Genomic DNA, 288,358 nt, shown 5'->3' with positions numbered 1-288,358 from the left:
CTTCTCATGAAACTCACCTGAACAAGAGACAACCAGAAACACTCAGTTTTCATTCGAGATGCCAAAAAGCAAGATATAGGAAGGAGACTATACAGGTTCCAGCAAACCTTTACAATGAGCATACAGCTCGAAAACCACAGTGCCTTGCTTGAGAACATTTCGTCAGGTTTGTGACCGGCATCACTCCTCCTTTTGTTCACCGGGTGCACTGAAAAACGAAACCATTAACCATTTTTTCAACAAAAAATAACAACCAGCAGCGCAACAACTTCCCTGGTCTCATGTCGTCATGCCTAGAGTTGGCGTGCATTGCCAGATGGCACTTTAGTCCTCCACGCCAACTAAGCATAGCGTGCATGGCAACCGAAGCCTTGTTCACACAACCAGCGACTTATATATCCGCTGAAGCATTTACAACTAAAGAATGCCCTAGATAAAAAAAAATAAGCGCTAACGGTCGTGCTCGTTCTGGGGCGGACTTCTGGTTTTCTTCAGAAGCGCACCTTTGTTTATGTGCTTGCCGGAGGAACGGCAACATAACGGCAGGCCCTGGGTTGCCCCCATGCTGCGGGCAACGGCTCTCATTCTTCACGCACTCTTCATTTTCTTGAAATACCTCGCGCGATGCGTCATCACAACAGGTCGTCCTGTAACCGTGCGTTAGAATGATGGCTCTTTTTTGCTGCATAAGCACTACACAGTTGAATGTGAAGTGATACCATTTGTTGTGTGGAATGAGACCACACTGCCATGTAAACAAATTTTATTAGCATATGCCTTTGGTTAGATCTGTACTGCACTTTTTTTCAATGTCTGCAAACCCGTGATTTTTGGTTGCCTATTATAATTTTTTTAAAGGTACACAAGAAGTTGCTACACGCGTGTCATCAGATGATATTTGTCTGCAACAGATAAATCCTTCATAATTTAATTCAGACCGGTGTGGTGGCTCAGTGGTTATGGTGCTCGGCTGCTGACTTGAAAGACGCGGGTTCGAACCCAGCCGCGGCGACTGAATTTCTATGGAGGCGAAATGGAGTTTTGAAATTGACGAGTGCACTGCACAGAATGAGGATTTTGTCAATGGTTGCTTGATCACCACCTCCAGCTCTCTTCACAAAGCTTATTGGAAGTACTGTCTGGAAAACCCTGAAGACTTTCAGCCACTGTATGGCCCGTTCCACGTGTATTCGTACATTCGAAAGCTTTCTCGATGCAGTAACTTCTGCCCCTGTTAGCTGTGCCCTTCGCTTAGTCACGGAAGGCATCAGAATTGCGGCACCACGTGCAGCAAACATTTCTTCACATCGGAAGCCCCTCTCTGCTAAAAACAAGTCTCCTTCTTCGACCTTGTTAAGAAGTCTACTTTGCAAGGTCAACTGTTTGTCATAAACTCTACCTCCCCATGCTTTTGAAACAAAAGATATGGCTCCTGAAGGTGTGATAGCGATAAGCACTTTCACAGTGTTGTGGTGCTTATAGTTCGAATAAGTCTTGCTTCTGGCATCCATGTATGTGGGTCTTTAAATAAACACCTCTGTGCAATAAATTATCCCTCTCAGGTGATCAAATAATTTATCTTTGAAGGCTTTAAGCCGGTGTGATTCAAACGCACGTCGAGATGGCCAAATGATAAATTTCTGCATGTTTGCTGCACACGTCGATCCACGCGTGAAAAATGACACACTGCTGACAGAAATTCCAAATCGAGACGCCAGGTCTTCAGTCACAAGACCGAGCCGTAGACGCATCAGCACAAGAATGAGCTGCTGTTCGGCATCAAGTGAAGCCCTGTGGGTTGGCGTCCAGACGGACAGCACCAGCTGAAGCAGTGCTTTGAACATTTCTATTGACATAAGGCCTGTATGAAATTTTACATTCTCGTCCGACTGCATGACTTCGTCCCTTGCCATATTTGAGAGGTTTGATTGTCCGTGGCTTTCCAGTTCGGAAATTTTTTGTTTGGCTGCTGCAACTTCCAGCTCTAAATGCACTACCTGGTCTTTAAGGAATCTGTTTTCATTGACGAGAAATGAAATGTCCTGCATGGAGAGTGCTGTCTCGGTATCGGTGTCGCGCATTCTGTGAGGAGTGTCCTCATCCATAACAGCTTCGCTTGCACCGATGGAGAGGCCAGGATCAGCTGCTGCAGACACAGCTGCATTTAAATCCTGCTTCTTTTGAGCTCGCTCATATCTTGCCAGCTTCTGCTGCACATTACTTTGCACCCGGTACGGAAACACCATCGGAATGTAGTCTGGATGGTTCGGGTCAGATGAAGGCTTGCCTAAAAAAAACGCAATTAGATGAAACACATCCAAGCATAATGTGCACTCTAAACACAACAACGCGGAGAAGGGGTGCTGGCACAGTCTCGGTCTGCTAGTTCATAGACACCAGTCATTGCTCTGAAAAACAAACTGTACACAACGTAGGCTTCGCTCGAGGTTCCATTGGGCTACAGCTGAACCTTACGGGAAGCATGTCGCAACATTCGTAATCCTTCACAAGGTGCCCTCCTTGGCGTGAAAACGAAATCGCAAAAAAAAAAATTAAATTCGCGCTGCGTTAGCAAAGAAGTGATTTATGATACGCAGCCTTCAATTAACTGGCAAGCGCTGCATGTTTTTGCAGGTGGTCGCGTACGAGTGTAGGCGGAACCTAATCACGCGACTAGAGTCGAACCACAATCCGGCACAGATTGACAGGAGATTATGAGTTGAGTCGTGTCTGGCTCCAACGCATCGGCCTTCCTGACGAAACGGTAAAGAATGTGGTGGTTTGCGGAAGACACTTCTCTCCAGGCGACTACGTCCACGACCCAAGCAACTAGGGAGAGGAAGGACAAAGAAAAAAAAACGCGACGGAACACCGCGAGGAGACCAAAGAACAAAATAGAGAGGGTTTTGGGAGACCCACCGCTCCCCTCCCCTCAACTAGACCGGGTAGCAAGCAAAAACCAAGAAAAGAATTCTATTCAAGGCGGGGCCATGACGTAGATATGTGACGCACTCCACCAGACACCACGCCTCCGGCTAACATCGGAAGAGGAAGGGCGATTTTCCCTTGCGGAGCCTACTCGACGAGGCGCGAGAAAGAAAAATCTCCAGGAGGGAACGGAAAGAGGGGAGCATGGCGAAGTAGCTTGATTGCGATGGCTGTAACTATGCTATTAAAGAGTCTTTTCAAAAAATATATGCGGCCGCGCCTTCCGGGGACGACGCCTCGATACCACAGAGGTAGAAAATATGGTCCGTCAGTTATGGTTACACATCGATTTTAGTCCAAATCGTCCAAGGTCAAATGCCGGGGGTCGCCCGAGCCAATTTTTTTTTAATGACCTGTTCCCAATTTGGAGGTCGCCATCGTGTCGGGCGCGGTCAGTTATGGGCGGACATTGATTTTGGTCCAAATCGGCCACGGTCAAATTTCGGGGGTGGGCCAGGCCAAATTTTGAGGTCGCCATCGTGACGGGTACGCCCAATCATGGTTGTATGTAGATTTTGGTCCAGATCGGCCAAGGTCTAATTTCAGAGGTGGCCCAGACCAAATTCTTTCCTTTTGGCGCCACAGTGGCTATGGCAACGAGCGATGCTCAAGCAAGATTCTGAAGCAAGGTGCGCAAGCAAGAATTTTGCTCGGCTCTGACGATCGTGTAAGTGCTTTCGCACAAAAAAAAAATCTCGACAAGCGACAGGGGGCTCGCCCGCTTCGAGAGGTAGTGAAGACTGGCACTGTCGTGACTTCCGCACGTTTCCGAGGTCATATATTGGGGAAAAAGACATGGTCAACGTGAGAAAAAGAGAATTCATCTGGCGCCGCTGCCCGGCATGGAAAAAAAAAGTCGCCAGTCGCAAAGGCCCTAATAAACGCAAGTTGGACTGATACCTTGTCAGGACAGCGAAAGCCAAGCATCGGTGTTAAGCTAGACGTCTACGGCGCCAGTAGCTTCTTTCCCCCTCTCGCCGATTACTAGTCCGTCGGAAGTCTGGAGGGGTTGAGAATGGTGACAGCGCGTCGCGCGCCTCGGACGCTGCCCAAGGCCGCGGGAAACGGGGAGCGAGTCTGCGAACAGCCTTGTCGGGGACCGAGGGGCTGACGACCGTTCCCCATTGAAAAGAGATTAGCCCTCAAGGGTGTGGGGGCCAGTAGGGTCGGTGACTTCCGAAACGAACAAGCGGTGGACTTTACTGGCGCCTCGCCAGGGTGCATGTTCAAGGAAAAGTGCGCCGTCTGCCGACTCGGGCTCTGGCGGCACTAGGCTCCGTCCACTTGTATGTACAGTGCCATTGCAGCGGTATTGGTTGAAACCCAATTATCGAAGGTATTAAAACCAGCTGCAAACAAAGAGCGGAGGAAGCGCGCCGAGTCCCAGCCTCGGCCGCTTTTAAGCCTTTCTTTTTACCGCCGTTTTCTCCTGTTGCCTTTATTTTTGGTCTCGCCTTCAATAAATAAGTTTTGTCTAGCAAGAAGTTTGGAGTGCCTGTCCCAACCGGCAACGTGTCTCCGGACGAGTGGAGAAGACGTGAAGTGCCCAGCATTCGATCAGACCAACCGGTCATTCCTTCCGACATTCTACGACGGAGAAAAACTTAACTGGTGCCGTGACCAGGATCAGTGTTTGAAGTTAACTGGTGCCGTGACCAGGATGGCCAGTGTTCAAGTTAACTATCGGGAAAAGACAGCTCCCACAACGGCGCATAATCCCAAGAGCTGTAGACACGAAGCGGTCGTAGAGTTAAGCCGGTTCAAAGAATTTTGGTTTAGAAGGGGAAGACGTGCTTTAGGCTGTGAGTCATGCAGCCCGCGGCGCCGACAACCGTGAGAGAGGAGGCGACCCTCCTGCGGTCGGTAGAATACACATTGCACATTGCCCGCAAGACAATATCGCACGGGGAAGGCCACGCGCTGGGGGCACCGCGAACGTGGGAATAGAACGGAAACAACAGCTTTTCGAACACAGACACTGAGCGCGTCGGTCGCTCCCTGTGCGCGCTGCATGCGCACTAGCGCTACACCTGCAACCTTGTGGTTGGTGGGGGCGAAGGCCCCGATGGAACCGAAACGAGGCTCAGTGGTCGAGTGGTAGACGAAAGACCCTTTATTCGACGAGGACATCGATATTTATACTGTTTAGTCACATGACATTGACATTAGGCGATTACGAAGTACACGTCTACAAATACAAGACTAGACAATCCACGGAACTGAAAAATTAACCAAAGCCACATTTACTACATACCTCTAGAAACGGTGCAGAAGCGGCTTGGGAATGGGGCCTCAGGGCCCGCTGCGGCATCATGCCTCAACATCTCGATATTGAAGTTTGATATGTATGGTGTTTGTCAAGACACGAAGCCCTCTGGATTCTTCTTTCACTTTCAGGCGTCCCGCTTTCTTGTGCACAAGAACATGACAGTGATATTACAAAATTCTACTGCTATGAGGGCGAACTCTCCACTAAACACAACAAAAAAGTGGATATTCTAGTTTTTGTAAAGCCTCAAAGCGTAATAGTGGCATCTAAAAACACCATATTCTGGCTCATGTCAAGGTAGTAGTAGTAGTAAAAATATTTATTGTTGCAAAAGGAAGAGTTAGGGAGTAGGGGGTTGGGGATAGATAGATGCGGAGCTTCAGTGGTCGGTCTTCCCTATTCCAGGCACCCGTTGGCCTCCGCCGCTGCCTTGGCCCTCGTCACCAGCATAAGCTGTGTGCTCGGGTCGGAGTCAGTCAGGAGGGCCTCCCACTGCTCTAGATCAGGGCTATTTATCTTTGCTAATAAAGGGCTTTTTTCATCACAGCCCCAGGTGGCGTGTCAAGGTAAACCTCTGGGAATTTTTACGGCAGTGGTATCGCCAACGATCGCAGCTGACGTGGACGTTCTGCTCGAGCTATTCATTCCACTGCGTTCTGCGGGCGTCGACTCTACCGAGTGCTCCGCTGTTCTTGTGCGAGTGAGCGACTCCCAACTCTGCGCACCCTCCGGGACCTTGGATGACATGGAAATGTGCGTCATTCCACAGAAAAACCAGCGACGCGCAAAGCAGTTTAAGCCAGCGATCCCGCCAGATGTACGCCGCCGGCTCTGTTCTGGCCCGCAAGGACCTCTTGGAGCCGGCAGAGGCCAGAAAGGCAGTGCCTTTCAAGCTGCCCGTGCTCCTGCTTCCGACGCTGCCTGTGCTCCTCCTGCCGGCGCTGCCCAGCACTCTCAGCGGCAGCGCCTTGGAGGACCCTTCGTACCAGCTGATGTGTGTTCTCCGGCAGTGATGTTCACGGCGAGGGGCGCCCGCGACTCGGGTACCGAACGCGGTGCGCGCCTGCGGGGTCACATCGAAGCAGCGCCGGTCGATGCAGATGTCGACCGTCCCTATGGCCTGGCTGCTACCAGGAGCCGATTCCAGGGTACCCGAGCCGCAATCTCTCCGTGGAGGGGGTGCTGCACGGAGCGAACTGGGCTCTCCCCGAAGCTCCAAGTGGTGCGCCACCTGTGAGAAGAGCTCCTGCGATTCGAATGTTGGCCAGGGAGTTCTTGGAGAACTCCATCTTTATTTTGATTCACTTAATCCGGACGCTTCTTTATTTTTCATTGTGTGCTATAAAATAATTCGATGGTATACAGCCGTCTCTGCCCGAATTCATGCCCCTGAGGGGTAAGCTGCATTGTCACACGTTGTAGACGTGTAACACGCGCACTCTGCATGAAAGCCTCGTCTTGCGCTCTGCATGGTTGTGCAGTGGTATTGCAGTGATGGCCAGATTCGATAGTAAGTTCACGCAGCTCGGTTCGCACATGGGGAACCAGCACGTGACGAGGCGGATCATGAGACAAGCCCAGCATCAAGCTATACTCGGCTACAGCGGTGGTTTGCCGCGGTGGCTCAGTGGTTTTGACGTTCAACTACGGAGCCAAAGGTCCCGCGTTTGGATGAAGCCGGAACACGAAATATCCATTGTGCTTTGCTGCATGCCTCCCTCCCTCCCCACCCAAGAATGGCGTTGAAATGCGCATTTGGAGAACGTAATGTCGCTGGTACGCGGCAAATCGAAATGGCCATTGATATTTTCGTGTCTAAGGCCGAGCATATGTGGCGCCACAATCGCTATTTTCGATTTTGCGTTACAGACAAGAAATATATTTTCTAAATCTGAACTGAATGCTGGTGTACACTCCTTTTTTTAGTGATAGGAGCTCTTCAGTAGTTCTTAAAGGCCAGTTGCGTTGTCTTGAAAAGACACCGCTTTTTGTGTGATGAGCTGTCCCAGTTTTGTAGCGGTCTGGCAACACTGATACCACTGGCGGGCGACAGCAGCTGGTTACGAGGCAGAAGAGTGATTGTTCCCACAGTGACCAGGCGTGCCGGCTCTCATTTCCCGCAATGAGATTGCAAGCTCCCTGCAGCTGCACCGGTTTGCTCCCGTATTTCGGCAGTTGCTGCAGTGTGATGATTCGTGGTCGCCTGGTATTTTCTGAGCAAATAATAAATTGAACCACGCATCGCCCTTAGAGCACATTTCCCATCGATAGGAGGCGCCGACCGAGAACACAAACTAGGCGGGTTCACACTGGCTAGTCGCGGAGGTCGCGCCACAAGTTTAAATCTCCCTCCCCGCTTTACAAGTGCTTCGGAAACCGTAACTAATTGACCGAAGTCGGACCCGCGACGTTTGCGACTCGCCTGTGTAAACTCGCCTTGAAGTTGCATTCGTCGATTTTCGAGCCGAGCGCACCTTGCAAATTGATCTGGGCAGACCCATAGCAATCAATGCCCCCAAAAAGATTTTTCGGCGCACTTAAGACGTCCGCACGGTATCCTGATACTGCATAATGTGTAAAATAAAAGGACAGCGTCGAATCAGCTTTTTTCTTAAGCTGCCACGTTTACGGTGGCTGAATATGGGGGTGCATGGATAAGGGTTAATCCTTTGAATCGGACGGCAGCTCACGCCACCTGGCCGACGCTTTTCGACCGTCAGCGCCCCCTGGCCGCAGCGTAAGTGACTGAAGAGCAAACTTAATTGCAAAAGTGAGGGCGCTTCTTGTTTTGCTTCAAGTTGTTGAGCTTGAAACATAGTTTGTTACCAAAGTTATACATTGTTTATTTTATTCACGGCAGGTTTACAGCAAAACGTAAACTGCACCCCTACATCTCCAGTCTTATCGGTTACAGAGCCTTCCGATGAGGTTACTTCTGATTTAACCATGGCAGAATTGCTAGCCTCCATTGAACGCCTCAAAACTACCACTTCTCCCGGGCACGACGGCATACCAAACTCTTTATTCCGTAACTTGGATGGGTCTGCTTTGCAAACCCTACTGGATACTTTCAACCAAGTGTGGCGTTCTGGTGTCATCCCTGGAGAGTGGAAGCATTCTATTGTGGTCCCAATACCCAAGTCAGGTCAGCCTCCAGTATCTCTTTCGGCCCTTCGTCCAATTTCTCTCACGCCTACCATCTGCAAGCTTTACGAAAGCATTCTCGCCGCACGCTTGTCGTGGTGGCTAGAATCACACGATTGTTACCCAGATTCCCAAATAGGTTTCCGTCGCCAAATTGGAACGGAGGATGGTCTTGCTACTTTGGCTACTGACGTGCTTCACCACTCTCCGCATAGTCACCTCGTTCGAACGGTGATCGCGACAGACATAACAAAGGCATATGATAACATCCTTCACTCTGCCATTCTTGCTTCCCTTCAAACTCTTGGTCTCCCTCACCGGTTTCTCCTATCCATTCACGCCTTTTTAACAAATCGTACCTTCAGTGTACGGGTCCATGGAAAGCCCTTTGGTAACTTCACTTCCAATAGAGGAGTGCCCCAGGGCTCCGTTCTCGCTCCCACATTATTCAATGTGGCTTTTATTCCTCTTGTTAGAGCCCTAGATACCATCCCTTCTATCCGTGTGCTTGCGTACGCCGATGACATAACCTTGTGGTGCTGTCACCCAGATGCGTCTATCCATCAGTCGGCCCTCCAACATGCGCTAGATGTCTTGACATCTCGCCTCCCACCTCTGGGTCTAACCCTATCGCCTACTAAGTCATGTTTCATTCGCATTGGTAACAAAGCCGGCTTACGGAAAGCTGCCCCTTTAAATTTTACAGTAGATAGTTCTCCGATTCCTCAGGTAGAAACTGTTCGTATTCTTGGCCTCCTCCTTCATACCTCTGGGACTGGCACCCCTTGGCTGACAGCCACACGTAAATCAGCTAACGCTACTATAGGTCTGATTCGTCGCATAGCTATGCGATCTGGTGGCGCACGTGCTCATACGGCCCGCCAGCTTGTGCGCTCTATCCTTCAGCCACGGATAATATCTCAGGCACAATTTCAACGTCTCACCCGCAGACAGTGGGACTTCCTTGAGGCTATCAATCGTGAAGCTATGCGCGCCATAACATTTTTGCCTCGTTTGACAGCCATACCCGTGCTTCAGGAGCTCGCCCAAATTAATACTCTCAGTGAACTCATCAACCAGCGGGTGGCAAACAGAGTTCGCAAACAGTCTCTACAACTTCATCGTTTAAAGACGCTCCCTCCGTGGTCGTATTGTCAGCTCACAGACAATCGCCCCACTGTTTCCCCGTCGGTATAAGCCGCGCATCTGCCTGAAGGGTGCGTATTGTACACCGATGCATCACATACTGCAGAGCGGGGAGCTACTGCTGTATATAGTCCCTCCCATCCGCATCTCAACTCTCGTGCGACGTACACCGCAGATACATGTACCCCCCTGGCTTTGGAACTTCAAGCCATTTACAATGCCATTGCTTCCCTTCCGCTCGTTCCCACATTCAATGCAGTTCATATTTATACAGACTCCCTCGCCGCCCTTAAACAGCTTAAGGCTGTTCGACGCACATTCCAGATTACACAATCAATTCACCTACTCTGCGCAAAATACCCATGTCCTGTACGCATACACTGGATTCGCGGTCATGCTCACGATCCACATAACATTCAAGCAGATGCTATGACTCACATTGACACATCAAACGATCCGTCACCTTCCCCTCTTCCCCCAGATCCGTTCCTGTCCCATGTCTCCGATTCACAAGCTCTGCGCCAGCGAACACGCGCTCTAATTCCTCCGTGTTCGCACCCTCTCCCCCGTAGTCTTACTCGGCAGGAGGAGGTATCAGTGCACCGGATTCGGCCAGGGGCGGCCCTGACCCCTTCTGTCCGTTATCGGTGGGGTGATAAATATCTGCCAGCAACTGACAGGTGCCCTCACTGCGGCGCTGCACCGGACATTTGTGATGTGCGGCACCTGTTGTGGACTTGCCCAGCGACGGCCCCTATTAGAAAACGGCTCCTCAGGGAGGTCGGCCTGTGGTGGAACCGCGACGGGGACTATGTGAAGTGGACTATGGACAATCACTTCACAAGCAGCCTATGCGAGTACCTCGCCGAAACTGGTCTACACTCCTTCTTTTAACTTTCTGTAACCTACATTCCACTCCATCTTTTCTCAACTTATGCCTCATGGCAGACTTCTCGAATAAAAAAAATAATAAATCTTTGCTGAGTGGAGTGGAGTTTGCGCATGTGGAAAATGTAATGTCACTGTTACGGGGCAAATCGTAATGGCCATTGAAATTCTCGTGTGTTAGTCCCGGCATGTGTGGCGCCACAATCGCTATTTTTGATTTTGCGCAACTGACAAAAAAATGTACTTTTATAGATCTGACCTAAATGCTGATGTACACTCTTTTTTCTTAGTGGTCGGAGCTCTTTAGTAGTTATTAAAGGCCAGTTGCGTTGTCTTGAAAAGACACCGCCTTTTGTACGATGTGCTGTCCCAGTTTTGTAGCAGTCTGGCAACACTGATACCACTGGCGTTTACGTCTTCTTCGATGGAAAGTATTCCAGAAAGATGTAATTTTTTAAATATTGAGCAGATTAATACTTTTTTGCTTCCATAAAAGAATGCAAGTCTTGAAATATAATTCAAGTCTCAAACCATTGTTGCTACCACATGGGGTTTTATGCATGCACTGATGTCAGTGCATGCATAAAACCCCATGTGGTAGCAACAATGGTTTGAGCAATGTGGTAGCAACAACGTTGTTTACCTAATTATGCGAGCCAATTGAGACCATTTTTGAGAGCGAGAAAAGTGGTCTCAAACCGTTTGATACAGAAAAGGGCGGATGTTTCCATCGCGCCGTATACGCGGGTGGGCGCGCGAGCAACGGTGTAGCAGGTTGCCTGAAGAATGTTTTGACGTGCGGGACCAGTTGTTTCGACGTTTTGACAAAGGAAGGAGACTGCACAATCGCTGTGCGACGAACTCGCCGTTGAACTGGGAGGTGTGCGCTGTCAGTGGAGCGGCAAGTCCATTGCGCGCTGCGCTTCTTCGCCGCCGCTGGGTTTCAAGGCACCGTAGGAAACGAAGTAAACGTCTACGTAGCCCAACCGACTGTGAGCAAGTGTTTGTGGTGGGTTGCGGAGACCACTGTCAAAGTTAGGTAGCAGAAGGTGCGCGCTTTCTGGCGAGACCCCCGAGACAAGGCGGCGGCGAAGGAGGGCTTCCTTCGCTTAAACTTTCGCCGCCGCAGAATCCCCGGCGGCGTCAGTTCATCCGGGAATCATGCCAAGGGAACGGCAGCGACACTAAAACGAATATCAAGTGCTCCGCCTGAAGCAGGCGGCATCAGTTGGTTACGGGGCAGAAGAGTGATTGTTTCCACAGTGACCAGGCGTGCCGGCTCTCATTTCCCGCACTGAGATTGCAAGCTCCCTGCAGCTGCACCGGTTTGCTCCCGTATTTTGGCAGTTGCTGCAGTGTGATGATTCGTGGTCGCCTGGTATTTTCTGAACAAAAATAAATTGAACCACGCATCGCCCTTAGAGCACATTTCCCATCGATAGGAGGCGCCGACCGAGAACACAAACTAGGCGGGTTCACACTGGCTAGTCGCGGAGGTCGCGCCACAAGTTTAAATCTCCCTCCCCGCTTTACAAGTGCTTCGGAAACCGTAACTAATTGACCGAAGTCGGACCCGCGACGTTTGCGACTCGCCTGTGTAAACTCGCCTTGAAGTTGCATTCGTCGATTTTCGAGCCGAGCGCACCTTGCAAATTGATCTGGGCAGACCCGTAGCAATCACTGCCTCCAAAAAGATTTTTTGGCGCACTTAAGACGTCCGCACGGTATCCTGATACTACATAATGTGTAAAATAAAAGGACAGCGTCGAATCAGCTTTTTTCTTAAGCTGCCACGTTTACGGTGGCTGAATATGGGGGTGCATGGATAAGGGTTAATCTTTTGAATCGGGCGGCAGCTCACGCCACCTGGCCGACGCTTTTCGACCGTCAGCGCCCCCTGGCCGCAGCGTAAGTGACTGAAGAGCAAACTTAATTGCAAAAGTGAGGGCGCTTCTTGTTTTGCTTCAAGTTGTTGAGCTTGAAACATAGTTTGTTACCAAAGTTATACACTGTTTATTTTATTCACGGCGGGTTTACAGCAAAACGTTAGCATAGGGTACTTTATCGTGCAAATAAATCTTTGCTGGGTGGAGCCCTGCTGCTAGCCGCCTTAGCCTCGCTGCAAATTGGTTGACTCCGCGAGCAGTGTATCACGATGACATCAATTTGACGTCACGCTCTCAAAATTGAGAAAAAAACATTGAGATCAACTCTTAATCGCGACCCAGGTCGTTAAAGAAAGGGTTCTGGCGAACGAACAGGTGTGAAAGACGATGTGGACAATGCCAATTCATTTCACCAGTCGCTAAAATTCGTATTATTCGAAGTCAAATATTCTAAAAAATTTCTTATTCCTGCTTGAGGTCATTCTTCGTCATTCTAATCAGTGCTAAAAGTATTTATAGATAACAAGCACATGACCCCGGACCAGGACGAATTTTTTCTTTATCTTCGAAGTTTCTGAGAAACCTGTATAGCTTTCCTTTGTAGCCGCATGGCTGCGCTTGGGTGGATGTCAGTGAGTAATTACTCCCTTATTAAAAAAGCAAATAGCAAATTCATCAACTCGAAACCGAAACTGAAACCAATTGATACGAAATCCCTCCGAATTTTTATGGCAGCGTTATCGCTAACGATCGCAGCTGACGTGGACGTTCGCACTTCATTCCACTTCATTTTGCGGCCATCGGCTCTCTCGAGTGTTCCGCTGTGTTTATGCGAGTGAGCGGCTCCCAACTCCACGCATCCCCGGAACCTTGGACGACCTGGAACCCTGCGTCATTCTACACCAAATCCAGCGACGCGCCAGGCCGTTTCAGCAAATGTCCACGCCAGATGTACACCGCCGACACTGCCGACTCCAGCACGGCAGCGAATTCCAAGCTGCCTGTACTCCGGCTGCTGACGCTTCCCAGCGCTCTCAGCGACAGCGCCTCGGTGAACCCTTCGTACCAGCTGTTGCGGGTTCTCCAGCAGTGATGTTCACGGCCAGGGGCGCCCACGACTCGGCCACCGACGGCGGTGCGCGTCTGCGGGGCCTCATCGAAGGAGCGCCGGTCGATGCAGATGTCGCCCGTCCCTATGCCCTGGCTGCCTATAGGAGCCGATTCCAGGGTACCCGAGCCGCAATCTCTCCGTGGAGGGGGTGCTGCACGGAGCGAACTGGGCTTTCCCCGAAGCTCCGAGTGGTGCGTCGCCTGTGAGAAGACCTGCGGCCAATCGGACGTTGGCAAAGCAGTTCTTGGAGCACTCCATCTTTTTTTTTATTCACTTAATACGGACTTTTCTTTATTTTTCATTGCGTACAATAAAATAATTCGATGGTATGCAGCCGTCTCTACTCGAATTCATGCTCCTGAGGGGTAAGCTGCGTTGTCACACGTTGAACACGTGTAACACGCGCACACTGCATGAAAGCCTCGTCTTGCGCTCTGCATGGTTGCGGTGGTATTGCAGTAATGGCCAGTCTTGGCAGTAAGTTAACGCAGCTGGGGTCGCACATAGGGAAGCAGCACATGACGAGGCGGATCATGGGACTAGCCCCGCATCAAGCTATATTTGGCTGCAGTGGTGGCTTGCCGCGGTGGGTCAGTGGCTTTGACGCTCAACTACGGATCCAAAGGTCGCTCATTTGGATGACGCCGGAATACGAATTATCCATTGTGCTTTGCCGCGTGCCCCCCTCCCACCCCACCCAAGAATGGCGTTGAAATGCGCATGTGGAAAATGTAATGTCACTGTTACGGGGCAAATCGCAATGGCCATTGAAATTCTCGTGTGTTAGTCCCAGCATGTGTGGCGCCACAGTCGCTATTTTTGATTTTGCGCTACTGACAAAAAATGCACTTTTATAGATCAGACCTAAATGCTGATGTACACTCTTTTTTTTTAGTGGTCGGAGCTCTTTAGTAGTTATTAAAGGCCAGTTGCGTTGTCTTGAAAAGACGCCGCCTTTTGTACGATGTGCTGTCCCAGTTTTGTAGCAGTCTGGCAACACTGATACCACTGGCGTTTACGTCTTCTGCGATGGAAAGTATTCCAGAAAGATGTAATTTTTTAAATATTGATCAGATTAATACTTTTTTGCTTACATAAAAGAATGCATGTCTTCAAATAGAATTCAAGTCTCAAACCATTGTTGCTACCACATGGGGTTTTATGCATGCACTGACATGACGTTGTTTACCTAATTATGCGAGCCAATTGAGACCATTTTTGAGAGCGAGAAAAGTGGTCTCAAACCGTTTGATACAGAAAAGGGCGGATGTTTCCATCGCCGTATACGCGGGTGGGCGCGCGAGCAACGGTGTAGCAGGTTGCCTGAAGAATGTTTTGACGTGCGGGACCAGTTGTTTCGACGTTTAGACATAGGAAGGAGACTGCACAATCGCTGTGCGACGAACTCGCCGTTGAACTGGGAGGTGTGCGCTGTCAGTGGAGCGGCAAGTCCATTGCGCGCTGCGCTTCTTCGCCGCCGGTGGGTTTCAAGGCACCGTAGGAAACGAAGTAAACGTCTACGTAGCCCAACCGACTGTGAGCAAGTGTTTGTGGTGGGTTGAGGAGACCACTGTCAAAGTTAGGTAGCAGAAGGTGCGCGCTTTCTGGCGAGACCCCCAAGACAAGGCGGCGGCGAAGGAGGGCTTCCTTCGCTTAAACTTTCGCCGCCGCAGAATCCCCGGCGGCGTCAGTTCATCCGGGAATCATGCCAAGGGAACGGCAGCGACACTAAAACGAATATCAAGTGCTCCGCCTGAAGCAGGCGGCATCAGTTGGTTACGGGGGAGAAGAGTGATTGTTCCCACAGAGACCAGGCGTGCCGGGTCTCATTTCCCGCACTGAGATTGCAAGCTCCCTGCAGCTGCACCGGTTTGCTCCCGTATTTCGGCAGTTGCTGCAATGTGATGATTCGTGGTCGCCTGGTATCTTCTGAACAAAAATAAATTGAACCACGCATCGCCCTTAGAGCACATTTCCCATCGATAGGAGGCGCCGACCGAGAACACAAACTAGGCGGGTTCACACTGGCTGGTTGCGGAGGTCGCGCCACAAGTTTAAATCTCCCTCCCCGCTTTACAAGTTCTTCGGAAACCGTAACTAATTGACCGAAGTCGGACCCGCGACGTTTGCGACTCGCCTGTGTAAACTCGCCTTGAAGTTGCATTCGTGGATTTTCGAGCCGAGCTCACCTTGCAAATTGATCTGGGCAGACCCGTAGCAATCACTGCCTCCAAAAAGATTTTTCGGCGCACTTAAGACGTCCGCACGGTATCCTGATACTGCATAATGTGTAAAATTAAAGGACAGCGTCGAATCAGCTTTTTTCTTAAGCTGCCACGTTTACGGTGGCTGAATATGGGGGTGCATGGATAAGGGTTAATCCTTTGAATCGGACGGCAGCTCACGCCACCTGGCCGACGCTTTTCGACCGTCAGCGCCCCCTGGCCGCAGCGTAAGTGACTGAAGAGCAAACTTAATTGCAAAAGTGAGGGCGCTTCTTGTTTTGCTTCAAGTTGTTGAGCTTGAAACATAGTTTGTTACCAAAGTTATACACTGTTTATTTTATTCACGGCGGGTTTACAGGAAAACGTTAGCATAGGGTACTTTATCGTGCAAATAAATCTTTGCTGGGTGGAGCCCTGCTGCTAGCCGCCTTAGCCTCGCTGCAAATTGGTTGACTCCGCGAGCAGTGTATCACGATGACATCAATTTGACGTCACGCTCTCAAAATTGAGAAAAAAACATTGAGATCAACTCTTAATTGCGACCCAGGTCGTTAAAGAAAGGGTTCTGGCGAACGAACAGGTGTGAAAGACGATGTGGACAATGCCAATTCATTTCACCAGTCGCTAAAATTCGTATTATTCGAAGTCAAATATTCTAAAAAATTTCTTATTCCTGCTTGAGGTCATTCTTCGTCATTCTAATCAGTGCTGAAAGTATTTATAGATAACAAGCACATGACCCCGGACCAGGACGAATTTTTTCTTTATCTTCGAAGTTTCTGAGAAACCTGTATAGCTTTCCTTTGTAGCCGCATGGCTGCGCTTGGGTGGATGTCAGTGAGTAATTACTCCCTTATTAAAAAAGAAATTAGCAAATTCATCAACTCGAAACCGAAACTGAAACCAATTGATACGAAATCCCTCCGAATTTTTATGGCAGCGTTATCGCTAACGATCGCAGCTGACGTGGACGTTCGCACTTCATTCCACTTCATTTTGCGGCCATCGGCTCTCTCGAGTGTTCCGCTGTGTTTATGCGAGTGAGCGGCTCCCAACTCCACGTATCCCCGGAACCTTGGACGACCTGGAACCCTGCGTCATTCTACACCAAATCCAGCGATGCGCCAGGCCGTTTCAGCAAATGTCCACGCCAGATGTACACCGCCGGCACTGCCGACTCCAGCACGGCAGCGAATTCCAAGCTGCCTGTACTCCGGCTGCTGACGCTTCCCAGCGCTCTCAGCGACAGCGCCTCGGTGAACCCTTCGTACCAGCTGTTGCGGGTTCTCCAGCAGTGATGTTCACGGCCAGGGGCGCCCACGACTCGGCCACCGACGGCGGTGCGCGTCTGCGGGGCCCCATCCAAGGAGCGCCGGTCGATGCAGATGTCGCCCGTCCCTATGCCCTGGCTGCCTATAGGAGCCGATTCCAGGGTACCCGAGCCGCAATCTCTCCGTGGAGGGGGTGCTGCACGGAGCGAACTGGGCTTTCCCCGAAGCTCCGAGTGGTGCGCCGCCTGTGAGAAGACCTGCGGCCAATCGGACGTTGGCAAAGGAGTTCTTGGAGAACTCCATCTTTTTTTTTTATTCACTTAATACGGACTTTTCTTTATTTTTCATTGCGTACAATAAAATAATTCGATGGTATGCAGCCGTCTCTACTCGAATTCATGCCCCTGAGGGGTAAGCTGCGTTGTCACACGTTGAACACGTGTAACACGCGCACACTGCATGAAAGCCTCGTCTTGCGCTCTGCATGGTTGCGGTGGTATTGCAGTGATGGCCAGTCTTGGCAGTAAGTTAACGCGGCTCGGGTCGCACATAGGGAAGCAGCACATGACGAGGCGGATCATGGGACTAGCCCCGCATCAAGCTATATTTGGCTGCAGTGGTGGCTTCCCGCGGTGGGTCAGTGGCTTTGACGCTCAACTACGGATCCAAAGGTCCCTCATTTGGATGACGCCGGAATACGAATTATCCATTGTGCTTTGCCGCGTGCCCCCCTCCCACCCCACCCAAGAATGGCGTTGAAATGCGCATGTGGAAAATGTAATGTCACTGTTACGGGGCAAATCGTAATGGCCATTGAAATTCTCGTGTGTTAGTCCCAGCATGTGTGGCGCCACAGTCGCTCATTTTTGATTTTGCGCTACTGACAAAAAATGCACTTTTATAGATCAGACCTAAATGCTGATGTACACTCTTTTTTTTAGTGGTCGGAGCTCTTTAGTAGTTATTAAAGGCCAGTTGCGTTGTCTTGAAAAGACGCCGCCTTTTGTACGATGTGCTGTCCCAGTTTTGTAGCAGTCTGGCAACACTGATACCACTGGCGTTTACGTCTTCTTCGATGGAAAGTATTCCAGAAAGATGTAATTTTTTAAATATTGAGCAGATTAATACTTTTTTGCTTACATAAAAAAATGCATGTCTTGAAATAGAATTCAAGTCTCAAACCATTGTTGCTACCACATGGGGTTTTATGCATGCACTGACATGACGTTGTTTACCTAATTATGCGAGCCAATTGAGACCATTTTTGAGAGCGAAAAAAGTGGTCTCAAACCGTTTGATACAGAAAAGGGCGGATGTTTCCATCGCCGTATACGCGGGTGGGCGCGCGAGCAACGGTGTAGCAGGTTGCCTGAAGAATGTTTTGACGTGCGGGACCAGTTGTTTGGACGTTTTGACATAGGAAGGAGACTGCACAATCGCTGTGCGACGAACTCGCCGTTGAACTGGGAGGTGTGCGCTGTCAGTGGAGCGGCAAGTCCATTGCGCGCTGCGCTTCTTCGCCGCCGGTGGGTTTCAAGGCACCGTAGGAAACGAAGTAAACGTCTACGTAGCCCAACCGACTGTGAGCAAGTGTTTGTGGTGGGTTGCGGAGACCACTGTCAAAGTTAGGTAGCAGAAGGTGCGCGCTTTCTGGCGAGACCCCCAAGACAAGGCGGCGGCGAAGGAGGGCTTCCTTCGCTTAAACTTTCGCCGCCGCAGAATCCCCGGCGGCGTCAGTTCATCCGGGAATCATGCCAAGGGAACGGCAGCGACACTAAAACGAATATCAAGTGCTCCGCCTGAAGCAGGCGGCATCAGTTGGTTACGGGGGAGAAGAGTGATTGTTCCCACAGTGACCAGGCGTGCCGGGTCTCATTTCCCGCACTGAGATTGCAAGCTCCCTGCAGCTGCACCGGTTTGCTCCCGTATTTCGGCAGTTGCTGCAATGTGATGATTCGTGGTCGCCTGGTATCTTCTGAACAAAAATAAATTGAACCACGCATCGCCCTTAGAGCACATTTCCCATCGATAGGAGGCGCCGACCGAGAACACAAACTAGGCGGGTTCACACTGGCTGGTCGCGGAGGTCGCGCCACAAGTTTAAATCTCCCTCCCCGCTTTACAAGTTCTTCGGAAACCGTAACTAATTGACCGAAGTCGGACCCGCGACGTTTGCGACTCGCCTGTGTAAACTCGCCTTGAAGTTGCATTCGTCGATTTTCGAGCCGAGCGCACCTTGCAAATTGATCTGGGCAGACCCGTAGCAATCACTGCCTCCAAAAAGATTTTTCGGCGCACTTAAGACGTCCGCACGGTATCCTGATACTGCATAATGTGTAAAATAAAAGGACAGCGTCGAATCAGCTTTTTTCTTAAGCTGCCACGTTTACGGTGGCTGAATATGGGGGTGCATGGATAAGGGTTAATCCTTTGAATCGGACGGCAGCTCACGCCACCTGGCCGACGCTTTTCGACCGTCAGCGCCCCCTGGCCGCAGCGTAAGTGACTGAAGAGCAAACTTAATTGCAAAAGTGAGGGCGCTTCTTGTTTTGCTTCAAGTTGTTGAGCTTGAAACATAGTTTGTTACCAAAGTTATACATTGTTTATTTTATTCACGGCGGGTTTACAGCAAAACGTTAGCATAGGGTGCTTTATCGTGCAAATAAATCTTTGGTGCGTGGAGCCCTGCTGCTAGCCACCTTAGCCTCGCTGCAAATTGGTTGACTCCGCGAGCAGTGTCTCACGATGTCGTCAATTTGACGTCACGCTCTCAAAATTGAGAAAAAAACATTGAGATCAACTCTTAATCGCGACCCAGGTCGTTAAAGAAAGGGTTCTGGCGAACGAACAGGTGTGAAAGACGATGTGGACAATGCCAATTCATTTCACCAGTCGCTAAAATTCGTATTATTCGAAGTCAAATATTCTAAAAAATTTCTTATTCCTGCTTGAGGTCATTCTTCGTCATTCTAATCAGTGCTGAAAGTATTTATAGATAACAAGCACATGACCCCGGACCAGGACGAATTTTTTCTTTATCTTCGAAGTTTCTGAGAAACCTGTATAGCTTTTTTTTGTAGCCGCATGGCTGCGCTTGGGTGGATGTCAGTGAGTAATTACTCCCTTATTAAAAAAGCAAATAGCAAATTCATAAACTCGAAACCGAAACTGAAACCAATTGATACGAAATCCCTCCGAATTTTTATGGCAGCGTTATCGCTAACGATCGCAGCTGACGTGGACGTTCGCACTTCATTCCACTTCATTTTGCGGCCATCGGCTCTCTCGAGTGTTCCGCTGTGTTTATGCGAGTGAGCGGCTCCCAACTCCACGCATCCCCGGAACCTTGGACGACCTGGAACCCTGCGTCATTCTACACCAAATCCAGCGACGCGCCAGGCCGTTTCAGCAAATGTCCACGCCAGATGTACACCGCCGGCACTGCCGACTCCAGCACGGCAGCGAATTCCAAGCTGCCTGTACTCCGGCTGCTGACGCTTCCCAGCGCTCTCAGCGACAGCGCCTCGGTGAACCCTTCGTACCAGCTGTTGCGGGTTCTCCAGCAGTGATGTTCACGGCCAGGGGCGCCCACGACTCGGCCACCGACGGCGGTGCGCGTCTGCGGGGCCTCATCGAAGGAGCGCCGGTCGATGCAGATGTCGCCCGTCCCTATGCCCTGGCTGCCTATAGGAGCCGATTCCAGGGTACCCGAGCCGCAATCTCTCCGTGGAGGGGGTGCTGCACGGAGCGAACTGGGCTTTCCCCGAAGCTCCGAGTGGTGCGCCGCCTGTGAGAAGACCTGCGGCCAATCGGACGTTGGCAAAGGAGTTCTTGGAGAACTCCATCTTTTTTTTTATTCACTTAATACGGACCTTTCTTTATTTTTCATTGCGTACAATAAAATAATTCGATGGTATGCAGCCGTCTCTACTCGAATTCATGCCCCTGAGGGGTAAGCTGCGTTGTCACACGTTGAACAAGTGTAACACGCGCACACTGCATGAAAGCCTCGTCTTGCGCTCTGCATGGTTGCGGTGGTATTGCAGTGATGGCCAGTCTTGGCAGTAAGTTAACGCGGCTCGGGTCGCACATAGGGAAGCTGCACATGACGAGGCGGATCATGGGACTAGCCCCGCATCAAGCTATATTTGGCTGCAGTGGTGGCTTGCTGCGGTGGGTCAGTGGCTTTGACGCTCAACTACGGATCCAAAGGTCGCTCATTTGGATGACGCCGGAATACGAATTATCCATTGTGCTTTGCCGCGTGCCCCCCTCCCACCCCACCCAAGAATGGCGTTGAAATGCGCATGTGGAAAATGTAATGTCACTGTTACGGGGCAAATCGTAATGGCCATCGAAATTCTCGTGTGTTAGTCCCAGCATGTGTGGCGCCACAGTCGCTATTTTTGATTTTGCGCTACTGACAAAAAATGCACTTTTATAGATCAGACCTAAATGCTGATGTACACTCTTTTTTTTTAGTGGTCGGAGCTCTTTAGTAGTTATTAAAGGCCAGTTGCGTTGTCTTGAAAAGACGCCGCCTTTTGTACGATGTGCTCTCCCAGTTTTGTAGCAGTCTGGCAACACTGATACCACTGGCGTTTACGTCTTCTTCGATGGAAAGTATTCCAGAAAGATGTAATTTTTTAAATATTGATCAGATTAATACTTTTTTGCTTACATAAAAGAATGCATGTCTTCAAATAGAATTCAAGTCTCAAACCATTGTTGCTACCACATGGGGTTTTATGCATGCACTGACATGACGTTGTTTACCTAATTATGCGAGCCGATTGAGACCATTTTTGAGAGCGAGAAAAGTGGTCTCAAACCGTTTGATACAGAAAAGGGCGGATGTTTCCATCGCCGTATACGCGGGTGGGCGCGCGAGCAATGGTGTAGCAGGTTGCCTGAAGAATGTTTTGACGTGCGGGACCAGTTGTTTCGACGTTTTGACATAGGAAGGAGACTGCACAATCGCTGTGCGACGAACTCGCCGTTGAACTGGGAGGTGTGCGCTGTCAGTGGAGCGGCAAGTCCATTGCGCGCTGCGCTTCTTCGCCGCCGGTGGGTTTCAAGGCACCGTAGGAAACGAAGTAAACGTCTACGTAGCCCAACCGACTGTGAGCAAGTGTTTGTGGTGGGTTGCGGAGACCACTGTCAAAGTTAGGTAGCAGAAGGTGCGCGCTTTCTGGCGAGACCCCCAAGACAAGGCGGCGGCGAAGGAGGGCTTCCTTCGCTTAAACTTTCGCCGCCGCAGAATCCCCGGCGGCGTCAGTTCATCCGGGAATCATGCCAAGGGAACGGCAGCGACACTAAAACGAATATCAAGTGCTCCGCCTGAAGCAGGCGGCATCAGTTGGTTACGGGGGAGAAGAGTGATTGTTCCCACAGTGACCAGGCGTGCCGGCTCTCATTTCCCGCACTGAGATTGCAAGCTCCCTGCAGCTGCACCGGTTTGCTCCCGTATTTCGGCAGTTGCTGCAATGTGATGATTTGTGGTCGCCTGGTATCTTCTGAACAAAAATAAATTGAACCACGCATCGCCCTTAGAGCACATTTCCCATCGATGAGAGGCGGCGACCGAGAACACAAACTAGGCGGGTTCACACTGGCTGGTCGCGGAGGTCGCGCCACAAGTTTAAATCTCCCTCCCCGCTTTACAAGTGCTTCGGAAACCGTAACTAATTGGCCGAAGTCGGACCCGCGACGTTTGCGACTCGCCTGTGTAAACTCGCCTTGAAGTTGCATTCGTCGATTTTCGAGCCGAGCGCACCTTGCAAATTGATCTGGGCAGACCCGTAGCAATCACTGCCTCCAAAAAGATTTCTCGGCACACTTAAGACGTCCGCACGGTATCCTGATACTGCATAATGTGTAAAATAAAAGGACAGCGTCGAATCAGCTTTTTTCTTAAGCTGCCACGTTTACGGTGGCTGAATATGGGGGTGCATGGATAAGGGTTAATCCTTTGAATCGGACGGCAGCTCACGCCACCTGGCCGACGCTTTTCGACCGTCAGCGCCCCCTGGCCGCAGCGTAAGTGACTGAAGAGCAAACTTAATTGCAAAAGTGAGGGCGCTTCTTGTTTTGCTTCAAGTTGTTGAGCTTGAAACATAGTTTGTTACCAAAGTTATACACTGTTTATTTTATTCACGGCGGGTTTACAGCAAAACGTTAGCATAGGGTACTTTATCGTGCAAATAAATCTTTGGTGCGTGGAGCCCTGCTGCTAGCCACCTTAGCCTCGCTGCAAATTGGTTGACTCCGCGAGCAGTGTCTCACGATGTCGTCAATTTGACGTCACGCTCTCAAAATTGAGAAAAAAACATTGAGATCAACTCTTAATCGCGACCCAGGTCGTTAAAGAAAGGGTTCTGGCGAACGAACAGGTGTGAAAGACGATGTGGACAATGCCAATTCATTTCACCAGTCACTAAAATTCGTATTATTCGAAGTCAAATATTCTAAAAAATTTCTTATTCCTGCTTGAGGTCATTCTTCGTCATTCTAATCAGTGCTGAAAGTATTTATAGATAACAAGCACATGACCCCGGACCACGACGAATTTTTTCTTTATCTTCGAAGTTTCTGAGAAACCTGTATAGCTTTCCTTTGTAGCCGCATGGCTGCGCTTGGGTGGATGTCAGTGAGTAATTACTCCCTTATTAAAAAAGCAAATAGCAAATTCATCAACTCGAAACCGAAACTGAAACCAATTGATACGAAATCCATCCGAATTTTTATGGCAGCGTTATCGCTAACGATCGCAGCTGACGTGGACGTTCGCACTTCATTTCACTTCATTTTGCGGCCATCGGCTCTCTCGAGTGTTCCGCTGTGTTTATGCGAGTGAGCGGCTCCCAACTCCACGCATCCCCGGAACCTTGGACGACCTGGAACCCTGCGTCATTCTACACCAAATCCAGCGACGCGCCAGGCCGTTTCAGCAAATGTCCACGCCAGATGTACACCGCCGGCACTGCCGACTCCAGCACGGCAGCGAATTCCAAGCTGCCTGTACTCCGGCTGCTGACGCTTCCCAGCGCTCTCAGCGACAGCGCCTCGGTGAACCCTTCGTACCAGCTGTTGCGAGTTCTCCAGCAGTGATGTCCACGGCCAGGGGCGCCCACGACTCGGCCACCGACGGCGGTGCGCGTCTGCGGGGCCCCATCCAAGGAGCGCCGGTCGATGCAGATGTCGCCCGTCCCTATGCCCTGGCTGCCTATAGGAGCCGATTCCAGGGTACCCGAGCCGCAATCTCTCCGTGGAGGGGGTGCTGCACGGAGCGAACTGGGCTTTCCCCGAAGCTCCGAGTGGTGCGCCGCCTGTGAGAAGACCTGCGGCCAATCGGACGTTGGCAAAGGAGTTCTTGGAGAACTCCATCTTTTTTTTTATTCACTTAATACGGACTTTTCTTTATTTTTCATTGCGTACAATAAAATAATTCGATGGTATGCAGCCGTCTCTACTCGAATTCATGCCCCTGAGGGGTAAGCTGCGTTGTCACACGTTGAACACGTGTAACACGCGCACACTGCATGAAAGCCTCGTCTTGCGCTCTGCATGGTTGCGGTGGTATTGCAGTGATGGCCAGTCTTGGCAGTAAGTTAACGCGGCTCGGGTCGCACATAGGGAAGCAGCACATGACGAGGCGGATCATGGGACTAGCCCCGCATCAAGCTATATTTGGCTGCAGTGGTGGCTTGCCGCGGTGAGTCAGTGGCTTTGACGCTCAACTACGGATCCAAAGGTCGCTCATTTGGATGACGCCGGAATACGAATTATCCATTGTGCTTTGCCGCGTGCCCCCCTCCCACCCCACCCAAGAATGGCGTTGAAATGCGCATGTGGAAAATGTAATGTCACTGTTACGGGGCAAATCGTAATGGCCATTGAAATTCTCGTGTGTTAGTCCCAGCATGTGTGGCGCCACAGTCGCTATTTTTGATTTTGCGCTACTGACAAAAAATGCACTTTTATAGATCTGACCTAAATGCTGATGTACACTCTTTTTTTTTAGTGGTCGGAGCTCTTTAGTAGTTATTAAAGGCCAGTTGCGTTGTCTTGAAAAGACGCCGCCTTTTGTACGATGTGCTGTCCCAGTTTTGTAGCAGTCTGGCAACACTGATACCACTGGCGTTTACGTCTTCTTCGATGGAAAGTATTCCAGAAAGATGTAATTTTTTAAATATTGAGCAGATTAATACTTTTTTGCTTCCATAAAAGAATGCAAGTCTTGAAATAGAATTCAAGTCTCAAACCATTGTTGCTACCACATGGGGTTTTATGCATGCACTGACATGACGTTGTTTACCTAATTATGCGAGCCAATTGAGACCATTTTTGAGAGCGAGAAAAGTGGTCTCAAACCGTTTGATACAGAAAAGGGCGGATGTTTCCATCGCCGTATACGCGGGTGGGCGCGCGAGCAACGGTGTAGCAGGTTGCCTGAAGAATGTTTTGACGTGCGGGACCAGTTGTTTGGACGTTTTGACATAGGAAGGAGACTGCACAATCGCTGTGCGACGAACTCGCCGTTGAACTGGGAGGTGTGCGCTGTCAGTGGAGCGGCAAGTCCATTGCGCGCTGCGCTTCTTCGCCGCCGGTGGGTTTCAAGGCACCGTAGGAAACTAAGTAAACGTCTACGTAGCCCAACCGACTGTGAGCAAGTGTTTGTGGTGGGTTGCGGAGACCACTGTCAAAGTTAGGTAGCAGAAGGTGCGCGCTTTCTGGCGAGACCCCCAAGACAAGGCGGCGGCGAAGGAGGGCTTCCTTCGCTTAAACTTTCGCCGCCGCAGAATCCCCGGCGGCGTCAGTTCATCCGGGAATCATGCCAAGGGAACGGCAGCGACACTAAAACGAATATCAAGTGCTCCGCCTGAAGCAGGCGGCATCAGTTGTTTACGGGGGAGAAGAGTGATTGTTCCCACAGTGACCAGGCGTGCCGGGTCTCATTTCCCGCACTGAGATTGCAAGCTCCCTGCAGCTGCACCGGTTTGCTCCCGTATTTCGGCAGTTGCTGCAATGTGATGATTCGTGGTCGCCTGGTATCTTCTGAACAAAAATAAATTGAACCACGCATCGCCCTTAGAGCACATTTCCCATCGATAGGAGGCGCCGACCGAGAACACAAACTAGGCGGGTTCACACTGGCTGGTCGCGGAGGTCGCGCCACAAGTTTAAATCTCCCTCCCCGCTTTACAAGTTCTTCGGAAACCGTAACTAATTGACCGAAGTCGGACCCGCGACGTTTGCGACTCGCCTGTGTAAACTCGCCTTGAAGTTGCATTCGTCGATTTTCGAGCCGAGCGCACTTTGCAAATTGATCTGGGCAGACCCGTTGCAATCACTGCCTCCAAAAAGATTTTTCGGCGCACTTAAGACGTCCGCGCGGTATCCTGATACTGCATAATGTGTAAAATAAAAGGACAGCGTCGAATCAGCTTTTTTCTTAAGCTGCCACGTTTACGGTGGCTGAATATGGGGGTGCATGGATAAGGGTTAATCCTTTGAATCGGACGGCAGCTCACGCCACCTGGCCGACGCTTTTCGACCGTCAGCGCCCCCTGGCCGCAGCGTAAGTGACTGAAGAGCAAACTTAATTGCAAAAGTGAGGGCGCTTCTTGTTTTGCTTCAAGTTGTTGAGCTTGAAACATAGTTTGTTACCAAAGTTATACACTGTTTATTTTATTCACGGCGGGTTTACAGCAAAACGTTAGCATAGGGTACTTTATCGTGCAAATAAATCTTTGGTGCGTGGAGCCCTGCTGCTAGCCACCTTAGCCTCGCTGCAAATTGGTTGACTCCGCGAGCAGTGTCTCACGATGTCGTCAATTTGACGTCACGCTCTCAAAATTGAGAAAAAAACATTGAGATCAACTCTTAATCGCGACCCAGGTCGTTAAAGAAAGGGTTCTGGCGAACGAACAGGTGTGAAAGACGATGTGGACAATGCCAATTCATTTCACCAGTCACTAAAATTCGTATTATTCGAAGTCAAATATTCTAAAAAATTTCTTATTCCTGCTTGAGGTCATTCTTCGTCATTCTAATCAGTGCTGAAAGTATTTATAGATAACAAGCACATGACCCCGGACCACGACGAATTTTTTCTTTATCTTCGAAGTTTCTGAGAAACCTGTATAGCTTTCCTTTGTAGCCGCATGGCTGCGCTTGGGTGGATGTCAGTGAGTAATTACTCCCTTATTAAAAAAGCAAATAGCAAATTCATCAACTCGAAACCGAAACTGAAACCAATTGATACGAAATCCATCCGAATTTTTATGGCAGCGTTATCGCTAACGATCGCAGCTGACGTGGACGTTCGCACTTCATTTCACTTCATTTTGCGGCCATCGGCTCTCTCGAGTGTTCCGCTGTGTTTATGCGAGTGAGCGGCTCCCAACTCCACGCATCCCCGGAACCTTGGACGACCTGGAACCCTGCGTCATTCTACACCAAATCCAGCGACGCGCCAGGCCGTTTCAGCAAATGTCCACGCCAGATGTACACCGCCGGCACTGCCGACTCCAGCACGGCAGCGAATTCCAAGCTGCCTGTACTCCGGCTGCTGACGCTTCCCAGCGCTCTCAGCGACAGCGCCTCGGTGAACCCTTCGTACCAGCTGTTGCGAGTTCTCCAGCAGTGATGTCCACGGCCAGGGGCGCCCACGACTCGGCCACCGACGGCGGTGCGCGTCTGCGGGGCCCCATCCAAGGAGCGCCGGTCGATGCAGATGTCGCCCGTCCCTATGCCCTGGCTGCCTATAGGAGCCGATTCCAGGGTACCCGAGCCGCAATCTCTCCGTGGAGGGGGTGCTGCACGGAGCGAACTGGGCTTTCCCCGAAGCTCCGAGTGGTGCGCCGCCTGTGAGAAGACCTGCGGCCAATCGGACGTTGGCAAAGGAGTTCTTGGAGAACTCCATCTTTTTTTTTATTCACTTAATACGGACTTTTCTTTATTTTTCATTGCGTACAATAAAATAATTCGATGGTATGCAGCCGTCTCTACTCGAATTCATGCCCCTGAGGGGTAAGCTGCGTTGTCACACGTTGAACACGTGTAACACGCGCACACTGCATGAAAGCCTCGTCTTGCGCTCTGCATGGTTGCGGTGGTATTGCAGTGATGGCCAGTCTTGGCAGTAAGTTAACGCGGCTCGGGTCGCACATAGGGAAGCAGCACATGACGAGGCGGATCATGGGACTAGCCCCGCATCAAGCTATATTTGGCTGCAGTGGTGGCTTGCCGCGGTGAGTCAGTGGCTTTGACGCTCAACTACGGATCCAAAGGTCGCTCATTTGGATGACGCCGGAATACGAATTATCCATTGTGCTTTGCCGCGTGCCCCCCTCCCACCCCACCCAAGAATGGCGTTGAAATGCGCATGTGGAAAATGTAATGTCACTGTTACGGGGCAAATCGTAATGGCCATTGAAATTCTCGTGTGTTAGTCCCAGCATGTGTGGCGCCACAGTCGCTATTTTTGATTTTGCGCTACTGACAAAAAATGCACTTTTATAGATCTGACCTAAATGCTGATGTACACTCTTTTTTTTTAGTGGTCGGAGCTCTTTAGTAGTTATTAAAGGCCAGTTGCGTTGTCTTGAAAAGACGCCGCCTTTTGTACGATGTGCTGTCCCAGTTTTGTAGCAGTCTGGCAACACTGATACCACTGGCGTTTACGTCTTCTTCGATGGAAAGTATTCCAGAAAGATGTAATTTTTTAAATATTGAGCAGATTAATACTTTTTTGCTTCCATAAAAGAATGCAAGTCTTGAAATAGAATTCAAGTCTCAAACCATTGTTGCTACCACATGGGGTTTTATGCATGCACTGACATGACGTTGTTTACCTAATTATGCGAGCCAATTGAGACCATTTTTGAGAGCGAGAAAAGTGGTCTCAAACCGTTTGATACAGAAAAGGGCGGATGTTTCCATCGCCGTATACGCGGGTGGGCGCGCGAGCAACGGTGTAGCAGGTTGCCTGAAGAATGTTTTGACGTGCGGGACCAGTTGTTTGGACGTTTTGACATAGGAAGGAGACTGCACAATCGCTGTGCGACGAACTCGCCGTTGAACTGGGAGGTGTGCGCTGTCAGTGGAGCGGCAAGTCCATTGCGCGCTGCGCTTCTTCGCCGCCGGTGGGTTTCAAGGCACCGTAGGAAACTAAGTAAACGTCTACGTAGCCCAACCGACTGTGAGCAAGTGTTTGTGGTGGGTTGCGGAGACCACTGTCAAAGTTAGGTAGCAGAAGGTGCGCGCTTTCTGGCGAGACCCCCAAGACAAGGCGGCGGCGAAGGAGGGCTTCCTTCGCTTAAACTTTCGCCGCCGCAGAATCCCCGGCGGCGTCAGTTCATCCGGGAATCATGCCAAGGGAACGGCAGCGACACTAAAACGAATATCAAGTGCTCCGCCTGAAGCAGGCGGCATCAGTTGTTTACGGGGGAGAAGAGTGATTGTTCCCACAGTGACCAGGCGTGCCGGGTCTCATTTCCCGCACTGAGATTGCAAGCTCCCTGCAGCTGCACCGGTTTGCTCCCGTATTTCGGCAGTTGCTGCAATGTGATGATTCGTGGTCGCCTGGTATCTTCTGAACAAAAATAAATTGAACCACGCATCGCCCTTAGAGCACATTTCCCATCGATAGGAGGCGCCGACCGAGAACACAAACTAGGCGGGTTCACACTGGCTGGTCGCGGAGGTCGCGCCACAAGTTTAAATCTCCCTCCCCGCTTTACAAGTTCTTCGGAAACCGTAACTAATTGAGCGAAGTCGGACCCGCGACGTTTGCGACTCGCCTGTGTAAACTCGCCTTGAAGTTGCATTCGTCGATTTTCGAGCCGAGCGCACTTTGCAAATTGATCTGGGCAGACCCGTAGCAATCACTGCCTCCAAAAAGATTTTTCGGCGCACTTAAGACGTCCGCGCGGTATCCTGATACTGCATAATGTGTAAAATAAAAGGACAGCGTCGAATCAGCTTTTTTCTTAAGCTGCCACGTTTACGGTGGCTGAATATGGGGGTGCATGGATAAGGGTTAATCCTTTGAATCGGACGGCAGCTCACGCCACCTGGCCGACGCTTTTCGACCGTCAGCGCCCCCTGGCCGCAGCGTAAGTGACTGAAGAGCAAACTTAATTGCAAAAGTGAGGGCGCTTCTTGTTTTGCTTCAAGTTGTTGAGCTTGAAACATAGTTTGTTACCAAAGTTATACATTGTTTATTTTATTCACGGCGGGTTTACAGCAAAACGTTAGCATAGGGTGCTTTATCGTGCAAATAAATCTTTGGTGGGTGGAGCCCTGCTGCTAGCCGCCTTAGCCTCGCTGCAAATTGGTTGACTCCGCGAGCAGTGTCTCACGATGTCGTCAATTTGACGTCACGCTCTCAAAATTGAGAAAAAAATATTGAGATCAATTCTTAATCGCGACCCAGGTCGTTAAAGAAAGGGTTCTGGCGAACGAACAGGTGTGAAAGACGATGTGGACAATGCCAATTCATTTCACCAGTCGCTAAAATTCGTATTATTCGAAGTCAAATATTCTAAAAAATTTCGTATTCCTGCTTGAGGTCATTCTTCGTCATTCTAATCAGTGCTGAAAGTATTTATAGATAACAAGCACATGACCCCGGACCAGGACGAATTTTTTCTTTATCTTCGAAGTTTCTGAGAAACCTGTAAGCTTTCCTTTGTAGCCGCATGGCTGCGCTTGGGTGGATGTCAGTGAGTAATTACTCCCTTATTAAAAAAGCAAATAGCAAATTCATCAACTCGAAACCGAAACTGAAACCAATTGATACGAAATCCCTCCGAATTTTTATGGCAGCGTTATCGCTAACGATAGCAGCTGACGTGGACGTTCGCACTTCATTCTACTTCATTTTGCGGCCATCGGCTCTCTCGAGTGTTCCGCTGTGTTTATGCGAGTGAGCGGCTCCCAACTCCACGCATCCCCGGAACCTTGGACGACCTGGAACCCTGTGTCATTCTACACCAAATCCAGCGATGCGCCAGGCCGTTTCAGCAAATGTCCACGCCAGATGTACACCACCGGCACTGCCGACTCCAGCACGGCAGCGAATTCCAAGCTGCCTGTACTCCGGCTGCTGACGCTTCCCAGCGCTCTCAGCGACAGCGCCTCGGTGAACCCTTCGTACCAGCTGTTGCGGGTTCTCCAGCAGTGATGTTCACGGCCAGGGGCGCCCACGACTCGGCCACCGACGGCGGTGCGCGTCTGCGGGGCCTCATCGAAGGAGCGCCGGTCGATGCAGATGTCGCCCGTCCCTATGCCCTGGCTGCCTATAGGAGCCGATTCCAGGGTACCCGAGCCGCAATCTCTCCATGGAGGGGGTGCTGCACGGAGCGAACTGGGCTCTCCCCGAAGCTCCGAGTGGTCCGCCGCCTGTGAGAAGACCTGCGGCCAATCGGACGTTGGCAAAGGAGTTCTTGGAGAACTCCATCTTTTTTTTTATTCACTTAATACGGACTTTTCTTTATTTTTCATTGCGTACTATAAAATAATTCGATGGTATGCAGCCGTCTCTACTCGAATTCATGCCCCTGAGGGGTAAGCTGCGTTGTCACACGTTGAACACGTGTAACACGCGCACACTGCATGAAAGCCTCGTCTTGCGCTCTGCATGGTTGCGGTGGTATTGCAGTGATGGCCAGTCTTGGCAGTAAGTTAACGCGGCTCGGGTCGCACATAGGGAAGCAGCACATGACGAGGCAGATGATGGGACTAGCCCCGCATCAAGCTATATTTGGCTGCAGTGGTGGCTTGCCGCGGTGGCTCAGTGGCTTTGACGCTCAACTACGGATCCAAAGGTCGCTCATTTGGATGACGCCGGAATACGAATTATCCATTGTGCTTTGCCGCGTGCCCCCCTCCCTCCCCACCCAAGAATGGTGTTGAAATGCGCATGTGGAAAATGTAATGTCACTGTTACGGGGCAAATCGTAATGGCCATTGAAATTCTCGTGTGTTAGTCCCAGCATGTGTGGCGCCACAATCGCTATTTTTGATTTTGCGCTACTGACAAAAAATGCACTTTTATAGATCTGACCTAAATGCTGATGTACACTCTTTTTTTTTAGTGGTCGGAGCTCTTTAGTAGTTATTAAAGGCCAGTTGCGTTGTCTTGAAAAGACACCGCCTTTTGTACGATGTGCTGTCCCAGTTTTGTAGCAGTCTGGCAACACTGATACCACTGGCGTTTACGTCTTCTTCGATGAAAAGTATTCCAGAAAGATGTAATTTTTTAAATATTGATCAGATTAATACTTTTCTGCTTCCATAAAAGAATGCAAGTCTTGAAATAGAATTCAAGTCTCAAACCATTGTTGCTACCACATGGGGTTTTATGCCTGCACTGACATGACGTTGTTTACCTAATTATGCGAGCCAATTGAGACCATTTTTGAGAGCGAGAAAAGTGGTCTCAAACCGTTTGATACAGAAAAGGGCGGATGTTTCCATCGCCGTATACGCGGGTGGGCGCGCGAGCAACGGTGTAGCAGGTTGCCTGAAGAATGTTTTGACGTGCGGGACCAGTTGTTTCGACGTTTTGACATAGGAAGGAGACTGCACAATCGCTGTGCGACGATCTCGCCGTTGAACTGGGAGGTGTGCGCTGTCAGTGGAGCGGCAAGTCCATTGCGCGCTGCGCTTCTTCGCCGCCGGTGGGTTTCAAGGCACCGTAGGAAACGAAGTAAACGTCTACGTAGCCCAACCGACTGTGAGCAAGTGTTTGTGGTGGGTTGCGGAGACCACTGTCAAATTTAGGTAGCAGAAGGTGCGCGCTTTCTGGCGAGACCCCCAAGACAAGGCGGCGGCGAAGGAGGGCTTCCTTCGCTTAAACTTTCGCCGCCGCAGAATCCCCGGCGGCGTCAGTTCATCCGGGAATCATGCCAAGGGAACGGCAGCGACACTAACACGAACATCAAGTGCTCCGCCTGAAGCAGGCGGCATAAGTTTGTTACGGGGCAGAAGAGTGATTGTTCCCACAGTGACCAGGCGTGCCGGCTCTCATTTCCCGCACTGAGATTGCAAGCTCCCTGCAGCTGCACCGGTTTGCTCCCGTATTTCGGCAGTTGCTGCAGTGTGATGATTCGTGGTCGCCTGGTATTTTCTGAACAAAAATAAATTGAACCACGCATCGCCCTTAGAGCACATTTCCCATCGATAGGAGGCGCCGACCGAGAACACAAACTAGGCGGGTTCACACTGGCTGGTCGCGGAGGTCGCGCCACAAGTTTAAATCTCCCTCCCCGCTTTACAAGTGCTTCGGAAACCGTAACTAATTGACCGAAGTCGGACCCGCGACGTTTGCGACTCGCCTGTGTAAACTCGCCTTGAAGTTGCATTCGTCGATTTTCGAGCCGAGCGCACTTTGCAAATTGATCTGGGCAGACCCGTAGCAATCACTGCCTCCAAAAAGATTTTTCGGCGCACTTAAGACGTCCGCGCGGTATCCTGATACTGCATAATGTGTAAAATAAAAGGACAGCGTCGAATCAGCTTTTTTCTTAAGCTGCCACGTTTACGGTGGCTGAATATGGGGGTGCATGGATAAGGGTTAATCCTTTGAATCGGACGGCAGCTCACGCCACCTGGCCGACGCTTTTCGACCGTCAGCGCCCCCTGGCCGCAGCGTAAGTGACTGAAGAGCAAACTTAATTGCAAAAGTGAGGGCGCTTCTTGTTTTGCTTCAAGTTGTTGAGCTTGAAACATAGTTTGTTACCAAAGTTATACATTGTTTATTTTATTCAAGGCGGGTTTACTGCAAAACGTTAGCATAGGGTGCTTTATCGTGCAAATAAATCGTTGCTGGGTGGAGCCCTGCTGCTAGCCACCTTAGCCTCGCTGCAAATTGGTTCACTCCGCGAGCAGTGTCTCACGATGTCGTCAATTTGACGTCACGCTCTCAAAATTGAGAAAAAAACATTGAGATCAACTCTTAATCGCGACCCAGGTCGTTAAAGAAAGGGTTCTGGCGAACGAACAGGTGTGAAAGACGATGTGGACAATGCCAATTCATTTCACCAGTTGCTAAAATTCGTATTATTCGAAGTCAAATATTCTAAAAAATTTCTTATTCCTGCTTTAGGTCATTCTTCGTCATTCTAATCAGTGCTGAAAGTATTTATAGATAACAAGCACATGACCCCGGACCAGGACGAATTTTTTCTTTATCTTCGAAGTTTCTGAGAAACCTGTATAGCTTTCCTTTGTAGCCGTATGGCTGCGCTTGGGTGGATGTCAATGAGTAATTACTCCCTAATTAAAAAAGCAAATAGCAAATTCATCTACTCGAAACCGAAACTGAAACCAATTGATACGAAATCCCTCAGAATTTTTATGGCAGCGTTATCGCCAATGATCGTTGCTGACGTGGACGTTCGCACTTCATTCCACTTCATTTTGCGGCCATCGGCTCTCTCGAGTGTTGCGCTGTGTTTATGCGAGTGAGCGGCTCCCAACTCCACGCATCCCCCGGAACCTTGGACGACCTGGAAATGTGCGTCATTCTACACCAAATCCAGCGACGCGCCAGGCCGTTTCAGCAAATGTCCACGCCAGATGTACACCGCCGGCACTGTTCTGGCTGGCAAGGACCTGCTGGAGTCGGCAGAGGCCAGCACGGCAGCTACTTCCAAGCTGCCTGTACTCCGGCTGCTGACGCTTCCCAGCGCTCTCAGCGACAGCGCCTCGGTGAACCCTTCGTACCAGCTGTTGCGGGTTCTCCAGCAGTGATGTTCACGGCCAGGGGCGCCCACGACTCGGCCACCGACGGCGGTGCGCGTCTGCGGGGTCTCATCGAAGGAGCGCCGGTCGATGCAGATGTCGCCCGTCCCTATGCCCTGGCTGCCTATAGGAGCCGATTCCAGGGTACCCGAGCCGCAATCTCTCCATGGAGGGGGTGCTGCACGGAGCGAACTGGGCTCTCCCCGAAGCTCCGAGTGGTCCGCCGCCTGTGAGAAGACCTGCGGCCAATCGGACGTTGGCAAAGGAGTTCTTGGAGAACTCCATCTTTTTTTTTATTCACTTAATACGGACTTTTCTTTATTTTTCATTGCGTACTATAAAATAATTCGATGGTATGCAGCCGTCTCTACTCGAATTCATGCCCCTGAGGGGTAAGCTGCGTTGTCACACGTTGAACACGTGTAACACGCGCACACTGCATGAAAGCCTCGTCTTGCGATCTGCATGAAAGCCTCGTCTTGCGCTCTGCATGGTTGCGGTGGTATTGCAGTGATGGCCAGTCTTGGCAGTGAGTTAACGCGGCTCGGGTCGCACATAGGGAAGCAGCACATGACGAGGCGGATCATGGGACTAGCCCCGCATCAAGCTATACTCGGCTGCAGTGGTGGCTTGCCGCGGTGGCTGAGTGGATTTGGCGTTCAACTACGGAGCTAAAGGTCGCGCATTTGGATGAAGCCGCAATACGAAATATCCATAGTACTTTGCCGTGCTCCCCCCTTCCTCCCCACCTAAGGATTTCGTTGAAATGCGCATGTGGAGAACGTAATGTCGCTGGTGCGCCGCTAATCGTAATGGCCCTTGAAATTCTCGTGTGTTAGTCCGAGCATGTGTGGCGCCACAATCGCTATTTTCGATTTTGCGCTACTGACAAAAAATATATATTTACAAACCTGAATTGAATGCTGATGTACAGCCTTTGTCAAAAGTTTGGAGCCCAGGGGGTTTGCTTCTGAGCCACACTGTGTGGTTGGTAATGCATCTCCAGCGCTCCAAATTTCCTGAAGGCAAGATGATTTCTGGTTCTGCCTCCTGCAGTGGCTAGGGCTGCCACAAATGCTTCAGGAGTCCCACTACTAGGCTTAGAAGCAAACCCCCTGGGCTCTAAACTTTTGACAAAGACTGTACACTCTTTTTTTTAGTGGTTGGAGCTCTTTGGTAGTTATTAAAGGCCAGTTGCGTTGTCTTGAAAAGGCACTGCCTTTTGTACGATGGGCTGTCCCAGTTTTGTAGGAGAGTGGCAACACTGACACCATTGGCGTTTCCGTCCTCTGCGATGGAAAGTATAAAGCTAATGCGCTTCAATCCAGACCGACGCAGTTTTTACATTATTGAGCAGTGTAATATTTTTATTGCTTGCATTAGAGTTGAGGAGAATGTTGATGTTTTTGCAATGTGAACGTATCGTGCTCAGAAATGCTCGTTGGAGCCGCTCGAAATCTCGGTAGTGTTCCGGGCTGCTCCGTTGAAAGTATGTTTTTGTAGAAAGGAAATGGCGCATTATCGTATCACATACCGGTAGACTCCTGAACCGCGCCGTTAGGTAATGGATAAAGGGGGATTCAGAGAAGAAAGAGGTGCCGTAGTGGAGGGCTTCGGAATAATTTCTACCCCCTGGGGATCTTTAACGTGCACTGACTTCGCACAGCACACGGGCGCGTTTTGCGTTTCGCCTCGCGGCCGCTGTTGTCGGGATCGGCCCCGGGTACTCCGGATCAGTAGCCGTATGAGGGTCGCCGTAGTTAAGGACTCCGGAAATTTCTACCACCTGGGGTTCTTTAACGTGCACTGGATTTCATCGTCGGGAGAGGAGGTGATGCTATCGGGGTATACTATATCGGTGCGCTTCGGCTCGGCTGTACAGTCTCGCTATGGATAAAGCTGAGGAGAGAGCAAGAAGACAGACGGAGGCGAGGAAGAAGCAACGTGCTTTCGCACTCCTTTAGGTCAACCAGAGTTAAACCACAGTCATTTTTTTCTTCACGCCCTACCTGACCTAAACACATCTTACACATCACAGGCATCGTTCGCGTAATGAAACCTAAGCTGTTCAATTATAAATTATTTAGCGGTAGTAGGCGAATACCACGCGGTGATCCCTGTATTCTAGTGTTTTATGCATCATTACAGAGAAGAAAACATGCAGCTAAAGTTAGGTGTCGATAGTCCATTAAGTGGCTGTATTTAATTGCCTGAATGCACGCCTAGTGGCGTTGTGCAGCGTGTGGTGATGCTTTGGAGCGCGAAAATTCAATAATCAATCAGTCACTCAATTAAGGAGTCATAATAGATGACGAAGCAATGTAAGTAACTGAAAATTCCTGTCGTTTCTACCCGAGCTTCTCATAATATGTCCGCCTGCACACGGAAGATCCCACTATGTACGGTCATCATGCGCATACGGCCAATCACAGCACCGCACAGTCGATCAGGAGTAAAGAACAAAAGGCATCCAACGGTGTACCAAGACGTAGACGACTCTGGGTGCTCTGAAAAAAGCTAGCTGTTTTCGCTTTGGCAATCAGCGAAGCCATTTGCGTTTGAATGAAGGGGGATGGGAAACGTCACAATAACCGCCAATATGTCTTCTAAACTCACGTTCAGAAAAATCTGGCTTTTTTCGATTACCTAATGGTATGAATTGAATGTTTAAATTCTCACTATCTACTTAAAGGTACAGAAAACTTGCCCCTCCCTTGTCCGGTTAAGCGACGCTCACCAACACATTGCATGTCAGATGGTACCCTTTCTCCGGGAAACTAAGAACAAAGCAACGTAAGGAAGGGAGGGAGGGTCAATTTTCGTGTTGTTCTCTAATGTTGCAGCCTGGAATTATGACTAAGTAGAACAAACCAAGGTAACTATATAATGGATTTCGGTTCTTAGAGACAAAACGAGAACTTATATTCGACATACAGTGTTTGGCAAATGTTATCGAATGAATGAATTTGGAAAGTGAAGGCTACAATATGCCTCTTAAAATGAAATGTTTTTGCACTCGGACGTGCGGCGCAGGATCCGACGTTCAACTATCTTATGCTGATTTGAAAACATAGCACCATTATCGCAAGTGCGAAAATATAGAATCTGTAGTGTGTTCATCGTCTTGAATTGTAGTAAATGCACCAAAACACTCCTCTCAATTACCGGCCTTTGTGCAATGTGGTGCAATATACAAATGAATGTGCTACGGGCATTTAAAGGGACCGACCACTGAATTTTAAGCACCTAATTTTTTTTTCTGCGCGCCGGAAAGCTTGCTGCCTGAAGTTGATTTAGTTTGTTTTATGGGCGTTTAACGTCCCAAAGCGACTCAGGCTATGAGGGACGCCGTAGTGAAGGACTTTGTAAATTCGTTGTCCTGGGGTTTTTTAAGGTGCACTGACATCGCACAGTACACGGGCCTCTAGAATTTCGCCTCCATCGAAATTCAGCCGCCGCGGCGCTGGCTGAAGTGCTCAATTCTGCAATGTTTTTGTCAGAAACACTGGAGAAGATGTTTACAGAGAATTTATTGGTTAAGTGCATGCCCCCGTTTTTGTGTATTCCGATGATCAGCGAGCGTGATGGCGGTCGCATGTCGTAAAAAGTTATGCATCGAAAACTAGCATACAGTTCACCAGCCAAATAGTAATTATATGCTGTTATCATAGAGTACCGTTCATTTCAGTTTATACACCCAAAGCCTCTACGGCACAGTGACGTACACCTCGTCGGCGAAAGTGTTAGAGGACCGTTGTTACCGCTTCACCAAAGAAATGCAAAACTCTGCGGCACTGACAAAAACTAAAAACACACCATCGGCAATGCGAAGGGGGCGGCGCTTTTCACTGAAGGGCCTACTGGAGGGAACTCAAACAGTAATAAAATATGACGGACCCTTCTGAAAGAAAAAAAAAGCTGCGCACTTAAATCAAATCACTGATATTTCACTGAAGTGTGGTCACGTGGTGGGATATGCCGATAGCAGCACATTTTCACCCAAAGATGACAGTTCAGTTCGTTTTAAGCGATTTTCTATGGCAAGTAAAAATTATAAATCCTCATTTTTTGGATATTGGAGTGCCCAATCTTTCCAATATGTGGCAAGGTCTTTTCATTTCCGCCATAATCTCATGACACTTTTTGGTCACTGGTCGGTCTCTTAAAGCAGCTACGCAATGTAAACTCCCCAGTGCCAAAGCTGCGAGTGCGCAAGCGAGCCTTTCGGGCTTTTTTTGATGAATTCTTTCTTTTTGGTGCATGAGCAGAACAGCATCCTTGCAGCGCCGTTTCGTCCTGCTAACGCTGGTTGTCCGTGGTCGAAGATTCGCCAGCCGCATGGGAAGCCTATCGCGCTTCCACCGATCGATTGTGGCAGTAGTGGAAGTTTTCGCCAATGTTGTAAGCATTAGCTTGGTTCGTCCCCGTGACGCGTATCATTGCTTCAATTCATTCTGATACGTTAGCAGACAATCGGCCGGTGTCATCTTTGGAGACGAGTCTCGGGCGACGACCTCCTATCTCGAGCGCCGGGGGAAATCTGAACCGCTAACCTCTTTTCGCCTTTCTAACTCCTACCTCCACCGGTTTCCGCTTCCTTCTGCGCTGGGCTTTTATCCTTCCCACAGCTGACACGTAGGACCTCCCTGCACATATTTGTCCTTAACCCTTCTCAGACTCCTGGTGACATCCATGCTCCTCCAAGTAACTTATTCGGGATGAGCTGTCCTTGAAGGCGAAGTTCAGGGCGCCTAGTGGCATGGTGCGGCGATATGTGGAATATGTGCTGAACCGTCAGCGACTTAGGTAAGTGCAAATATTTGCTAGAAATATTACCGGCAGCCTTGCATAAACAGTGTAGTGATTTGATGTGTTAAACACGTTCGCAACTGCGCAATAATGAGATGCGACATCGAGCTCCAATCAGAGCTGGTAGATCGTCTCCCAGTATTTTTTATCTGGTAGTGGTGCAGGAGGACAGGCGGTTGGACGGAGGAAAATGGGCTGGCACAAAGAGGCGGAGATGTAGGCGTAAAATGCATTTTTGCATTAAAACGGGTGTTAACGTTTTTTCGCACAGACTCATGCTGGAACTCGATGAGTAATGCGGGTCGGAGACAGACACTTCCTTTTGTTTCCGACTGATATTGAAGCGGCATAGTCCTCCCATGAGCCGACGCTAGGCCTTTGACCTCGACATTGTTCGGTCATCAAGACCACTGACACTCACCAGCTTATACCTTCAGCCTACATTTGAAACTTTTTTTAGCGGCACATGGTTCGAATTCCAGAAGGCGCATATTTTTGACGACGCTGTTAAGTAATTTCAGATTGGTATTCACTCTCGACACCTCTAGCCTAACGTAGTCGACTTCAATTAACAGCCGTCTCTGCAGCTTCAGTCAATCTTGTCCGCAAATTTTAATTCGAATCTCAAGCTTAGCTTGAAGGTCTTCATTTTTTTTTGCACAGCTCTGTGTTTATACGGATTTAGAAGTTGCAGGCCGTTAATATGGCGAGTAAAAAAAAACCTCCCGGCACGATTTCGATACTCCGTAATGCGTTACGAAACAGCAGCTGTTGTAAGCGATTTTTGCCTTTGAGCGTTCAAGTTTGTTATTTATTTTTATGTCCATTGAAGCATAGAAGATTATGAGATTTCTTTCTCCTCCCGGTGGCATGCGCTATCTCCTGTCAGTGCCTCTTGCACTAAAAAAATAACCAGGATTTGGTATCATACAGCAACGGTCTGTCGTTGGACAGCGAAGCATGCCATGCTGTATGGACAAAGGCAGTCTATCTCCACTCTAATTTGAACTTCATCCTTTGCACAAGTACTTCAAAATATAAAATTCACTGTTTTCCTACATTTAAGTCATCATCAACGCTTTGCAAAACAAAATCCAGCCTTTCCCACGAACACCGCCATGCAGGTTGATGAAGAGGAAAGGTAAACACCGCACGAGATCTCAGCGTCCACTCCTCTGGCCCGGACCTTCCCGACGCTCAAGATGGCTGCATATGAGCGTTATAACGGAATTGGGCGTATGCGTTCTTGGCACTAAACGGAACTGCGGCCACACTTCTTTACGAAGACGACATGTTAAAAGTCGGGGTGAAGCGAATCTGCAGAGCATCAACAGGATCCGTGGTTCTTTAAGAAGACGACAAGTACGAAGTGGTGGCACTGCGAACCCGCAGAGAACCAACGGCAACCCCTTAGGTGAGCGGGGAAACGGCACATTTCGACGCCGTGGTATGGTTCCTTAAGACTGCGACATGTAAAAAGAAGCTGTAACGCGACTCCGCAGAGGACCAGGCGGAGACGTCCTTCTTTAAGGAGACGACATGTACAAAGAAGCGCTGTTAGGAGTCTGCAGAGGGCCAATCGAAGCCAGCAGGGTCAGCGTATCGGCGCTACTCTTCGCTGTCTCAGCGGCATCGTTTTTTAAGAAGGCGACATTTGAAAAGCAGCAGTAACGAGAGTCCGCAGAGGACCAAGCGGAGACGTCCTTCTTAAGAAGACGACATGTACAAAGCAGCGCTGTTAGGAGTCTGCAGAAGGCCAATCGAAGCCAGCTGGGTTAGTGTATCGAAGCTACTCTTCGCTGTCTTGGGGCCATGGTCGTTTAAGAAGGCGACATCTAAAATAGAGCGGTAGCGAGAGTCCGCAGAGGGTGTTGGGACTGGGGCATCCCACCCAGGAAACGGTCGAGGCGACGGTGAGTAAAATGACTTTTATGTACAGTATGTACAAGGGCTTTTACATGATACAAGGGTCAAGAGCACCACGGGCAGGCACACAGAAGAAGGGCGGCCCCGGCGGCGAGCGTAGCTCCGGCGTGATGGCTCTTCTGCTGCCCGTCTGCTGCTCGGGTTCAGCGCGGCTCCGTTTTTATAGCCGCTGGTAACGGTTACGGCAGCCAGCCGTTCAAATCCTCCAATCACTGGCCACCGTTCAAATTAGACCAATGGTCGAGAGCCGGCGAGCGTCGGAGGAGTTCGCACCGACGGAGAGGAGGACAGGAGGAAGGGTCCGTGTCGGCGCCGCGGCAGCGGGATGAGTCACGCTGCATGTCGCGACTTGTCCGAGAAAGTCTGGGCCTGCTTTGAGCGCCGGCGGGCGCGCAGCGCTGGTTTAGACAGGCCCGCCAGCGAAATAGGAGCTCCGGCACTACAAGGGCCAATCGGAGCTTCTCTTTAGGAGGACGGCAGTTCCCAAGCGGCACAGCTAGGAGTACGCAGAGGGCCAGTCAAAGCCACCAAGGTCAGCGTATCGACAATACTCTTCGCTGTCTTGTCGCCGTGGTTTTATAAGCGGCATTTGAAAAATAGTCATGACGTGGGTCTGCAAAGGATGATGCGGAGCCTTGCTTCCATAAAAAGACGACGGGTCCCAAGTTCCTCTGATGCTAGTCCTTAGAGGACCAAGTGGAAGCGTGCTTCTTCAGGAAGACTGCATGTCGATGGTAACGGCGACGGGTGTCCGCAGAGAACCTGCAGCTGCAGCCACCTGTATGACGCTTGTCGACGCTACTCTTCTCAGCTTCGGTGCCATGGTTCTTTCAGAAGGCGACGTGTGAATAGTCGCGGTGGCGCGAGTCCGCGGAGGACCAAGTGGAGCCGCTCTTTCAGAAAACGACGTGCCGGCGCCAATATGAGACCGCAGAAGACCAATTAAAAGGATGAAAGTGTCGGATGTAGTGCACCCGTGAGGTAGCAACAATCAAAATATACTGCACTAGTCGCAAGAGATACTGCGAAAGATAGTGTCGAATCTAACTCATCGCCGCCTCGGCGTTGCCATTGTTCGCGCTTGCCATGCGGAAGGAGATGGCTTCGCTTGCGCTTCATCTGCGCTGTGGTTTTACTGCTTCCTCTCCCGCTACTGCGGAGGCAGCCGGCATGGCCATTTTCTTTGCGGGCAATGCTAACCACAACGGGTCCCCCACCGTGGTGTGCACTGAGAACACGCCGCCCACAACCACTGCTTAGTAACGACCATGGCTTTCCGCGCACACACCAAAGAGAGCGCCGAAGAGGTTGTCACCGAAGAAGAGCTCAAGATGCATGAGACGGAGGGAACAACCACGCCACCTTTATTTCCTCTCCGAGAAGATGGCAGGCTGGACCCACCCATCCATCCCACATCGAAGGATATTGCTGACTGCAGTAAAAGCAGCACGGCCAGAAAGAATGAAATAAAATTTCCGGACTAATTTTTGTTACGCCTGGATTACCCCGCTCTGTTTCGCTTCGCTTGCAGAAGCTCTCCTAAAAGTCCATGCATTCTTTGAAGGCTATATTCTTCTTCGCCTGCTTTTGCTACTACTCTTTCGAGCGCAGCTGGATAACATGAATAACTTATCCTCCTGCCGATGCAATCATCTGTCCAGTATCGTACGTAGCCATGCAGTATAATTTAGTGTACTTACGCTCATGCAAACGAGAGCTAAGCACAATTGGGCGCTCTATCGTAAGCCAACCTTGGGGTTCGATTGCAGCTGTTTGGCAAAACGTTGCGGACGTTGAAAATGGCGAAAGCACGCACTAAATACATTCCTTCATTAAGAAAATACACGCATATGTTTGACCAAATTTTTAAACAAGCCTCAGTCAGGTGTTACGTGACATGCGCGAGCTTGAAGTCGGAGTTAAAAAAAAATGCCGGACAAATTAGCGTGGTTAGGTAGGCATAGCACTTTGGTTTTGGTTCGATGCTTGGTTTTCAAGGTCAAGCAGGCTTGAAACAAAGATGGGCGAAATCGGTGAGTGGGGCCTTAATACTGGCGCACTGAAACTGGAGGGAACACTTAAGCTCGCCCTTATGGGTATGACGCAATAGCGTCAATAGGTTAATGCCCATGTATGTGGAATTTCTGATTCTCTACTTTCCATTCAGAGATTCCTTCTGAAGCAGTGGTGCCGTGGTTAAGCGATGCGCCACTGCCCTGCGATGGCAGGTGCTGCCACCGGCAGGGCTTGTGCGACCCCGAGCAACCCGCGCCGCCAGACAGACAGGCGAAACCGATGAGGGAAGGTCTTAGTGATAGCGCACTAAAATAGAAGCTAGTCAGTTAGATACTGCGCATACACGTTTTGTCTTCAAGGAAGAGAGAGCGGGAAAAAGCCTTTATTACGAGCAAAGGTTGGAGGGAAGCCCCCAGGTGGTGGAGCAGCCCTTATAGTTCATATGTCCCCATTTGCCGTACATATTAACGCGGTGGCGTTAAGGCTCCCGCTCTACAGAAAATCCGTCGTCGTTGGCGGCGAAAGCAGGTGGCTCACCTGCCACTTAGGTCACGTGACCTTGTGAAGTTATTGCGACCTGCCCAGTGATTTATGATCAAAATGTCCACCATGGCACATGACAATTAAATTAATGATTTGTCGTGACAGGTCTCTCGGGAAGAGCCAAATGAATCGCACAAGCATTACCGGTTGCTATGTTTTCCGATCCCCCAGTGTGGGTATGTGCCATCTTTTGAAAGGCTAACAACAACAACATCGGGATTCTCGTGGCGTACGTTTCCTCTGCACTGCGTTCGGTTCACGTCATACAAGAGAACATACCGGGCCCACTGCCTATCTTTCGCACGACTAGCCTTGCTCATTTTCCGTGCTGCATCAAACGAAGTCCTACCTCACTGTCTAGCTCAACGCGAGAACGTTTCCACGCTCAAAGCGGAGGCGCTGGTGTAGTACATCAAAGCGTTCAATGAAACCTGTGGCTCAGTTGCGGCATCCTTTCAGTTGGACTATTGCGCCGCGAGCAAGAGCAGTTGGTGCCTCAATGGTCTACTGGAAGATGCCTCTGCTGTGAGTCCTGCATCGATGGCGCAGCACCGGGCTATGTGCGAGCTGCAACAGCCGTCGCCGCCCTGCAGTTACACCCTCGTTCTACATGCACGAGTCCTGAAGAGGGCGTTCCTCACCGCCTACAATGTGACGGACTCTTCCTATGTGGTGGCAGCATACGTATGTACCACTACCCAGTATACTCAGGTAGAGCCCAAGGATGTCCCGCCCTTCGTTCCGACACTGGACCTCCTCTGCGATTTTTCGCACAACAGAAACCTTCTTGACCAGCCCTATCAAAACGACAAGTCAGGGTCTGACCATAAAAAATGGTACGCTTGTCAGGATACACCGCTGATGAAGGCTACTACAGACGTCGGGGACAACATCGTCGTTGCTTGCATCATGCATTCACTACTACTGGTGCAACACAGCCAGCGCGGACACGGCGTAAGCGATTACCTGCTGCTACCCATTCCTCACCGCGCTGCCATTCATCTCTTCCACATTCCGACCAACTCTGTTTTCGAAACCTCACGTGGGTTGGTAACACCTGCTCTCGTCACATTCGAAGGCACGAAAAAGCTCGCCGTCCTGCTGGTAGATCTCGTCTAGGACGTTTGTGAAGTCTTCCGTCTCCCATAAAGCCTTGGTGTTGGTTCCTCTCGTGCGCATGCGCCATACGCGTTTCATGTCATCGGAGACGCAGAACATCATGTGAACGTGCCCAAACATCTGAGTCATGAAGCTGTTGGAGTCCTCCGCCTCGCGATCGACCCTTTTGATGAAGCACGTCAAGTGCTGCAACCACGCCGCCTCCATGATGACAAAAGAAAAAACTGCTGACCTTCCGGTGGCCAGGGCTTCTACTCGCGTCCTTTGTCATACAGCAAACTCTGCTGACTGCGCCTCCTCTATACTTTTGCCATCTGTCGTCCGTGGTACCATGGAAGACGGAGAAGAACTTGTGCACCACCCGGTGAAGGAGCACGTCATGGCCACCGTTGGTGATGGCCAGCGGGACGTAGGAAGCATAGCGAGGCGGCTGCCTCAGGACGTCACGTTGCAGCCCGCCCTTCGTCTTCTTTATTGTGCCTAGTCTAAATGGAGTCGTGTAGTCGAAATGGAGAATCATCTCACAAGTTGTTTGCTGAGGAGCGAAAGCTACAAGCGGGAGGTGACGGCTTCCAAAAATGTGCTGTTCCCACACAGTCACCAGCCAACCTGACAAGTCGAGAAGCCGTGTTCTCGCGCCTTTCCTATATCAACAACTCCCCCTCTTCCTCAAAATGGTAAGCGCGGGTGAGCTAAGTGCCTAGTGCTACTTTGTTTTCATTTTTCGCCACGAGCGTTCCCATCGCCGTATGAAAGTTTTACGTTGTGGTCTAACTCTCACCGGGCGCGGGGATGAAAATTCAGAGGAAAGGCACGGTAGCACTCCGATACTTTAGCTCGTCCACAAGCTATGACTCTCACGCGACGATCACGCAATATGGACCCAGGCAGACATCATGCCTGAAGCTAACTCAGCGCACGCTGGGTATAGAAGCTCCGCGGCGGATCAGACTGGCCCGAATGCGTGATATGCACAGATGCGTCCTCGCTGCCGAGGCAAGAAGGAGGAACTACTACGGTGACCGAAACCGACGGCTCAGCGGTGCTAGTCGCCATTGAACTTCACACCAGCACCGCACAAGACCTCACCATGGACTCCACACGGACCATCAACCGACAATCATCTTTACACACTCACGTAAAGGTGTAGACGTGTAGACGCTGCCAAGAGACAGCCTCATCCTCTGCGTGGTACGAATATCGGGTCATGCATCTGCCACCTCCCCTGCTGCTACCGAATCGTCTCGTTACCAGGACATCACGATGTTCCCAGGAATGAGTGCTTACACGTACTCGCCTGCGAACCACGGAATCAGTTTTCTTCGAGCCCGGCCCGCAATGCAGGACAAGGACTCAGCGCACTTCTCCTTCGCAGAAGAAATTAAGCGGGTGCCGCGAGTACCACCGCGAGTACCGCCCGTTCCACCACACAACTTCGAGAGAAGAAGCTGTCTTTTATCGGCAGCTACTGACACACACTTCCCCCTTGCCCCACAACCGGCATGCAAGCCCCATCATCGACAGACCTTCAACCTGAAGCTTATGCGCAGGCCCCCCGACCCTCCACTGCATGGCCTGGGAATGCGCCACCAGCCCCTAACCGCTCACCCGCAACCCCAACAGAGCTTTGTGGGTACACTGACGCTCCCTCGCCTTGGCCGGCCACCAGTTTTCTGCTGATGCCGCTTGCGTGGGAGATCGTAACTAGCGTTGGGCATCTGTATAAAGAGCACCTTCGAAGGCAAAATTCTATGGTAATAAAGCTTCCTCTCTCTCTCTCTCTCTCATCCCGCCGCCATTTTTTTTTTCAGAAACGTCGCTCTCCCGCTACCAGAATAAAATGTGCAATCGCCAAAAAAAAGAGGTAACTATCGCAATAAACTGGCAGCTTCACCAGCACTGGACGAACCCATTTGTAAAGAAGTGTTCTCTTCTATTACAGATATGATGCTGCGACACACCTGAGCCTTAACTTACCATCATCTACGCCCACATGCGTTCGTCGCTGTGAAGCGGATACTTATTTCGTGGCTGCATCGCTCCCTCGAGCTGACACACCCACTTATCGAATCAAGCTATAAAGCAAGCCCAGCGACCTGCATCTGTCACACTGGCAGCTGCAGCAGCACTGGACGAACCCATTTGTAAAGAAGTGTTCTCTGCTATTACAGGTTAGTTGCTAATTCGTCTTAATATAATCCCGCTTTTGTTACTGCTGCTGCTGCTGCTGCTGCTGCCAAGGTGCTATCATGCCTCTAGGAAAAGAGTGTACATCGTGTGAAGCACAACTCGAAGAATCAGAATCAATAATAGATTGTAGTGATTGTGGATCTACGTACCACACGGGAAAGTGCGCAGGGATTTCTGATGCTACAATCAAGGCGAAGGGGGAGCAGTACCACAATGCTTGGCGCTGTACAATTTGCAGACGTACTAAGGGTCGTGCTCCACCACCCGATAATACTGACAATGTCTCACATGCACAAGATGTTCGAGCAATGTTGCAATCCATCAACGAAAAACTTGAGTATCTTCTTCCCCTAAAAGGAACAGTTGAAAGCGTTCAAGACACAGTCCAGTTCATGAGTGAACGGTACGACGAGCTTTTAACGCGAATAGAAAGGAATAAACATGAAGTAAAGAAACTCGAGCAATGCATAGAGAAGGTTGAGGCTCAAGACAGTGAAATATTGCAATTGAAAAGTAAAGTGGAATGGCGAAGCCGAAAGCTGAACTTTGAATTTCATGGCATTAAACCTGTGGAGAATGAAAACTTGCTTTAAGAAATAAGTAAGCTTACAGCGCTGAACAACTTGCCACAGCTTCTGGAAAGTGACGTTGTGGCAACCCATCGCCTGCCTTCAAAGCCAGATAAGACCCCCGGCATAATCTGCCGTTTTGCAAACCAGGCTATCAGAAATAAATGGTGGCAAAACAGGAAAAAGCTGGCCAGCGACAACGACAGCGGTTTTGTATCAGAGAACCTGACTAAAAAGACGCGCCTTGTTGGTTGAAACGAAACTGTGGGCCTATAAGTATAAGTAAGAACTATAAGTATGGTACAACAGCAACAGGGTGCTGGTGCGAAAAGCTGATGGAGCAAACGCAGTGGTCATTTCCAACGCTAGTGACCGTGACAAACTCAAATAAGGCAATCAGCCGAACAGATTGTTTACGGCTTGAGTGAACCTGAGGAAGAATCCTCTGAAACGCTTCAGGAGGCAGTTGTAGATGGAATTCTAAAAGACATTCTTGACGTTGACATTGCGGGAATAGATAGAATTCATCGACTTGGTAGAGCAAAACCAAACGACGAGACTTACATTAGACCGGTAATTTTTAAGCTGCATGACTACAGAGACAAAACGAAAATCCTTCAAAATTGCAAGAAGCTGAAAAATACCAGCTACTCTATTGGCGAAGATTTTTCACGCAACGTTCGTGACATAAGGAAAAAGCTTTGAAATAAAACTAAAACAAATCGGGACCGGAAAGAAAAGGTAATGTTAACTTATGATAAAGTTCGCATAGCTGGCCGCCTTTTTGCATGGGACGCAGAAAGCGACGACATGGTTGAGGTAAAGCCAAAAAACGACGAAGTATCCAGCCCAGATCGAAGAATCACGCGATCTCAGCCAAAGTAACCGTTCTGAACTTAAACGCGCGAAGTCTTATCAACAAAGTGGAATGCCTGGAAGCTTTGTTGATGGCACTGAGCCCGGACGTGGTGACTATATCCGAAACGTGGCGTCACTCAAACGTCTCAGATAATGAAGTTGTTCCACCAGGCTATGCTATTCTGCGCAAAGATAGAGCATCGAGAGGCGGGGGTGTGGCCATTATCTTGAGGGATGATATATCTTTCACGCCTATGCCTGATGTACCGAACGTAGAAAGTATTTGGTGCAAACTAAACATACAAGGATACGTCCTGCACGTTGGCGCTGTCTATAGGCCACCAAACGCTGATCCCGAGTACCTGGTTCCTTTACTTGATTATATGCACCGGCACATATCAGGTGACAAAATTATTTTGGCTGGAGACTTTAATATTTCAGAACCGGACTGGAGCTCTCAAGTACCGAAATCACTTCATAATAATGCTCTCTCGGAAATTATATTCGCATTTAACTTGATCCAACTTGTCCACACACCTACTCGCATTCAAGGGTCGTCCAGCTCGATACTCGATCTGGTTTTCGTTACTGATTATTTTCCATCAACTGAAATAGACACTGAAATACTAGAAGGCTTGTCAGACCATAAGCTTGTGTTTTGCACTCTGCCTTTCCCTGTTCCTCTGGCTGTGAAAATAGATAGATCGCCGATTTTAGCATTTGGAAAGGCAGATGACGCAGCCATTATGACATATCTCGTCCATGAATACGCCAATTTCCTTGAACTGTGTATGGATGGTTCGTCAACCATTGATCAGGTCTGGGCATGTTTTAAGGTTCACGTCAGGCATTGCATTGACAATTTCATTCCCACTGTAACTAAATGCACAAAGAAAAAGAATCCATGGATGACACGCGATGCTATCCTCCTCAAGCGTAAAATCAAACGACTGAGAAAATCAAACAAAATACGCCCGATTGCAAACTACCTTACTCGCCTTCACTCTCTAACTAACTTATTAAAAAGCAAAATAAAGTCTGCTAAACTGACTTATTGTAAAACCACACTTAATGGGTTCATTAAAACAGCACCCAGCAAATTCTGGAGATATCTAAGTTCCCAACGCACAATCAGCAAGGCAAAATCCACCGAAGGACTTGACGCTGACACCTTTAACACTCACTTTCAGTCAGTGTTCACACATGATAACAACTCTTCTGACCTTACCCCTGCATTCGAATGTAAGACCACGCTGTCAGGCACTCCTTCAATATCCGAGGCGGGAGTGCTTATGATGTTGTTAAACATGGATGATAAGAAATGTGATGGACCAGATGGAATCCCGAACAAATTTCTCAAGCGATATGCCGAGCCTATAAGTAAATACCTCTGCCTGATATATCAAAAATCAATCGACGAGTGTAGCCTTCCTGAGGAGTGGAAAGTAGCGAAAGTAATTCCGGTACATAAATCTGGCAATATTTCATCTGCTGCTAATTATCGACCCATATCACTGACATGTACATGCTGTAAATTACTGGAGCACATTATTTTGAAATTTCTGACAAATTTTGTTGAAGTCAATAACATACTCCACAGAAACCAACATGGATTTCGTAGTGGCTTGTCAACGACTACGCAACTAGTAGAAATTATGCATGATTTTGCGCAGTGCCTCAACAATCAGTCACAAATCGATGCCCTTTTCCTGGATCTGTCCAAGGCTTTTGACCGAGTCTCTCATGCTAAACTCCACTTTAAACTTAGAATTATATTTGGTGATGGACCACTCGTACGATGGATTTATAATTACCTCTCTGACCGTTATCAATTTGTACAATACGACCATCATGCCTCCAAGTTAGTACCTGTTCTTTCAGGAGTACCTCAGGGTACAGTTTTAGCCCCGCTGTTGTTTCTACTTTTTATTAACGACATATCAAATGAAACCGAAGTAAAAATGCGACTATTCGCGGATGACTGCGTGCTGTACCAAGAAATAAAAGACTCTAATGACCAGGAAAAACTTAACAATGCTCTAGGAAAAATTGCAGAGTGGTGTAATAAATGGCAGATGGTAATTAATTTTGAAAAAACGGTCTCTATGTCTATTACAAAAAAACCTGTAAATTAGATTATGTGTATTCTTGGAATAACATGAATATCCGTAGTGTGACCGAATATCGTTACTTGGGTGTAGTCATCACTTCTGACTTAAACTGGTCTACGCATGTTCAAACCATAGCCAGCAAAGCATTGAACAAGTTATTTTTCCTTAAAAGGGCCCTTCGTCATTCTACATCCGATACAAAACTTCTTGCTTACGTCACTTTTATCCGTCCGGTCTTAGAATACGCCAACATAGCCTGGTTCCCCCACACTAAAAACAACGTTAATACGCTCGAGATGGTGCAAAGGAAAGCCGTGCGCTTTATCTTCAACTGCTACGGCCGCATGCATTCAGTCACAGATCTTTTACGCACGGCAGGGCTTCACACGCTGACCAGCCGTGCCAAATTACACCGTTTGAAGTTTTTGTATCTACTTCTTAATAATGCATTAAAGATGTCTCCCACAGACTTTGTTCGTATAAACACTACACGAGGAACACGTCACAAGCATGCACTCACCCTTGAAGAATATTTCTGTCGCAGTAATACTTTCCAATATTCTTTTTTTCCACAAGTTGTTCGAGATTGGAATAAATTGCATCCGTCAGTCACAGCCCAGCGCACCATAGACAAATTTATTACCCTCGCTGAGAGTTCTGTACTTTCATTCCTCTCATCATAACCTTGCTCGTATTCTTGTATTGCAGTACTCTTCTCAGTGTATTTATTGTAATCAAGTGACATCATCAGTTTGATGACATGATTGTTTTATTATTGCCATTTGTATTGCATGTTTTGACTTTATTTTCTACTCTTAAAAAAAATTAGCACTGAACCTGTATTTGTATGCTTTGCCCTCTCCTGTAAAAATCCCAAGATGGGATTGACAGTATTCCAAAATAAATATAAATATGGCAAATGTACCCAATATGTCCTATGTATTACCGCACACTTTTACCAGCTATTTAGGAGCAACATTTCTCCAGGCCTTCAAGTGTTTTCACCTAAACATGCGATCCTTTGTTAACGAGGAAAATGACCTGCGGCTTTTCATTGAACAAACAAAGCAATCATTTGATGTCATCATGCTGACGGAGACATGGTGCACCGATGACGTGAACATTTTTCGCCTTCCATTCTACAATATTTTCTATCTGAATCGACCAACCAGCCGTGGTGGAGGGGTGTGCATTTTAACTAGAAAACCATTCGTGTGTGAAATATTTAACGAGGTTTGGACGGTAACCCAGAACTATGAAATATTGTCAGCAATACTTAATAACACAATGCTATCTGTCTGCTATCGCCCACCTAATGGCTCAGTTACACATTTTCTACAATATTTTGAAAGTTTTCTTGCGTTCATCAATGACAGCAAATTCAATTTAATTTTTGGCACGGACATCAACATTAGCATGATGAAAAAATGATTCACATAAACTTAGGATGAATACGATATTAAAAAGTAATCCATGTTGGAATACTATCAATCTTCCTACTAGAGTAACCGAGAAGTCCTCATCTCTAATAGACATGTTCATTACAAATGTAATTCCAGATTCAGTTAAAGCTGGCGTCTTCGTGTCGGATTTAAGTGACCATATTTTTATGTTTCAAGGGACATGTACGTATTAAGTAATCTCAGTCAACACACCTTATTCAACCAATAACAGAAGATAATATTTCCGTTTTTCGTGCCAAAATAGAATAAACATCTTGGGGTGCTACATTTGAAATTTATGATGCTAATTACGCTTATGAAGCTTTCTTTACCTTGTTAAAAACAATATATGAAACATGTTTTTTATTCAGGTGCGTTAAACATAAAAGCAAAATACGTAAGCCATGGATTTCCATTCAGCTGTCTGCTCGAATACGAAAAAAGAATGCCTTATATGGGGAATTTATAAAGACCAAGGATCCAGAACTTTCCCAGAATTTTAAAAAACTTCGGGATCTTTTGGACAAAGATATAAAAAGGCGAGGCGTGAGCACTTTTCTAAAACCTTTAATTCTTCAATTTCTTTTTCGGATGTCTTATATGCCTTTTTATATATATGGAAAAGACTTTTTTTATATGGAAAAGACTTCAATCGTTATTAAACTACCATGTTTCAGCAAGTAAAAGTAAATAACTTGAAAATAAATGGCATTACATTAAAGGACAAAGTACTTGCACATACTTTTAACGAAGATTTTGTTAACAGTGCAGGCAACAGGGAACCGAACAAAAACCTTGAGTATACGTCTTCCAATCCTAGTTCCATATTTCTTTATCCAGTGCATGAAGGGGAAATAACTAGCACAATTCTTAGCCTAAAGAACAGCAGCGCCAAGGATATTGACGGTATTCAAATAAAGCCTATAAAATATGTAGCCGATCTTATATCTCCGTGCATTATGTACATAATTAATGTATGTTTAAATCAAGGTACCTTTCCACGTTGGATGCAGGCAACGCGCGTCACTTAACTTTTTAAGAAATGTGATAAAAATGATGTGGAAAATTATCGACCTTATCGACGAATTATCGGCCTGGGCGCTCAGTCCGCTTTGCTAACACAAAAAGAATACATACTCAAGCATTTTGATGAAGGCAAACCTGTACTAGACTTATTTATCGACCTGTCAAAAGCCTTCGATTACATTAATCGCTCTTTTCTAATTCAAAAACTTGAATGTTATGACTTTCGTGGCAATGCCGCATCTCTTCCATCCTATCTCCAATATCGAAAACAAATTGTTATTATAAACGACAATCGCTCTGATCCAATGCCCATCTCCTCAGGCGTCCCACAGGAAAGCATCTTAGGACCTTTTTTATTTAATTTATACGTGAACCAAATCGTTAACATTGATACAACTGTTAAATTTATTATGTGCGCAGACGGTACCAGCCAATCTGACTTCAGCAAAGTTGGGCGAATGGACACGCAGAAATAGTCTCCTGATTAATGGGAATAAATATTTTCGCACCGAAAACAAATTGCATCCAGTGTTAAGACACTAGGAGTTATTTTTCAAGAAAATATGTTATGGGATGCCCATGTGGATAACCTGGCAATTAAGCTTGCACAAGTAATTGGGGTAATATACCGAAATCGTCACATACTTCCTCCCAAAATTATCATGTTAATTTATAATTCATTGGTTTCCTCCAGACTGAACTACTGCCATTTAATCTGGTCTACCACAACACATGGAAATTTTCTAAGGCTTCACAAGTAGCACAAGAGGTTTCTTGGAATAATAGAACGTTTGCCTTTTTATTCTCCCACACAGCACCTCTTTGACAAATACAATCTTACCCCGGTTACCAAACTATTCGGCTATATTTTATGCAAAGCATTTAAAAACGAAAAAATAAATAAGAGCTCATTTTTACAACAATTAGCCAACTTGCAGGGAAACACTACTGCCCGCCAGACACGTAACACTGAGCCCTGGAAAGTAAAAACTTACAAAACAACCTATCGTTTACAGACACTACAGAACAACTTGCCGAGTTTACTAAACAGATTACATCAAGAACACTTGCACCTTGAAGATACGACATTCAAAGCTCTTCGACAGCATTTCAAAACATTGCAGGCTGTTTTATTTCCTTTTCAGCCCTCCAAGTTTCTCTGTTTCGATATTTCCTAATTGTGTGTCTTGTTAGCTTCCGTCTTTCCGTGTTTCAAATGGCAATGTGCGTTTAATTCGTTCTTTTTTTGTTTGCTTACCTCACCATCACTGTATATGTATTGTTATTATTTCTTCTGGATAACTGAAACTGCATTTGTGATTGTTCCTTTGGTCGACTGCCCCGTCACTGTGTATCTCTTCTTGGTGTTCTATTGCATCAGAAAAACTGTAATTTTCTAATTGTCTCCTCTTCCCAAATTCCACCATATTCATAGCTGTTTCATTTACTTTAAGAAAGAGAATCTCCAGTTGTGAACATGTACTTTTTTCCTCTTGTACGAAAAAAAAATACCCCTGTAACGCTGCTTAGTGTAAGGGGGGCCTGCGGCTTTGTCAAGCTGTCTTACATGACAGCTTTTACTGCCGGCCCCCAGTGCCGTGCATCCTTTATATGGCATAAATAAAAAGGATTATTAATATGGGTCGCCTGGAGACCGAGTCAGCCGAGTTCGCAGTTATGGTCATGCTACTCGATCGAGCACGACGAAAGCGCCGGTAGGTTTTTCAGAACTTTGGCATGCGTAATTGTTGCGTTGATGCGCCGCTGCTGTTGGTGGCGCATTAGTAGAGCACTGTATTGACAAGAGCACGGAAATAAACGATCCAGCCACCAGCTGGCACTGTACAGCTGGCACCAGATGGCATTGCCAGATCTCTCGCTGGACTGCGCTGCATCTTACGTTGCGTGGGCACATGGACCCAAAATCGCTATTCGCTCTACTTCATTCAAACGGCAAACATGTCCCCATATACATCATCCTTCCTCTATGGATTCAAGCAAGGTTCACTTCATCAAAAGTTGCTTGTCTTCTTCCTTGGCGTGAATGGTGCGCGCGCGCCCAAAGAAGAAGCCGAAAGACTCCTGCAGCAAGCGACAACCAGAGGGCAACAACAGCTGGGGCCGAGAGAAAACGATGATGACGCTACAAGAGGTGTTAACGGGATTCAATAACCAGATGGCAAAGAAACCCGCCTGCTTGAACTTAATTCTTAAACATTTCCTTCTCTTCTCGAGGAGTCATCACTGCGGGCTCCTCAGTCACACAGAACTAGTCAGCGAGATTACGACCGCAACAGCACAGTTCAAGCAACAGTGGCTGCCCCTTGGCGCCCCCTTGTCCAAGAGGATCGTCCCTTGCGCTGGAAGCGCAGCCAGCAGCGGCGGCGGTGGTGGCCCCGGCCGGGCGGCGATCAGCGATGCGGGCGGGCAAGGTGGTCGGCCCTTGGGGCTTGGGGGCAGGCCTCACCCTCCTGGTCTTCGCGGTACTGGTGAAGAAGAATCAGAAGTGCCGCTTCTTCTTCCGCCTGACCACTTACTACGTGCTTATGTCGGCGGTGTGCGCGCTGGCCAGCGTGCCGGCTGTCTTCAGGCCCTTCAACCCGGCTAACATGCTGTGAGTCCCCGAGGTCATGAGGCACTCATTTCCTGCCGCTCCAAAACGGGTCATTTCCTAACATCTTTCACAAAACCGGGAATGCCTATTTGGTTTGGTTTTATGGGGTTTAATGTCCCAAAGCGACCCGAGGTGTGAGGGACGCAGTAGTGGAGTGCTGCGTATAATTTCTACCACCTGGGGTTCTCTAACGTGTGCTGACATCGCACACAACACGGGCCTCTAGGATTTCACCTCCATCGAAATGCGACCACCGCGGCGTGAACAGAACCCGCGTCTTTCGGGTCAGCAACCGAGTGCCATAACCACTGAGTCATACAGCGGGTGAAGGCAGCTCTTCTACGCAAGTGTAGTGATACGCGAAGTGCAGTGAGGACATTCGAGATATTACACTTATAACCTGTTTTGTGACCCTGTTCCTCCTAGAGCATGAGGTATAGCTTGTGAATGATTTTTAGCCACTAATGCGTGGGTTCGGGCCAGAGCAAGCTGAAAGCTGAATCAGCCTTCAGCGTACGTGCACGCTGTCACTCAAAAGGCGGGAAGGTGCTGAACTGACAGCGCTAGTATTTGTTACAAATTTATCTGCATTAAAAACACTGCACTAATTCTCAGATTTCAACACAGCCCATAACCCTCCCGATGTAGCCGGAAGCGAGCCAGCGGAGCCGCGCGCAGGACACCTGGGGGTTTGTGCGGACGACACAATCGTATAAGAAAAATTGGCAGTGGTTTAGCTCTAGTTAAACCAGGAGGATTGCGAAAGCAACGAGGAGAGAGAGAGGCAATGGAGAGCACGCGGCAGCGGCGGCGGCTCCGGCACGCTAGCCATGCGCCGCTACTGCGCATGCGCAACTAGCGAGCGCGGCGGCGGCACCTCTGAGTCACCCGCGCAGAGACGGCGACGGCGCGCCAGCTGTGCGCCGTGGGTCGTCGCTGCTGCTCTCGCATGCGCAGTATGGCCTTTCCTCGGCTCCGTGAAATGGCTCGGCGACTAGCGTAGTGTTGCTTTCGCAACAAAAGGATGGTGAATGCGAGGTGCACACCTGTGTAACGCAGGTCACACGTGGATGGCTCATCGTGCGGTGCCGCCAGCAATGACCGACGAGTACGGAAAACCGACCATAGCAGGTCCTCCCGACTCTAGATTATAAAGCGTCTGCGCCAGCACAGGCGAGCGACAGAGTTCCGGTCGGGCAGCGACTCGAGCAAACATACAGGTGCGCGTGTTCACCACCCGCCAAGCACGCCTCCTGACAGAGGCCCCGGTGCAGAGAAAGTTCTACGGCCCTTGCTGCTTGCTCTGGTCATTTGCGGTCTCCCCATCCGATTGCAGCTGGCGACCCCGCTCCAACAGTGCAACATTTCAGTACGTTAGTGGGACTGATTCAATGGAAAGGGGGGCCGGAACGCTAAGAACGAATGGGAAATTAACTAACAGGAATTCTTAGGAAGAGCTTCCCTTAGAGAGGAGTAAGCAACGCCGACCGTTCCGTTCTGCTCGCAAAGACCCCACAAGGTGTCCGTAATGAGAATAATAGCACCGCAGCGTGCTTGGGTCGCTCTAGAGGTTTGATTCCCACAAGCTCTATATCATAGTTGCAGCAGAAAAGAGTGCCACGTGCACCCAGATCGCGTTCGGTATCACCGGTTGTAACTCCTCAAACGTTTCCGGGACCTTAACTAAACGGCTCCTGAAGAAGAGTGAAGACGTGCAGGAGACTACAGAAAACCGCCTTCACGTAGGACTAGGATTTATTTATTTATTTATTTATTTGTTTGTTTGTTTGTTTGTTTGTTTGTTTTTAATGTGAGGAGAGAAAGTAGACAACGCGGGAAAGGCAGAGTAAACATCCTGATGTCAATGATGTCGCTGTAGACGTAGCATTTATTAAGACTAGCTAATGAGCACAGGAAATAACAAAAAATTAGGGGACCTAAGCTTACCGGCTTAGCGCATTAATCAGTGAAAGCTGGCTCGCTTTAGCGGCCGAGAGGTCTGTGGCAGTCCCGTTTTGATGTTTCACAGGCTACTGTCCGGTTGGGCGTCTCGCTCATGTGCACACCCGGACTTCCGCTTGCGGTCTCGGTTCGACCACGTTCCCTGAATACTTCACAGTTTCGAGGGCCGGCTTGCGAAAATAAGACTGACCAGTCTAACCTTATTCGCAGTGGAAATCTTCCCCTGGATCTGAGTGAAGGAAAGGCGCATAACTGACTCATTTTGTCGGTGGACACCTGGACCACGCAGTGACAAAAAAGACGGGAAAGTAAAAATGCGGCTGCCGCGGCCGGGTCTAAAATAGCTTTGCATGCGGGTGGAGTGCAGGACGGGGCTAGAAAGCGCTGCGCACTACCAGAGACGCATGCCTGATTCAGAGCGTTCTTTGCGTCATGCACTGCCCCTTTCAACCCTTCCCGACAAAGTCCAGGGGCCGCTTGCACGAAGCAAATTAGACAGTCTAGCTCCCAATCCAGCCTTATTTGTAGTTTTGGTCGCGTTGGTAGGTGTAGTCTATATCCTCCGCTTAATTTTAGGACAGGAAAGTCTGACTGGTTCACTCTGCCGGTGGACACCTCAGTCCTGCCTTGAGAGAAGAACACGGACGCTAGCTAGAAAAAATGTTATGATTGGCGTTCGTGTTTCTCTCTCACGGCGCGGTTTAAGTGTCCACCGGAAAAGTGAGCCAGTTATGCGTCTTTTGCTTTCTTCATATTTAGCATAGCGTCTAGACTGCGGATAAGGCCACGACGGCCGCGTTTCGATGGAAGCGAAACGCCAAAGGCACCCGTATGCTGTGCGATGTCGGTCCGCGTTAAAGATCCCTAGGTGGTCGAAATTACTCCAAAGCCCCTCCAATACGGCACTACTCTCTCTCCTTTTATTACTCCCACCCTCCTCCATTCCCTCACGGCACGGTTGAGGTGTCCACCGAGGAGAGAGGCAGTTACCGCGCTTTCATTTCCTGCTAACAAATCGTAAAGCTAGATATGAAATCTTATTCGCGGTCTGAACACTCTCTTGGAGGAGGAGGAGGAATAAGAAGAAAGCAGGGAGGTTAACCGGAAGAATAATCGGTTTGCTAGCCTACACTCTCTTGGTTTTGAAGAAAGGAAAGGCGCATTCCTAACTTTCTAGGTGGACACTGCAGCCGCGCAGCGAGAAAAACGTGTTATGCGTAACCGGTTGCACGTAATGCGTTACTGCTGCCGTTGTACCCCGTAGTACAAAGCTATTACAGCTTTCGCTGTAAAACTTCAAAACGGGGGGGGGGGGGGGGGGGGTTATTTTGGATCAGCAATCAGAACTATTCAAGTTCACAGGCACCGCGTTTTGAAGTAAAATGCAGAAGGCGGTGCGCCGTGGCACCTTCGATAGATGTCTCGAACGAACGCACACAGTCATGCAAACTGGTCGTTTTAAGTTGCTTACCGCATAGTCGCGGTGTCTGGACACAAAAAGTGCATATAACGTAAGTAGTATTTCTACTCGAGCTGCTGCTTAATTTTATCTGCAATCCTGCACGCAGAGTGCAAGAATAAAGAAATAATAAAACAGTTAGTTAGTTAGTTAGTTAGTTAGTTAGTTAGTTAGTTAGTTAGTTAGTTAGTTAGTTAGTTAGTTAGTTAGTTAGTTAGTTAGTTAGTTAGTTAGTTAGTTAGTTAGTTAGTTAGTTAGTTAGTTAGTTAGTTAGTTAGTTAAAATAACCGAACAGTTCTACACAAGTATATACACTAGCCAATATAATCAGGACCTTAATGAGAAAGGCAGCAGAGCTCAGCGATGGGACATTCTGCTTGTACCGAAAGAGGAAGTAAAGAAAGCCTCAGGAGAAATGCGAAGGGTCAAAGCAGTTGGTGAGGAGAAGGTAACAGCAGATCTGTTGCAGGATGGTGGGGAGATTGTGCTAGAATAACTAGCCACCCTGTATACGCAATACCTTATGAGCTCGAGCGTACCAGAAGCTTGGAAGAATGCTAATATCATCTTAATCCACAAGAAAGGAGACGTCAAGGACTTGAAAAATTACAGACCGATCAGCTTACTGTCCGCTGCCAGTAAGGTATTTACTAAGGTAGTCGCTAAAAGAGTCAGGACAACCTTAGGTTTTAATCAACCAAATGATCAGGCAGGCTTTCGTGGATACTCGACAATAGGCTATATTCGCAATATCAATCATGTGATAGGGAAATGCGAAGAATATAACCACTCTCTAGCCTTCAGAGATTACGAGAAAGCGTTTGGCTCAGTTGAAACCTCAGCAGTCATTCAGGCATTGCGGAATCAGGGTGTCGAAGAGTGTAAAAATACGGGAAGGTATCTATAACGGCTGCACAGCTACCATAGTCCTCCATAAAGTCAACAATAAAATTTCATTAAGGAAGGGCATCAGGCACGGAGACATGATCTCGCCAATGCTATTCACCGCATGTCTACTACAGGAAATATTCAGAGGCCTGGGTTGGAACAGTTGGGGATTAGAGTTAATGGAGAATACGTTAGTATTCAAAGCAAAGCATGATCAATGAGTCAGGACAGATCAGAACGGTGGATCTAAAAATTAATGTGCAGAAAACCAAAGCAATGTTCAAGAGTCTCGAAAGGAAACAGTAGTTCACAATTGCTAGCGAGGCACTGAAAGTGGTAAGGGTATACGTCTATTTTGAGCAGGTAGTGACCGCAGATCCGGACCAGTAGAGTGAAATAACTAGAAGAATAAGAATGGTGTGGAGCGCATACGGCAGGTTCTCTGAGATCATGAATGACAGTTTACTAGTATCCCTGAAGAGAAAGGTATATAACAGGTGTATCTTACCGGTACTCCACTATGGCGCAGAAACGTCGAGGCTAAAGAAAAGGGTTCAACTTAAATTGGGGATAACGCAGCGAGCTATGGGAAGGAAAATGATAGGTGTAACGTTATGGGATAGGAAGAGGGCGGAGTGGGTGAGAGAACAAACGCGAGTTAATTATATCCTAGTCGAAATCAAGAAGAAGAAATTAGTTTGGGCAGGGAATGTACGTAATGCGAAGTCAAGATAGCCGATCGTCGTTAAGGCAAACGGACTGGATACCAAGAGAAGGCAAGCGTAGCTTGGGGCGGCAGGAAGTTAGGTAAGCTGATGAGATAAAGAAGTTTGTGGAAATACTATGGCCCCAGCTGGTAGAGGACAGGATTCGTTGGAGAGATATGACATAAGTCTTTGTCCTGCAGTGGGTGTAGTCAGGCTGATAATGATGATGACTAAAACCGTTTCGTTTCCTGCGGCACACAGCCCCATCAGCTACCTCCTGAAGCGGCTGGCGTGGGCCGTGGGCCTGAAGGCCAGGCTGCAGCACCAGGAACGCATACCCAGGGACAAGCGATGCATAATCGTCTCGAATCACCAGTCCAGCCTGGACGTGTTCGGTGAGAGAAACTTGCGCTGGTTACGAGGAAATGTTAGTGTGAAAGCACCCCAGGGAGCACGTGCACCGCAGACGCAAGCGAGAGCAAACCGTGCGCTGAACACCTCCTGCGCACGCGCAGTGGCTTCACCTGGCCCTGCCCCTGTCACTGCGCCTGCGCGTGTTTCCCCGCCGACGATGTGTAGGAGGGTGGTTGCTACCGCGGCGAGAAGTGCGAAAGGGCGACCGAAAAAAACGCCGAAACTGTCTGCATAGCGTGACACTGCAAGATTTGCAAGAGCCACATTAAAGAGAGCTACAATAGAAGTGTTTTCTACTTGTTTCCTTCGTGACAGCACAAAGAGGAGAGGCTGCAGAGATAGATTCAGGCGGTAGGACGAGTGCGGCGAAAAATATAGGGGCTCATTGGTTCGTTGTTTTGCCGTAAAAGTATAAATTTGTTTAACGCAATGCGGCTCTTCCAAACGTAGCGTATGTAAAGTAACATGTTGTCAACTCACAATGCAGTCAAGACTGCAAATCGTGGCAGCCAACAGCCGATGCCCGCATAAGGAGCAAGTGTTTTGCAGCATTGGTTTTAGGTTCGGTTTCACGGGATTTAACGCCCCAAAGTGGCTCAGGCTATGAGGGATGCCGTAGTGGAGAACTCCGATAATTTCGACCACTTGGGATTCTTTAAAGTGCACTGACATCGCACAGTACATGGGCTTCCACCATTTCGCCTCCACCGAAATGCGACCGCCACTTCCGGTATCGAGCCCGCGTCTTTCAGGTCAGCAGCCGAGCACCATAACCACTAAGCTACCGCGGCGGCATTTTGTCGGCATTACAAAGAGGCGCAATGCACCAGCCGTCGGGCCTTTGCCACTTATAGAGGCCAACTAGCTCGAGCCCGTGCCCGTTCGCGCTAGTTCAATTCAAAGCGGATTTTCTCTTTGATCTTCACCATCCTCTCGCAGCCGTTAGATGCTGCATGTTCGACCACTAGAGTTGAACTCCACCTGCTCAGAGGCTGCTGCTAGCGTCCTTGCTCTTGTGCCTGCATGCCCTGGTCGCATTTCCGCTAGAGGTAATCGTAAACGAGAGCACATATGGCGAGAGAGTCGTAGCCTTGCTAGAGCACGACTCAGTCAGTGGCGGACATGGCAGAAGCCTCGGAGCCCTTCATTTGGGCCGGTATCATATAATGATTCTACAGTTGATTCCAAGCTGGCTACACACGTACAGTGGCCCTACCTGACCCTGTCAATGTGCATGAGCAGGAGGCGTCCGGGGATCCAGTATATATCTACGTTAGTAAATCTCTGCTATGCCAAAAACTAGAGGCTTTTAGCATAGTGCAGACGAACCAGCGTAGATGTAGAAGCAACCTTCGCCGTCCAGGGTGCGGGGCTAAGTCTAATACGCCGTGCCATATGGTTTTAAAATGAGTAATTACACAGTAGGATGAAGCAGAGGAGCCATCGGAGCGGTTCTAGCGTGGTTGCTGGATCATCAGCTTTCTGTTGCATTCATAGACTTCCTATCTCAGCTTATCTGTTCTGAAAAGCAAGAGTTTTTCGAGGTAGCTTTACAACACGACTTGATCGCCGCAGTTGCCGGCCAACTTTGGGGTGGCTACCAGCGTCGCTGTAAGCAGTGTTGTCGCAGCACGTCGGGAACTACACAGCCTTTGAGGCTGCACCACGGGTTTCGAAGGAAAAACTTCAGTGTTTGGTGTTTTCTGTTTGGCTTCGGGTTGTTTGAGAGCGGCGGAAGCCTTTGCAGAGCAAATTACGTCTAGACTGTTAAAAAAAAAGCTGTCAAGGAAACAAGCTTCGCGCCAATAAACAGGGTCAACATTCCAGTGGATTTCAGCGCACTACAAGCGCTACGCGCAGTAAGCTACGCCGATACCTTAGCCAGGCAAGAATTTGCCCAGTTGGGCTGTACTTCGCACGTCGTGATTTATTAACACATGAAGTGTGTATCAGGATAAGCCAACGGAAATATATCTGGAGTGAAAGAAACGCCTGTCCTTGCGCCTCAGCACATACGTGCTAGTTTACGACCGTGGACGTTTGGCATTTCATCAGTTTCTCTGGAGTTTCCACTGTTGATGTTTTGAACAAGAAACGTAGGGCTGATTGATGCATTCTAAATCGATTCTAAAATGCAAGCGTATTGTTTTGCACTCCAGCAGGCATTAAAGCACTTTTGAGCACTTAACAGCACTCGTAATAGTGCAACCAACGCACATAAGCACACACTGACTCTACTTTCCCTCTGTGCTTGGGAAAGGACATCAATTTCTCCATACAGGACGTTTCCGAGCACGCAGCCTTGAAACGCAGTGAAAGATACTTAAATATTATTCTGGAACCTGAACTATCGTATCCTAGGCGTTTGAATAAAACTGGAGGCAATTCATACTCCTGGTGTCAGAAGTATACGTGATTGTAAAAGGGCGCGCTTGGCTCATTTGGCCGGCATGACCAGTTAGCCGGCAATGAAAGCGTCAACGGATCAACCAGACAATCATGCAATCGTCTACTTTAAGTTTAACTCAAACATCAGTTGAGCGGTACTGCGTTCTTTATGCAGAAGCTGTGTGGAATGATAAAATCCACAATATATTTAAGTATTTATTTATTTGTAACATTCTTTCAGACACAGGCGGACTAGGATGACAGAGCAAAAGGCAGATGTTCTCTGCCTGACGAGGGCCCTGTCACCCTTACAGTGCATAGAAAAGTACAAAGGATTACAGCATTATACAAGTGCTAATGTAACAACATTAAAATAAATAACATGCAATAAAAAGTTTAGTTGGTTATTAAAACATGTATGCTTAAAGCTTTGAGTTGGACAGTATGTAGGTTCGGAAGGCATTTTTGAAGGTTTTGAGTGCTCTACATTGCTGTGATATGTCAAGAAAATGTGGGTGTGTATTCATAAAATTAGGGATTAAATACGACATTGTTTGTGTACCATAGCTCGTTCTTATGGCGGGTAATCTAAAGAAATTCTTTCGAATGTTATACCGAGTTGTACTGGGCTGGCACAAGTTGGTAAACACTGAAGGATTTATCATGATTTCGTTCCTGATATGGGTAGCAAGTTTCAGCTCATATAACTGATTTATTTTTAGGGCGTTATGTTTTAGGAACACCGGGGCCGTATGTTCCAGCCGCTCAAGGTTTTCGATGCATCGCATAGCTCGTTTTTGAAGAAGGATCAATTTGTCAAGGTTAGACTTGGTAGTAGATCCCCAGTATGGTAGTATGATGCGTGGTGCCGCAGCACGCTTGTAGACAAGCGTAATGCAGAGCAAGAGCGGTCTGGCCGTGACAACTGTGCCCGGATGAGCGTCTTGAACGAGTCGACTGGCGTTATTTATGGAGATATAATTTAGACTCCCATGGTGTTGTCTCTGAGAATCGGTGACGTAGCACTGGTTAATGACGGCCCACAGCAGCGCAGTAAAAACGTCCGGAATTACTGCAGTGCCGAGTTTCTTTCTGTAGTTTAGAAAAAGAGAATGGCGCACCGATGTTTCTTGAGCGGCGAGCCGATCATGCTATTGCTATAGATGACACTGATGAATGAAACGAAACCAACAGCCGAGTAGTTTATTCAGACATTACTTACTGGCTGCTCACTGCATTAAGTGCGCACTATGTAAATTTTTGCACGGCTTTGTGCGCCATGCCATAAAAATAGAATAGGGAAGAACAAATTTGAGAACTTGTGTACATGCACTGAGCGTCGACGCTCGGTAATTACATTTAATGATCACATAGGGCATGTGCGGTCGCACCACTAACCACAGCAAACTGTAGCGGCCTCGCAGGTGGCCATTATGACGATAAGCCTAATGGTCTTGGGAGCGGAAGGATCAGGTCATGAGTTCAGAAGCTCGACTTTTGGCATTAGGGGCAAAGAGATGCACACAGCTGTACAACACTCACTGTAAAAACTGTTGCACACGGCGGTAGGCGAAAATGGTCTCCAGCCATACGACTAGTCGGAGCACCATATAGAAGTGTCGGACCTGCTCTTCAGCTCTGTGCCGTCTGCGTTCCGCTGTCCCTGCAGACACTGCCCTCTGATGACCGCTAGCTGTCGTGACGACAGCGTAAACATCCTTGGGAGAGTGTGGCATCCTGAAACCTACGCAGGGCTGCTGCATGTGTGGGACGAGATCCACCCTTGCGTGCCGGTGATGAAGAGCGAGCTGATATACACGGGCCCGCTGGCGCTGGCCTGTTACCTGGCGGGCAGCGTCTTTATCGACCGGCGCGACCGGGAGCAGAGCCACCAGGCGCTCAACAACCGCCTCGAGGACGTCAGGAATGGCAAGGTGCGCGCCCACAGACCTTTCCAAAAAGCATTGTCTGGGCGTCGCCATGCTGCTCGTTGGGGTGTTGTGTGCACCTCGCGCAAGCACGGTGGAACGTTCTCAACCTTCTCACAATAGAAAAAAAATGGCTGAGGCTTAACTTGGTTAAGCCTGGAGAATGCGAAGCATCATCGTGTCGCGTAATTTGGAGGCGCACAACCTCAGCGACGGCGCGAGGTGGGCCCCCGTTTCTCCACTGTCGTGACGTCATCGTGTCACGTGGTGTGACGTCATGTATCACGTGATTTGGAGGCGCATAACCACGGTGAAGGGCTGAAGTGGTAGCTAAAGTAGTATGCTTCGCATAAAAAAGCAAGCGCTTTGACGTCTGCGTGTACACGATGGAAAGGTCTCTACTGCGCACTGCGCTACAGTACACGACGGTTTGGCAGTGCAACGTTTACCTGTGCATGCCAGGCAGCTAAATCATTGCATGTAGGGTTGTCGCGATTATTCAGCCGAATACGCACTTACACGCAGACGAGCTTCGTGGTGTTCCCCGAAGGAACTCGAAATCCAGAGCCCAGGATGCTGCCTTTCAAGAAGGGTGCCTTCCACATGGCAGTCAACAGCCAGGTGAGTGCTCAACTACCGCTACTACTACGCATGCATGCGAGCCGAAGCACCCCAGCTCGAGGGCACATTTGATTTATAGAGCACGTCACGTCGGGACGTAGCGGTTTGCTGCTGCACAAGCCCTTCCTGCAGACTTGTATGGCTGAGTTCAGAATGCGATAAATCAGTCAATCGATCCATCTGTTCGTATCCATGATGTTCGCCTGGCGCTTACCGCACCAACCGCACGCAGAGACCCGCCAGTGCTTAGTGTGCAGTCTCGCAGTTTCAAATGCATCGAGCTACGTTTCCTTCTTTTTTTTTTTTTTGCACCAGGAGCATTTGTGACACCCGCCACATGTTCAGTAGCTGTCAGCATTATCGCCCTATACGGTGTAGAGCTTAGAATACGACTGCTTCCGAAGGACGGCTGTTCGGTTTTCGCATTTTTCACAAGCCGTTTGTACCGCAGCTAACGGTCACGTTTCGTTTTTTTTTTAATATACGGAAAAACTATGTCGGCTGATGGGACACGTTTCATAGTGATAAAAACCGGGAATAAGTGACATATCCATCGACAGTAGAACTTCCAACGAGTTGTAAGGAGGTGAATTGTAGCTCGGACGTTACTGAGACTCGCACGCTCCCAAACGAAGCCAAGTTTCGTGAAGTCATTCGTAAAAAAAATGAACAAACAAACAAAAATATCAGGCGCGAAAAACAAGATGGCAGCCGAGTTTCCGACCTATCATGCAGGCCCTTCTTGAGCCCCTCTAGTCTACTCTTGAGGCGTTGTTCTCTCATGTTCTTATGCCAAGGAATGTAGAGAACGCGTAAATGCAAGGGCACGGATTCAGGCACATTCTGCTTTGCGTGAAGGAGCTCTGGAAAACTCTGCGCCACTCGTATGCTCAAATCTGAGCCCCACCCGTAGCGGCTGTGTGTAGCACGGGAACCCACAGAAATTTTCCGAACAGGGAAGGCACCAAAAGATGAACTTCCTCGCTGCTGGTGGACAGGCCTGACAACATTGAGAGGTGCACTGTGCAGAGCACACCCTACAGGCCGTGGCTGCATGCTTAGACTAGGGCTTGTAAAAACTTCTGCGTTTCCAATCACAGCCGTTCGGCGTCTTCCAAACACCACGGGCACTCACACCGCGTTCGTTGGCGGCATATCATACACGACTGAAATGCTCCACAATGGGCATTTACCTTTAAAGGCATGGCATGCGCGCCTATAATCTGACCATGCGGTAACGAGGAGAGCTGTAAATGAAATTGGGTGCGCTAATGGCCGACAGGCGCAGCACAAACTTCTCTGTACGTTTGTGATGTTTGTCCACCATTATGAAACCGTGGTAACGTAGTCGAAATCCATAAAACTTGCTTAATTTTCACGCGTTGCTTTCGACGCGGTAGGCAATGTGGCACAGTCGAAGACGGTTGAAAGGGACTAGCGCGTTGGTCGCGGGTACAACTGCTTCCATAACACGCAGTGATAGAATTTTATGGGATCGCGTCCCGACCTCGCATGAGCAGTCCCGTGTCCTGACTCCCCTTATCGGAACAAACATTTGTCCGGCATTTGGCTCTGCTGGTGAGACTCGTGCGCACTCGACCGCAATGCATGCGCGCAGAGCGTGTCTGGCTGCCTTTGTCGTTATGGTTCTCGTCACAAAGGCGTTTAGCCAGTTTAATACGCAAGCCATCGAAAAAAAACTTGTTCCCTCCACCGGGGACTTTAGCAGAATGCGAAGTATTGCTTTAAGCTGCAGAAATAATGGCCTCGTTGGCCATGCAGTTTTTTTGTTTTAAAATTTCTGTTATATATATATATATATATATATATATATATATATATATATATATATATATATATAGGCGTAGGCATGTGTGCGTGCGTGCGTGCGTGCGTGCGTGTGTGTGTGTGTGTGTGTGTGTGTGCGTGCGTGCGTGCGTGCGTGCGTGCGTGCGTGTGTGTGTGCGTGCGTGCGTGCGTGCGTGTGTGTGTGTGTGTGTGTGTGTGTGTGTGTGTGTGTGTGTGTGTGTGTGTGTGTGTGTGTGTGTGTGTGTGTGTGTGTGTGTGTGTGTGTGTGTGTGTGTGCGCGCGCGTGTGCGTGTGTGTGTCAGCTTACCGCTACACGTAGGTCAGACTCGCCCGCGCCCTAGCCTGTGCTGTATAGCTCAGCCATACGCAAATTGTCTCTCATTCGAGGCCGGGAAGCCCTCACCAGCAATCCCTTCCTGAGAAGTTCGCTCCATTTCGAAACGAAACGCTCTCCGGTTGGGACTTACAGAAGTTGGTGTAGTCGTAAAGCACGCTTGAATAGTGATAGTAGAATAGGATATGCTCTACAGCGTGCCTAAGTAGACTTCCAGTTGATACGAATGTTCCAGGCGAAGACGTTTGAAATTACTATGGCAGTTATGCGAGCGCTTCTCCGTGGTGCAGCATAAGATATGTTCAACCTTCGAATTACGGGTGGCATTCTTTGTCACACTCATAAAAAAAATGGAAGTGGCTCTAGGCGCACTAAAAGGTCAATGAAACGAGAGATTTTCTCGCACTGTCTGACATAAATACTGTGATTTACCTTATTTAACTACTTTTACTTTGCACGCAAACAGTTCACAGTTCAAGAAGCCACCTTGACTATCAAAAGTGGAATAACCTGAATTTCTATTTCCGCTCCAATATGTCCGACGTCGAGCGTCTGTAGATGACAATGCAGGAGTGAATTGATTTCATTGCTTCATTGTGAACTTCAAGTTCCTGTTCGTTCTACCCACCTTGTTCCAGGCCCCCGTACTCCCCCTGGTGTTCAGCCACTACAAGTCGTTCTTCTGCTCGAAGGAGCGAAAATTTAATGATGGTAAGTGTTCTGAAAGACATGCTGCGTGGTACGCGTTAAGGACAACCTCCAAGCGGCAGACTTTCACTGCGAAATTCTCGCGGCGAAGTAAAGAGAGAGATAAAACGTTTATTAAACAACAAAGGCAGTCTCGAGTCAGTGGCAGCCTCATTTCAGGACGCCAGTGGCTTGCGCTGCTTCGCGGACCCGTCGGATGAGCTTGCGCTGATCGTCCAAGTTGTGGCTGAAAACTGCTGTCTCCCACTGCTCGTATGATGTATGTGATGTTGTGAGGTGCGGTGGTTTTTCCCGTCCAACCCAATGAAATATTGAATAGCGTTGGAAACGGGCAATTGAGGCACCATGGGACAGGTGTGGAGGTAGAGTGTGGGGTGGATAACGCTGTATATGTACAGATTCGGAAGTGTGTTGGTCTGTACCCGTTGCCAGGCTACACCCCCCTCTTTGGTGAGTTTCTAGCGTGGTGGGGTATACGTCCTTCGATTAAAGCTGAGGATTTCTAGGCGTTCTCCGTAAGTGGACGGGAGAGGCGAAGTACGGGTATGGATCCTCTCGGTTTGCGAACGCGCGAGCGATACTTCCGCCTCATTTACCTCCATCATGGTCCGGGGTCCATGTTATCTAGTAGAATTTGGCAGCGGGGCTGGAGATCCTGCCGGGAAGAGCAGGGCGGCCGCCGCCTTGGGGAGTCAGCCGATCGTAAAGTCCCGACAGGCTTTCTTGGAGTCGATGGTACGTGATGGTCTGCCAGCGTGGTCGCAGCGCTGGATGGCGAAGGTTTCCGCCGTGACCGGGTCTTCGGCTCTGAGGGATGCCCTCACAACCGGTTGGTGATCGTGATCCAGTGCGGCCACGGTGAAAGTGCCGCGCTATGGATATGTGGTCACGTGTACACACAGCGCGTGAGATCGCTCTTGAGACGTCGGCGGAGTTGCGCAATCCGGGCCTCGCGTCTGCTCTAGTGAGTCGTCCGGTTCATGTGACTCGGGATCGGGGCCACCTTTATGCAGCTTCGGACGTTCGGAGTGATGGAGATTTTTCCGGAGTTCCCGAAAGTCTCCCGGTCTACCCAAACAGTGGAGGATGGTCCTGTCCGTAACGATTTGTTGGAGCCTGGCCTTTTGGGATGCAAGAACCGTTTCCTTGATCTCGTCTAAGGGACTGTGTACCCCGAGCTTAGCAAAGCGTTCGTTGGAAGTGTTCGGGGGAAGACCAAGGGCTGTCTTCTATGCACTGTGGATAATAGTTTCCGCTTGGTCCCGTTCCTTCTTGGTGAGCTGATGATACGGAAAGCTACACGCTACGCGGCTGATGGCTAGCGCTTGCGCAAGACGGAGGGCGTCTTCCCCACGCGTTCCCTTCCTGTGGCGGGTAATTCGGCGGAACATGCGCGTAATTTGGTGGGTCATTGTCTTGAGGGTTTTTAGGGTGTCACTGGCGCGGACAGTACTCAGTATCCACCGTCTTATAGGATGCGAAGGACAGCGACCTCTCTGAAGGTTTGACCCTCCAGGGGGAGGTTGGTAGGGCCGGGGCTTCTGTAGTTTTGGTCGTGAACCCTGATCACTTCGGATTTGTCTGGGGCGCATCGTAGGCCACAACGGGCAGCGAAGGTCTCGACAATCGAGGCCGCTTCCTGTACAGCCTCTTCTTTTTACCCCAGGGAGTCCTTGGAGGTCCAAATGAGGATTTCATCTGCATACAGGGTGAACCCTATCTATGGTAGGTCCTGCAGTTGACGATCCAACCCTACCACTGCAATGTTAAAAAGAAGAGGGTATATGATTGAACCCTGCGGGTGCCCTTATAAATTGCTTTAGCATTTGGATGGTGTCGGAGCGGGTATCGCCAATGCCGATCGTAGCGGTGTGATCTGTCAGAAAGGCTTTTGTGAAACTGAAGATCCGTTCTCCGAAGCTGAGAGTGATTAGCTCACGGAGGATGGCCGGGAAACGTTATCAAAGGCGCCTTACAAGTTGAGCGGCAAAATGAGGTGTTCACTGCCCTTGGGTATGTGGGTGAGGACTTCTTCTTGGAGCAGGTGGAAAGCGTCTTGCGTGGAGGGGCCGCGCCTGAAGCCAGTTATGGTGTGTGGGAATAGGGCCTTGTCCTCGATTAAATTTTGAAGTCGGTGCTGGATAACCCGTTCATAGAGCTTCCCGAGACAAGAAGTGAGGGAGATCGGGCGCAGGACCTCGAGGGTGGGCCGTTTACCGGATTTAGGGATAGAGATTATTTCGTCGTGACGCCACTTGGCACCTGTTCAATCTCCCGGAAGGTGTTGATGCAGTCCAGTAGGACCAGGATGTGTGCAGGACTTAGGTTTATAATCATAGCATTGGTGGTTTTGTATTCTCTGCTCTAAGGGCCGTGTTGCGCTGAGTATCTCTTGCTGCTGTGTATACTTCTTCAGCTGGGATGGGAGCGTCCAGGTCGGAGTTTGGGACGACCGCATAGGAGAGTGTACACGGTATGTGCCAACACATGTACACGGTAGTGTACATGGTAGGTGCCAATGTAGTGGTTGTGTGGGGCATGCGTGAGATCTTGGAAACTTGTAGGCGATCTCCTGTAGTGTGCTGTTGACCGCGTATTTTGCCTTGGCGGTGTCGTTCAAGCTCTGAAGTATGGGCCACGTCTGGGAAGTGCTGAAGATGTTCCTGGGGAAATCACAGAACTATGTTCAATTTTTATGGGCAAGCTGTGTGGCGTACACCTGAGCTTGCTCGGATAGCGTAGAGATGCGAAGGCGGAGCTGCCAGTTTACCTTCTGTTTCTTACATCCGCGAACAAGACTGCGACGGGCCTCCCATTGGTGGAGAAGGTGACAGACCACCTCCTGGGTGTCTGTGGTACGTTGTATGCTATTCGTGGTGGCATCGTGGGCGTCCCGTGTGAGCTCACTCCAGCTAGCAATATCCTGGATACCCTCCTCGGGTGCCGGGTATGTGTGATAGGTGTTCCAGTCCGTAATCTTAACTACACCTAGGGAGCGGCGGAGTTTGGACGTGGTTACGGACGTACTTAAGATGTGGCGATCGCTGCCTATAGCGTTTCCCAGAGGTTAGTCTAGGCGGCGGCAGCGATATATTTAGTGAATGTCAGGCAGGGGCAATTGTCCCGACTGACGCTGTTGCCGAGCCTGGTAGATTGGGTTACGTCTCTGAGGAGTTCTCGGTCCACTGCATGGAGGAGGGTCTGGCCTTTTCGGGAGTCCTTCGCGTACCCCAGGCGCTGTGAGGGACGTTTAGGTCTACGAGCACGACCAGCTGGCTCATCGAGCCATGTTTAGGTTGCTCCTTTGTACGGCAGGTGGAGCAGCCTGTTGAATCTGCTGCTTGGCTCGCGTCTGCGTAAACGGTATACTCGCAACCGACAGCAGCCCCTCCTTAATTCTAGAAAATGCATTCAGGTACCGATTTTTAATTACATACGTATGCCATAATATGCTACCTTGTGAGCTATGTTTACCCTCGAATAGGCTAATACTCCGCACGCAGGCACTTTTTTTAATCTGTACAATTTAAATACAGAACTATCTGTACAAAATACTCGTCATGTGAATGGGTGGCGCCATCTGGTGTAAGTGCCACAGTTCTGAAGTGCCTTCTTTTTAAGGTTTACAGAAAACTTGTCGCGAAATTCCGTGCTTAATCAAAAAAAAATAAAAATTTGAAATGAACATGCACTTCGACAGAATGAAATTGCAAAGCATGAAAAGAGTAGGTGAACCAATGGAATTTCAGCAACAGTCAGTGCTTAACGGCGCGAAGGCGTTGGTTTCTTCGCATGCACGGATGCTTTGGAACCATGTGATCGCGCTTGGCCAATAGAGGCCCTAACGAAGCACGGAAAACAAAACACGAAGCTCTGGCTCCCGTAGGGAGCCTGTCCAGTATGTTCTAGAGCGCGAGTTGACAAGTTCGATGCCTCTCAGGTGGGACGAACCACATATGCACCGAGATGGGCGAAACCACAGGTGGTCGAAAATAATCCTAAACCGTTTTGTTACACGGTGTCTGTCAGCCCGTGCTGCTTCGGCACATGAAGCGCCGCATGCCATGCCAATAAAGCTGCTGGCGCGTGCGTAGTAAGGCAGTCTCCGACACCTGGGCTGACGTGCGGCACGCAGGCATTCTGACGCTGACCGTTCTTCCGGAGATCAGCACCGAGGGCTTGACGCCGGCCGACGTGGCCGACCTGACGACGCGCGTCCACAACCTGATGCAGGCCGAGCTGGACCAGCAGGCGGCCCTGCAGCAGTCGTCGGCCTCCGCCGGTGCCCAGCCGGCCGCGCCCGGCGGCGCCGCGATGGCCACCAACGGGTCGACCATCTGCAACCGCCGCTGCCCCCGCCGCCGCCGCACCAGGGTCAGCCGCGCCAGGCACTCCATCTAGCCCCCCACGTCGACGCATTGGAACACGGCGACAAAATCGTGACTGCCGCTGCAAGGAGCCAAGCTGTGGCTAATAAAAGCGAACCATCTAAAGACGCGCCGCTCACTTGGGTCACCTGGCTTGAGCGAGAGCTCAGCACAGCTTATAAGGAGAGATGCGCGGCAAAAAAAGGCGAGAGGTTGAGCTACTTCTCCGATTTACATATATCTGTATATATATTTTTTTATTTTAGTACAGATTAACGCTATATGCATTTCCGCAAAGTTTTGCTATTCTCGCGCAGTTTCTAGCCAAGATGCGAATGCCTGAAGGGGAAAGTGGGTGCGTACCTAAGAAAAACAATTTTTCTAAGAATAGGCAACAGTGCCAGCCGCGACACCACTCCCATATGAGGCTAGGCTTACGAACCGGGACTGATTCAGACGGCTCAGACGCCAAACAGCCCCCTCCACCATCACTGGCCTCCAGGAGTGGACTTGCGCACTCAAAAGACGTTGGAAAGACCACCCTAGAAGCGGAAACCACGACCGAACACCTGACCTCAGACATGCGCCTGCTGCACATGTAAAAGGCACATGCCGACCTCGCGCCTGCTGCACCTGTAAAGCACATGCCGGCCTCATGCACAGATAGAAATCGCAGACACACAACAGGAGGCTGCGAAGCAGAGCTGCGCAGGTAGACAAATCGAAGAACATACCGCTGAACTAGAAAGACAACAATGGGAACAAGTGCGCAGCTAGGCAGCAAGAAGGCGCGGCTACTGCTGCGTAACTTGCCTGACCGATCACAGACCAAATCAACCGCCCGCGCACACCCGCGCAAATTATCCACCACCCAGGTACGGACGCAGAGCTGCTATTGGATCTACGCGCCAGATACCTGAACGCCACCACAACCACGAACCCTATTCCCACATACGATCGAAGGAAAACCCAGCGAACTCCTAGACGCGGGCCTCACGGACGCCGAGGTGTGGTCTGCCCTAAGCCAGCTCCGAACCACCTCAGCCGCAGGGCCCAACGGAGTCACCAACAAAGCCCTCAGAAACTTGTACCTGAAATCGGTTTCAGCTGTTACCGGCCTAATGAACACATACTGACATGAAGGCGACATCCCCCAGGAGTGGAAACACGTTAGGGTTACGTTCGTACCCAAACCAAACAAACAACTCAACATTGAGAACCTCCGCCCCATATACCTCACATCGTGCCTAGGCAAACTCATGAAGCACGTCATCCTCAACAAACTACAAACCGACGCGGAAGACCACAACCTCATCCCCCATACCATAAACGGCTTCAGGACACATCTCTCGACGCAGAACGTCATGATCCAACTGTTGAAGGGCATTCTAGACCTGGCCAGCGGAATAGGGACGAAGGCGATATTGGGACAAGACCTCACGAAAGCCTTCGACGTTTCGCATGAGACGACGCTCTCTAATTACCTTTCTGGCGTCAATCGGGGTGCCAGAACATTCGACCACGTCAAATTTTTTTCTCTACAATCAGTCAGCCGAGCTCTCTCTCGGTGAACTCATATCCGACCCCATCCGTCTATAGGCAACATAGACACACCGCAAGGATCCATCCTTTCGCCGTTCCTCTTTAATCCCGTCCTCATAACGCTCCTCCCGAAACTCGCGGTAATCGAGGGGCTGAAGCATACATTTAATGCCGACGACATCACACTCTGGGTCGAACAGGGTCCGAAAGCAATATAGAATGGGTGCTTCAAAAAGCGGTAGATACAATCGAGTCGCACGTCCAAAGGGCGAGCCTCGAAAACTCTCAACCAAAGTCGGAACTGCTGGTCGTCAGAAACGGCGGCAAGCGCAGTAAAAAACGTACCTCCTCCCATACCCATACACTTAACGGTGAAGGGGCAACCAATCAAAGAGGTAGACACTATAGGCATCCTCGGTATGCTCATTCATGACAACCCGTGCAGTAGTGCCACTCCCAACAAATTGACAATAACGGTCAACCAAACCACCTGATTCATCAAACGGATCGCAAACAGAAGGTGAGGCATGAAGGAGCGCGATTTATGCCGCCTCATTCAGGCTTTTGCCCTCAGAAGATTCACGTATGCCCTACCATATCTATACCTAGCTCAAAAAGAGTAAGAAGGCCAACCTTGACTTCCTTAACCGTCAGGCATACAAGACGGCCCTCGGGCTACCCAGAAACACCTGCACCGACGAACTCCTTGCCCTAACACTGTAGATGAGCTCACGGAAGTGCACACCACCGTGCAGTTGCATAGGCTCTCGAATACCAAAGCGGGCAGATACGTAATGGCCAACTTCAGCATCAACGCCGAATCGATGGCGGACGACCTCAGATCGATGCCCCTACACATACGAAAACTGGTTGCGGTCAGACCCCAGCCTAAAAACATGCAACCCGAACTACACGAAGGCAGAAGAAAAGCAAGGTCGAAAGCCCTACATGCCAAATAAAAAGACCAACGAGGAGAGCTAAACGTAGACGCAGCCGACTATGGAAAGTTATATCGCACGTTTGCGATTTGCGCGGTGACTGAGCCTCGCTTGGACGCACCCGCTAAAGTGGCCGCAGCGGCCCCAGTACGCACCAAACACTCCGAAACCGCGGAGGAAGTTGCCATAGCCATGGCCAGAGCAGCATATCATGGCCATTTCCCACACAGACGCTAACGTAATCATCAGCGACTCCAAATCGGCTATGCATAATTTTGCGAGGAGTGGAGTTTCATCCACCGCTCTCAAAACTATAGTAGGATCTCAACCCAACACCCACATTGGTGAGATAGATCTAATCTGGGTCCCGGTCCATTCGGACAATTCCGGGAACGAAGCTGCCCACAGTCACGCTCGAGGTTTCGTCGGCCGAGCAGTGGGTATCTCGGACTCAGATGAACGAGGGTTTGTCCTCTTTGCATGGCATCCTCCAGTACTACCGCCACGCGAGGCTAAGCATGCCGCCATCGCACACGCCCCTCACTAAAAATCAAGAAATAATCTGATGCAGACTCCAGACCTACTCACATCCCTGCCCGCAGGTTACATGCGCACATATCCCCCATCAAATCAGACCGCACTGCAAACTCTGCGGAGACCTAGCTAGATCACATATTACGGGACTGCCCGGAGGGTCCCTCTCCTTCAGATCTCGTGGCTTGTCCTTCACTCAAGGCATGACAAGATGTGCTGCTCAGCTCGGACCTGACCACGCAAGTGAAGGCTACCGAGCTAGCGAACAGAAGAGATCGCCGCCAGCTATCAAATGGCGGCCATTTGGCACAACTGACTACCCACTAATCCCATTTTGCCGATGAATAAATTTTTTTTCACTCACTTCTGAAAGTATGATTTTTTATATAATATATATAAATGTGCAACATAGCCCTTTCTAGACGCATGTGTATATATATAGATGCGTTTAAAAAGGGCTCTGGTATTCAACTGTGGGAGTATTTTGCCCATATATAGTACGCAAACAAACTTTGTCCCTCTAAAATGTCTACTTTGATTTTAGGGTACGACAATGAACACGCTGAAAATGTTATTTAGTAAGAAAAGAGCCAGTATTGCTTAAGGCTTAGTTTGGTTTATAGGGGTTTAACGTCCCAAAGTGACTCAGGCTATGAGGGACGCCGTAGTGAAGGACTGCAGAAATTACTACCACTTGGGGTTCTTTAACGTGCGCTGAAAGCGCACAGTACTACACAGGCCTCTAGAATTTCGCCTCCATCGAAATTCGACCGCTGCGGCCGGGATCGAACCCGCGTCTTTCGGGTCAGCAACCGAGCGCCATAACCACTGAGCCACCGCGACGGCTATTACATAACGTATTGCATAAAAACAAGCCCACAGTTGAATTGCGCATGCAGTTTGGCAAAAGAAAGCACACTTAAATAATACATTCGCGCTGTCCTCTGCCGGACTGATAGTCTTCCAGGATGGGCGGTTAAGTGAAAAATCACGAACTCAGAAAAACGGACTCGGCCTCAGGAGGCTGCTGTTTCATTTTAAAAACTGAAAAAAAAACTTCAAAACTGGATCGAATTTTTTTTTTCATTCTTGATTAGCTTCGAGAGCTTAAGAATTTCATATGATCAAAAACTTTTACTACTGGGTGTGCCAATCTGCTATAGATTTTCATAAAAATTATCTCATAGCCACAGAGTACTGGTTTTGAGTTCAGGCTGTCTGGCCAGATGAAAATGTCGTTAAAGCATATTTATTAATAATTGCTTAGCTAATGAAGTGTTTTCCCATTATCCTCCTAAATAATTTGTTATAATAAATATTTATTTATAATATTAAACACCCTGTATTCTGTGCATCAGGACTGTGTACCAAAAGTGTGAAGAATGAGAGTTCTAACGAGCGTGCCCGCACCTCGTTTAGGAACTGTGAGCAAAGCGCTCATGGAAAAGTTAATATGCGGTTGTTCAACATCGGTGCCAGAAACGCTTCAGTAAACTCGAATGTCTCGCTTTCTACACCATAGATCCAAACGAAACTTTGTGGGCAGCTCCTTGTGCGTTGGGGAATTGATTGCAGCTATAATCCAAAAAGGCATCTCGTGGTCAAAATCCTTGCTTTCCTCCCCGTCACCAACCTCATTAAGGCCGAAGCAGATGCATGTCTCGTTGCGGTTCTTTTTATTTATTTATTAGAGATACTATCAGTCCGGTCTGGACCAAGATAGGAGTGACACAAGGGTAGTACAGATTACAAAGGCGGAACATAACAAACAAAACACAAGCACCATCCAGTCGATGCCAAGTTTTAACATTTCAAAAAATGGAACTGACCTGTACGCAACAAACAAACATGCGCAAAATCTCGCTGCAACGAAACAGAAAGCAATGTGAAAAGACCATGCCCAACACAAATGCAAAGCGCATTATATCAGGCACTATACCAACAAATCACGAACTCCAACAGAGAACACATCCACACCCGATGCGAGCACCACACTCTCTGGCAGTCTGTTCCATTCTCTCGCTGTGGACAGGAAGAAGGAAAGCTGGTAACAGTGCTTAGGAAACTTTTGTTCTTTTACATGTCTGCAATGTTTACCCCGAGTGATACGTGAAGTAGTTTCGCTTATGTATTGCTGCTTATCGATATGTAACATGTTGTTCATAATCTTATAGAAAAGAATGAGTCTTTTTTGTTGCCGGCGACGTTGAAGAGGGCGCAAGTTTGCTAAAGTGTAATAAGGGGTTACCGAATCTTGTCTTCGGAAGCGAGAAAAGATAAAGCGAAGTGCACGTTGCTGCACTCGCTCCAGTTCAGCTGCAAGTGTTTGAGCGTAGGGATCCCACACCTTACACGCATATTCCATAATCGGGCGTACGAGCATCTTATACGTGGAGGAAAGGGAAAACATGTGTTTTGATGAAGGAAATATTTTTTGAGGAAAGGAAAGGACGCAGTCCCGACATCTCACTGGACACCTCAACTTCACCTTAAATCATGCAACTGAAGGGGCATATGTCCTCGGTCTGAACCCCTGTCGCAAGCTAGCCTCCAACTTGACTAAAACATGTAAGCTATATCCCTTTCCGACCCAGCGACCAGTACACTGGACATAAGAAACAAAGCGATGAAAAAAGCAGACGAAGCCCAAAATCAAAACGTAAACCACTTCCACGGCTTCCGGAAGAGACGAGGAATATCTCGATCGAGATAGTTCCTCTTTCGGCCGCATCTTCTCAGGAGGCCAGCACAGAGTAATGGCGTCCTCCGCGACCAAACGGCCATGTGCAACGTGCTCAAGTAAGTAATTTGTTTTACCGTTTTGTCCTCACTCAATTCAAATAAATAAATTCTTGTGAGGTAACTAAGCTCTGTTTGAAACAATGTGGTTAAAAGTGTGCCCTATTTATGAGTAGTTTTTCCGCAATGCGACAATGTTTTTATGTCCAGTGTACTGGACACTAGGATTCAACTGGCGCGCTTTGTTCAAGTCCCCGTGCAAAGCAGGTTGCTTTTGATTTTGAATATTTTCTGGCGCCAAAATTGCATAACTCCTAATGTCTGTGTAGAAATATCTTGATGGGGTTTTTCATTCAAGTAATATGATTTTCAGCACTATTTGGTTGTTTTATTTGCAGAAAAGAGGCTCACTAATGAAGAAATTCAAGAGCTTTTGTTCAGGGACCAGTCCGACCTAGACATCGATTCGGACTCTGGAGACGAGGTGGAGAAATTCCAGGCAGAATCTCCACTGGAAGAAAGCAGCGACGATTCTTCAAGTGGGGATGAAAATGACCAAAACGAAAAGTTTTACAAAGGCACGCGACCGCAAAGTTCACGCCAAAAAGTAGTCCAGTCGTGGACGGCACAGGCATTTACTTCGCCGATTGACATCGAAAGAACCGGTGAAATGGGTGGATACGCGGTCAGTTACGCTGCTGTCTTCATGCTGTGGAGCTGAGTCAGTTGACTCTACAAGGCGTTACGACTAGAAACAGAAAAAATACGTTGGAAGTCGAAAGGCCGGCAAGCGTCCGATTCTACAACAATCACAAGGGAGGAGTAGACCTGAACGACTTTCTTCAACCTGTATCGCATTAAAATGAAAGCTAAGAAATGGTCTGTAAAAGTCATTTTCCACTTCACGGATCTCGCCCTGGTTAACAGCTGGCTGAATTACAAAGAAGACACCAAAGAGGCAGGCTACACGAAGAGTCAAGTGCTTCACCTGCTAGACTTCAGGATGCAGGCAGCAGAAGCACTTATCAGGGGCTCCCAAGAAAGAAAACGGCGTGTTAGGCCATCTACAGATGCTACTGTTCAACATAAACACCACCACAGGGCTGCCGTGCAAATACCAGGCCCTGACGTGCGTTTTGATCAAGAAGGCCATTGGCCAGATCCTCAAGTGATGGCAAATTCCTCCAGGTGTCCACTCTCCGAATGCAAGGCAAAGTCATAAGTTCAGTGCACAAAATGCAAAGTCTTTCTTTGCTTGAAGGCATGCAAAAACTGTTTTCGCGATTTCCACAGCAAGTAAGCGCCAGAGTTGACTTTAAGTTTGGATGTTTCATCAAGCACAAAGACGATACTCCAAGAACATGTCGCTCCTAGTGCAAGTTACTTCTTTTTCTTAAGTCTGGCAGTACTGTACTTGTGATTCTAAGAACAGCTAAGCTCTTGAGATGACGTACAGCATTGCTCAATCAACGAGCAAACCAGATGATGTGCAACAAATAAATCCCAGTGTCCAGTATACTGGACATGGTTCTCCGTTGAAAACCACTGTACTTACTGTCTTCATAATTTTTCACACGCTCTTTAATACCTTCTTAACCGCAAAAAACCACGAGCAAATTTTTTTCTCGCTCACAAAAAAATTCGGGACGCAAAGGGATGCTAAGATAAATGACACCACCCGGAATGCTGTGCGACAAACGGTTGCTCAAAACTTTGGTGAATGTACTCGGGAATACTGACACCACATTGAGGCCTGCTAGTTATGACATCGCTGGGATTTTGTCTGCGCATGCGATATCTATTGCTCAAACCAGCGGCGCCGCTTCAGTGGACGCAGTTTTGTGCCCCGCGTCTCTTTCCATCATTCCTCCTGTCTGCACGTGGCAGCGATTGCAACTCTGCTCGGGTGTGACGTCATCACTCGCTAAATTTTGCGTCATCCTGGGACGTGACTGTGGTGTGACGTCATTGCTCTAAATTTTGCAAGTCATCATGTCACGTGATTCTGATGAGACGTCATCACCTTTACACGTGACTCACTAATTACTTCGCTTAATTGTTTAGTCACACTAATTAGTGATGACGCCATAACTTTTCATTCCTTAATTTTGAACTTTACTAATTAACTCATTTTATTAACTAGACTAATTAATTACTTAACTGATTTACTAATTAAAGATGTGGCGTCATCGTTCTTCGCCACGGCCTATCACGCCATTCATTAATTTATTCCTTATTATCATTAAACTTTTACACACTCATTCATTTGGAGTGACGTCATCGTGCGGACACATTGTGCAGACAAGATTGAACTATGTAAAGCTTTCGCATTAATAACCTGTACCTGCTCCGGCTTGTAACACGACCTAAATTAACCTGGCAGTTGAAAGAGCCTTTTCACATCAAGGTGCTGATATTCACATTTTACAAAGTCACCCATCTCAAGATGCGTAATCATTTCTATAGGGAATCGGTGGCCATATAAATTTCAATAAAAGACAATAAATAAAGAAATATAGTAACTGAACAATACTCACGGTAGCTAAAAAGTGAATAACATTAGAACTTTCCGGTTTGGCAGGGCAGAATATTTGTTTTTGCTGGCATTAGCGAGATCTGAAGAGATTTCGCGGAATAGTGGACTTATATAACGCCCAGCGTGATTAAAACTGGGCTAACAAGCAAAAATCAATGCTTACGAAGTATTTTTTGAGATCATGCAAATATGTTAACTAAAATGTAGCAAGATACATGTTTAGTTCTAAGTCAAATTAGTGACCGTTACTTTTTTTTTTTCACGGACCATATCCAGTAATGGTAGGGAGAGGGTGGGCAGATGGTTTTTTGATAATCACAAAGTACATCTGCTTGTAATGGTACAGTCATGGTACAGCAATATGAGCATGAAGTGTCTGCACCCGCGATCTTGCACCCTTAATTATGCCGACTCATGTCTGAAAAATGCAGTGTATTTGACTGCAACAAAGGCAGAATTAATGCTGCAACTGCAGAGTTGTTACCTGTTAGGCGCAAAACCCTCCTGCGTCACTGCCGCCATCCCAGGCGAAAAAACATTTGTGTCCCATTGGGTTTTCCATTTCGAATGTCCAGTATTCCATTTGGAACGTCCCAATTGGAGCTTTCAATTGGTTCCAAATGCACAATTGGAACCAACTGGATACCATTGGAAGTGGATCCAATGATTTTTTTTTCGCCGCTGGGATGCGCGCTGTGAAGTCAGTTTTGTTTCGGGATGCAAATCTTAATTCGCATCGTGTACAGATTTTTACGATAATGCTTCTGATGACTTTACAGAGCGCGTACTCGTGCGGAGGCATATTCCCGGGTTGCGATCAACCCACGATGTGTGAGCTGCACACAAAGTAAAATAAAAGTAAAAAAAAATTGTATAAAGTAAAAGTTTTTCTGGTACAAATTTTTGCGGCGTGCTGTATAACTGTATAACAAAAAAAAACGTACTCGAAGCCAGCCTACCGGGAGGGCGTTGTTCGCGCTGACGCGCTTTTTGTTAGAAGGTAGCTGGGGTACCTCCCCTCTCGTGGCCGCCGTGAACTGCTGCATCGGAGGCTGCACAGCTTGCAATGAGTCACGGCCTCAGGGCAGAAGGCAGGAACGAGGATAATGACAGCTAGTCATGGCGGCCCCACTCTGCATATCGTTCCTATGATCTCCACAAGCTTGAATAAAGGCAAAGTAGGCCGCGCAAACTGACCATTTCGTAAAATGCGGTACAATGCGAGTACCAAACAATTTTATCCGGCTGTCTTCGGTCGAACAAATTCGTGGTTCGCTTTGCGGCATGGGGTGATACAGAGCTCACTTGAACTGCAGTAGCGTCTCTGGTTTCGCCAGCTTTCTGTATAGTCGAGCGGACTTCGCGGCTCTAACAGGTTGACATAAAACAAGCAAGCACGTTTGCGCATGCTGTGTGCCATGTTACGACTATAGCTCCCAAATAGCCTTAGACCTACTCGCTCTAACATTTGCCGGTGCCAACAAAGGGTTAAGGTCATAGCTAAAACAGAGCGCCTCAAGGATATACGTGTCTACCAAGGTAGCCCTACCCGTTTGCTGCATACCAGCAGTGTTTGCGCGAACGGCGTCCACCGGTATCTGCGGTGTCTAAGCGCCCCGGTGCTCTGCCTGCAATCATGGCTGCAATACAAGTCAGCAGATTACGGCACCCGGCTCCCACAGCCATAGAGACAAAACGAAGAATGATTACAAATATATACAAGAAAAATCGGGCCACCCTTCCGGCTTCCGCACTCGCTTCCGGCTTGCTGTTCTTAGTAGACTGCTCGGTCTCGCGATTCACGTGCGGACCTCGTGACTGCAGCTTCCAAAAGTTTATCGCCAAAAGGCTCAACAAGCATGAACGACAATTCCTTCGCGCTGCTAAAACACACCCTCGTTTGCCTTTGCTCTGCTCTTGTTGGCTTGCGCTACCAATATATGTTTCTGAGGCTAGCTTGCGACAAGGATTCGAAGCAACGACAAATGCACCTTCCGTTGTATGCCTTCCCAGACTCTTTACCTCTTCCCTTAATAAGCCACGGTTGAGGTGTCCACCGAGATTTCAGACAATTGCGCGCCATTTCCTTTCGTCAAAAACCAATTTTCGTATCAAAATTGTGGTGCAACTGTTCGTCATACAGCGTTCCGGGTTGTTGGGACTGGGTGTCCGAGCCAGGAAACGGTCGAGGCGACGGTGAGTAAAGGACGTTTATGTACAGTATGTACAAGGGCTTTTACATGATACAAGGGTCAAGAGCACCACGGGCAGGCACACAGAAGAAGGGCGGCCCCGGCGGCGAGCGTAGCTCCGGCGTGATGGCTCTTCTGCTGCCCGTCTGCTGCTCGGGTTCAGCGCTGCTCCGTTTTTATAGCCGCTGGTAACGGTTACGGCAGCCAGCCGTTCAAATCCTCCAATCACTGGCCACCGTTCAAATTAGACCAATGGTCGAGAGCCGGCGAGCGTCGGAGGAGTTCGCACCGACGGAGAGGAGGAAGGGTCCGTGTCGGCGCCGCGGCGGCGGGATGAGTCACGCTGCATGTCGCGACTTGTCCGAGAAAGTCTGGGCCTGCTTTGAGCGCCGGCGGGCGCGCAGCGCTGGTTTAGATAGGCCCGCCAGCGAAATGTGGGCGCCGGCACTACAGCACCACCGCCGCCAGACAATGCGCCACGAAGACGAGCTACTTCCGCGTGGCTCGGATGCGGGGCGCGCTCGTACGCCAGGCTCCTCCAAGTTCTCGTCCTGTGTTCAGCCGCAGGTAGCTCCAGGCTCCTTTCCGAGAACGGGTCCCGCTCGTCAGGACAGGATCACTGCTCCGCAGCTTAGTCGCCCAGGTGACTGGATCAGCTTCGCTCGGTCCTTCGGAAGAGCTTGCTTCTCAGCATCGGTCGTTGATCGTTCTGCATGTTGCGAAGAACCGACCGACAACAGGCAACACCCAACACGAGCAAGTGCCCTCTGTCACCCGTCAATACACCAGACTTAAAGGTCACAAAACTCCGCTAGCAATAGTTCTGTCCCCTTTTCGCTCCCTCTTCAACAAGAGACACATGTGGGATACCAGAACTCTTAAAATAATAAACTCAAACAAAGTGTCAAACACAGGAAACACTTGGAATGAAATGAATGCAAAATAAATTCGCTCTCTTGAGATCAGTCGGTCAGGAAAACACTCAGCTGAGGCCACAAATGAGGACATCAATTTTTCCCTGATCTACGAGCGAACTTGACAACCGTTCGCGAAGAGACAAAATGTAGGTCACGAGGAGGAGAAGGCAGTCTTGCTTAGGACACACGGCTTAGTGCGTCCACTTCAGCGTTTAACTCGGCTAAACGACACCCGCTACCGCGGAAGCTAATGACTCTGCCTCTTTCGCTGTAGCTGCGCTTTTCTCTCTCTCTCTCTACTACCGTGGAAGCTAATATCTCTGTTCGCTCTCTCTGTACTTGTCTTTCCAGTTTCTAGGGGAGGTACAGTACGAGAAAGATTCGCTTTCACTGACTTGCTACTTGTCCCTTTCTTTGCGCTTCGCGCGCCAGTCGCGACGTTCCATAACGAGTGCGCAGCGCTTCCGATGGGACCGTTCTTTCTTTCTCTGTGTTCGTGGCGGCAAGTGAGACCTTCCACGAGTCTTTGATTTCTCGTGCACCCGTTTGCCTTTCCGCTCGATGTGTGGTTCGCCTCTACCCAGCCTGTTGATTTTACGCGTACTGGAGAGCGCTATCCTGACACGCGGCTTCCCATCGCGATAACCGTACTTGGCCGGGCGCTTAGACGGTTTCTTGCAAATTTTCTTGCCCCTGTCACTGCGGCCTCGTACAATCTTTCGCTTTTTGAGCCGTCCTCGCGTTTTCTCTGCGCGCACGTGCCGCTTTCTGTGGGAGCGCGGTTTCTCCCGTGACTGCAGCGGAAAGAGAGAGCCTGCATGAGAGCACGCGCCTTTGTGCGTCTCGCTCTCTCTGTGCTGGCGGCAAAATTCACACTTGTCCCGCTCCTTAATTTTTCGCCTCCCGGGCAGCGCTCTCTTGAATCTCGGTTTGCTGCCTTGGTGCACTTTTCCGCGCGAATGTTTGTACGATTTCTTTTTGCAGTTTATTCTACTGCCCAGATCTATGTGCCGCGACACACTTATGCGCTTCGCTTTGGGCGATAGTGATGCCTCGCACATTTCTTTAGCTCTGGTTCTGACGCTAGTTTCAGGGCTGACAACGTGACTGACTTTACTGAAGTCATTTTGCCGGCGACGCTGGCGCTTCCGATGGTGGAAACCCGTTTCCGCGCGCTTGCCCCTTCTCTCTTTTCGGCAGCGCCCGTCTTTCTTACACCTGCAGCCTTTCATCTTTCGGCGGCACCACTCTTTCTTTTGCCTGCCTTCCATCGTCTTTCGGTGACAGCTCTCTCTCTTGAGCTTGCCTTTCCTCTCCTTTCGACGGCAGCACTGTTTCTCTTGTCTGGCTATCACCTTGTGGCGATAGCTCACATTCCTGAACTGGCGGTTCCTTTTCTTCCGGTTGCAGCTTTCTATCGTGAGCTTTCCTTTCATTATCGCCTGCGGAAGCACATGTTGCTTCCGTCGCCTAGGTTTCTGCTCCCTGACAATATCACTGTCATTGTCAGTCGATTCGCGTGCGCTACCTAGATCAGGCCTGTCTTTGGCGCCTTTACCAAATTCCTCAAAGCTGCGCTCTTCCTGCTCAGCGTCTCTGAGTGCGCATTCGTCCTCATCTTTCTCGGAAGGAATGACGTCTACAGCCCCCATGTCGTCTGGAACGTTCTGTACTCCACTGTCGTCCAGCACCTTAGTTTCTTCAGGCGCGGACGAACCAGTGTTTTCAACTGACATGAGTGCTGGTATACAGTTCTCGTCATGCTCCTGACGCGTTTCAGCCAATTTCGGATGAGGGTCGGCTCTGCACTCAGTCGCGGTGTTCCCGCTACTGTAGCTGCTTTCTGGAAAGTCGCAAAGCTCAGAGCAGTGCGAAAGCACGGGACTCGTTTCGCATAACTCGCTGAAAACGCTAGCGCACAACTCCGCGTCCGCAAACTCTATATGCGTCCGCATCCGTTGATCGGAAGTCTCAGGTTTCTGCATTTCTGTTGAATGCGATGCACAACACGGTGTGCCGTCCTCGTTTACTTCGCTTGCGTCGGCGCAGGCGTTTTCATTAATGTCCAGACGGACGTCCTCTCTGCCCTGTTCGGCAACTTCTCCTGCTTCTGACACGCTAGGAGGTCCGCTTTCCGGTAGCTCCGCGACAATCTCAATGGGCGAGACCTCCGTAACTGCATCGTCCGATGCTGTGACTACCTTATCCGATGGTATAGAGGTTTTCTCGGTTGGCGAATGCGGGGAAATTCCCACTGTTACAGCAGCAGTTACATCTGCCACGTACGGACTACGTTCCTCTGTGCCGCACTGGCAGGGCTGCTCTACAGCGACGCATTCTACCTCTGTGTCACGATCATCCGACCCTTCAGCATTTTCGAGCCGCTCTAAAACGTCGGCTTTAAACTGGTACGGAAAATCGTTAAAGGATGTGGTGCTATTCTCTCGCAGGTACCTTTGGCGAAGGTCCAGCGGTGACACGTTATATCTCGCCAGTAAGAAGCTTTTCAGCTCATCGTAATCCGCCAAGCCGTCGTCCAACAGGCGCTTGACAACGTCATACGCTTCGCTGGAAAGCAGGGATACCAACTTCTGTGCCCAACCATTCCGCTCAACGCGCTTTCTCTCGCAGACGCGCTCGAACTCCGCCAAATATTTCGCCATCTTCGGCGATCACGAAGGGCTGCGGCCTGTCTCTCAGCTTCTGACCGTTAGTCTCATGCAGAGTGGACAATGTTTTATATCTCTCGAAATCGAGCTCATGCGCTTCAAGCTCCAGGTCCATCAGTTTCTTAGCGCGAGCATGCCGTTTTATCTCAAGCTGCCTCTGTTTTTCTGCCTCTTCGCGCTCACGTTCTGCCTGTTCGCGCTCTAGCTGCTTCTGTTTTTCTGCCTCCTCGCGCTCACGTTCTGCCTGTTCGCGCTCAAGCTGCTTCTGTTTTTCAACCTCTTCGTGCTCACGGCGTTCTGTGATCTCTTCCCAGGCCTCATTGGCTTCCTCAGCCGTTACATTCGCCTTTCGCATGATCTCAAGAATCGCATGCTTTCGTTTGGCGGGGCCCAAATCAATGCCCAACTCTTCACAAATTTCGATGAGTTCCTTCACTTTGAAGTTCTCCATCGCGCACAATAGCCTCTTGTAGTTTGCCCTTTTCTTAGAATTTCCTTGCCGTTCACTACTATAGCGCTACTAGCATGACACGCGCAAGTAATTCTTTCCAAAAACGCCTCGTTTACTCCCTCTGCACCAGCTTTCGTTTCAAAGCGCTCCGACTTGGCTCGAAACAGCAAAGCTCTCTACAGTGCTACACACACAGCCCTACTCTAGACTACAATCACGTGTGCTAGAGCAGTCTGGCGAATTGAGGGGAAAACATCAGGCACTCACGGCGCCGAGGTAGCTGACGCTGGTCGATCCCGCAGCTGCCATCCACTGTTGGGTCTGAGGCATCCCACCGCTGCCACCACTGTTGGGACTGGGTGTCCGAGCCAGGAAACGGTCGAGGCGACGGTGAGTAAAGGACGTTTATGTACAGTATGTACAAGGGCTTTTACATGATACAAGGGTCAAGAGCACCATGGGCAGGCACACAGAAGAAGGGCGGCCCCGGCGGCGAGCGTAGCTCCTGCATGATGGCTCTTCTGCTGCCCGTCTGCTGCTCGGGTTCAGCGCGGCTCCGTTTTTATAGCCGCTGGTAACGGTTACGGCAGCCAGCCGTTCAAATCCTCCAATCACTGGCCACCGTTCAAATTAGACCAATGGTCGAGAGCCGGCGAGCGTCGGAGGAGTTCGCACCGACGGAGAGGAGGAAGGGTCCGTGTCGGCGCCGCGGCGGCGGGATGAGTCACGCTGCATGTCGCGACTTGTCCGAGAAAGTCTGGGCCTGCTTTGAGCGCCGGCGGGCGCGCAGCGCTGGTTTAGACAGGCCCGCCAGCGAAATGTGGGCGCCGGCACTACAGGGTGGCGTCATACGCGCGTGCGTGCGTGCGTGCGAGCGTGCTTGATGTGTTTATGGGTGGGTGTCAATGCACCCAGGGACAGTAATGCTTTCGCACCACACGTGAGCATGCCTTAAGTTTCTCTGTCGAATTTTTTTTTCAGTAATTGCGCAAACTTTTCTGCTGGAAACAGTGCAAAAGCATTTTTGGATCCTATAATATCGCCGCAAGAAAATCGCAAACATTGTTGAAAAAGTAATGCATTCCAAAAGGAACAGTTTTTAGGACAATAATGGGACAAGAAGGAGTAAGTGAGGCTGATATTTTTCGCAGAATTAATCTGTCCTTTTATGCGACAGCGTATACAGCTCATTTGGTCGAAAAGCCGTCGGCGCAGTAGTAGTAGTCGGCACCGCGTGTCGGAAATAAACAGAGGCTGCGTAAAAATTGCCGCAGAGTGTTCCGGATAGTGTCATACGATTGAGCGTACCTCGCGGTAGGGATTCCAACCGGCGGCTTATTTATTTATTTATTTACCCTCAGGGCCGTTAGGCGTTACAGAGGGGAGTGGGAATACATGCAAGTACGAAAAACAGAACAGCAGCTAGAAAAATTGAATATAGTTACAGCAAACACTGGTATAAAATCAATAACAGAATTAACAAAAGGCAGCATTTCACAAAACAAAACAGAAACGAAAACAGCAGCTAATAAATTAACAAAGTTATGGACACATACTTACATAAAATTAATAACAGTGTTACGAAATGCAGCAGTATCAGTAATTACAGCAATATTGTGGGGAAGGTGATTCCAGCTGACACAAGTTCTGGGTATGAATGAATCATGAAAACATCTTGTGCGACACGGAGGGATCCAAACTTTGTGGCGGTGATCAATGCGTGCTGAAATATAAGGTGGTCTTTTTAATAACTTCTCTTTAAGATGAGGATTATGATAAATTTTGTGAAAAGTACATAATGAAGCTATTGACCTGCGATGGGAAAGAAGCTGTAGGGAAAGGTGAGCTTTCATGGCAGTTACACTACTAGTACGATGATAGTTGGAAAGAATGAAGCGACAACCGCGGTTTTGAATTGATTATAAGTCAGAAATGAGAGATTCGACCCCAGGGTTCCACACCGATGAAGCATATTCCAATTTAGAGCGGACCAATGTTTTGTAAAGTAATAGTTTTAATGAACTCAGTGCACATGAAAAATTTCTGCGAAGGTATCCAAGCATGTGGTTGGCGTTATTTGTAATGTAGTCAACATGAGTTTTCCAAGACAGGTTAGAAGAGACGTGAACACCCAGATATTTATAAGACGACACAGTTTCAAGAGTGATGCCATTAATGCAGTAGGTAGAGGGTGTATTAGATAGACGAGAAATGGGAAAATGCTTGCATTTAGTAATGTTTAGCTTCATATTCCACAGGTTACACTAATCCAGTACCTAGTTAATATCTGACTGAATAACACATACATCATTATCATCATTAATTTCGCGGTAAATAACACAGTCATCGGCAAAAAGACAAATGGAAGACGATATATTAGTTGGTAAGTCGTTTATATAAATGAGAAAGAGGAGGGGCCCAAGAACGCACCCCTGAGGCACGCCAGAGCAAACAGGAGAGGAATCGGAATTGACGTTATTTGCTGTTACGAACTGACTTCGGTTTGAAAGAAAACAATGCAACCATGCAAGCACTGTGGAATCAATGTTAAGGCTGTTTAGTTTAAGAAAAAGAAGCTGATGTGAAACCTTGTCAAATGCTTTAGAAAAATCCATAAATATAGAATCAGCATGGGACCCGCGATCTAGAATGCAATGCAAGTCATTTGTGAAACATATGAGTTGCGTTTCGCATGAAAACGATTTACGGAAGCCGTGTTGGGCATTAGTGAAAAAGCAATTGGATTCTAAAAAGTTAGCAAGATGAGAGTAGATGACATGTTCCATGATTTTACATGAAATGCTGGTGAGCGACACAGGGCGAAAGTTATCAGGGCAATGTTTATCGCCAGACTTATGCAGCGGAATCACCCTCCCAACCTTCCAGTCATTTGGAATACAGCCTGTTTCCAGAGACTGGTCAAACAGTTTGGCGAGGATAATTGAATTGTACATCTTTGTGTTAACCAGAAATTTCGAATTAATGTTATCGACGCCACAGGAGGAAGAAATCTTAAAGTTTTCAATTATTCTCAGGATGCCAGTTGTGTCAAAAAGAATTGGATCCATGGGAAAAGCATCCAGACCGGACACTCCTGATTGGTAAGGGAAACATTGCCAGAAAAAGCAGCAACAAAAACACTGTTAAGAACACTAGCGCATTCATTAGGTGAAAATGCAACGCCGTCAGAAGATGTAAGTAGTACTGACGAACTATCTTTCTTGTTCACAGTGTTCCAAAACTGTCTAGGGTTATTAATCAGCAAAGCAGGCAAAGTACTGTTAAAGAAGGAGTCCTTAGCATTTTTCAGAGCTAATTTGTACTCAGCGGCCGCAGAAAGGTAACCGTCCCATCGTTGTTGCGAATTCGACGATTTCGCCGAGTGAAACAAACGCTTTTTCTTATTGGATAGCCTTTTTAAAACGTTATTAAACCACGGTGATTGGCTATTACACCGCAAAATTCTAAGCGGCACAAATGTATTAGTGAGACATCCAACAGTGTCCCTAAACATTTCCCAGTTAGTGTGGACAGAACGCTGTGGAAAATCTGGTAAATAATTGTTTAAGAAAAGAGCTAATTCACGATTAATGGAATCATAGTCCGCCCGTTTATAATCTCTAATGGACTTGAAGATGCTACGGCGATTAGGAATATTAATTTTTACATCGAAATGAAGCAAGGTGTGATCACTAAGACCAGGTAAGTACGAGATTGAAGGGATAAGATCCGGCGCGTTGGTTAGCACAAGGTCTAATACATTGGAAGATGATGGCGTGACTCGAGTTGGCTTAGTAACTAGCTGCGCAAGGTTGAAGTCCAAGCAGGTTCGCAAAAAGTTATTGCATTCGGTAGAAAAGGGGCGAGGATACGGCGATGTATTAGCCCACACGATACTGGGATAATTGAAGTCACCAGCAAGAAGGATTGCCGCACCCGGATAATGTACTGAGATCATGTTAAGAGCATCATGCAAATCTTCAACGAAAGTTGCACACGAAGACGGGGGACGGTAGCATACGCCCAGAATCAGTTTCCTGAAATGAACACGAAGTTCAACCCAAACCAACTCTAAAGTGCTAGAAAGACTAATAGGTGAAGACACAATATTATCGGCGATGGCTATTAAAACACCTCCTCCACTTCGGTCACTTCTATCAGAACGATAAACATTCTAGCGCTTCTTGCAATCAAACAGTTCCTTGCTCTCTATCTTTGCAGAGAGCCACGTTTCTGTCAGCAATACAACATCGGCATCACATGAGTCGATGACAGAGTTTAGATCTTCCCGCTTTGGTATTATGCTTCTTATGTTTGTGAAAAGAATTGATAGCGCTGTCTTATCTCCAGTCGCCCGTCCACTGCCCCTTCCGCACCTCTATGGCGAAGCGTGTGGCGAGCCAGAAGCAGCGCGACAAGGGGCCACTAAAGATCCCGGTGGGCCAGCTAGCTCGAAAACGCTATCGTGAATAGGGTCATAGCCGTAGCATTTGTTGTTACAATACAGTTTGTTATTCCTCAGCTTATACTTAAAGTCAGCATCCTTCGCGAACTGCACAAGCTTCTTTCTAGCGACACGTGTCTGCAAAGAATAATCTTCACTTACAGTGACCTTTTTATCTTTAAGTTTAGCAGACTGTACTAGGATTTGTTGTTTTGTTTTGAAAGACCGGAACTTCACAACAATCGGACGATTCTTTTCGTCTGAGAACACACCAATCCTGTGTGCTCGTTCAAACATGTCCTTCGTAAGAACAGGATCAAAGCAGCCTGAAACAAGGTTCAATAACTTTTCTTCCGTTTCATCCCACGTTTCGGACAAACTGTCGGGTACGCCGAAGAACAGAAGATTTTCCCTGCGCTGCCGGTCTTCCAGCTCTGCCTGTCCAAGACGTAACTTGCTATTTTCATTGACAAGCTGATCGGCTAGCTCACGCAAAATCCGCAATTCCCCGTGAGCCGCATCACTGGCGGATGATTTAGATTCCACTGCCGACAGCCTCGCGTCAATATCGGCAATATTCCTAATCATAGATTCCTGATTTAGTTTCATTTCATTAATAGAGGCAATTAGGTGTGATTGCTCTAACTCCATTTGTATCCATTTGTATCAAAATTGTATCATGCACGGTTTGGGTACCCAGCAAGGTAATTGAGACTGTTAGTACGTCATTGCCTTTCTTCAAAATATTTTTTTTTTTCGATTTGTCTCACGGGCAAGGCGTCGCGCCGAACGTGCCATGGCGTTTCGTTAAAGGGTCAGTCTACTGAATTTTATCGACCATATTTTCTTTGCGGCAACCGATAGCTCTTTATTCAAATTACCGTTTAGCCAGCTGTGGTGCCAAGGAGTGCGGTAGAACATTTTAAAATAGAATTTATTAATGTGGGAACACATCTGTATGAGATGGTAGTCTCATCTGGCAACCATCTGGATTTCCGCCGCGCGGCGACAAACATGGCGGCGCCCGTCTAAGCCGGACCTCTCGCTTCGGACTGAATTCTCGTTGTTGCTGCCTTTTTCAGTGCGTTCACTGGCCATAAATGGGGCGCCTGTCTTTCGCTTCGTCTCATCTCGCCTATAAGAAAACATATAAGAGATAAATTTGCTTTATTTAAATAATTAGAGTGACGATTCTGCCGCTCCTAGGCTTAAGTGGAGAGTCGGTTTGTTTACAGCAATGGTTCCCGTCCTGACGACCAGATGGCGCCACTATAGGCTGTTTATTTTTGCGTCTCTGCTAGCATACGCTGAACTAAAAGTGGGAATGTGCCTGCGTTTTGCGTACGTGTAACTATAAATATTCATGTGATTTACAGAAAAAGCGAGCGGTACGCCTTCTACAGTTTACTAGAACAAAACGTGCGTTTCTCTGACATTGGGGCATACAAATGGTACGTAGTATATTCACTTATGCTTCTACAAAAAAAGACTACCACTTTCTTGAACAAAATGAACGTTTGGGGTCGCCACCATGCTTTTTACGCGACTTTTAACGCCGAAATAAAATATAAATTCCTGCCGAAACCGGGCGCAGACCCATCGTTATTGATGTTATAGGGTGCCAACTACCAGAATATGCCATTATTTATACACTCATCTCGGTGAGTAGACTGACCCTTTAACTATTGTCGGGCAAAATTTGTACTTCTTTTGTACAAATTGTAAAATTTTTAAACCACATTACACCCATTTTATTTTTAATCTAAGTTTTGCAAAATTGCCAAAATCTGACATTGTGATTCATTCCACTATAGTGTACTAGATTATGAGGTAGTGTGTTCAGGGAGGACTCGCGGCTGTCGCTGTTCATGTCGAAAGCCACGAGATGGCGCCACCAGAGCATGGGCTGTCACTGCATGCACTCCTCCCGATACGCGGCGGTGCGTTCTGTACATCGCACAGAGTATTTTTGGTCCTTTCAAAAGCCAACACTTCAATAACGTGTCCTGTAAATGTTTGTCATTGTACATGCACGACAAATAAAATTAAATGCGATAGGACAAGTCGCACACGGAAGAAAAAAAAAAGAGCAGTGACTAGCAGACGGCCGCAAAACAGCCAAAATTGCGGAAAAGCAGCTCCAAATTCTTTTCCAATAGCTGCATTGTGTACAGGCGCAGAGAACTTACAGCGGGTACTGCTGCCGAGGAAAGTTTGAACACAAGGGTAATGAACAAACTATTGTGCATACTGCAGCGAGCAGGAAACGCAACCTCGAAATCGTGACCAATTCATGATCAGACGGCCGCGGTGGCATATACTTATGAACATCGTCTGATTTTCGCATGCAGTTTTTCCTTTTCGCCCTGCCTCTCGCGACTGTTTGATATGCCCTTGACAAAAAATGACAAGTAGCTCGGGTTATTGGGAAGCAACGTCGGCACGGCGTCCGGCGTCAACTCTGGTTTCCCGCGTGGTATGCGGACTCCTCCGTTTATAACGTGAACGTAATCTCTGAGAATGCACGATGGCTCGAAGTGCAGTTTTCATACCGAGTACGTTTCATCCATGGTCTTGTCTTTCCGGTGCAAATTCCGCTCCCAGATCTTCCTGCGCGCTTCATCTTTTGGAACAGCCGCCGCGGTGGCTCAGCGGTTATGGTGCTCGGCTGCTGACCCAAAAGACGCGGGTTCAATTCCGGCCGCGGCGGCTAGAATTTCTTTGGAGGAGAAATTCTAGAGACCCGTGTACTGTGACATCGCACGTGCGATGTCAGTGCACGTTAAAGAACCCCAGGTGGTCGAAATTTCCGGAGCCCTCCACTACGGCGTCTCTCATAGCCTTAGTCGCTTTGGGACATTAAACCCCATACACCAACCATCATCTTTTGGAACAGCGAAAAGCGACGGCTGCTCACCCTTAGTCCAATGGTAGCCTGTTGTGCACACAGGTGTAAAGCAGTGCCGTTGCCGCCGACGATTCGGCATTTCTTCACTGTCGGACGGCCAGCGGCAATTATAGCACGAGAAAGGGATCACATGAAAAACTTTCTGTGAGCCGCGTACCACGCAACCGCGTCAATGCACGCGTACGCGTCACTGACTATAGTAGGATACAACTTAAAAAAACAGCAGTTGCTAACACTGGGCCGCGGTCCACGACGTCTTGTATTACTCCGCTGGCCAATCGCAACTGTAAACGAAATCAGCTTTTTAATCCCAAGCAACCACCGATATCCTTCGGACGGCCGACAGAGGTCTGTTTCTGATGTTCTGTACGTCCGCTGAACATCCGCAAACAGCCGGTAGACGTCCGTCGGCCGTCCGAAAGGTGGCCATAGGTATACGGTTCGCCCGCCGACGGACGTCCAGTTGAGTATGTCCATTGGCGGATCTTTCTCGAATATTCGCATATATGGTGCATGCGTGCTTTATTCACTCCGCGCGATGCAATAAAACGAAAAACAATTTGATGCATAGCAGGCATATTTTATTGTGGTTGATGACACATCAGCAGAGCAATGGGCGATATTCGGAAAATTTCTTAAATGTGACTCTTCAAATGTGGCAAGCTTGGGACACACATCCGTAATCTTCCCACCCACAGGATTTCTGAAATAAAAAGAACGCGGCAAACATCAGTCATGTGAAACAAATGGTACAGTGCAGAAGCCCAAGTAAAAACATTGGAACCAATTAATAGAAGTGTTTAATGCTGCAAGTATAACAGACAATTCATTCATTCATTCATTCATTTATTGTACCCTTAAAGGCCCTTTTCGGGCATTACATAAGGGGGGGGGGAACAGTTGAAATACAAAGTAAAGAGAATAACAATGTTAATACAGTAAAATACAACACAATGCAATGCAAGAAGAATAAAAAACAAAAAAAAAACAAAAAGAACTGGAGTACACTAGGAAATGTTAAAATGCAGTTCTAATCAATACATGGTGGCGGATAGGCAAAAGGAAGGAATAGTAACAAGAAAAGTAAATGGTAAAAATCAAAGCATGCGGTTGTTTTTTCATTTGCTGTAATGTTCGATTAGTGCGTCTCGAAATTTACTAGCGTCACGCTTGTTTACAATGTGGTCTGGTAACTGGTTCCAATTTTCTATTGCTGTGGGTAGAAATGATTTATTGAAGGCGATTGTAGAACCATGTAAACGCTGAACACTCAGGGAATTGAAGAGGCGACGCGATGTTCTGATGGGAGGTAGGAGTAATGAGTCGCGGAGGTAAGGAAAGTTGTAATACAATTTGTGAAAAAAGCAAAGTCGTGAGATTTTTCGACGGTTCTCAAGTGGTAGAAGGTTGAGTGTTGATTTAATCCTGGTGATGCTGCAGTATCTGTCATAATTTGAGGTAATGTAACGTGCTGCGCGGTTCTGAATAGCTTCTAGGGTGTTAATTAAGTACGCCTGATGAGGGTTCCATATAGAAGATGCATATTCAAGTTTACTACGGATGAAGGTTTCATATGCTAATTTACGGACAGAAGGAGGAGCCAAGTATAACGATCGTCTGATGAAGCCGAGTGATTTGGATGAATTGGCTGCTAATTTCAAGATGTGATTGGACCAGGTTAAATTGCTGGAAATGGTGACTCCGAGGTATCGGTAGGATTGCACGTTTGTTAATGTGTTTGAAAGCAATGAATAAGCGTAAGTGAGGTTGGAATGTTTGCGAGACACTTGCATGTATTGGCATTTTGAGATGTTTAGCGACATAAGCCACTCAGAGCACCATCGTTCAATTATGTTCAAGTCGTTCTGGAGTAATAATTGGTCCCTGTTAGCAGCAATGCGGCGATAAAGAATGCAATCATCTGCAAAGAGGCGAATTGTGGAAGAAATACCAGAGGGAAGATCATTAATGAAGATGAGAAAGAGAAGAGGGCCAAGGACCGACCCTTGTGGTACACCAGACAGCACTTTAGTAGGACCTGAACAATGATTGTCTATAACCGTGTACTGAGAACGATCTATTAGAAAACAGTGTATCCATGCTACAATTAGAGGGTCAATGGACAGACCGGAAAGTTTAGACATGAGACGATGGTGGGGTACGCGATCGAAAGCCTTAGAAAAGTCTAAAAAAATGATGTCAGTTTGGAATGAAGAGTCTAGATTTAAGTGAAGATCAGTAGTCAATTCAAAAAGCTGAGTTTCGCAGGAGAGACCGGAGCGGAAACCATGCTGTTTAGTGAAAAAGAAAGAGTTATGATCGAGATGCGATGCGACTTGTGAGTATATTATGTGTTCGAGAAGTTTACAGGCAATGCATGTCAAGGAAATGGGGCGATAATTGGATGGGTCTGATCGGTTACCAGCCTTAAACACCGGCACAACTTTACTTATTTTCCAATCTTTAGGTAGTTCACCCGTTGATATAGACTGTTCAAAGATTACTTTCAGGAATTGACTGGAAATGTCCTTAGTACTTTTAAGTAATTTCGCGGGTATCCCATCAGGCCCAGGTGCGCTCGATGTTTTAAGATTTTCAATTAATTTTGTAATACCATCTGCTGTGATGCAAACTGGGGGCATCTGAGAAAAATTTGAATCTGGAAATGATGGTACGTTCAAAGGAGGTTCGTGGGTGAAAACTGATGAAAAATATGAATTCATGACGTCTGAACGGTGTTCAATGGGAACAGATGATCCATCTTGGTTGACCAAGGTGATGCTTTGTGAACGACTGGTGCTTGGTGTCAGTAAGGTCCAAAACTTCTTCGGGTTTGTGTGCATAATATTCATCAGGTCCTGGTGGAAGAATTTTTTTTAGTGCTCCGTAACAAACCTGTATATTGGTGAAGACATGTAAAGTATTTTTTCCATTTTGAAGGAAAATTCGAATTTTTGGCGTCACGGTAAAGGCGTTTTTTTCGTTGTGATAGTCTTCTTAGCGTGCTAGTGTACCACGGTCTTCGAGCATCACCACGTATACGAATGAGGGGAACGTACGTGTCAACGAGTGATAATAGTTTGTTTTTATAAAGTAGCCAGTTCTCATCCACTGTTCGACCACATGAAGATAATCGGAAGTGCGATAAGAACTGGCTCAGCTCGGTGTTGATCTTAGCGAAATCGGCTTTCTTGTAACTGCGGATGTATTTTATGGAAGGTTCACTGACGGGAATAGAAATCGAGAGATCGAAAAGCAACATTTTATGATCACTCAGGAAATCAACACATGACAATGACTGGATGAGTTCGGGATCTGATGCAAAGATAAGGTCAAGAATGTTTTTGCCACGGGTTGCTGTTTTAACTGTTTGGGTAAGGTTGAATGAGAGAGTCATATCAAGAAATTCGTTCGACTGATGAGAAGGTGCATGCAGTTGATTCCATTCAATGTCTGGGAAATTGAAATCCCCACAAACCACGTGTTCAGCGTTTGGAAAGAGGGAGTGCAAGTTCAAAAGGACACTGTTAAGCTCGTCAACAAAAGAGCGGTCACAATCAGGCGCGCGGTAGCAAGCAGTAATAATGACTGTAATTGCCGGTAGGGATATTCGTACACACATTATTTCGTGGCTGCAATTAAGTTTGACAGGAAATGAGGGTATACTAGATTTTATGAAAACAAGCACTCCGCCTCCCCTGCGCCCCTCCCTGTCAAGCCTATGAATGGTGAACACTTTGTCATCATGAAGTAGCTCGCGGTTTTCGATGTCGGAACTTAGCCATGATTCAGTAAAAATGGCGATGTCGGTATTGTTATCATGCAGGAGGGATTCTATGCCTTCTCTTTTCGATAAATAACTACGGATGTTTGCGAGCACTTTAACAAACACTTCAATAAGTATAAGGCAATAACAGCTCTCACTTTCCCACACCATATTTGACAATGTATCTGTTCTGTATTTGTTCTCATGGGTCTTAGGGCACTAACCTGCGCAGCACTGTACACGACTGTGTAGAGAAAGCCGCAAAGCTTCCGTTGAGAATTACTGCGAACTACACGTGCTTCCTATGGTCTGCCTTTCGCGCGTTGTCACTCTTTTTATGGGCACAGTGAACCTAGCGGTGCCTTAAAAATTAGCAAGATGCGAAAATATTTCTTCCCGCAACTTTGAAGCGGAGTGGGAATTAGCCGCGCGAGTTGAGGGCTCCCGAAAGTGTGAGAACAGCACACACTTGTGGAAGCCATCTCCTCGCGCTTACTGCTCCCACTGTCCTGTGAACGAATGTTATACGAGCATGCTGCATTGTCCTAGAAGCAAGTTCCAAGAAGTGTACTGGATACATACCTTCGAAGGCAATCACATGTGCACTAAGCCTTCTTTAAACCAAGGTCGACGCTGTACGGGATTCCGGTGTTCCAGAAGAGCTTCAGGCGCTTCCCGTATCTTTCGAATTGCTTAAGTTACATACTACTTTCGTCCACAGACCGAACAAAACCACACATTATAATAACAGAGCTATAAAGCTCTGCGCGACAACACGACGCGACAAATCAACAACAGCGCTACGGAGCCGTACTGATGGATTGGATTGGACTGACCGCGAACTGACATCTATGATGATGGTGATAGCAGAATGCACGGGAGTTTTGATACGAATGGTTTCAATGGCAAGTTTAGCTAGCAAAACAGTGGACATGTCGCACAACTCCACTAATTTGGAGTAGTTTTATAAATATAAAACTAGTCATTGAGTTCTTGCAAAATTCTGCAACACCTGCTTCTCCTCTTAGATGAATTTAGCTCGTTGGCTGCTCTTACACTGCAGGTAGGAGTAGAATCGCACCAATTTACTAACATCTTCTTGTCAAACCCTCCAACTGATGCAAATAAAACAGTATACATACACGAAAGACGCGAAGTTTCAGTGAAATAAAAAACGTCCATACTCATGGCCTGCGAAAATACTCGGCCTTACATCCTTCGAACGTACACCTCGTCTCTCATGCGGATATACAAAGGTGGACACTGTCCGTACGTCCGGCGGATGTACGAATACGGATATCCGAAATCGGATTCTGTTCGTACGTCCGATGGACGTCCGATCTCGGCAAAGGACGTCCGGATCTAGCTCGTACGTCCGACGGATATCTGTGGTTTCTTGGGATGTTTGACTATATCAAACAATTTGTGAATCAAAATTATAGAGGTCATAATTTTTTTCTTGTCATAAGCTTCTTGTTAACGTAACAAGAAGCGTTTAAGCAGCGGACTACTTTTTTGTCGTGGAGGAATTTTGTGCGCGAAGGCTGAATATGGGCGGAGCTTCACTGCAGACTTAGGGTGCGTTCCAATTCTCTAGACGTCCGACAAGACGTCTAGTGTGACGTCTAGGAAGCCGTCTACATGTCTACATATTGGAACGTGTCTACTTCACGCGCCACCTTGCGGCATATAAACTGAACCAACATTTGGGAATAGTTGCACTCCTATGCTCTTAAAAAATTCTTAATAAAACAAGTTAAAAACGCGCTGTTAGTAGTTTGCTAGTTCTTATTTTATTTTATTTTTTCTGCAATAATGGTGCGTTCATCGCTACCGCTTCAGCAGACGATCTCACCTGCATAGCAGACGATCTCACCCGCACGATTTCCTCTCGCTCGATTCACAAATATAATCGTAGGTCCACAAAGAAGGCTTTATTTGCCACCAGTTCCTATAAAAATCAACTTAACGGAATGACTGACACTTGAAAGATGGTGAGTCTCCGGGCTCCAGTGCCCGCCAAGAGCACGGCTCACTCAGCTCTGACTGCATCAACTGCTCCGCCATCTTTAGACAGGAAGTTAGCCTGCATCGATGTGGACTTCGGCGAAGCAGTCTTCTTGGACGGCTTCGTGAAAATTGGAACGAGTCTCAAAATGGCCGCTGTCCGGCAAGACGTCTAAGTAGACGTCTACCTGGGAGTATTGGAACGCACCCTTAAGTTGTATCCGACTATAGCACTGATCTCCACTAGGTGGCTGGATGCCGCATTCCCGCTTTCCGAGACGAGCGCGAGTGAAGCCACCGGAAGTTGGACCGCTTGTCCCGGAAGTCGGGTGTCTGCTGTGTATTTCAATGCAAAAAGTCGCGTCTTTAGCCCTTTCGTTCTCAGTTTTTTGCGTTGTTCTCGTGTAATGTCTGCTGTTATATGAAAAGAACAAGCAAGCTGAACGCGAGAAATGTGAGCATTGTGTGCAGAGCCCTGTAATTCTAGAGAAACCGAAGAAAACAGGCATGCAGGTCTCACCCTTCCTCGGCAAAGGGATACGTGCATTGAACACTATGTTCTTGCCTGGTTCCTGTCTTCCGAGCGTAAAGGAGAAGTTGTGGAATGATGATGAGGCTAGGTCTTCTTAAAACCGAATTTTCGTGCAGTAAAGAAAAGGCACAGCGCGAGAGGAACGACTGACAAGAAAGGCGAATGGTGCAGTGCGCGTGAGAAGCGCTGTTAGAAGTCAACTGCACCAAGCACCACGAATTAAAGACCATTCAGGCTTAACTTGCTACAACACGAAACAGTACATGACACGCTCCGTCGAAAAAGCAGTACCATACCTTTTGGAGGCGCTAATGTGAACCAACCGAACACCGTCGACACCTCACAAGATAGTAGCCTAGCCCTCGCTCCGGTTCGGTCTAAACTTAATTCGGTAAAATGGTCGCTGCAAAGTAAGCTGCCTGGTGAATGTTTCAACCTATTCTTTCTTATATTTATCCCCCATTGATAGCATAACTTGGGCTTGAGCGTGGGAACAAGCATCGCAGTAAAGAGCACAGTTGGCGAAGCTAGGCAAACGAGACGACACTGAGCCGAGTAAACGAGGCTCCATACTTGCTGTGCGTAGCGGCGTCCTGTCGTCTGCTAGTGTCGCCGGTGTCGCCCCATTGAAATGCAATGGGCCCTTATTTTTGAAACGTCCTTCTCGAAGACTGCGCTGGTCTCCTCGCTCAGTTGGCGGCGCAAAAGGTAGGCATTGTCATGGAAAAAGACGAGAACGGCGAAAAGACGAAATGCTAAGTGGGAAAACAAAACTGGAACTGAAAAACCGTGCTGAGCTCCGATTTCATGCACTGCCAAAGGCTGACTTCCGGGACAAGGCCGCTTACTTCCGGTGGCTTCACTTTCGGGCGCCCGATGCGGCATCCAGCTCCCCTAGTCATAGAGTTTCTTACTATTACCTAGAGGGAAAGCTGGCAAGCCGTCTATGGGAGTTTGCATGGAGACCCCACGTGACCACCTCAGCCACCATGGGCGCTCAAAGCATCATGGGGCGGTGAGCTACTTGTTGCGGAACTGTAACTTTTGGCCAAAAAATAATAAAAAATAAAGCTGTTTGATAGCTACAAACGTCCTAACATTCAATATCTTGTCTAATGATTGCAACAAACGAGCAGAAAAGAATTTAAGTGCAAAGTTTGCCCAAAATAAGAGGTGACTAGCTTTCCTATTGGCCAAGCGATGAACACTAAAAAAAATAATATTTCGTAATTAACAGGCGCACTTTTAAAAGTAAATATGTTTTCAAAAAAAAATGTTGTTGTTTAGAAACTTTAAGAGGTTTTTTAATGGCATTTTGGAAGAGTAAAACCTTTTATTGGCGTCGTGTGTCGTCGCGTCTTCACTACTATGGCTTTTGCACACTACGTTCGCGCGAAAGTCGTCTGCGCACACACGAACTACGTTTTCGGAATGAAACGCCTTAGTACTGCCACTCTGTGTTCCCGAAAAACTACGACTGTGCCGCAACAAGTAGCTCACCGCCCCATGATGCTTTGAGCGTCCATGTTGGCTGAAGTGCAGCGCCGCCAGCTTTCCCTCTAGGTAGTAGTAAGAAACTCTATGCCCCTAGTGGAGATCAGTGGACTATAGCAGACGACAACGAAAAGCGCGCCTTTTCCCAACAGCCCATGCTACAGCAGCGCCGCCGCATTTTCGACGCGCGCCGCGACACGCCAATGCATGGTGAGCGGCGGCGCCTGAACACACTATCCCATATTCTAGTACACCACCATTAAAGACGAGGCCGAATTAACGGTACTATAAAAAAAGATTCCAACCGAACTAAATTCATCGTGCTCCCTGAGCATATCGCATAATTTTTTAAGAATACACTCTGATCCTTGCATTCGCGTTCCCATTTTGTCGTAATTTGGATACAGGCTGAACAGACGCTGCAAACGCTACGCCAGAAGCGTCAGTGCCCGAAATGAGCACTTTTATTGATTATTCTGGCAACAAAACCTAGTTTCGCTTTCGATCCAATCCAATCTGAAGCCAGGCGCAGCCGATGGCAACTTCGTCATTTCTCTGGTAGTCTCTGCTGCATGTGTATCATCGACATCACGGGTGTGGGGGGCGTGCGTCACTTTCGTCTGTTGTTTGCTGGTGTGTTTGCTTGAGTTTGCAAGTTTAAATGCCACAATGTACGACGCCTACACTGCAATCCCAATACTCAAGAAACTGCCATTGAAGATCGAGTCCGTAGCGGCGCACGGTGACAAGCTGTATTTGGGCACGAAAGAAGGGCACTTGCTTGTTTACAGCGTTGTCGAGAAAGATAGCGCCGATGGTCCGAAGTTCGCCGTCATTCTGAAGTGCTCCAACAAATCATTTGCCAAGAAACCGATCACACAGCTGTGTGTCATTCCCGAGCTCTGCTTGCTCATCAGCTTGTCTGACGGCTCCGTGAGCGTGCATAACCTCAACCTCGAGCCCAACACGCCACCGATCGAATGCCCAGCTTTAGCCAAGTGCAAGGGATGCACATTGTTCGCTGTCAATGTGCAGGAAACGGAGACACTCACAGGCGAAGTGAAGATAACGCTCATGCTGTGCGCAGCCGTGAGGCGCAAACTAGAGCTTTTCTACTGGAAAAATAACACTTTCTGCGAGCACCCGCAAGGTTTGTGCGTTCCTGACACGCCGCGATCAATCGTATGGTGCGGCGACGAATCACTCCTCGTCGGATTCAGGTCTGAGTACTACATTCTAAAGTTATCTGGTGAAACGAAGCAGCTTTTTCCCACCGGAAAGCAGCCAGAGCCGCTCTGCGTGAAGCTGCAGGAAAACAGTTTCGCCCTTGGCAGAGACGACATGACTATCTTCGTAAACCGCGAGGGCCAGCCAACGCACAAATACGCGGTCAACTGGTCAGAAGCGCCTATCTCTCTCTGCTATGACTACCCGTACCTCATAAGCGCACAGTCGTTCGGTGTCGAGGTGAGGACAGTGGAACCCCGTCTCCTAATTCAAAAGGTGAACCTTCTAAAACCAAAGCTTATCGTGCCATGCAAGGAAGGCCAGCTTTTTGTAGTGGCGCCGGGTGGTGCAATCTGGTGCTTTGTGCGAACGCGCGTCCAAGACCAAATTCCGCAAGTGCTCAAGGACAAGTGCTTTGAATTGGCACTCAAATTGGCTGACCTGTCAGACCAGAGTGATGAGGAGCGAAACGCCAGCAAGCGTCACATACAAAACCTGCATGCGTTTGACCTTTTCTGCAAGAAAAAATTTGAAGAGTCTTTGACCATTTTTATGGACCTTGAGACGGATCCGTCGCATGTTATAGGTCTCTTCCCTGATCTTTTGCCTGAGGACTATCGCAACTCCATCTCCTATCCTGACCAGGCTCCTGATCTCAGAGATGCTGACTTAGAGGCTGGCCTCTATGCACTTGTCGACTACTTGGTCCATGTAAGGTGCAAGCTGCTTTCAGACAGCCAGCACGAACCGGCACTTACGGGCATAGTACAAGGGAGTAAGACAGTAAAGAGCAAGAAGCAGCTTCTCCAGATCATCGACACCACAATGCTCAAGTGCTACCTGGAGACCAATGTGGCACTGGTGGCCTCATTGCTACGCCTTCCGGACAACTTCTGCCATCTGGATGAGTGTGAACGTGCCCTCAAGAAACACCAGAAGCTTAGTGAGTTGATCATACTTTACCAGCAAAAAAACCAGCATGAAAAGGCTCTTGATCTTCTCATGAAAGAGGCTCACAAAGCAGATTCACCCCTGAAAGGTCATGAAAGGACGGTTGGCTATCTGCAGCACCTAGGCAGGAAGCACATGGAGCTCATACTACGCTACTCATTGTGGGTACTTGAAGAGCATCCCGAGGAAGGTCTCAAGATTTTTGTAGAAGACCAGCAAGAGAAGGAAGGTGAAGCCTTGCCTCGTGATGTGGTGCTTGAATTCCTCTCCAAAAAGGCCCCTCAGCTGGTTATACCGTACCTTGAGCATGTGATACACAGGTGGAGAGATCAGACTGAGATGTTCCACAACACACTTATTCACAAGTACATTGAATCTGTGCGCTCTTTGCTTGCCCAGAAGTGTCCCGTTGTGGACCCTGGCGAACCTGGTCCGGTGGGCAAGCTTCGCAAAGACCTTGTCCATTTCCTGGAGTCCTCTGACAGGTACACAGCCGAGAACTTCCCAACCCACCTGCTAAGTGATGGGCTCTTTGAAGAAGCTGCTGTGGTGATGGGCAAGCTTGGACGACACAGCGAGGCTCTTGAGGTCTACATCTACGTACTAAAGGACCCACTCAAGGCAGAGCATTATTGTGCATCACAGTATAGCCGTAATCCTGAGCGAAATCGTGACGTCTTTCTCATCCTGCTTCAGATGTACTTGCAACCTCCTGATGAAGGCTCAAGGGTGCTGGATTTGTGCAGACGCACTGCAGCTAGCATTGCAGGGTTGCCATACCCACTGACAGTAATGGAAGGCTGCCGTGAACAAAACCTGAGAGGTGCACTCAAAATCTTAATGGATCATGTCAAAGAGATTGACCCACTGCGTGCCCTGCAAATGTTGCCTGGAGATGTGCTAGTGTCTGACGTTCGAGATTTTTTGCGTGAGGTCTTAGACAAAGGCACAAAAGAGTTGCATGCTGCAGGTCTGCAGAGGTCGCTACTGTTTGCAGAACACTTGCAGGTGAAAGAGCGCTGTATACGTGTCAAGTCCCTGAAGATAACGCTAACAGAACTTGATGCATGCTGTGTGTGTCAGAAGAGAATAGGGAGGAGTGCCTTTGCTAGGTACCCAGATGGTGCAATTGTTCATTACTCATGCCGGGATGGATATGAGTTAAGGCTAGCGTCTTGAAGCAGTGTTTCACTTATTCCGAAAATTTGCTACCATTAAACCAGATCTACGACTCGCAGCAGCACCCTACACAAACAAACTGTCTGTGGTTGAGCAATGGGATATGTGGTGCTTGTGCGGACTTGTAAGGTGTGTGTAAAAATGCAAGAGTGAATGTTCCTGTGATATTTTATGCCTTCTTTGTAACCACGTGAAAGTGTACCAGTGTGGGCCTTGTTATGTTTTATGTGTGTGTAAAACTGTTATCTTTGGGACTACAAGATGCAAAGCACAAAGTAATATGAAGGTGTATTTTAGTTTGTGGCATAGTAAAAACAGAGGAGGTGTGCTGTTTGTAGTAGTTGCTTTTGTTATTTTTTGAGCAGCAGCCTGGTCGCTGTATGTGTTGAAGATGAATGAGCTGGCATGTACTAGTTACATAAAAGCTGTCGTTTGAACATGCAAGAAGTTGGTGACTTTTATTTGGGACAGCCCTGAAAACAAAGCCTCATGGCTAGTCTTTTATGAGTCTAGTGTTGTGACCTGTCGGTGCAAAAACTTCTCTTTTTGCCAAGTAACCTGTGACTTGTCCTGAAGTTTGCATGTTGCTTTGATGCGGAAAAAATATCTTGTTCCTCACAAGTGTGAGTGGCACAGAAAATTATAACTTCTCATGCACAGATCTGCTTCATGTCAGTTTCAAAGCCAGCAAACTATGCATCAAGCAGAGCTGTGCATGGTTTGTCTGATGCTACATTACTTGTTTCCTCGCTGCATGTCAAATGACCACTTTAGCTGCTGTTGTGATGAGAGTTACAAAGGTAATTTCTTTTCTCAAGCAAGTTACCAAAGTTTAGCATACTTGTTGCAGCAGCTCTGTTTACAAAAAGAAAATTTATGCTGAATTGTGATCTCTCTGCAGCCCAGTATTCTGGCACAGTAAAATGGGCAAATGCCAAGTACTAGTTATTACTATAAGGGCTTATCTGTAACCAGTGGCAGCACTGTTTTAGAGCAAGATACTTTAGTATGGTACAGTGCAGCTCAAAATGCTTGTACCAAACAGTGTTTCTGTTGTTCTTTGAGAAAGTCCTAATAGAGCTGCAAGCTAGCGAATGCTCACACCTTCCATGCTGCTTGAATAATCATGTTTATAGGAGTCATGAAAACTTTGTTGTAATGATGTTCATTAGAGTTATGAAAACTGGGCCAAAGGTTGCTGCTTGGAATAAGTTGAACATCAGCCATTTTGTGTGTTGGTCTGGGTTGGATTGTTTCTCTGGAGGGATGGAGGGCTTTGTTCTACTTTCAGCAGAAAAGTAGGCTTGCTCAAGGCATCACGACAGAATGAGTAGACAGGGCAGTAAATTGCTTACGAATTCGGCATTTCGGCAACAGTGCTGCAGGTCACGGCGATGCCAAAGGCTATGTGTGGTGGCTGATATCCTTAGGTAGCATGCATGGATAGCTTTCCCGTGAACTGCAAATGCCTCCAAACTAGCTTTACAACATTGGCTGTTGATAATATATTCCTAGAGAGGATTTTACATTTTTGTTCTGGAACCTTTTCTTTTATACTTCGTACCTTTTAAATTTTGTAATTTTTGTTCATTGAAACTTCAGATAAAGTAGAATTGCTACCCAGCACTTAATGGTATGCATCAGCGTGGCTAAAAGAGTATGGACACCAAACTTTGGTTGTGCCACCGCGATGGCTCAGTGGTTATAGTGCTCGGCTGCTGACCCAAAAGACGCGGGTTCGATCCTGGCCACGGCAATTGAATTTCGATGAAGGCGAAATGCTAGAGGCCTGCGTACTGTGCGATGTTGGTGCACGTTAAAGAACCCCAGGTGGTAGAAATTTCCGGAGCCCTCCACTATGGCGTCCCTCATAGCCCGAGTCGCTTTGGGACGTTAAACGCCATAAACCATAAACCAAACCAAATTTTGCTTGTGTGCTCTTTCTTTGCAGTGATGCATAAGACAAAAGTATACGTGGATCACCACTTGGTATTTGGCTACGGCCAGTAAATTTATTATTGAATTTTTTATGCACTTTCGGTTATAGTTGCAAGAACTCAATGATGGTTCATGCGATGTTCATGAGAGGCATAAAAAGACTGCTGTATAATCACTTCTTCTTCATTTGTTGTAGTTCTGATGCTTAACCCTTTAACCACCAAATTAATTTCTAAAATACACACCAAAATCACCCAATTCTTTTCACAATTTGTGCTGAAGATGACTTGCCAGGCCAAAAACACGTGCTAAAGGTCCAAAACTTGTTTCATGAAGAACTACGACCCTTTAATGTTGAAAATTGCAACCAACACCATTGCCAACCGTAACTCGTCTGGCAGTCCCATGACGAGAACAGGTCGGGCTTGGCAACTAAAGGGTCAAGTGTTCTGTTAGATTATAATGTAGTGCCAACTATCTTGCAGTTTCTTTATGTGTCATGCGACCTATAGTGGACTTTGACATCACAGCCATTGTTCAGCTGTGAAACTGAAACTGCATAAGAGAAGAAATTCAATAATAAATTTACAGGTTGTTGCGAACACCACATCCTCATTCATGTATACTTCTTATGTTCCCTGCATCATTACAAAGACGAAAACATGCTGCTCGAAATTCGGTGTCTGTACTCTTTTGTTTTCATATAGCTGTCGGCCATAGTTTATCAAACCTCATACTGCTAATACCACGCAAAGATTGCATTGCATGGTCATTAATCTTGTGCTCTGCCCTGAGAGACAAACTTGTCCTCAAAGTTTCCCTCTGCATATTAGAAATGAGACTCCTTTTAAGTGGCATGTTTTCTCAGAGCATGGTGCCCCAGGGAGAGAGATTATGCATAATCAGTACAGGGATTTGGCATATATTCTATGTTCCAACAAGAGGGCGGCGGTGTGGGAATGCATGCAGAAACAGCTCCTTATGTGCTTTTTAACAAAATTGGGAACATCAGAAGAATGGAAATTGGCACAGTAATTTATTTCTTGTTACCCATGGACCTAGGAATCTGGTTTTTTATTTTTTTTAGGCTTCTTATTGTGGAACAGGGCTGGCAGGGTATTCAGTATTGTAACTGAGCTGATGTGGGTTGGAGGTTGCCGTGGATGGGGATGCAATGATGAGAGGAAATTCAAATGTCTTTTCAACCTCACCTATGCTCTCTCAACCTATCTATGTACAGTTTGCATCATAGTTTGCAGCATCGTTCACTGCAAAAAAAAAAACTGTTCAGCCCTCGACACTTCAAGCTATCTTTTCTTCAGTTGTACACCTGTGTTTTTTTCATAGTGCAATGGTGGCATCGTACAAAATTTGATTCTCCTTGGTTTTTGCAGCCAGTAGGTTACAGGAAAACTTGACTGAGATGCCACCTTGTGCAGGGATGGTTGCTGCACAGCAGGGCAGTGTCAGAGGAGGTGGCAAACCAGTGTCCAAAGCAGTGATGCTGCAGCTGTACGTTACAAGCAGAGCAATGACAAACATGGTGATGCAAGCATTCCGTGCTCTGCACTTGAAAAAAATAGTTGAAAAGACGTCTTTGCCACCTTGTACTGACTGCCAACACTTCCTGCAAATATCAGTGCCCCTTTATTACCAATTTGCTATAGGGTCCAACTGTTGCCCTAATGAAACGACTGGAGCAGTTCCACTCGTTACTTTCACTTATCTGTGTATATATATATTTTTTTGTGAAAACTGTATCAGAGACAAATGCAGAATGGGGCAGTGCTGCGACCATACATGAAACGCACTTGTAGTGTGCAAAGCCTTGTAAAGTTTTCATGAAAAAATTACACCACACAAGGAAGGGCAAGAACGGCAGTGTAGCTTCGCTTATTTTTATCTGTACAAAGTGATGCTAAAAAAAACCAGTGCTGCTTGAAATTGATCCTGCTGCCGTGCAATATTATTTCTTTTTTAACTGCCCACACTAATTTATGCGGACACAAGTGCCTTGAAACTTGTGTCAAAGGCAAAGCAGCTTCTTGCTTTGCTGGTGCAGCTCGACTCTGCTAGGTGCTTTACATTTTTTTTTTTTTTCAGCCTTACCCTTGTACACATTTCATTTTAGCCAGAAATAGCTTTGTTCCCATCTTTGAAATCTCTTTACAAAGCTAAATTTTAAGAAGCAAATGGCTTTAAAGACTTCACTCACAGCTAAGAACTAGTAAATGACAGCCACCTGGCACCCGGTGACCTTGTTTACCTCTAGCGTGTGTATCAGATTATGATCAGACAAGGTATGGAAAAGTATTTCAGTGCATCTTTATTGAAACATTCTAATGGTTTAGTTTGCTTCAGTGGCTAGAGTGCACATTTAATCCACATACCACAGATGGCTACTCCATGCACAGATGTTTTTGCCGGCCGCCGCGGTGGCTCAGTGGTTATGACACTTGGCTGCTGACCCAAAAGACGGGGGTTCGATCTTGGCCGCTGCAATCGAATTTCGATGGAGGCGAAATTCTAGAGGCCCGTGCACTGTGCAATGTCAGTGCACGTTAAAGAACCCCAAGTGTTCGAAATTTCCAAAGCCCTTTCACTACGGCGTCCCTCATAGCCTGAGTCGCTTTGGGACGTTAAACCCCAATAAACCAAATGTTTTTGCTGTAAAAGAAAATTCAGTCAGCTACGTCCAAACAAAAAAAACTACCTGCACTAACACTATTGCTAGTACTAATTAAGAAGCCTAAAAGTCAGAATGGTGGGCTGTCAGGATGCCAAACAGTTTGAACTACTTTGTATGGATGGCATGGCTTTGAATGTAGCAATCGACAGCCTCCTGTAAAGCATTCCAATGAACTCTACTGATGCTTGTTGCATATGGTCTAACGACCTGCTAAGTCAAAGCATTGCAAGCTTTTTAGCCACTATACTTCAATTCTGTGTAAGACTTCGAAAGCTGTGGACCATGTTAGAATGTTGTTTTTGTTCTTCAGTCCACTCACTTGTGCCTGTTTTTGTAAAAACACTGATGTGCGTCTTCGACTGTCTGGAGCCAAAATCTTTATGTGTGTAAATACAGCTGTCGTTCAGGTGACTATTTAATGCAGGGTGTGCCTATCTTATGCAGTGGCCTCAGAAAATTTCACTGGGTGCTGTGTGCAAATGTTGTTTATAAAACCTCACAAAATAAAAACAGAAAACGCTGTGGGTTCAGAAAGTTACTGTGCAAGGATGAAAATGCATCAGAAGTCTTTAGTCTACAATTGTATGACAACAGTGTACAAATTCACAAGGTTGGCGTGAATAAAGTTGTGGACACAGATCCAAGACCCTCAGTCCGCTGGCCAGCCTTTCAACGAGAGGACTTGTAAGTCTAGGTTCTTTCTCCCTGCGTTACAGCAAAACCTCGTTGATACGTGCCCGGTTCATACGATTATCCCCTGGTTCAAAGTCATCAGCAATAAAAATAACCTATGAAGTTATCCATCTGGTTAATACATTCCGCGCGCCGCCGTGGTGGCTCAGTGGTTATGGTGCTTGGCTGCTGACCTGAAAAACGCGGGTTTGATCCCGCGGCGGCGGCAGTCGAATTTCGATGGAAGCGAAATTCTGGAGACCCGTATACTGTGCGATGTCAGCGCACGTTAAAGAACCCCAGGTGGCCGAAATTTCCGGAACCCTTCACTACGGCGTCCCTCATACATTCCCGGATAATGCCGTTTCCCGGCAGATACGTGCACAGTTTCACCAAATACTCAATGTATGATACGTTTAGCAGCATTCTGAATGTGAGCAAACACACGAGCGGGGCTAATGTGAAACCACGCAACATTGGCAAAAGCCCAGCCGCAGCCAGTTCGCCAGGAAAGCTTCCCTGCAGTGCATACATGCACTGCAGTGAAGCATCTAAAAAACAAAAAAAAAACCGACGGTTACGACGAACAGATCTCGGTTATTTTAGCCTTTCCCGTCACCAACCTTGTCATGTTGCGATTTCTTTCACACTAAGGACAACGGGACAACGCATACATCGAGAGATGTCAACAAGCACCATATTAACACCTCTTCAAATCTTGTGCCAGCAAGCATTAACTGGCCTTTAAAGGAAGTGGCAGTAAATGCCTGTGTACTTACTTTATGAACATTTTTCGAAAATTTAGTAGATTTAGATCAAAATGTTTTCCCCAGTTATATGCTCTCTGCCACTAGTGTTTTTTTTTTTTTTTTCAGAAAATGTATCAACGCTGTTCTACTGTACTTATTTTCACTTAGTTTCTCACATTGCAGTTTGCTGTCTGCCTTGTACAGCAACGCATTTGGCGTAGGTATTCGCTTCGTTTTTGCAGTAGAGATGGGAAACAGCCGTCTGCAAGGACAGCTTTTGTAACAGTGAGTTCATCCAACCAATGAGACTGGTGCAGCTGTTTGTCAGGAAAACAAGCTGATCAGATTTGCTGCTGTTGATTGGACTATCATTTCCCAGGGTGAAGACAAAGAAGCAGCACTCGTCTGGCCAAACTTGCAGACAGTGATGTTTTCTTTTTTTCGAACTACACGAACCAGGAAATATCTTTCCAATAGGTATTACTGCACAAAGACAGTAAAACAACGTACATGAGAAATTTCAGTACAAAGCAAGCAGTACAAGAGACGAAATTTTCCAAATGCATTAAGGTAAATATGTGGGCTGCTGTACTTACAATGAAAACAAATTATAGTACAATGAAGCATAGTCTGCAAGCTATACAGGGTGCTCAAGGTTAAGCCTAACAGATTTCTTAAATTTAGGCACTGAGGGGTGTGTGAAATCCACCTCTGCACATAAGCTATGCATCCACGTGGACACAAAGTGAGATAATCGTCACTGTAAGGCAACTAATTAACTAAAACCGATTAATTAACTTTTTAGTTCCAGTAAACGGGCATATTTATTTTGAAATCTAAGAGGCAGTCGTATTCCTACACAAATCCACATTGCAGACTTTTCTCAGCACGCATGTGCTCCAAGATATTAGAGTCCAAATTTTCAGCTCGATCTGTGCAATTGCACATGCAAAGCGATGAGAATCGGCACTATGCTCTTACCGGCGTAACACAGCGTTTAGTCTGCCAGTGATGTAGAGTAACAGCTGAACCTGATGACCGTTTCACTTTTGGCTATCGAAATGGCAAAGCTCAACGCTACAGCTGCATCACACTAGGGAGGTTTTCACGTTAACTGCCACCGCCTTGCAATTACGCAAAACCAGCGAAAACTTTGGGGTGAATATTTCGGATTATGTATACTCTACAATTCTGCCAAATGGAGTAGTCTAGAATTGCGACCACCTGTATGTTTCCAATAGAACTCTTCATGCTAGCTATATGGGCCAGAAAATTCATGAATACTGTTACGAGTACAAGCCCTCATGAAGGACGGGGTCCAGTCAAGAGGTCCTGTGCCAGCTGCAAGTCACTCAGAGCCCAGCAAGTGAGAGCCAGGATAGTCTTTTCTTTCATACATAGCGATTCAACGTCTTCATAGCCGTTAACTTTCCCCCTGCGTAGCCGAAGTCCATGGGGATAGGTATGGAGTCGTGTAACAGTTCCAGGGCTACAACCGTGCCACAATATATTTTATATTTTAGTTAACTATGTGCTTGACGGTGACAATTATCACCTCACTTTGTGCACCCCTGGCCGCATATAACGAGTGTGCAGAGGTTGTTTTCACAAACCACTTGGTGCCTTAATTTAGGAAAACTGTAAAGCTTAATTTTGAGCACCCTGTATATACTAGATCTTTCAGGGAGGCTGATTACTAATTTTTAAAAATAGGGTTTTTGAGGCAAACAGAAGCTTTTTTTTGGCATAGTAATACTAGAGTTGGCGGGCATCAAAAAACAGGTGAATCATCTTAGCTAGTAAAGTGATTAACTAAATTCTTATAGTTAACTTTTAACTATTACCGATAGGCACCTGACTGCAGTCAGAGATTTGTAACCAGCTGTTAGTAATAGCCATATCAGTTTTTAGAATTTCAAAAACACGATTACCCTCAGCGCTGTGGCTCGACAAATTTTGGCTATTTCGGCTAGTTACATGCACTGGAGGGGTCGCTGTGCCTGCATGCTTTTCAAAAGCACATGTATGTTGCCAAAATTACTTGACCCATAGCGGCGAGGGTAATCATGTTTTCAGAATTCTAAACACTGATATGGCTACTACTAACAGCTGGCTACAAATCTCTAACTGTAATCAGGTGCCTATCGGTAATAGTTGATCACCTTACTAGTTAACATGATTCACCTTTTTTTGACGTCCACCAACATTGGTATTACTATGCCGCCAAATTATGTATTGATTTTTATGAAGTGGGATTTATGCGGACATGTGGCCGGTATGTACGCAACAGGACAAAATAATAGCAAGGTTCACGTTCAGACCAGTTGGCACAGTGTATGGCAACTTAAATGGGACAAAATGCGAGAATAAAAGCACAACAGACATAACAAGCACTGGTTCCTAACACAATTTTTATTTTCACACACGCAGATACACAAAGGCAAAAATGAGGAACATTGCACTAACATATGCGCCATGCACCGCACTCAGAAATGCCATTTCTTCCTTTGACAGTGCCATTAGGCTATGAACTGCAGAGTTTTAAAAATGTACAACTTTTACAGGTACCCCAATAAGGGGACTACAGAAACCACCGTTGCATGCAAGGTTACGGAACTCCGAGATGATTGCAAAAAAACGGTCTTGAGAGTGCCATTGGTAGGAGTTCAGTTGGAAGGCAGCATTTTATACAGGGTGTTTCACCTAAGACTTTCTGCAATTTTTAAAAATAAGCTATTTCAATTAGATGCGCGCTTTTTCTGGCATAGCATTGTCAGTGGTGCAGTACATCATAATTCAACTAAGACGTGCTAACTAGCAGGCCTTTTAACCAATATTTAATAGTTAACTTTTATACTATTACCCTTGGGCTCCTTAATTATTGAGAGGCATGCAGCCCACTGTAAGTAATGTCCATATCCGTTTTTAGAATTTCGAGAACGCGATTATCCTCGGCGCTGTGGCCCAACAAATTTCGCCTACATCGCGCCAAAATACATGCGGTTTGAGAAGCTTGCAGGCAAAGCAACCTCTCCAGTGAACCTAACTCGTCGAAATAGCCAAAATTTGTTGGGCCACAGCGCCGAGGATAATCGCGTTCTCGAAATCCTAAAAACGGATATGGACATTACTTACGGTGGGCTACATGCCTCTCAATAATTAAGGAGCCCAACGGTAATAGTTTAAAAATTAACTATTAAATATTGGTTAACAAGCCTGCTAGTTAGCACGTCTTAGCTGCATTATGATGTACTACACCACTGACAATGCTATGCCAGAAAAAGCGCGCATCTAATTCAAATAGCTTATTTTTAAAAATTGCAGAAAGTCTTAGGTGAAACACCCTGTATATCTGTTGTGCATGTGTGCAGTCTATCTTTGAGCTGTCTAGTTTGTAATGACAGTTCCTTCTCTCATACACAAGCCAGACAATAGAGACACTTTAGTGCCAGAAAGTAACTCCTTAGCACACTGCCCATGATACAGTTCTTGTGCACCATCTGGAAGCCTGCTCTGTACTTTTGCACATTACACAGTGGGCTCTCGTTCATTCAAACATCCAGTTTATTCGAACTGACACTTTGGTCCCATCAACATCAAGTACTATATGTAAAAATGTTTCCCTTCATTTTAACAAATTTTCAGTACCCTTCCAGTTCAAATTATAATGAGTTGCCTGCATTTTATTCCCACAATTGTGCAATTAAGTAGGACATGGCAGGCCATCATAACCAGTAAATGCAATCTGATATGCACCTTCTGCAAGTTTTTGGCTGCTACTACAGTTGAACACGAAGAGAATCACGAAGCAGTTCGATATATCGATAAATCGATATATATAAAAGATGCCAATACATAAGCGTACCTGTCACCTTGACGCAAGAATACATTGTACCCACACTAGTGACATGGTTCTTACAGCAACGTGCTGGTAGCGCACCGGGCAGTAAGCAGAGCTAGTCCTAGCCTGCTTCGCAATGAAGCTGCAGCGGATGGTTCTTTGGCACTAGCCACTGCCCATCATAAGATGTCTACTACTGTTACCAGCACACTATAAATAGAGTAACCAGTTATTAAAATTAAGGTAAAGTTGGCTTCTGCAAAGCCTTCATCAGCGAACACACCAGGCGAGGGCCGCTGCGTGGCTTTAGTTAGGTTGGTTTCACTGCATGACAGCAAGTGGGGCAGAAAACGAGCATGAGACACCGAAGGCTATCATAAAACACACCTCACATTCACCTCGTCATGCAGTTTCACAGTGCTAGTGCTGCCAGCAGATGCCCAGGGATGCACAGCCAAACAGCCTCGGCGCGTGAAAAGTGATTGAAGAGCGCCGTTAGGAGAAGAGCCATTTGATACATCGAGCGAGCAACTAAAAATTACAGTTCGATACAATCAGCGACTTTCCTATACTCTTACACAGGATTTTCAAGGGGATAATCTGCGTTCGATATAGCCAGTAATTCGAAATGTCCAGATTCAATTTATTAAGGCTAGACTATAAATAATTTTCACTGTGGAAAGTATCTGTTGCAACAGGATTATCACACTTGTGCATGCCCACAAAGGTGACAATCAAGTGTAATCAAGCCTTCTGCTGAGTAAAAAGCTTGAGCATCACAATCTCTAGGCTATAAAATCGCATGACAAGTAGACCAGAGGTCTTGCAGCACCAAGCAAACGCATTGCTCGGTGGCACCACTCAGGAGCAGTGGCAGCATTTTTGTTCCAGATTTCTACTCGTCTGCACTTCTTGTGTTACGGTTTCTGGCTTTGCATCAGCACTATTAGATACAAATTAAGAAGGAAACAGCAAACAACCCCCAAAGGAGGCCCTCCAACAAATGGCATGGACCAGTTGTGGCCATGTCATAGTTAATCCCCCATATGCGTGGTTAATCCCCTTGCACTGGCAACCCCTGGCGATGTCAGGCTAGCAGGTGCAAGGGTATTAATCTTGGATTAAGTGGATTTGGTTGGATTAATCATGATGTCATGACAATCTGTGGAGACCACTGGCTGGAGGGCCTCCTTTGAGAGGCAGTCACTGCTTTGTACTTGAGTTGTTCCAACTATAGCAGCCCTTTCAAACTGAGCACAGCAACCCTCAACTTTTGTAGCCAGCATGGTTGCTATGGTATACAGACATTTAGAACATCAGAATTACCGAATGACAGTCGCTGCACTATGCTGCCGAGACCCACTCAGCAGCTGTTGTGTGTGCACTAGAAGGAAACACCACAAAAACCAACAAAACCACACTCTTGCGCAACACAAGGCTACGCAACTTTTAATCCATTCATGAGGGCAGATATGTCTGCATTGTCAACGCCCTTCAAGATCTTGGAGAGCCTCTGTACATTGCTGATGAACCTGCGTTCCATTCCATCAGATCTGTCGTTGGTTAGGTAAACCACTTCATTTACATTGTCTGGTATCTTCTGGACAAGAACTGTGTCAAAAATACTGTTCAACCTCCGGTACACTTCTTTCTTCAAAGTTTCATTGCGGCAGACAAAGTTCATCACCACAGCACCTGTCAAAATAAGAAAAAAAAAAAATGTTGGACTGCACAAGAAGCCGAATCTCAGAAAGACTTGTGAAAAAGAATTCCATAGAACCAAACAACCATTGCATACATAGTAGCATACAGAACTACCCTGTGTCCTATACTGACTCAATGTATCTTTCTTATACTAACCTTATTTATAGCGTCATGGTGTCTCCAGTATATGCTACACATACAAAATTACGTGGGTTCGATCCCGGCCACGGCGGTGGATTTTTGATGAAGGCAAAATGCTAGAGGCCCGTGTACTGTGCGATGTCAGTGCGCGTTGAAGAACCCCAGGTGGTCAAAATTATCCGGAGGCCTTCACTACGGTATCGCTCACAGCCTGCGTCACTTTGGGACGTTAAGCCCGCTAAAACCAAACCAACATGCAAAATTTATTTGAACATACAGATCGTTCTGATGTCATATTTCCATGGTGATAGTAACTGGCGTTCAAATGGACTTTGTACTGAGGGGAAATTGGGTTTCTATCTTAAAAAGGTCGACAGTCAAAATTCGAAATAACAAACCTCAACCTAAAGAAATTTGCGAAGTAACGCATTTTTTTAAAATTTCCCAACCTCTGCCCCTTGAAAGAAATGTTTTTTTTTTTTTTTTTTTGCGATTTACCCGAGTAATTTTATGCCGCACTTTTGATGTAACGAAGTTCTCACGCACCACATGCACGTACCACAAGCCTCCTTGACAAAAAGATGGAAATGAAAACTTTAGCTTAGGCAAACCATGACTTGCATGGGAAGTTTTATGCACAAATGCTGCCAGTGGGTTTCAGTAAGTAGAGCAGAACAGCAGCAGAATGTATCGCTGTGCCATCTGTCGTGCGGAGGTAAAAGCAACATGAAAGGGAACATCGGAGCGTGCTGCCTCCACACTTCGCAAAGTGCTACCGCCGAAAGCCGCCAAAACTCAGCAGCAAAGGCGCATGCCCAGCAGGTGTTGCCAGCTGATCTTATGCGCCCGGTGAAGAGCATAAATTGCAGGGCTAGCTGGTTCATAATGCACAGAAAGTGGAACAAGCGAAAATGAACGCAGGATGTGTGTGTGCCTCATATTTCTGGTCCTGCATCCGTTTTCGCTGGTTCCACCTTCTGTGCATGCACCTGGTGCTGCACATTCTTGTCGGCTCTCTGTGGCAGTGCTTCCCGAAGCACGGAGACCACGCCTGTCACTGGCATGGGCATTGCTTGGTGCTGGGAGTAGGATACATCCGTGTTTTTGTCTTTCTTAGCTCAACTACTTTTGGCCAGAAAAGCCCACAATACTCCTTTGGACCTTCCTTCCCTCGATATGTTGCGAAGTAGTCCCTTTTGAACGGTATCATCACCACCAGGTGCCCACTGACAGGCGCCTAATGGTTCATGTGTTTGTATTATCTGCCGCTGGTTGAGAAATTGTTCGAATCATTCTGAACACTAACATATTCTATATAACGCACCCAGGCTGGAACATTTTTAAAATTAGTATCATTAGTATCATCGTGAAATTCTGATCAGCCGTAACTGTATCGTGAGATTGTACAGTATTTACAAGGTGCCATCTACCACGAGGGTTCCAGAATCTGCAACTTTATTTTGGCTGCTGAAACATAGGAATCTCAACTTGAAGAAATTCACAATTTAACGCTTTTTTAGCTGCAAGTGTGACTTTGTTATGTCAAGGTTCGATTGTATACATACAATCATGAAAACTTTGTGACACAAACGAAATGAGACACTGTGAAAGCTTTATACACCAATCCCCCTTCTCCTACTTTTGTTTGCAAGCATGGCACACAGCAAGAAAGGCAAAGTCAACACGAAGTGAATGGCTCTCACTTTGACGAATGCTGTCGTGTTTCCCACTACAAGAAGGAAAATATGGGATAGCAAGGGAGAAATTTGACACTTAACTGTACTCACTGCACCAGTAAATTTGGTTTGGTTTTATGGGGTTAAGCGTCCCAAAGTGACTCAGGCTATGAGGGACGCTGTAGTGGAGGACTCTGGATAATTTCGACCACTTGGGGTTTTTTAACGCGCACGGACATTACACAGCACACGGGCCTCGACCATTTTGCCACCATCGGAATGCAACCGCTGTGGTCAGGATTGAACCCTCGCATTTCAGATCAGCAGCCGAGCACGATAACCACTGAGCCCATGCAGCAGCTGCATGAGTAAGCTGCTTGTGCAGCTAGGCCTTAATATAGTTACCAGCCACTGCTGTGAGTTTAATATAGGAATCTATATCAGTCTATTATACTATATATTTCATGTGAAAATTTTGCTAGGCTCACAATAACTATAATAGTAAAACGTGAGATACAGTAGAACCCCACTACAGTAAACTCGGATGTAGTCAAGTGAAACTGCAGTTTCATTTCAGCTTCTATAGAGAGCATATTTTGTTTTCAGTTGCAGTACAGATTTAAAAAAGAAAAAAAAAGGCTATAGCATAGAGCATCTGGTCGTGACAATGCACTTCCCATGGAATGATGACACCGCTTCACGCGCGAAGTCCAGGAACGCGAAGCAAACATTCGGAGGCAAATGGATACCGAAGACGATAAAACGGCGCTCGTTAAGAGGGTTCACCAGCTACAAGGCAACTCAGATTTGAACTTTTTCTGTCGATAGATGGCAGCACCTGAATACCCCAAAAAGGAGGTAAGTTCTATTCCCCCTCCAGGTGTGTAAACCACACCGCGACACGAAAGTATTCGTTCTTCCGCGTACAAAAAGTAGAGCCCAGAACTTTGTGTAGGTATGTGGCCAAGTTTCCTGGGATCGAAGCAGAAAAAAGTTAACCCCTCTCAAGCCGCTGAGCAAAGAAGGATGTGGGGGTCAGACAATAGACCATTTTCCAGTAACCCACCAATTTAGCGTTTCCGGTTTGGGTTGCCTCAGCTTTCTTCCTTCTTTTCTGAGAAAATTCTTTTACAATGGTAGAGGGGGGCTACTGGTTTCGGCTAAGCAGACAGGTGTGGTTGGTTAAAATGGCGGAAGCGAGGCTTGGTGCATCCGCAGGACATTACCCAGGAAAGGTTCCATTGTGTTTAACACCTGTGTAGTCAGTCTCCAAATAATAGGAAAGAAAGGAGCTCCTAGCACAAGGCCTTATGACTGGTTTTCATCCCTTTCCCGCCTGGCCTTCCTTACAAAGCAACAGAAGCATGTCCTCGATTGTAGTGACAGCCTGTAGCTTACTTTGCCTAGCCTCGTACGAGCCTTCCCAGCGCCGAACACCCATCTTCCGCTTCTCAGCACCAACAAGGCACCAAACAAATCAAAGTTGGCTGAAACTTAAAAAGGACGAGAACTGTGGTTTTTTCATATCAGCGGCATGCACTGTTTTGCTCGTTTCGGACTGGTATAGCTCTAGACTTCGTGTGGTATTTTCTTTACTTATTAAATACGCAAAAACATGGAAGCATTGGTATCAGTTATGTCTGCCACGATTTTTGAACATACAAATACATTTTTTTTATTTAAAAAATACATATTTCACTTGTCTAGGCAGTGCGTAGCGTTACCTAATACACAATGGCATTGTCAATTGCAATGCATTTATTATTGCGTTTGATTTCTCCACAAATTCTATCAGGAGGCCGCGCTGCAACATGAACCCCCCCCCCCGAACAAAATTTCTGGCTACGCCACTGGTGGTAGCATCCAAGATTGAGGCACACCACCGCTGCTTCGCGGGTGCGACGGCGCAAGTGAAAAACAAGTTTGCATTCATCCTCTCCCCTCCGTTTTTTTCGGCTCGACAGCGTTTGCAAGCACATCGGGGCAGGGTGGAGTTCAGTAAAAAAAAAAAGGAATTTACTGGTCCCGACCCCTCGACTCCTGACTCGACTCGGCACGTTTACATGGACCCAGTAACCGGTTTTTGACCCGATAACTCGACTCACGAGTGTTTTGGGGCGAACAATGCCTTACTGTGTGAGCTAAGGGGGGGGGGTGGAGAGTGAGGTGCTTTTGGGTGTGGCCTTTCATCCCGCTTCCTTTTGGCACCAGAAGCTCGAGAAAAAAAAGAAAAGCAGAAATCCTTTCCAAATACAGCCCAAGCAAGAAAAAAAGGAAAGAAAGAAATAAAGTTCGTCCAGGTTATAAGAAAAAAGTGTGCGCATGAACACAGACAAGCAAGAAGTTTGTGGTAGAGTGTAGTAGCGACAAAATAAGTTGTCGCCAGGTGGAGCCACGTCGCACTAGTAAAATTTTAGCGCGAAATTCAAATCCCCGCAGAAAATACATACACAACTTTCAGAGCCTGTAAAGCGCAAACACTAGGTTCGATACGGATAGAAATTGCGGCTTAACAATCAAGAAAGAAAAAGGGAGGAAATGTTGCGGACGAAATTTTGATATTTGGCTTTGTTTTTTCCCGAGATGACAGGAAAGTTCGATATATCTAAAAGCAGCATTTTTCTGGAACTTTGCGTCTAATTGGTAAAAAAATGCAACTTAAACAATAAAATCTGCCCGCAACATTTCCTCTATTCACTAAAGAAGAAAACGCTGCCACAAACCTCGTGAAAATCGAGCCATGTTTAGACACGGTATACCTTCTGAAAGTTCCCATGTATTTCCTATGGACACTGCCACTGGTGAACCCTCTTAAGATGGCTTAACCACTAAGCTCGAGAGCTGCGAGGGGAAGCCAACTTTTCAATGACCTTGGAACTGTGAGAAAAAGCGTGCCGCGCACACGGGGGGGAAAAAAAAAAGTAAAGCTGGCTATGAAGGTAGAAGGAAGGCGGCGCGGATTGCTGAGAAAGGAAAGCTAGTAAAAGTGCAGTGAAGTGTAGGGGAGGGGAGGGAAGAAAAGGGAGAATGTTTGCAGCTTGGCAGCGCGAAGCACAGGAATGCGGCGACAAGAAGCGGAGGCGCCATGGCACTGCGCTGGCGGTTTTGCCACGTTTGACTTTGTTACGCGCATTTCTTAACTATAGCCTCTTAGATGACGCTGAGGCTTCAGAAGATAATTCCGTGTTCACGCAAAGCTTTGATTTTCACATGGAATCAAACTTGCGTTATATTCGTAGCCGCGTTGTATTCGTGCAAATGCGGTACTTCCACAAGACATAAACAAAATTAAAAATGCGATAAGATAAAATGCAATAATTAAAAATAAATAATTATCACATAAAGGGATGATAAGAGCAGGATGGAAGGTACTTCTGAGCGTTTATTGTATTAAAAAACACTGTGTTTGGCAAGTAGCCAGTTAATTGCCAGAGAGTATCCTCAGAGCCATGGAACCACCAACTGATAGTATAGTAAAGACCTTGACTTTCACTCACTTCACTACAGAGGGGCCCTACTGTAGTGCAAAGACTAGAGCTGCAAGTGAGGCTCTTTTGTGCTCCATCAAAGTAGCAACGAATGAAAATCAAAATGATTATGAAACATGCCTGTATTATCAGCGACAGCTGCCACCTCTCTCAACTTCTGCTCCGTTAGGAACTCCACGGGTGGGCAGGTGAGGCCCTCTGATAGATCTTTACTGTCCACATCAAGGAGGATGAGGTCGTATGTTTTGCCTGCACATAAAACAGCAAAACATGAACACAGACACAACAAAAGTCAGATATATTAACAGTATAAAATTTCCAGAACGAACAATGCAATGCAAAAACCAGAGAACGAGGCGTGATCCCCTCTTCTCACTGCAGTTAAAAATGCAGGTTATTCTGCTACTGAACCAATAGACCAACCTCACCAAGCTTACTGCATTGCAGCACAAACCAAGACAAGTCACACTATAGTTTACTATAATGGACAAATTGCCTGCTGGCATTGTTTTAAGGGGGGACACTGGTCTTGAAAAGAAAATTTTATTAATTTAGTCATAGTTATGAAATTTTCAGGGCACATGTATTTTTGTGTGCTGATTCTAGATATGTCATTTAATTTCATGTAAAACAATTCCTTGAGCACTTATGCACTTTTTATGCAAGTATTTTGAGGAGAGTTCTGAAGAAAATTTTCTGCCGGAAACTCGCTGAAATGTATGCCATTGGGTTCTCTTGGCACCAAGGAATACAATAAGAGTAAAATCATCATCCTGGCTCTCACAGAACTTGAGTAATACGGTACTGAAGCTGCCACTTCAGAAACAGGAATACACACTTTCCTTCTCATTTCTGAAGCGACAACTTCAAAACTCTACAACTTAAGTTCTATGATAGGCAGGAAGACAATTTCACCCTTATTGTATTCATTGGTATCAAGAGAACCCAATGGCACGCATTTCAGTGAGTTTCCCGCAGCAAATTTTCTTCAAAACTCTCCGCAAAATACTAGCATAAAAAGTGCATAGGTGCTTAAGGAATTGTTTTACATGAAATTAAATGACATGTTTAGAATCAGCACACAAAAATACATATTCCCTGAAGATTTCGTAACTGTGACCTCATTAATAAAAATTTTTTTTTTTCAAGACCAGTGTCCCCCCTTAAGCACACACTTTCCAGCTAATTTCGAGGCAATGCAGTGTAAGAAATTAATGCAGTAAATTTAAGTGCCTCTCTTTGTGGATGAGAAATAAGTGAACAAGCCCTCACGCACAATTTCCTCATTTGAAAATGAAAATTTCATCGAGATGGACTTTACAGTTACCTACAGTCGCTGGCCTTAAAACAAATCATCGCTCTGATGTCCCCAATTCCACCCACAGTTGCCAGTCAGCATCTGATAACTACAACTGCCGGCCTTCTTTGCAGCAGCAGTGGTGTGGTAAAACTTGTAATGGGATTGGTCTCTTAACGCAGTTAAAGACTTGACCTTGCGATTGAAAAGTTACAAACAATGCAAGCTGAGTGTTCGAGTACGTATTCAGCAAGAGGTTCTGGAGATGTCTGACGTCACGCTGCAATAAGAATACATTTCATGGTTACTCGAAGCACCATGACATGTTGTAAATGCAGAAATTTAAGAGAATTTAAATGGCACTCTTGCACTAGAATGGCTTTAACACATTCACTGCGTTGTGGGGGTCATCAGTGGGCCATGCATGTCCTGTATGCAAGCTGTGCAGCCCCGAATGCTGAGTCACACAATGAAGCCAAGGGATAGCTCGGTAGGTTCAAAGACCTCGCAAAAAGCACGCATGCAAGGTTGCTACTGCCATCTGTTGGCGGCTCAAAGAATTTGGATTCGCCAGTGGCTCACTGGCAAAACTGGCCAAGAAAATTTAAGGATGGCCCACTGGTGGGCCACGACACACAGGGATTAAGGCTCTCGAAAATCGCTGTCGCAGTGAATGCGTAAAGCCACAAATGGTGCAAAAGTATAGCTTCATTACACAGAACAAGGCTTTGTGAACATGCTGATGTAAAACACTTGTGCACTTTCTCCTTAATTACTTGACACCCCGGGGTTTGCTTTATGAGAGTCTAATTATAATTATTCAGCAACTGCAGCAGCTAGCTTAAAATAAAATGTAGTTCTGCAACCAGCATACAGAGCCACACATCTATTCTGAATTTGCTACATTTCATGCATAAATAACGAAAACTTTTTAAATAACAATGGTAGGTTGGGCTCCCTGTCATTGTCTTCACCAAATTCTAACCAGGGAGCCAGGGAGTGCTCGTACATTGGGTACAATGGCCAATTACAGCCTAAACGACCTAACCTAAGAATTAAATCTAAACGACTTGTGTTCTGACCAGCTGTGCATCAACAATGCATTGCAACAAATCCACATGCATCTGTGCACATTGGTGTACCGAGTGCGTCCTCCATCGTTTCCGAGTCTATAAATCCTCTCCACAGAAGCAAGTCATGATGCACTCAACGCACAGTTCAATCTAAGCGGCACTAATCATTTCCGTGGCAGCAAACAAAGGGATCCTTAAAGGGACGTCGGCCCTTAGGTCGGTCAGCTGCTATCGGCATGCGCCGGGGCAAACCGCCGGTAGGAAACCTTGAGAGCGAGAATGATGCCCATGCCTAGCATACAGAGGTACACATCTGTGCCCAGTTTGCATTTGGCGACAGAAGAGCATGGTCACCGCAGTCAGAGAAGGCAGCACACTGTTTTCTGCACAAGCAGGGACTTCCTACTTTTTCACTATGCAGTGGTCAAACGTAGCAAGCCACACACCAAACAGTCATGCGTCATCCCCAGCTACCTTCTAAACTTATGCCTAGTGGCATATTCGTCAAATAAAACAAACTCATTTGTCATCCTGGCCTTTTTGCTGTAGTGTAAAAGAATGAGCCCTAAAGCACCGCTGCTTGCGCTAATTGCTGATGACACACAGCAGCCGCCGGGCAGTGCCATCCATGCTCGTGCTTAAAGATGGTAGAGCGACGCTTGCTGTGGTTTACACCGGCGCAAGTGTCTCATTTCAAGGCATACAATTCTGACTGCCGCATCTAGTGAACACTTTCTGCGTTGCATAACATCCCACCTTTATTATTCCCCTCTCAGGTCACCACATTCTTTTCAGGGAAGTGGGGGGGGGTTGTGTCGTGGGGCCGAGAGACACACTTCGATCACTGCGCCCGCAGGAAGTGTGAAACCCCCTACTGCGGGGCTGAGTTTGTAGCATCTCAATCGCTCTGGCCGACCCGTGTGGCCACTCGGTGTTTGTTGTATCTGTGGCACACTTCCACTGCCTCAATGTGCATTTTGATGATAGCACAGCCCTCAGCCGTAACAAGCGAGCGTTCGCTATATCTGCGGACGTTATCAGTGGGCTCAACTGGATCACAAGCCATGGCATGCCAATAAAAAGAAAAGGCAAATGAAGAGTTGCATAAAGCACCAGATCAAACTTCAGCTTTGAAGTTCAATATCAAACTTAAGCGATGTCATTAGCACATGCATGTGCATGCGTCACACATCAAATATTGGTGCCATACTTCATATCCAAGAGGCAATTATGGAAGCACATGCCTTCTTTGGAGAGTCTTTCAAAGGTGTTGAGCCCATCCTCCACACAGATATCCATAGGACAATTCTCAGGAAGGTACCAGCGCTTGGCGATATCCACTACCTCAGGGTCCAACTCGATGACCGACAGTTGTAGCTGGCAAGAAAAAAGCAGCAGCAGATGCAAAAGGAAAAAAATGAAAAAGAAAGCAGATCAGTAAGTTGGTATCTGTGGCAAACCATCCATTCAAAACAGTTCAACATGCCTATGCCAAATAACTCAGGCTGTCTGAAAAATGGCTTCTTGTTTTAGACACTACATGTAATATAAATCAGTCAATTTCAGTCAACCAAGTTCCTGCAGCCCAAAATGCATCACAGACTCTATGTTTCTGGCACCGTCTTAGAGCATTTGTTATTTATTTTATGAATGGTTTTGGCACAGTCAAGCACAAATTCTCAGAGAGCATTACCAGTGTAAGGTACACTTGCTGTGAAGTGCCTTTCAACAGCTGAACTTCAATTTTTTTCTGAAGGACACAGATGATAGCAAGCCGAGTTATAACACTTTCATAAGCAGCCATCCATGATGATTTGTCGAGACCTTTTATAAGCATTTCTACCCGAACTAGCATTTTCTCTTATCTCTGAAGTTGGTGGCCAGTCACTTCTGTCAAACAATCCCAAGAGTCCTTCGATCCAAAACAGCAAGAGGTGTACCTCGACCCACTGTTATCATCACTCAGCCTGAAGAGCCATAATTTATAACAGTATGCCAGCAGAGCTCAGCTAACCTTACTAAGGTAGCAGAAACCTCTAGACAACACCTCCCTGCTGTTCCTTTCCTCTGTGTCGGTCTCTCTATAGACAACACAGGAGCCCATGTTACATTTTTGGGCTGTAGACCAGTTCTTAAATCTTGTCATACCAAATAAAGTTTGGTTGCTTACACAAGCTGCTCCAGAAAACTTTTTGATCCTTTAATGCTAGTCTTGCTTTACTTTCACTTCTCGCTCTCTCTCTGGCATTTTTTTTATTTATTTATTTTAAGCAGCCAAAAACTACTCGCTAGCCTTAGCTATGTTCCTTTAAATCCACACCGTGCCACATGTAGCATCACTGACGACAACAGGCCGCTATTGCCTGGCTTCTGTGTATCATGAGAAAAATTAAGATCAAAAGCATATTACAAGCACATCACAAGTGCAAAGAAGATAATGCCAGAACATGATAACACGTTTGGCCAAGCATCAAAAGCACTAGATATACTGTGCTAAGCCCTGGAGGTTTCAGCTCTCTAGCAACACTGAGAGGAGAAAATAAACCTCAGAGTCAAAGAAGGTGCCAACTTTGATGATCTGCTAAAGTATAGCACTGCTGATACAAAACAACGCATTTCCACCGTGTCGCCCAAGAAAATGCCATTGAGTTTTTTTTTTTAAATTTTCACAGGTCAGGTTTCGAAATCTGATTTTCATCATGAAAACATTTTGAGATAAGCAGTGACAAACACACACTGCCTATAACACAACATAAAAAATTGCTGAGTTCACCTATATTTTAAGATTTAAACAAAGGTGTACTATGTAGTTTTATGGACTGAGTGTATGCCAGACAACTCTCCTTAACTCACTGTTCTGTTCAACCAGCAGCAAAAATAATGGGAAAAAAAAATGCAAACTCAGGAACAAATTATCTAAAGCCCACCACAATCCACTTACCGCAGGAAACTTGGTGACCAGGAAAAGTGGAAGGGTACCTCCACCCAATCCAATCATGAGTGCACTGGCTGGTCCCTCTGGATTTCAAAACATAAGGTATGCACAGGCACTGGCAGCAGCCAAAACCAGCATTGCAGAGCTTTATGCCCCATTAGTAATATCTCTCACCTGTTCCCTTGGGCATTACGAAGGCAATACCAGCAACCATGTACTTATAGTATTCGCAGAGGAGGTTGTCTGCGACAACCTGCCACACTTTGGCTTTCTTTTTTCCCTTGCACTTGACTGATGGGGGAGAGAAATAAAGAAAAGAACAGATTAAGTCCCAACAGCATACTGTGAAACATCATTAATTTGCAGTTCAAAGGACCAAGAAAAACATACAAATGATCCAAAGGTCAAATTATCAAACGGACCGTAAAAAACTGACAGACACCGTCTACATCATGTCGCAGCAAACTTATTTGTGTGAGAACCTGGGAAATGGTCAAGTGCTTTTGAGATGGCAACTGTACAGCAACAATGATTTTTCACAGTTCAGATAAACTCGCTACTGCACGCACACTGTCAGGAGTGTCGAAGCAGAACTGTTCCAAAATGGTACACAGCGGCTTCCACAACAGCTGTCACAGTGCGGCATAGTAGCGGTGGAGCCTTTGCACAAGCAGAGCCTTGTGCACGAACTACAAGCAGTACTTGAATACTGTATGTGTTGGCTCTATGAGAATGAAAGAACCATGCAGATGAGAACGAAAAAGAGATGGTTTGGTTTGGTTTATGGGGTTTAACGTCCCAAAGCGACTAAGGCTATGAGAGACGCCGTAGTGGAGGGCTCTGGAAATTTCGACCACCTGGGGTTCTTTAACGTGCACTGACATCGCACAGTACACGGGCCTCTAGAATTTCTCCTCCAAAGAAATTCTAGCCGCCGCGGCCGGGATCGAACCCGCGTCTTTTGGGTCAGCAGCCGAGCACCATAACCGCTGAGCCACCGCGGCGGCTAGAACGAAAAAGAGAGACATGCAATGGCATCAGAATGGGGAGACGCCTTCTTTTAAAATATTAAAATATAGGTGACACGTCAAGAAGGGTTCGAAACAGCGCGCAGCTGTGCTAGGCTGGCTCAGCGGTGTGCGGCCAACAGCTGCCTTCATCGCGGGCTGGCATGAAACTCAAGAGAAGCAAACCGATACCATGAGGCCGGACTATTTTTCGGTGATAGGCCCTCTGGTCGTCATCACGCCTGCCGTTGCACACATGTCAGAGGCATGTGGGCAACACTGCATCAAGCAATTCCAGTTTGAAGTCAGCTATCTGGACAATCACTGGTCGTGCAGGCCACACTTTGAGACAGACTCCAGTCGAGAGCCTGTCCATATTAACCAGTGTGAGCCAGCTGCGTCCAGAATATCAAGTATTTGACACAGTAACTTACTAGCTATTCAGGTACTTTCCCATCGTGCAAATTGCAACGCTCGGTGGCAGCACACAAAAGCCACAAATACAGTGAACTAACATGCTACCACAACCAAGTTTGCTCTAGTAATGTTGACCACAACTCCCGTGCCTTTGACAGCCACAAAATCTGGAGCTGGTGATACTGATGCCGATATAGACGTATGTTAGAAAGGGCTTTAAAAAGAAAGAAAAATAAAAGTGACCTGCCCACACCGCCAGGTGGCACAACGGGCTGCCAATATAGACATATGTTAGAAATGGCTTTAAAGAGAAAGCAAAATAAAAGTGCCCTGTAGGCTGAGAAGCGATTACCGATATAGACATACGTTAGACTTTAAAAAGAAAGAAAAAATTACCGACGATTACGTTACTTCCTAATGCGAAATTTGAGCGCAGCAAATAAGCTGTTTCACCTTTTCGATAGTGAGTCAACCCCAGCTGCGGAGTTGGTTTCAGGGACAACGCCGCCGATGCCGACACAAACAATATGATACCCTCGCTTCCGCAGCGCTAAGAACCAGGTCTAGCCGTGGGAAGGTGGTCACGTATTCGTCGACGTGCCGGGGCCTACGTGAAATAACCGGCGCGTCGGCAACTGAAGAGCACCCTATCCGCCACACAAGAACAGGGGGGGGACCCTTTCCTCCTCTTTCTGCATGGCGGCGACGGTGTTCTATGCAGTCACGTTATCTTGACTCTCTAGCGGTGTCAGCGGCATCCAGCGGTATCAGTCGGTCGCTGCTAGCGCTGGGGGGATGAAAGGGGGGCGGAGCTGGTTACGAGGCCGACAGGGGGGGGGGGACCCTTTCCTCCTCTTCCTGCATGGCGGCGACGGTGTTCTATGCAGTCACGTTATCTTGACTCTCTAGCGGCATCCAGCGGTATCAGTCGGTCGCTGCTAGCGCCGGGGGGATGAAAGGGGGGCGGAGCTGGTTACGAGGCCGACGACGACGCGAAACCCAGGAACGGACGCCAAAGAGCTGCGCTCTAAAATAAAAGTTCCCTGGCCGATATAGACAGCGGGAGACATATATTAGTATGGGCAGAGAAAAAGAAAAAAAATAATGTTAGCGGGAGCTCGCTGTGAAGGCACATTCTGGGAAAAAGTCACAATCACAGACAACTCTTAGTTTGGAGCATATACAGTAGCAAAACAATTTTTTGGACTCAGCGGACCTGAAAAATAGCCTGAACAACCAAACAGTAAAAAAAAAAAAATCCGTTAACTTAAAAAAAATCACTTTCCCATGATAGAATCGGCTTGAAAAATATCACTAATTTTGCCTTCCATTATGTTCTGACCACATGCGATATTAGCTTGTAGAAAGCTCGTTAATTCGAACCTCGATAATTCGAATTTCGGATAATTCGAACAACACTGCTTGGTCCGGCCAAACTCCATAGAGATCTGTGAATAAAAAAGCCCGTTAATTCGAAAGCGAGTCGGTTCCGCTACGGATAATTCGAACTACGCGCCGCCGCGCCTGTGCGGCTTGGCGCACAGCACGTGGCCAAAAAAAAAAAAACGCATCTCCGCATAGTTAGAGGCTGCGCAAGTCCTAAACGGGGACAGAAGATGGAACCAGATAAAACCGTGGATGAGTGGTTAAAGCCTACATGGCGCCATCACAGGCACGGCGGCCGGCGGCACTAGGCGGCACCGGAGGGTAGGGGTTGGCGGCGGCGGTGGCGGCTGCCTATCCCCTCTTCCGCGCAACCTCCGGAACTCGCAACTAAATTCAGAAATACGGATAAGTACTGTCGGCGCGGTCCCAGCCAACGCCCGTGAAAGGCTATGACTTCGGACGGGCGCTACAAATTATGCGTGGAAAACTTTTTTTTTTCTTTGCGAGTGTCGTCCATCCTTCCACCCATCAGTCGCCAACGGAATCACGCGGTCCGCCGCGATCATGACGCCGGCTTTTAGCTCTGTTCGCTGCAAAAGGCATTTGCTGCTGCTTTCGCGCATTCCAATGATTGAGTGGCAGTAGATGGCGTCCGCCCCAATCGCCCATGCGATAAGGCGAACGTACTGAAAACGAGGCTTCCCCCCTTGCTAGAGCTAACGCCAAAAGTAAACATACCGTGATGTTATTGCCGGGCAGCATCTTGGCATCTTGGCGCACCGCCAAGAAATGCGTTGTGGACCGTGACGGCGCGAGACGGAGGGACGCATTTTTTTTTTTTTTTTCAAATTATTTGGCAAAATTCGGGGGTGGGTGGGTTCATTATGCGAGTGGGTTTGTTGCGCGAGTAAATACCGCACATATACCGTAATGCAAATGGTTCTTGCCGGTTTTTTTCGCGGCCATTCGATAATTCGAACATCGGATAATTCGAACTTTTTTCCCGGTCCCGTGAAGTTCGAATTAACGAGCTTTTACTGTATCTGAGTCAGAGTCATGCTTCCATAATGTAGGCACCACACATTGCCGATACTGGTTGCGCACACCGCAGGTCATCCTGCGAATTATGCCGCAAAGTTTACCCCTTGCTGCAGCTCTGCACAAACATATTCTGTGCGACTGCAGCAGATGCAAGGCATCATCTATTTCTAGGAAGACTGGGAGATGCAGGAAGCAAATGAATGCGACCTCTCCCCTCCCCACCCCTGCCTGCACCCAACAGCATGAGAGGCAGCAGCGTCCAAGCCGCTACTCCCGCTGTCGCATTGTCACAGCAATTGCACACTTATCCTTGTAAGCTGTTTCTTGCACTGCAATCACTACATGGGGGGACCACAATGCAAAGGGCTTCATAAAGGAGAGAGGTGTGTACCACTGCCCCGAGTGACAACATCGAGACAGAAATTGCTATGCCTATCCAAGCCAATCCATCTGTCCAGTGAACAATGGCACACTCCTTGGCAGTAGCAAGTCAGTTTGACTACCGCACAGATGCCCACTCTGAAAAATCTACCTTTCAGGCTCCAGAGCACGAAATATCGGTTGTAAATACAGTTAAAACTCGATTTACCGAAGTCGGTAAAATCGGCAGTTTACTTCATACCTAATACTGAAATTTCGCTACATCGAAATTCGTCTCCTAACCTGCCAAGAACCTGTTGAAAACATGCTGCGAATAACTCACAGGAAAAACCTTTTATTCGCAATTAAAGTGGCCCCTTACTTCTGCCATTTCTTAGCCAGCAGCAACGGTATTACATACGTCTTGATTATGTTGCGAGCTCATGAGCCACCTCAGCCCGTCTATTGTGCCTACCACCTCATGGCGACGGGGACGATGCCACCCGTCTTGAGTTGTGGTTTTGCTGTTCTCATTCTCTTGTAAGTGGCCCGAGCACACCACTAACACTGCCGACACGACAATGCTTTCTGCCGTAGCCACCACTGTGACTTCGTGGTTGGCGACAGTAGCTTCACGCCGGGCCGTGCTGTCTGCCCCCCTGGGTGACGCCTGCATTACATACGCACTCTGATGCGTGCTTCAGCATGCGCTCTGCTCAAACCCACGTGCCCGCGATAAAATTTTTCCCTACGGTTCGTTTCCAGCCAGCAATGAAATTGTGAAACATTGAAAGTGCGGCAAAATCTACTTCATTATACTGAAGCTAAAAGTACATAGTGTTCTATGGACGTGAAGTTATTAAAACTGAAATACTTCATTACATCGAGGATTTTGTTACACTGAAGTTTGTTACGTCGAGGTGTAATTGTATGTACATAATCAATGAGGTGTAACGACGTCTGAAATATCGTACAAGTCCGAACTATTGGGGTCCAAAAAATTTGTCGGCTACTGTAATGTCGCCATTTGGCCTCAAGAAAGTGGATGTGCTCACCTTGCTTAAGCTTTGCTTCTGTCTGGATGACATGTGGCTTGTCAAGGAATATCAGGCGCCTCACACCACCGCCATCCTCCATAGTGACATCTTCGATGACATATTCGCCACTTAATGCACTCTTGCCTCGGTGCCGAACCTCACGGTGGCCTACATCCTTGCCCGCTGACAAAAACGGCACCTGGCATTGCAAAGGAAAATGCAAAAAATCTCAGCTCAGCAGTTTATTTTCATGTACAGACTGTTCAAAATAAACAGTTTCATATCTGACGAAAAGCAATAAAGCTCAATGCCATGCCCAAAGACAAGAAAGACTAGCTCAGTGCTGCTCGATGGTGTCTCATACAAGTAGGAGCCCTTATTGGTTTGTAATCAACCATCTATAATTGGCAAGCCAGAATCAACAAAATTGCTCACATGAACCTCATTTGAACATTTTAGAGAAACTGAAACATAAGGCTACATAAACTGATGTGAGCCATGGCAACAGCAGATGGCCATTGCAAGGAGTAGCAATCTTCCTTATCATGCTCTTCTAAAGAAACCTGACAGCTATATTATTCACACTCATCTAGAATAGCCTGACAGCTATATTATCATGCTAACATCTCCAGTTATCATTAAAAGTGCCTCCTCCCCTTATAAAGCAATCACGCCAAAAAAATAATTCACCTTTTACAATGAGAAGCAGTTTAAGGATCATCATAGAGATAACTGTCACAAAAAAAAAAAGGTTTGGTTTACTGGGGTTTAACGTCCCCCCCAGAAAGAAAGGAAGATGAAGAAGAAAGAGAAGGCAAACACTTGCACTTACGACCAGTATGCACACTGCTCATTTAACGTAAAAACCTAACAACAGCCAAAGCAGATACTAAGCTCAGGTGCCTATGACAGCTTCTCACTGAATTAAACGTATCATGCCATAGCTTAAGCCGGCTACATTTTTTCTTTTTTTTGCACCACCTGGGGAGATTCACAAATGAAGTTAGCTTTCTGCTCTAACAACTAGCTTGTATTTCAGGCACCTGAAAAGCAGCATTGTTAAGGCCAGCTATTTTATTGTACAGTAGTCACACAACAAAAAAAATACTTTACTTGTAACCGAAGGCTTCCATAAGTGCCGCATTAGTTACATTTCCACATAACATTCAGGGTTCTTTCAATGCTTCACCCTATTAAGGCAACACACACCACATGCACAGCACAACTAAGCTGCATATTCCATGCTCTTAAAGGCCATGCTAAGTACTCTGCTACAGAACTGCCCGATGCCCTTTCTTCAGTCTTTGCTACACGCAAATATGAATCGCAGGCTCCTTTAGCTGTCAAGTGGCAAAGAGCATGACATTAAGAGCCATGAAATGCCCACTGAAAAACACAAAAATAAATTCTGATTTATTATTATGACTGACTAAAGTAAAAAGAACCTACAGTTGAGCAGAGCAAGTCCACAATCAAGATTCACGGTAGAATTTTCGAAGCTCTTCTAAAACAAGGTAGATCTTGTAGCATGGGGCAATCAATACTACAACCGTGCATGTAATGAAGGCCTGCCAATGTAAACAAATCAGTTCTTACTTCAAACAAAGTCACACGATCGGTAATAGGCAATAGACATTACTCACCTCTTCATCAAAATTTTTAAAAAGCGCAAAAAAAGTCAACACCAAGTAACATGGCAATGACATTAATAAAATAATCAATCAAAAGCCAACAATAAACAAACTATAATCAATCAAAAACCAACAATAAACAAATATCCTTTTACAAAGGTGGTTATCTAGTCGTACCTCCTGAACCACACCACAAATGATGCTGTACTTGCACAACAGATTGAACTAGGTGTGATATGTCAGATACATGGTCTTCCATAAAGGCTCAAAATCACTTAACATCCTAACGGACAATTTTATTTAGTAATGATATCAAAATGGTCATTTCATACCCCCGATGCCATCTATCGGCAAATAAAAAAAAAGCTTTGGATGACACTTGTCCTAAATTGGACACAGAATGCCAGAAAACACACAACAGCTGGTCTCGTCTTAAACTAGATATGTTAGCAAAGGCAAATCCATAGGGTGTCCATTTTGGGGATTGTCACTTCACACCTGTTCAATCACGGAATATGTGACTCCCAGTATTACACTCAGTGCAACATTATTTTCAGGTCGCTAATCAATACAGCACACACACCTGTGAAGAAAATAACTGCTCTCAGATCTTTTTCTCATCAGTTATAAGAAAATTGTGATGCTTTCTTACGGAGAGACCCGAATCATGAAATTAATTTTTTTTTATTATAGACGTTGTAATGAAGTTAGGTGTGTGCAGGCATTTCTTCCTGTTTTCAAAAATATAATTAGTTTTTGTACACCTCAATTAGTTCTCATATCATAGCAAAATAACTGAAGCCTAATTAGCTAATTTCTTATGGGTCCTCAAGACACTTTGCATCAATATTTCTTGGTTCCAGTTGAAATGGAACTCTAGCCAAAGACCTGCCATGCAGAGCTATACTATTTATATTCTTATTGCGATATATTATCATATAAAAACGTTCAATTATGTTGAAGCTCTATAATTCCCAAATATAGTTAGGTGGCATCATTTTTCAGAAAATTTGATATATTCGACTCAGGCATCAAAAAATTGCATAGCTGCATAGTTCAGTTCTTTGTGAATTCAATGGAATAAGATTAATTTAAACTGCACTATAAAACATAACAAAAACACTCGTAAGTCTATCCATGTTGCCAAAAAACGTTAACCTGAGAAAATGACATTTGAAATGCATACGCCAGCCATTTTGAGGTCATTGTAGAGGCCTCAGAAAACAGTGAAATACGGATGTTACAATAGGATTTTCCAAGTGAGTAATACCAGTATGTAGGGAAGGGATCTAGGACCAAGATGGCAGCCATCAGGGATGCGGTTGCGGAAAGCAAAGGGTGCGAAATGCTGCCGTATTTTGCTCCGAACTCGCCATTTCGGCGCTTCGGAGACGTCAAGTATATCAACTGTTTTGTAACAGTTAGAGGTCGAATGAGACCTTGAAACTTTGCAGGTAGGTACTCTAGAATATACTGAATCCAAATATGCCATTTATGAACAATTGAAATTTTGCACTTTTTTTACCACTTCAAGACCCGCATCTCCACTTACATGCGGACCCACAACAAGAAACAGCAAAGAATAATAGCAATGACACTGGAAGAAGGGGAATTACAGAAAAGGAATCAGATGCAATGAGATGTGCTGACCTGCATTCCCAGCACATGCGAAGGTGGTGCTAGCTCCATTATGTTCTGGGATACCTCGTTCTTGACCTCTTCCATTCCCGAGTAGGTCTGGTCACGGCACAAGTGGACCACCACTAGGCGCTCAGCTTGGCAAGACGCCGCAAGCTGCCGACGGCCTTCCGTGGAACCAAACAACCACTCTGCCTCCCTGCACACTCGCCATCCCAGGTGTCACAATTCTGGCTGTGCTCTCAATAAAGGTCAGCGGTCCAACAAGCAAGGCAAAGAAAAGCAATTACTTACCTTTTCTAGGTAAAAAAAAAAATTATGGTTGACCTACATCAATTTGACCTAGTCAAGACATTATATAAAATTAGTCAAAGTTCTAAGAAGTTCGAAAAATTATTTCAAAATTCATGCCAATTACATTTAGCAGCTTTAAAAAGTCTTCCAATAGTGTCCTGTATGCAGCACTCACAAGTGGGCACTGCATAAACTACCCTGCAAATACCAACATGCACTGTAAAGTATAACCGACATTTTCTTCCTGCTTTAAAAATGTTTATGTAAATCCCCGTTACCTGAAGTCATAACCGCGGAGAAACGTTTCGTGACCGTGCTTATAACGCGACTGTGGCAGCAGCTGCCGCCACCTCCGTCGCAGCTCACGCAACATATGCCGCTACGAGTGGGGTGGGGAGGCGGGGGCACCGTGGCCAAGCAAGAGGAGAGCGCGCGCGGTCGCGCAGCCACTGCCGCCAGACCGACTGCGGAAATGCCTGTTTCTTCCCTCACGGTCCCTCTCTCGGTCTGCCTGCCACTGTTGCTCCAGGAAACAGCCCCTTCGCTTTGCATCATCGGTTTTCCGCGCCGTCCCTACTTCCAACACGCAAGAACTATCTACACCGGAATCATGCGAACAACTGCGCGGTGGCGATAGGCACGTACTGCTCGTGCTGGACCTTTTTAGTGTGAAAGCACTATTCTGTTAGGTAAACCCCTAGCAAGATCTTGCAATGTTTGCACGTTTGTGCCATCACTGCCAATGGTGCTGCCATTCCACAACATCGTTTACACTCCTAGCTCTCCTGCTTGGCCAATACTCCCACCCACACCACGTCACCGCTTGCTCCGCCGTCCCCGCTCTCAACGCGTGCAACCACACAGCGGCCAATAGACGCATGCTACTCGTGCCGTGTCTTTTTATGTGGATGCCTTTGAGGCGGTGTTGCCTCAATTGCTTTCACTCATCCTACTCGGTTTAACCATGCTAAAACCCTACCATTTACAATATGAAAAACAGCATTATAAGCCAACATTGGAAAGCCAACAGTGAAGTAATAAGACAAGCCAACATTAACGCAATGTGCGAAGTAAAGTATTGGGATTGCCAGAGGTCTTGCATCAAGTACACAGAATTATGGTGATACAATCACAGTTAATACAAAATTGTGAAATTCCCAGCCCAGAGTCCATTCTGCAAAATGTGTAGAAGTGTGGTTGCTTAGAACACTCTCCCATGGATGATATGATTGTGCGAGCCACACCTGCACCCTCGAGCACTAAGCACTGCTCGCACAGTGCCAAAGTGCGGTCGCCAGTTGTGCAGTATGCACCGCAAGCAGTGAGCATTGGCACGCGGCCATAATTAAATCCCATCAGTCGCACACAAATCTGCAAGAATGCATTTGCATACAAATTTTGGGCATTTTGGTTGACACAGCATTTTTCAGAAACCCCTAAAATTTGTATCATTGAGATTTCACTGTATTTACTCTCAAAACACAGCACGTTTCCCCAATACAAGCATAAGATAAAAACTGCAGCCAGCCAACTGTAGCTGAAGCCAAGCCATGCTGGTATTCAGCCATGTATGTACCTGTTTACACAGCTTAAATAACACAAAGGTGGTGCAATCACCTGCCCTGGGGAGCAACGAAGATGGCAAACTTGATGGGTGCCGAGGACGTTGGGGGCCGATCACAGATGTAGAGGCGGTAGCGAGGCACATCACCTCCAGCAGCACACAGCTCTAATGAGACCTCATCACCGCTGTCAAGCCTCCTACAACCACCAGAGGAAAGCAGAGACTGTACAACGGAAGAACCGAAGTCACAAAAGAAGGAAAAAGTAGAACCTCACTGCTATATTTCTGGCTTGTATGATTTCCCGATTCATTCGCACAGAAATGTGCGCAATAAAAACATGCCATGAAGTTATACTGCTTCTCTTTTACAAATTTCTGGATTATGTAAAATCCCAGTAATACTAATGTCAATAATAAAATAGAAAACATACAAAGACGGGCTGAGCGATTCATTTACAATAAATTCAAGAGAACTGATTCCCCATCTGGTTTAATGTCCGCCAACGAAATTAAACCTCTTCATATAAGACGGAAAATTGCTCGACTATTATTTCTCCATTCCCTCATCCAGGGAAAGTTTGGAATTTCTTCTTCACCTTATGTTACACCTTCAACCACACGAAAAACCCGTCACCAACATACCCATGCCCTAACACCCTATTTCACGAGTGGAATGCACTGCCTGAAGAGATCGTCTCAAGTGAGAGTTTTGAGAGGACTCTTAGCAATGAATTTTGATGGGCAAATTGATGTGCAATGTATTTCCTTTGACTTGTTTCGCTCATTTGTGTCATGTGTGAAACCTTTTGTCTATGTACCAACTTTATGGCGTTTGTAAATATGCCTTGTTATCTGCCCTTCCTGCTTGGACCACATGAGGTCTGCAGTATTATGTAAATAAAAAAATAATACAATTTTCATTGTCAAATTCTGACTGTACAACACATTTAGCCACCAACAGAAGGTATGCTAAAATTCAAGCAGGCTGAGCAGAAGAGCAGTGTAATAGTCGGCCAGTTGCCGCAGCGGCTTCTGTGCAGCGCATAAATGCTATGGGGCAAAGCATTAAAAACATTTTTTTTTTTTAAATGGCAATAGTGACAATAAAGAGGTCCCAGTTACCCCCGCCCTTGCCATCGCTGGACCTGGATATGTTATGTTGCGGAGTTTCTTTCATGCTGGGGACAATGAAAATGCAGACAGATGCCTACAAGCACTAGAAAACATCACACCTTGAGCCAGAAAGTGCACACTGGCTTTTTCAGTAAGTGAAAATAAATAAATGGTCACTCTTGAGTCACATTTTTTAAAATCTTAGTGGTTTTGGATGTTATGTTTCCCTGGATAATACGCATTGAACAATTATCAACAAAGTTCAATGCAGAAGCAGAAGTGGTTTTGCACTAATCGTACTTGACCTTGTAGGTAGGTACCTTTTAACAGTACAGTTTTTTTAAAGCTACACCCAACACAACAAGCACACATATTCAACTAATGTATGAGCTCTGCCAATGATAACTTGGCTCGGAAAGCGGGCTTTTTGCAGCTTGTGCTAATCAATGCATCCTTTTGGTTGCATCATCGTCGGACCCACTTCTCGGCCGCGTCGAATTTCCTGCCCGCAGCACGCTTGCCATGGCCAAGAGCAAACTCTCAGCCGTGTAGCTATAAGTACTTGTCCATCGTGCTAAAATTTTAACGCTCGGCGACAGCACACGAAAGCCACAACTGCGGCGAACTAACATGCTACCACAACTCCCATGCCTTTGACAGCAACAAAAAGCTGGAGCTGGTGATACTGATGTCGATATGAATAGTGGGAGCTCACGGCGGAAGAAAAAGTTAACAATGATGATGATGAGACTTGGCCTCGGACGCCATCCATGGACGGCACCTGGAAGCTCCTGTGAGTGCGTGTGGCCTCCGCGATCAAGCGCCCTGTTGCTCGCAGCCGGAGCTGATCGCGGAGGCCACGGCGCGTGCATTTCGTGGGTTGTGGATAGTTTGGGTGCGGCCCTTACACGGATCTTTTTTATTTAAATATTTCCTACGGGAAAACAGGGTGCGGCTTGTACACGGGTGCGGCTCGTACACGGGTGCGGCCCTTACACGCGTTTATACGGTATACAAGAAACAGGCCGCACTGCGCGATGATCATTGCATGATGCAGATTTACTGCGGTGAGCCGTAGTATACCTGCATCGCGCAACAGGTAGCTGCGCATGCGGTTCCTTCACTGTGTGGTTATGTCCACAGTTGCAATCACAATTGCGGTTCCAATTCATAGCTCAAAAAATATGCTCCACAAATGACAAAACATACACATCTCAGTAGTAAGCAAAGTGCTGCCCTCCGGCGTTGCACTGGTCGCTACTGACACTACTGCTACTTGCAGCCGCTTCCGCCATGCAGCACTGACCGTCTCTTACTCGGATGATGCAGTCTGTTGGCTCACTTACATAAAATTAGCCATATTATCAGTTCAGGAACACCGTAAAAAACACCACGCTGCCGGGCAGCATTCACGAAAATAGTGCAGCAGCCAGTCTCATAAGGAATGCCACCAGCAAAGTAAGATGGTGGCAACCAGGCATCAAAGCTAAAATCGTGTATAGGCAGCATAAGTGTGTTCTTGCACAGCTGCTGCACTCAGCATTCGATCATGTTCCACGCGGCACTTGCAGTATTACAGGATGTGATACACCCATCACTCTGAACGTGGATGGCAATGGTGAACACTCTCAAGGCTTGCTCACACGCAACAAAAATACACTCGAAAGTAGCAGGCTGGACAGTCACCGCCATAGCTCAGTTGGCAGAGTACTGTACTATCGCGCGCAGTACGATTTGCAATGTGCCACCGCCTCCGCAGTGCCTTGGCGGCTGAGCTCACAGCGAGGGAGCGATGAAAAATGGCGAGACTGTTGCCATTCCAGAGATGCGCGTTGCCCCTGAGCCCTCCCCTATCCTCCTCCTCTCTAGTGAACTAGACCAGTCATTGAAGTGATAACCAGGCTCGCTGATGAGCGCTCTTGGAATGCCCTAGCTCAGGGGCGACACGCATCTCTGGAATGACCAAACCCTCGCCTCTCTTCTTTGCATACATCATATGCTTCGCTATGAGCCCGCCCCCAGCGCTGTGTGGCACGCTCTGGAGTGCTGCAAGTCATACTGCGCGCGATAGTACATGACCTACAAAGGTCGCAGATTTAGATCACATTGGTGGCATGTGGTTGTTCTTACAGCAACAACAGCTGTTAAGTACAAGTACACATTCTTGGGTTTCGCGTCAATGTAGTAGTAGTTATCATAACCAGTGGGTGGTTGTCATGAGAACCATCAGGAAGGCGGTTACTGTGGAAGGAGAGGGGATGACAAGAGCAGAGGAATGCATAACTGTAGGGTGGTTACCGCGGAAGGGAGGAGGAGGCTATGGTGAGAGAGAAGGAATGCGTAACCGGAGTGTGGTTACCACAGGGACTATCCAGGGGGTAGTTACCATGGGAGGAGGAGGGTATGAAGAAAGCGAGCAATGCATAACCGGAGGCTGGATGGCAAGGTAACCACCCTCCACGTGGTAACCGCTGAAAGAGGAGGGTAAGGCAAGAGAGTAAGAATGTGCGAGAGGAGAAGGATTTCCATGGGAACCACCTGGAGGCAGATATCCTGGAAGGAGGACAGTTACCTTGGAAGGAGAGTATGGCAAGAGTGGAGTGTGTAACAGGAAGGTGGTTAATGTGAGAACCAGTCGGAGGAGAGGAGGAGGGTATGGAGAGAGCGGAGGAATTTGCTAACAGTGGGTGGTTGCCATGGGAAGGACTCGAAGGGTGGTAACAGTGGAAGGAAGGTGGAAAGTACTACCGCAACAGCTGTCGCTGAATCTTACATTACAAACTGGTAACCGCCCTGAGAGTTTTTTCTTCTACTTTCTAATCAATTACCTTTCAGGGAAAGAGTTAAAAACTGATCACGCAACTAATTTCTCACTGATCAACCCCACAAATTAAAAAAAATTCCCCAACGCTTTCCTTGGTTTTGGTGGCTGTTTGCTTCTTTCGTATTCATGAATGAAGTTAGTCAAGGGAGCCCCAAAGTAAAACTTTCAGTGGGAGCTCATGTAAAACACCACATAGAGGGCATGCAAAATATAAATAACTGTGCAGAAAATGCTAGGAACGGTTAGTGAAGACTACTGACTTTCATAAAGACAGTTGTAAAACAATACAAAAATACTGCCAAATAATAGGCAACTACTCACATGTAACACAGATGCAGCACAGTATGATTAGCAAATACAACTAAAAAATGGTATTTAATCCGACATTAGCATATAAGCTTTTAGCACCTCCTGAAATTAACAAAGATAATCACATAATCTAGTGGTTCTTTGCCACTACTTTGAAAGGTGGCACCAGCAACAGTGCACAGGAGTGTGGGCACTCACATCAGACAGTGGCTGTTCCACAACTCATATAGTGCATGGAAGAGTCACTGTAAGATACAAAAAAAAAAGCACCGTTTGCACTCTAGTTGTGAGTGTTACACAGTGCATGAGCTGCTCACTCAAGAGGTAGCTCAAGCCTCATTTAGTGGTTGCCAGAAAGGGAATAGAAAAAAAAAATACATAAGCCATAATCAATGCATTTCACACAAGTGTGAAATGAAGAGAGCAACTGCATGTTTCTTACCGTCTGGCCATGTGATGCCGAAGGAAAGCATACTGCTGCGTGGAAGACACCTCACTGCACACAGTGGAGGCAGGAACACGTTTTGGTTTCAGATCAGGATCAAGAGCCAGTTCTGTGACCTGCACATAATTATACACAAGAGAAGTGAATAGGTGAGCAACTCATCAAAGAAAAAAAGAAATGAGACAAAAAATCCTTCTTTGAACCAAACAGATACCAAAAACTTCAAAACTCGTAATGAATTATTCACCTACTTCAGGCATTCCGAACACAGAATTACTAAACATTAACGGTATGCTGCATAAATCATGACACTCAATGGGAGCTTTGTGGCATGTTATGTATATATGATGCATTTTGAGACATGCATTTTGAATTGTGCACTTTGAGACTCCACTTGATATCATTACCCTACAGTGGTATATCACACGCATTACCTGATCACATCCAGCCCTATTACCCATACAACTGACGTCACAACTACTACATATTATTTGTGCGTATACTACAGACCCCGCACCATTTACCCGAGACTGTCAAAGCTATTGGTACACCACCAACAGTACTTTCCACCGACCTAATTCGTGCTATCGTGTCAAAACCTCTGACTTCACAATTATGCTTAGCTTAGCGCCAGTCCAATTGTTGCAAGTCCAGCTTGCTGCGTTTTCCTGGCACTCTTGTGTCCGATTTAGCAATTTTTTTAGTTTGCCGACAGATGGCAGCATGGGTGCTAAATGGATGCGAGGCACTAAGTGACTCGCACGTGGAAAGTCAGCGTGCGCCCTCCTTTTCTCTTCTCTCTTTCCCCTGTAGAGGGGCGATGGAAAGAAGCACGAACAGAGCAGAGCCTAGGCACTTCACTGTTTGCACTTCTTTCCATCATGCTTTTATTTCGGTGGTAGCAAAAAGACACTAAAGTCGTCCGTGATGCATTCTAGGGCGGCTCTAACTTCTTTTTCTTACCACCTAGGTAAAAGTGCGATGAAAATAAATAAGAACAGCGGAGCACACAGGCGCCGTGTTGGTTGCGCTTCTTCCTATAGCGATAGTACGCTTTCCTTTTGTTTCTTTTTTCTATGCAACAGCTAGGGTGAAAAAATGTCGCCCAACTGTTACATAATAATAATCATCATCATTTCAGTACCCTTTTCAAAAAAAAAAAAAATACCCATTAGGAGGTTAAATACACACTGAGGGCAAACTGAAATTGGCCTATATCAATAGATTACTACAATCTAATGACAAAGATCCTTCTTTAACTGAAAACGGAGCTTCCGCACGCTACATAAGGCCACCGAGTCGTTCAATTTACTCATAAAGATGACACACATCTCTTTTTCAACAGTTTTCACTGTGCGCTATAATGTAACCTGCTAGTGTGTTACGCAGCAGTGATCTTTGAAAAACCAGTTCTGAAATGTTCAAGTATGCAATTTTAAACACTATGCAACTGGCCTCTGAACTTCCTTGACCATAGACGGCACTGTGACAAACATTTACTTACCGCAACACTACATGGTACAATGCATACAAACCGACCACAAAATTAGAAACAGAGATCGCAAAATTTCAATAGCCAAACAAATGCTAACAAGAGCACTTAACTGTTTCGAGCCCTGGTAATCGCTTCAGCTTGGTGAAGACCACCACGAACACAGGAAGCACTAGCCTCGATGTACCTTCATCCACCTTTTCAGCATCCACACAACGGTGAACTCGAATTACCCAAGTCCAAGCAGGGCTGAAAAATGTGAACGAAATAAACGTGCCGAGCTGGCTAATTATGCGCTACCAGACATAGAGGTGTGAATTACAAATATCTGCGCCCGTGAAACAGCAGGACACTGCAAACTGGAGGAGGGTGTAGGTTAGTGCAAAAAACCGCTTACTCTGCGCAAAACCACTTGAGCAACGCTTCCAAGACGTGCTTCTGCAGCAGTGAAATGCACACAAATCGGCCGCCAACTCTGAGCACCCTAGACACTTCAGCAAGCACTGCAGACAGTTTCGCAATGGTGGTTTCATCACTGTTCGGAGTCAGAGCATCCACTGTCCCCTTGTCCAGCACTACACTGAACTCTTCATTTGCGTACTTCATCTGCAAGAAACAGATGGCGAAAATAGTCTGTCGACACACAACTCAAACACGTGCACCACACCTATAAAAGCTATCACCTGTTAATAGATAGACCCTACTAAGACTCAAACACTGCTATGCACTTTTGAGCGTTCACATGCTCAGGTTTAGTTGTCAAGTAAAGAACAAAGAGGACAAACCTCAGCCGCATCCATTTGCTGAAACTGAATGTGAGGTCGCGTCTTAGCGTACTTGTGTTTCATTTGGCGGATGACCACGTCGCTAATATCGATGCTGACATTGTTCGTGTAGCCGCTGTCATAGAGATCTGCACTCAAACTCGAATTGCCGCAGCCGACAACCAAGAGCTTGTCAGTCTTCTTCAGGTAGCTGCATATCGTCCCTGCGAGCTGCCAATACTCCCCATACCTAACCGGAAAGATCAAAGTGATATTATAGAAGCAAGAATAGAATGTAAACACACAAGCGACGCGCACTGCAAACGCGCTTCGAACGCCTCAACGAGATGAACAAAAATTCACCATTCAAAGGCTGCTTTTCCTCGTTTCCGGAAAAACTCGTTCCAGTACTTCTCACTGGCGAAGTCTGATGATGTCTTCGGCAAAAGATTCATGATCGGCAGTCATTTACAAGGCGCACAAAAGACTGAAACAAGACCGCTTCCTCGAAACTCGAAGCTACCTGGTCGAACGCGTCTCAAAGCACGTGTAGCCGTACGTGAGCCGTACGACCTAGAGGTTTGAGAGACAAGTTGGAGAAGTGCAGAAAGTAGGAAGCACAAAGTTAGAAATTTGGTTGGGTTGGAACAGGTTGAAAATGGGTTGGAAGATCTTTCCTTTGATCAGTATTTCAATATAAACGTGACTTATGATGGACACTTATTTATAACGCGCACGTACAGCACCAGAAAAATGTAACAGGACAGTTTCACTTCGTCTCTACTAGGCATTAACAGACTACGATGCTGAGTGCCCTATCGACCAATAAGAAAAACAACTGCTATGATTTACTGTGCAAGTAACCTTTTTTTTTGCAGATTAGTGAAAGTTTTTTTTTGCCCAAAATATATCTCGTCTCAGGCTTTTTTTGAGCGTAATTTATTTTTATACTCCTAACGTATTGCAGTATGCAACTACGGGCACACTACCGCACCGGCCACCTCGCGTTCTGATTCGCTGGCGTCGAAAGCTTGCTTGACGCAGATGTGTGACGCATTATTGACGATACGACGAGTAGGGCACCGTAATGGCACTGAAGAGTGTCGTCGGCTTGAGTGAGTAAACTTTGCTCTTTATTTAAGAAAAGTATGTTTTGTTTGGTGTTCTGAATGTCTCAACAAAGCGTCACTATTCGGCGGTAGATATCCACATTTTAGTTCCGTGAAATACTTCAGGCCCGTGCATGAATAACCACCGGAGCAGTTCACGCCCATCTTGGCTCTGTTGCTTCTTTGACGGACGCCCACATATTAAAGTGCGATCAGTGGCGTACTGCTCACTATTATCGATATTCTACGACCATGTGAATGCAGGCACCAAGCGTATCGTGTGCTCTTTCGTGCCATTTGATTTTGGTGCTGGAGTTTTGAGATCGGAAACGCGGGAAGTAGTTAGTTTCGCCGTGCAGTTGGGTGTGTTCGTGGCTGTAAAAAAGGAGCTTCGCTGTGGTCCCTCTGTGGTTCCCTGGCATAATCAGCGTCAGCACAGAATCCAGAATGTTGTGAATTGCTAGTCCGGGATGATCCATTTTTGAGGGACACGACGGTCATTGCATTACATTTGCGTCATTCCTCCTTATTGTGTGTCGGCTGTTTATAAGCACACCGGCCGTAGCGCTTACCCCGCGTCTTGACCTATGCTCGGCGCACAGCTGGCTTTGAAGGCAAATTTCAGTCCAGTGCATTCGCATGCAATTCAGGCGTTGAGCCAGGTATTACGCCGTGTGCATGTGTAAAAAACGAACGATTAGCACTCATGCCGAGCTGGGGGCGTGCATATCCGCATTACTTGAGCCCATGAAGCGTTGGTCCCGAGGACCACGTCTTGTACATTTATGTGTGTCTTGAATTGTTTGACGTCTTCCAGAAATCACGAACGATGTTATTCGCGCAGTCAAGAAAAAGGGAGAATGGAAGGTTCTTGTGGTTGATCAGCTGGGGATGCGGATGATATCCGCGTGCTGCAAAATGCACGAACTCGCTTCAGAAGGAATTACGAGTAAGTTTATCTCGGCTGTTCCTAGCCTTCTCAGTTTGGTGTAACATTCTTCACGCTAATGTGGAAGAAGTTTGTTGGGCTACCAGGTTGGGGTGCTTTGAATGTAATTTTTTTTTTTTGCAATTTTTTTGCACAATGCTGTAGTGGACCCATAGGCAGGGCGAGTGTCGGGTCCATTATAAAAAAAATGTGCAGCAGGAGGAAACGAACACTTCTCACATCGATAAAATGAGTCACAAATTCACAACCTATGTTTTTCCACTCGTTTTGAGTAGTATATCTGCATAGCTATCGTTCATCTACAGTCACCCATCAGTCCACAGTTGATCCCCACTGCTGCCAGGTGCCCATCAGTTTCTTAATGGGTACAAGGTGCTGGGCTCTTCTGAGGTGAAATCAGTTCAGTTCAGTTTTATTTCCTTAAGGCCCCCACACAAGGGGGTGTTACATAAGGAGTGGGATTACACTCGAATATAAGGAAATAAACGGCAATGATTATTTAGCTTGGAAGATGATAAACTACATGTTCTTGGAAAGTAGATGATGAAGCGATGGCAACGATGTCATAGGGTAGGCCGTTCCAGTCTGTAGTTGCTCGAAAAAAAGAACGAAGCAGAAAACATAGTAGTGTGGATGCTTAGAAAAGGGTCTTTGCCCAATCTCATTGACTAATCATCGGTCCTCGAGCGACCAAAATCTGCCTTGTGCATTAAAACTAAAGCCCATTGTGGCCCTCTTTTCCTCACAAAGTCAGAGAGCTAGAGGCGAATCCAGACTTGCCCAAGATCCAGGGATATTCTGAAATGAACTTCATTTGAAGGATCACTTACAGCTAAGACAGTTGAGCCTGTAAGTCTGTTGAGACATGCCGGTTAGAGCATTTGAACTTGAACTTGCTGTCAGAACAACCCCCATATGAACACAGTAATGCGAACCACCTTTGCAGGCTGAGGTGTTCGAAACTGGGTTCGCCTCCAAAAGGGTACAGTGGGGTTTAAGGAAGCCTCTTCCATGCTCACACCCTTGAAGAAGCAGGGCACTGGGCTGGGGGCACTTGTACCAATTTTTATCAGTGGGTATCGAACCAAACACTTCCCGCAGCTGAGGTGGATGCCCAACTATTTTGCGTTTCATGTGATTGCATTTGGTATCTTGGTGAGGAATGGCAAATGTGCTGAGAGGAAACTAACAAGCCTGCTCAATTTTTGTTCTTTTTTGCACAGTTGTGGAAGATCTGAACAAGAAGCGGGAACCTTTGCCAAACATTGAAGCTGTGTATCTTATCGCCCCAACAGAAAAGGTCTGCTATTCACGTTTAAATTGTTCTCAGGAACACTACTTCATAAAGCGCAATCAGTGTTGCTGTATTTTTACCTGTTTGTTAAAGAGGAACAAACCATTTTTGTAAATATTTCAGTGACTTCAGTTGATACATGCAGTTGCTATCTGTGAAGCCTAGTTTTGTTACCCTATGCCAAGTGTGGTACTCGCTACTGCAAATACTGAAGTCCCAAAAATTTCAGTATTGCTGAAAGCAGGATGAAGCCTCCTGTTGTCATAACTTTTTGTATTGACCACGCTGTATGGCTAATAATGCATCGCTAGCTGACTAGAGTAATCATGGAGTGGTTGTTTGAGAAAAGAAGTAGATTCAGGAGCCTTCTGCACGTTGCCGTGATTTACAGTAATGTAGTTACTGTTCAATGGAGCCCAGAAACAGTTTGGCTTATTGGTCATTGTAGATATAGTCGAGCCCACTTACAATGGCCGCAGTTATAACGAATGCTCGGTTATTACGAGCGAGTGCGATGCGACCGTCAAAATATGTATTAGGGCAATAGTGCTGCATCTCAGATATAATGAACAACCGCGGCCGCACAACCCAGTTAGACCGAACGTGAAGGCGCCGTAAACTCGACCCCGGTGTCGAAAAATTCGCCCTTACCGCCGGCATGACGGGTTGAATTCGACCATGACATGACGAAGGAAACCAGGAAAGTCCTACTTGTGCTCGACAACTGTTTGGCGCACCACGTGCAGCTTTCCCCGACTGCGGTGACCACACTTTTTCTGCCACCGAATGCGACGTGCAAGATTCAGCCACTCAACAGGGGCATCATTCACGCGTTCAAGGTTTCTTATCGGTGGCGCGTAATCCGGCGGATGCTGATTGCTATTGAGAGACTAGGTGCCGACGCTCTATTTCGGATCTCTTTGTTTAACGCTGTGAGAATGCTTAAGGCCTCTTGGATTGAGCTAACTGCGGAGAGCATGGCAAATTGTTTCCGTAGGTGGGGTTTATGGGCCCAGGAATGACGGAGGAGGTTGTCATAGTCTTGTGATCTGTCACAAATGGATTTGCGGCAACGCGCGCGCAAATGGCCATTCCTGATGTTGCTTGGAACGGCTTCCTGGATGCGGACGATTACGCTGAGATAGTAGAGCCATGCACTGATGAAGCCATAGTGCGTGAAGTGCGAGCAACCGAAGGCAAGGACTCCGACGAAGACGATGAGGATGATGAGTTGCCGCTAGTTGCTGTGAGCATTTCAATCGCACTCAGTTACATCGCGTCCCTGAAAGAGTTTGTTGCCAGCAGGGCCTTGGAGAGGAGCATGTGGCCGCTCTGGACAGACTAGAAAATGCCGTAATAGGGTGTGCTTTGAAGAAGCAGGCGCAGGTCACAGGGTTTTTTTAAGAAATAAACGCTGTCATTGATTGATTTTGGATTTTCGTCTGTATAATGTGAGAAGTCCACTTACTACGAACTTCGGATGTAACGAACGCAATCAGCGTGACCGTCAGGTTTGTTGTAGGTGGGCTTGACTGTACTTCATTGAATGCAAACATTTATTAGTGACTATACAGTTTGACAGAGTTTTTTCCTCATCTCTGAAATGACCGTGTACTTTCTTTCGAATATATGCCATAGCATGTTTTTTATAGGGGCTCATGACATTTGATATCTGTACAAGCAAAAGCAGCAGTTGCATGACTGCTTTTATGCATGCATAGACGTAGTGTGCATAGCTGTGCCCTATTGTGGTGGCTTCTTTTCTAGGCACTGTGAGCGGCTACCAGCAGGCAAATCATTGATATGACTTCATTGGTAGCTTTGCTTTTTTTTGTCAGTGACAGTGTGTTGAGAGCCGCAGTTACATGGCAGAATTGTTTCTTTACATTATAGTCAGTTCGTGCCTTGATGTCGGACTTCCCTACACCAGCCCGACACATGTACCGGTGTGCGCATATTTTCTTCACAGAAAGTGAGTGTCAAGAACCAAAGGCAGCTTATTTATGGCTTTTAGCTTGCATGCTCTATGCCTGCATGAAATAATGGCGTTTGGTTTTTCAGAATGCCCAGATGACCTGTTCACGGATATATGCAAATCACCCCTGGCAAAAGTAATAAAGACTCTAAAGGAAGTCAACATTGCTTTTCTGCCTTACGAAAGTCAGGTGAGTGCTAAGACACTTTTTGCCTGACATTATTTTTTTTTTTCATAATGTTGCAGAACTGAATTGGCGCTCGTCTTAGATATTGAAAGCTGTTTTGTGATTTCTCACGTACTATTCTTGTGTGTAGCATAAATTTCGGTATAAGTTTAAAAATGCAGCAACGAAATGTTTTAGCGTTCTGGCCACGGCTTCAGGGCCTGCAAGCAGGAATCTTTCTACACTCCTGAGTTAGTGAATCCTGGTTGACTCCCTCAGTGTAGGCAAGTAGAGATCAAAAGCAAGATCCCTTGATCTGGGTTCAAGGGTTGCTTGGCGCTTACTGGGGCCAGCCACTTCTCTGTACTAACACCTCAGGTCTAATGTAAGCATCAAATTAACCCTTTGAGGGTCGAATTATTTTGAAGAAAACTTTCCCAGGTGGTCAAATTACTTTATTGCGGATCTTGAATCTACAAAATGTATATAATCGAGAATAAATAGTAAAAAAAAAATTAGGAACAGTACTTTGGTGACAGCATCACTCACAACTGGAAAATGTTCAATAGAATAGAATATCAAAGGTGATAAGCAAGCTAAGAGCAGCACCAATAAAGATAGAAATCAACTTCCGCCGCCTCTGCAAAACAGTGCCCACAAAGAGAAAACACGTTTCGCGCGACTCCGTTGCGGTCCCGCGGCGGAATCGAAACCGTGTAGGCGCGTTGCCACAGAGAGCAACGGTGATAAGCAAGCTAAGAGCAGCGTCAATAAAGATAGAAATCAACTTCGGCAGCCCCTGCAAGATAGTGCTGACAAAAAGAAAGCTCAATTTCGCGCGACTCCGTTGCGATCACGCGGCGAAACCAAAACTACAAAAGGGGTGTTGCCGCAGTCTGTGCCGCCGCGCTAAAGCTAGACATAAGTTCTGCTTATCTCCGTAAGAAGGCAGCACAAAATTCAAACACTTCTTGTAAGCCCTAAGAGGTGGCAGCACCCCCCAGTGAGCACGCATTGTTCTTTTGGCGCAAAATTTCAAACGGAAGATCGAAACCGTACCCGTACGGCAAGGACCTTGCGGGACAGAAAACCGCCGCCGTACATATACGGCAAAAACCTTCAAAGGGTTAAAATTTAGTGGTAGACCACTTTAATGAGTGCCTGCTTTAATAAGTAGGCACTGTTTGTAAATATATTACCAAAGATTTATATTTTGATAGACAGATTTGCGGATGTGTTCATTATGGCTGTGAATGCAGTATTTTTCACCTCAGCTCCTGGTGACTTGAGGTTGCAACACCTGCAGCAGCTTTGTGTACCTGAGCTTGGCTTGTGTCACCGAGTATGTCATTACAAGCCCCTCATTTCACTACCCTTGTCTACTCTATAGCCTAACGAGGGCCTCAGTTCTGGCAGTTTTAAATGCCATAGGTAGCATAAGAGGGTTCTCCATGTGGCACTTGAGGACATGCTATGTCCGCCATTATGGACTAGGGTGGTGGTGCTGGTGAACACTCACAGGCTTAGGCCACACATAACATATAAATACTCAAAAGTAGGTTGGACAGCCGCTGCCATTGCTCAGTTGGTAAAGCACCGTACGTGACATACATAGGTCATGAGTTTGGATCCCGCTAAGGGCATATGGTTTTTTTCTTCTACTTTATAATCATTAACATTTCATGCTTAAAATGACTGCACCACTGATTTTCTTTGGTCAGCAGTGCAAATAAAAAAAAAAAATCAATCCCCTCTATGCTTTCTTTGGTTTCGGTGACTGTTGGGCCTCCTTCATGTGAGCTTAGAGTATATATGCTCTGTCAGCTGCGTTCTGTGAGGAGGCTCACTGTAGCCGTAAGTGCTCCTTCTGTGCAGGTCTTCTCTCTGGACTCACCAGAGACATTCCAGTTCTACTACAACCCCAACCGCACGGCTGAACGCACTTCCAACTTGGAACGCATTGCGGAGCAGGTGGCAACACTTTGTGCCACTCTGGGAGAATACCCGTCTCTGCGGTACAGGAGGTGAGGTGTGGCTGAAACATCCTCTGAAATTAGCTACACTCCCAGGGTTTTTCATCACTTTTTTTTTTTTTTTCGTGTACTTAGCACAAGCAGGATATGTCTCTGACATGCCTTCTGTGGTAACGCGAAAGAAAAGCAAAGAAATCCTCTTAGTCACATTGTTGCTGGTTCCACCTCAAACAATTTAGGCATTTCTGCCTGTCTATTGGAAGTCTGAATTTCTAAGGTTTTGTGCTGCCCAGCAGGTTATTTTTAACTGCCAGTTATGTCAGTTAAAGGATATCATTTGCTCGCACATTTTGCGTTACCACCACATTGCAGGTTGCATGTGGTTAGGCTGTGTAATCAAGCAGTATACATTTCTGTGCGCATGTTTATTTGTATGGTGACAAGTCAACCTAGTTTCGTTTAATTTCAGTGGCAAAAACTATACACTGTTTTGAAAAAATAAGGACAACAATGTTTGTCTATTTATCTTTTCCTGAAAAATTTGTTTTTTCCACAATGAGCAGATATTTAGTATTCGAAGGTGTTTTTGCCTTATATTCATATTTGATTCTTATTCGAAATTTTCTATATTTGCTCACCCCTATTTAGTAGTGCCCTTAAACAGGAGCGTGAATTTTATTTTGTGCTGGTATTTCAGAGTGCCCTTTGATACAGCAGTGTATTGCTTCACTCCTCTTAATATGCTATTACATACAAAGTTGAGGTCAGCTGCTTTTCATTACTGCAATTTTCGGTCTGATTGGACACAGTGCATAATAAGCTTGGTTTATTGGAAAGCACTATGTATCAAATATGGTTTCCATCATTTCTGCAGTGATTTTGACCACAACGTGGACCTGGCTCAGATGCTGTATCAAAGACTGGATGCCTACAAGGCAGATGAACCGACCATGGGAGAGGTGAGCAGTTTCAATATCGAAGTGAATGACAGCACGGATTCTGGCAGCGTTACTTAGTAGAAATTTAGAAGTTGTAACTTGACTTGCTTCAGCTGCTCCACTTCTCCTTTGTTCTGCAATTGTGGTCCCGCAGCATTTGCACACACAACGCAGGGCTGCTGTTGAAATTCTAGTATAAGTAGATGGAGCAAAGAATGAAGTGATAGCCAGGGCAGTGCAGATATTGCTACACAGTACCAGACTCTTTGTGCAACTTTGGCTTACTGTTTTTCTCTTTCTTTGTTTTTATTGATGGGATCTGCGGAGTGGCAGTCCTAAGTAGGGTACTGCCAGTCTCTTCCAGTGTGTGTAGTTGCTGTGCAGGTTGTGCAGATGAACCTCAGTATAACCTGTTTAAAGGCTTGGAATGAGCCCCTCCTGTCCATTCTCTTTGTATTTCAATTAGTTAGGGGGAATCAGTTCTGGCATGTGTAACATAGATGAGAGCACATTTTCAGCACTCCGTACCCATTTTTAGCAGGTTGCAAGTACTCCTGCTGACAATGGAACGGGTGTTTCAAGAAATGCTGCATGGTGATAGCGTGTGTGCATCTGTACCTCGTGCAAAAGGAAGCCTCCTGAAGATAGGGACAGTGCATGTGAAGAAGGCGGTTAATAGTTCTTCAAAGGGGATGAGGGCAGCATAATTGTTGATTGATCAAAAAAAAGTTACAATGAAGGCGTTGAAAATGAGGAAGGTGACTTGGGTGACAGTAGTGCAGTGTGGATTCCAAATTGTTAAGCACAAAACTACAAGGGTTTTGCTCTTTGCTTTGGTCAGTGGGGGAAAAATGTTAGTCTGGTTTGTAGCATAAAAGTAGGGGATAAATTAGGTGTAAGAATTCGTAGGGTCATCAGAAAAAAGGTGGTAAATATCAGTCAAAAATAAAAAGTAAGCCCAATAGTCATTTTTGATGACAAAAGTGGAGTGCTCTATTAAATGGGAATAAGACTCCTAATTTTTAGGGGGGTTTTTTTTTTTTCATCCTAAAGGTGCACAGGGCCTTAGCAACAGCGGAAATAGGAGAGAGGCCTTAATTTGCTTCGGATAAGCTATTACAGCACTGTTTTTGGCCTGCAGTTTTTGTTTCAGTTTCTGTGGGATGTGACGTAGAAAGATAGTGTATAAAACTGCCACAAGTCATCAACACTTGCAGCAGGCAATGGAGCAGAGAATGTGTTGCTGTTCTGCAAGTGTATGTGGCTTGTGTTGGTTTTGTGTGCGACATTTCTACATCACAGCCCACAGAAACCGAAACCGAAACTGCAGATGAAAAATAGTGCTGTAATAAATTATTCAAACTACACTGTCTCTCTTCAAGGCCCTGTGCATTATCAGCAAAAAACAACCTTAAAGGAGGTTTGCTGAGATATGGATAATGCATGAGCTGTGGCAGTTGCTTCCAAGTAACTTTTTTATGTGAGTGGATGATGGTAGGAGCTTCATATGAAGTGATTGCTAATGATTAGCTGCACTAGACGGCTGTAATGCATCATGGTTCATAAAGTCACTGCTGCTGTATTAATGCTGAAGGTCAGCGTCTGTGCAAAAGTAGTATCTTAGCCACGGAAACACATTTTATAGCTGAAAAGATGTCATTTGTGAGTAGCTGCACGAATTGCAAATTTGGAGCATCATGGCTTCTTGTCTGTTAGCCAGTTTTTGTGCAAGCCTTGTTCACATTGGGCTGTTCGTACAATGCTTTGTATCCCTTGCTTGGGCATGGCAAAAGCAGGCTCAGCTTGCAAACTAATTTTTTGCGTGTGGTTGTTGACAGGTACTTACTTCACCTTGTTGCCAGTTGCATTGTAGCCACTGTGTTACGCAGGGTCCCGAGAAGATGCGCTCGCAGCTTATAATACTTGACCGAGGCTTTGACTGCGTGTCCCCACTGCTGCACGAGCTGACCTTCCAGGCCATGGCCTACGATTTGCTGCCCATCGAGAACGACGTCTACAAGTTCGAGTCGACCAGCGGCAACGACGTGCGTGAGAAGGAGGTCCTTCTTGACGAAAAGGACGACCTATGGATCGAGCTGCGCCACCAGCACATTGCCGTCGTCTCACAGTATGTACAGTTCAGTGCACATGCGCTTGCATTTCATTGCTGCACAATAGGACAAGTTTGAAGGTGTACCGGTGTGCCAGTTTTCATATCATTTCTCTTGTTTTCACCACGAGGTCTCTCTTTGTTGCATGATGTGAAATCCACTCTGTCAGCTTTGACCACGCTGTGCATCTAATTGTTCCTACTGAAGGGCACGCCGTGTGGTGCTGAAAGTGCATGCCCTGTACATTTTGCTGAAGCATCTTGTTCATGTCTGTAGAGGAACAGAGTGGATGTTACTCAGGTGTGAACTTTCGGGGTGGCAGTTGTAACCAGTCTTGCTTTCATCTTTGAGAAGTTCTGAGGGCACTCAAATGCTACTAGATTGATGAATAAACAAACTACCTTTTGTTTATATGCTATGTGTAAAAGTTGTGACATCAGAAAACTGAATTTTCGCCGACAGCAAAGAAGGAATGTAGACCACTGCATGATTTGGTGGAGCAGTCTACATTCCTTGATGTGTGGAGTGTTGTCTACCGCATGATTTGCAAGTCGCATGGTTTGTAGGACAGACGTTGTCACACCATACACTGTCATATATCTTCATAACGTGTGTCCAGCGAATTTAAAAGTCCAGTGAATTTCCAAGAAAATGACGCAAATTTTCATGCTGAAAACTTAGGTACCACTTAGGTACCATATTCGGAGCATGGGAAATAAACCATACTTTAGGTTGGGGCCGGTGGGGGGTGCAGTAATTAAAATATTTTTTTTCCTTTTATATAGCATGTTACAATTTCAGATTTAGGCCTGTGGCATGTTTGCTTAGAGCGACAGCAAAAGGCACAGAAATATTGCCACCTCTAAGCAACTTCTAAACTCAAATACATGCTCAACTCCACATTGCAGGAATGCCATGCAGGAATGCCACTCCACTACAGGAGGAAAGCAGGGCAGAGGAAGCATATACCATATTTGCTCACATAATTTGTGCACTTTTTTTGTTTAAATTAAGGCTTCAAAAAAGGGGGTGCACGAATAATGCAGAGATTTCGCAAACATGCCCTGTCTACAAAGGTTTTAGTATGCAATACATACCGTATATTTCCGGCTGTACATCGGCCCCCCAAACTCTCACCCTTCATTGGCCATAAAAAAAAAAAAAAATTGCTCAAACTGAAAATATAGGACGCATACCCCCCTCCTACCTTGCCTTATGTTATGTATTTCCCCGGGGGGGGGATGGCATTACGGGAGGCTCAAAGATAAAACGGCGCGCTTTCATGCTGAGATTGTTTGAAGCGGGTGGTCGGCCATCTTGTTAGCATCAGGTGTCGTGTGGGAAAGCCCACTTGCAGAATTTCGCACGAGATCAAGCCTAGTTTTGTCCGAATTTTATCAGTTCACGCAATAAATGTCTGAGAAGAAAGCGAAGAGGACACATTTGTATTGTTTTCCTGGCACTTTAAACTAGATTGTCGGATAATTTGCCTGGATAATGTGGTTTTGCCATGGTCAAATCTATGAAAGTCGCGCGGTATCCCGGATGAGCGCTGGGGGTGATTAGAAAATTTTCGAATATTCGGAAATTCTTGAATATCAATTTCTGGAAGACAACTATGAACGTAATATCACTCATATTTGATTCATTTTTGAAATTTCGAATATTTGCATACTCGTAAAACCTGGGTAATAAGTTAGGGGTCCACAGATTATGCAAGTAAATGTGGTACATGGCAAATGATCACAGAGATGAAGAATTTGTAGGGCACTTGTTTTTGCTGCGTGATTACTGAATCCTGTTTGCCTCATTAGCAAGAGCTATGTGTTTCGTAACGTATCTTTGAATGTATTTATTTGCATATAGATTCGTGGAGGCTTAGTGAACGCTGGGGCATAGTCAGAAACATTGTGAACCAAGTGTGATTTACTAAAGAAATGGACATCAAAAGAACAAAACAAAAAGCACTGGCCTTGTCGTGAGGTGATGTATTGCCAGTGCTGAAACATTAGGCCTTTCCATTCGTTTGGTGCCTGCTTTGGTTTATTTTGAAGGTGTTCAGTGATGGTGCAGTTCTCATGTAGAACTGGCCTGTATTTTTTAGCTGTTGCATGAACACTGCATCACCGTCACTATGTGTGCTGAGGAAATTCCTTGGTAAGGCCACTGTGGTTGGGAAGTGTAACAATGCGATAGCGCAAAATGGAAGTTAAATCTTTCCATCTTGGTTTTGTGCCTTCCAATTGGTTTGGTACAGGTTGATTTGATGCCGCCATAGTATTGTTGCCAACTAATTTTTTTGGGGCCATGAAGGGAATGTGGAAAGTCTCAGTATGTAATAAAGTAGCTTGTCAATGCTTTCAATAACTATGTGGTGTTAGGGACATTTCTATGAAACTGTCTTAAAAATCAAGTCGTGAGTAATGCAGAGCCATGGTTAAGGCCCCTAGTCTCCCGCGATTCTGCAATTCCATGCAAATGAACAAATTTAAGCATTTTTTGTGAAATTGTATTTTAGTAGCCACATTCGCTTCTTTGGTGCTATTGTTGTTACAGACATCAGTAGGAACAACAGTAGAAAAATTGCTAATTTACCTTATTTCCAAGAATATAAAGTGAGGAAGGAGTTTGGAAGCTCAAGAGAATTTTAAAAGAAATATATTATTGGTACAGTTATAACGTCAAACTGTTCAGGCCACCTGTAACCAACAGCACACTAAAGCACGGACACAGCAGCTATGTTGACATTTTTCAAGAGGCACCACTTTAGATGCACGCACCACAATTGAGCGAAGCCAAGCCTCTGTTATTTACAGGGCAACTGTAGAGGTTTTTAGAATTCGACAAGCTTAAAGGCATCGAATGTGTGGAACTTGCAGGTAAAGCATGGGAAGTATTTTTGGGCTATTATTAGAATTGGTGATGTAATCGTCATTTAAAACAGCGGTAGTATCCAGACCTCTCCACAGTGCACAGCGCCAGGTTTGGGGCACATGATGACATCATCTATCTATGGTGCCGGTGTATTTACAGCTCAGAAACGCTTTCTTTGAATGAAAAAAAAGAAGGAACAATGCTATCGAAGGCAGCACTTGCAGAGCGTTGTTTAGCAGCATCCGATGACACACGGCTAGTTAGATGTATTCTGAAGCATTGTTTGATCTCTCCCAGGGAATTTCATGCATTCTGTGTTCTCATTTGCGAAATTAAAATTTTCCGCCACAGAAAGTTAGGGGCCTTAGCCTGGGTCCTTTGTACTTAAGATCTGTCTTTCACCCTGGACATGGGGTTATGGCGCAAAAGAAGTGGCTTTAGAAAGAAACATTCATGAATGTGGCTCTAGTGATCTACTTAAGCCAAATTCTACTTGTATTCTTGAACCTGTAGCTCGTAGTTCTTTTAGTTGTTCCTCCAGAGAAGCCGCCCTGACCCGGTCTCTGGCTAATTGTTGTCCCTGAACCCGTGCCGTGGCTTTCAGAGCTGTGACGAAGCAGCTGAAGAAGTTCATTGAGAGCAAGCGCATGGCGTCCAGCGGGGACAAGTCCAGCTTGAAGGACTTGACGACCATGATCAAGAAGATGCCACAGTACCAGAAGGAGCTGAACAAGTACTCCACCCAGCTGCACCTGGCTGAGGACTGCATGAAGTGCTACCAGGGCTACGTGGATCGGCTCTGCAAAGTCGAGCAGGTGAGGAAACGATGGGTGTCGCTCTTTTATCTTTCAGTTCCCTCTGCTGTCACCAGTGTTTGGCAGATTTCGTTTTCTTTTTGACATGAGGTTTGGCATTCATAAACCTTTGTCAAGTTTTTAATAGTTCATTTCTAGGTGCCATTTTCATGGCACCTTTATTAAGTTCAGAGGCTGCTATTTATACTGTTAGTAGAATGCATTCTTTTCCCAAGGCAGCTTATTCATAGCTGACACCAAAAATCATGTAAGGGGGCCAGAATGGGCTCTCCATCACTTGCCATACAGGCTGCCTCAATTGAAACTTTTCTTTAACTTTGTGTCTGATGTGAATGAGGTCTGCTGCAAAATCAGACTAGGGAATTAGCTGAGCACACTTTTGTAACTCGGTGCATGGGCAAAGTCAAAAGTTGAAGGCTTTCTGCCGTGGCCAGCGTCACGTATGTAAGCACACTAGTTGCATGTGGCCCCCTCCATTTACTCCTGGTTGAATGTTGCCTGCGGCAGGACCTTGCCATGGGCACAGATGCAGAGGGTGAGAAGATCAAGGATCCCATGCGCAACATTGTGCCCATCTTGTTGGACACCAGTGTGTCCAACTTTGACAAGATCCGCATCATCCTGCTCTACATTCTGTCCAAGAATGGTGAGTTCTTAAGTCGTGGTTGCACGTATGCTCGAGGAAGTCTGCTCTGGGCTCATGTATTGATGTTGCTTTTAGGTTTTGAGTCCACTTTGACCTTACCGCTATGGGGTTTAATGGGGGAAGATAAACACGTATTCCCCTTTTAAGCGCGGCTGACACAGTTCAAAACCGCGCAGACCCCACCCCGTGGTCGCGTACGCTACTGAGCGCACGCCGACCACGGCGGGCCGTGCTCTGCGGGAACAAAGGAACGACACACTGGCTGACACAAACAAGGCATTTATTGCTATAGCAACAATAACGCCAGCTAGCAACAAAATACACTGAGGAATCTAGGATGTCCGACTCACCAGCACGGCTACGAGCGAACGTCCGCCCACGGTAGGGCAAAGGGAACTCCGAGGTCGAGCGGGTCGGGCTCGGCGGGAGTAAGTTCCGGCCAAGAGGCGCCCGTCGACGAAGAGCGAAGCTGCGAGCGAAACGTCCGTTCGCTTCCCGTTGCCGAGGGAGAAGAGACCCCGTCGCTCCCCGCGAGCGCGCAGCAAAACGCCATCCGTGGCGCTGGTGTCGCTGCGACGCGAGCGCCCTCCCTTGTTAGTTACAGTAACCGAACCGAGAGGAGTGCTTTTCGGGGGGGCAGCTAACAACAGTGGGGTGCGTTGAGGGAAAGCGAACGCAGGGGACGAAGGCGTCCCCACATCCCCCCAACCTTAAATAGACCCACGCGCCTGCAAGTTACATGCTATGGAGGAGTCTCCTGGTCTTCATGCACTTGAGGCAGGTCGTGCAGCGGAGGTCACGCCGACAGGGTGCACGCAGTCTTCCGCGGTATTCCGAAGGCGGCGTGAAGGTCTCCGCTGGGACGACTCGCATGGCCCGCGGGCTATGTGCCCGCAGGCCCGCGAAGAGGAGGGCCGGTTGACCACTGCAGGCCAAGATTCCGCAGTAGTCGCCAGGGCAGCAGCAGCCGGAGGTGGCTGCTGTCTGGTCTCGCCACGGCTGCCCCGGATGGATGCGGCGAACAGGATACAGGCCGCTCCGTCGCAGCAGGCGGCGGCGAGACGATGTGCACAGGACAGCAAGCCGCAGTGGCTCCAGATCTGTAAAATTTCCGAAACACACTCCGCATGCCTTTAACGTAGGTCACGGGAGGGGAAACGGCGTACACAAGGGCCTCGTGGCTCAAATGCTCAACTCGCTAGCAAAACGTGTCGGGCGGCTGTGCAATGCAAAGTTCGAGTGAACAAAGCCCTTTCTTGAGTTGAACGAGAATGCTCGGTTCATGCGAGGTTAAAAAAACGGGTGGCCAGCAAAGTGCGCCCCCTCTCAACACCACGGTCCGGTGGTCGTCACTTTTGACATGGCGCAGGCAGCTATAAATAGCCTTAGGCCTCACTACCACTGTGAAGGTCGACGACCCCCAACAAAAGAAAGACCCGAAACGGGTTTCGTGCGCGCAGCCGCGAGGAGACATCAGCGTTGTGGGGTGGTCCTCCCCGCTCGCTGCACGAAGCAGCTGCTGAGTGATCGGCGCCCACCGTATCGGACGGTGTCGGAACGCCCGGTGCCGAGCTGCAATACCAGCGAGCTCGTAACTGCACCCGTGGCCCCAGGCCACCCGGCTCCCAGAGCCGCGACTCCCAGAGTCGAAAAAGAGACAGCGAGAAAATATATACAGAAAACTCGGACCACCCACGCGGCTTCCGTACTCACTCGCTTCGGGCTCGGCAACTCCGCGGGCGCTAGGCCTCGCGCTCCCTCGATGCGGACCAAGTGGTTCTTGAAGAAACTCCAGGAAGAAAACTTCACAAAAAAAAAACATGCTGAGCATGTCGAAAAGTTCAAACATGCTGCAGCGCAATACACCTCGCACTCAAGAAAGCATGCCGCAGGTCCTAGCGATCAAAATTCACTCTAGGCCTAGCACTTGTCAAGTCCGGACAAAGAGCGTTCCTCGAACCGAACAGACTGTCGTCCAATGTTCCAAGAGCAGGCCCCACGTTGGGCGCCAGATATGGGGTTTAATGGGGGAAGATAAACACGTATTCCCCTTTTAAGCGCGGCTGACACAGTTCAAAACCGCGCAGACCCCACCCCGTGGTCGCGTACGCTACTGAGCGCACGCCGACCACGGCGGGCCGTGCTCTGCGGGAACAAAGGAACGACACACTGGCTGACACAAACAAGGCATTTATTGCTATAGCAACAATAACGCCAGCTAGCAACAAAATACACTGAGGAATCTAGGATGTCCGACTCACCAGCACGGCTACGAGCGAACGTCCGCCCACGGTAGGGCAAAGGGAACTCCGAGGTCGAGCGGGTCGGGCTCGGCGGGAGTAAGTTCCGGCCAAGAGGCGCCCGTCGACGAAGAGCGAAGCTGCGAGCGAAACGTCCGTTCGCTTCCCGTTGCCGAGGGAGAAGAGACCCCGTCGCTCCCCGCGAGCGCGCAGCAAAACGCCATCCGTGGCGCTGGTGTCGCTGCGACGCGAGCGCCCTCCCTTGTTAGTTACAGTAACCGAACCGAGAGGAGTGCTTTTCGGGGGGGCAGCTAACAACAGTGGGGTGCGTTGAGGGAAAGCGAACGCAGGGGACGAAGGCGTCCCCACACCGCGTAAGTTTGAAGCAGCTAGGCTAGGGCATTTAGATGCGTTTCTTTGTATATAAAGTTTCTTATCATGCTTAGTTCCATAGTATTTCACTGCTGCAGGCACGTGCAGTGCAAGATCTTAACGCTTGGAGGGTTTGTTGAAGGCATCATTTCTTGTTTTTTGTGCTGTTGGCATGCATTTGTTTGCCATTGCTTCGGCTATCCTGTTTTTCTTATTCACTCATTCTCCAGTTTATCAGGGTAGCTAGCCAGCTCTTTAAAATTTTAAACAGCTTGTGTACTTGAAACATTGTGGACTTATGAAAGCAGGATATAAGCAAAGCTGTGTGTGAAGGGTACATTTTGTTTTTAGTTAGCTGGTGGCTGGAAGCAATTGGGTGGGTGTTGGATACCAAATATGGAGCCGTAACCCTAAAATTAGGTTATTTTTTTGCATAACTTAAGGGGGACGCGACTTTGAGATCACGAAAACCTAGAAAAAAATCGAATTTTAGAATAACACATCCCGCGCTAGTTTGTTGGTCATCACAAAGGAAAACAGCGCAAACTTCACAAGGACACAAAAGGGAAGACGAGACTTTGGCGCTGACTAACAACTGAAGATGTTATTGTTCTCACACTTCGGTAAATATACAGCAAGTGTCAAACAACAAGAGGAAGAGGATAAGGAGATTGCAGTTATTCCATACACACACGGCATTTCACAGAACTCGAGAAAATTAGGAGGGAGAGTAGGAATAGACATCCTATCCTGTTTTCGGCTCCGGCAGTGTAAATCAAGACAAGTTGGTTGCACCATAAATCATCACGAGCAGTTTGTTTCTTGTGCTGAAGAAGTCGTGTACTCGATTCCCTTGTCTTGTGGCCATGTGTACGTAAACCAAACCGGCAGATGCCTTAATAAAAGATTATCAGAGCACGACTACAATGTAAAAGAGCGAATTTGAGGCCATCTGGGTATTCACTGCCGGGATTGTAAATGCACACCCGAGGTCAGCAACATGAGCATACTCCGCAGGTGCTATGAAAAAAGCACCCAAGAAATCACTGAGGCCGAAAAAATCGCGAGCCTAAAAGAGCGCTTCCATAGCCCTTCTGGATAACGAGTTACGTTTCCTATCAGGAGCTGGATGATAATGGTTTGCCTGTGTGATTCTGTTCTGATGTCTTGTCTATCAGGATTTTTTGTTCCTCTTGTTGTTTGATACTTGCTGTATATTTACCGAAGTGTCAGAACTATAAAATCTTCAGTTGTTAATCAGTGCCAGTGTCTTGTCTTCCCTTTCTGCGTCCTTGTGAAGTTTGTGCTGTTTTCCTTTGTGACAAATTTTAGAAATTCATATCTATAAGGCTTTTCTAATTATATCCCAAAATATTTGCTCCAAAAACAGCCCAGAGGTGACTTTAAAATATTTTTCTTGGGACTGTAGGTAGCAAAAAACTGGCTGAGATCTCTGTGAAAATGCCAGTTTTCTCAAAAGTGTTTTTGACATGACTGCCCTGCTTACAGAAAGCATAGCTTGACAATGGCTTCATGGATTTTCATGGGGTTTGTTGCATTGTGTTTCTTGATAAATTCTTTATGCAGTGACGTTCTTATATTTCTGGATTTTCTCATTTTTTTCACTCTGTCATTAATTTAACATGGTGGTAATGAGTGTATTAAGCAAGCATCTATATAATGTTCTGTGTATAAAGTACTCGGGTGTATATAAAAATATTTGGAAAATGTCACTGCATGAACCATTCCTTTGGTTAAAATTTAAGAGTGATTCTAGGCTTCTACCATGTTTTGTTGTTGTGCTAAGCTTTCTGTAAGTTTGTTATAGCAATGAAGAGCATAAGAGTTTCAAAACTACTAAAGATATGAGTGCAAATTTGTATCTGTTCATTTAGCGAACTTCCCAGTAAGTGTGCCAAATTTAATTGCTCTACGGCAAAAAATAAGAAATTTCACCTCAAGAGACCCTCGTCCCCCCTAAAGCCAGAACTCCAAACACACTTGCGTCGTGTGTCACCGCACGCCAGGCGTCCCGCACGTCAGCCAGAACCAGTTTGCACACGCGCACGGCACCAGACACGGGCAGCGGGAGCCCGGACGCTCTGATCTGCCCCTGCCAATGTTTGGCGCACGCTGCACACGAGCACAGAGTGAACGAGTGTCGATGGCGCTGCGAGTTTTGCAAGTGCTGAGGTACAGGATCACAGTGAACTGGCGTGCTTAATTATTTGTGTACCAAATACATTCCACACATTTTAAAATCACTTTAGTATGCTAATTACTACCTCTCACCACTCTTGGCAGTCGAAATGCTTCTTTCAAAATCGTGCCCAGACACGAGAAAGCTTCCGAAGAATGGAGATGTGTACCTCTCTCGACGCCCGACGCGGAGCAGCGCTCAGTGCGCCAGCATTTGGCGTGACACCTCGGAAGTGTGATTGGAGTCGGGCCTTAATACATTTCAATTTCTTTTATTTTTACGGAAACTTCAGCTCTTTTCCTATTAGAGGGCAGAAAATACATAAGTTGCTCACATAGAGACAGCTGGTTAAATGTCTTGATGTAGTATTCAACTCTAATGGCTGAAGTTGAAAGCTTGCAGACAAAAGAAAAAAAGATGTACTAGTGTGCTGAATCCTGTATGGTTGTTTGGAATTACATTAAAAACTTACATTAAAAGACTCCAATGGAGCATGGACAAACCAGGTCATACAGTTCGAATTATCCAGAAATTTGAATTAATGAGGCTTGAGTAACAAGCTTTCACTGTGTAAGAATTGCTTGCGTTAAGTGCTGAGTCATCTTCTGCGAATCGTGAAGACTGCTGTTTTATGTACCAGTTGTTGATTCAGTTTGCTACTGCATTTAATTGTAGCAGTTTACTGGTCTCTGCACAGTAAACAAGTCTGCAATCATTGGCAAGAAATATTTTCAGGATGTCAAAGCTGTATGCAAGTAAAAAACATAATCTCGTGCATCACTAGTTTTGTTTGCTCTGATGACGAATCATACAAAGGGAACTTGAAGCCATTGACATAATTCTGTTCTGTCTGATTAAGCTGCCGCAGAATGGATTTCTGGTTTGCAGCCTTTTTTGTGACTCTTGCATGCAGGTATCTCTGAGGAAAATCTGACTAAGCTGATTCAGCATGCTCAGATACCAGCTACAGAAAAGTGCATCATCACCAACATGGCACACATTGGAGTGAACATTGTGACAGATGTAAGTTTGTTGTCTGCCAGTTATTTGTGCACTGTGTTCTACTTTTGAACCCATGCTTGCTTTTCTGAATCTTTACCATGCATGTGTTGTAACATCCATTTCTTTCATATGTATCTGTTGTTACGTTAAATGTTTTTGTTAGCATAATCATGTCATACGTTATAAGCATGGAGTAAGAAAGATAGGAGCACCAACTCAGCTAAGAACACTGTACTGCTGTTTTGTTAGGGCAGTTTTGCCACTCCTTCAAATGTTAATACAGCACAGCGCTGCATGGCAGCTGCAGGAAACGGTGTGCCCTTTGCTGCCATGTCTCTGGTGCTCCCTGCAGGCTGATGCGTGTGTAGTGTGTTGTCTGCTTCAACCGAAGAAAATGTGCTGGCGAGGGGCACAGTTGGGATTCCCGTCTATCTTACTCTGTGCTCATTAGGCATTGCGCCATAGGAGTACTTTAAAAGGGGCCCTGAACCAGCTCTTGAGCATGGCACATTGACAGGCTTAACAGATGGTGTGTGCCACTGAGAACATTTCAGCCAAGCTTCACCTCCCACATGAGGCACACCATTCATGAATGGAGTGTAAAAGTAGGCCATCTTTTCTCATGGCTCTTCCAGTGCACTATTATGACGTAATAGAAGAGCTTGCATGAGCAAGGCTGCCACATGCACCACAGCAGTGTTGAACAAAAAAGGGGGGGGGGGGGGGGGGGGGAAGAGAGAGAATTGGAGTTAAGGGAAAGGGCAGTAACTAAATATTGTACATTTATTTTCTTTGCTCCTGTTCACTGGGAATAATTTTGAGGAGCGCATTACTTGCAACACACCCTACATTCTCCAGGGCCACAGCAAGAAGGGGATTTTTCAGGGCCTTATAAGCTGCAGTGATTTGCATGCGTCTGTTTGAACACCCCACAGTATATTTCAAGCAAGTCTGCATTTGAGTGTGAGGGTGCAGGGTGAACTCGTAGTGCCAATCTTTATTGACGTCTAAGGCCTTGTTACGAATGTATCAGTGTTCTTAATGTTTGGTGTGTTAAGTTGTAGCTGTATGTGAGTGTCTTTAAAAACCTGGGAGTACGGTATGAACATGCGACATAATGTACAAGAAGTTCAGTTACATTACTGGTAGCATTCATAAATGCAAGAAGCCTTTCCCTCAACTGGTGGCTACAGTATGAAAGGGAACAGTCAGTTTGCCACAAGAACAAGTTCTGTTGTTGGTCCTACACTGAAATGTCTCAGGTGAATAAACCTTCTAGAGGAAAACTGTTTCAAAGGAAAAAAAATTGTGGCTTTTACTCATACTTATTGAGTAACGATTGTTTGAATATTGATAACGCATACTTTCAAGTTGGGGCTACCTGTACAGTACATATCATTTGCATTGCTACTTGGAGCTGTGATGTGAATTGGTTGTTATGAAGGAACATGGTGGATATACATGGTGGACCAAATAACTGTTTTCTTCCATAGATTGTGCTCTGTGTGACTCATCCACGCTACTGTATTTACTTGCATAATGCAGGAAGGTCATCACCTAGTGTTACAGCTGGTCGTTTGCTGGATTGTGTAATCACACACATTTAATTGCCTGCCTTAAGTGATTCTGATTTTCAGAATATCATGTGCTTACTTACATACTAATGAAAGCAGCCATCATTTTGGCAGTTAAAATGTGTTTATATTCTTGTTGTAAACACAAATGTTATGACAACGCTCACCTAGAATGGGGTGGACCCATGCTAGCGACAAGCTTCCTGCAGCAGTATGCCACACTCAGCATGTGGGGTAACAGTACACTGGTAGGACGACTATCATTGGGTGTTGCTAGACCGTACTGTACTGCATGGGTGTTATCATGCAGGGTGCTTTGGAAGCAGCCTCCGGTTGCAGTAAAACCTCGTTGATGCGTTCCCTCTTCATAAGATTACCCGGTTCGTACGCTTAAAATCACGGACATTTAAAATGTCCCCTAGAGTTACACTATATTTCTTCCGGTTGATACGTTCCCGGATAACACGATTTCCCGGCTACTGTGTTTACAGTTTTGGCAAGTTGTGGTCATATAGTATGTTTATTGACGAACCGCACATGTCAAGAACATGCAAGTGGGCTGAACGTGGTGGCACGCGACATGAAAAGCTGAAATGCAGCGGCAGTCACCCGCCATGGTGGTTTCTTTGCAGTGCATAGATTCGAGGAGGCGAAGCACTACCACCACCAACAACAGCAAAAATAAAAATGACGTGCTAGCATTCGAGACAGCCATTTTTGCGGGGACATGACATGAAGATGAGAAACACTGAGGTTTCTTCGCGGGTGCATAAGGGCAAGGGGGCGAAGCATTGCGAACTGCAGCGATGCGCTTAGAAAAGTTGCGACAATCAGTCACCACAGTGGCTTCCCCGCAATACTTGGGTGCAAAGGGGCGAAGCATCTGAAAATGATAGAGATTTTGGTTACTTTCGTCATCCTTTCAATTTCTTTCGGTTACTTTCGTTTGTATACTTTCGGTTACTACCGTCAATGGACCGGATGCATCACAAAGCTCCTTCCACACTTAAGACATCACGGACGTGGACTGAATTCTGCGAGCACTAAAAAGGATCTGTTGAGATCCTATGCTAAGAATTGCTAATCTGCGTTTTTATAAAGTCAAATTGTCAATAAATGTCTTTGTACCTAATTCAGCAGTTACAGTTTTCAAAATTAGACTGTTTGAATACATTTTTTTCTGATAATACGTTTTTCTCGTAGTTTCAAAAACGTATCAGCGAGGTTTTACTACAAAAGGTCTAATCTTGGTACCATTAGCACAGTAATCTCATCAAAATTGTTATACCATATATTTACACGTATATAGCGGGAGTTTTTTTTGCCCCTTTTTTCGGTTTCAGAACGAATCTCGCGTTATATTCGGAACCAAGGGGCAAACTTAACGAGATTTTTTCTTTCTCACTGTTGAAGACAGCTATAGTGACCTTCACCACAGGGATGCCAAGCTGCGAGGAGAAGCCAACTTTTCTATGATCTTGAAGCAATGCGGCACGCATGGGGAAAGTAGAGGGCAGCTGTGCACGTGGAAAGACTGCTGCGTGGGTCATTGAGAAAGAGGAGGCATTGAAGTAATTTAGAGGGAGTAGAGAAAGAAAAGAAGGGCGAGCAGGGCGCTGGACTGGGCAGCACAAAGCAGTCATGGTACGGCAGGCCCAGCGGCCACTGCCATGTGGGTGACTGCGGGCATTAACACTTCGGAGGCTTTGCTGCGTTGATGATGTCGCATGCATTTCTGAAGCATTGCCTCTCAAATAATATCGACGTATTCCTTGCTTCTGTATTTTTGTATGCTGTCACCGTTTTTTCCTTGTCCTTAGCTGTAGTTAGCTTTAGCAGGTTGAAATCTTGTTATAATCATTTTTTTTTTTTCATTTTCATGCGGTCTCCAACTCTCCCCTCACGTTATACTCGTCATGTTATGTGCGTGTAAAGGGTATGTTGATATTAATGTGGTTAGTTTCCACAATGCCTTGGCTAGTGAAGCGAATGTACACTCGCCGTCAAAAGTAAACGGAAGGCGACTTTGTCAAAAAAATTTAATTTCTTTAAATCTAAAGCATAATGGTCCATGCTTGTTGGTGCACAGTGCAATTCGCGCAATCACAATGAGGCCTCACATATGTATTGAAGGATGCATGAGTTCAGGGAGCAGTGATTAAATTTTTTCGTTAATATTGCCTTCCATTTACGTCTGACAGCACCTGTACAAGCAGTCCAGGAAAGAGCCACCTAACATCATTGTCTGCACATCACATGCATAGAGCACCATTTAAAACAGTCTTCTAAACTTTTATTATGGCTAATCATGCTGGCACTGAATAACTCGCACTAACCTGAGGGCTGCCAATACAGTGCAATTTGCTCAGATAGTGATCGATTTTTTTTCTCCATTTTATTAGTTAGTCGTACCAGATGCAGTTTCTGTTCTACCAGCCTGCTTGACTATCCCATTTTCACTATTTCAAATTTGTGCTGACGTGAGCCACCGCGGTGGCTCAGTGGTTCTCGTACATGGCGGCTGCCCCGAAAAGCGCAGTTTCCATTCCAGCCATGGTGGTTTCATTTCAGTGAAGGTGAAATGCTTGAGGCCCATGTGCTGTGCGGTGTCGGTGCACATTAAAGAACCCCAGGTGGTCGAAATTATCCGAAGACCACTACGACGTCCCCATAGCTTGAGTCGCTTGACCCTATAAAACCAAAACCATATTACCTCTGAATGACTGTACTGCCAAAATTTTGTAAACCTTTAGGGACTGAAGATGCGTTCAATATGCAAGTAAATATGGTGGTGTATGGTAGTGCCATAAATAGCCCCCCCCCCCCCCCCCCCCCCATTGCGTGAATTAACAACCCTGCTTGTGTAATGCTGTACGTGTAGACAAAAAAGTGTGCTTTGGTTCACCGTGTCTATCCTCCATCTTTGACAGTAATTTTCTGCCGTGCACTGGCTCAGTGTGGATAAAAAGCAATCGTTTGGCCAGATTACGTATTAAAAATAAGTCCTCAACATAAACTTGCTTGTGATGTGGCTCAAGCTTGGTTCTTGTTTGTATTGATCAGCATGAAAAGAAATGAACAGCTGTATCATCTACCATCATTGCCACACAAACTGGGCAGACCGTAAAAATTATATGTGCTGAGTGTATGATACAAGGGCATGGAGAGAGAAGGTAGTCTCCCCACTCTGCACCAGTTAATCTGACCTGCAAAGTATGGAGATGAGCTCACATCAGTTCTTTGCTATCACCAGGATTTTGTTGCAAAACCAGTGCCTTTTGTTTTTTTTCCTGCTTTAATATCAAGCCAATGCATTCACTTCAGTTTCTATGCACTCTGGTTTCATTACACTGAAAGTGTGTCCATATGAAAAGGATTAATTCTGCTAAGTTAATTATTGCAGAAATAATAAAATTTCTTGTAGATTGTACACCTGCTGGAGAGGATCAGTGCCTGCAGTGTTCTGCTACTGAGCGCGAGGTCGCAGGTTTGAGTCCTGGCTGCAGCAGCCACATTTTGATGAGGCAGAATGCAAGAAACTTGGCATACTGCGATTAGAGGCCATGTTTATAAACTGATATCAACCACTTCGGGTTAAAAGTCCTCCACTAGGCCTGCCTGAGAGCCAATAATGTTGCCTCAGCTCATTTTTAAAATATATAAATTAGGGGTGTACAAATACTGAAATTTTGCTATATGAATCGGATACAAATATGAAGAGAAAAGGCCTTTGATAATCGGATATCTGTTCAATGTGAAAAAATTTCAAGAAAAGATAAATAGGCAAATGTTGTTCTTATAGTGTGTCATCTTTGCCACTAGAATAATCAAAACTAGATTGACTCAGCAACTTGAAGAGTATGCACCCTCTAATGTGGTCATGCAAAATGAGATAACGAAATGAAATCCATGAATGGCAACTAAAAATAACACGATAGGTAGTAAAACCTCAATAATTTGAACTTTAAATGCCCGACTCATCCGAAGGCCGAGTTATAAAATGGCCCCCTCCCCACAACCACTAACAGGGGAAGGGGGGGGGGGGGGGTGAATTTCCGAAAATTTGAAATCCATCATACAAACAGCAAAAAAACCCGTGATGAGCTGATGAGCACATAGGTCAGTGTGCAGAAATAGCACAAGCATTAAAAGCAAGAGGAGCGCACACTGGCATTAGAACGGTGACACTGCTTCTTAAAAAGGGAAATGAACGACCGGCAGCAAGCCAGTCAGGGTCTGAAAGTGGCGCACTGTGGGCAGGCGAATGCGTGGCTGATAGCCACCATCACCGCAGACTGGCAACGAAGCTTAGGAACTGAAACTACGCAGCCCGGCTTACTGAGAAGGCCCTCCTATCTTTGTCACGCTTGCAGTTACGCTCAATTTAGTGCTCTGTGTTACGCGCCGCTGACCACTTGGCTCGACCCCCCTTTGGGAGCCATATTCAGAGTTCCGCAAGTGGGCTTTCCCGCATATCATAGTTGACCAAAATGAGATGGTGGAGCTCACGCTAGAAGAGCTGGATGTTAAGTGTGTGCTAACTTGTTGTAAAAGGATCAAACAAAAAACTGTGCTCTTTGTGTTGATTCTTTGAAGCGGGTGGTCAGCCATCTTGTTCTCATGACTTGTGATATGTGAGAAAACATCGGGATGTGGTAGGTCCACATGATAAACGATGAAGTAAAGAGGATGCCTTTATACTGTTTTCCTGACACTTTAAACTTGGTCTTTGGATAAGCCACGGTCGGATTTATGACCATTGGGGCGGTATTAGAAAATTTTTGAATATTCAGAAATCCTTGAATACTATGTTTTTCAAATTGATATTAACCAAATAACAGACATGCTCTATTTCTAAGTTCTAAATTTCTAATATTTGCACACCCCTAATATAAGTAGTCTTGTAGATTATGTTATCAGTTATCATTGTGTAGTTTCTAAGTGTAGCCTAAACTATCTGTATCCTTACTGGCAAGGACTGTCATTTTGCATTGCCGGTTCCAAATTTGTTGGCAAGAAACTTGCATCTATGCAGTGTGCCCAGCTAATATGTGCCAAGAATTGAGAAGTTACGCATTCGAGAGAAATCGAGCCAAGTGAATGTCACTAGATGCCACGTCTTGTAGCAACTAGTGTTAATTTTTTTTTCATTACGCCTTTTTAATTGGAGGCGTTGGGTAGCCAGCATTTTAGATATTGCATGCAGCACTTGGTACAGTCAGGAAATGTTAGATTCAGAACATTTCTCGGCTCTCTGCAAAAAATGAGAAATTTTTAAATTGTGAGAAATGCCACATGTTGGTATACCTTTGCTACTGAGTGTGGTGCAATTGAAGTGTTGTTGACTGCAATCTGATGGAAAGCACCTTGCTTTGAGATGGCTGCCAGTGGTTGCATGCTGAGTCAGCGGGTTTACTTGCTGCCAGCATATGACTGCTGGCACTGACCTTAAAATTCTATGTTCTGCAGAGAAGCCAAAGCCGGCCTCATTTCATCAGATCATACTTGAGAGTGCCGTAGTCATGACACATACAAGTGCACTCGGCGTGCTGTCACGTTGTTCAATTTTTTAGCTTTTGTTTTTATCTAGGTTAATAACTTTCACAACCTGAATTATATGTTTCACGCAGCTCTTATGGCTTTCCTGTTGACTGACTCCTGAGCTCTGAAGACTGTATCTAGAAAGCGAATTGCATCTAATGAGTTAAAGCAGGCACATTAAGGGGTGCATAGCTGCTGTTAGGCGTGAAATCTTTTTTGTTCTTTCGCTTCTAAGAGATCACGTTTTTTCTTTTTTTATTATTATCGTGGCACATGTTAGTTGGGATGTTCTGTATATGAGATGCTCACATTTTTGCACATTAAAAGGTAGCTTTAAAAAAAATGATTGCTGTATGAAAAGCTGAAGGAATTGTTTGTAATGAAAGCTCATCAAGAGCAAATGAATGAAGTTCTGGATGGCACAGAGAGAAAGCTGTTAATCCAGTGGTGTGGGAAGAATAACATTGTAGAAGTGGCATCCAGAGTTAAGAGTGGAATTGAAAACAGGCCACGTTAAGTAATTGGTCATCTGGCTCTACCTTTGAACATTTGCCGCTTCTGCTAAGGAAGCTGGGCTGATTTACTAATGTCAAAAAGAAAGCAGTTAATATGGAATTCCGCACAAGTACGCTTTCTTTCTGTACCAATCCTTGCAGTGTTAGCATTTTTTGCGCACCAAGAGCAAGAATGTGCCTTTGTGATTTTAATGATATGAGAGATTAGTGGATAAGCAAAACCTGCACATTTATGTGGCTGGTAGACAAGCAAGAGAGCGCCTGACCACATGTGTGAAGTTTTGTTTACAGCAGCGAGAGCTTGAGAAACTGCCGCCGTTCAACTCGCACACCCCACTACTGTTATCTCAACAGTTTACCAATGAAGTTCTGGGACTAGTACGTCACCACTTTTTTTGTACCTCTCTTCTCGCGGCGGGACCAACCGGGCCACATGCTTGCTCTGTCTCTCTGCGCGCTGCCTGTCACCATGGGTGCCCCCTGTGTGTGTGGTGTGTGTGTGTGATGACGTCTGCCGGCACTCGTCATGAGGCACACAAGCTCCGTCCACCCTGCCTGCCTCTGCTCCGCTTTGTTGTTACTTTTCCATGCGCGTCTGCTGTGTTGCGGGAAGCATCCTGTGGTCCTCCGGCGTAGAGTTTTCCCTTTGTGACCCTTGGTAGTGGGTGGTTTGGACTCCTTTCAGCCCATCACATGCTGTGTAGATCTCTTCAGTGCTGCTTTGCGTGGCCATAGGCGACAGCAGTAGTGTGGTTCTTCTGGCCAGGGGTCTGAAATGTCTGGCCTGCAAAGCTGGCTTTTCAACCTTATAGGTACCTCGCATGGGTGGTGTGATCTTTTGCAGAGTGACTTGAAGGGCAGAGGGCTTTATGATTAAGAAAAAAAAGTGAAGTAATGAAGTAGTGTTTAAAAACGAAAGTTTTATATAAAAAAAACTTCTGATTGGAATACACATAATTTGATGCTTAATCTCGCAGGTAGGGTGCAGTGGTACAGCTGTCATTGAGCGTGGCTTACGATCGTGCAATTACTAATTGTGGTCTTCTACTAGTGTACATGACTCTCACTTGTTTATGCTTCTGGAGGGAGCTGTTGGAGCTTCTTGCAATCTGTCTTGACCCCTTTTCGTGCCATATTGTCACCCTTCTTACATGTAATATCATCGCAAACCAAGACCTTGCGCCTGAACAGAAAATGTCTGTTCAGTCAGAGCTGATGCGATGCCTTTTTGGAGCATGGTGTGGCATTGTTACTCCTCAGGTGTAGTCACATAAGCTGGTGTAGTCTTCTGGCTGCTACAGTGAGCATGCTGAGCCATCCTTTGCACCCTTTGCTGTTTCTTGTCTTGAAATAAAATGTAGACTGAAGTTTCCATGTTGCGCAAGTCTGTAGACTCAGTGACTAAAAGGTAGCTTCGTAGTGCTTCTACTCAGGTGGTAGGGAGGGAGTGTCCATGTTGGTAATCAGTGCAAACTTTCTAGAGAGATTTTGCTAGCAGTGTGGTAGGGCAAATTATTCGACTCGTGACATGTTGTGGTCTTTGGGTATTCTCTCCATTCGTTGCCTGGAAGTGTGCAAGGTGGTGCCACTTATTTTCTTTTTCAAACTGTTCTGCTAATTGGGATTCAACAAAAAAGTTTTCAGCTGCACAAACACCTGCTCTATTTTGAAATGGAATGGCACCATTTTCAATACAGGCTCTGACTGTAGCAAACAGCTCAGTATGAGGGATCGAGTAAAACAAGTCCGTCGCATGAAAAAGCATGAGCAGCACACTCTGTGCCAGATAAAAATTCTGAACAGCCTCTTTGTCAAGAATGCCTTTAATGTCATGGTCAATGCTAGAAAGAAAGTTGTTACTCGAAATGGGCCACACTCGAACCTATGCAGATGCCATGTCTCAGAAAACACAGATGATCCTGAAGACGAGGGTTGCACTCGGGTGTATATCAGGTAACTGCATATAATTGACCACAGAAATCTCATTTCTGTTTTGGAGTGGGGATTCAGTCGCATCCTGTTCTAAGGTATGGTTTCAGAGTTGCACTGATTCTCTGTTCCTTCTGTTTCCTGCTTGCCAGGACAAGTTGAGACCTCTGGCCAGTTACAGTGCCATCTCATTTGTGATGCCCCTTCATTTTTTTTTTCTTTTTGATGGTGTTCCAGTGTGCACATTTTACTATAGGAGCACACATTCACATTGTCTGTTGTCTTTTGGTCCTTTCTTATGTGCGTTTTCAATGGTGATGGTGGTTTCCAGTGGTGTGGTGCACACTTTGGTGGGTCTGTGCGTTGTAGTCTGCAGGTTTTTTTTTTTTCTTAGCGGGCACTGAAATGGTTTGTTGTGCACTGCCTGGTTTTTAGGAGCAGGGAAATGTAGTTTCATTGATTTTAGTGCATAGAATGTCAGACAATTACAGCTTCCAACTGACCATATCTTTCGCAGAAGTGTTTGTGAGTGATTAGTAAATGCTTCTCTGCCGGTTAAGGTGCTCACTACTGCACAGCAAGTAAGCAGCTCGGTTTTTGAACTTACTATCCCATAGGAGTTGAGGAGAGTTTGCAGGACTTACTTTTATCGCGGGATGCTACCTTTTCTTTTTTGTGCGCCTAGCATTTGTAAATCTTGCTGTTTGTGTTACTTTCTCAAATGGCACCCGTCATCCTTGCTGCTACCGTTTTGTCATGTTTTAGGTCTGCTGTTAGCGATGGGAGGAGTGCGTCGTTAAACAAATAATGGCCATCCAGTACCTAAAGTGCGACTGGTACTGCTTCAGCTTTTCTCAGTTGTGAACACATTTAATGGGATGTGCATTATGGTTTTCCTTACTTTGCATATCTGCTCACTAGGTTATTTGAAAGAGCCTGCAGATGGAAGCTTTGACTGTCTGACCTTCTGCTCATGCAGTGTTGTTAGTTGCTGACCTAAGACTGATTGTCCTCTATAAGCTTATGCTAAGGCAAACTGAAAGGTGTCGCAAGACATTTGGTTTCACCGAACTTTCAAGAAATGGAAAGTTTTTCGCAAAGATTTTGACAGCTTTTTTAGCAGCATTAGACTTACACTGCATGCATTTTTAGGGGTTTGTGGGATAGTCTGTGGGATGACAAGGAACTGGCATCGGCACATGGTGTTAAATAGCATGTTTTTTCTGGTGCACCACTGATAAGTTATAACTTGCATCTTTGTGGAGGACCAGGCAGTCGCTGAGAATGTCCATAACTGGTGGCGCACATCATTGCAGGGGAGCCGCAAGAAAGTCTACCATGTGCCCCGAAAAGAGCGCATAACTGAACAGACGTACCAGATGTCCCGCTGGACCCCTGTCTTGAAAGACATCATGGAGGTGAGAGCCAACACTAATGTATTGCTGGTTGGGTTCCTAGCTCAAGCAATTCACTAACACGATCAGCCTGAGCTACGTGACTACAGTTTAATATCTTGAACGTGTAAGCGACCAGTCATCACTGCCACATTTGTAAAGTGTGCGCGACATTAGCAGCCGCCACGGTGGCTCAGTGGTTATGGTGCTCGGCTGCTGTCCTGAAAGACGCAGAGTTTGATCCCGGCTGCAGCTGTCGCATTTCGATGCAGGCGAAATGCTAGAGACCCGTGTACTGTGCGATGTCAGTGCACGTTGAAGAACCCCACATGGTAGAAATTATCCGGAGCCCACCACTACGGCGTCCCTCATAGCCTGAACCGCTTTGGGACGTTAAACCCCGTAAAACCATAAACCACTCTAGTGATAGTTTGGTTGGCTTATGACGTGCGAGTTCCACCACTTTGGAGTCGTTTGCTGCCCACCATTTGACGGGATTTTCTAAATGCAGGCTACCTTTCCCACGCGATGCACATACATAATTCACGTGATGCTCACGAATACAGCCTGGTGTCTTTTTCTTGGAAGGATTGGCCTCTGCAAAACAAAGCCCAGGCTGAAATTTTGTTTTATGCTGAAATGAACATCCTGTACATCATATTTTTCATGTGAAAGCACTTCCGCTTTCAGTGCCCATGTTTTGCCACTGTTAAGTTCGCTTTGGTAATGTGCTAGCTATTTTGCAATTGACTGTGGTGCACTTGTAGTTGGCATTGTCATCCATGTATCTGTGGGTGTGGAAGACAGGTGATGTGACTTTCCTACCTCATAGCTTAAGGGAGTAGTTCCTACGTGGGATTATTTTTGAGATGAAAGTTGTTTCGCTCGCTAGCACAAATTGGTACAAGAGTTGCAGAGTTACTTCCAGTTGCAGTGCGCACAAGTGTCGTCAGTCGTCTTGTTTTTGCTCATTAGCTGTAACTTGTGACGAGGCTAATTTAAGACTCGTAGTTACTTTATTAACAGCCAGTATAGCACAAGCCAGTGTGGTTACACTATGTGAAAGTAGTGCAGTGGTAAAATTAGTGCTGCAGTTGCCAAATTGCACCATTGCACTAGGCTTGTTACATTTCGCTAAAAATGGGAAGTACTTGTTGAATTTGCATTAGTTTCATGCCTTCCCACAATCAAAGGGAGTTGCCAGAGTTTCATCTTTGCGCATAGTGGCGAGGGCCACCGCCTCATGTGAAGGGCATGAATCATGTGAGTTCACTCTGTGTAACAACACCTGCAGAGTACGAAAGAACTCAGAGGAACATAGGATGGAAAAGAGGGAAATGCTGCACCTGTGCTCTGTCATCTCACTAAAATGAAGTGTTCTAGAAGTTGGGCCTAGCATCAGGGGGGCCAGTGGGAAAATTAATGTTGCTGATTTCATATAAGAATGGTTTGATGTTTTGGGTGCTTCGTTTGTTGCATTGTGATTTGCTCTGACCAGTATGTGCCCAGACTAGTCATTCACTGTTCTTACATGCAAACTGCATTGTGAGCTACCTGATTCTTTGGTGCAAGCTCCAGCTGCCACAATGCTTCACAGTTTTAATGGTGCAACAGCCATGGTGAGGTGGTGCCTGTGAAATTGTCCAGAAACCATGGCAGGCTGTAGTGGAAGTGAAAGGCACACTTCAACTTCCAAACCAGTTCTTGGTGCATGAAGACTGTGCTTGTCCAACTGTTCACCATTAGCATAGTACCTGTTTCCAGGTGCAAGTGGAGACTATTTTCACGGTATGTTTTAAGCAATTTGATACTTGATATTTTTAATGTAAAATTTGAACGCATCCTTTAATTAAATTCGAGGTAATTTGAATTGATTTTGATGTCTGGATTTGACCCAAGGGTCTTGTTTTTTTATGAAAGCCTAGTTTTTGTTTTCTGTTTTTTTCTTTCTTCCAACATGGAAGACAACTGACCACAGAGGATCGGGACTTAAATCTAGAGGCGTGCAGGTTTCGCATTCCGCCATCTTTGTGCCGTGAGATCCCATTGACGTTGGATGTGACTTGTCTTCATGGCTGGTTTCTTACAGGACGCCATTGAGGACAAGCTTGACGTGAAGCACTTCCCATACTTGAGTGGAGGACGTGTTCCCCCCACAGGCTATGGGAGGTCGGCGCCAACAAGGTGACCAGTCATCTAAAGTGCATAATTTGTGCAGCAGTAGCAGCAATGCCGCATAGCTTACAAAACTTGCACCAATTGCCACACACTATTTGGTTATACTGCCTGGCATAATTAACCAGGGCCGGTGCCGCCGCGGTGGCTCAGTGGCTATGGTGCTCGGCTGCTGGCCCGAAAGACGTGGGTTCGATCCCAGCCGCGGCGGCTGAATTACTTTGGAGGAGAAATTCGAGGCCCGTGTACTGTGCGATGTCAGTGCACGTTAAAGAACCCCAGGTGGTCGAAATTTCCGGAGCCCTCCACTACGGCGTCTCTCATAGCCTTAGTCGCTTTGGGACGTTAAACCCCATAAACCAACCAACCAATTAACCAGGGCCTGCATACAGCGGCTCTTGAAGCTTAAAGGGCAACTCCGGGGGTTTTTTGAACATTTTGAGTAGATAATCACGTCACATGCCTTACAGTTCCCCCTCACCGCCACAAGAAATACCATTTTGGTTTTTCAAAATTTTGGTTTTTCAAAATACCAAAAAGTTTTTAATGCAAAAAACCAGGAAACCGAAACCAAAACTGGGTTGCGATCAAACTAAGACGTCATGAGGCCAACCTATGACCTCGCAGACACTGCCATAAAACCTGTCTTGTGCACATTGATTGGCTAAACTGGCCACGTGACAGCTTGAATCAACATTTGTCTGAAATGACCAAAAACAAGCTTGATGTTTTGTCCTTCAGCAAACGCAGAGTGGATATCGACGAGCCTGCGAACTGTGACTTCACATAGGCAAGGTTGCCCGTAGAAGTAGCCCCTACTGTTGCAGTGCAAATTAAACGTCGCCTGGCTGTGAAATTTAGCACAACAGATCAGAAGACTGCAGAGAACGTACATACTGTGAAAGTTTGAGTAAAATCCATGGTGGTAGGAAAAGTGCCGGAGCTGCCCTTTAAGTAGAAATGGCATTGGCAGAAATGTACTGGGATGGTTTTTGTGGAGTGAAAATGGTACACCCTGTTGCTGTGGCATTCAGGTGATGATGGCTCAGCCTGAGCGTTATGCGTGAAGTAGTCGAATTTGTTACGCGATGGTGTTTTCTTTCCAATACTGAAAAACGTGCTTCCAGGCTTTTCCGAATTCAGCAGTGTGGTTTTGCACTTCATTCTCAATTTAAGAACTGCATCAGCCTTGTGTACAGTTGCGGCTATGATAATAGACACCTTTCGCATACCATGTTACTGTTACCGAAGTGCTGGGAGCCCGCCCACCGACAGTGAGCACGCGCTGATTGGTCCCGATGCTGCAGGCACATGCACAGCTGCCGGGTACCTGGCGCTGTCTGGCGCCGTCAAGGCAATTTGCGCATGCGCATTGGCTGCACGCGGGCTCCCGGTACTCCGGTACCGGTAACGCTAACACGGTATGCTAAAGGTGTCCATTGTTGATCACAATTCAGGAATGAAACCCCTCACAGGCCTTACCAAGGGAAAATTGGGTCTTGCTGAACTTTCACTACCGTGGAAAAAATGGCCATATTTTGTGGGTTTTCATTCAGTTTCCTTGGTCCAAGAACTGTGAGATTTAAAATTTAATGCAGTGCATCGAAGCGAAACCAGTTAAACACACTTTTTAATAATATGATCTTCATTAAAGTGTTTCATGTCTTATCAAATTTTATTTGCAAAATCAAGGTTTTTAGATTATATTTGAACAAAGCTTGCAAAGATGTGCTTGTATCCAAAAAGAAAAAAAATATATGAAGAAAATTTGGGATATACTAAATGTCTGCCTGTCCAATAGCAAATACTTCTAAAAAAATCAAACCTCTATCTCGTACAGTTTTCTGGCTAGAAAACATTCACTTTAGGCCCTTAGTTGGGCATGCCATTGGGCAAAACAGTCGGGCAAAACCTTCGCAGCATAGGTGGTATCAAATCCTGCCTAAATGATGTGGAAACACTGCAAAGGCGGCATAACGTTGGTTCCGTCAATGTCCTTTTCAAAATGGCCTTTGATTCTAGCTTAACGGGCCCAAATAAGAAGCTAACTGAGGTGCTACCAGCGATGCCCTGGGCTGGCTCCTCAGACCTTCTGAACTAAAGTCTGATGATGTGGCAGTATCCTCTGATTCACTGCTACCTAGATAAACGAAATCAACCATGGACGCAGCTGAATCACAAGATTTGCCGCATTTCAGGGCACTTACCACACTGGCGGAGACGGCCATTCTCAACTTTGTGCTCCACTGTTTTTACTAGTGGTTTTAAAATCGCTGCCACGTGGGGAAAAAATACAAACTATAAAGAAAGCTTAACTGTAGTTTACTAATTTTACGGCAGATGGTGCTGCATGTTCAAGGACAGGGCGGAAGTGTTTAAAATTGGCATTTGCATCCATCGTTCGTGGGCTAACATTGGTCATTTGGCACAGTACGGAAAGACTTCATACATTTGCTGCAAATTCCAGTGTGCTCTCAAAAAATTGCCAAAAATAAATCTGAGCACTTAAGTCTTGTGGTCTTGAGAGTTGCCATTGGGAATTATAAAAGAAAATTAGAAGATGCCAATCTATGAGTGTTGTTCGGAAAATCAAAAAATGGTTTCGACTCTAAAAACATGGAAACCTTCATGTGATAAAGTTGACTACTTGATGACAGTTCTGACTGGAAGTGATTTTCTCATATTGATTTAACTGGCTGCGCCAAATTTTTGTGACAACAGGCCGTTGCGTATTGCGTGCCACAACTTTGACTGAGCAGCGAACTTAAAGCACATATTGGTTTAGGCCGTCACGTTGGCTGTCTGAAATTGATATATATATACTAGGTGTTAAAATGTTTGTTTTACACATTTAAAGAAAAAAACGTAATGGCAAGTACAGAAATTTCATTTTTTTTGCTGCACTTTTGTCCAGTCAGGGATAAAAACTGAGGCAGTTGTCTCTGAGAGGTTACAATTAGCTAAAATGCAATAACAAACTTCTTCTTATCAACTGCAAGCCTGTAGTACAGATGTTAGCCGCTAAATATTTGTCAAAAAGGCTTTTTGTTTGTTGCGGCAAGCATATGCTTTCAAATGCAAATCATTTGGCTGTCAGTCTACTCACTGGTGCTGTCCGCAGTAATGCTGGGGCGTGCAGCACATTGACATGATAGCGACGTGCCACAGCCCCATTGTAAAATGCACTGACAAGATGCTAATGTCCGCACATAATTTTATATTACGCTGGGTGCTGTTATGGCTTATCAGCTGGGGAGATGGAAAAAAACTGAATAGAGTGAATGTGACTGTCCTATAAGGGCTGGATGAAAAACCTAGAACGTATCTTTGCTGTGGTTGTTCAGCAGTGGTGAAACTTTTCAATGCTTTTCACGTTTTCTCGCAACCTCAGAGAACTTTTCCTTTCCGTGCTGAAGCTTTGCATCCACTGTGGAAAAAATAAAAAAGTCCCTCTCAGGGTCATAGCAGAAATGTTCTTCTTTCAAGCTTTTTCTTGGACAGAAATAAATGCAGTACTATTGTGAAACATCAGCATACTTAGGCAGATGCAGCAGGTGTAAAAGCAGCAGCCACCAGTTTCTTGCAGGAGAGATGGCTTTCTTTCTCCATGATTTGAAACTTGGTTCTTACTATCCTAAAGTTTTCCATTCTGACTGATGTTCATGACTGCTGTCTGCACACAGAGCCACTAGAGTATGAAACTCAGCTGATATTACGAGGAAAACCTGCTCTTCTAAAAAGAATCGTGCGAATATTTGAAGTTTTCGAATAACAGCTTGAATATTCTGCAATTCATCTGGTGAACAAATTGAGCAATTTTATTCCTTAATTATTCATTCCATCTGTGCACAAATATAATTTAACTTTCTAACCTTTGGAGGCACATAAAGTTTTTGCAATGAGAAAGCTCTACACTATTTCAAGAAACCCCAAGAAGTGCCATTTTTGTAAGCAGGTTGAATCTGAATGTTAACCATGCTTTGCAGTGGCTGCTTTAAACTTATGCTTTGAATGAAGAGCATGAAATTCAGAATTTCCCTCATATGAGCACCTTCTCCAGTTATCTCATGGGTAGTAATGCGCGTTCACTGGCTGTTGCTGTGCTGTGCCAACAGGGACTTGCTTCTCCTCAACAGTGACCAATTGGTGTAGCCAACTGGAGCACTGTCAACTTACGCAAGCAGCCACAGTCTCAAGTGCCTTCAGTATTCCATAATTTTGTTTAATGTGTGGTAAAAAGATTAAATTACAACCATTCACAAGGTTATAAAGCAGCACAGAGTGCCATCTGCTTTCACCTGTGCCATGTTTATGCTCAGATCACTCACTGTTACGATGTTTACTCATACGCTGAAGTTTTCTTTCCTAGTTAGCAAGCAAATTTTGAGGGTGGCTCAGCACGCCTTTCACACCCGTGCGCCAAACATTATCATCATTGTGGTTGTGCCTCATGTGCACAGTAGTATACTACTGTAAATCTGTTTGGAAAATTGACAATTGGCTATGCTCTTTTCTCTTTCTTGCTGACTTGTGGGTTGAGAAAACTGAACTTCGCTGAAGTAAAACTTTTAATCCTCTTCTGTAGTGGTCCACGATGTGTACGTTGATGGTGAACAGACGTGTGTGTGTGTTTACAGTCAGCGCTATGGCCACTGGCACAAGGACAAGAACACACCCAATGTCAAGAATGTGCCTCGCCTGATCGTCTTTGTCATTGGTGGCATGACGTACTCAGAGATGCGCTGTGCATACGAAGTCACCAAGGAAGTGAAGAACTGGGAGGTTATCATTGGTAAGCTCCATTATCTTGAAGCTTTTTTGTGTGCAGATGTCTTGCTTGCTGGGTGGTTTCCCTTCTTTCTTTGCGTCAGTAAAGCTTCCATTTATATTGAGCCTTTTATCGGCCATGGTGGCTCATCGGTTATGACATTCTGGTAATGACCACAAGGTCACAGTTTGACCATGGCCACAGCAGTTGCGTTTCAATGGAGGCAAAGCACAAAAATGTTTGTCTCTTCAGAATTCAGTCATGTTAACTATGTAAGTAAAACAGTGCTAGACACAGGACGAAGGAAGAACAACACAGCACAAGGCGCTGTGTTGTTCTTCCTTCGTCCTGTGTCTAGCGCTGTTTTACTTACATATGATGTACCAACTTGCCCAAGCCTCCGCCTTAATATGTTAACTAGCCTGAAGTGGTTAAAATTTAACTAAAGTAAGGTGCTCCCTTAACTTTGGCATGTAAAAATCAACTGTTATGTGTAAGCATTTTGTGTGGCTAACATATCAAACCAGGCTCTTGATATTAAATAGCATTCATTGTCTGCTATGTCACTAGTTGTTTTGATCTCTGCCTGAATTGTGTTGTGTTTTTTTGTGCTGTACAATTTCCAGACTGCAGCACCCGAACATAAGAACGCGTTGCGTGAGGCACATTTAGGAACCAGTGCCTAGTAGGTTACTGTGGTTTAAGTTATGCCAAGAGTCCATAACCATGTGCCATAATCAACATACAGGATCTTTGTGCTTCTATTATTAAGATGCAGGGACCTCACTTTAGCAGTGAAGTGGTAAGACACAGTGGCCACTGATGAACCTCCACTGTAGCAGCATGCTTGCGAGGCCCCAAATAAATAGTGTCGACAATATTCTGTGAACAGCATATTGTCATCCAGCCATTAGAAAAGAAATGAATACAGTGTATTGTTTGCGATATTCATGAAAAGCTGAGCAGCCGCCGCAGTGGCTCAGTGGTTATGGTGCTCGGCTGCTGACCCGAAAGACGCAGGTTCTATCCCGGTTGGGCGGTTGAATTTCTTTGGAGGAGAAATTCTAGAGGCCCGGGTACTGTGCGATGTCAGTGCACGTTAAAGAACCCCAGGTGGTCGAAATTTCCGGAGCCCTTCACTACGGCGTCTCTCATAGCCTTAGTCGCTTTGGGATGTTAAACCCCATAAACCAAACCAAACCGAAAAGCTGAGCAGCTATCAGGAAGTTTGAAATACTGAAAAGATTATCAGAAGGGACCAACAGCAAGTTTGATCTCAAGGAGACAGAGAATTAAAATGAGAATTTGTAAAGGTTAAAAAATCACCCTGCATAGTAGCACAATGATTGCAAAATGAGCTAAACATACTTTTCGTTGTGAAATGAATGACGAGGAAGTTTTCTTTTTTTAAGTCAACTGATCAATCATACATGACATGCAGCAGTGCACACACTTGGTGGTCGTCTTTCTCAGGCCTGCCCTTGGCATTGCAATTTCATCATTAACTTTACAACCACTTTCGCTGGCACACAGTGTAAGCTGGAGCAGGTGCTTGAAGGAGTTTTTCTTTCTTACCTCAATTGTATTCTCAGCTGTAAGAGAATACCTAAATTGCTAAGGTAGTGTCCGTGATATTATATCTTAAGCATGCTATTGTGTTCTCATAGTAAGAAGGTGCAATGTCAGCCCTGGAGCTGTCAACATAAAGCGAGAGTCGTATGTAAGCGAAAAAGAGAGCGACGCGAAGAGGTGGCGCGACAAAAGCGATCATGGTTCGCTCTGTCGCGTACTGGGGAAGACGCATGCACGCGCCAGCGCGAAACCGACGGCAACGCGAAACGGCAACAGCGCTCAGTGTTGCTGGCATAGCACACCGCAAAGGTATTCGCAAATGCAACAACAGTTAAAAAAATTGCAAGAATTTAAACCGGCCGCCGTTACACCCGCCACAAGATAAAAGCCTGTACCGTATTTCTGTGAAATAGTATAATTCTAGTTCTGCATGCATGCTTTCCTTGTCAGGCAAATCTGCTATGCGGCAGCGCGCATTTTCTAGCGAACGATAACGATTGCTCGACGACAGCTAAGACCACATGCATGAAACATAAATGAGCGCTTTCACTTCATAAATATCCAGTCTGCATACGGAAACAGTTAGCAGTCAATGAAACCAACTCAATGAAATTGTTTACAGAACTGCTCATGTGCACCGACGGCTTCTGCAACTCTGGGCCAAGCTGCATTAGAATGGCCGCGATGTTTATAGTACCTGTGCTGCAGGTCCCAAAGGACCTGCTCGCATTCGACGGCGTCAATAAGGCGCTCGTTGAAGTTTTGGTTGGCCATCGTTTTGTAGGAAGCGCGAATATGCGGCGATCGCAATGCAACGCTTCAAAACAAAAAAAAAGCACGCGAAATGACCGGCAGTGACGTACACTGAGCGTTCATGCTATTGGCTGATCGCGCATGCACTTCCGGGCGAACGAGCGAAATTCTCTATTTCAGCAGATCCGAGCGACGAGCCAAGCGACGCATACATTTCTGTTTGCGCGAAGTCTTCGCGCGACATGTGTCGCCGTCGCGTTCGCGCGAGTTTTCGCGTACATGCGACTCAGCCTTAATTGACCAGCATGAGTTAATGGCAGTGAACGCATTACAGTTGTGTACTGATAAGCTGCTAGAGTGCAAAAAGCACGCAAACTAAAGCATTGTTCTGTTCTGCTTGAATAAGCTGCTATGCTATTGGATTTCATTTGTGTCACTGCATCTACTTTTGCGAGAAGGTGGGTGTGTGTGGCCATGCCAAAAACCATACTAATGGCACTGTTAGGTGGGTTAATCAATTATTAAATGACTTGGTGCAGGTTAGGCAGTTAGGCTTGTGCATATATGTTATATGTACACACAAGCCCGACTGTTAGTCCATTTTGGCTGCAAAATGATAGCATGCCCTTTAAAATGTTCTGCAACACTGTTATGCTATGGTTGCAAGCCGCTGTTCAAATCACTAAAGCAATAGCCTGTGCTTGAAATGCCAAGGTAGCGTGGATAAAAGCATTTCACTGAACTGAAAGCAGTGATACACAGGGTTGGGCTTTATCTGTTGGGTAGGGGGCAAAAATTAAATTTTAAGCAACTGTGAAGAACTAATACCCCTGTCACACAGCATTCCTTGAAGGCCTTTCCAGCAAAGGCACCTCTTTCCAACAAAGGATCGAAAGCTCAAAAGGAGCAGGGACGCAGCTACACGGTGCAGCCAAAAGGTGAAGCAGTCGTTAAGGCTTAGAACCCACTGCTGTGCATAAGGTGGCTGTAGTGAACGTTTTGAAATTGTGTGGTATTCTATTCATTCGTTGAGCTCAATTTTTTATTCTTATTGCTTCCTTAATAGAACTACAACAGCTGCTCTCTATTGCCTTGGCCGGGACACTTGGTGTTGCAACAATTTTGCTGTCTTGAAATCTGGGCATAAAATATTAAACACTCGTCCAAAAACAAAACCAGACAAACCTTTCATATTTTTTTGAAGATGTTTTCAGGCATTGTTAGCTGCATATATTTTTCTTTGCTTATACTTTTTGATGGCCTTGCGATCGCAGGGTCTTCCTTTGGGCTCCAAAGGCACCTTCGCCTGCAAGGCCCTTAGCTGCAAGGGTGCAAAATTTGTGTAGTGTAGCAGCACTCCTGGATTCTCGAAGGTCTTTGCAGTGTCCATGTGACAGAGGTCCAAGATTGCCTAGCTAAGGCTGCCGACAAGGTTACCACACTAGCTTTTTGTTTTTTCAGAACAGCATTTGAACTCCGCACTTGACGTTTTTTCTGTTCCTACAGGCTCGGACCACATTCTTACACCTGAGGGCTTTCTCAGTGACCTTCGAGATCTGAGCACTTGAGCCAACTGCTCTGCACCAAAGAGAAGGAAGACATTCCTGTTGAGTGGGCCCAGGGAGCTTTCTTCCCTTCCACAACCCCCAGCTGCCGAAGCTCTCCAGGAGCCGTAATTTAGCATAAGTTGGTCTGTGTGTGTGTATATCTTTGAAAACTAGAGAGCAACATGCATTGTTGATGTCGCTTCTGCACATCGGCCAGTGCCGCAGACTTCAACCTGCATGCATTGTTGCATAAAAAAGCTACTATACCTGCAGTCTTTCCCACCCCCTCCACTTTTATGCACATGGGGTTGTGGCAGTGTTGTTCAGGCAATCTTAGACCTAGGCGAAAAGGCGTTACGTGCATACGAGTGTCCAGCATCTAATTCCCTAGTGGCAGGTAGTAGGTCTTCCTGCACTTTGCGGGTGTACGTGGAGATGCACCGGTGAAGGCAGTCAAGCAAGTCACTACTAGACTTCTGTGCGTGCAGTGTGCACACACTTCTGTGCCATGCTCACATGGCAATGCTTATGGCGTGGTTTTTCCAACCTTCAATACATGTGCCGCCAAACTCGTACTGATATTCAGTTGTAGTTGGCGCATGCAATACTTCAGACAAAATGTACAGGCTCTTGCGACTTGTCGCTTTTTATGTGCAATGGTCAAAGCCGCATTAGCTGTTGGGAAAGTTCCAAATGCAGCCAGCGACAGATGAAATATCAAGCATTTGCCCATACCTGCGCACATGTTGTGGCTAGGGTGGTGGCAGGAACATTGCACTGTATACTTATGCTATTTATTGTATGGCAGTGATGGAGCCAAAGCTTGTCACAGGCGACGTAAGCATTGCCATGCGGAGCGGACACGTTGTGCACACCATGCTGAAGCTCACTAAGTCACATGCTGCATCCTGCTGTTATCTACACATCTAATGGAAGTTTTGCGTTTCCTATAATGTTACAAACTGTGCTGTTGGCAGTATTGCATGTCCTTATCTCTCTGGGACCCGTGTTCTCATGGTTGTCCAATATGGAACAAGCAAAAAAACTTTCAATGCAATAAATCTGCTTTGAAGCATGTTTTATTGGTCTGGCGTGCTCATTCAGTCGGCCTTCTTCGTGGGACGCGCGCTCTTCTTTTTAGGCACAATGGCCTTCTGACTCCTCAGGATGGCACTTGCACGACGCATGCACAGCTGCAGAGATGAGAAGATCAACATTATCAAATGATACAGTAAACATCTGAACAAAACCACCAATGCACTTTGCTGCACCTGGTCTCTACACGATAGATTCCAATTCGGCAGGCAGCTCTGGCAACACTGTTTTCAACCAGCTGGCAGGGTACTAACAAAGCAAGTGCCTGCAGTTGTGCACATTAATCTGATTGTGAACACAGTGGCCCCGCAGCAAGCCTGCCATGTTTGCCTGCGCAGATCACATGAACAATAATCTCTACACAATAAAGTAGGAAGTGATGGGTACAATAGGAAAATTTTAGGCTTCTGATTTCTTTGTTTCAAGCTGGATCAAAGAAGCCATGGCACTGGTAGTGCTGATCGGGAGCAGAACTCAAGTTCCTGGTTGTTATGGTATATAGAGTAATGTTCCAAAATGGCACATGGACTGAGGGACATACTATACTGGTGGAGGGCTCCGATTAATTTGCCCACCCGGCATTCTTCAACATGCACTGGCATTGCAGTTACTGGCACCCTGCATTTTATAGCAGTGACTGAACCCACATCATGGGCTCAGCAGCAAAGCACTGGGCCACCACAGCGAGTGCACAGGGTCAGTAGCCAGAGTTAAACCTCATTAGCTTTCATTATACCTGCAATTACACATACCAATGTTGCACATAGCAACTGAGTCTAGGCCTTGAAGCCCTAAGGAAACACTGCAAAAGAGTCTTGCCTATAGGTTCAATTAACTTGCACAAGCAGACTTAAAGTAACATTACTGCTGATCTAACGTGTTGCAAGAGCCCATCTATAATTATGAATGAGCAACCCTTTTCTAGGACTCTAGTAACACTGGTTCTTCCTTGTAGCACAGTCAATTACGTCATAAAAGCAACAGCAGCAGCAGCAACCCATACAAAGGGGTGCTCCTGCTCGATCATAATTTGTAGCCTCTATTTCTACAAGCTAAGCAACAGAAAACTGCCATGGTGGCTACAGTGTTCTGCTGGGCACGACTTTACAGGTTCATAATTTGAATGGGGCAAAATGCAAAGATGTCGGTGAACAAGACTCTGGCACATACTAATAAGAAACATGGGGGGCCAGGATTAAGTAGGCCACTTTTCTAACTCATTAAAAACAACTATCAACTGCAAATGTCATAAGGTTACATAAGCAATCTGCCAGATGACTTCAGTACTTGCTCCTGGCTTAGCTTGCACTAGCCACAGCCTAGGAACTAGCCAGCAGCTTTAACTGCCACTTTGCTGTACAGGATCACTATTGAGGCTCTCACACTTGGTCAAGACCTGGAGTAAACTCCCAAGTAGATATATTCAATGACATGTGGCCTAATAACGCCATACTAGGTTTTCAGTGATACGTGATAGTTTTTCAACTGTTACGTTTCATCACTGCAACTACCCACACAACACCAGCAGCATAAATCAAATGACACCAATTGGATGATAGTGCCATACTACCACTCGAATGCTGTGCTGCAAATATGCTTGAAATGGTACCTTTTTTGAAGGAGGTTGGTGTGAACAATACAATTCACAATTTGACATAGGAGGCAATGACCGCAAGCGCTACTAATAACCATTAAAATTTTGCCTGAAGAATTCACGCATACTCTAGTTGCAAGGCATGCGATAATGTAATAGATGTAGTAAATGTAATAGAAGTTAAATAACAGAACTGCTGAACAAAAACATGAGAGGACACTGATTTCTAAAACTTTGGTGGAGTGCCAAGTTATTGCAATGTTGTGGTAAGGGCGTGGTGAATCGCATGGTCCGCGTGTTGACCACAGCTATGGAACTGCCACTGACCTGTCGCAGTAGCCAGAACATGACACCTTTTCATGGCATTTATGCATGGTTTCGAGTATCCTTACATGCAATGCTTAACCAAGCAATTACCCAAAGCGGATGATGGTGGAACAGTGCTATGCTGGCAGATGTTTCGTGATAAGGCAGAGCCTTCCAGTGTCCAGAGACATGCAAGGTAGCAGAGCAATCCCTCAAAATGCACAACTACATGACTCAACAGCACACCGTCTCAACACGCGCATGGCTTTTGCCCTTTGTTATTCCTCTCCTTTGAGTGTTACTCCTACTCGACAGCCCGTTAACTGTGGCATGCATGTTTGTATTATTTATTCGATTACCCTAGAGGCACAATAAAGATTTAGAACACAGAAAGCACACAAAGAACACACAAAAATTCAATGATTCATACATAAAATAAAGGCATCATTACAGGCAGTCATGTGCTGCTCCTGCAACATTCACAGCCCCAGGAAGCACTTAGGCTAATAAAAAATGTGACGCGTCAATGATAGAACCTCGCTTTCGGGGAGCACATTCCAGTAACAGATGGCGAGAAGAATCCCTAGAATACAGACCTTTTTCAGCTAAAACCAAATTTCAAAAACTGAACTCTGTACTTTTAGCGGTTTTGTTCAGTTTAAATTGAAAACTCAGCCCCTAATCATAATATCGTTTGACACAGCAAAAATTTGTGCAATATAAAATTTTGACATGAATGGACGCAAGAGCACCGCAATTTAGCTAGTGAAGGGACAGCAACTGAGGCTCTGAAGTTATAAGGTGCTCGCAGCTATTTGGAAGCCATGAAAAACAGTGCCACACCCCAGTTACATTCGCCTCCCTGCACAGCACCACTAACACACAGCGGTGGTAGACTGAACGCCAGCTGGAGTGGCTTCCCAGCATTACAACAGCGTAGCATGGAACCATGCCACAGAATGGTTACTGCAAAGAGGAGCCATTTACACCACTGCTTGGTTAGTGACACAGAGGCACAACTGCTTGCCACACTACCACCAGGCACTTGTGTAGTGCAGCAAAGCCTGCCAGCTGCAATCAGAGCATACACCGCTTAGCGATGGGGATTCGGTACACAAGATAATACCATAATTGCATGCACCTGTTAGGATTTTAGAAGAGTTCAACACAGCCTATAATTCCTAATATTCATGTCAGACATGTCAAGATTTGACTGTACAAGCACTGAAGAAAAAAAAAAAGCACTTACAATGCCCAGTCTTACTGAACAGTTTCTCCTCCTGCCTGCACCATTCCAAAAGCTTTCCCTCGCCCACTGACGTCCAACACTACCTCTTGTCATTTCCACTGCCTCTCTCTGTTTTACTCTATATTAGTCAAGCCTCTTGCAAGCAGAATTGGAATTTAGGTGAGCAGAAAGATTTTACTGCGGCAAAAGTAAACGAGAACATTTCGTTACCAGCTTCTAGCTCAAGTCTGCAAACATCCACAAGCAGCATGAAAACATGTCCACATATCTGTCTGCAGCACTCGAGAGACTTGTTCCGTTCGATGATAACACATACTATTTTAGGACTGTGGGGACGCCTTCGTCCCCTGCGTTCACTTTCCCGCATTGCACACCCCACTGTTGTTAGCTCCTCCGAAACGCGCTCTTCTGTTTTGGTTACTTTAACTAACAGGGGAGGGCGCTCGCGTCGTAGCGACACCAGCGCCACGGATGGCGTTTGCTGCGCGCGCGCGGGGGATAGCGGGCTCTCTTCTCTCTGGGATGGGGAAGCGAGTAGACGTTTCGCTCGCAGCTTCGCTCTTCGTCGACGGGCGCCTCTCGGTCGGAACTTACTCCCGCCGAGCCCGTCCCGCTCGACCTCGGAGTTCCCTTTGCCCTACCGTGGGCGGACGTTCGCTCGTAGCCGTGCTGGTGAGTCGGACATCCTAGATTCCTCAGTGTATTTTGTTGCTAGCTGGCGTTATTGTTGCTATAGCAATAAATGCCTTGTTTGTGTCAGCCAGTGTGTCGTTCCTTTGTTCCCGTAGAGCACGGCCCGCCGTGGTCGGCGTGCGCTCAGTAGCGTACGCGACCACGGGGTGGGGTCCGCGCGGTTTTGAACTGTGTCAGCCGCGCTTAAACGGGGAATACCCCACAGGACAAACCCCCACAGGACATAAAACCCCACAGGACATAAAAGCATTTATTTCTTGAGTGTGCAAATTAACTAACAGCCAGTCACCAGTCGCTGTGCATTCCGTTTGCAGCTGAAAACATCATTTCTTGTGATGTGTTAAGCAGTGATGCACAATGCCTGCTGCATCACAACACAGCAGGGATTGTGCATCACCGTTTTCCCCCTAGAATTAACAAGCTGCAGTTCTCTTTTTAAGCTGGCTGCACGTACTCAAAGGGAAAGTGCATCTTGAGCATGAGCATAGAAAAAATGCATAAAATTACAGCTTAAGAATAGTACTGTGATGCCTACAATCGCAAACTCATGGCAACTCAGAACTACAACTGCTGACAAGGCTGCACAGGCACTACAAAGTTTGAATTAAGCTGGTCTGTTGAACACAGCATGCTCAAGACAGTAATCAAACAGGTTCTGCACTAAATATTAAAGAACTATCTTGAACCTTGGGAAAAAAGAACACCTTGGCGCAAATAATTTCACATACACAAAAGAGACTAGGAGACAACAGAGTCGCCTGTCCGTTGTCTCCTCCTCTTATATGTATGTGAAATTATTTACGCCAAGGTGGTTTCATTACAAGTTTCAAGATGCTAAACCAACTAGACTGGCAACATGCCTTACTGATCAAATTGTGCAATAGAAAATGTATTGAATAATTCAGTCCACACAAAGCTGCTAAGTGTACAAACTGGCCAGTATCAGTACAGTGCAGAATGAAATAAGGAGATGGTTGATCCAACACCAAAGAGGTTCACTCAAACATAATACAGCTTCACCAATAAAGCACAAATGCATTCTGCAAAAATGCTATTAGTAAAACTGGCGCTAGCCAAGCGCTTATCTCACTTGTCCTATTTTAATGAAGCCACTTCTACCATCAATATTTGAACCCACATTGATTACTTCATATAATATTTATCAACAGGTCTGACATGAACGGCTGTTCTGCATTAGGGTACAAAAGCGCACACAATGCCAGTGGCACAGATGAGGGCAAATTACATTAACAATAATAGTCTGCACCTCCACGTTGCTGCGTCCATTTTACCTGGGCCCTTGGTCCCCCAAAACAAACCCATTGAGATGATCTCAGTGTGCATGTTATCAAGCATGCACACTGTTCACCAGTGGATGAAGAAAAATAATCCTAGGACCACTGCACAATATCCCACACCACTACAGCAGCAGCCATATCAAGGTGTGAAGTTTCATACTTAATAGTGTAGCTTGATCAGGTAACTATATGCCGTGAGAACTGTATGCACTACATTGCTCATGAAGCTTCTTCCCAGATGTGAAACGTGACCGTGCGAGGAAGCTGTTAATGAACACAAGTTATGCGTCAACCTCATGATTTCAACCACGTTGCAACTTTCATGTACACCAAGCCATTTTCACAGCAGCCAGGAAATAGCCCCACAGCTGAAAGAGCAATGGATCACAACGATGTGCGTCACTTGTGACCACTTCCTCGCGAGTGACGACCCACTGTAGGCCTACAATAAAGCAAACCATTCTATAGCGCTTCGAAGCAAACTTTGCTTCATACATGGGGCGAAAGGTTGTTTTTTTTTTTTTTTTCTCTCTCCTTCGAAGGAATGCACTCAACATGGAGGCGCGGCGCTGCTACTTACCGTCTGCAGGTCCTTCCTGTAGTATTTGTGCCCCTTCACCCACTTCTTAATCGACGACATTGTGCGACGGGCTCCCTTCTTGAGGGACACTCGGTCAAGCAGCTTTGCCGGCTTCTTGCGGTCTAAATGACAAAAAAAGAACGCTCGTTCATTCATGAGCGCCACGTGCATTTAAACATACGTCAAGTTGGACGACACCGTGCGCGTCTACTCACTAGCTTGCTTCTTGTAGACCAACGTGACGCCCTTGCCGCTGCTGTGAGGCTCGATTGTGAGTGCCTTGTCCCTAACGGTGCCGCTGTAACGCTTGGCGTGAGTTCCCTTAGGGTTCAGGGGGTCCTGCGATAAGTGAACCCTTTATGTGACAGCGCCAGCAGTATTGGAGACCAGTCATGGCAGTCACCATTAAGGCAGCGAAACTTACAATGCTAAACCATGTCTTAATCATCCGCTTCTTGACCAGGAAGCTGGACCGGTCTTTCACGATCATCCACTGAAGTTCGGCCGACATGGTTACTGCAAGACACGATAGAAAATGTTAAGCCTACCAACTTGACGACTACAGTTGAACAACCGATAAGCACAAAACAAATGGAAAGAACAATCTAGCCTCACGCTTAACTACATTACTGACCTACAAGCACAGCTACAATGACTAAAGCAATACTATTTTTGAACAAGATCTGGAGAAGAGCTAACACGTGTACTCACCCCAAGTTCTCGAACAGAAAGAAATGACCCGGGTGGTGGCGCCCTAGCTAGCGGCAACCTTGATGCGCTTGTCAGCTCGGCTGCTGCGATTTGTAAGAGACGTGAGCTAAGTGCGCCAGCCGGCTGCTTGGGCGAGTGCCGCATATTTTTTAGTACTTATAGTTGCACCATGGTGTAAGATGCACAGATGTTTTAACAACAAAGCCAAACCATGCATTGACCCATTTGCCAAACAATGGAGAGGACGTGGCCAACGGCAGCACTGGATAGCGCTGGCAGCACCCGCTTAGATGACCAAACGCGCCAAATTCAAACGGTTATACCACTTTTACACAACTCGGGTATAATTAGATGATAAACTAAAATAGCTTGTTTACTTCTTCCTGCCGTTACACACTGGAATTGCTTGCCTCGATGACGAATGCTGGTTTTCGCGCGATTACCAAGCTGCATACTGGTACAGACATCGATACAAGCGTTTTCACGTGTTGAAAGTTCGCTTCCTTTGCAGTTTCTTCGCTTTGTTAACTTTCTCACTATCAATCAAGACATTCATCCGTGTCACAAAACATTTGTAGCACCCATTGCATCAGTAATGCTCCTTTTGCTGGAATAAACCTTTAAATATTGTCACGACGATCGATATATTTCATCCATCGAACGCTCCGCTTTTTGGCAGACTGCTGCTATGAAGGATATCTGGAGATTTGTTGGCCTTTGTTCGTAATTCCGGTGTTTCACTAAACACTGCGCCGACCTAGACCATCCACTAACAGAACTCCTATGAAGGAAGGAAAGAACTCTCCTTCCTCCATGCAGAACTCCATAGGAAAGACGATCAATTTTAATTCACTCGATCGGCGCTTGCCTCGGCGTAATTTCTGTCGCTCCATCACATATTGGCTGACCATGCCGCCTATTTTAGCCCATTTTCACACGTCAGCTTCTCCTCAAATTCGCACCAACGCCAGCGGACGCAGGACAGGCGCTGTGCCAGGCGCACGCCTTTCCAGCGAAATTACTGCATCAGCACGAGTGTTTGGCGCTTGAGTGGGCTCTTGCCGAACTACGCCCTTTCCTGTTGAATAAAGCTTTACACAGTCGCGATCGAGTGACCACCATATGTTTTTCGCTCACTTTCTTCGCTAGAAAAGAGGTTGGGATTCGTTCATAATTCTCGTCATCGCCCAACCAGACAACAAAAAAATCTGAAGAATATTTTCTATAACAGCATCCCACCCCAGATGAAAAAAAAAGCTCATACTTCCAGCTGGATTACTGAACTGGTACCCATACCTTTCCAGCTGAAAACCTTCCATTTCAGCTGGAATGAGATCTGTTGCAGCTGGAGCTATTGAACCATAAATCATGTCCAGCTAGAACACTGGAATATTCTTGCTTTCAGCTGGAAAATTTGCACAAATATTCCAGTTAGCTGCAGTTGTAAAATTTATATATGGAGCTATCCAGCTTGATTTTTTTAGTCTTCCAGCTGGAAAAGTGCTTCTCGGAATGCCCGCCGCGGAGGCTCAGTGAGGCGCTCGTCTGTTTCGGTGGAGACGGAACACAAAAGGTGCCCGCGTGCTGTGCGATATGTCAGTGCACGTTAAAGATCCCCAGGTGGTCGAAATTATCCCGGAAACCTCCACTACGGCACCTCTTTTCTTCTTTCACTCCCACCTTTCACCCTTCCCTTACGGCGCGGTTCAGGTGTCCACAGAGGTATGCGAGACAGGTACTGCACCATTTCCTTGCCTCAAAAACCAAAACTAATGGCCGGGTACACGTGTGACGAGCCATCATTTCCCTGTGAGGAGTCTCAGTATATCATATATCTCAAATCCTCTGCAAATAACCTCTCACAAAATTTTAAAAAATTACGGAGAGCACTTACGACTACTTACGTGCTTTGAATGGGGAATTTTTTTATTTTATTTCTTTTTAGACTTCTTTTTGTTTCTCTCCCTTTCTAAGGACCCACCTACTCATTAGCATGTATACAGGATCACCTTTGTTTGCCAAGAAGCAATGTGGTTTTGTGCTCATCATGCTCGCCTCCCAATCTGAAAGCCGTAGGTTCAATTCCCCGCACCAAAGGAAGAAATTTTATTTTTCTTTGATACCGCAGTGTCGTCAACTCGGATTTTTGGGACCATTGCAGCTTGTCAACACCAATGCCGGGTTTTGTTGCTGATGAGCCATATGATGCTTTTGCATTTAAAAAAAATTATGGAAGGCGCTTAAGACTACCTGCTTGCTTTGAATGCGAAAGCATTTTTAAAATTTTTATTTCCTTTTTGTTTTTATTTAATTTTTCTCTTCCTTATGATAGGCCTACTCATTAGCATACTGTCGTAATGCAACAGATTTACTAGGCTCACCTTTGTTCACCAAGAAGCAACGTGCTCCTGGGTTCAATTCCCCACACCTCCGAAAGAATTGTTTTTCTTTGGTACCACGCCCAGGTAGCACCGAGCTTTAAAATAATGTTAGAAAAATGTTATGGAAGTTGCAGTAATGTTTTATGTTATACTGTAATATTGCATTAACGTTAAGAATTACCATTTAATGTTATATGTTGTATCTAAAATATTTGTGCAAGGTTCGAAGTAAACATTGTTTTAATATAGTCTTCTAGTCATTGTTATAAAATTCTCATCATAACTATAAAACAATGTAGCGAATATATTCTATGCCCTGGGTCCCATAACTTTTCCCACTGTTCTTACAGTGAACACGTTTTTCAACGAGCAGTACTTTGCAACTAAATCTCATAGATTGTGCCCACCATAGACTGCGTGCACAGCCACGTTATTTTGTTAGAAAACTGCTTATTACCCGTTCGCCAGTGCCACTCATGGGACACCCGTCAGTAATGGGTATATATAAGCTTTACTACACTGCATCCGTTCTCGAGGTGAGTGTACGAGCTGCATGCTGTGCTGTATTGTGGAGCTGAAGTGTTGTCCTCATTGCTGCTCCTTGCAAAGCGTTGATTAAATAGTGTACCTTCACAAATGGCAGGCCTGCATGCTCGAGCAGGGTTAATTGCTTTATCACTTTTGAGAATGTTTATGTTATTAAATGTTTGATTAATGTTAAGAAAAGATTATTACAATGTTTATTTCTAGCATTATGAAAATGTTAGAAAAAAGGGCATTATGAACATTCAAACAAAGTTGGACCAAAACAAAAACATAACATTGTTGTAATGCTTCTGTGCTACCTGTGCAGTGAAACCATATAGGATTTTTCATGACCACTTTTGCGGTCAACGGGTTTTGTTGCCAATGAGACATATAATACTTTCATATTGAAAAAAATATTATGGAGGGCACTTAAGACTGCTTACGTGCTTGAATGCAAAAACATTGTTTTTATTTTTGTTTCATTTTTATTTTTATTCATTTTTCTGTTCCTTATGACAGACTCACTCATTAGCATACAGTAGTAAGGCAACATATATACGATAGTTAGATACAACTCAAGAATGAAATGGCTTTTCCTCGTCAAAAGACCCCCCTTTAGACAGTGGCATTGGCCGATTCTCACGAGCCTGCTAGCGTGACAATGCAGGGAGTGGCAGATGAAGGGGATAATCTCCTCCCTCCATGGTCGGGCCGTATAGTAGCACAAATTGCTGCTCGAACTTTGTACCAATATTACCTTTTTAGGTTGCATTAATGTGGCTAGTATCCTCCTTTGGCAATATGTCAAGACAACATATGTACAAAAACATTGCTGCAATATTTTCTGCAATGGTGTGACACACATTTGACACTAAGTACAACAATGCTGCAATAACTGCTGCAATGTCCCGTAACGTAAATGTAACATTCTTGAAAAGTTCAGTAACCCTTCACGAGCATATAGGCTTATGAGTTGGTAAGCTTCAAAACATGTCACAACGCTTTTCAAGGACCAATGACGACGACGAGCTGCACTTGAGCTCCGCAATACAGTACAACATGCAACTCATACATTCACCATCCAATGGATAGTATAGACTCAAGCTTATATATCCTTCATTGAAGGGTGTCCGGTAGGTGACAGTGGCAAATGGGTAATAAGCAAAGCTTTGTGACAAAATAATGAAGCTGTGCATGCAACCTTTGGAAGGTGCAATATAGGAGGTTTAGTTGCAAAGCAAAGTACTACTAGTTGAAAAACATGTTTACTACAACAACAGCTGGAAAAGCTTTGGAACCCTATGCTTGAAATATATTTGTAATGTTGTTGTTATGATTCAAACGTCATTATAATAACAAGGCTCGATTAAAAGAATGTTTATTTAGAATGTTACACATCAGAAGCATTTAGCATTAAATGCAAGATATGGCCTACGTGTGTACGCCTCAACATTGCTTTGCGATGTTGTTAAAACGATGGGGCAGATGGTATGTTATCCTAATTAACTTCTGACCATGTGGCTGCAACGTTCGCAGATAGTGTTCCAGGTAGCACCGAACATTAGAATAATGTTATATAAGTTGCAGTAATGTTACATGTTCCATTGTAATGTTTAGAAATTAACATATAACATTATAATTAAGTTATATAGAAAATGTTATTTTAACCTTTTTAAGAAATGTTGTTTTAAAATAGTCTACTAAACATATTAGAATCATAACTATAGGACAACACAACAAATATATTTTGAGCACTGATTTTCACAACTTTTTCCACTGTACTTACAGTAAAGATGTCTTTAACTAGCAGTACTTTGCAACCACATCTCTTAAATGGGATACACAGCCCCATTATTTTGTCAGAAAACTTTGGTTATTACCCATTTGCCAGGTTAGTGAATAGGAGTTGCATGTTGTGCTGTATAATGGAGCTGAAGTGTCACCCTCGTTGCTGGTTAACTCTTGCAAAGCGTTGCAAGTTGTGTGCTGTCACAACTGACAGGGCCTGCATGCTTGTGCAGCGCTGCTTCACCATTTTCGAGAATGTACATTTATGTTGCTTACATGTTTGATTAATCTGTTTGGGTAACATTATTAGAATGTTTATATGTAACATTAAAAAAAAACGTTAGAAAAAGAGGGCATTAAACACACTGAAATAACATTTGACCAAAACAAAAATGTAACATTTCAGTACTACCTGGGGTGTTTTTAACTTACAGGCACATTGCTGCAACGTTGGAGTAGGTTGCACATTATAAAACATTGGCAGCATTGCGCTGCAACGTACTGGCGACATTTTGTGCTACTAGGGGGAATAGTTTTCTCCCAGCACTGTCACGCTAACAGGCTCATGAGAATCGGCCGACGCTGTAGGCTGGAATGGGGTTCTTTGTTGGGGAAAAGGCACTGGCAACACGCTCCTGGGTTCATTTACCCACACCTTTGAAATAAATTTTATTTTTTCTTTGATACCACGGTGACGTCATCTGGGATTTTTCGTGACCACTCTTGCGGTCAACAGTGCCTGGTATTGTTGCCGATGAGCCATATAATGCTTTCGCATTAAAAAAAAATTGTGCAGAGACACTTAAGACATGCTTATGTGTGAGAATGCGAAAGCATTAATCCTTTGTAGGACAGGATATATTGGTTGGTTTATTGGGGTTTAACGCCCCAAAGCGACTCAGGCTATGAAGGACACTGTAGTGAAGGGCTCCGGAAATGTCATCTACCTGGGGTTCTTTAATGTGCACTGACATTGCACAGTACACGGGCCTCTAGAATTTCGCCTCATCGAAATTCGACTGCCCTTGCAGGGATTGAACCCACGTCTTTGGGTTCAGCAGCCGTGCACCAGAATATATTGCAAAATTGATGAAAAATCTTTGCTAGCACGAGCAGATGAGGTGCACAGAAACGGTTCTCAACAAATTTCACAATTTTAGTACAAATAGTTAAGTGGAAAAAAGTGGCACATATTTGTCTCGTTGGTACTAAATGGGGTTAAAGAAAATGGGATGTATTTGTCCCATTGACCTACATGCGTTTCCTCACTGAGTTAGTTTCTTCCTACCACTTCATGAACGTTTTCGCACTTGTTCGTTTGTTGAACTCGCTTTTTGTTGAACTTGTTCACACTACCTCTCCCGTCATGGACCACAAAGGCATCTACAACTTTAACTTTCACAGGGTTGTGTTCTTTGCCAATGAGCCAAACTTCACTCAAGACAGCAACTATTTTTGGGCTTTTTTTTTGCCCTCCATGTTCATTAGGAAGGGCTTCTTGCTGCTGATGGTTCTGAATGTTTGGCTATTAATGCTTTGGCACTCAAGAACAAACCTTACATACAATGTTTGAGAATTACCGCTCAATATTCAGTCGTTAAAGGTCCAACTCTTTTCAGCATGGTAAAAAAAAAGGTGCTTTCCTCTTATTACTTGTCATCTCAAATATTCGGAACAAGTGCATGTTGCAATCTAGAGTTGTTCTATGCAGAAAAAAGGAATCACTCACCGAGCATTTTGATTTTATTTTTTCAGATCGAATATAGCCAAAAACTTGCAGCGTGCCCCCCAAAAAAGAAAGAAGTTTCAAGGTCTCCACTCGCAACCTCATCTAGTGGACGCGGCTGAAACCATTTTTAAACAAATTGAAACCTTAAGATAGGTGGGAGCACAGCATAAGTGGGACTGCTACGTCCCATTGCTTCATACGAGCCCTTTAGTTGGGGAACAATGTGGGACATATGTGCCTCATTGTCCCACAAATGGTTAAAGTGCTGAGTCATGCAACATTGCAGAATGACTATGAGGCATGCCTATGCATACTTTGACAAACTGTATGCACCTTACGTACAATTGTTTGTAGAGTGCTGCCATGCTATGTTGCAGAAGTAAAATGCTGAATCATGCAACATGACTAAGCATACTACGTAAAATCTACTCTCCTTATCTTACTTGTAAAGTGCTGAGTCATGTTATGTTGCAAAATGGTTATGACTACCATAGTCATGACTGTTATAGGTCACAGTATGTTACTTACATCGCTTTTCTGATATCCTCCAAATTTCCTGCCATAGACGATCGACGCCGGCTTTTCTGCTTTTATTCTTCGCAATTAACCGTGCTTCACATCACAATGCCATTCTCATTCGCAGCACATTCAGGGTGATCGTCCTCTGCCCACATTCAGGTCCACCGCACAGAATTTCGCCACAACAAAAAAGTTGTTTGTAGTTTAAACTTTTTTGTACCTAAAGAAGTTATAATCACAAAATCACAAAAAAAAATTATAAGCTCTAGAATTTTGATGCCTGACTTGTTTAATGTAGTCAAACATTAAGAAAGAAAGAGGTTCAACCCAGTTGAACATAGCAGACGAGCGAAAGCAAAGCCGGTGGTATTTATAGCAAAGAATGGTGTGACGTCATTGCTAAGTCATACGGCGGGGGTTCGGCACAGCTGTTGCTAGTCACGTGATGTGACATCACATGTGTGAAGCCTGGCTCAAGGTTAAAGGGACACTGAGGAGAAATTGAAGTTGGCTTGTATCGACAGAATACCAGCTCCTGATTACAAAAACGCCACTCATACTGACAACAAAGCTCTTGTAACGTAGAAAAGAGCAAGAACCAAAATACAGGTATCGCCGCCACAGGCCAAACTCGCAAGTACAAGCGTCATGACGTCATATAACAAAACAGTGTTGCTAGAACCAATGGTTCTAGCAACGCTAGGACACGAGAAGCACAAATCACTGAGGCGCAGCCAATGCATGCGCAAATCTCCTTGACGTCGCCAGATGGCGCCACGTGCCGGGCAGCTACGCGCTCGCCTGAAGCATCGGGACCAATCAGCGCCTGCTCGCCGGCGTTAGGCGGGCTCCCGGTATTCCGTTAGCGGTATCAAGGTACACGGTATGCTAAAGGTGTCTATTTGCGAGAACTTCGTTGACGACTTCGAGAACGAGATCCATCGTAACGCTCGCAAAACGCCGGTGCAAACGTAAGCGAAGCGACTGTAGCGACGGCCGCAATAGCCGATAGATGCCTTCAACGTGCGGCCGGCGGTAGCTTTCTTTTCGGCTGCTGCTAGGCCGCACTGCTGGCCGCCAGAAATCACAGAGTCTGCATCACGTCATGTCACGTCATGTTTCACGTCACTTAGTCCTCTGTCGTCATAGCCGAATCCCAAGTTTGAATCACAGCGGCGGGAAAAACCTTTTCAACTTCGAATCCAAATTTCTTAGAAATAAATGCATTTTTCGCTGCCGGCCAAGTGGCAACAAAGCCATGACATGCCGAACTATCGGATTTTGCTATAAAAAATAATATATATTAATAGTGCTCTCCTCAGTGTCCCTTTAAAGGGCAACGTCCATGACCTTGAAAGTTTCAGCTTGGAGTGGAGCTTTTGCTCCAAAATCTGGTTTTGTTTAGTGCTGTGTATAGTGAACTAGAGTTCACTATAGTGGTGTGGTTAGCCAGCAGGACACCGCGCACTGTGACCGAGTGTTAACAACTGCTGTTTTTAGTGTGAAAGCACTATTTTGCTAGCAATCCTGAAAAAGGTGAGGTCTGCAGAACTAAAATAAATATTGCTGCGACTAAGTTTCTAACCCACGGCGGCGTGAACAGATCAGTTTCGCTGGCCCCTGCACAAGAGCACTATGCTATCACCGGTTTTTTTTTTCTTTATTGACTGAACAATCACATACAAAGAACAGAAGGCGTCACATCACCACAGTGACTAGAACGTAAAATTCAGTTTGCAATAAAAGCTTCAGCCTGCCTTCGGCTTCAGCCGTAGGATTAAAAATATGTCGTATGCGTCAGCTCTTCAACACCCGTTAGCCATACACTCAAGATCAAATTTTAGAGCCTCAGCCGACCATGCCTCATGTTAAACTGCCACACTCTCGCGCTGTGCATTGCACATCGTTGTCTTCACCAACTTCCATCTGTGTGCAGAAGTCACGAAAGGGAAGGAAATGCATATAACTGGCTCCCTGGATCAGTGGACCACAATTGTGCTCTGAGCTATGTGGCTGTAGCGACAGAGAGATCTGCACTGCTGGCATTTGCGTGGCAAAATAGGCCGCCGGCATTCAGTTTGTTCATTGGCGTAGGTGCTGGCATAGTTGTCAACTTCGTTGATTTTGAGGAAAGGAAATCAAGGCGCATAACTGGCTTCCTGGGTCAGTGGACACCTCAAACGTGCTTTTAGGAACATGGCGCTGGTGTCCACCTGCAAAAATCTGCTTTTGCACAATATTTCGTGTTCAGCAATGCTGAGCCACCAGCAGTTTTTTAAAGTTGCATCCTACTATATAGCTTCTAGACCTTTGCATCGGGCGAGGGAGTTGTTGAAACGCCTCCTCTCTGCATGGAATGGCGGAAACTGGTTCCATTGCCGCGTCCACAGTGCTAGCGCAAGGTGCTCAGGACAGTCCAGTGGCAGCGCCCATGGAGCCCTTATTGCAAAGGTCTATATAAAAGCTCAGATTTCAGTGCAAGTAGCCTCTTTGTTGTCTGAACGCGGTAATCTACTCACAGAGACCAATTTTTCTCCGGTGTCCATTTAAGTTTAGACGCAAAAAGTTCAAAACTACTGTGCACAAAGAAATTTCTTTCCGCGCCTAAACCCTCTGGCACGTGCCATTACTTATGACCACGACGACGACACAGAAGAACCCGCCCCCTGCGCTGATACTCATTGGAAGAACACTGAGTTTACAACGCACGCTGGCCAGTCCTGTATAGGATCAGCACACCAGCTGACCTACACGATATATGGTTCAAGGGCAGCGTCCCAAGTACAATGCGCAAAACGACCCATGTCAGCCCCTTGCCCAAGAGAATGCATCCCGAACAGGGCACAAGGCATAGAAAAGACAGGGTTAAAAGCAAAAGAATAGACAGAAATGACTTAGTGTACACTGACTCATCTCCGTATGACAGGAAGGGGTCGGTGGCAGTGGTGGTAGACCACTAATTACAGCGTCAGCTAGTAAGCGCCTCCATCGCCACAGAAAAACCATTAGCAGCGATCACATACAGCTGGAGGACCAATAACAGCCTGACAATTGTTATGAACTCGCAGGAAGCCTGCAGGGACTACATGAATGGCAGGATTGACACAAACACCCTCAGAAATTTGAAAAAAGTAGCAAATCCAAATTCCACACCGGTATGCGTTCAATCGATGCCGGTGCATGAAGGATTACCAAGAAACAAGGGAGCAAGTAGGCTAGCATGAGCTTACGCCAACCATGCAACACCTATGCTACCCTCAACACCGAGAGTGATGTACTTCACTGATCGCATAGCACTTTATCGTACCCTTAGGTGCTGCTATGCTCCTCCACACAAGGACCTAAATAAAAAGCAATCCCAGAACTAGCAAAAAATCTAAATGTGCCTGCGTTTATCCACACCTGCTCTTATATAACCGCATGTATCCGACTAGGTATAAGGAGGACTGTCCCTTGTGCGAACTCACACCTCGCTGGACCACATTACGTGGGAGTGTGAGGGCAAGCCAAAACGCATATACACTTCTCAAGAGCAGTGGGAGTCCCTGCTGGCCAGTTCTGGCCTCAAACAAAAGCTTAAGCTAATTGAAACGGTCGAGAAGGCAGCAAGACACACTGGAGTCTGGAGCTAAGAACCCAACCCTGCTCTCCCATTGATATTTTGCAATTTCTGATACGTGTTTTTCAGTTCAATTTAGTTGGCCAGTCCCAAATTGCCGAGGGCATCCATGCAAATGCCTGCTCGAATGCTGAGCTGCACTCGTCTTGGTCACAGTTCCACAGGTTGCTCCATTAACTCAGTGGCAAAGGCATGGACCTACACGGTGTCCTGGGAGCCTGGTCTCGACAACGTGTTTAGCAGGTCCGCCTACCTAGGAATGTGCATAGAGCTCCACCGCACCCGGCACTGCACGTTTACGTGCTCGTACGACGGGTACATCACGAACTTAAATGACCCTAACCAGTATGAGAGGTGCAACAAGTGGGAAACCCTTCTGGCAGAAGTCTGCTTCTGGGGCTCCTTTGAGTGCACCCCCCCTCCTCTACTGTGCCACCGAATACATGGACGCTGTTGAGAATCCCTAGCGCGTGCCCTCAAACACGACTCTGCAGTTGCCGTAGGCAAGAGTGTACTTGATTATTCTGAGACAGGCTGGCTTGGCTGCGGAAAGGAGCAGAAGCGAGTGTTATTAAGCAGCTGGCACTGGCTACTGAGTGGCACCTTCCGTGGGCTATCTACTCCCGTGACGTGACGCAAGACACCATACTGCAGCGGACAAACTCATGAACCTGCAGTGCTTCGCTGGCGGTTGGCCTGAGGAGATTTCGGTTGAAGGCATTTCCTGCGTTGGGGTCCGCTGGTAATGAGCCTCGGACTTTAGTAGAAGCTCTTGCGACGTCCCCATGGACAGGGAGCTATTCGAGTTGAACGCACTCCACTTCTTGCCCATGCAAGAAGCTATTCAAGTTGAACGCACTGCACTTCTTGCACACGCAGGAAGTGGCCAGGCTTCCTGTTCCCACCCTGGCATGGCTGTGCGCGTGGCGCTTTTCGGATCAGGCCTGCCCATAGAGGACGCAGCTGCCGCGCCGTCCGCCAGAAGATGCGGCACCTACGCAGTGCCGCATCTGCAGTGCAGCATTACAAGAATGTGTACCCAGTATGGAGTTTGCCTTTTGTTTGTTCATGTGTGTTCAAATTCAAGAGTAAATGAAGCAGCGTTAATGAGAGAACATGGATGAAAACAGCATGTAGCCTTTCTATCTGCACAAACAGATCATTCTCTTCCTTAGCCTCTACTCGCTTGCTTCTCGCTTTGCACAGTGTGGACTGTGCATAACACCCCAAAAGCTCCAGTGTCGACTAGGTAAGCAAGTTTGCTGCTTTACGTGGTCGTCATACTGGCTAATAAGGCCTAGTACAAATGTTGTTCAGAACATTACATTATGTGCCTATGGCAGGAAACGTTCTTCAGAAAGAATTGCACTTTCATTCTCTCCACAGCTGTCCTAGGCTGTAAACTTGCAAAAACTTTTTCACCACATACTGGACTCCACACCCCACCACAATTCACAATTCCATAGCTATAATTTTAATAGTTACATGAAAAATAATACTAAGTTTTCAAAGTCCAAACGCCAATTCATGACAAGATAGCATCAAAGAGGTGGGAAGGGGGGTCTCACTGCTCTTTTTCGCACTCGCAGCATTTCCATAAGATCGAAACATAACTCAGCTTTTCTCACCCTTACATTATCTTCTAGTACTAAATTACAGCATTGCCAGCTGACAGTGCTGCACGTAGTAAACGACTAGTAATGACTTCATTGCAAAGCATAAAAACTGCTTTTATTGTGAATTCTGGAATGACAATTGTAGACACTTATGTTCACATGAAGCTTTGGAATGATAAAAATATATCACACATTAAATTGAAAGGACAGAAAAAGAACCCACTTGAAAAACATTTCAAATCGCAAGGGCTCACAACCCAGTGTGGAATAACATCCTGGAACCAAGCAAGAAATATAGTGTGAATACATGTAGATGTCAAGTCCTTGCAAGCAAGATTTTTTTTTTTTTAAGAGTTGAAATGTTTAAAAATACAGTACGATTTATTTTACATGCCAAAGGTGAATCTTGGCTATGAGGCACACCATAGCAGAGGTCTCTGGATTAGCTTCAGTCGCTTGGAGTTCTCTAACATGCACTGAAATTTAATAACATTTGCATCTTCAAGTTTTGTTTCCATCGAACGAGGTCACTACAGCCAGGAATTAAACTCATGAAAACAGTTCAAACTTGGCACTCATACGGCAGTTAAACAGTACCTACAGGGCATAGGTGCTGAGAACACTACATGTTACGGACCTACGCTGACCAAGAGCGCGTTGCGCTATACGAATAAAGAAGAGGCGCGGGGCGAGCGCGAGGGGAGAGCGCGCGCTGCTAGCGCGAGACAGAGACCGAAAGAGAATCGCCGCGGCCTCTGCCTCCACCGCCACCGGGGGCGTCCTGGTAGTCACCCTCGCCCGAATGTCGCTCCTTGCAGGCCGAGCTGTACTCCTTGAGCACGGTGTGCGAGAATCGCAGCAGCCGGTCCATCAGCTCCTGGTTGCCCTGGCACTCCTCGTTCTGGAAGATGGGCTTCACGCAATCCTTGTAGTCCCGCACCGCGCGACACGCCTTCGCCTGCTCCTTGTAGACGTTGATGGATCCAACGAAGTTCTGGAAGGTGGATCCGCACTTCATGTGGTGGTTGATGAGCGCCTTTCCGTCGCAGTTCGCGCTCATGAGGCCCGCAGCGCCCCCGGTGGCGTACTCCTGGCGGCTGCTTGTGGAGCAGCTCCAGTTGTAGTCGTTCACGTTTGCGCGCATCCTCTGGTGCACGCGCACCGTCAGGTCGGCCACGCGGTGACACCAGGTCCTGTTCAGCGCCTTTCCCACGCACGCCGTGTACTGGTGCAGTCGCTGGCACGACTGGCCCCGCTCGCCCTTTGTGTAGAGGCGCATCACCTCGTCCAGGTTTCGCTCGCACATGGCGCGCAGCTCGAGGTAGGCCTCTTCGCGGCACCATGACTGTGCCCCCTGGGCCGCCCTGCGGGCACCCTCCCTGGCGAGTCGGCCGCGCATGGCCAACGGGGGCAGTCCGGCCAGTACAGCCCGCCGCCGCCGTCACCGCCGTCGTCGGGCGCCGCCCCCGCCTGCAGGATCTGCTGGGCGAGACCGCAGGCCGTGGACGCCGCCGCCAGGGTGAGTAGCAGCCACAGCGGCGCCCACGCCGCCATTCCGACCCGACCCCTGTTCACGGCCGCCCGCTGGAGGAGGCGAGGATGGCGGTGGTGGGGACGCCCAAAGGCACCTGACCCGTATTCAGCTCGATTGGCAGAAGGCGACGGAAGTCGCGCCGGAGGGCCTCCATCTACCCAGCCTGGGCAGTCAGACAGGTCTCCCATGCGTCCATCCGCTGGATAACCATATCCAGGAGGCGCCCAATACCGGCGCCCAGCCGCTGCGCACCCAGGTCTAGCGGTGGCGGCCACTGCGTCGTCGGCGCCATCGGCTGGTCATCTGGCACGTCGGGTACTTGACTCTGGGAGCGGGTGAGCGGCATAATCCCACCGCTGCCACCAAATGTTACGGGACGGCGGGCCCGCGCAGAGAAAGGTATACAGGAACGTAGAAGATCCAGGCACAATCGGCCACGGCGATTCTCTTTCGGTCTCTGTCTCACACTAACACCGCGCGCTCTCCCCTCGCGCTCGCCCCGCGCCTCTTCTTTATTCGTATAGCGCAGCACGCTTTTGGTCAGGGTAGGTCCGTAACATCATACAAAGTTTATGCATGAAAAAAAAAAAAAAAAAGTCAAACACCTAAGAACAAGTCCTTCACCTTTTACTGAAAAAACTGCTAAACATGACGTAAGCATTATTAATAGGTTCTGGATGCAATGCTGTGCTTGCATCCACTATACACACAATGCAAATACAAGCAATATCTGCATTTAGTAGGTGCAGGGGTACACAAATGAAGACCATGAAGCTGCAATATTCCAGAAGTGCACATAAAAATGAGATTCAAAATGCATCTAGAGATTCAATATATTGGGGCAAGGTATTACTACAACCCTACACGACCACTCACCTAACAAAGGTATGGGTAAAGAGAAATGCAGCACTTCCCCTGGAAAATTAATACTACTCATGACTCTGAATCCACAACAAGCAATTTAAAGAAAGGCTACTTCATCATGCCCCTTGGAGTCTGGAGCTGGCGATTAAAATTATATCATATGCGACAAGGTTACAATACACAAACATTATACAAAAGTCAACACAAATTAGCTCTCCAAATTCAGACCCAAATTCAGCTGCCAACAAACAAACTCATGTCACATCTAAAAAGGCCATTCTGTATGCCCATTAGGCTGGTTTCATTCGCTGTGGTGCAACACCACTCCCGTGACCATCACTCTGCACTAAAAGTAAGACTACTTATACTTGAACATGCGGTTTTTCCAACACTGCTGTCAGCGTGTAATTATCATGTCTGATCACATGAAAGAAAAAAAAAAACTAATTAAATTTATTCAGCAGAATCAAAAGGATTTGCTAATACACAAAAGACTTGCAGTACCCATCGGAACTATACCAGAACAAACTGAACTGGCTAAAATTAGTTCATAGGCAAAGTTTACATGCGCCAGGGTGTGATCACTACTTGTCCTCTGTGAGCTTGTATATACAGCTTACAATGAAACACACACACACACCAATCACACTTTGAAGTCAGCGACAGAACAGACTTAGAAAACTATATGAGCACGTCTGTCACTGTAAATGTAAAATGGACGGATAAATCTTCACTATAGCACAACAAGGTCTTCTCAAACATTTGTGCTCTGTGCAGCAGCCTTAGAAACAGTGTCATAGATAAATGGGGGCTAGTTTGAAATAAGCTTCTTATACATTTCACTTCCAAATGAAACATTGCTAATGGAAAGAAATATCTGGCATAAAAAACTTTAACAAGCACAAGCGTCTTTGTAAACGAGTTAGTGAATTCTGCTACCAAACTCTGCCCCATGGCATGTCAAAAATAGAATCCTGTGACAAGTATATACATTTCCCTGAATTGGAAAGTACTCCATATAGCACAAACTATAGAGCAGGCTTTCAAAAGCATAAACCATAGAATGAGGATACCACAGTTATCACTGAACATGAATCAAAAACACCAAGGTTATTTCAGTGCAAAGATCAGCAAAGGTTTCATAATACACCATGCACTGGTGTACATAACCACTAACCATGCATACAAAACAATATCAAGGAGAGATGCCTTCATGTAACAAAGTTTACCTAATATGTCAAAACCAGCAAAAGAACGACGGCAGTTAAGGTATGTCACCACCTTCAAAAACGAATTTTTTGGAAAAAAAAATTTGCGTTTAGCATTTCTAGTCTCCCTGTGCATTCAAGAATATTTAGCAGAAAGAATTGAGTTGTTATCGTAAGCCGTTCAAAAGTTATGGCATTTTTTACAACCACTCCTGGCCGCATCCGAAACCGAAACTGAAAGTTTCTGATTTCACAGCATATGCTATCTCATCATAAATACAGCTTCATATACTTATTACGTAATTATAATTTGGCTAAGTGTGTTATAAAAGCTTTTGAAAACATTTAGTGCTACTTAATATTTTTGATGTAGTCAAAACTGTTGGCGCAACACCCATATTTTGGCAAATTTTTATTTATATATTAATGGGAATGACCGGCAGCCGTTCACGCGGTGCGACGAAGAGGTGAACAAAATGCTATGCTGGCTCCTGAGTGACTCCTGGGTGCATGCCTGCCGTGACGAGTCTTCCATCAACGGCCTCCGACCTGAGCTTCGAAGATGCACCCGTACACTTGGTGGAGGTGCGGGGTAATGTTCCACTCCTAAGTTCCAGGTTGAGCACTGGGACGGGGATCGAAGCACCTCCACCAAGTGTACAGGTGCGTCTTCGAAGCTCAGGTCGGAGGCCGTTGATGGAAGACGCGTCACGGCAGGCACGCACCCAGGAATCACTCAGGAGCCAGCACCACACTTTGTTCACCTCTTCGTAGCACTGCATGGACGGCTGCCGGTCGTTCCCATTACAATATAATTTTTTTTTACAGTTCTATTAATTTTATTATGTTAAAGGTTCCAAATACCCTGCTTTATAATTCAAAAATAGAATTTTAACTTTTGGACTAAAATTGTGAAGTTTTTCTTGAAGGTGGTGACATACCTTAAGCAGACTTCAAATGCCAAATACATGAGCCTAGAGTACAATGAGAAAAATAAAAAAAAGTAAAAAAGCAGGCAAAGCGCCGGTCAGCATCAGGCAATGGTCATACATAATGATAAAGATCTCTACAATGTGGTCCCTCTTGAATGAGTGAAATAATGCATGCCTTAAACTTGGATTTTTCAAGCAAAACCAATAGGATTTGCTAACGCACAAACGACTTGCAGCACCCATCGGAACTTGAAAGCCTTCAAAAGCTTGAGATTTCAGATCAAGACAAAACACATGCAATACAGAAGTACAAAAGAGTCTGAATAACAAACAGCCCTAATGAGCTTTTTCCATAAAGCCTTCAAGCCAGCCAAAAGTATACATTCACCATCGCAAGTATATGCACTACGTGTTACTTCATTTCAGCAAATATGAAGTACCAAGCTCTCCTGCAACACACTGTCATCAATAACTAGCTGAAAAGTGCAGAATCGCATATATAGTGTAAGTCACATATATAGAATCGCATATATAGTGTAAGTCACAGCCAGAATACCACGAAGCATGTTTCAGCGTTTTGAACTATTCCCTAGTGTTCCGTACAGAAAATATGATAATCGATTTTTGTGGCGCTAGGGCACCTTTAGCCACAGTATGCCAAACAGCACTGAGGAAACAGATTTGTTGCACTTATGTGCGAATGCACAACTGGCATTTACTTCGGTAAGTATTAAACACCCCCACATTTTTCCAAGGTAACACACAATATTAGTTAAATCGCTGAAGTTTGCTCCACATCATTTCGGTCGTGACTGTATATATGCTAAATAGAAGGGCCTCAAATTTCAGCCAAGCTGGGCAAACCAGTGCAGATGCACAGTATGCTGTCTCAATAACGTACTGTAAACAACAAAATGTTTGTTTTTTATGAATCGCTAACAGGGTGCGAAAAATTGGCACCATGAATAATTTAGGCAAAATGTCAGTTGACAACTGCGCAAAAAATTCTTTTGATCCCCTCCATTGAATCTCGGGAAACCAGCAATGAGCAAAAAGGCTGCCAGAGCTTATGATGGCATTTTCTGTGCAGAATTGTGCATTAGAATGGATGTCTAGATCCTAGCTGAGGCTGGGGAATTCAGCAGGTGCCAGTGTCTGAATTACTTCCAAGGATGTCCTTTTTCAGGTACAGCAGCCTGCCACAGTCACTGCCACGCAAGTGCTGTACTGTGAAAAAGCACTGAGCCACATTACTCCCTGTGTAGACTCTGAAAACTAGCGCCTACAAAATATTCTTAAACCGTGCCAAATTCGCAAAATATAGTTAATTTAAAGTAATGAATGTAAGCAGACTCTTCCCCATAAAATCCTTCATCTCTGCTCTCATCTTTTTACAGTTTTCGCCTAACACCGGGCACATTAAGCAGTGAAACGTCAAATGTTAGCATCAAGTTATCACAGGTCAGAAGAAATCGAGGTGTCTGAGCAGTGTAAGGCTTCCACACAGCACCAGGAGAGCGTGCAGCACCCGAAGCTGGTCTGCACCATTGCAGCTGTCCTCAGCACAGTAGCATTCTTCCCAGTAGACGCCATTTTTATGGTAGCCCCAGTCACAGCCCCAGTTGACACCTCGTTCCGAGATCTGAGCACAGCGCCGCTCCACGCTTCTCCATCGGCCATCCCCTACAAGGAACAGTGCTCTTTTGTAAAAGTTTACTTCAACTATAGTTTCCCAAGAAAGATGAGAAACATGCCCGGAAGCAGCCAGGTCTCTCCCCAGGCAGTTACAGAATACAGTGGCAAACTTTTGCAACAACACTGCATTCTTAGAAGCCTATACATGTAAGCTCCCCATTCCCATATACCCCTGAGAAGCTTTTACAGAATCATAAAGAACATAACAGACTTTCACTCCAAGCTGAACACAAGCTTTTACAGGTATTGTTACAGGCAACTAATTACCACAACACAGCTCCTTGAAATTTCGAACAAACACCACATATAGGACAAGACTCTAGGAAGAAGTAGACAGGACGAGGGCGGAGGGCGGACTTGCAATAGTAGATTAAAGCAACGCCTCTTTCCTTCATAAACAACAATGCACACTCATGCGAACCACTCATGGTCTTATCAACCCAAGAAACTTGAGTTCCTTCTGGCACAAGTGAATCAAAACCTCGCTGACACACTTTTCAGGGCCGTATCTTTCTACCTACAAGCCTTCGGAAATTTCATGTGCCTTTTTGTCTTTCGCACTGCTGATTATCTTGGTATGCTTGAAAAGTGGTGCACATTTTCTGTCACAGGATTTAAAATGTTTTGGCAAATGCTGCCCGCAATGCGAACCCAAAGAGTTGCTGTGCTCTTGTAGACGCTTATTAATGCAGCATCCCATTTGTACCACATAAACCGAGTCCTCAACTAAGGGGGATCTCGTATATCACTTCCATCCTGCAAGGCAAGACTTGATACTGTGGTTGGTGCCACAGCCTGCTTTCCTTGGTGTATCTTTGTTGGTTAGTAGGCACAGACAGAACTGCTTGCAGGGTACGGAAAAGAACATCCACACCAAATCTCCCCCACCCTCTTCAGGCCAAGTGAGATCTTTCTTACGGACATAGGGCAGAACTTCAAACTTCCGCCGCTCATGAGCAGCCGTATTGGGGCACAAGGTCCTCAAATGATACTTAGCAACACCAGAAGTGCAGGGGGAAATCCAGAGGAATGAAGGCGACCCACTTCAGTGGTAAAACTGCTTTGCCCCATGTAAGAACAAGACTTAACAAGTGATGACTTCGGGCAAGAAGAAGCAATTCTCCTTTTAACAAGCTTCGAGTGACAGGAATCATGTGGCAAAAGAGCTTTTTTTGACCTTGGCATATATGCCTAACAGAGGTGGTCCCGTGCAAGTCCACGCTTGTCCTGTCAATATCTTTCCGGAGTCTTGTCCCTTACATGGTTTTTGTTTTTAAAATTTCATGTACCACCACCAAGCTTCCCATTCACACTCCTGGAACACTATTCCTGTCCTGAAAGCACAAAACAGCAGCTCAACAGCAGCTCTACATAAAAATTTAGTTACTATGAATTCCAAAACTGCAACATTTATTGAGGAGCCATTATTGAGTTTAAATTACTTTCTAGAAATATTCTGGCAGTGTCATGAGGGGCAAGTAAAATTTACACACTGATTTATAAGGTGCTATGAATGAAACGTCCATACTTTCACCCTGTCCCAGGGCAATGACAGTAATAGCTGTAACACACCAGCTCTGACCATATGAGAGTGTCACATCAGTAACAATATACACCAGAACCCCGCTGTTATGTTTTCCGGGTGCTGCGTTTTCCCGGCTGCCATGTTTTCGAAAGACGAGCTCCTATGGGAACCCACGCAGTAAAAACTTGGCTGTTATGTTACAACTTTGGCAGCTTTCCCACATGCTACGCTGTGAATTTCACTTCATTACAGTGGTTCACCCCATGCAGGAAAATGCAAGAATAACGATTTCGATGGGCAATCGGCAGTTGTGTAAAATTCATTAAAAAATAAATAAATAAACACAATGATAACAATAGTCATGATAACTAAAGAATAAAATAACATTAGAAGACTCAAGTTAGGAAGGTTGGAATATTTGTCTTCACTGCCATTAGTGAGATCTGGAGAGATTATGATAAATACAGGACTTATATCATTGTTTAATGGAATCAAAAGTGAACTGGCAAGCAAAACAATGCTTCAAAGCTATTTTCTGAGACCCTGCCATTGTGCTAAGTAAAACGCAACAACATGCGTTCAGTTTGAAGTAGAACTTTCGACCGTTGCCCTTTTTAATACAAAACATCCAGCAATGGTAACCGAACAAAATATGGTCCGTGTTAGGCCTTTAATTTTATAGTTTAAAACAATATAGTAATGCAACACTTTATTCTTGATCTAGAATTACCAGCTACTTTATGGTGTTCGAGGGAAATCTTAAAGAAAATCAGAGAGGGTGTTTCCAAATTCTAAATCATTTCAATGGCTAATTAAAACCATCTGCCAATTGTAGAAGTACAAATTTTGTCCGGCAATAATAAAAGAGTGGATTAATACTAAAAAAAAAAATGCAAGCTTCAGGTTCTTGCCCCTTCTTTTCCCAGTATTGTCCTAAAAACTGCCCTTATTGGAATGCCTTATTTTTTTTCAGCAAAGTTTGGGATTTTTTTTGCTGCAAAATTGTAGGAGTCAAAAGATATTTTTGCACTGCTTCCTACAGGAAAGTTGACATACAATTACTTAAAAAATAATTGGGTTCCACAAAATTTTATTTTACTTTCTGCAGGGCTCCAAACTAGTGGTTGTGCAAAATTGTCAAAATGAAGTTTTTCCACCTAGTGTGATATACGATTTTTTTCCAAGAAAGTGTTTGTTGCAAAACTAAGTATGATTCCCTTGTGTCGACCATTTGCCCACCATACATAAAAATTTTATTGAAAACACAAAAATGGTCATGGGATCTCTATTACCATTCTTATCTGAATACATCCATATATATATATATGTCTATGTGTGTGTATTTTCTTCTCCTTTCCAATCGACTATCTTTCAGCAAGAAATAACTACACCTAGTTTCCTATTGATGAACACCACAAATTAAAAAAAAGGAAGAGCGAAACATTCCCCTATGCTCTTCTTGGTTTCCCCTGACTATTGGCTTCCTTGCCCCACACACATGCACGCAAAGAGAGACAGAGCAACGTGCACCAGGTTTGGTTCAATGGTGCACTTTGGCAGAAGTGGCACAGCACTCCCTCCATTGAATCGCTATTGGAACAATGTAGTACTCGTGCCAAACCCGCTTTTCAGTTTGTTTTCTACTGCAGGCCACACACAAATGGACACAGATATCTGCTGGGTTGAGTCTGATTCATACCCTTCAAATATTACACAATGCCATAACCCATCTTTAGCATATGGGCTTACACCAACATTTCTTGTATGAGTGAGAGAATAACCTCACTTCCGTAACCAAGGATTTTCAAAACTTCATCTGGCAAAACTCGTCCAACCTCTTGAAAGTTGGTTTTTCAACTTTTCCTACTTCATATACCATGACATGCCAAAAATGAAAATGAGAATCAGCAGTGATCATAGGCTTTAGCCCAGTCTTATTTGAAAGTTATTACACCTATTGGATGCCAAGGCCTAGCTCACTGCTATGGGTAGCTGCTAGGTTTTCCATCTGCATCCATTCTGGCACTTTAACTGTATGGTTAGTGAACCCATACATTGTCGTTCTCTTAAAAAAAAATACATATGTGCGAAAAGCAACTCACAAATAAAGCCCCTTGGCCCTTGCATGATACGCTTGTAGCAGAAGGTGCCCAGGGCCTTGGCCTCCTCCCCCAAGCACTCAACAGCTGTGTTCTTGGTCTTGTCATAATGGGCATATGCTCCACAATGGTCCTCTCCCTTGGGGTCCTCACTGCTGCTGCACTGGTAGCACTTTATGGCCAGTACTGAGAAAGGTTACCACAAAAAATAAAAGGTAATTCATTTTAATTACAAAGCGTTTTTGTTAAAAACTTTGAAAACACTGTGCATGAGGTATACTGTATCCTTCTATGCCAATTTTCCATTAGGTTCCTGGCTATCACGAATTGGTGCAGGATATTAACATCCTCCTTCCAGCACTCACACAGTCAGAAAAAGAAAACCTAATCGGGACGGGAATGTACAAAAGTCAGCTGAAAGCACAGTTCGTAACAAATGATACCAACTGAGCTTTCTAACATTCAACTAGACTACACTGAATCAGCTAGTAACAAACCAAAGGAATCCACTGACCCACACAGCATATAAAGCACACGACATACTATCAGCTGTAGCATGTTGAATGGAAATTACTCATTGCCTAGTCATCCAAACACAGAGCTGCAGCTTTGCTGAAGCTGGCTGACAGAAAGCATGCAACGCGCGGCGGATGCTTTGTGCTCGGCTTACATCGCGAAACCACTCCCAGTGGACATTCTTCCGTTACGAGAGAGAGAAAAAAAACCGTTGAGCTCCCTCGAACGACCAGACCTCTGTACAGAAAAAGCACGTATTTCGAGCGTAACGCCGTTCACACTTCGTCAAGAGCAGCATTCACACATTCTTATGCGGTCACACCTAGTTCAACTGTATATGACATATTTTCATACGGGAGTAGCCATGTTGGAAACTCAAAACAAACTCATTCTGCGTGACAGCGTTTACCTTGGTAGAAGCAGGCTAGGAAGACGCATGTCCTTGTGATTACACTTCGAGGCTCTAAACTCTTCATTGCTTTTTGTGGTCAGATCCTAGAACCACACTTCAAATAAAATCTGTTCACCACTTCCGAAACGAACGTTGGCGTCTCGCACAACCACCTGCTGCACGACGCCAACTCGACGCGCAGTGGCCCGACTAGCTTTGAAATGCGTCAGATTGGCTGGGTGCCATTGCGTTTTCCATACCAGCCAAGAGACGGCGCGGCCTGTCTGGCTTCGCTAGGGTGCCTCGGTGGAGCGAGCATCCAGGAGCCCTAGGCTTCGCCGGTTCGCCTCGAACCGCAGCACGTGCGAACGTCTGTCTAGAGCCGCGCTGCAGCAGAAAGGAATTTAAATTTTTAGCTGATACTCGGTTCCAGAGATCACGATTACTTTGTAACGATGACGCACAAACTTACAAATTGCCCTGGAAACTGCGGTGTACCAGCACCTGGGCTAAGATTTTATTTTCTGCTGACGACCAGGAGAAATTGAGGTTGGCTTGTATCGATAAAATACAAGCTCCTAACCACAAAAAGACCACTATTACTGAAAACAAAGCTCTTGTAAGGTAGAAAAGAGCAACAACTAAAATACAGGTATTGCCGCCACAGGCCAATTTCGCAGGTACAAGAGCGCGATGACGAAGTCCTCATGACAGATTTCTGGGGCTAACAAATGTGCCTGAAGGTTATGCGTTTGATCGATGTTAAAGTATATAAGTTTTGCTTTGAAACTGCTAGTGCACTTTTATCACACGAAACAGACGAAAAAAAAGACAACTTAAAAGTTGACGGCCAGCTGAGTTTTTGTACGCTTCGGCGCTTCGCGGCTATGCCTGGCTACGCGCTTTGAGGTTTCCTTTCTGACGTGTCTCGATTTGCATGTTCGGAGCAGCAGAGGAACTCCAAGTGCCCCTCTAAGTACTCCAAATGCCCCTCTAAGTACTCCCTGAACGAAGTTCATGCCGCGAAAACACCTGCGGCTTGCTAATGTTGCACGAGCCTCCGCGTTCGCAAAACGCACCGCTCGGCGGGCTTGCTTCATCAACGTACCAAGGCAAGAGCGGGGACTAGTTGGTGTTTCATATCGAGGAAATCGCGCTAAGTGCATGGTACAGAAAGACGTGAACCTTAGTCCGTCATTGTTCACGTCTTTCTGTACCACTTAGCGCGGTTTCCTCAGTAACGTACCAGGACGCTAGGCTGCATAAAGTCTCTACTCATCAGTCGTGACGGTTGCTCGGCGGTGACAGCTGCCGCACCAAGCTTCCCAGCAAACCACAAACCTCTCAGAGACGTCTAGCTAGACGTCTCTGAGAGGTTTGTGGTTTGTGAGAGGTTTGTGGAGCAAACGCAAATGAAGTGATGGTAGCGACGGCTGATAGAGGTGTTCAACGTCTGGCCGGCTGTGGTTTTCATTGCGGCTGCTGCTAGGCTGAACCACTAGCAGCCAGCAATTAGAATGTCCAGTAACATTCCAATTGGTTCCAAATGTATGCTATTGAAACCAATTGAAACCAATTTGATTCTGTTGGTTCCAAATACACACAATTAAGTGGAACCAGTTTCAGCATATAAGAACTGTTGATTAACTGTTGGCTCTCTACTGAAGTAGTATCGAAGTGGGCCAAAGGCAAACATGCATGACACATAAACCATAGGAATATTAAACGCCTGAAAAGGTGACACAGAGTGCTAAATATATATACGTCCACTAAAGTATACCTTTTTTTTTTCTTCGGGCTTATATACCTACACCATTCATTGTACCCGCCTCCTGAAGCCGTGGCGCTGGTCTGTTGAGGGAAGTTATTGTATTTAATAACCACCGCAAAGATCGTGGAATTGATGAAAACACTTCAGCAGATTCTGCTGCTAAGATCTTTTTTCCAAGAACCTCATTATATCGCTGTTCTGTTCTTGCACAGAGCAATACGCAGATCTCAGTCATGGGAATCATTGGCTTCCAATTAGGTTTTCCGATTAGAAGCTCCAATTGGAACCAATTTGAAGCTGTAATTGCAATTAACAGGAAGCTCCTATTGGAAGGTCATCCAGTGGAGAGGTCCAATTCTAATTGGAGCTTTCAAAATTGAAGCTCCAATTTTAAAGTCGGCCTCCTTTCCATCCTTTTTCCGGTCTACCCATGCGCTAATACAACACATAAAAATGCTTTAAGGTAAGGCGCGAGCAGGAAAGTAACTTGCAAATATTATATTAGTGTCCAAATTTCATTGTAATGCGGTGTAATTACTTTTGAGAGTAGTCAATTTTTAGTGCAGTTTAACTACGTTTTGAAAATATCAATTATAGTGGTGTAATTCAATTTCGAGAGAAATTTTGCCTATTGCCATAATATTAGAATAATGATTTGAAAGCGCACCTATCCCGTCATTAAGCAGCCTAATGATAGGTAAAAAAAGCTGCCTGAATATAGATCGCTCTTTATACTGAGAGAGCAGAACAGAATTTGAAACTGACAAAGGTTTTTTTTTTTCCTCAGGAAAGGGGGGGGGGATGTCGCGCGTAACCTTGGCGTCGCTTGTTATGCCTTCACTGAGCAGAGAGAGGCTCGACACTAAGCTGGGTAACGGCTTTGCAGTAGCCGATATCGAAATCAGAGGTGCTAAGCTTAACTGGCACAGTATATCGCGTTTAGTTATGGGGCTGCCAACGTAACTTCTTGGATCGCGAGGGTATGTCGACCTTCTATGTTTTACACAGTGTTTACTAGAAAAAGAGGTCAGCGTGGTATTCGTGCAAACCATGTCTGGAACAGTAACATTGCCTTCGTTCGGTTCGTTTGTTTTGTGGAGAATACCTCTAAACGCCTTAAATTTCTTTGCCATACTGAAAGAGATAAAAAGAAAACTTGTGAGCAAGGAAACAAAAGGGCTGCTGGATGTAAGTCTATAATAAGCACGCATCACAAGGCAAATAAAAAAAAAACACGAGTCCATAAGCTGTCATCATGTGGCGGCTGATCGAACCGGCGTCAATAAAGCGGCCATGAACGCTACGAGCTGATTTGAAGTCTGAGCTCCAGTTCATCACTTGCTTCCGTTGCAAATTTAAGGGGTCCTTCCGCCAAGAAATTTGACTTGGGAAACCGGAACTTTGATATATTTTTTTTATTCGAGAAGTGTGCCATGACGCATGGACCGAGAAAGGGGGGGGGGGATGCAGGCGATATGAAGTTAAAAGAAAGAGTGAAGACCAGTCTCGCTGAGGTAGTCGCAGAGGTTGCCGGTGAAGTGATTGTCCATAGCCCACTTCTCATAATCACATTCGCGGTTCCACCGCCGGCCCACCTCCCTGAGGAGCCGTTTCCTAACAAGAACCGATATTTAAACGCTTCCGTGTACAGAGCGTCAACGTACTCGGGCTCATCGTCGTCTGAGAATAAAGCGGACTTACGAGCAAATAGGGTGGCAGTTAGAGAATCGCCTGACTCGAGGCCACGGGGCCAATTGAGCGGTTTGCTGTTGTTATTTTTTTCTGCCGAGAACATGCAGTTTTAATACGTAGACAACCAACGCCAGTCGCCAGCCGTACATTACGAGAATACAATGCTCGACTTGGTGAATTGTTGCGCCACACCGATTCCAACAATAATCTGCGCCAGAACTCAGTCACGAGAACCTAACTCATCCACCTTCAGTGTTGCCTTCTCGGCCTTGCGGCGTATAAGCAACGTAAGCAGCATGGAACCAGAAAGTGAACCGGGATATACGGGGTCTTGTACTGGGTCTCGTGTGTCAGGCCCTAGTGTGATTGCTAATCAGTATACAGGGAATAAATTTTTTTTGCGTTTCTTAAACACGTCTAAGGGGGGCCGAAGCTAAAGGCGTTGGAACGACTGACGAGGCCTCGGCCTCCCGCATACAAAATTTTCTTTAAAGTTCAAGTAATAAAATTCGGCTAGCGGCACCCTACGCTTGGAAAGCCACACAAATATATGCACATCATAAAAATAAATGCGCAACCACATTAACACGCCAAATACAGAAGTCATGCATTGTACAATTACAGAGCGTATGCGTAATACTGAGCAGAGGAATCGTCAAAACCAATGAGCGCAACAGAAATATTTCATATTGCATAGAACAAAGTATGCCTGCAAAATAGAAAATGTGTAGTGGCAATACTACAAAAGAACAGCTAGTATTGCACACCATACTAAAAGGCAGGCGGTTATATAAAACATGATCCTTACGAAAGCGAATAAAACCAATTTATCACCGGTACGGTACCGTGAAAGTAAGGAAGCCCTGTACGCCCGCAGTCACCACACAACATATGGAAACTGGCCGAAATTAGGAAGCGCTTGACAGTCAACTGCCACAGAGAAACGCCGATGCAAGGGTATGGAGCGCTTCAAGCCCCTACGGCAGGTGGCAGGTGCTAGTGAACATCGGAGCCATGGTCCCTTCACGGAATGGCCTGCCCTTATCTTTCGCTGATCGCGGTCAGTATCATAAGTAAGCGCGCGCAGGAGCAGTGTGGTATTTGGAAGAAGGTATGCACTCCCTTTGCCAAAAGTAACCAGAGAACGGGATTTGTTTGAGTCGTGTAGTGGAGAACTTACGGCACCCCTTAATCTCAAAATCTGTGTGTAGGCAAGAGCCCTTGCCCTCACCTTTCGAGAATTCTTGGTCTTTAGGGTGGTGGTGGTGGTCAAAAACTTTAATATTCAAAGAGAGCTTGAGGGTCAAAAATATTCGCTGTGGCTTAGCTTGGTTAAGCCCGGTAATTGCGAAAGCAATATCCGTACCTACGCCATGTGTCACCCACACTTCGCGCACTTTTACGTGGGAAGCTCCCAGACACCCTTAGAGCGTGTGGGGGTAGCGGTCTCGGACTCGAAGGAGATGCCCTCGACTCAGCGTGGCAAGTTCAGCGGAGACCAGCTACCAAGTGAGAAGAGGTTTTTGGGCGTTCGGTGCCCAGCTTTCGCTGGTCGCAAGCCAGAGAATGGGTCGGAGCCAAAGGTTCACAAACAAAACAAAGTTTATACAGCTAAGAGACGATACAGAGGATTTCACAATCACTAGTACAAACATATTGTGACGTTCCGAGCGTGCGCTACGAGGGCCCATATCTTCGGCGGAATCTTCCCTGTGCTGAACCCCGGAGGCACCCCGGCAAAGGACGCAGCTCGTTCCGTCCTACTCCCTTGTCTCCCCTTAAACGGTCCGCGTTCGACGGCGCCGCGTTGACGGAGCCCCCAGCGGCGGCAAAGCCACTGAAGGGGTACAATGGTACAAAGACGCCGGCGGGAGGGAAAGCCAGCCCAATTAGGCTGCCTGGCCGTACAAGGACACAGGAGAGGCTGACAACCCGACGAGAGAAGAAAGCTGCCGACGGGAGACAAACGACATCCCAACGAGGGAGGTTGGCAGGGGAGGCTGACAACCCGACAAGAGAAGAAAGCTTGCCGGCGGGAGACAAACGACATCCCAACGAGGGAGGTCGGAGGTGCCGCAGGCGCCGCCGTGGAAAGGAGGAAGAAGGAAACAATCCAGCCTGGAAGACAGGAGATCGGGCGTGGCCGGCGGAGCAGATATAGCTGGCCAGTGCGGACGAAAACGACGCTCAGGACGACATCGTACACAAAAAGGGTCATTGAGCGCCGAAGCCGGACGGCGCGCGGTTTCTGCCAGCCACCGACGGATGGCAACTCCGGAGCCCCTCCATCGCCCCCATGAAGGCGTCGCCACGTAAGCTCGGACGCCCCAGCCTCTGATGTACAATGTGTAATTATTGAATACATCACTTTGTTTAAACTGAGCCATACGGTGTCTTCTTGCCTCTCCGTCCCGTGTGGACCTGCGCATTATGTGGGGTCGTCACACTGGTGTCAGAAGTGGGGTCTAAAAAGCAAATGTCCTCTGAATGCTGCGACATTCATGACTTCAAAATTGTAATGGAAGGGAAATCACGGAACTGATTGTGGGACTTTGACCCCCATTTGAGAGGCTTGAGGCACCGGAGGGCTGGAGCGGAAAAAATGTCTGTAACTGACGGAGCTCCCACTCCACAGCCGTCGCTCGGAGCAAGCATGCTGGCATTAGGAAGCGTCATTCCGACGTTTACGGGGGATAAGACAGGGGTTCCAATCTGCGATTTCTTTTCCATGCTAGAAGAGATTGGGAAAATGGGGGGATGGTCCGATGCTCAAATGCTGGGAATGGCGAGGTGTAAGATGGCAGGAGCTGCTCATGATTTTGCTTGGCGAGACGAAAAAGTAAAATCCACAAAATCATTTGCGGAATTTAAGAAGCTCGCGTTCGAGCATTTCGACACTGAACCACGTCATGTGCGGGTACAGAGGTTCCGTGACGCCGGACAGATGGTAGGGGAGGACGTGCGAACGTTTGCGTCGCGGCTTCAGCGCCTAGCGCGCGATACGCTGAGTAGGGAGGAGGAAGGAGACCAGCTAAAGAAGAAATACGCGCAGGATCTACTTAAAGAGGAAATGACCGCTTTGTTTGTGGCTGGTCTGCAAGACCCCGTGCGCCGGTTCGTGCTCTCGCGCAAGCCGAGCAATTTCGACCAAGCCGTGGCGGCCGCATTGGATGAGGAACGAAATGAGGCGCTAACGGCGGCCGCAGCGAGAGTACGCGTCATAGAGAGAGCGGTGCCCAACCCTGAGGTTGCTCTCTTGACAGAGCGGTTAGATCGCTTAGAGCAGCTGCTATCTCAGCAGGTGGAACGCCAGGTTGAAGCGGGCGCTCAACGGCGCCCATTCGCTGGAAACCGGAGACCGCCACAAAGCTACAGGCGCGGTATGCGAGATTTTGAAGAAATCGTGTGCTTCGCGTGCCAGGGTCGCGGACACATCGCAAGGTTCTGCCCAAACGTGCGCCGTGGGGAGCCACAAAGAGAAGCAGGCGAGACACGCCCTAAGCAAGCCTACAGCGAGGCTCCAGATACAGGGACAAAAAACTAGGTTGTCCTCCCCATCCTGATGAGTGTGGGGAGGGAGCAGTGGGTAATGAGGTGGTGGTGTTTTGTGTGGCCGACGAGGCATGCCCTGTTGTGCGTTGCAAGTTAAACGGTTGTTGCATGGAATTGTTGATAGACACGGGGTCAAAGGTGACCTTGCTTAAGGAAAGCAGCTTTAACACGCTTCGAAGGAAAGGGAACCGCGAGGTGTTGGAAGCGTCTGGTGGTATGGCAACCAATTTGTAGGCATAACGGGGATCCTCTTGGCATAAGTGGGCTCTACCAGTTACACTTCACTCTCGGCGGAATTGCATTGGAACACCCCTGCTACGTATGCCCGGACACGGTGTCTCTGCCAAACGGAGTGTCAGGTATATTAGGGCAGGATTTTTGGAGAAAAGGGAAGGTAGTAGTCTCATTCTCTGAGGAAGAAGTTAATGCGGGGGGCTCAAAAGTTCCGTTTTTGAACAGGAGCAGGGCTGAGATTCGCAGTACCGATATTGACACCCGTCGAACAGTGGGATCATTAGAGAAAGTATATTCGCGGGTTGCCGTGAAGCTGGTCGATGAGGCGGTCGTCCTTCCGTGGTCGGAGCACATTTTGTACGCTTATGTGCCTGCAGATGTAGAGAGCGGCGCCGTGGGAGTGCTTGAACCGGTCGACTCTCTTAGTAATGGCCTGAAGGCAGCCGCGTGCCTCGTGACTGTTAATGACGCCCACAGAGTGCCCCTACGGGTGGTTAACTGTAGCCAGCAGCCACTCAGCCTTCCCAAGAACAAAACATTGGCTTTCTTCACCTCTGCGATAGAGAAACGTGAGCCCACCGATACGGTACTCGCAACTGTGAAGCATGCTAGTCCTTCGGCTCCTCTAAATGCGTTGTTCGATCTTTCCCACGTAAAATCCAGGGAGAGGGAGGCTCTGGCTGGTTTGCTGAACGACTACTCAGAGGTATTCGCCGCGTCCAACCTGGATTTGGGCTGCTGTGGCGTTATAAAGCACAGGATAGAAACCGGCACTTCATCGCCCGTTTACCAACGTGCGTACAGGATTCCTTACTCCCAACGTGAGGAGATGGAGCGGCAGGTGCAGGACCTTATTGATCGCGGCATTGTCGAACACTCAAAGTCACCATGGGGAGCACCGGCACTATTGGTGGAAAAGCCAGATGGCTCGTATCGATTGGTGGTGGACCGCAAACTAAATGCCGTAACTCGCATCGATCCATACCCCATTCCCAATATACAGGAGACGCTTTCTCAGCTGGGCTCTGCCAGGTACTTCACGGTAGTGGACATGGCGGCGGGATTCTGGCAGATAGCAATGGATCCGGCAGATGCTGAGAAAACGGCATTCAACACGCCCTCAGGGCACTATGAATGGAAAAGAATGCCGATGGGTCTGGTCAACAGCCCTGCTGTCTGGCAGAGAACCGCTGATGTTATCCTGGCGGGTCTTCTGGGGAAGCTGTGCTTCGTGTATATGGATGACATAATCATATACAGTGACAGTTTTGAGAACCACTTGCGCGATATTGAGCAGGTTTTGGTGCGACTAAGAGGAGCTGGTCTCAAGCTGAAGCCTTCTAAGTGCCAATTCCTCAAAAACGAGGTGAAATACCTCGGGCACGTTGTTTCAGCTGACGGCGTGCGACCGGACCCTGAGAAACTAAGGTGTGTCTCGGATTTTCCATCCCCGACTAGTGTCCGCCAGGTCCGGCAGTTTCTCGGCCTGATCGGGTACTACCGAAGGCACATAGAGGAGTTCGCCAAGCTCGATAAGCCGCTCACTGCCTTAACAGCCAAAAATGTCGCCTTTCGCTGGTGCAAAAACGAGGAGGATGCTTTTGGGGCCCTGAAGAGGAAGCTAATGAGTGCACCGCTGTTGCGCCACCCGGATTTTAATTTGCCCTTCGTTTTGGCCACAGATGCGTCAAAGTTCGCAGTTGGTGCTGTGTTATCTGAGGTTATCGAGGGCGAAGAACATCCCGTGGCTTTTGCTAGCCGACAGCTGAGCCCCACAGAGCAGAAGTACGGAGCTACAGAAAGGGAGTGCCTCGCCGTTGTCTGGGCAGTAAAGCACTTCAGATGCTACCTTTACGGCCGCCAATTCAAGCTAGTCACAGACTGCCATCCTCTGAAATGGGTGATGAGTGTCAGGGACCCTAGCTCACGACTCGCTAGATGGAATCTACAGCTGCAGGAATACTGCTTTGAGGTGGAGCACAAGTCAGGAAAGACACATCTGAATGCTGATGCGCTCAGCCGTACAGCTGCCGTGTCAGCTATAGATGAGTTTGTCCCCGTAGTCGACCCCGCCGAATTACGCACAGAGCAGTGCAAAGATCCTGACCTGAAGCGAATAATCGAAAGCTTAGAGGGCGCACCATCTCACCCCGAACAGCTAGGTTATTTCATTGGCAAAGACGGCACCCTGTGTCGGCGCACGAGGCCAACCAGGAAAGGGAGACCAGAGAAAACCGCTTGGGAGAGAGTCGTCATACCTCGGTCGTGGACAGAAAGGGTTCTTCGCGCGTTCCACGATGCGCCGTGCGCCGGTCATTTTGGCGTAGCGAAGACACGCAGGCGCGTCGAGCGTTTGTACTTTTGGAGTGGCATGCGACAGGATGTTAGAGATTACTGTGCGAAGTGTCATTCCTGTCTCGAAAGAAAAACACCCAAGGGACGCAGGCCAGCACCAATTCAGCCGTTCCCTGAGGTTTCGGCTCCTTTCGAGCGGACAGGTATGGATATAATGGGCCCATTGCCCACGACCACTTCTGGAAACAGGTACCATTTAGTATTTGTCGATCACCTATCAAAATACGCGGAAGCGGTAGCACTCCCAGATCAGAAAGCAGACACGGTTGCAAGAGCATTTGTCGAACAGATCGTGCTCCGACATGGATCTCCGAGGCAACTCTTGACAGATCGGGGAACGAACTTCGTGTCGCAGCTAATGAGGAGAGTTTGCGAGCTGCTTAAGATCACTAAGAAGCAGACAACACCGTACCATCCGGCTTGCAACGGCGCGGTGGAGCGATTGAACCAAACCGTGGCCGGGTTCCTGTCGCATTTTGTTTCGCGCGACCAGCGGGACTGGGACTTGTGGCTCCCGTATGCAAGGTTTGCCTACAATTCCGCAGCACACGAGAGCACGGGCGAATCGCCATTCTTTCTTCTCTACGGCCGAGACCCGGACCAGCCTAGTGAAGTGCCAGAGGGCCCCCGTCGTGTCCCATACGCTTCACTGGACGACTATAAGGTTGAGCTAGAATCGTGCAAGTGGCGAGGGACATCGCAAAGGAGGCCTTAAAGAAAGCGGCGAAGCGCAGGAAGGAGGTGCACGATCGCGGTGCTAGAGACGCGCCGTTTGATGTGGGGGACAGCGTCTACATCGAAAACTGCCAAAGACAGATCGGGTTGGCTCGTAAGTTCCAGACGAGATGGAGAGGACCGTGCGAGGTTGTCGAGAAGCTTTCTCCGGTAAACTTCAGGGTCCGAGACGTGAACCGCCGCTTGATAAGGATACACGCAAATCGCCTCAAGTCGGCACCGGTTCAGTATTCACGAAAGGAGGAGGGGGAAAGCGCAGATTTTGATGGTGACCGAAGTGAAGCGGAGCGCGCAGATTGTTGGCAAGAAACGCCCTCTCCTGCATTTGTTCGGCAAGCGCCAGAGGTTACGGCAGGAATGCCACCGGATTTACTTCATGCATTGCTGGAGGAAGAAGCGCGCGAGGTTGCCGCGCAGATAACGCCAAGAGAGGCTCCTGCCACGAGCCCTCGCGAGTCTGAAAGCAGACAAGGGGTCACAGAATTACTTGGTACGACTCATGAACGCCGATATCCGCTTCGAAATCGGAAAGCTAAGTCGGACTAATGGCGTAAACAGAGCGGAGTTGGGGACTGGTTAAGACTGTGTAATGCTGCAGCTCATAACATTGCTATGTGCTTATGTGTTAAGATATCGGAGTTGCTAGTTAAGCCTTTCTGTCATTAAGTAACACTTTTACACAGGATGCAGAACATGCCCGATTTCCTTTCGTTATCTATATTTTTTTTGTCTGTGCCGTGATTGTGCTGGAAGTGGGAGCTCCTTTGTAACTGTGGTAAATTTATTTCGTCCAGTTTGGACTAGCAAGGAGAGGCTTGGGTGCTTAGTTTCATGTTTGTCTGTGAAAGAAGATCAGTGCTGCCCCTGGAAACGCCAGTTATGACAGCTGCGGCATATGGTGCTGTGCAGTGGTGTTGTGTGCAGCGAAAAGTGTTTTGTCGGACGGAATGTGCGAGGCGATTCAGAAAAAGAAGGGGAGCTGCCTGGACTCAAATGTTCGGAGAACATTCTTCTGGACAGTGAGCGAGTGTGACGTTCCGAGCGTGCGCTACGAGGGCCCATATCTTCGGCGGAATCTTCCCTGTGCTGAACCCCGGAGGCACCCCGGCAAAGGACGCAGCTCGTTCCGTCCTACTCCCTTGTCTCCTCTTAAACGGTCCGCGTTCGACGGCGCCGCGTTGACGGAGCCCCCAGCGGCGGCAAAGCCACTGAAGGGGTACAATGGTACAAAGACGCCGGCGGGAGGGAAAGCCAGCCCAATTAGGCTGCCTGGCCGTACAAGGAGACAGGAGAGGCTGACAACCCGACAAGAGAAGAAAGCTGCCGACGGGAGACAAACGACATCCCAACGAGGGAGGTCGGCAGGGGAGGCTGACAACCCGACAAGAGAAGAAAGCTGCCGGCGGGAGACAAACGACATCCCAACGAGGGAGGTCTGAGGTGCCGCAGGCGCCGCCGTGGAAAGGAGGAAGAAGGAAACAATCCAGTCTGGAAGACAGGAGATCGGGCGTGGCCGGCGGAGCAGATATAGCTGGCCAGTGCGGACGAAAACGACGCTCAGGACGACATCGTACACAAAAAGGGTCCTTGAGCGCTGAAGCCGGACGGCGCGCGGTTTCTGCCAGCCACCGACGGATCGCAACTCCAGAGCCCCTCCATCGCCCCCATGAAGGCGTCGCCACGTAAGCTCGGACGCCCCAGCCTCTGATGTACAATGTGTAATTATTGAATACATCACTTTGTTTAAACTGAGCCATACGGTGTCTTCTTGCCTCTACGTCCCGTGTGGACCTGCCCATTATGTGGGGTCGTCACAATATACAATGTGATTATCAAAACAATGCAACTCGTGCAAAGTTAAACTCGAGAGAGAATACAATACAATGGCAATATTGCACCTAAAGTGCAGTAATACAAGAGAGAGAGGTAAACAAACAAAACACAATTTGTTCACCGGGCACTGCGGCAGTCCGACGACCAGAATTCCACGACGATGCCGTCCCGCAGACTGGCGAACGTTGCCTCGTTGGTCCGTGGCTGGCCGAGTGGTGTTTTCCCCGGGAGTCGAACGGGCGCGCTTCTCCGAAGCTTAAACGGCGGTCCGGACTGACTTGACAGCGGTCAACGTCCTTCTTTTATAGGCTCGCTCTCACGTCTGTTTGTTCTACGCGCCAAAGTAGGCGCACACATACACTCAGCATCGGCAGTGCTGTCTCCCTTCCCTCTTCTCACCGGCCGCGCGTCCCCATTGGTCAGAGGTCGGGGGTCGCATCTCGAAGTTTCGAGCGTATTCTGGCGTGGCGCCATCGTGGCGGCGTCGCCGACGTCCGAGTGCAGAGGAGGGGGACATGTTTTAGCGCACGCAAGGCTTCCCCCTCTTCCCCCGGTTAACAGTAGAACCGACTCGCATGTTCGAGAGTAATCGGCGTGGATGACTCATTCCTTCGGCGCAGGCCGTGGCGGTGAGCGGTGGTGGAGGGGAGAGAGAGGCAAGCGCTCGGCGGGGGCTTTCCCTCTCTCAAGTTGGGCTCGCGCCGGCGAGACGCCGTGCGCGCGGCGGTTTTTTTTGTTTGTTTCGAAAATGCGCCGAATTTTGTGACACCATGGTACAGCTGGTAGTGTAGCTGGTGGTGGTGCTTGTGGTTAGACTTGTGGTGATGCATCGGTTATACAATCCAATCCAATGCAATGCAATTCAAACCAATCCAGTCCCATCCAATATAATCCATTCCACTCCAATCCAATCCACTCCAATCCAATCCAATCCAATGTAATATAATCTAATCTAATGTAATCTATTCCAATCCAGTCCAGTCCAATCCAATCTAATGCAATCAAGGTCAAATGAAGGTCAATGGTGGTCACCGCCGCGGCACGGCAAAGGCGTGAAAGTGCAAGTAGTATTGCTTTCGCAATAAAAATTGGCAGAGGCTCAGCTTGGTTAAGCCCGGAAATTGCGAAAGCAACTTCATCTGTTTCTTCAGCCCGCCGTCGTTTCCTAGCTTGAGCGAATCCAATCAAATCCAATCCAATGCAATGCAATCCACTCCAATCCGGTCCAATCCAATCCAATTCAATGCAATGCAATCCAACCCAATCCAATGTAATCTAATGTAATGTAATCTAATGTGATGTAATTTAATCTAATGTAATCCACTGCAATGCAATCCACTCCAATAAAATCAAATTCAATCCAATCCAATGCAATCCACTCCAATGCAATCTAATGCAATCCAATCCAATGCAATCAAATGCAATGGAATCCAATGCAATCCAATCCACTGCAACGAAATACACTCCAATCCAATCCAATCGAATCCACTACAATCCAATCCAATCCAATATAATGCGATGTAATGTAATGTACTCTAACGTGATCTAATTTAATGCAATGCAATCCACTCCAATCCAATCCAACGCATTCCAATCCAATCCAATGCAATCCAATCGAATTCAATCCAATTCAGTCCATTCCAATCTAATGCAAACCAATGCAATCCACTCCGATCCAATCCACTCCAATCCAATCCACTGCAATCCAATCCACTCAACTCCAATCCAATCCAATCCAATCCAATGCAATCGAATCCAATGCAATGCAATCCAATCCAATCCCCCTCAATCCAATCGAATGCAATGTAATCTAACATAATGTAATGTAATGTGATCTAATTTAATCTAATCCAATCCAATCGCCTCCAATCCAGTCCAGCGCAATCCAATCCAGTCCAGTCCAATCCAATCTAATCTAATCCAATCTAATCCAATCTAATACAATGTAATGCAATCAAGGTGAAATGAAGGTCAACGGTGGTCACCGGCGCGGCACGATGGTGGTCACCGGCCGCGGCACGGCAAAGGTGTGAAAGTGCAAGTAGTATTGCTTTCGCAATAAAACCCTGCTGCATGGTCGGTATCCTTAGCCCGGGACACCGCACGACGAGGCCCCGTCTCGCGCCCGCTTTACTAGAGCCCTTTGCGACTCCAGTGTGGAGCAGTTGAGGAGGTCAGTCTCCCATGCCTCTCGGGTGGGGGTGGGGGAAGGGGGAAGGTGATGATTCTGAGTACATGCCCACACCATGTGAAAGATATCGCAGATCTCTCCACAGTGCGGGCAGCGCCCATCTGTGTTCGGATCGAAGTGTTTTGCTATGGCAGGACAGAGAAGAGTTCCTGTCTGCAGGCGCCGCAGAGTTCGCTCCTTCGCCTTACTCAGCCCCTTGTCAGGTACTGGGTAGAGACGGTGGCTGTCGCAATAATGAATTAGGATTTCGTGGAACCGCAGAATCGGTTTTTGAGCTTCTGAGCCAGGAGAGTTAGGATGAGGAGCCCGGTGTGTGAGCGCTCGGGCCGCAGCATCAGCGGCCTCATTGCCTCGTAGACCCTGGTGGCCAGGAGCCCAGATCACTTCTGTGCGAGTTGGATCGGCGGCAGCGCGTCTTAGAATTTGGGAGGCAAGAGGTGATATTTCGCCTGTAAGATAATGTTCACAGGCCCGGCGAGAGTCTGTGATAACCGTTCTCGATTTTGGATCGGCGGCAGCGAGAGCTATTGCGACTTCCTCCGCTCGTGTTGCGTAAGGGCTCCAATATACGGCTGAGAAGGAAACCCAGTTGCCTGGTTACTTTAGGCAAAGTTGCCGACAGCTCTGTATACTTTGCACCCATTAAAAGCTTGATGGAATGGTATAATGATATTAATTTAAGTTAAAGTGCCACATGCTTAAAGAAACTTAGCGTCGGTGTACACTTCTTGTGAGGGTCTGTTCACATTTTTGCGACATTGCAGTTGATTTTGTGAGGCTGCGGGCGTTGACATCAGATATGTTGGTTCAGTTCCAGCGAGCCTTGACTGCTCTGGCGCGAGCAAGCGCTAGGGCGCATCGCCTCCAATTTCGTTAAACGCCAACACTTGACCCGCTCAGTAACCTCGAGCGTGAATCGTAGCACTCATCATCATGGACAGCGTGTGTGCTCGCTGGAACGCGCGTTTACCTAGCACGCGCTACACGTGGCTATCTTGCTCCTGTCGAACACTCCCGCATCTTGTCTGCCCTGGGCTACCGGTCGCATCTGGCGTCGCTGAGCTACCTGGACCGTAGTGGCACTGAAGCCGGCAACTGCAGACAACGCGGACTGCGCCGTCGTCGATCGAGCCCTGAGCCTCACGGGACAACTGTGCCACCTCCACTTTGGAACGCGCCCGTTCAAGGTTCGAAGAGAGTCCAGTGTCGCCCATTCGTTGAAACTTCTGCGCCACCTATTGCCCCTGCTGCTGCCTGACACGTCAGGGTTTCCAGGCAAGTTCAGTTTTCATGGAGACTCATGACTTTGGTGGCCCTCGTCCGGGGGAGCGTCGGCAGCGTTTTGAACCCCTTGATCGCTTGCTGAGTGGCTTGTTCATAGTTCTGTACAGGGCTTTGTCTGAACACATAAGCAATGTTTTCGGTCCATCAGCAGTTGAAGAACTCACGGCCTCCCTGATTAGACAACCACTGCCTACGGCACCGAACCGCTTCCCCCGGGTGCGGCGCGCGCTCCGCTCAGAAAGCAATTCTGACCGCTCTGCTCAAGTGCTGTCCTCTTCCACGTCTCAAGAGGTCAGCCAACAAGATTTGCTCGCGACTATCAACGCTGAAGTTCAATCCCGCCTGCATGCTGTACTTCGGAACCAAGGCGTCAACAGCCGTGTTCAAGTCTCTCTGCAGGACTCCTCTGTCCCGCCGCCTCGAGAGCCACAGCATGATAATTCGACACAGGAGCTGGCTTCATCGGCAAACAACAATGTACCCCGGGTTCTTCGTGCGGAGTCTTCACAGTATCGCTTTCCCCCAATTCCACGTCGTTTCTTGCGCTTGTGGCTGCGCGGACGCTCAGTGATGAACATCTACGTTTTCATTCACATTCGGCGCCAGTAACAGAACTACCCCGGGAGATAGAGCAGTCCTCATGACAGAAAATTAGGTCGTCTGATGGTATCAACAGCAAGGAACCGCACCTCTGGAGCCTTCACGTCACACCGACTTCTCTTTTTTTTTTTCCACCAGAAAATAAAAGTCACATGCTTCTTTTGGTCACAGATTAAACGAGCAGTCCTTTGTGCCAAACTGCGCGAATAATCGCCTCTGCGTGAGCACGCATACAAACATTTTCAGACACAACTGTAGTCGCAGTACAAAATTTTTTGGGGTGCAGTCGCTTATGCGCCATTAAAACAAACACAACAGAAGTTCATAATTGCGGAGATAAATTCGACACCTTCATAATGGCTCATTGCTTTCGAATCACCCATTACGCATTTTGCGGCGAATTTTATCTAGTAATTTCACAGATTTTATGCTCGCCCAAACGAACTTAATGGTTCCAATTCGTTGCTCAACGTTCCATTATTTTACGCGGTCACAACTGGGTCAGTCATTTTACTGTTTTCTTTTTCTCGACAACGCACTTCACAGACGGACAGATTAAAGAAACAAGATGCTGCCCTCCCTTTTATTCAGCGCTTCTGTACTGTGTCTCACTCTCTGTAGGGTTGTTTCACTGCGAGAGCCATTGCTGGGACCCCACAACGCGTGGCTGTGTAACTGAATCCCGTCATCGTAGTTCGTAGAAATCCGCCAGACAAAATAAGTTAAGTGAAGAAGAGAAGAGACGAATAATGAAGAAGAAAGAATATAATGGTACCGTTGGAACAGCGCAGGTCTTGCGCTGTTTCAACCATACCATGCATAAGCAACTCGCCCATCAGTTTGTGCTTTCAAAGAATATAAGCGAAGAAGGCAGACGCCACGCCAAGCCAAGCCAAGCCTAGAAAGAGAAGGATGAGAATAAAGAAGACGACAGAAGTAGAGGAAGAGAAAGATGCAGAACAAGACAGAGATCAAGACAAGCTTATCGAGAGAAGGTGAGAAAGAAGAAGACAGGAAATAAGAAGCGAGAAAAGAAGAAGCCAAGGAGGAGTAGAGGAGGAGGAGAACTTTTATTATAAAGTTATACTACGCTTGTCTTCTTTAGTGGAGCCCTCAGTCCAGGGTTCCATGTGCCGCCGCGATCCTGGACGCCCACCAGAGCAGCTGTCGGTGGTCTTGCGGGTTCCTGCCGGTCAGAGCGGTCTCAAGAAGGGCTCTTAGCCCATGACCCCGTTTGCCACCGCTATTTTCTCTGCACGCTCGATGAGCCGGCGCTGCTCGGTTGGCTCCGTGCTTGACAGGGCATCGTCCCAAGAGGAACGGGTGGGGAGGGTTATGGGTGGGACGCCGCCGGGTGGTGTCGTGCAGGCCCAAACGGAATGATACAGTGTAGGTCAGTATTCTTGGCAGCTCGCGCATTTGTCCGGTAGAGGGCGGAGAAGAAGGAGGTTTTGTGATATAGGTTAGGATACGTGTGAGTCTGAAGTTGACGCCATGCCACAGCTTCGGCCTTGATCAGTGTTGGGTGCGAAGGTGGCAGTGTTCTTCTTTGTGTGCGGTAATATTCGATGACGTGTTTAGAGGAAGAGAAAGAAGATAGAAAACAAGAAGAGAGAAAAGAAGAAGCCATGAGAGAAGTAGAGGAAGAGAAAAAAGAAGAGAGGAAATAAGAGAAAAGAAGAAGCCAAGAGTGGAGTAGAGTGGAGTAGAGGAAGAGAAAGAAGAAGGTAGAAAACAGAGATTAAGCCTGAGGACATCATCATCATCATCATCATCAAGAGAGAAACGAAGACGCTTAGCGAGGAGTCGAGGAAGAGAAAGAAGAAGAGAGGAAATAAGAGAAAAGAAGCCAAGAGTGGAGTAGAGGAAAAGAAAGAAGATAGAAACAAGAAGAGAGAAATGAAGAAGCCGAGAGAGGAGTAGAGGAAGATAAAGATGAGAGGAAATAAAAGAAAAGAAGAAGCCAAGAGTGGAGTAGAGGAAGAAAAAGGATATAGAAAACAAGAAGAGAGAAAAGAAGCCAAGAGAGGAGTAGAGGAAGAGAAAGAAGAAGAGAGGAAATAAGAGAAAAGAAGAAGCCTAGAGAGGAGTAGAGGAAGAGAAAGAAGAAGGTAGAAAACAACAATTCATACATATTTTCTAATTTCAAACATTCTACTATTTTACTTAGCCTTTTTTTTCGCTTTTTTTTTCCTTGGCATTCACCACCGTACCTTGGCCAATCCCCCCACGTGGGTATGTGCCATTTTCATATGGTGAAGAAGAAGAAGAAGAAGGAAAGAGAAAAGAACAAGCCGAGAGAGGAGTAGAGGAAGAGAAAGAAGATAGGAAAGAAGAGAAAAGAAGCCAGGAGTGGAGTAGAGGGAGAGAAAGAAGAGATGAAATAAGAGAAAAGGAAAAGCCAAGAGTGGAGTAGAGGAAGAAAAAGAATACAGAAAACAAGAAGAGAGAAAAGAAACCGAGAGAGGAGTAGAGGAAGAGAAAGAAGAGGAGAGTAAATAATAGAAAAGAAGAAGCCAACCTCCCCATTCTTGGCCGATCCCCCAGAGCGGGTATGGGCCATCCTGTCATAGGCTACAACAACAACAACAACGAGTGGAGTAGACGAAGAGAAAGAAGGTAGAAAACAAGAAGAGCAAAGAAGAAGCCGAGAGAGGAGTAGAGGAAGAGAAAGAAGGAGAGAGGAAATAAGAAAAAAAGAAGCAAATAGTGGAGCAGAGGAGAGAAAGAAGAAGAGAGGAAATAAGAGAAAAGAAGAAGATAGAGGAGTAGAGGAAGAGAAAGAAGAAGATAGAAGACAAGGAGAGAAAAGAAGCCGAGAGAGGAGTAGAGGAAAAAGAAGAGAGGAAATAAGAGAAAAGAAGAATCCAAGAGAGGAGTAGAGGAGGAGAAAGAAGATATAAAACAAGAAGAGAGAAAAGAAGAAGCCGAAAGAGGAGTAGAGGAAGAGAAAGAAGAGAGCAAATAAGAGAAAAGAAGAAGCCAAGAGTGGAGTAGAGGAAGAAACAGGAGATAGAAAACAAGAAGAGAGAAAAGAAGCCGAGAGAGGAGTCGAGGAAGAGAAAGAATAAGAGAGGAAATAGAGAAAAGAAGAAGTTAAGAGTGGAGTAGAGGAAGAGAAAGAAGATAGAAAACAAGAAAAGAGAAATGAAGCCGAGAGATTATCAGTTGCCGCCTGTGTCTTGGCCAATCCCCCGCAGTGGGTACGCGCCATTATCTAGAGGACAACAACAACAACAACAACAACAACAACAACAACAACAACAACAACAACAACAACTTGCGCTCTGGTTACTGGCAGGTGCCGATGGCAGAGGCCGATCGGCCAAAAACTGCATTTGTCACACCCGACGGGCTACATGAATTTAATGTAATGCCTTCGGCCTCTGCAATGCCCCCGCCACATTCGAGCGCATGATGGACAACCTACTCCGCGGGCTTAAGTATGCCTTTGTTACTTAGGTGACGTTGTGATATTTTCGCCGGATTTTTCGTCTCACCTCCAGCGCCTTGAGACTGTTCTTCACTGCCTGGCCGACGCAGGCCTCCAACTCAATTTAAAAAAGTGCCTACGGCTATGCTTAGGGCTCCCAAGATCGGCTTCCAATGCTCTCCTTTATCTGGAAGCCCGTACTCCCGATCTACTATATTCCCGCTTCCAACTACTCACGGTGCGTACTTTCCTCAGGTCCTTTGACCCGGCCCCCGGTGTTAATACTCCCATTTTCCTATCCCACACACACCTGTTTTTCTCTTTACATTGGCCACGTTATCAGCTCCCGCAAGTTAGGTTTACGCAGAACCTGTTGGCCCCGCTTCAGGTCGATCTGACCTCCTTGCAACGAGTTGCCGACACGCAGGCTGATCCCGTCTTCTATTACGACCATATCTTTCCGTCCCATCCAAAACACATGCCCGCGAATATCCTAAATGGTCTTCTGGCTGAGCACTTACAGCATTTTCCTCATCATGCTGTTCTCTCCACTGACGCTTCCGGGAGCTGTGAGAAGACGGCAATTGGGATATATTCACAGGATCTGGCTTTCAGCTATTCCGTTCGTATCCCGGATTACACTTCTGTATTCTTTGCAGAGTTTTTGGCACTTGGTTTGGCTCTTCTTAAAATTCCGTCGCATGTAGCACGGGTACTTACCCTTGCAGACTGCCTTTCAGTTTTAGTCTCTCTCTAAACTTCCGGCACCTCTCTATTGATGCGTTCCCTTAGGTTTTTTGTTCCGCGCACAGTAAGAGAGGTCCGCTTTGTCTGGTTACCTGGTCATTCGGGAATCTATTTCAACGAGGTGGCTGATTTATTGGCAAGGTCAGCTCTCACTGCCCCTAATACGAGGGGGTACCCAAAAGAAACCGGACTTATTTTTGTTTGAACTTATTTGTTCACATTTTAAGCACAGACCTTCAGTCTCCTTCAAAGTATTCCCCACTTGCAATGATACGCTTGTCGAATCTTTCATTCCATTTTTCAAAACATTGTTTAAATTCATCTTTTGTGATGCTTGACAGTGCCTCCGTCGTTTTTTTCTTCACCTCAGCAACATCAGCGAAACGCTTTCCATTCACCTATATTTTCATTCTAGGAAACAAAGAAAGTAGCACGAGGCAAGGTCGGGAGAGTATGAGGGTTGAGGAATAGGGGTCATGCCATTTTTGGTCCAAAATTGTCGTAGAAACAGGGCTGTGTGAGCAGGGGCATTGCCATCATGGAAAAACCAGTCACCCGACCGCCACAAATCCGGCCGCTTCCACCGCACACTCTTGCCCAATCTTTTCAAAACATCCAAGTAGAAAACCTGGCTAACTGTCTGACTCTGCGGAACAAATTCTCAATGGACGACTCCTCTCACGTCGAAAAAACAAATCAGCATTGTTTTGAGGTTTGGTTTCACCTGACGAGCTTTCTTGAGGCGAGGTGAATTTGAACTTTTCCATTGGCATGATTGTTGCTTTGATTCAGGATTCGATTCAGGAACACTTCAGTTGTCCCCATAGCATCGTCCTTGTACGTCTTTCTTAATCTTTCAAGAGTTTCCATTCAACTTTTTCCGAGCAAAAATCAGAATTTCTCCGGCGCGCGCTGTTCACGAAAATCAGCCATTGCAAAAACGACGTTCACACAAAACAGTCGTCACTCTAAAACTCTGCCTAAACTAGTCTGACCTCCGTCAACGACGGCACTCGGCTTACTGACTCTGGAATGTTCGTTCTATGCGCCCCTAGTGGCAAAACGCGGTACCATAGAAGCTTTGCCGACCAAAAAATTTAGTCCGGTTTCTTTTGGGTACCCCCTCGTATATCCCGTTCCGCACCTTATTATGTTGGAGTCCTCCCGTTTCCAGCGATTCCAACATATATCAGCCAGCTTGGGTGATCCGTTGCTGAATACTGTCGACTTTCAACATTTAAAGTTCCCATGGAATGTCCGTTCATGTAAGACAAGGCGGTGTGAAGTGTCCATGACGCTTTTGCGGTGCAGAATCCCCCACCTCAACTTGTACTTATGCAGATGCGGGTTCGCTACGACAAACCTTTGTAACACATGCAGAGAATTTGAAACAATTGACCATTATCTCCTCTCTTGTCGGCGGTTCGCATTTCAGAGAAAACAATATTTGGAAGTTCCTCTTTCGAGGTTACGACTCCCTTTGTCTACGCCCGTTCTGCTCTCGTTTGGTGCGAGCGCCACGGGATTCCCGTTAAGCACTATTTGCGGCTACCTTCATGATTACATCATTGCAACTGGTCGCTTACCCTTTTAAATCCATATAAAATTCCACCGAAAGTCCAAACAGCGTATTTAATTTTATCCCTGAAATATCTAAGTTGTTTATGTATTAAAGATTTTTAACAATTCATACATATTTTCTAATTTCAAACACTCTACTATTTTAATTAGCTTTTTTTCCCCCGTTTTTTTTCCTTGGCATTCACCACCGTACCTTGGCCAATCCCCCCGCGTGGGTATGTGCCATTTTCATGTGGAGAAGAAGAAGAAGAAGCCGAGAGAGGAGTAGAGGAAAAGAAAGAAGAGAGGAAATAAGAGAAAAGAAGAAGCCAAGAGAGGAGTATACGAGGAGAAAGAATAAGAGAGGAAATAAGAATAGAGAACACAAACCAAGAGAGGAGTAGAGGAAGAGGAAGAAGAGCAAGCAGAAGAACGAAGCGTCGAAGAAACCCGAAGCCGCGCCATAAGAAAAGGAAGCGAATAAAAAAGAACAAAGAAACCAAGCCAAGATTCAGAAGAAGATGGTTTTGGTTTTGTGGGGTTAACGTCCCAAAGCTACTAAGGCTTTGAGAGACGCCGTAGTGAAGGGCTCCGGAAATTTCGACCACCTGGGGTTCTTTAACGTGCACTGACATCGCACAGCACACGGGCCTCTAGAATTTCTCCTCCAAAGAAATTCTAGCCGCCGCGGCCGGGATCGAACCCGCGTCTTTTGGGCCAGCAGCCGAGCACCATAGCCACTGAGCCACCGCGGCGGCTTCAGAAGAAGAAGAAGAGACAGAAGAACAATACCCGCAATGCACCCTGGCCAATCCCCCGCCGTGGATATGTGCCATTAAGCCTGAGGGTATTATCATCATCATTATCATAGGAACCTCGTCTACTTGTCCCCCCTCCGATGCAACTGCAGATAATATTCAACTAACCGCCTCTACTGCCTCCACGCCTGTGGGTGTAAATGACTCGGACCCAGTCTCCCTCTCTATCGCTTGTCAGTCATATACTGAGATGACATCTTCATCTCAGAAGCGTCGTGCTTCCTCGTCTCCTTCTAATTCAGACCATCCGCATGTCAAGACTAAGAAAGGTTCACTGGAATTAGAAAGAAATCAGAGGTGTTGAAAGAGGCTGCCGGTGTCTTATTGTTAAAAGCAATAATTATGTCGGGAATATTTGTACTCCATTGGAATTGTCGCTCTATCTCATCTTCTTTCCACGACTTCATTGAGCTTATCATTAAACTTCCTGCGGACATTATTTTACTACAGGAATCATGGATATCTCCTAATCATCCTTTCACAATGAAAAATTTCTGTGTTTTAAGATCTGATCGCCCAATCGGCAGGCGGGGGGGTGTGCTAAAGTGTCTCATGAATTTATGCGAGCTGATTCTGAGATACTTGCAGTTCAAATCCTTGTTCCGCTGTGTGCCTCTGTTATAGGGCAAATATTTACGTCCCCGAAGTTGTCCGCAGGACGGATGGGCTCGATGCTTTACTGTGCAACAAGAAAAGAGAGAGAGAGAGAGAGAGAGAACTTTATTTACAAAGGAATTCGGGGCACGCCCCAGGGTCCCCGCACGACCCCACTGCACTCAAGTGTTTATGTTCCTGAGGTCCATAACACTGGCAGCACGGCCGGTGGCGATGGTCTGCACGGCCGGGTCCTCCGAATGCAGCAGGGTCTCCCAGTCCTCCCAGGTCTTGAGGTTCTCTAGGTCCCGCGGGGGAGGGTCCGCCGGGCAGAGGGAAAGGATGTGGAGGGAAGAAGCGAAGGGTTCTGGGCATAGGGCGCAAGCAGGAGTGGGGAAGGAGGGATGATAGTGGGTTAGGGTAAGGGGCGAGGGGAGAGTATGTGTTGTAATCTGCGCCAGAGTGTTGCGTGTCTGTTATCTAGGGAGGGGTGGGGCGGGGGGTAGAGCTGGCGAGAGGCTCTGTATGCCTGGGTCAGCTCACTGAATGAGTGCATGCGATCCTTCGTGAATCCCCGATCCGAGGCCACCTGAGCCCGGTTTAAAGAACCTTGGGCTAAAAGGTTGGCGGCCTCGTTTCCGGGATTCCCGGAGTGCGCAGGCACCCATATCAGCTCCACTTGGCGGGGCGGGGGTGCATCGGGCGAGTCCAGTATGCCAAAAGCAGGGACATGAACTCGGCCTCGAGCAAAATTTAGAATCGCAGTTTTAGAGTCAGTTAAAATATACCGGGCTTCCGTGCGGGTTATAGCAAGTGCAATGGCGGCTTCCTCTGCAGCCTCTGGGGACGTATCTGGAGGGAGAGGTAGTGTGAGGAGGGTGGATGAAGAGGAGTCCACCGCAGCTGCTGTCGCTTCATCACCCGTGCAGGCAGCGTCCACCCATACGGCGTCCGGCTGGGGGCCGTACGCTCGATGGAGTGCCTTCGCACGGGCTCTGCGGCGCTGCTCATGGTGGGACGGGTGCATATTCCTCGGGAGCGGCCTGATGAGAAGCTCTCGGTGAAGGGATCGTGGGATGGCGAGAAGGGTTGGGTCGTTGGCCGGTATTTTGATTCCCAGGGAGTCCAGGATATACCGACCTGTGGAAGTTTTTGTGAGCCTGATGTATTGGGCCTGTCGGTGGGCCTCCACCAGTTCCCCGATCGTGTTGTGGAGGCCCAGGCCTAGTAATCTGTCTGTGGGTGTGTTGAGGGGAAGATGAAGTGCTACCTTGAATGCCTTGCGAATCAAAGCATCCAAAGCGTTTATGTCATGTTTGGATAGTTGTAAGTATGGGGTAGTGTACAGTACACGGCTGAGGACAAAGGCATGAATGAGGCGACATAGGTCGCGCTCCTTCATGCCTCTATGATGTCCCGAAACCCTGCGGATGAGGTGCGATATCGCGCCTGCAACCTGCTTGAGTTTCTTGAGGGTAGTGGTGTTTTTGCCATCGTTCTGGATGTGCAAGCCCAATACACGGAGGGTGCCAACCTCAGGTACCGGGTAACCATTCAATTCAATGGCAATGGGGGAGCGGGGACAGCGGTGGTTCTTAGGCCGGATGAGGAGCAGTTCGGACTTCTCTGGGGAGCAAGACAGTCCGATGGTCCGTGCGTAATTTTGGGTGAGGGTGGCTGCTTCCTGTAAGGTGTTCTCTATGTCGCCGTCACTGCCGTGGGTGGTCCACAGGGTGATATCGTCGACATAAAGAGTGTGCTTGAGATGGGGAATAGTTGCCAATTTCCGGGCGAGGGGTATGAGGGTTATGTTAAAGAGAAAGGGGGAAAGGACGGACCCTTGAGGGGTGCCGATACTCTGAAGTGTGTAGGAGGTGGAAGACAGAGGCCCGAAGTGTATCTCAGCCGTGCGGTCAGTCAGGAATGCTTGAATGTAGGCATACGTGCGCACACCCACATTCAATGGGGATAGAGCAGTCATGATCGCCTGATGTTCAATGCGATCAAAAGCTTTGGAGAGATCCAAAGCTAAGACTGCCTTGGTGTGACCTGGAAGAAGCGGGTCAAAAAGGTCGTGTGTGAGTTGCAGCATGGCATCCTGTGCGGATAGATGAGGGCGGAATCCCACCATGCTATGCGGGTAGAGATTGTTGTCCGCCATGTGACTTGTGAGTCTCGCTAACACAACATGCTCGAGGAGCTTCCCGAGGCATGAGGTTAGCGAAATCGGGCGAAGGTTTTGAATGGTGAGTGGTTTGTTGGGTTTTGGTATAAATATTACCTTCGCGTGGCGCCAGGACTGCGGGAGGTTACCCTCCCTCCAGCACTGGTTGAAGTATTTCGTAATGTGGGTGATCGATTGGTCATCCAGATTACGGAGCATGGAGTTTGTGATTTGGTCTGCACCAGGTGCGGAGTTGGCGCGGAAAGTCAGGAGGGCCGCTCTGACTTCCGTCTCCGTGATGTCGGTGTCGAGTGTTGGATTTGCTTGTCCTATGTAGTGCGGTAGAGGTATGGGGCCGCCTGGAGATGTGTACATGGTTTGAAGTGTGTCTAGAAGGGTGTCGGGATCGTCAATGTGTTCATGTGTGAGGCGTGTCACGTGGTGCTGTGTTGCTGATTTGGTGCGTGTGGGGTCAATGAGGTGTCGGAGGAGTTGCCATGCTCGTTTGCTGGACAGGTTTCCGGCGATGCCGTCACATATCTGTCCCCAGTTGGATCGACAGAGCTCCTCAGAGTGCTGTTGGATTTGTGTCTGCAGCGCGGCCAGCCGCTTTTTAAGCGTTCTGTTGTGTTTGTTGCCTTTCCAGCGTTCCAGGATGCTGTGATAAGCCTCCCAGAGGTGGGCTAGGCGTGTGTCAAGGGTCGGTGTTTCGGTTGTAGTTTCAATGTGTCGTGTGTTGTGGTGAACGTCATGCTTGAGTGATTGCACCCATGCATCGATGTCTGCGATGAGAGTGTCTGGGAGGGCGGTGCGTGCAGCGCGAAAGGCATCCCAGTTAATGAGTTCGTGTGTCATATTTGCGTGACGGGGTGGTTTGTATGGGACAGTGAAAAGAGTAGTTCTGGCTGGGGCTTCAGTTAGCATCATGTTATATGGCGTTTCAGAGCAGATTATAGCGGGCAGTTGCTTTGGTTTTGGATGTCAGCAAATGATGTGTGCTGTACAACAGTCGCGCCAAAACTTACCTGAGGGCAAATTCTCATTCAGCTATTGATTTAACGTTAGCTTTTAATGATGTTAGGGTATCTTTTTGGTCTACAAGTCAACAATCGACAACGGTACGTCAAGTGACCACTACCCAATCACTTTCACCATTGCGAGCAGTCCGCTTAGGGCGACCTGTTCCGCACAAATATTTGTCAATGACACACTGTTCAAGAAAGTTCTAGGTGGGGCCTTCTCGTCTGTTGTCTCTGTGGGTTCCTAAGTGGACACAGGCCACCAAACACCGCGGGTTCGAGCTTCGCGCGAGCCAAGGGCCCCGATCAGCCGTCACCACACACACACTGGGACACCGATGCAGTGCACTCAACCTCCGCTGGGTGGAGAGCGATTCGCCGCAAAGAAATAGGCCTCCAAGTTCACCAAGGAGACGTTTATTCACGTCGTCCTTTAGCAGTACACACTCACTCAATCGTCACCCTGTCCCGGGGCGCGCGAGGAGCAAGGCTCCGCTGCGCGCACGAAGCGACTCGAGCAATGCGCGCCGCTAGCACGCCGCTGCAGGAGAATGTCCCCGCGGCAGTGCTGTGATCTCCCTCTCGTGTCGACCGTTGGGCCGGTTGCGAGAGAGAGTGGGCAATTATTATTAAGCCGCCAAGAGTGGAGTACAGGAAGAGAAAGAAGAAGATAGAGAACAAGAAGAGAGAAAAGAAGCCGAGAGGAGCAGAGAAAGAGAAAAAAGAAGATAGGAAATAAAAGAAAAGAAGAAGCTGAGAGTGCAGTAGAGGAAGAGAAAGGAGGTAGAAAACAAGAAGAGAGAAAAGAAGAAGCCGAGAGAGGAGTAGAGGAAGAGGAAGAAGAGAGGAAATAAAAGAAAAGAAGAATCTATAGTGTACTAGAATTAGGAGTACACTATAGAAGAATCCAAGACAGCAGTAGAGGAGAGACAGAAGATGGAAAACAAGAAGAGCGAAAAGAAGAAGCCGAGAGAGGAGTAGACGAAGAGAATGAAGAAGAGAGGAAATAAGAGAAGAAAAGTAGCCGCCAAGAGTGGAGTAGAGGAAGAGAAAGAAGAAGATAGAAAACAAGAACAGAGAAAAGAAGCCGAGAAAGGAGTAGAGGAAGAGAAAAAAGAAGAGAGGAAATAAGAGAAAAAAGCCAAGAGTGGAGTAGAGGAAGAGAAATAAGAAGAGAGGAAATAAGAGAAAAGAAGAATCCAAGAGAGGAGTACAAGAAGAGAAAGAAGAGAGGAAATAAGAGAAAAGAGGAATCCAAGAGAGTAGTGGAGGAAGAGAAAAAAGATTGAAAACAAGGAGAGCGAAAAGATGCAGCCGAGAGAGGAGTAGAGGAAGAGAAAGAAGAAGAGAGTAAATGAGAGAAAACAAGAAGCCGCCAAGAGTAGAGTGGAGGAAGAGAACGAAGAAGATAGATAACAAGAAGAGAGAAAAGAAGCCGAGAGAGGAGTAGAGGAAGAGAAAGAAGAAGAGAGGAAAGAAGAGAGGAAAGAGGAAGAGAGGAGGGATTACAATAAAAGTTTAAAACGCAAAACATACGCAGTATCAAGCAAATATTGAAATAGCTCGTACATGGAGTAAACACGTCATTGCAAGTAAAAAATGTGCAGCTTCGAGACTATTCACCGCCTCAAGAAGCACTTCAGGCTATCAAAAAATGTGTCACGGTCGATTATAGACGCCACGTTTTCCGGGAGCTGATTCCAGTAACGAATAGCGAGAAGAAGCGGTGACTGAAAAAAGTAGTTTGTACGGGAAAAAATGGACTGTACTTTGTGCTAGTGATCAAGTCGCGGAAAAACTTGATTGGCTGTGGTTATGTGTAGCACAGAAAAGGCTGAATGACTGTGTTAAACCTTGTGAAAGAAGGACAATAGTTGGAAACCCTTCATTTCTTGAGAAGTGGTAAGTTAAGGGACCTTTTTATTTCAGATGTACTTTCTCTGCGTGAGTAGTACTTTGAGATGAACCCGGCATCCTTGCTTTGAAGGGATTCAGCTTTGTTTATTAGATTATTACGTTTATTAGACAAGCTCTCTTTTCGAGAGAGGGATTCAGTTTTATTTATTAGAGTGAGTGCAACTTCCTTTCTCACCCCTTCAGAGTTTCTAAGCGTGAGGGACGCTGCTAGACTGACGTTGCACGGCCCAGCGTCAATCACAGTGAGGTGAAATCTTGGTAAGGGACTGTGCGCCACGAAAACTTTTCAGCAATGGAAAAGAAAGCGTAGCCATGTTGGTAGGCAGCATGGAATCGAAGTACGAACCCCGCAACGCTGAGGCCGCCGTCATGCTTATTACGCCACGAACATGCATTCTGCTACTGCTTCTGCAAACGCAAACCAAGAAATCAATTCGCAGGAACATATACATCAGAAGTGGCCAACTCAGCAACCAGAAAGGGGTCAATATACGGGATGTTTCAAGGAAGCCTATGCGAATTTTTAAAATCAGTGTTTTTGAGACAAAAAGATGTTTTTTGCCGTATATCAATAACAGTGTTGGCGGGCGCCAGAAAAAAAAATCATCATAAGCCCCACTACGCCCACTACAGAACAAATTTCTCTCCCATGTCTCTCCAATCAACCCTGTGCTGTGCGAGCCGCGTCCACCTTATCCTCGCAAACTTCCTTATCTCATCCGGCCACCTAACTTTCTGCCGACCTCTGTTACGCTTCCCTTCTCGTGGAATAAAATCTGTTACCCTTAAAACCATCAAATTTCTTCCCTTCGCATTACATGCTCTGCCCAAGCACATTGTAACCACTGCCAGCCTGCCCGCCCGCTTGCCTGATTGCCTGCTTGCTTGCTGTCGTTACTTTTTTTTTCTTGCGAACATGCAGTTTTAACATGTAGACAAGACAACGCCAGCGTACATTACGAGAATGCACTGCGCAACACGGTGAATCGTTGCGCCACACTGATTCGAACACTAATCTGCGCCAGAATTCCGTCACGAGATCCTAACTCACCCACCTTCAGTGTTGCCTTCTCGGCATTGCGGCGTATAAGAAAGGTAAGCAGCATGTAACCAGCAAGTGAACCGTTTTATACAGGGTTTTGTGCTGGGTCCCGTATGTCAGGTCCAAGTATGTTTGCTAACAGGTATACAGGGAATAAATGGGGGCCGAAGCTAAAGGCGTTGGAACGACTGACGAGGCCTCGCCCTCCCGCATACAAAATTTTCTTTACTGTTCAATTAATAAAATTCGGCTAGCGGCACCCTACGCTTGGAAAGCCACACAAATAAATGCACATCATAAAAATAAATGCGCAACCACAATAACGCGCCAAATACAGAAGTCATGCATTGTACAATTACCGAGCGTATGCGTAATACTGAGCAGAGGGATCGTCAAAACGAGTGAGCGCAACAGAAATATTTCATATCGCACAAACAAAGTATGCCTGCAAAATAGAAAATGTGTAGTGGCAATACTACAAAAGGACAGCTAGTACAGCGCACCATACTAACAGGCAGGCGGTTTTATAAAACATGATCCTTACGAAATTAAATAAAACCAATTTATTACCGGAACGGTACCGTGAAAGTAAGGAAGCCCTGTACGCCCGCAGTCACCCCACAGCTCATGGAAAATGGCCGAAATTAAGGAAGTGCTTGACAGTCAATTGCCACAGAGAAACGGCGATGCAAGGGTCTGGAGCGCTTCAAGCCCCTACTGCAGGTGCTAGTGAACTGAGGAGCCATGGTCCCTTCGCGGAATGGGCTGCCCTTTCTCAGATCTCGGTCAGAATCATAAGTAAGCGCGTGCAGGAACAGTTTGATGTTTCGAAGCAGGTATGCAATGCCTTTCGCAGAAGTAACCAGACAACGGGATTTGTTTGAGTCTGGTAGTGGAGCCCTTGCCCTCACCACTCGAGAATTCTAGGCCTTTATTGGTGCCGTAAGGGCTCCAATATACAGCTGAGAAGAAAACCCAGTTGCCTGGTTACTTTTGGCAAAGTCGCCGACAGCGCTGAGGGTCTGTTCACATTGTTGCGACATTGCAGTTGATTTTGTGAGGCTGCGAGCGTTGACATTAACAGTGATGTTGGTTCAGCTTCAGCGAGCCTTGACTGCTCCGGCGCGAGCAAGCGCTAGGGCGCATCACCTCAGATTTCGTTCGAAAGCCAACATCTGACCCGCTCAGTAACCTCGAGCGTGAATCGTAGCGCTCATCATCATGGACAGCGTGTGTGCTTGCTGGCACGCACGCTCGCCAAGCACGCGCTACACGTGGCTATCTTGCTCCCGTCGAACACTCCCGCTTCTTGTCTGCCCTGGGCTGCCGGTCGCATCTGGCGTCGCTGGGCTACCTGGACTGTAGTGGCACCAAAACCAGCAACTGCAGACAACGCGGACTTCGCCGTCGTCGATCGAGCCCTGAGCCTCACGGGACAACTGTGCCACCTCCACTTTGGAACGCGCCCGCTCAAGGTTCGAACAGACTCCAGCGTCGCCCATTCGTTGAAGCTTCTGAGCAACCGTTTGCCCCTGCTGCTGCCAGACTCGTCCAGGTTTCCAGGCAAGTTCAGTTTTCATGGAGCCTCATGACTTTCGTGGCCCTCGCCCGGGAGAGCATCGGCAGCGTTTTGAGCCGTCAGAACGCTTACTGATTGGCTTGTTCATAGTTCTGTACAGGGCTATGTCTGAACACATAAGCAATGTTTTCGGTCCATCAGCAGATGAAGAACTCACGGCCTTCCTGATTAGACAACCACTGCCAACTTCACTGAACCGCTTCCCTCGGATGCGGCACGCGCTGCGCTTCGAAAACAGTTCTGACCGCTCTGTTGAAGTGCTGTCCTCGGCCACGTCTGAAGAGGTCAGCCAGCAAGTCTTGCACACGCCCATCAACGCTGCAGTTCAATCCCGCCTGCACGCTGCACTTCGGAACCAAGGCGTCAACCACCGCGTTCAAGTTCAAGTCTCTCCACAGAACTCATCTGTCCCGCCTCCTCGAGAGCGACAGCATAATTCGACACAAGGCCTGGTGTCCTCGGAAAACAATGATGGACCCCGGGATCCTCGTGAGGAGTCTTCACTGTATCGCTTTCTCCCAGTTCCACCTCGTTTCCTGCGCTTGTGGCTGCCCGCACGCCCAGTGATCATCATCTACATTTTCGTTCATATTCATCGCCAGTAACGGAACTACCCCAGGAGATTTAGCAGTCCTCATTACAGAAAATAAGGTCCTCTGATGGTATCAACTGCAAGAAACCGCACCTCTGGAGCCTTGACGTCACAGCAAGTTTTTTTTGCACCAGAAAATAAATGTCACATCCTTCTTTTGGTCACAGCTTAAGCGAGCAGTCCTTTGTGGTAAACGGCGCAAATAATCGCCTCTGCGTGAGCACGCATACAAACATTCCCAGACACAACTGTAGTAGCAGTACAAAATTTTTTGGGGTGCATGAGAGACTTAACGGCTTATGCGCCATAAAGAAAAACACAACAGAAGTTCAAAACTGCGGAGATAAATCCGACACCTTCCTAGAAGCTCATTGCTTTCGAATTACACATTACGCAGTTTGCGGCGAATTTCAACTAGTAATATCACACGTTTTATGCTCGCCCAAACGCACTTAATGGTTCCATTTCGTTGCTGAACGTTGCATTATTTTACGTGGCCTCAACTGGGTCAGTCATTTTAGTGTTTTCTTTTTGACGACAACGCACTTCACAGACTGACAGATAAAAGAAACAAGATGCTGCCCTCCCTTTTGATCAGCGTTTTTGTCCTGTGTCTCACTCTCTCTAGGTTTGTTTCACTACGAGAGCCATTGCTGGGACCCCACAACGCGCGGCTGAGTAACTGAAGCCCGTCGTCGTATAATTCGTAGAAATCCGCCTGCCAATGAAGATGGAAGAATATAAGCGAAGAAGGTAGATGCCACGCCAAGCCAAATTTAGAAAGACAAGGATGAGAATAAAGAAGACGCCGAGCCATGAGAGAGAAGAAGAGGAAGAGAAAGAAGCGGAAGAAGACAGAAGCCAAGACAAAGCGAGAGAAGGAGAAAAAGAAGAGAGGAAATAAGAAGAGAGAGAAGAAGAAACCAAGGAGGAGTAGAGGAGGAGGAGGAAAAACTTTTATTATAAAGTTATATTGCCTTTGTCTTCTTTAGTTCAGCCCTCAGTCCGCGATCCTGTTGATCCTGCCGCGATCCTGCAGACCCGGCAGAACAGCTGTCTCTGATGTGCCGGTCAGAGCGGTCTCAAGAAGGGCTTTCAGTCCATGACCCCGTTTGCTATCGCTATTTTTCCTGCACGCTCGATGAGCGGGCGCTGCTCCGTCGGCTCCGTGCTTGACAGGGCATCGTCCCAAGAGGAAGGGGTGGGGAGGGTTATGGGTGGCACGCCGCCGGGTGGTGTTCTGCAGGCCCGAGTGGAATGATACAGTGCATGCCAGTATTCTTGGCAGCTCGGGCATTTGTCCGGTAGAGGGCGGCGAAGAACAAGGTTTTGTGATATAGGATAGGATACATGGGAGTCTGAAGTTGATGCCATGCTACAGCTTCGGCCTTGGTCAGTGTTGGGAGCGGTGGTGGCTGTTCTTTGTGTGCGGTAATATTCTGTCATGTGATTAGAGGAAGAAAAAGAAGATAGAAAAGAAGAAGAGAGAAAGGAAGATGATCATGATGATGATGTCCTCAGGCTTAATGGCACATACCCACGGCGGGGGATTGGCCAGTAAGAGAAAGAAGAAGAGAGGAAATAAGAGAAAAGAAGCCAAAAGAGGAGTAGAGGAAGAGAAAGAAGAAGAGGGGAAATAAGAGAAATAAGAAGAAGCCAAAAGAGGGGTAGAGGAAGAGAAAGAAGAAGAGAAGAAATAAGAGAAAAAAGATGCCAAAAGAGCAGAAGAGGAAGAGAGGAAATAAGAGAAAAGAAGAAGCCGAGAGAGAAGTAAAGGAAGAGAAAGAAGAGAAAAAAAAGCCGAGTAATGAGTAGAGGAAGAGAAAGAAGATGGGAGGAAATAAGAGAAAAGAAGAAGCCAAGAGTGGAGTAGACGAAGAGAAAAAAGAAGATATAAAACAAGAAGATAGAAAACAAGAAGATAGAAAACAAGAAGAGAGAAAAGAAGAAGCCGAGAGAGGAGTAGAGGAAGAGAAAGAAGTTAGAAAACAAGAAGAGAGAAAAGAAGCCGATAGAGGAGTAGAGGAAGAGAAAGAAGAAGAGAGGAAATAAGAGAAAAGAAGAAGCCAAGAGTGGAGCAGAGGAAGAGAAGGAAGAAGGTAGAAAACAAGAAGAGAGAAAAGAAGAAGCTGAGAGAGGAGTAGAGGAAGAGAAAGAAGAAGAGAGGAAATAAGAGAAAAGAAGAAGCCGAGAGAGGAGTAGAGGAAGAGAAAGAATAAGAGTGCAAATCCCCCGCCGTGGGTATGTGCCATTCAGTTTGAGGACATCATCATCATCAAGAACAGAGAAAAGAAGCTGAGAGAGGAGTAGAGAAAGAGAAAGAAGAAGAGAGGAAATAAGAAGAGAGAAAAGAAGAAGGCGAGAGAGGAGTAGAGGGAGAGAAAGAAGAAGAGAGGAAATAAGAGAAAAGAAGCAGCTATGAGTGGAGTAGAGGAAGAGAAAGAAGAAGGTACAAAACCAGAAGAGACAAAAGAAGAATCCGAGAGAGGAGAGAAGAACGAAGAAGAGAGAAAACAAGAAGATAGAAAAGAAGAAGCCGAGAGAGGAGTAGAGGAAGTGAAAGTAGAAGAGAGGAAATAAGAGGCCTCTCTCATATTTATAACGAGCCCCTCATTTCCCTTCCCTTGTTTGCTTATTAATTGCTTAGCGAGGGCCTCGGCACTGGCAGCCTTGATGCCTTAGGAAGCATAAGAGGGTTCTCACACAGCTTCCACCCTCGGCGTTCGATGACGTTCTACGTCACATCAGCGGTAAATCAGGACGTGCTACGTCCGCCGCTTAAGAACGTGGGTGGCGCTGGTGAACACTCCCAAGGTTAGGTTATTTGTAAACATAAATACCCCCAAAAGCAGAAGGTTTGACAGCCGTCGCCGTAGCTCAGCGGTAGAGCACCGGACGCGTAATTCGGAGGTCGTGGGTTCGGATCCCACCGGCGGCATGTGGTTGTTTATTGTTCTGCTTTTCTAATTAATTAGCTCTAAGGGATAACACATTTAGTAATATTATAAATTGATCAACACCACAAAATAAATAAATAATTTTAAAAAATCCCCTGTGCCCCTTGGTTTCTGTGGCTGTTGGCTTCTCTCAAGAGCGGAGTAAAGGAAGAGAACGAAGTTAGAAAACAAGAAAAGATAAAAGAAGAAGCCGAGAGAGGAGTAGAGGAAGAGAAAGAATAAGAAAGAAGAAGAAAAACAAGAAGGGAGAAAAGAAGAGGCCGAGCGAGGTGTAGCGGAAAAGAAAGACGAAGAGAGGAAACAAGAGAAAAGAAACCAAGAGAGGAGTAGACGAAGAGAAAGGATTAGAGAGGAAATAAGAGAAAAGAAGAAGCCATAAGAGGAGTAGACGAAGCGAAAGAATAAGAGAGGAAATAAGGGTAGACAAAAGAAGCCAAGAGAGGAGTAGAGGAAGAAAAAAAAAGAGCGAGCAGAAGAACGAACAACAACAACCCGAAGCCAAGCCATGAGAAAAGGAAGATAATAAAAAGGAACAAAGAAACCAAGCCAAGATTGAGAAGAAGAAGAAGAAACAGAAGAAGAATACCCGCAATGCACCCCCCCCCCCCCGTGGGTATGTGCCATTAATCCTGAGGATACAATCATCATCATCATCATAGGAACCTCGTCTATTTGTCCTCGCACCTATGCAACTGTAGATAGTATTCAACCAACCGCCTCTACTGGCCGTCAACTTAAAAGTTGACGGCCAGCTGAGTTTTTGTACGCTTCGGCGCTTCGCGGCTATGCCTGGCTACGCGCTTTGAGGTTTCCTTTCTGACGTGTCTCGATTTGCATGTTCGGAGCAGCAGAGGAACTCCAAGTGCCCCTCTAAGTACTCCAAATGCCCCTCTAAGTACTCCCTGAACGAAGTTCATGCCGCGAAAACACCTGCGGCTTGCTAATGTTGCACGAGCCTCCGCGTTCGCAAAACGCACCGCTCGGCGGGCTTGCTTCATCAACGTACCAAGGCAAGAGCGGGGACTAGTTGGTGTTTCATATCGAGGAAATCGCGCTAAGTGCATGGTACAGAAAGACGTGAACCTTAGTCCGTCATTGTTCACGTCTTTCTATACCACTTAGCGCGGTTTCCTCAGTAACGTACCAGGACGCTAGGCTGCATAAAGTCTCTACTCATCAGTCGTGACGGTTGCTCGGCGGTGACAGCTGCCGCACCAAGCTTCCCAGCTAACCACAAACCTCTCAGAGACGTCTAGCTAGACGTCTCTGAGAGGTTTGTGGTTTGCTGGGTTGGCTTGCTGCCGACACTGCTGACCCCTCGGCGCTTGGATCCACTATCATGCCAGACCCGCCGCCTCAGCCCTCAAAAGCATAACACACTGTGTGGGTTTGAGTGCGCTGAAGTGCAGGCCGCAGTTGTCTGCGAGAACTTCGTCGTCGGGATAGGGAACGGGATGAATCGTAACGCTGGAGCAAACGCAAATGAAGTGATGGTAGCGACGGCTGATACAGGTGTTCAACGTCTGGCCGGCTGTGGTTTTCATTGCGGCTGCTGCTAGGCTGAACCGCTAGCAGCCAGCAATTAGAATGTCCAGTAACATTCCAATTGGTTCCAAATGTATGCTATTGAAACCAATTGAAACCAATCGGATTCTGTTGGTTCCAAATACACACAATTAAGTGGAACCAGTTTCAGCATATAAGAACTGTTGATTAACTGTTGGCTCTCTACTGAAGTAGTATCGAAGTGGGCCAAAGGCAAACATGCATGACACATAAACCATAGGAACATTAAACGCCTGAAAAGGTGACACAAAGTGCTAAATATATATACGTCCACTAAAGTATACCTTTTTTTTTCTTCGGGCTTATATACCTACACCATTCATTGTACCCGCCTCCTGAAGCCGTGGCGCTGGTCTGTTGAGGGAAGTTATTGTATTTAATAACCACCGCAAAGATCGTGGAATTGATGAAAGCACTTCAGCAGATTCTGCTGCTAAGATCTTTTTTCCAAGAACCTCATTATATCGCTGTTCTGTTCTTGCACAGAGCAATACGCAGATCTCAGTCATGGGAATCATTGGCTTCCAATTAGGTTTTCCGATTAGAAGCTCCAATTGGAACCAATTTGAAGCTGTAATTGCAATTAACAGGAAGCTCCTATTGGAAGGTCATCCAGTGGAGAGGTCCAATTCTAATTGGAGCTTTCAAAATTGAAGCTCCAATTTTAAAGTCGGCCTCCTTTCCATCCTTTTTCCGATCTACCCATGCGCTAATACAACACATAAAAATGCTTTAAGGTAAGGCGCGAGCAGGAAAGTAACTTGCAAATATTATATTAGTGTCCAAATTTCATTGTAATGTGGTGTAATTACTTTTGAGAGTAGTCAATTTTTAGTGCAGTTTAACTACGTTTTGAAAATATCAATTATAGTGGTGTAATTCAATTTCGAGAGAAATTTTGCCTATTGCCATAATATTAGAATAATGATTTGAAAGCGCACCTATCCCATCATTAAGCAGCCTAATGATAGGTAAAAAAAGCTGCCTGAATATAGATCGCTCTTTATACTGAGAGAGCAGAACAGAATTTGAAACCGACAAAGGTTTTTTTTTCCTCAGGAAAGGGGGGGGGGGATGTCGCGCGTAACCTTGGCGTCGCTTGTTATGCCTTCACTGAGCAAAGAGAGGCTCGACACTAAGCTGGGTAACGGCTTTGCAGTAGCCGATATCGAAATCTGAGGTGCTAAGCTTAACTGGCACAGTATATCGCGTTTAGTTATGGGGCTGCCAACGTAACTTCTTGGATCGCGAGGGTATGTCGACCTTCTATGTTTTAGACAGTGTTTACTAGAAAAAGAGGTCAGCGTGGTATTCGTGCAAACCATGTCTGGAACAGTAACATTGCCTTCGTTCGGTTCGTTTGTTTTGTGGAGAATACCTCTAAACGCCTTAAATTTCTTTGCCACACTGAAAGAGATAAAAAGAAAACTTGTGAGCAAGGAAACAAAAGGGCTGCTGGATGTAAGTCTATAATAAGCACGCATCACAAGGCAAATAAAAAAAAATCACGAGTCCATAAGCTGTTATCATGTGGCGGCTGATCGAACCGGCGTCAATAAAGCGGCCATGAACGCTACGAGCTGATTTGAAGTCTGAGCTCCAGTTCATCACTTGCTTCCGTTGCAAATTTAAGGGGTCCTTCCGCCAAGAAATTTGACTTGGGAAACCGGAACTTTGATATATTTTTTTTTATTCGAGAAGTGTGCCATGACGCATGGACCGAGAAAGGGGGGGGGGATGCAGGCGATATGAAGTTAAAAGAAAGAGTGAAGACCAGTCTCGCTGAGGTAGTCGCAGAGGTTGCCGGTGAAGTGATTGTCCATAGCCCACTTCTCATAATCACATTCGCGGTTCCACCGCAGGCCCACCTCCCTGAGGAGCCGTTTCCTAACAAGAACCGATATTTAAACGCTTCCGTGTACAGAGCGTCAACGTACTCGGGCTCATCGTCGTCTGAGAATAAAGCGGACTTACGAGCAAATAGGGTGGCAGTTAGAGAATCGCCTGACTCGAGGCCACGGGGCCAATTGAGCGGTTTGCTGTTGTTATTTTTATCTGCCGAGAACATGCAGTTTTAATACGTAGACAACCAACGCCAGTCGCCAGCGTACATTACGAGAATACACTGCTCGACTTGGTGAATTGTTGCGCCACACCGATTCCATCAATAATCTGCGCCAGAACTCAGTCACGAGAACCTAACTCATCCACCTTCAGTGTTGCCTTCTCGGCCTTGCGGCGTATAAGCAACGTAAGCAGCATGGAACCAGAAAGTGAACCGGGATATACGGGGTCTTGTACTGGGTCTCGTGTGTCAGGCCCTAGTGTGATTGCTAATCAGTATACAGGGAATAAATTTTTTTTGCATTTCTTAAACACGTCTAAGGGGGGCCGAAGCTAAAGGCGTTGGAACGACTGACGAGGCCTCGGCCTCCCGCATAAAAAATTTTCTTTAAAGTTCAAGTAATAAAATTCGCCTAGCGGCACCCTACGCTTGGAAAGCCACACAAATATATGCACATCATAAAAATAAATGCGCAACCACATTAACACGCCAAATACAGAAGTCACAATTACAGAGCGTATGCGTAATACTGAGCAGAGGGATCGTCAAAACCAATGAGCGCAACAGAAATATTTCATATTGCATAGAACAAAGTATGCCTGCAAAATAGAAAATGTGTAGTGGCAATACTACAAAAGAACAGCTAGTATTGCACACCATACTAAAAGGCAGGCGGTTATATAAAACATGATCCTTACGAAAGCGAATAAAAACAATTTATCACCGGTACGGTACCGTGAAAGTAAGGAAGCCCTGTACGCCCGCAGTCACCACACAACATATGGAAACTGGCCGGAATTAGGAAGCGCTTGACAGTCAACTGCCACAGAGAAACGCCGATGCAAGGGTATGGAGCGCTTCAAGCCCCTAAGGCAGGTGGCAGGTGCTAGTGAACATCGGAGCCATGGTCCCTTCACGGAATGGCCTGCCCTTATCTTTCGCTGATCTCGGTCAGTATCATAAGTAAGTGCGCGCAGGAGCAGTGTGGTATTTGGAAGCAGGTATGCACTACCTTTGCCAAAAGTAACCAGAGAACGGGATTTGTTTGAGTCGTGTAGTGGAGAACTTACGGCACCCCTTAATCTCTAAATCTGTGTGTAGGCAAGAGCCCTTGCCCTCACCTTTCGAGAATTCTTGGTCTTTAGGGTGGTGGTGGTGGTCAAAAACTTTAATATTCAAAGAGAGCTTGAGGGTCAAAAAAATTCCCTGTGGCTTAGCTTGGTTAAGCCCGGTAATTGCGAAAGCAATATCCGTACCTACGCCATGTGTCACCCACACTTCGCGCACTTTTACGTGGGAAGCTCTCAGACACCCTTAGAGCGTGTGGGGGTAGCGGTCTCGGACTCGAAGGAGATGCCCTCGACTCAGCGTGGCAAGCTCAGCGGAGACCAGCTACCAAGTGACAAGAGGTTTTTGGGCGTTCGGTGCCCAGCTTTCGCTGGTCGCAAGCCAGAGAATGGGTCGGAGCCAAAGGTTCACAAACAAAACAAAGTTTATACAGCTAAGAGACGATACAGAGGATTTCACAATCACTAGTACAAACATATTGTGACGTTCCGAGCGTGCGCTACGAGGGCCCATATCTTCGGCGGAATCTTCCCTGTGCTGAACCCCGGAGGCACCCCGGCAAAGGACGCAGCTCGTTCCGTCCTACTCCCTTGTCTCCCCTTAAACGGTCCGCGTTCGACGGCGCCGCGTTGACGGAGCCCCCAGCGGCGGCAAAGCCACTGAAGGGGTACAATGGTACAAAGACGCCGGCGGGAGGGAAAGCCAGCCCAATTAGGCTGCCTGGCCGTACAAGGACACAGGAGAGGCTGACAACCCGACAAGAGAAGAAAGCTGCCGACGGGAGACAAACGACATCCCAACGAGGGAGGTTGGCAGGGGAGGCTGACAACCCGACAAGAGAAGAAAGCTGCCGGCGGGAGACAAACGACATCCCAACGAGGGAGGTCGGAGGTGCCGCAGGCGCCGCCGTGGAAAGGAGGAAGAAGGAAACAATCCAGCCTGGAAGACAGGAGATCGGGCGTGGCCGGCGGAGCAGATATAGCTGGTCAGTGCGGACGAAAACGACGCTCAGGACGACATCGTACACAAAAAGGGTCCTTGAGCGCCGAAGCCGGACGGCGCGCGGTTTCTGCCAGCCACCGACGGATCGCAACTCCGGAGCCCCTCCATCGCCCCCATGAAGGCGTCGCCACGTAAGCTCGGACGCCCCAGCCTCTGATGTACAATGTGTAATTATTGAATACATCACTTTGTTTAAACTGAGCCATACGGTGTCTTCTTGCCTCTCCGTCCCGTGTGGACCTGCGCATTATGTGGGGTCGTCACAATATACAATGTGATTATCAAAACAATGCAACTCGTGCAAAGTTAAACTCGAGAGAGAATACAATACAATGGCAATATTGCACCTAAAGTGCAGTAATACAAGAGAGAGAGGTAAACAAACAAAACACAATTTGTTCACCGGGCACTGCGGCAGTCCGACGACCAGAGTTCCACGACGATGCCGTCCCGCAGACTGGCGAACGTTGCCTCGTTGGTCCGTGGCTGGCCGAGTGGTGTTTTCCCCGGGAGTCGAACGGGCGCGCTTCTCCGAAGCTTAAACGGCGGTCCGGACTGACTTGACAGCGGTCAACGTCCTTCTTTTATAGGCTCGCTCTCACGTCTGTTTGTTCTACGCGCCAAAGTAGGCGCACACATACACTCAGCATCGGCAGTGCTGTCTCCATTCCCTCTTCTCACCGGCCGCGCGTCCCCATTGGTCAGAGGTCGGGGGTCGCATCTCGAAGTTTCGAGCGTATTCTGGCGTGGCGCCATCGTGGCGGCGTCGCCGACGTCCGAGTGCAGAGGAGGGGGACATGTTTTAGCGCACGCAAGGCTTCCCCCTCTTCCCCCGGTTAACAGTAGAACCGACTCGCATGTTCGTGAGTAATCGGCGTGGATGACTCATTCCTTCGGCGCAGGCCGTGGCGGTGAGCGGTGGTGGAGGGGAGAGAGAGGCAAGCGCTCGGCGGGGGCTTTCCCTCTCTCAAGTTGGGCTCGCGCCGGCGAGACGCCGTGCGCGCGGCGGTTTTTCTTTGTTTGTTTCTAAAATGCGCCGAATTTTGTGACACCATGGTACAGCTGGTAGTGTAGCTGGTGGTGGTGCTTGTGGTTAGACTTGTGGTGATGCATCGGTTATACAATCCAATCCAATGCAATGCAATTCAAACCAATCCAGTCCCATCCAATTCAATCCATTCCACTCCAATCCAATCCAATGTAATATAATCTAATCTAATGTAATCTATTCCAATCCAGTCCAGTCCAATCCAATCTAATGTAATCCAATCTAATGCAATCAAGGTCAAATGAAGGTCAATGGTGGTCACCGCCGCGGCACGGCAAAGGCGTGAAAGTGCAAGTAGTATTGCTTTCGCAATAAAAATTGGCAGAGGCTCAGCTTGGTTAAGCCCGGAAATTGCGAAAGCAACTTCATCTGTTTCTTCAGCCCGCCGTCGTTTCCTAGCTTGAGCGAATCCAATCAAATCCAATCCAATCCAATGCAATGCAATCCACTCCAATCCGGTCCAATCCAATCCAATTCAATGCAATGCAATCCAACCCAATCCAATGTAATCTAATGTAATGTAATCTAATGTGATGTAATTTAATCTAATGTAATCCACCGCAATGCAATCCACTCCAATAAAATCAAATTCAATCCAATCCAATGCAATCCACTCCAATGCAATCTAATGCAATCCAATCCAATGCAATCAAATGCAATGGAATCCAATGCAATCCATTCCACTGCAACGAAATACACTCCAATCCAATCGAATCCACTACAATCCAATCCAATCCAATATAATGCGATGTAATGTAATGTACTCTAACGTGATCTAATTTAATGCAATGCAATCCACTCCAATCCACTCCAATCCAACGCAATCCAATCCAATCCAATGCAATCCAATCCAATCCAATGCAATCCAATCGAATTCAATCCAATTCAATCCATTCCAATCTAATGCAAACCAATGCAATACACTCCGATCCAATCCACTCCAATCCACTGCAATCCAATCCACTCAACTCCAATCAAATCCAATCCAATGCAATCGAATGCAATGCAATCTAATCCAATCCCCCTCAATCCAATCGAATGCAATGTAATCTAACATAATGTAATGTAATGTGATCTAATTTAATCTAATCCAATCCAATCGCCTCCAATCCAGTCCAGCGCAATCCAATCCAGTCCAGTCCAATCCAATCTAATCTAATCCAATCTAATCCAATCTAATACAATGTAATGCAATCAAGGTGAAATGAAGGTCAACGGTGGTCACCGGCGCGGCACGATGGTGGTCACCGGCCGCGGCACGGCAAAGGTGTGAAAGTGCAAGTAGTATTGCTTTCGCAATAAAACCCTGCTGCATGGTCGGTATCCTTAGCCCGGGACACCGCACGACGAGGCCCCGTCTCGCGCCCGCTTTACTAGAGCCCTTTGGGACTACAGTGTGGAGCAGTTGAGGAGGTCAGTCTCCCATGCCTCTCGGGTGGGGGTGGGGGAAGGGGGAAGGTGACGATTCTGAGTACATACCCACACCATGTGAAAGATATCGCAGATCTCTCCACAGTGCGGGCAGCGCCCATCTGTGTTCGGATCGAAGTGTTTTGCTACGGCAGGACAGAGAAGAGTTCCTGTCTGCACGCGCCGCAGAGTTCGCTCCTTCGCCTTACTCAGCCCCTTGTCAGGTACTGGGTAGAGACGGTGGCTGTCGCAATAATGAATTAGGATTTCGTGGAACCGCAGAATCGGTTTATGAGCTTCTGAGCCAGGAGAGTTAGGATGAGGAGCCCGGTGTGTGAGCGCTCGGGCCGCAGCATCAGCGGCCTCATTGCCTCGTAGACCCTGGTGGCCAGGAGCCCAGATCACTTCTGTGCGAGTTGGATCGGCGGCAGCGCGTCTTAGAATTTGGGAGGCAAGAGGTGATATTTCGCCTGTAAGATAATGTTCACAGGCCCGGCGAGAGTCTGTGATAACCGTTCTCGATTTTGGATCGGCGGCAGCGAGAGCTATTGCGACTTCCTCCGCTCGTGTTGCGTAAGGGCTCCAATATACGGCTGAGAAGGAAACCCAGTTGCCTGGTTACTTTAGGCAAAGTTGCCGACAGCTCTGTATACTTTGCACCCATTAAAAGCTTGACGGAATGGTATAATGATATTAATTTAAGTTAAAGTGCCACATGTTTAAAGAAACTTAGCGTCGGTGTACACTTCTTGTGAGGGTCTGTTCACATTTTTGCGACATTGCAGTTGATTTTGTGAGGCTGCGGGCGTTGACATCAGATATGTTGGTTCAGTTCCAGCGAGCCTTGACTGCTCTGGCGCGAGCAAGCGCTAGGGCGCATCGCCTCCAATTTCGTTAAACGCCAACACTTGACCCGCTCAGTAACCTCGAGCGTGAATCGTAGCACTCATCATCATGGACAGCGTGTGTGCTCGCTGGAACGCGCGTTTACCTAGCACGCGCTACACGTGGCTATCTTGCTCCTGTCGAACACTCCCGCATCTTGTCTGCCCTGGGCTACCGGTCGCATCTGGCGTCGCTGAGCTACCTGGACCGTAGTGGCACTGAAGCCGGCAACTGCAGACAACGCGGACTGCGCCGTCGTCGATCGAGCCCTGAGCCTCACGGGACAACTGTGCCACCTCCACTTTGGAACGCGCCCGTTCAAGGTTCGAAGAGAGTCCAGTGTCGCCCATTCGTTGAAACTTCTGCGCCACCTATTGCCCCTGCTGCTGCCTGACACGTCAGGGTTTCCAGGCAAGTTCAGTTTTCATGGAGACTCATGACTTTGGTGGCCCTCGTCCGGGGGAGCGTCGGCAGCGTTTTGAACCCCTTGATCGCTTGCTGAGTGGCTTGTTCATAGTTCTGTACAGGGCTTTGTCTGAACACATAAGCAATGTTTTCGGTCCATCAGCAGTTGAAGAACTCACGGCCTCCCTGATTAGACAACCACTGCCTACGGCACCGAACCACTTCCCCCGGGTGCGGCGCGCGCTCCGCTCAGAAAGCAATTCTGACCGCTCTGCTCAAGTGCTGTCCTCTTCCACGTCTCAAGAGGTCAGCCAACAAGATTTGCTCGCGACTATCAACGCTGAAGTTCAATCCCGCCTGCATGCTGTACTTCGGAACCAAGGCGTCAACAGCCGTGTTCAAGTCTCTCTGCAGGACTCCTCTGTCCCGCCGCCTCGAGAGCCACAGCATGATAATTCGACACAGGAGCTGGCTTCATCGGCAAACAACAATGTACCCCGGGTTCTTCGTGCGGAGTCTTCACAGTATCGCTTTCCCCCAATTCCACGTCGTTTCTTGCGCTTGTGGCTGCGCGGACGCTCAGTGATGAACATCTACGTTTTCATTCACATTCGGCGCCAGTAACAGAACTACCCCGGGAGATAGAGCAGTCCTCATGACAGAAAATTAGGTCGTCTGATGGTATCAACAGCAAGGAACCGCACCTCTGGAGCCTTCACGTCACACCGACTTCTCTTTTTTTTTCCACCAGAAAATAAAAGTCACATGCTTCTTTTGGTCACAGATTAAACGAGCAGTCCTTTGTGCCAAACTGCGCGAATAATCGCCTCTGCGTGAGCACGCATACAAACATTTTCAGACACAACTGTAGTCGCAGTACAAAATTTTTTGGGGTGCAGTCGCTTATGCGCCATTAAAACAAACACAACAGAAGTTCATAATTGCGGAGATAAATTCGACACCTTCATAATGGCTCATTGCTTTCGAATCACCCATTACGCATTTTGCGGCGAATTTTATCTAGTAATTTCACAGATTTTATGCTCGCCCAAACGAACTTAATGGTTCCAATTCGTTGCTCAACGTTCCATTATTTTACGCGGTCACAACTGGGTCAGTCATTTTACTGTTTTCTTTTTCTCGACAACGCACTTCACAGACGGACAGATTAAAGAAACAAGATGCTGCCCTCCCTTTTATTCAGCGCTTCTGTACTGTGTCTCACTCTCTGTAGGGTTGTTTCACTGCGAGAGCCATTGCTGGGACCCCACAACGCGTGGCTGTGTAACTGAATCCCGTCATCGTAGTTCGTAGAAATCCGCCAGACAAAATAAGTTAAGTGAAGAAGAGAAGAGACGAATAATGAAGAAGAAAGAATATAATGGTACCGTTGGAACAGCGCAGGTCTTGCGCTGTTTCAACCATACCATGCATAAGCAACTCGCCCATCAGTTTGTGCTTTCAAAGAATATAAGCGAAGAAGGCAGACGCCACGCCAAGCCAAGCCAAGCCTAGAAAGAGAAGGATGAGAATAAAGAAGACGACAGAAGTAGAGGAAGAGAAAGATGCAGAACAAGACAGAAATCAAGACAAGCTTATCGAGAGAAGGTGAGAAAGAAGAAGACAGGAAATAAGAAGCGAGAAAAGAAGAAGCCAAGGAGGAGTAGAGGAGGAGGAGAACTTTTATTATAAAGTTATACCACGCTTGTCTTCTTTAGTGGAGCCCTCAGTCCAGGGTTCCATGTGCCGCCGCGATCCTGGACGCCCACCAGAGCAGCTGTCGGTGGTCTTGCGGGTTCCTGCCGGTCAGAGCGGTCTCAAGAAGGGCTCTTAGCCCATGACCCCGTTTGCCACCGCTATTTTCTCTGCACGCTCGATGAGCCGGCGCTGCTCGGTTGGCTCCGTGCTTGACAGGGCATCGTCCCAAGAGGAACGGGTGGGGAGGGTTATGGGTGGGACGCCGCCGGGTGGTGTCGTGCAGGCCCAAACGGAATGATACAGTGTAGGTCAGTATTCTTGGCAGCTCGCGCATTTGTCCGGTAGAGGGCGGAGAAGAAGGAGGTTTTTTGATATAGGTTAGGATACGTGTGAGTCTGAAGTTGACGCCATGCCACAGCTTCGGCCTTGATCAGTGTTGGGTGCGAAGGTGGCAGTGTTCTTCTTTGTGTGCGGTAATATTCGATGACGTGTTTAGAGGAAGAGAAAGAAGATAGAAAACAAGAAGAGAGAAAATAAGAAGCCATGAGAGAAGTAGAGGAAGAGAAAAAAGAAGAGAGGAAATAAGAGAAAAGAAGAAGCCAAGAGTGGAGTAGAGTGGAGTAGAGGAAGAGAAAGAAGAAGGTAGAAAACAGAGATTAAGCCTGAGGACATCATCATCATCATCATCATCATCAAGAGAGAAAAGAAGACGCTTAGCGAGGAGTCGAGGAAGAGAAAGAAGAAGAGAGGAAATAAGAGAAAAGAAGCCAAGAGTGGAGTAGAGGAAAAGAAAGAAGATAGAAACAAGAAGAGAGAAATGAAGAAGCCGAGAGAGGAGTAGAGGAAGATAAAGATGAGAGGAAATAAAAGAAAAGAAGAAGCCAAGAGTGGAGCAGAGGAAGAAAAAGGATATAGAAAACAAAAAGAGAGAAAAGAAGCCAAGAGAGGAGTAGAGGAAGAGAAAGAAGAAGAGAGGAAATAAGAGAAAAGAAGAAGCCTAGAGAGGAGTAGAGGAAGAGAAAGAAGAAGGTAGAAAACAACAATTCATACATATTTTCTAATTTCAAACATTCTACTATTTTACTTAGCCTTTTTTTTTCGCTTTTTTTTTCCTTGGCATTCACCACTGTACCTTGGCCAATCCCCCCACGTGGGTATGTGCCATTTTCATATGGTGAAGAAGAAGAAGAAGAAGGAAAGAGAAAAGAACAAGCCGAGAGAGGAGTAGAGGAAGAGAAAGAAGATAGGAAAGAAGAGAAAAGAAGCCAGGAGTGGAGTAGAGGGAGAGAAAGAAGAGATGAAATAAGAGAAAAGGAAAAGCCAAGAGTGGAGTAGAGGAAGAAAAAGAATACAGAAAACAAGAAGAGAGAAAAGAAACCGAGAGAGGAGTAGAGGAAGAGAAAGAAGAGGAGAGTAAATAATAGAAAAGAAGAAGCCAACCTCCCCATTCTTGGCCGATCCCCCAGAGCGGGTATGGGCCATCCTGTCATAGGCTACAACAACAACAACAACGAGTGGAGTAGACGAAGAGAAATAAGGTAGAAAACAAGAAGAGCAAAGAAGAAGCCGAGAGAGGAGTAGAGGAAGAGAAAGAAGGAGAGAGGAAATAAGAAAAAAAGAAGCAAATAGTGGAGCAGAGGAGAGAAAGAAGAAGAGAGGAAATAAGAGAAAAGAAGAAGATAGAGGAGTAGAGGAAGAGAAAGAAGAAGATAGAAAACAAGGAGAGAAAAGAAGCCGAGAGAGGAGTAGAGGAAAAAGAAGAGAGGAAATAAGAGAAAAGAAGAATCCAAGAGAGGAGTAGAGGAGGAGAAAGAAGAAGAGAGTACATAAGAGAAATAAGAAGCCGCCAAGAGTGGAGTAGAGGAAGAGAAAGAAGAAGATAGAAAACAAGAGGAGGAGAGTGGCGGTTGCTCCACTGTGCCCATTTTGTGCCGAGCCTGAGACAGTGGATCACTACCTGCTGTTCTACCGCCGATTCTCTTCTTTGAGGAAGCGCCTATTAGAAATTCCGTTTCACCAGCTGGGTCTGCCTGTGTTCACTAAGGCTGTTCTTTCCTTTGGTGCTACTTCGCTTGGACGAAGCAACAGGAGTGCGCGCTGTGCAGTTCAAAAATTTCTTCTAGAAACACAGCGACTCCCATGCTAATACTAACTTTATTTATTTATTTTTCTATTTGTTTTCATTTTTCTGATTATCAAACAGTTCATTTATTATTATTATTTTTTTTTTTCTGTCCCTCTTTCAGTCAATACAAAATTGAACTATTCCATATGATGCATTCAAATTTGCACAGAAAGCCGTCGTCCCATCTTCGATCTCCCAGCTAACAGGACCCCTTTCGTTGCGTCGTCCAATCTGTCAGCCTATACCCTATTAATACTCCTTTTCCTCTAAAACTCCTAATCATTCCAACAGTTCACCGCCTGTGTCTTGGCCACTCCCTCGTAATGGGTATGTGCCATTCTACTTGAGGCCAACCAACCAACCAATCAAAGAAGAAGCCAAGAGTGGAGTAGAGGAAGAGAAAGAAGAAGATAGAAAACAAGAAGAGAGAATGAACGCGTTAACTGCACTAAACAAACTATTTACATATGTACAGTGCTATCGACCCGGGGGCAAAAGAAGAGAGAAAAGAAGCCGAGAGAGGAGTAAAGAAAGAGAAAGAAGAAGATAGGAAATAAAAGAAAAGAAGAAGCTTAGAGTGCAGTTGAGGAAGAGAAAGAAGAAGGTAGAAAACAAGAAGAGAGAAAAGAAGAAGCCGAGAGAGGAGTAGAGGAAGAGAAAAGAGAAGAGAGGAGATAAGTGAAAAGTAGAAGCCAAGAGTGGAGTAGAGGAAGAGAAAGAAGAAGATAGAAAACAAGAAGAGAGAAAAGAAGAAGTCGAGAGAGGCGTAGAGGAAGAGAAATAAGAAGAGAGGAAATAAGAGAAAAGAAGAATCCAAGAGAGGAGTGGAGGAAGAGAAAGAAGAATGAATACAAGGAGAGCGAAAAGAAGAAGCCGAGAGAGGAGAAGAGGAAGAGAAAGAAGAAGATAGTAAATAAGAGAAAATAAGAAGCCGCCAAGAGTGGAGTAGAGGAAGAGAAAGAAGAAGATAGAAAACAAGAAGAGAGAAAAGAAGCCGAGAGGAGCAGAGAAAGAGAAAAAAGAAGATAGGAAATAAAAGAAAAGAAGAAGCTGAGAGTGCAGTAGAGGAAGAGAAAGGAGGTAGAAAACAAGAAGAGAGAAAAGAAGAAGCCGAGAGAGGAGTAGAGGAAGAGGAAGAAGAGAGGAAATAAAAGAAAAGAAGAATCTATAGTGTACTAGAATTAGGAGTACACTATAGAAGAATCCAAGACAGCAGTAGAGGAGAGACAGAAGATGGAAAACAAGAAGAGCGAAAAGTAGCCGCCAAGAGTGGAGTAGAGGAAGAGAAAGAAGAAGATAGAAAACAAGAACAGAGAAAAGAAGCCGAGAAAGGAGTAGAGGAAGGGAAAAAAGAAGAGAGGAAATAAGAGAAAAAAGCCAAGAGTGGAGTAGAGGAAGAGAAATAAGAAGAGAGGAAATAAGAGAAAAGAAGAATCCAAGAGAGGAGTACAAGAAGAGAAAGAAGAGAGGAAATAAGAGAAAAGAGGAATCCAAGAGAGGAGTGGAGGAAGAGAAAAAAGATTGAAAACAAGGAGAGCGAAAAGATGCAGCCGAGAGAGGAGTAGAGGAAGAGAAAGAAGAAGAGAGTAAATGAGAGAAAACAAGAAGCCGCCAAGAGTAGAGTGGAGGAAGAGAACGAAGAAGATAGATAACAAGAAGAGAGAAAAGAAGCCGAGAGAGGAGTAGAGGAAGAGAAAGAAGAAGAGAGGAAAGAAGAGAGGAAAGAGGAAGAGAGGAGGGATTACAATAAAAGTTTAAAACGCAAAACATACGCAGTATCAAGCAAATATTGAAATAGCTCGTACATGGAGTAAACACGTCATTGCAAGTAAAAAATGTGCAGCTTCGAGACTATTCACCGCCTCAAGAAGCACTTCAGGCTATCAAAAAATGTGTCACGGTCGATTATAGACGCCACGTTTTCCGGGAGCTGATTCCAGTAACGAATAGCGAGAAGAAGCGGTGACTGAAAAAAGTAGTTTGTACGGGAAAAAATGGACTGTACTTTGTGCTAGTGATCAAGTCGCGGAAAAACTTGATTGGCTGTGGTTATGTGTAGCACAGAAAAGGCTGAATGACAGTGTTAAACCTTGTGAAAGAAGGACAATAGTTGGAAACCCTTCATTTCTTGAGAAGTGGTAAGTTAAGGGACCTTTTTATTTCAGATGTACTTTCTCTGCGTGAGTAGTACTTTGAGATGAACCCGGCATCCTTGCTTTGAAGGGATTCAGCTTTGTTTATTAGATTATTACGTTTATTAGAGAAGCTCTCTTTTCGAGAGAGGGATTCAGTTTTATTTATTAGAGTGAGTGCAACTTCCTTTCTCACCCCTTCAGAGTTTCTAAGCGTGAGGGACGCTGCTAGACTGACGTTGCACGGCCCAGCGTCAATCACAGTGAGGTGAAATCTTGGTAAGGGACTGTGCGCCACGAAAACTTTTCAGCAATGGAAAAGAAAGCGTAGCCATGTTGGTAGGCAGCATGGAATCGAAGTACGAACCCCGCAACGCTGAGGCCGCCGTCATGCTTATTACGCCACGAACATGCATTCTGCTACTGCTTCTGCAAACGCAAACCAAGAAATCAATTCGCAGGAACATATACATCAGAAGTGGCCAACTCAGCAACCAGAAAGGGGTCAATATACGGGATGTTTCAAGGAAGCCTATGCGAATTTTTAAAATCAGTGTTTTTGAGACAAAAAGATGTTTTTTGCCGTATATCAATAACAGTGTTGGCGGGCGCCAGAAAAAAAAATCATCATAAGCCCCACTACGCCCACTACAGAACAAATTTCTCTCCCATCTCTCTCCAATCAACCCTGTGCTGTGCGAGCCGCGTCCACCTTATCCTCGCAAACTTCCTTATCTCATCCGGCCACCTAACTTTCTGCCGACCTCTGTTACGCTTCCCTTCTCGTGGAATAAAATCTGTTACCCTTAAAATCATCAAATTTCTTCCCTTCGCATTACATGCTCTGCCCAAGCACATTGTAACCACTGCCAGCCTGCCCGCCCGCTTGCCTGATTGCCTGCTTGCTTGCTGTCGTTACTTTTTTTTTCTTGCGAACATGCAGTTTTAACATGTAGACAAGACAACGCCAGCGTACATTACGAGAATGCACTGCGCAACACGGTGAATCGTTGCGCCACACTGATTCGAACACTAATCTGCGCCAGAATTCCGTCACGAGATCCTAACTCACCCACCTTCAGTGTTGCCTTCTCGGCATTGCGGCGTATAAGAAAGGTAAGCAGCATGTAACCAGCAAGTGAACCGTTTTATACAGGGTTTTGTGCTGGGTCCCGCATGTCAGGTCCAAGTATGTTTGCTAACAGGTATACAGGGAATAAATGGGGGCCGAAGCTAAAGGCGTTGGAACGACTGACGAGGCCTCGCCCTCCCGCATACAAAATTTTCTTTACTGTTCAATTAATAAAATTCGGCTAGCGGCACCCTACGCTTGGAAAGCCACACAAATAAATGCACATCATAAAAATAAATGCGCAACCACAATAACGCGCCAAATACAGAAGTCATGCATTGTACAATTACAGAGCGTATGCGTAATACTGAGCAGAGGGATCGTCAAAACGAGTGAGCGCAACAGAAATATTTTATATCGCACAAAGTATGCCTGCAAAATAGAAAATGTGTAGTGGCAATACTACAAAAGGACAGCTAGTACAGCGCACCATACTAACAGGCAGGCGGTTTTATAAAACATGATCCTTACGAAATTAAATAAAACCAATTTATTACCGGAACGGTACCGTGAAAGTAAGGAAGCCCTGTACGCCCGCAGTCACCCCACAGCTCATGGAAAATGGCCGAAATTAAGGAAGTGCTTAACAGTCAATTGCCACAGAGAAACGGCGATGCAAGGGTCTGGAGCGCTTCAAGCCCCTACTGCAGGTGCTAGTGAACTGAGGAGCCATGGTCCCTTCGCGGAATGGGCTGCCCTTTCTCAGATCTCGGTCAGAATCATAAGTAAGCGCGTGCAGGAACAGTGTGATGTTTCGAAGCAGGTACGCAATGCCTTTCGCAGAAGTAACCAGACAACGGGATTTGTTTGAGTCTGGTAGTGGAGCCCTTGCCCTCACCACTCGAGAATTCTAGGCCTTTATTGGTCCCGTAAGGGCTCCAATATACAGCTGAGAAGAAAACCCAGTTGCCTGGTTACTTTTGGCAAAGTCGCCGACAGCGCTGAGGGTCTGTTCACATTGTTGCGACATTGCAGTTGATTTTGTGAGGCTGCGAGCGTTGACATTAACAGTGATGTTGGTTCAGCTTCAGCGAGCCTTGACTGCTCCGGCGCGAGCAAGCGCTAGGGCGCATCACCTCAGATTTCGTTCGAAAGCCAACATCTGACCCGCTCAGTAACCTCGAGCGTGAATCGTAGCGCTCATCATCATGGACAGCGTGTGTGCTTGCTGGCACGCACGCTCGCCAAGCACGCGCTACACGTGGCTATCTTGCTCCCGTCGAACACTCCCGCTTCTTGTCTGCCCTGGGCTGCCGGTCGCATCTGGCGTCGCTGGGCTACCTGGACTGTAGTGGCACCAAAACCAGCAACTGCAGACAACGCGGACTTCGCCGTCGTCGATCGAGCCCTGAGCCTCACGGGACAACTGTGCCACCTCCACTTTGGAACGCGCCCGCTCAAGGTTCGAACAGACTCCAGCGTCGCCCATTCGTTGAAGCTTCTGAGCAACCGTTTGCCCCTGCTGCTGCCAGACTCGTCCAGGTTTCCAGGCAAGTTCAGTTTTCATGGAGCCTCATGACTTTCGTGGCCCTCGCCCGGGAGAGCATCGGCAGCGTTTTGAGCCGTCAGAACGCTTACTGATTGGCTTGTTCATAGTTCTGTACAGGGCTATGTCTGAACACATAAGCAATGTTTTCGGTCCATCAGCAGATGAAGAACTCACGGCCTTCCTGATTAGACAACCACTGCCAACTTCACTGAACCGCTTCCCTCGGATGCGGCACGCGCTGCGCTTCGAAAACAGTTCTGACCGCTCTGTTGAAGTGCTGTCCTCGGCCACGTCTGAAGAGGTCAGCCAGCAAGTCTTGCACACGCCCATCAACGCTGCAGTTCAATCCCGCCTGCACGCTGCACTTCGGAACCAAGGCGTCAACCACCGCGTTCAAGTTCAAGTCTCTCCACAGAACTCATCTGTCCCGCCTCCTCGAGAGCGACAGCATAATTCGACACAAGGCCTGGTGTCCTCGGAAAACAATGATGGACCCCGGGATCCTCGTGAGGAGTCTTCACTGTATCGCTTTCTCCCAGTTCCACCTCGTTTCCTGCGCTTGTGGCTGCCCGCACGCCCAGTGATCATCATCTACATTTTCGTTCATATTCATCGCCAGTAACGGAACTACCCCAGGAGATTTAGCAGTCCTCATTACAGAAAATAAGGTCCTCTGATGGTATCAACTGCAAGAAACCGCACCTCTGGAGCCTTGACGTCACAGCAAGTTTTTTTTGCACCAGAAAATAAATGTCACATCCTTCTTTTGGTCACAGCTTAAGCGAGCAGTCCTTTGTGGTAAACGGCGCAAATAATCGCCTCTGCGTGAGCACGCATACAAACATTCCCAGACACAACTGTAGTAGCAGTACAAAATTTTTTGGGGTGCATGAGAGACTTAACGGCTTATGCGCCATAAAGAAAAACACAACAGAAGTTCAAAACTGCGGAGATAAATCCGACACCTTCCTAGAAGCTCATTGCTTTCGAATTACACATTACGCAGTTTGCGGCGAATTTCAACTAGTAATATCACACGTTTTATGCTCGCCCAAACGCACTTAATGGTTCCATTTCGTTGCTGAACGTTGCATTATTTTACGTGGCCTCAACTGGGTCAGTCATTTTAGTGTTTTCTTTTTGACGACAACGCACTTCACAGACTGACAGATAAAAGAAACAAGATGCTGCCCTCCCTTTTGATCAGCGTTTTTGTCCTGTGTCTCACTCTCTCTAGGTTTGTTTCACTACGAGAGCCATTGCTGGGACCCCACAACGCGCGGCTGAGTAACTGAAGCCCGTCGTCGTATAATTCGTAGAAATCCGCCTGCCAATGAAGATGGAAGAATATAAGCGAAGAAGGTAGATGCCACGCCAAGCCAAATTTAGAAAGACAAGGATGAGAATAAAGAAGACGCCGAGCCATGAGAGAGAAGCAGAGGAAGAGAAAGAAGCGGAAGAAGACAGAAGCCAAGACAAAGCGAGAGAAGGAGAAAAAGAAGAGAGGAAATAAGAAGAGAGAGAAGAAGAAACCAAGGAGGAGTAGAGGAGGAGGAGGAAAAACTTTTATTATAAAGTTATATTGCCTTTGTCTTCTTTAGTTCAGCCCTCAGTCCGCGATCCTGTTGATCCTGCCGCGATCCTGCAGACCCGGCAGAACAGCTGTCTCTGATGTGCCGGTCAGAGCGGTCTCAAGAAGGGCTTTCAGTCCATGACCCCGTTTGCTATCGCTATTTTTCCTGCACGCTCGATGAGCGGGCGCTGCTCCGTCGGCTCCGTGCTTGACAGGGCATCGTCCCAAGAGGAAGGGGTGGGGAGGGTTATGGGTGGCACGCCGCCGGGTGGTGTTCTGCAGGCCCGAGTGGAATGATACAGTGCATGCCAGTATTCTTGGCAGCTCGGGCATTTGTCCGGTAGAGGGCGGCGAAGAACAAGGTTTTGTGATATAGGATAGGATACATGGGAGTCTGAAGTTGATGCCATGCTACAGCTTCGGCCTTGGTCAGTGTTGGGAGCGGTGGTGGCTGTTCTTTGTGTGCGGTAATATTCTGTCATGTGATTAGAGGAAGAAAAAGAAGATAGAAAAGAAGAAGAAAGAAAGGAAGATGATCATGATGATGATGTCCTCAGGCTTAATGGCACATACCCACGGCGGGGGATTGGCCAGTAAGAGAAAGAAGAAGAGAGGAAATAAGAGAAAAGAAGCCAAAAGAGGAGTAGAGGAAGAGAAAGAAGAAGAGGGGAAATAAGAGAAATAAGAAGAAGCCAAAAGAGGGGTAGAGGAAGAGAAAGAAGAAGAGAAGAAATAAGAGAAAAAAGATGCCAAAAGAGCAGAAGAGGAAGAGAGGAAATAAGAGAAAAGAAGAAGCCGAGAGAGAAGTAGAGGAAGAGAAAGAAGAGAAAAAAAGCCGAGTAATGAGTAGAGGAAGAGAAAGAAGATGGGAGGAAATAAGAGAAAAGAAGAAGCCAAGAGTGGAGTAGACGAAGAGAAAAAAGAAGATATAAAACAAGAAGATAGAAAACAAGAAGATGGAAAACAAGAAGAGAGAAAAGAAGAAGCCGAGAGAGGAGTAGAGGAAGAGAAAGAAGTTAGAAAACAAGAAGAGAGAAAAGAAGCCGATAGAGGAGTAGAGGAAGAGAAAGAAGAAGAGAGGAAATAAGAGAAAAGAAGAAGCCAAGAGTGGAGCAGAGGAAGAGAAGGAAGAAGGTAGAAAACAAGAAGAGAGAAAAGAAGAAGCTGAGAGAGGAGTAGAGGAAGAGAAAGAAGAAGAGAAAGAAGAAGAGAGGAAATAAGAGAAAAGAAGAAGCCGAGAGAGGAGTAGAGGAAGAGAAAGAATAAGAGTGCAAATCTCCCGCCGTGGGTATGTGCCATTCAGTTTGAGGACATCATCATCATCAAGAACAGAGAAAAGAAGCTGAGAGAGGAGTAGAGAAAGAGAAAGAAGAAGAGAGGATATAAGAAGAGAGAAAAGAAGAAGGCGAGAGAGGAGTAGAGGGAGAGAAAGAAGAAGAGAGGAAATAAGAGAAAAGAAGCAGCTATGAGTGGAGTAGAGGAAGAGAAAGAAGAAGGTACAAAACCAGAAGAGACAAAAGAAGAATCCGAGAGAGGAGAGAAGAACGAAGAAGAGAGAAAACAAGAAGATAGAAAAGAAGAACCCGAGAGAGGAGTAGAGGAAGTGAAAGTAGAAGAGAGGAAATAAGAGGCTTCTCTCATATTTATAACGAGCCCCTCATTTCCCTTCCCTTGTTTGCTTATTAATTGCTTAGCGAGGGCCTCGGCACTGGCAGCCTTGATGCCTTAGGAAGCATAAGAGGGTTCTCACACAGCTTCCACCCTCGGCGTTCGATGACGTTCTACGTCACATCAGCGGTAAATCAGGACGTGCTACGTCCGCCGCTTAAGAACGTGGGTGGCGCTGGTGAACACTCCCAAGGTTAGGTTATTTGTAAACATAAATACCCCCAAAAGCAGAAGGTTTGACAGCCGTCGCCGTAGCTCAGCGGTAGAGCACCGGACGCGTAATTCGGAGGTCGTGGGTTCGGATCCCACCGGCGGCATGTGGTTGTTTATTCTTCTGCTTTTCTAATTAATTAGCTCTAAGGGATAACACATTTAGTAATATTATAAATTGATCAACACCACAAAATAAATAAATAATTTTAAAAAATCCCCTGTGCCCCTTGGTTTCTGTGGCTGTTGGCTTCTCTCAAGAGCGGAGTAAAGGAAGAGAACGAAGTTAGAAAACAAGAAAAGATAAAAGAAGAAGCCGAGAGAGGAGTAGAGGAAGAGAAAGAATAAGAAAGAAGAAGAAAAACAAGAAGGGAGAAAAGAAGAGGCCGAGCGAGGTGTAGCGGAAAAGAACGACGAAGAGAGGAAACAAGAGAAAAGAAACCAAGAGAGGAGTAGACGAAGAGAAAGGATTAGAGAGGAAATAAGAGAAAAGAAGAAGCCATAAGAGGAGTAGACGAAGCGAAAGAATAAGAGAGGAAATAAGGGTAGACAAAAGAAGCCAAGAGAGGAGTAGAGGAAGAAAAAAAAGAGCGAGCAGAAGAACGAACAACAACAACCCGAAGCCAAGCCATGAGAAAAGGAAGATAATAAAAAAGAACAAAGAAACCAAGCCAAGATTGAGAAGAAGAAGAAGAAACAGAAGAAGAATACCCGCAATGCACCCCCCCCCCCCCCGTGGGTATGTGCCATTAATCCTGAGGATACAATCATCATCATCATCATAGGAACCTCGTCTATTTGTCCTCGCACCTATGCAACTGTAGATAGTATTCAACCAACCGCCTCTACTGGCCGTCAACTTAAAAGTTGACGGCCAGCTGAGTTTTTGTACGCTTCGGCGCTTCGCGGCTATGCCTGGCTACGCGCTTTGAGGTTTCCTTTCTGACGTGTCTCGATTTGCATGTTCGGAGCAGCAGAGGAACTCCAAGTGCCCCTCTAAGTACTCCAAATGCCCCTCTAAGTACTCCCTGAACGAAGTTCATGCCGCGAAAACACCTGCGGCTTGCTAATGTTGCACGAGCCTCCGCGTTCGCAAAACGCACCGCTCGGCGGGCTTGCTTCATCAACGTACCAAGGCAAGAGCGGGGACTAGTTGGTGTTTCATATCGAGGAAATCGCGCTAAGTGCATGGTACAGAAAGACGTGAACCTTAGTCCGTCATTGTTCACGTCTTTCTATACCACTTAGCGCGGTTTCCTCAGTAACGTACCAGGACGCTAGGCTGCATAAAGTCTCTACTCATCAGTCGTGACGGTTGCTCGGCGGTGACAGCTGCCGCACCAAGCTTCCCAGCTAACCACAAACCTCTCAGAGACGTCTAGCTAGACGTCTCTGAGAGGTTTGTGGTTTGCTGGGTTGGCTTGCTGCCGACACTGCTGACCCCTCGGCGCTTGGATCCACTATCATGCCAGACCCGCCGCCTCAGCCCTCAAAAGCATAACACACTGTGTGGGTTTGAGTGCGCTGAAGTGCAGGCCGCAGTTGTCTGCGAGAACTTCGTCGTCGGGATAGGGAACGGGATGAATCGTAACGCTGGAGCAAACGCAAATGAAGTGATGGTAGCGACGGCTGATACAGGTGTTCAACGTCTGGCCGGCTGTGGTTTTCATTGCGGCTGCTGCTAGGCTGAACCGCTAGCAGCCAGCAATTAGAATGTCCAGTAACATTCCAATTGGTTCCAAATGTATGCTATTGAAACCAATTGAAACCAATCGGATTCTGTTGGTTCCAAATACACACAATTAAGTGGAACCAGTTTCAGCATATAAGAACTGTTGATTAACTGTTGGCTCTCTACTGAAGTAGTATCGAAGTGGGCCAAAGGCAAACATGCATGACACATAAACCATAGGAACATTAAACGCCTGAAAAGGTGACACAAAGTGCTAAATATATATACGTCCACTAAAGTATACCTTTTTTTTTCTTCGGGCTTATATACCTACACCATTCATTGTACCCGCCTCCTGAAGCCGTGGCGCTGGTCTGTTGAGGGAAGTTATTGTATTTAATAACCACCGCAAAGATCGTGGAATTGATGAAAGCACTTCAGCAGATTCTGCTGCTAAGATCTTTTTTCCAAGAACCTCATTATATCGCTGTTCTGTTCTTGCACAGAGCAATACGCAGATCTCAGTCATGGGAATCATTGGCTTCCAATTAGGTTTTCCGATTAGAAGCTCCAATTGGAACCAATTTGAAGCTGTAATTGCAATTAACAGGAAGCTCCTATTGGAAGGTCATCCAGTGGAGAGGTCCAATTCTAATTGGAGCTTTCAAAATTGAAGCTCCAATTTTAAAGTCGGCCTCCTTTCCATCCTTTTTCCGGTCTACCCATGCGCTAATACAACACATAAAAATGCTTTAAGGTAAGGCGCGAGCAGGAAAGTAACTTGCAAATATTATATTAGTGTCCAAATTTCATTGTAATGTGGTGTAATTACTTTTGAGAGTAGTCAATTTTTAGTGCAGTTTAACTACGTTTTGAAAATATCAATTATAGTGGTGTAATTCAATTTCGAGAGAAATTTTGCCTATTGCCATAATATTAGAATAATGATTTGAAAGCGCACCTATCCCATCATTAAGCAGCCTAATGATAGGTAAAAAAAGCTGCCTGAATATAGATCGCTCTTTATACTGAGAGAGCAGAACAGAATTTGAAACCGACAAAGGTTTTTTTTTTCCTCAGGAAAGGGGGGGGGGATGTCGCGCGTAACCTTGGCGTCGCTTGTTATGCCTTCACTGAGCAGAGAGAGGCTCGACACTAAGCTGGGTAACGGCTTTGCAGTAGCCGATATCGAAATCTGAGGTGCTAAGCTTAACTGGCACAGTATATCGCGTATAGTTATGGGGCTGCCAACGTAACTTCTTGGATCGCGAGGGTATGTCGACCTTCTATGTTTTAGACAGTGTTTACTAGAAAAAGAGGTCAGCGTGGTATTCGTGCAAACCATGTCTGGAACAGTAACATTGCCTTCGTTCGGTTCGTTTGTTTTGTGGAGAATACCTCTAAACGCCTTAAATTTCTTTGCCACACTGAAAGAGATAAAAAGAAAACTTGTGAGCAAGGAAACAAAAGGGCTGCTGGATGTAAGTCTATAATAAGCACGCATCACAAGGCAAATAAAAAAAAATCACGAGTCCATAAGCTGTTATCATGTGGCGGCTGATCGAACCGGCGTCAATAAAGCGGCCATGAACGCTACGAGCTGATTTGAAGTCTGAGCTCCAGTTCATCACTTGCTTCCGTTGCAAATTTAAGGGGTCCTTCCGCCAAGAAATTTGACTTGGGAAACCGGAACTTTGATATATTTTTTTTTATTCGAGAAGTGTGCCATGACGCATGGACCGAGAAAGGGGGGGGGGATGCAGGCGATATGAAGTTAAAAGAAAGAGTGAAGACCAGTCTCGCTGAGGTAGTCGCAGAGGTTGCCGGTGAAGTGATTGTCCATAGCCCACTTCTCATAATCACATTCGCGGTTCCACCGCAGGCCCACCTCCCTGAGGAGCCGTTTCCTAACAAGAACCGATATTTAAACGCTTCCGTGTACAGAGCGTCAACGTACTCGGGCTCATCGTCGTCTGAGAATAAAGCGGACTTACGAGCAAATAGGGTGGCAGTTAGAGAATCGCCTGACTCGAGGCCACGGGGCCAATTGAGCGGTTTGCTGTTGTTATTTTTATCTGCCGAGAACATGCAGTTTTAATACGTAGACAACCAACGCCAGTCGCCAGCGTACATTACGAGAATACACTGCTCGACTTGGTGAATTGTTGCGCCACACCGATTCCAACAATAATCTGCGCCAGAACTCAGTCACGAGAACCTAACTCATCCACCTTCAGTGTTGCCTTCTCGGCCTTGCGGCGTATAAGCAACGTAAGCAGCATGGAACCAGAAAGTGAACCGGGATATACGGGGTCTTGTACTGGGTCTCGTGTGTCAGGCCCTAGTGTGATTGCTAATCAGTATACAGGGAATAAATTTTTTTTTGCATTTCTTAAACACGTCTAAGGGGGGCCGAAGCTAAAGGCGTTGGAACGACTGACGAGGCCTCGGCCTCCCGCATAAAAAATTTTCTTTAAAGTTCAAGTAATAAAATTCGCCTAGCGGCACCCTACGCTTGGAAAGCCACACAAATATATGCACATCATAAAAATAAATGCGCAACCACATTAACACGCCAAATAGAGAAGTCACAATTACAGAGCGTATGCGTAATACTGAGCAGAGGGATCGTCAAAACCAATGAGCGCAACAGAAATATTTCATATTGCATAGAACAAAGTATGCCTGCAAAATAGAAAATGTGTAGTGGCAATACTACAAAAGAACAGCTAGTATTGCACACCATACTAAAAGGCAGGCGGTTATATAAAACATGATCCTTACGAAAGCGAATAAAAACAATTTATCACCGGTACGGTACCGTGAAAGTAAGGAAGCCCTGTACGCCCGCAGTCACCACACAACATATGGAAACTGGCCGGAATTAGGAAGCGCTTGACAGTCAACTGCCACAGAGAAACGCCGATGCAAGGGTATGGAGCGCTTCAAGCCCCTAAGGCAGGTGGCAGGTGCTAGTGAACATCGGAGCCATGGTCCCTTCACGGAATGGCCTGCCCTTATCTTTCGCTGATCTCGGTCAGTATCATAAGTAAGCGCGCGCAGGAGCAGTGTGGTATTTGGAAGCAGGTATGCACTACCTTTGCCAAAAGTAACCAGAGAACGGGATTTGTTTGAGTCGTGTAGTGGAGAACTTACGGCACCCCTTAATCTCTAAATCTGTGTGTAGGCAAGAGCCCTTGCCCTCACCTTTCGAGAATTCTTGGTCTTTAGGGTGGTGGTGGTGGTCAAAAACTTTAATATTCAAAGAGAGCTTGAGGGTCAAAAAATTTCTCTGTGGCTTAGCTTGGTTAAGCCCGGTAATTGCGAAAGCAATATCCGTACCTACGCCATGTGTCACCCACACTTCGCGCACTTTTACGTGGGAAGCTCTCAGACACCCTTAGAGCGTGTGGGGGTAGCGGTCTCGGACTCGAAGGAGATGCCCTCGACTCAGCGTGGCAAGCTCAGCGGAGACCAGCTACCAAGTGACAAGAGGTTCTTGGGCGTTCGGTGCCCAGCTTTCGCTGGTCGCAAGCCAGAGAATGGGTCGGAGCCAAAGGTTCACAAACAAAACAAAGTTTATACAGCTAAGAGACGATACAGAGGATTTCACAATCACTAGTACAAACATATTGTGACGTTCCGAGCGTGCGCTACGAGGGCCCATATCTTGGGCGGAATCTTCCCTGTGCTGAACCCCGGAGGCACCCCGGCAAAGGACGCAGCTCGTTCCGTCCTACTCCCTTGTCTCCCCTTAAACGGTCCGCGTTCGACGGCGCCGCGTTGACGGAGCCCCCAGCGGCGGCAAAGCCACTGAAGGGGTACAATGGTACAAAGACGCCGGCGGGAGGGAAAGCCAGCCCAATTAGGCTGCCTGGCCGTACAAGGACACAGGAGAGGCTGACAACCCGACAAGAGAAGAAAGCTGCCGACGGGAGACAAACGACATCCCAACGAGGGAGGTTGGCAGGGGAGGCTGACAACCCGACAAGAGAAGAAAGCTGCCGGCGGGAGACAAACGACATCCCAACGAGGGAGGTCAGAGGTGCCGCAGGCGCCGCCGTGGAAAGGAGGAAGAAGGAAACAATCCAGCCTGGAAGACAGGAGATCGGGCGTGGCCGGCGGAGCAGATATAGCTGGTCAGTGCGGACGAAAACGACGCTCAGGACGACATCGTACACAAAAAGGGTCCTTGAGCGCCGAAGCCGGACGGCGCGCGGTTTCTGCCAGCCACCGACGGATCGCAACTCCGGAGCCCCTCCATCGCCCCCATGAAGGCGTCGCCACGTAAGCTCGGACGCCCCAGCCTCTGATGTACAATGTGTAATTATTGAATACATCACTTTGTTTAAACTGAGCCATACGGTGTCTTCTTGCCTCTCCGTCCCGTGTGGACCTGCGCATTATGTGGGGTCGTCACAATATACAATGTGATTATCAAAACAATGCAACTCGTGCAAAGTTAAACTCGAGAGAGAATACAATACAATGGCAATATTGCACCTAAAGTGCAGTAATACAAGAGAGAGAGGTAAACAAACAAAACACAATTTGTTCACCGGGCACTGCGGCAGTCCGACGACCAGAGTTCCACGACGATGCCGTCCCGCAGACTGGCGAACGTTGCCTCGTTGGTCCGTGGCTGGCCGAGTGGTGTTTTCCCCGGGAGTCGAACGGGCGCGCTTCTCCGAAGCTTAAACGGCGGTCCGGACTGACTTGACAGCGGTCAACGTCCTTCTTTTATAGGCTCGCTCTCACGTCTGTTTGTTCTACGCTCCAAAGTAGGCGCACACATACACTCAGCATCGGCAGTGCTGTCTCCCTTCCCTCTTCTCACCGGCCGCGCGTCCCCATTGGTCAGAGGTCGGGGGTCGCATCTCGAAGTTTCGAGCGTATTCTGGCGTGGCGCCATCGTGGCGGCGTCGCCGACGTCCGAGTGCAGAGGAGGGGGACATGTTTTAGCGCACGCAAGGCTTCCCCCTCTTCCCCCGGTTAACAGTAGAACCGACTCGCATGTTCGAGAGTAATCGGCGTGGATGACTCATTCCTTCGGCGCAGGCCGTGGCGGTGAGCGGTGGTGGAGGGGAGAGAGAGGCAAGCGCTCGGCGGGGGCTTTCCCTCTCTCAAGTTGGGCTCGCGCCGGCGAGACGCCGTGCGCGCGGCGGTTTTTCTTTGTTTGTTTCTAAAATGCGCCGAATTTTGTGACACCATGGTACAGCTGGTAGTGTAGCTGGTGGTGGTGCTTGTGGTTAGACTTGTGGTGATGCATCGGTTATACAATCCAATCCAATGCAATGCAATTCAAACCAATCCAGTCCCATCCAATTCAATCCATTCCACTCCAATCCAATCCAATGTAATATAATCTAATCTAATGTAATCTATTCCAATCCAGTCCAGTCCAATCCAATCTAATGTAATCCAATCTAATGCAATCAAGGTCAAATGAAGGTCAATGGTGGTCACCGCCGCGGCACGGCAAAGGCGTGAAAGTGCAAGTAGTATTGCTTTCGCAATAAAAATTGGCAGAGGCTCAGCTTGGTTAAGCCCGGAAATTGCGAAAGCAACTTCATCTGTTTCTTCAGCCCGCCGTCGTTTCCTAGCTTGAGCGAATCCAATCAAATCCAATCCAATCCAATGCAATGCAATCCACTCCAATCCGGTCCAATCCAATCCAATTCAATGCAATGCAATCCAACCCAATCCAATGTAATCTAATGTAATGTAATCTAATGTGATGTAATTTAATCTAATGTAATCCACCGCAATGCAATCCACTCCAATAAAATCAAATTCAATCCAATCCAATGCAATCCACTCCAATGCAATCTAATGCAATCCAATCCAATGCAATCAAATGCAATGGAATCCAATGCAATCCATTCCACTGCAACGAAATACACTCCAATCCAATCGAATCCACTACAATCCAATCCAATCCAATATAATGCGATGTAATGTAATGTACTCTAACGTGATCTAATTTAATGCAATGCAATCCACTCCAATCCACTCCAATCCAACGCAATCCAATCCAATCCAATGCAATCCAATCCAATCCAATGCAATCCAATCGAATTCAATCCAATTCAATCCATTCCAATCTAATGCAAACCAATGCAATCCACTCCGATCCAATCCACTCCAATCCACTGCAATCCAATCCACTCAACTCCAATCAAATCCAATCCAATGCAATCGAATGCAATGCAATCTAATCCAATCCCCCTCAATCCAATCGAATGCAATGTAATCTAACATAATGTAATGTAATGTGATCTAATTTAATCTAATCCAATCCAATCGCCTCCAATCCAGTCCAGCGCAATCCAATCCAGTCCAGTCCAATCCAATCTAATCTAATCCAATCTAATCCAATCTAATACAATGTAATGCAATCAAGGTGAAATGAAGGTCAACGGTGGTCACCGGCGCGGCACGATGGTGGTCACCGGCCGCGGCACGGCAAAGGTGTGAAAGTGCAAGTAGTATTGCTTTCGCAATAAAACCCTGCTGCATGGTCGGTATCCTTAGCCCGGGACACCGCACGACGAGGCCCCGTCTCGCGCCCGCTTTACTAGAGCCCTTTGGGACTCCAGTGTGGAGCAGTTGAGGAGGTCAGTCTCCCATGCCTCTCGGGTGGGGGTGGGGGAAGGGGGAAGGTGATGATTCTGAGTACATGCCCACACCATGTGAAAGATATCGCAGATCTCTCCACAGTGCGGGCAGCGCCCATCTGTGTTCGGATCGAAGTGTTTTGCTATGGCAGGACAGAGAAGAGTTCCTGTCTGCAGGCGCCGCAGAGTTCGCCCCTTCGCCTTACTCAGCCCCTTGTCAGGTACTGGGTAGAGACGGTGGCTGTCGCAATAATGAATTAGGATTTCGTGGAACCGCAGAATCGGTTTATGAGCTTCTGAGCCAGGAGAGTTAGGATGAGGAGCCCGGTGTGTGAGCGCTCGGGCCGCAGCATCAGCGGCCTCATTGCCTCGTAGACCCTGGTGGCCAGGAGCCCAGATCACTTCTGTGCGAGTTGGATCGGCGGCAGCGCGTCTTAGAATTTGGGAGGCAAGAGGTGATATTTCGCCTGTAAGATAATGTTCACAGGCCCGGCGAGAGTCTGTGATAACCGTTCTCGATTTTGGATCGGCGGCAGCGAGAGCTATTGCGACTTCCTCCGCTCGTGTTGCGTAAGGGCTCCAATATACGGCTGAGAAGGAAACCCAGTTGCCTGGTTACTTTAGGCAAAGTTGCCGACAGCTCTGTATACTTTGCACCCATTAAAAGCTTGACGGAATGGTATAATGATATTAATTTAAGTTAAAGTGCCACATGCTTAAAGAAACTTAGCGTCGGTGTACACTTCTTGTGAGGGTCTGTTCACATTTTTGCGACATTGCAGTTGATTTTGTGAGGCTGCGGGCGTTGACATCAGATATGTTGGTTCAGTTCCAGCGAGCCTTGACTGCTCTGGCGCGAGCAAGCGCTAGGGCGCATCGCCTCCAATTTCGTTAAACGCCAACACTTGACCCGCTCAGTAACCTCGAGCGTGAATCGTAGCACTCATCATCATGGACAGCGTGTGTGCTCGCTGGAACGCGCGTTTACCTAGCACGCGCTACACGTGGCTATCTTGCTCCTGTCGAACACTCCCGCATCTTGTCTGCCCTGGGCTACCGGTCGCATCTGGCGTCGCTGAGCTACCTGGACCGTAGTGGCACTGAAGCCGGCAACTGCAGACAACGCGGACTGCGCCGTCGTCGATCGAGCCCTGAGCCTCACGGGACAACTGTGCCACCTCCACTTTGGAACGCGCCCGTTCAAGGTTCGAAGAGAGTCCAGTGTCGCCCATTCGTTGAAACTTCTGCGCCACCTATTGCCCCTGCTGCTGCCTGACACGTCAGGGTTTCCAGGCAAGTTCAGTTTTCATGGAGACTCATGACTTTGGTGGCCCTCGTCCGGGGGAGCGTCGGCAGCGTTTTGAACCCCTTGATCGCTTGCTGAGTGGCTTGTTCATAGTTCTGTACAGGGCTTTGTCTGAACACATAAGCAATGTTTTCGGTCCATCAGCAGTTGAAGAACTCACGGCCTCCCTGATTAGACAACCACTGCTTACGGCACCGAACCGCTTCCCCCGGGTGCGGCGCGCGCTCCGCTCAGAAAGCAATTCTGACCGCTCTGCTCAAGTGCTGTCCTCTTCCACGTCTCAAGAGGTCAGCCAACAAGATTTGCTCGCGACTATCAACGCTGAAGTTCAATCCCGCCTGCATGCTGTACTTCGGAACCAAGGCGTCAACAGCCGTGTTCAAGTCTCTCTGCAGGACTCCTCTGTCCCGCCGCCTCGAGAGCCACAGCATGATAATTCGACACAGGAGCTGGCTTCATCGGCAAACAACAATGTACCCCGGGTTCTTCGTGCGGAGTCTTCACAGTATCGCTTTCCCCCAATTCCACGTCGTTTCTTGCGCTTGTGGCTGCGCGGACGCTCAGTGATGAACATCTACGTTTTCATTCACATTCGGCGCCAGTAACAGAACTACCCCGGGAGATAGAGCAGTCCTCATGACAGAAAATTAGGTCGTCTGATGGTATCAACAGCAAGGAACCGCACCTCTGGAGCCTTCACGTCACACCGACTTCTCTTTTTTTTTCCACCAGAAAATAAAAGTCACATGCTTCTTTTGGTCACAGATTAAACGAGCAGTCCTTTGTGCCAAACTGCGCGAATAATCGCCTCTGCGTGAGCACGCATACAAACATTTTCAGACACAACTGTAGTCGCAGTACAAAATTTTTTGGGGTGCAGTCGCTTATGCGCCATTAAAACAAACACAACAGAAGTTCATAATTGCGGAGATAAATTCGACACCTTCATAATGGCTCATTGCTTTCGAATCACCCATTACGCATTTTGCGGCGAATTTTATCTAGTAATTTCACAGATTTTATGCTCGCCCAAACGAACTTAATGGTTCCAATTCGTTGCTCAACGTTCCATTATTTTACGCGGTCACAACTGGGTCAGTCATTTTACTGTTTTCTTTTTCTCGACAACGCACTTCACAGACGGACAGATTAAAGAAAGAAGATGCTGCCCTCCCTTTTATTCAGCGCTTCTGTACTGTGTCTCACTCTCTGTAGGGTTGTTTCACTGCGAGAGCCATTGCTGGGACCCCACAACGCGTGGCTGTGTAACTGAATCCCGTCATCGTAGTTCGTAGAAATCCGCCAGACAAAATAAGTTAAGTGAAGAAGAGAAGAGACGAATAATGAAGAAGAAAGAATATAATGGTACCGTTGGAACAGCGCAGGTCTTGCGCTGTTTCAACCATACCATGCATAAGCAACTCGCCCATCAGTTTGTGCTTTCAAAGAATATAAGCGAAGAAGGCAGACGCCACGCCAAGCCAAGCCAAGCCTAGAAAGAGAAGGATGAGAATAAAGAAGACGACAGAAGTAGAGGAAGAGAAAGATGCAGAACAAGACAGAAATCAAGACAAGCTTATCGAGAGAAGGTGAGAAAGAAGAAGACAGGAAATAAGAAGCGAGAAAAGAAGAAGCCAAGGAGGAGTAGAGGAGGAGGAGAACTTTTATTATAAAGTTATACCACGCTTGTCTTCTTTAGTGGAGCCCTCAGTCCAGGGTTCCATGTGCCGCCGCGATCCTGGACGCCCACCAGAGCAGCTGTCGGTGGTCTTGCGGGTTCCTGCCGGTCAGAGCGGTCTCAAGAAGGGCTCTTAGCCCATGACCCCGTTTGCCACCGCTATTTTCTCTGCACGCTCGATGAGCCGGCGCTGCTCGGTTGGCTCCGTGCTTGACAGGGCATCGTCCCAAGAGGAACGGGTGGGGAGGGTTATGGGTGGGACGCCGCCGGGTGGTGTCGTGCAGGCCCAAACGGAATGATACAGTGTAGGTCAGTATTCTTGGCAGCTCGCGCATTTGTCCGGTAGAGGGCGGAGAAGAAGGAGGTTTTTTGATATAGGTTAGGATACGTGTGAGTCTGAAGTTGACGCCATGCCACAGCTTCGGCCTTGATCAGTGTTGGGTGCGAAGGTGGCAGTGTTCTTCTTTGTGTGCGGTAATATTCGATGACGTGTTTAGAGGAAGAGAAAGAAGATAGAAAACAAGAAGAGAGAAAAGAAGAAGCCATGAGAGAAGTAGAGGAAGAGAAAAAAGAAGAGAGGAAATAAGAGAAAAGAAGAAGCCAAGAGTGGAGTAGAGTGGAGTAGAGGAAGAGAAAGAAGAAGGTAGAAAACAGAGATTAAGCCTGAGGACATCATCATCATCATCATCAAGAGAGAAAAGAAGACGCTTAGCGAGGAGTCGAGGAAGAGAAAGAAGAAGAGAGGAAATAAGAGAAAAGAAGCCAAGAGTGGAGTAGAGGAAAAGAAAGAAGATAGAAACAAGAAGAGAGAAATGAAGAAGCCGAGAGAGGAGTAGAGGAAGATAAAGATGAGAGGAAATAAAAGAAAAGAAGAAGCCAAGAGTGGAGCAGAGGAAGAAAAAGGATATAGAAAACAAAAAGAGAGAAAAGAAGCCAAGAGAGGAGTAGAGGAAGAGAAAGAAGAAGAGAGGAAATAAGAGAAAAGAAGAAGCCTAGAGAGGAGTAGAGGAAGAGAAAGAAGAAGGTAGAAAACAACAATTCATACATATTTTCTAATTTCAAACATTCTACTATTTTACTTAGCCTTTTTTTTCGCTTTTTTTTCCTTGGCATTCACCACCGTACCTTGGCCAATCCCCCCACGTGGGTATGTGCCATTTTCATATGGTGAAGAAGAAGAAGAAGAAGGAAAGAGAAAAGAACAAGCCGAGAGAGGAGTAGAGGAAGAGAAAGAAGATAGGAAAGAAGAGAAAAGAAGCCAGGAGTGGAGTAGAGGGAGAGAAAGAAGAGATGAAATAAGAGAAAAGGAAAAGCCAAGAGTGGAGTAGAGGAAGAAAAAGAATACAGAAAACAAGAAGAGAGAAAAGAAACCGAGAGAGGAGTAGAGGAAGAGAAAGAAGAGGAGAGTAAATAATAGAAAAGAAGAAGCCAACCTCCCCATTCTTGGCCGATCCCCCAGAGCGGGTATGGGCCATCCTGTCATAGGCTACAACAACAACAACAACGAGTGGAGTAGACGAAGAGAAATAAGGTAGAAAACAAGAAGAGCAAAGAAGAAGCCGAGAGAGGAGTAGAGGAAGAGAAAGAAGGAGAGAGGAAATAAGAAAAAAAGAAGCAAATAGTGGAGCAGAGGAGAGAAAGAAGAAGAGAGGAAATAAGAGAAAAGAAGAAGATAGAGGAGTAGAGGAAGAGAAAGAAGAAGATAGAAAACAAGGAGAGAAAAGAAGCCGAGAGAGGAGTAGAGGAAAAAGAAGAGAGGAAATAAGAGAAAAGAAGAATCCAAGAGAGGAGTAGAGGAGGAGAAAGAAGAAGAGAGTACATAAGAGAAATAAGAAGCCGCCAAGAGTGGAGTAGAGGAAGAGAAAGAAGAAGATAGAAAACAAGAGGAGGAGAGTGGCGGTTGCTCCACTGTGCCCATTTTGTGCCGAGCCTGAGACAGTGGATCACTACCTGCTGTTCTACCGCCGATTCTCTTCTTTGAGGAAGCGCCTATTAGA

The 288,358-nt window shown here is 46.9% G+C and overlaps 6 protein-coding genes and 3 pseudogenes across 8 annotated transcripts; 4 read left to right on the top strand and 5 right to left on the bottom strand.

The window, feature by feature from the left end:
• Nucleotides 1–13: 13 nt before the first annotated feature.
• On the bottom strand, nucleotides 14–2,285 carry LOC149353332 (uncharacterized; annotated as a pseudogene).
• Nucleotides 2,286–47,344: 45,059 nt separating this feature from the next.
• On the top strand, nucleotides 47,345–48,245 carry LOC149353331 (uncharacterized; annotated as a pseudogene).
• A 7,463-nt stretch (nucleotides 48,246–55,708) lies between these two features.
• On the top strand, nucleotides 55,709–73,524 carry LOC149353330 (1-acyl-sn-glycerol-3-phosphate acyltransferase alpha-like). The gene is made up of 6 exons (XM_089577320.1): nucleotides 55,709–55,905; nucleotides 61,183–61,316; nucleotides 65,476–65,657; nucleotides 66,177–66,272; nucleotides 69,054–69,126; nucleotides 73,259–73,524. The coding sequence occupies exons 1-6, from the start codon at nucleotides 55,709–55,711 to the stop codon at nucleotides 73,522–73,524; spliced, it is 948 nt and encodes a 315-aa protein (XP_089433446.1).
• A 30,174-nt stretch (nucleotides 73,525–103,698) lies between these two features.
• LOC149353329 (vam6/Vps39-like protein) lies at nucleotides 103,699–111,667 on the top strand. Its single transcript, XM_089582490.1, has one exon. It carries the CDS (start codon nucleotides 103,829–103,831, stop codon nucleotides 106,514–106,516), a length of 2,688 nt encoding a protein of 895 aa, XP_089438616.1. The 5' UTR covers nucleotides 103,699–103,828; the 3' UTR covers nucleotides 106,517–111,667.
• Nucleotides 111,668–117,817: 6,150 nt separating this feature from the next.
• Nucleotides 117,818–146,804, bottom strand: LOC149353328 (eEF1A lysine and N-terminal methyltransferase-like). Of its 2 annotated transcripts, XM_089582488.1 has the most exons (13): nucleotides 146,405–146,802; nucleotides 146,063–146,291; nucleotides 145,675–145,883; nucleotides 145,391–145,526; nucleotides 143,783–143,901; nucleotides 139,148–139,291; nucleotides 137,249–137,435; nucleotides 133,986–134,166; nucleotides 128,894–129,010; nucleotides 128,726–128,802; nucleotides 127,029–127,161; nucleotides 123,535–123,663; nucleotides 117,818–118,100 (listed from the first exon to the last, which is right to left on the bottom strand). In XM_089582488.1, the coding sequence occupies exons 1-13, from the start codon at nucleotides 146,494–146,496 to the stop codon at nucleotides 117,844–117,846; spliced, it is 2,010 nt and encodes a 669-aa protein (XP_089438614.1). In that variant the 5' UTR covers nucleotides 146,497–146,802; the 3' UTR covers nucleotides 117,818–117,843. The 2 variants fall into 2 exon arrangements, with proteins under 2 accessions (XP_089438614.1, XP_089438615.1); XM_089582489.1 differs by lacking the exon at nucleotides 146,063–146,291 and having other exon boundaries at nucleotides 146,405–146,804.
• A 241-nt stretch (nucleotides 146,805–147,045) lies between these two features.
• Nucleotides 147,046–189,550, top strand: Rop (Syntaxin-binding protein Rop). 2 transcript variants are annotated; one of them, XM_089582485.1, is made up of 16 exons: nucleotides 147,046–147,156; nucleotides 147,968–148,099; nucleotides 149,323–149,399; nucleotides 151,287–151,365; nucleotides 151,455–151,558; nucleotides 153,410–153,558; nucleotides 154,382–154,466; nucleotides 156,335–156,573; nucleotides 160,035–160,245; nucleotides 160,753–160,891; nucleotides 166,617–166,726; nucleotides 174,627–174,713; nucleotides 177,581–177,682; nucleotides 179,748–179,842; nucleotides 184,471–184,625; nucleotides 188,433–189,550. In XM_089582485.1, exons 1-16 carry the CDS (start codon nucleotides 147,129–147,131, stop codon nucleotides 188,492–188,494), a joined length of 1,854 nt encoding a protein of 617 aa, XP_089438611.1. In that variant the 5' UTR covers nucleotides 147,046–147,128; the 3' UTR covers nucleotides 188,495–189,550. The 2 variants fall into 2 exon arrangements, with proteins under 2 accessions (XP_089438611.1, XP_089438612.1); XM_089582486.1 differs by lacking the exon at nucleotides 174,627–174,713.
• Nucleotides 189,535–195,869, bottom strand: RpL28 (ribosomal protein L28). The gene is made up of 4 exons (XM_089582487.1): nucleotides 195,713–195,869; nucleotides 195,504–195,627; nucleotides 195,289–195,410; nucleotides 189,535–189,666 (listed from the first exon to the last, which is right to left on the bottom strand). Exons 1-4 carry the CDS (start codon nucleotides 195,797–195,799, stop codon nucleotides 189,574–189,576), a joined length of 426 nt encoding a protein of 141 aa, XP_089438613.1. The 5' UTR covers nucleotides 195,800–195,869; the 3' UTR covers nucleotides 189,535–189,573.
• A 12,403-nt stretch (nucleotides 195,870–208,272) lies between these two features.
• On the bottom strand, nucleotides 208,273–210,185 carry LOC149353325 (uncharacterized; annotated as a pseudogene).
• Nucleotides 210,186–212,579: 2,394 nt separating this feature from the next.
• LOC149353324 (uncharacterized) lies at nucleotides 212,580–219,174 on the bottom strand. Its single transcript, XM_089582484.1, has 3 exons — nucleotides 218,962–219,174; nucleotides 218,040–218,222; nucleotides 212,580–214,400 (listed from the first exon to the last, which is right to left on the bottom strand). The coding sequence occupies exons 1-3, from the start codon at nucleotides 219,026–219,028 to the stop codon at nucleotides 214,180–214,182; spliced, it is 471 nt and encodes a 156-aa protein (XP_089438610.1). The 5' UTR covers nucleotides 219,029–219,174; the 3' UTR covers nucleotides 212,580–214,179.
• Between the last annotated feature and the right edge of the window lie 69,184 nt (nucleotides 219,175–288,358).

The sequence above is a fragment of the Amblyomma mixtum genome, chromosome 3 (assembly GCF_055824585.1).
Source record: "Amblyomma mixtum isolate Tamu chromosome 3, ASM5582458v1, whole genome shotgun sequence".
In the NCBI taxonomy this organism is placed as follows: Eukaryota; Metazoa; Arthropoda; class Arachnida; order Ixodida; family Ixodidae; genus Amblyomma; species Amblyomma mixtum.
This window is presented reverse-complemented; position numbering and strand designations above follow the sequence as displayed.

Excerpts from the sequence above, each read along its gene's own strand:
- LOC149353324 (XM_089582484.1), bottom strand. The coding sequence starts at position 219,028 with ATGAAGAGTTTAGAGCCTCGAAGTGTAATCACAAGGACATGCGTCTTC. Across the intron at positions 218,223-218,961 it reads CCTAGCCTGCTTCTACCAAG|TACTGGCCATAAAGTGCTAC; the intron begins GTAAACGCTGTC and ends AACCTTTCTCAG. Across the intron at positions 214,401-218,039 it reads AGGGCCAAGGGGCTTTATTT|GGGATGGCCGATGGAGAAGC; the intron begins GTGAGTTGCTTT and ends TGTTCCTTGTAG.
- RpL28 (XM_089582487.1), bottom strand. The coding sequence starts at position 195,799 with ATGTCGGCCGAACTTCAGTGGATGATCGTGAAAGACCGGTCCAGCTTC. Across the intron at positions 195,628-195,712 it reads TTAAGACATGGTTTAGCATT|GACCCCCTGAACCCTAAGGG; the intron begins GTAAGTTTCGCT and ends CACTTATCGCAG. Across the intron at positions 189,667-195,288 it reads ACAGGAAGGACCTGCAGACG|CTGTGCATGCGTCGTGCAAG; the intron begins GTAAGTAGCAGC and ends TCATCTCTGCAG.
- LOC149353330 (XM_089577320.1), top strand. The coding sequence starts at position 55,709 with ATGCGGGCGGGCAAGGTGGTCGGCCCTTGGGGCTTGGGGGCAGGCCTC. Across the intron at positions 61,317-65,475 it reads GTCCAGCCTGGACGTGTTCG|GGCTGCTGCATGTGTGGGAC; the intron begins GTGAGAGAAACT and ends AAACCTACGCAG. Across the intron at positions 69,127-73,258 it reads GGAGCGAAAATTTAATGATG|GCATTCTGACGCTGACCGTT; the intron begins GTAAGTGTTCTG and ends TGCGGCACGCAG.
- LOC149353329 (XM_089582490.1), top strand. The coding sequence starts at position 103,829 with ATGTACGACGCCTACACTGCAATCCCAATACTCAAGAAACTGCCATTG.
- Rop (XM_089582485.1), top strand. The coding sequence starts at position 147,129 with ATGGCACTGAAGAGTGTCGTCGGCTTGA. Across the intron at positions 154,467-156,334 it reads ATGAACCGACCATGGGAGAG|GGTCCCGAGAAGATGCGCTC; the intron begins GTGAGCAGTTTC and ends TGTGTTACGCAG. Across the intron at positions 156,574-160,034 it reads CACATTGCCGTCGTCTCACA|AGCTGTGACGAAGCAGCTGA; the intron begins GTATGTACAGTT and ends CGTGGCTTTCAG.
- LOC149353328 (XM_089582488.1), bottom strand. The coding sequence starts at position 146,496 with ATGAATCTTTTGCCGAAGACATCATCAGACTTCGCCAGTGAGAAGTAC. Across the intron at positions 143,902-145,390 it reads GATTACCAGGGCTCGAAACA|GTCACAGAACTGGCTCTTGA; the intron begins GTTAAGTGCTCT and ends AATTATGTGCAG. Across the intron at positions 123,664-127,028 it reads TGAAAGACTCTCCAAAGAAG|GCAAAACATACGACCTCATC; the intron begins GCATGTGCTTCC and ends TTTTATGTGCAG.